General features: G+C 34.5%; 1 protein-coding gene and 1 non-coding gene across 2 annotated transcripts; one reads left to right on the plus strand and one right to left on the minus strand.

The window, feature by feature from the left end:
• Positions 1-48,606: 48,606 nt before the first annotated feature.
• Tll1 (tolloid like 1) lies at positions 48,607-235,089 on the minus strand. Its single transcript, XM_063234796.1, has 21 exons — positions 234,921-235,089; positions 147,743-147,853; positions 143,791-143,871; positions 142,153-142,305; positions 141,525-141,642; positions 133,526-133,704; positions 129,230-129,335; positions 120,118-120,242; positions 111,589-111,704; positions 98,939-99,041; positions 96,420-96,536; positions 95,186-95,331; positions 84,545-84,740; positions 82,624-82,749; positions 80,376-80,536; positions 76,978-77,158; positions 70,063-70,188; positions 67,203-67,330; positions 59,472-59,685; positions 52,957-53,207; positions 48,607-51,656 (listed from the first exon to the last, which is right to left on the minus strand). The coding sequence occupies exons 1-21, from the start codon at positions 235,087-235,089 to the stop codon at positions 51,522-51,524; spliced, it is 3,042 nt and encodes a 1,013-aa protein (XP_063090866.1). The 3' UTR covers positions 48,607-51,521.
• Positions 93,151-93,257, plus strand: LOC111754539 (U6 spliceosomal RNA). Its single transcript, XR_002789215.1, has one exon. It is a non-coding gene; the product is annotated as a U6 spliceosomal RNA (small nuclear RNA).
• Positions 235,090-288,358: the final 53,269 nt, after the last annotated feature.

The raw sequence follows: 288,358 nt of genomic DNA on the forward strand, positions 1-288,358 counted from the left end.
AAAGAAAATGAAAAACATCATAATTTAAAAATTGTACTTTTATGACTATCTCAGTCTCAGTATATAATCAAAGTTACCCAAGTTATAATCCTAGTGTTTTCTTTTTTCTAGGAAACTCATTCCAGAATGTCTTAAAGGTATTAAAGTGGTGATAAGCTTGAAAGTTGGGCTTGTGTTTTTAACTATAAATTAAGCTTTTGCTTTTCCTCCAGTGCTTTAGATTACCAAATTCTACCCTCGAAGAAAAAAATGCTATTGAATATCCTTTCTGTAAAGAAAAAACGTTTTTGAGTATCATATCTCTAAAATTTCAAATATGTGCAAGTGGTTTCCAATGTAACTTGGTCCACTGACAAGCTACCCGTACGCACTAGTCAGCTTTCCCACTAACAAATGGACCAACACTCACGATTTAGAGGAGAAAAGATTGAATTTGGCCAGCAGTTTCAAAAGGCTCAGCCCATGTTCATCTGGCCGCAAGGCAGTAACATCATGGCAGAAGAGTGTGGGGGAGCTAAGCAGCGCGGTTCACCCAGGCCAGAAAGCATCCAGGGAAGAGTGCCAGAGAGAAAGCGACAAGGGAGCCCAGGCAGTGCTTCTCTGATCCACCCAGAAACACCCTTGTAATAATCCCTTGGACAGATTCCTAGCGAGTCAAGTTGAAAATGCACCTCAACTGCCCACTGACAAATGCTAGGAAAACAAGTTGGATCGTGCATCTTGAGGAAAGCTCTCAAAACACATGAATACTCCCAGACCCTGGACAGACACAGTGGATCTCACTGTCTGAGCACCCACGCTTCCCCCTGGGTCTCTTGGTCTGTACTTCTTGCTACTTATTAAATGTGCTTTTCTTTCTCACCGATGAATCCTATAATACTCTTTACAGTGCCAAGACCAGAAACTGTTCCACTGTTGAGAAAGTGTGGAGGTCTCCCTCTCCTCTCCTGACTGACTTCCATGTAACTGGCTGGTGACAGGACCACAGGTGTTGAGCATCCAGTGAATAGATATTTATTAAACATTTCAGGAATCTGCCTTTGCTCATTCTTGCCATTTGCCCAGTCATTTGCTTTTGTCTTCTTTAAAGCAGAAGTTAAAAACATAGATATTGTGCTTAGTGTTGGCCTTCATCTTCCCACTGGTACCTTGGGGAAACCTTCTTACCCCACTTTAATGTAATTTTAAAGTATCACTCACCTACCTGCCCAAGTGTTTTTCTAAGTGCAATGCATGTTTTAACATACGGATTCAGAAAGGTACAAAATGCTGCAAATACGACTTTGCTCTTACTAGTTCTTTATTTTGATTTTAATACTGTTCATTTTTTTGTCATCTAAATTCTCTTTGGTTTGTATGTTTAATTTCATTCTGTTTATACCGAAGTTAAAGCAGGTTGACAGAATTTCCATTTAGAAAGTTTAGTAAGAAATCAAATTCTGTGTAAGTGTGGTAAAGCTCAGATTTTTATCTCCTACTAAATGTCTTCATAGCTTTTTCCATTCTAGCTGTGGAGTTATGAAATCACATGTCTGGGTGATTGATTATCAATGTGGTCCCTATTAAGCATTCTCCTTATTTCATTGTATCACTTTCCCATGATTTTGGAAGCAATTGCTGATATTACAGGAAATTAAGATCCTTTCGTGTGTTTTTTAATTTGTTCATTGAAACATCTCAAACTGAAGCTTTGAGAGCAAGTTTTGCAAAATGATTATCACTGTCATTTTTTACATACATATGGATTTCTCAAAAGGTAAACTTGTCATTATAAGGCATAAAAAACAAATTAAGAACAGAAAATATTTGTGTTAAAATAAATACACACATGAAGAAAATAATAATTCATGAAGGAGATTGTAAAATTTCATTTTAATAGTACTACATTAATAGAACATGATAAATCAATAATCCTGGTTTTGCAAAACTACCATACCCAGAAAAACATACATCCATTAATATTTAATAATTCATTATAGTAAAGTATGGCTTATTAGATCAGATGACAAATATAGGACAAAAGTTCCTCAAGGGGAAAACTATCCCTACTGGGAAATTGCATTTGTGCCGACCTAGAAAACTTTACAGTCTCCATGGGATCTTGAATTTGTGCAAACATCTATAATGACTCTCATGTGCTTTCTTTATTACTTTTTGATTTTCAAATCATATAAGTTTTTGGCTCTTCTTGTTTCCATTTATTTACTTGGTACCACATGCACAGCATATGGATCCTTAAGAGCAAGCCTTCAAAAAGTTGGCAATTTAGACTACTATTAAATTTTTCATAAGTGCACTAACAAGATCTCCAGGGTAAATCCTTAAAGCCTCAGAGATTTGGGGAGGTGGAAAGGTTTGAGCTGCCTTTACTACCATCGTCCATTTGAAAATCTTCTACTTTGTCTACTTATCTATGAAAAATTTCCACTTGTTTTAGACAGTATTTCCTTAGTGAGTTTCTCTGAGTTATATATTATGCATCCTCACTGCCTTATTGATTCCTTGCAAAACTCCATTTTATTACCTGATATTTGAGAGACAGAGACAAGACAGAAACAGAGACAGAGAGAACAAATGATATGACAACTAGAGAAAAGCCAAAGATTTCCAAGTAAAAAGAAAAAATCCCAACTTGAATGTATGTTTAAATCAAATTCTCCAGAGTGCAACAAAGTTTAGGGTTTTTAAACAGCTTTTTCATTTTATGTTTTAACGTGGTTAGATTTGTTTAAGTAAATTAGATCCATATTTATTTATACCTCTAAGCTAATCATGTTTGCTTTTCTTAATTTTTTCCAGGTGAATCAAAATAAATGCACAGTTTTTTGGCCCAACTTCAATGCTTCTGTTGCTGCTTTCTCCCTTTTCTCATTCAATTAGAAGTTTCAAGCAGTTTAGTATTTAAGTGCCCAGTATAATACGTATCCTGCCTTACTCAACATCTACAAAGTGAAAGAGAGGTCAAACTGTAAGGACATATTATAAAGTCGTTTATTACAGAAACTAACAAAAGCTTTCAATTCATAATTTTCCAGATTTAAAATCCCCGTCAATTACAAACACCAATAGTCCAACTACTCCTGAAAATTCCACTCAACTAAGATGACCCTGATCCGGACTGTCACCAGCATATTGTCAAGGTACTCATCAGACATCCCTTTCATCTTACACACTGTCAGAAACCAAACTGTTCTCCTAAGTAACAGTTACCTGTCGTACTATCAATATGATGCCTTTCTTTCTTTCCATATCCATCCGAACATCAGCTAACCAGGGCAATACACACACTTCCTGAACACGGCCTGCATTTCTGTACAATCAATTCACTTAATCCTCACAATAAATGTCTGAGATAGACCATACAATTCTCAATTCACTGCTGAAATCCTGAAATCCCAATAATTTAATTTAGCTAACGTCAGCATATCTACTAAGAGGAAGAAGTTAATTTGAGTCCAAGTTAAGAACTTCATTGCATAATGCCAGAAAATGTACTATGATTTTCTCTGAAAAAGCAAAAATCCTGGAAATCTCAACACAAGACCGTATCACCTGTTTCCCTCCTTTGTTAAATTCACCTATTGACCTTCTCATCAATCCTTCTCACTTACTGAAGTACTAGATTATAATATTTTTCTCCACAGACCACAGTAACATCATGCTGGGTGTCTTCTATCTCCAGATAGAATTCAATTCTGAGCACAGTCAAGAGTCTTTCTCTAGAAAGTCTTGTCATTTCTGATAATTGGATACCTCCCATTCACTGGGCACAATCTCTTTACTTCCCATCTAGATTGCTTGAGGAGTTCCATGGCACAATTCATTGATCCCAAGGGCACTTGAATCTATTAATCTTTGAAGCTTTGCCTTTCTGATTCTTTTTTTTTTTTTAAATCTAGATTCAACTCACAACCTCGCACTTGCCAAGCAGTAGACGGGACACCCACTCACTTCCTGTGTTTTCTTTGTCAATTAACTCTTCAAGATGATTATTCCATTATTACCTTGTATCCATACTTTCTACACATCTTTATTGTTCAAGTACACTATAATTTGCTTCTTAATTCACTGAGGAAATCAAATCACTTCACATAGATTTCCATCTCCCTATAATTTCTCCTCATAATTTCTATGAGTAAGGCTGCGTTTATTTTCATCTCCCACCTATTAAAATAAGAGAACACCCTACTGTTAACTCTAAGGCTGCGTCCTTTGCTTATACTGAGACCCTCTTGCCTTCTCTCAGCCACTGTCCTGAGGCTTCTGTCCTGCTAGTGACTCCTGTCTTACCAGTTGCAACATTTAGCTCTCAGTCCTCACTGGTTTCCCTCTGTGGCTCTGGGCACCATAAATCAACGCTTCCTTATTAAAACATGACATTCTCAGACATTCCATTCTGCTGATTTTCCTCTTTCTTTAAACCTTCTCCATCTTTTCTTCTGGACTGTAAAATAAACCAAACATATCATGAACAAAAGAGGGAGAATCAGGAAATATTTCTAAAATCTTATACATTTTACTCCTATTTTGTGGTCTTTTTTCCAAGACCTTTATTTTCAAGTGACTAAAGTTAGAACTGTGGATTTTTTTTTTCAGAAATGTCACCAGAATGTCATATGTACTAAAATGAGAGAGTTTCCTCACAGCCCATGATTAACTTACACTTCACCTGTGAACCAAGCATGTGTGGGTTTTCTCAGAGATTTCAGTGTACTCTTGTCAGACATCTAATATTCAGAGTCCAGAATGTGTGGAGAAAAAAATTAAAAACCATTTTCATGGAAGTTGTAGGAAAAACAAAGTCATTACTCTTTAGACAACCATGGAAAATTATGTCATCCCATGAACTTAAGCTTCCAAGAATTTAAGCTGAAATCTGTGGGAAATATGCAGTGCCTGCCTTGAATATGGTATAGAAGAGAGCAGAGCAATATAGGAGCACTTATTTCAAGATATTTGAAAGGGCTTTAAACTTAATCTTAATTGCATGGTGTATCCTCTGGTTTGCAAAGTGTATTTAAAATACTCTGCACTTATTTTGAAATTCATTACTGAATCTTTTATATGAATGAATTAAAAACTCATGCTTCTAAGGGCAGCCATTTCCACTCAAGACAATGTTTTCTATTAAATTGGCACATCACATTTGAAAAGTAGACTTGATTTTTACAACTTGAAAACATAAAAGAGATTCTTCTTTTACTCTCCATCTGCCTTGAACTTGTGTGTTTCTCCCCCTGGGAGCTGGCCTCACACCGAAAACCGAGCAGGGTGGGGTGAAGTTATGTCAGCAGCTTTGTTTGAGGCCCACACACTGACAGTGTGGTGTGCACTAAACCTGTGTTTAATAGCTCATTTCCCAAGACAGGCTCCAGAGCCAGAGCAACAAAAGAGGAGAATATGCTTATGCTGTAAATGGCTCTGGGCAGATTTCTCTTGAGTAAAAAAAAGGTCAGCTCGTTATTGCTAACTTTGTTTTCTATTTTCTGGGAAAAGTTTACTTGATGCTAATTTCTTTATACATTATACAAAGACCTGTTCAGTCTTTGAGAATGGAGCTGTACCTGAGCAGATTCTCTTTCATGAGCTGGGCTAGGGCCATTCTGTTTTCTGTTTTCATATAGAAGGTAAAAATAAGAGGCAACCATTGCAAAAAGCTAACGACACATGGATTGTCTGTTAGACTCCATTTGAATTATGTTACATCTGCTTGGGAACTGTAGCATTTCTGTATTATCCCCATGTATCTCCTTTGTTCCATCTGCTATCTCCCACAAACCTGCCCCACTTGGATTTAACTAATTAGATTAGCATTATTGTTCTGGAAAGTCTTTAGTTTCTGCCATATAGTAAGTAGCTTTATCCAATTAGTTGACAAGGCTGTGTCTTTTTTGCTATAACTATGTGGATATGTCTACATGTTGAGGTCATACATCCTGTGCCACAGGATAGGTCAGCATATAGGCGGAAATGTGGCTTCCCTCTAATGTTCATTCTTTGAAGGTTTTTTTGTTCATTAATAATAGCTATTTCAAAAGGCAGAACCAAAAAGAAAATTAATATTCTACTCTCCCAGAAAGAAACTATACAATACTTCAATTAATCTTGAGTATTTTTCTTGAGCAAATTGTTAAGACATAATTTTAAAACAACTTTCTTGATTTAACACTAATTCTACATTTTATAAAACAGGAACATTTCTTTTACAGTCATTTTTAAAAGACTGTTTTTTTATTTAATCTAGTATTTAAATCAAAATTCTAATGCAATTTCTTAAACTATTTTATCAAATACTAGAAGATACTCATGGATTCTGGGATTAAGTGTTCTGTGGTTGAAAGATACAGGAAAAGTGTGTGTCCAGTGAGTCCTCTTGAGATTCACAATGAGGATAAACATGATAATGTTCCCATTTGACCCATAGAGAAAAGAATATACAACATTTTCTTAGAACACCCATTACCATATGTTGAAATACAATGTGATCAGTGCTCTAATAATACAGGAGTAGCAGCTGTAAGGTTTTCTCTTGTTTTGATTTATATAAATAAAAAATAGTAACGTTTATTGGTCTTGTAATTTGAGATGAATTTATAAGAAGCATTGTTAAAGTCACAATAATATTTTTATGTGTTTCTAGGGTTATTTTGTTTGTTTGTTTGTTTGTTTGTACCAGGGATCACACTCAGGATCTTGTACTCCAAGATCCTGTAAGTGCAGGCAGGCACTTACACCCCTGGCCCTATTTTTACCTTTTTAAACTTTTTACTATTACCTATTTGTAGTACATAATGATTACTTTCATTGTTGAGAATTGATAATGTAAATAGAACAATTTGATCCTTATTTTGTTCTTTCTCCCCTCACTTCAACTGTTGGCCCCCTTTCTTTTTCCAAAGAGCTATAGAAGCAACTAATTAGAGACTAAACTTATCAATAGTAAACATTATCTTGTATAAAACATTATCTTGTATAAATAGAAAGTATTTTAAAATATGTCTAATTGTATAATTATCTAATATGCAGGGCCAGCCCCATAACACAGTGCCATAAGAGAACCATGTGAACAAGTTGTTGGGCCCAAAGCAAGCCCAGTCCAGCAAGTGTCTGCCTAGGTGTTCCTCCCTGTTAACTACAGCACAGATAGCTCTGAGATTGTTTCACTTTCAGTGTTCTCAGCAAAACACTGAGACCTTGCACTTTTGACTCTGTCACATGCTGGACCCCCTTTTTCTTTGTATAAAAAACGATGCAGACTGTGCTGGGTTATTGCTGCCTCTCCATGAACTTGTTCAAGAAAAATATCATACTCAGGATTATTTGAAATACTGGATAGTTTCTTTCTCGGGGATTAGAATATAATTTTTTTTCTTTGGTTCTAACCTTTGAAATAGCAGGTATTAATGAACAAACAAGAACTTTAAAGAATAAATGTTCTGAAAAAAAAGTAAAAGCTTCCACTCTGTTTTCTAAGGATGAGTCCAAGGGCATATAGGCTTTATTTGTCATGCCTTCTGCTGTTGTCCAGATGTACCCCCTCCATATTTTAACATGAAAAGATTTTTAATTTACAAAGTACTATACTCAGTGGCCAATGCAGTGACTTTGTAAGACAGCACTTTTAAGATGTGAGTAGATCATGAGGATCCCCTACTTCACAGTAAGTCTGAGACTGCTATGAAAGAACCTTTAGTGCTCTTGACCTTCTGCCTTCCACTGTGGGAGGACACAGTATTTGGCATTTATAGAGAATAAAGTCTTTGCCAGACAACTAAAACTGCCGGTGCCAGAATTTCTTAATCTTAAGAACTGTGAGAAACAAATTTCAGCTTTTCATAATCCCAGTAGAAGAATTCTGCTTCAGCTGCACAAAAGGGACCAAGATGCCTCCTTACCATGATCTTGCTCCCATAGAATTTTAACATTTTGAAAAAATGGGTTAGATCAATGTTTATGCTGTACAAACTGTAGCCTTCTTTTTCTCCTGAAACTCAGTTGAAAGCTTCTCTCCCCTGGCATCCTTGTTGGGATATTCCCCAAGGTCATAGAAGACATCCTATCTGAGTTTTAACACAATCACTAGATGAATTTTTCTTTAATTATTCATGACATGTCACTGGAATTTGGAAGAGGACAAGATATAAGCATATCTTGTTTATAGAATCATGCCATAACATTTTAAGCTAGGTATTCGTTCCATGTTTTGGTTTAACAAATGAATGGTTTAGTTTTGCTTATGCTTAGCAAATGAAAATAGTCACAATTCTGAAACATCTTTCATGTGTTATCAGTGAAATCAAAGGTTACAGTAAGATTCATCCTATGAGTATGAAAAGCGATAGCATGAATTACCTCAAAAAACCTTAAAAATAAATATTTTACATCATACATATTTAATCTATATCATGTTTGTCATAACAAATCTGAAAGTTTTAGAAACATGTAGTATAAATATAAAAATCCCTCCCCCTTTCATACTCCAACTCATGGAAAATAGCCATTTAACAGTTCAGTGAATATTATTCATGATTTTATTAAACTTTTAAAATCATCCATTCATTACAAGTTCTTCTGTTTTTTTAATGTTATCATCTTCTACATGTAAGTAACTATAATGAATAATATAAAAAGTTAGCTCCATTGTATAGCTTTCTTATACATTCAAATACATGAAAGACTTTTGTGGGAGTAAAAAGCTTTCTAAAAAAAGAAGTATTCTTTGTTATTTAGGCTGTTTGACTTTCACACATTTTGAATAAGCTTTTTGTCTATTCGTACCCTTCAGTTCATTTTACACAGTTTGTTTTTAAAATATCTAAAGAAGCACCCCACTTTATCTTTGGGTAAGAATCTCTGTTGAAAATTGAGAAATAAAATTTAGGTTAACTGACATCTAATATTTGAATGATCATACAAAATTGTTTAACTGCTACGCAGCCCAATATACCAATTTATAATCCCTCCAACAATTGGTACCTCTTTTTCCACATGGTCACCAATCATGGGTGTTTCTAATCAATTTTGCCTTTAACATCAATCAAAATATTGTCATGCCCCAAATCATTGTAAAGGTCCAGAAGTTGCATCTCTTGTATTCACCACAAAGGAGGAGAGCCATAGTTAAAGGTTAATAATGGCAGTTACCATGTGCATTAGTTTTTCCACTATTGTAAAATAATCAAGTTCTAAAAATAAAAAGGTTATTGTTCCCTGTACTACTTAATATTTATTAGAGTCAAATATAGAGGCCTGTCTGTGTGCAGGAGACCCAAAGGAACCAGTCAAAGGCTTCAAGCCCACCTAAATGTCCAAGCAAGTCTCTATCAAGGATCTGCAGCAAAAGGTACAAGGGCCAGTGGTGAAAGACAGACAGTCTGTGCTGGCCGAGTGAAGGATCTGGGGCAGCATGTGCCCTGGAGGCCCGGAGACAGCACCAAAAATGAAGATGAGGGCTGAGTTTCTCTAGAAGAAAAGTGGGGGAAAAAATCAAAGCTCCTTTGAAGAAAAACTTATGAAAAGCAACTTCTTTGGGAAAATTTGCAGCATGCAATCTTCTCCTCCTATTCTCCTTTTATACCACTCAACAACAAGCCACAAATGGGCCTTCCTGCCCAGAACCACACTGACTCTGTGCAGCTGGGTCTTCCCACTTGAACTGACCATTAATTAATTCACCACAGATTATATTTAAGAGGTTTTAGTTCATGGTCAGTTGTCTATGCTGCTTCTCGGCTTGTGGTGAGAGAGCATGGGAGAACTGCTCACTGCACAGTAGACAGTAGAAGAGGTGAAAAGGCGTTGGCTGGGGTCCCAATGTGCCTTTCAAGGGCACTCTCTTAATAACCTAAGATGTCCTCATTAAGGTTCCATTGCCACTCAAAATGCCAAGCTGGAAACTAAACCTTTAACACATGAGCTTTTGGGGACATTCTAGATCCAAACTCTAGTACAACACTTCCCTATTATTACAATCTGTGAAAAATGGCATCTCATTAAGATTTTAGTTCTATCTCTTTCTTATAGTCCTTCTGTTATATTGTTGCGTTTTAAATTAGGCACTGATTAATGTTTCTTAGTGATTTATAGGAGCTCATAAAGTAACATGAGTAATAGCCTTTCTTTCCATATAGTAGAAAGATTTTCTCTCAGGCTTTCTGGGTTTAATTATAACATTTTTAGTGAATGACTCTACCTGTGAAAATCACCAGTTAAATCAGCAACACACCATACAGTTTGATATCTTTCTTTTTCATTAACCAAACCACTTTCAAGCTATGGGGCTAGAAAGATACACTTGGAAGAGTCGTGTTTGGCTATATTTAATATGCACAAAAGTGAAGAGTGTGATAATGATACTACCTCCTAGATTATGGATTATTTTTTTTTAATCTTCACATCTGTGATTTTATTTTTGACAAAGCTTAGTACATGAGATGATCCCTGTGCCTGGGACAGTCATCCTAAACTATAATTAGTAGAAAAGACTTAATCAAGAAGGCCAGATTTGAAAGCCTAGTGAACAAGAATAATATCATGATATGCAGATCTGAACAGACTTCAGAGAGCTATCAATGCAGTCATAGTAATCTTTTGAAAATATACACAAAAAATTCAAATACAAATGGAGGGAAAAATAATCAAAGTTTGCAGAACTAGCACAAGGAACAGGTAAACGGTGAATATTTAAATCAATAAATTTGACTCATTGTGCAGAAAAATCCATGTGCAAGTGGTAGATTCAGTGTTAATCAGACCACAAGACAAGCCTCCTTTGGCTGTCTCTATTTTATGCATCCCGCTGCGAGTGGATGGAAAGTGAATCCACAGGGCCATGTTTGATGGCGTGGGTGGTCTCAACACACAAGTCGTTCAAAATGGTTTACTTCCTCTAAACATTTTCCCATTTTTTTCACTCCAGAAAATCTGCAGAGCAAGAGACGATGTTACCTTTCCAAATGAGCATTCTCATCCTTTGGCTGTTAGAGAACATTCTGAAGAAGAAACCTCTCACCACAACTCCCCCAGCAGCCACCAGCACACAGTTGTTCTTCCAGAACCTGTGTGAGGAAGACTCATGCAGTCAGCCTACTGTTTTGTGTATTTAGAACTGAAATGACCTAGCAGAGACCCCAAAATGTGACAACTACATAGTGTAATCATGGCTGCACTCTCATCACTTCCACTGTAGAAAACACATTGTTCTAGGTAACATTTTCACAATGCTCCAGGCTGATACTTGGACTAAAAGCAACATTTTTAAGCCAAGTGTCAAAAGAACTGGCATTCTGCCGTTGTAAACAAAGCAGAAATCTAGTAGCTTTGGGATTAAGGTAGTCATTTACTTTCACATGGTTTTTCAGTTTTTAAATCGTCTTTTTCAAGGTGAAAGCCCAAGATGAATACATACTCTATGTTTTACTGACTCCACTGTTCATTGTCACCATGTGATCCCAGCCATGTCCTGATATGGGGACAATATCAATATAAAACAGTGAGTCCAAAACTTACTGAGATGGCAGCCACAGAAGAATGTAATTTACATTAGAAGGTTTCCCACAGATTCAAGTTCTTTTTAGGATCATTGGACACTCATTGTTGATTTTGAAGTTTTTTCTCCTTTGCATACATCAGTGTCTCCTAAGAATAACCCAGTTGGCCAGTAGGCTGAGCTGTAAATAGCATAAGAGACCTAATCAAGAAAACCTACTAAACAAGGGTAATATGGTGTAGATGGCAGTTCTGAACAAACTTCTGAGAAGACAGGAAAAGAATGGAAAGTTCTTTAATGTTGTTTCCCACATTACGATTCCATCACACTGCCATGGTGTTGCCTGTTTATCTTACACTCTTCAGGGCCTTCATTCTATTTACTTCAGGGGTCTTCAGGGTTGTGTAAGTATTTGAGAAGGACCAGAGGAAATGAAATAGGGAATGCTCAGGGATAGGCTGAACTATACCAGGATGTACCTTCATTTACGAAAAACATTCACATTGAAATGTAATAATGATATAATGCAAAGCCTGTTAAAATTTTTAAAATGTATGTGAATGTTTGACAGTTTGCTTTTCTCATTTTAAAACTTTAGTCCCTATACTTTTTATCCTGTCTGTGATATGATGCTGAGATACACACACACACACATATATATATATATATATATATATATATATATGAATACTTTGAAAATTAATTTAATAACAGTGTCAAAGTATTTCTTATTTAATTGCTTTATTTCTTTCCCATGCCAGATGTAACCCACAAGACCTTGATCTTCCAAACTTTGGTCCACATCACCAGGCCTAGACTCTTATCAATTTAAGTATTGAAAACAGTTTGAGTTCATTCTGGTGTCAAGACAGCCTCTCATCACATCCCTTACCAGATGGAACTGTAGTTTATAGGAATGCTTGTAGATGTGCTGAGGGAAAGTTGAAAAAAACAACTACTGGATAGTTCAAGTGGTTTTTCTTCCCTTTAATGGGGTATAACAGCCCCTTTTTATGCTAGGATCAATACAAATCCCCAAGTGAAGTTATATATGCCCCCAGCTCTGTCCAGGACAGCTCAGCATCATCTATATGCTGTTCTATTCCCCATCGAGGCACAAGCATCACAGAGCTGGGGCTGCTCTCAGTTCCACCTGGAGCAGGTCTTTCACCTCTGCAGTGCACTGAATGTTGGTGTACCTGTAAAACACACACACATATCTTGAAACCCTGACACTGAACCATCGTATGGAGAGGTAGGACCAATAAAAGGTAATTAAATCATGAAGATGTATCCTTCATGAATGGTATTCAAGCTCTTGTAAAAAGAGGCCAGAGTTAGCTCTCTTTCTGCCATGTGGGTACACAAAATGATGGCCACTCTCCTTAACCCTGAAGAGGTCCCTCACCAGAATCTAGCCATGCTGGCACCCTGATCTTGGACTTCCAGCCTCCAGTACTGTGAGAAATAAATTTCTGTTGTTTATATGCTACCCACTCTATGCTAATTTCTGATGGTAGCAAGAACTTAGGTAGCCTTCACTGTGCTAGGATCTTCTGAACAGTCCTTGCATTGACTGAACATCCTACTTTTAGCTGCTGCATGTGTGGAGCTAGGTCTAGCTCACTATCAAAGATCAGATTAGAATGCTCACTGCTGCCACCAAGATCCTCCCCTGCACCTGTAATGGTACTAAAGCCACCGCCTCCCGCTTGTAGAATTTTAGGTTTAATGAGACATCCCATTTGATATTTTTAGGGAATTTTCTGCCTCAAAGACTAGATATGGGCCTGAAGTTCCGGTTCTGTCCATTTTTGGAAAAAGCACTGTTCTTCTGCATTGTTCAGATTAGCTCATTTCTTCTCTTATTTAATACTACGTAATGGATTCTTGGGTGTTGGTTCCTCTTCTCCTGGCCACGTGGTGGGAAACAGACCAGACACTGTTCCATTCCAAGGCAACTTCTTTTCCCAGAAGCAGCTCCTCATATTTTCCAGGACTCTTCCTCTTTAATACCTCTGTGTCTTTCACTTAATATTCCCTTTATCATTTTCATTATATTATTCTAAGCCATTTTCTCTTACTAGACAAGTTATTCATTTCCCTAACCTATTATTTCCTTTCTGAAATGATGTTTCTCCTTTAAAGAAACTATTTAGGTTATTTCCCATAAAAAATGTCAATATGGAAAAAAAGTACCTGTCTCACTGCAAAGTAAATTCATAACAACACAACACAAATGAGCTTGTATTAATAAGATTACCATTCGTGGGAATTTGGCAGAGAGAGCTGAACTGGAAAAAGACTTTGAGGAAAGATGGAAAATAGTGACACAAATAACCAGGAAAGGCTGTGCAAGCAGGATAATGGTTTTCCTATATTTTGTAGGCCACCAAGTCTTGATAGCATGGCAAAGAGACCTCTGAAGTGTGTACTTGTGATAATTAAATGAATATAACTCAAATAGTCTTGGTTAGAGCACCACAGAGACTTGAGATTCAAGAGGAAGATGAAAATCATTCATTTTGCAGTGAAAATTTTGACAGATTTAATGAGAAATGAGGCATCAATTAGAAACAGAAAGAGACATAAATCCTGCAATTTGACAGTCATGTGCCTCTAAGTTGAAGCCATTCTTAACAATAAATTATAAACTAATTCTGTTTCTATGTGTTCTGAAAAACATGAAATGGGGTCTGATAAACCATTCACCCTGACTCAACATAGATCTTATATTAGACAATGATACTAGCAAATATTTGTTTTATTTTTCATTGGGGAGAAAACCAGGTAAAAGCCCAAGTAAATAATATTGTTTTCCTTCTCAATAAATATCAGGTCTTTAAGCTGATTATGTACATAACAGATGTAATTTTAGGCATTTATAGGTGGAAAGAACCCTTCTATCACTAAATGATTGTTAGCATATCAAGAATGTCAGTAGGTAGCTGCAAATCTAATTTACATCTCAACACTTTCCCAGTGCTGATCCATGGAGCCTTAAATCCTGGGGAGAATGAAATGGAACAGGGTAGTAATTTGAGCAGTGTGGAAGAGATGGGAGATCTGAATATTACTTTTGGTCACCACCTAACACATAATGTAACATCTTATATTCTCACTTAACTTTAAAAAGTTTAAAAATATCTCATTTCTTGTGATAGGAAAAAGATGGGCGCATCAAGGTCTTCACAATCTGAACTCTTTGTGCAGCCTCCTATTCCCACATGGTTTGCACATTCTTTCACTGTTTTTTCACGTATTTTATAAAATGGCAAAAGGAATACAACACCAAATATGTAGTTGCTTTAGGAAAAGGTCATTCACTCTTCCTGCTTCTTAATATCATCAGGCCCCAAGAATCCATTCCCTGTGCATTTCAGAATAAACAAATATTTTATTGTTTCACAACCAAGAATACACATGAAAACCTTTTTGGTTTTTTTTCCATTATAATTGAAGTCTGTGAAATCATATCAACAAATATTGTTTGAATAAATATTATTACCTCATATAAATAAAGGCAATGCAATTTGAATTTGTCAAATTTTAGTAATTTGCCAGTTCTTACAAATTAACTTTATTGTCCTTAGGTATTTTCTCAAAAAAAAAACCAAGCTTTAAATCATTATTTTATAGTTTCAATATGTTTTTCATAAGACTATCTTCTTGGCAAATAAAATATCTACATATTCTGCAATGTTTTTTTCAAGCTAAAAATGATGTGAATTCTCTTTTGTGTAATGTACAAGTTACTTGACTTTGCTATGACAAAGGCCAGGACCCTGGATGTCATATTCCCACATTTCTGTTTCTTAGGAGAAGTTCTAATATCAAACACAACTGTCAATCACAAGATTCCAGTGAAATATGTGATGCATGCAGAAAGTGGTACTCTATATTTTTTCCTTGTACCAATCTATTATTGGTTATTTTTGCTAAGAAAAAAAATCCACAAACAAATAATGTAATTTTTATTATTTGTCTATGACCTACTGGAGTGACATTTGTTTTGCCTTTTATTTTATTTATTTATTTTGCTTGAGAGTTTTGCTTTTGTTTTGAATTTTTGATTCTGCTATGGGAGAAAAAGAGTGTCCAAGGCAGAAAAACTGCCTGTGTTTTGGAGTACTGAAGTCTTCCCTACACTATTTCACTAACTTAGAATTAAAATCACTAGTGATTATTCTAGCTCTCTGCTCTGGAAGGAACAAGAGCTTTGTAGGCAAAATGGCTGTAATGTTTAATGAGGCACTTTCCTTTCTATCTGCCAGACATTGTTGGCTATAGTTCTGTGTATTCTCCTATAGGCAATGTTTTTGAAATATTCAGTGAACCACAGAAGCATTGTTGCCTAGTATTCACATCCTGAAGTTAAAAATCTGCACACCTTGATGGCTTCCTGATGCACTAGACTGGCTTACCAGCACTTGGGCCTGCTTGCACCAACTTCCCGGCTTCCTGCCATGCTCGGCTGGCTCAGGGGAATTGGGCCTGTCTGTGCCCTCAACTCTGGAGACTGGGTGGCCTGGGGTGAGCACCCCTGCACCATCCCAAGCCCGGGAATTTTGGATCATTGCTTCACAGCTTCCTGCCACACAGCCCCGCAAGTCTGGGACCTGCTGGTCCTACCCCAGTGACCATCTCTCAATCCGGGGAACTGAGCAGCCAGAGTCCAAGCTGAGGGCAAAGAGGATTTCCAACAGGCCAAGGGGAAGCCTTGGAATAATACTTGAAACACAGATATATAGGAAAATAACAAAAGGAAAGACCAAGATAAAATCTCAAACCTCCAGCCCATCCCAAGGAACCTTAGGAGCTGTGTACATAGAAGAAAATATATGCCATACACCTGAAATACTTGAAATAATACAACTGAAATAAAGAAGAAACTGCTGGAAGCTTTAAAGGAATTCAAACTAGAAATAATCTCCCAGGTAAAAGAAGAAATGATAAAAGAAACGAAAGAGATGCTGAACATATCTAAAGAAGCCACAGTTAAAATACTGCAGGAACTAAGCAAAAAGATAGAATCCCTGGATGAACAATATAAGAAACATAAAGCAGATGCAAAGAGATATACAGGAAATCAAAACTTTCATTGAAAGTTGTAAAACCTGCCTCAATGAAAGTAAAAATAGAATTTCAGACCTTGAAGACAAGATTGCAGCTAGTGAACAGGAAAGGAAAGATCTTTTTAAAATAATAAGGAATCAGGAAATAACAATTCAACAGCTGCAAGATGATGAAAAGAAAAACAACATGTGATTGATATGGGATAAATGAAAAAGAAGCAGACAACACAAAGGATGTGAAGAGGATATTGAGAGAAGTAATAGCTGAAAACTTCCCAAACATGAGAACAGAAACTGATATCAGGATCAGCGAAGCATATAGAACTCCAAATAGCTATATCCAAAATAAAACTACACACAGACATATAATAATCACCATCCCAGAAATCCAAAACAAGAATAGAATATTAAAAGCTGACAGAGAGAAAAGGCAGATCACCTATAAATGAAAAACCTATCAGAATCACAGCAGACTTCTCAGCACAAAGAATAAAGTCAAGAAGAGCACGGAGTGAAGTATTCCAGGTCCTAAAGCAAAACAACTTTCAACCTAGACTGATGTACCCTGAAAAATTGTCCTTCACAATACATGGAGAAGCATGACAATGAACAGCTGAAGAATTTCATGGTCACCACACCAACCCTGCAAAGAATACTGAAAGAGAGTTTAGATACACTTAGGAAAAAAACACTAAGAAAAGCAGACAATTAAACAGAATGGAAAGAGAAAGATGCAACAGCAGAAAGATAACATGTCAACAATAAACCAATATATAACAGTTATAACCACTAATGTAAATGGTCTCAATTCACCAATTAAAAGAAACAGACTGGCAAAATGGATCAAGAAGCAACATCCAACCATATGCTGTCCACAAGAAACCCATCTAACCCAAAAGGATACTCACATCATTTGACTAAAGGATAGAAAACAATACTTCATGCAACAGGCACCCATAAATAATCAGGGATAGCTATTCTCTTTGCAGACAATGTGAACTTCAAACCAATAATGATCAGAAGAGATAAAGAAGATCATTACATACAAGTTAGGGGAAAACTTCAAGAGGAAGAGATAACTATCTTAAATGTATATAGATCAAATTCCAGAGCACCCAGTTACATAAAGCAAGTATTAACAGAAATGAAAAACCAATTTAGCAATAACACAATTATAACAGGAGACCATAACACTAACACTAGTGACACCAAGGGACAGATAACACTAGTGACACCAAGGGACAGATCAACCAGACAGAAAATCAGTTAAGAAATAACAGAACTGAATCACACCTTATGACAAATGACATATACAGAGTATTCCATCCAACAACATCAGAATACACATTCTTCTCAACAGTATATGGGACATTCTCTAAAGTAGACCATATATTAGCCCATAGAACATATTTAAATAAATGCAAAAGAGTTGAAATTATCCCATGCATGTTACTGGTTCATAGCGCCATGAAATTAGAAATTAATGATGAAAGATACTACAAAATCCCACAAACACATGTAAACTGAATAACACTCTCTTGAATAATCAGTGGGTCACAGAGGAAATTAAAGAAGAAATTAAACAATACCTATAAGCAAACAAAAATACAAATACAACTAACCAGAATCTGTGGGATGCAATGAAAGCTGTCCTCAGAGGAAAATTTGTTGCACTGAGTTCCCACATCAGGAAAACAGAAAAAATACAAACAAATAACCTGATGTTACACCTCAAACATCTAGAAAAAGAAGAGCAAGTCAAGCCCAAAGCTAAAAGAAAGGAGGAAATTATAAAAACCAGAGCAGAAATTAATTCAATAGAGACTAAGAAAACAATCCAAAGAATCAATGAATCAAAGAGTTGGTTCTTTGAAAGCATAAATAAAATTCATAACCCCTTAGCCAACCTTATTTTTAAAAAGGAAGAAAAAGCTCAAATTCATGCAATAAGAAATGAAAAAGATGAAGTCACTAAAAACTCTGTAGAAAAACAGAAGAACATCAACACCTATTTTGAAAACCTCTACTCTCATAGGTTTCATAACACAGAAGAAATAGGCAGATTCCTAGAAACTTATGAAATACCAAAGCTAGGTCAAGAGGATGTAAAACTGCTGAATAACCCAATTTCTATTAATGAAATTGAAAATGTAATTAAGTCCTTACCTACATAGTAGAGCCCAGACCCAGACCGATTCACTGCAGAATTCTACAAGAAATACAAAGAAGACCTAATGCCGACACTCCTCAAACTCTTCAATAAAATCGAAAGGGAATCAATCCTTCATAAATCATTCCTGGGAGCAAATATTACTCTAGTACCAAAACTTGAGAAAGACCCAACTTAAACAGAGAACTATAGGCCAATCTTTCTAATGAACACAGATGCAAAAATTCTCAATAAAATATTGGCAAATAGGATGCAGCAAATTATCAAGAAGATTATACACCAAGACCAAGTGGGATTCATCCCAGTCATGGAGGGATGGCTCAACATATGTAAATCAATAAACGTAATCCACCATATCAATAAAGCCAAAAGTAAGAAGCACATGATCATTTTTATAGATGCAGAAAAAGCTTTTGTTAAGGTCCAACATTCATTCATGATAATAACATTACAGAAAATTGGAATAAATGCTCTTTACCTCAATATAATAAAGTCCATGTATGACAAACCAACAGCCAGTATCATACAAAATGGCCAAAAACTGAAGGCCTTTACCTTAAAATCACGCAGAAAACAATGATGTCCCTTATCACCGCTCCTATACTAGCCAGAGCAATTAGACAAGAGAGAGAAATAAAAGGGGTAAAGCTAAGAAAAGAAAAAGTTACATTATCATTATTTTCAGATGACATGATACTCTACATAGAAGACCCCCCAAAACTCAATTGAAAGACTCCTAGATATAATAAATAAATTCAGCAATGTAGCTGGATACAAAATCAATACTCAAAAATCAATGGCATTCCTATACACTAACAACAAAATCACAGAGAGAGAAATAAGAGAAGCCACACCCTTCACACCAGCAACCAAAAAATGAAACATTCTCACAAAATGAATTATTCTCACAAAAGAAGTGAAAGATCTATACAAGGAAAATTATAATATACTGAAAAAAGAAATTGAAGAGGATCTCAAAAAGTGGAAAGACATCCTTTGCTCATGGATAGGAAGAATAAATACTGTGAAAATGGCCATTTTCCAAAAACTCTTATACACATTCAATGCAATCCCAATAAAAGTACCATAAACATACCTCATAAATCTAGAGAAATCAATCCTAAAATTTATCTGGAACCAGAAGAGACCTAGAATAGCAAAGGCAGTTTTAAGCAGCAAAGGCAAGGCAGGAGGCATCACAATCCCTGACTTGAAGTTATACTACAAACAATTGTAGTAAAATCAACATGGTACTGGAGTAAAAACAGAGCCAAAGATCAAAGGAATAGATTAGAAGATACAATCAGAACTACAAACACACTCAACCACCTTATCTTTGATAAAGGGGCCAAATAGGTTCACTGGAAGAATGACAGTCTCATTAATAAATGGTGTTGGAAAAACTGGCTCTCCATATGCTGAAAACTAAAACTAGATCCATGCCTAATACCATGTACTAAATTAAAATCTAAATGGATCCAGATATGAATATTAAAACAGAAACAATAAATCTGTTGGAAGAGAAATTGGGTAAAAACCTTGAAAACATAGGAGTAGGTAGAGAATTCATGAACAGGCATCAAACATCATGGGAATCAAAGGTCCAATCCAAAAATGGGCATCTGAGATGAATACACAATTCTCACATGAAAAAATACAAATGGCAAATAAATTGCATGAAAAAATGTTTATCATCATTACTTATTAGAAAAGTTCAAATTAAAACCACACTGAGATTCCATCTCACTCCTGAAAGAATGGTCAGGATCAAGAAAACTACCAACAACAAATGTTGGAGAGGCTGTGAGGAAAAAGGAACTCTCCTTCACTGTTGGTGGAAGTGTAGACTGGTGCAACCATTGTGGAAGTCAGTCTGGAGATTTCTCAAAAAGCTGGAACTGGAAGCCCCATTTGACCCAGCTATTCCACTTCTAGGCATATTCCCAGAAGAACTGTATATGGCATACCACAGTGATATATGTGCACCCATGTTTATAGCAACACAATTTGTAATAGCCAGATCTTGGAAACAACCTAAGTGTCCATCAACTGAGGAATGGATGAAAAAGATGTGGTATTTTTATACAATGGAGTACTACTCAGTTATAAAGAATGATCACATTGAGAAATTTATAAATAAATGAATGCAACTTGAGACCATACTCATAAGTGAAATAAATCAAACTCATATATATATTAATATTGAATAGTTTCCCTAGTATAAGAAATAGTAAGACTACAAAAAGGTATGTGGTAATCATGACTCCCCATTATATTGCTTTGAAACCTTATAATGTTTTCATTCATCAGTTGGAATGGTTTTATTCTGGGTTGTTTGATTTTATTGTCTTTGATGGTATGAACAGCTATTTTGAAGAAAATAAGACATTATTGTAGTTAGTGATGATTTAATATCATCTTCTTTTGAAGCTCCACCAAGCTTTTGTTCTCCTGTCTCCATCGATTTTATCGTGCTATATCTTACCGGATTTTATTATATGTGAGAGTATAAACAAAATTTTTTATAGACAAGGAGATAAGATAGTAGCCATTGTACATTTTCTGTTAGTTGGTTCTGAATACCCTATATACTTTCATTCTCTTGAATGGTTTTACACTGTCTTGTTATGTTTGATACTATGGTATATGAAGTTATACTCAAACATTTCAAGGAATGAGACACTATGGTAGCTACTGTTATGTTGAGTTGTCTTGTGGTGATACACTATGTTGCTTAAATTGTTCTGTTCTGGCCTATGTTATTATGTCCTCTCTTGTCTTAATCCTTTTTTAAAATAAAAAAATTTTAAAAATCTGCACACCTTAAAGAAATAGCCTGTACATGGATCAAATCAAAGCACCAAGAGTTGGAACCAGCACCATGTGCAGGCCACTGCCGGACTGGAACAGCCAGAACCCAGCTTCTTCTCATGAGTCAGCACCATTCGCACACTGTGGCTAGAGAAAACAAGGCCGCACCAGCAAGTAGGCCCAATCTGGGGACCAAACTCATGCACAAGCCGCCACCAGACTGACACAGCCAGACCCCTAGCCATAAGTGATAGGCTCATCCAGAGAAACACAGGATATGATGATGTTTATGGAGATGAAGTGCAATTGGATGCCTGTGGTGCTTTGATGTTCACTAAGATGGCAGGTCTAGCAAGGGCCAGTGGTCTGATCATGGGTTCACAGGATAGTCGTACACAGTATGACATCTAGGGGGATCTCTTTCTGAGGGTTGCAGACATTGTTGATACCCCATTGTCTTGTTTTGGAAATCCTGTGTCATTTCCATTGTTTTGTTAGATTGTGTTTGGTTCTCTTTTGTTTTATTTGATTGCACCAAATCCAAAAGCAGGAGCAGCTATGTCAAGAATGGCAAGATATATTATGTTAGCAATTTTGGATTTACTATTGGCTTGTTTTGAAGTCTTTTATTAAATTCATTTTTTTGTTTTTGTTGTTTCTGGCATGTTCTATTCTGTTTGATCTTTACTATTTCTGAAGGTATCTGTAGCTATTTTGAAGTCATCAAGAGACACGATGGTGACTATTGTTGATTTTGTAATGTTTTGAAGTCCTGTATCTCTTACACTGGTTCATTTTGATTGGTTTATTCTGTTGTATTTCTTTAAGCTAAAAAAACAAATTAAAAGCACCAGAAAAACTGCTGTTAGGAAAGGGAACTACATCATTTTTTCAAGGGGTCCAGTGACACAGTTGCTGGAAATGGTACGTGACAAGATGGGCTGATCCACAATGGGTCCATAACAGGTTTTGAAAGCACTGTGTAACTTCTCCAAAGTACTTGAGATAGACAAAGTGACAGAGAGAGACCCAGAGAGAGAGGTAGATAACCAAGCATATCATAAGGATTTTAGATCTTATTTTCTCTGAAGCAAGAAACAAGTACGTACTATGAGCACAGAGAACTTCAGTAAATCACCACAAATAGAATCATCTCCAAAGTGGACTAAGGATTTTCTCCTCTTGAGAATAAGGGAAAAAAGAATCAATTAAATACTGTAGAAGCAATGGAAAGAACTCTCATATTATCTCTAGAATCTTTCTTATAAATGTTATTTTATTTAAGAAAATATCTACTGTGGTTTGGATACAGATTTTGTTCCCTTCTTGAACCTTACAAACTATTACCAGTAGAAAAATTTTTCTAACCCAAAAGGGTTTTGCCAAAAATAAAATTAAGTGAGCATGTTGCAAAACTCTATCATATGCTATACTAATAATTTTTAATGAAAACCTTTCTGTTGATAAATGGTAATTTTCCTGGTTACTTGACCATATAACATAAATTCACAGTAGAAAAAATATATCAACTCTATTACTAGACTTAGTACTTTAAAATTTAACTAACTCTAAATCAATGCTGAACTCTATCCTAACCTCATGTTGGAACATGAATTGGCCTTGAATTGGATTAAAACCAGATTTCTAACCTCTTGGGGAGACACAGACACCAAACTCATTGAAAAATGCATGGAAACCTAATTCTGAGTTGTATTTGTAATAACTTTTCATATAAATTTATGAGCCAACAAGCAAACAGGAATAGTAACATTTCAAGCACTAAATTTGCAATTTTTCAGTTGTCCCGTCCATTAATACAGTAGCCAGCACTATATATATATATATATATATATATATATATATATATATATATTATATGCTACATTGTAAAACTCCGAACTAGTTAGTTAAAATATTGGATGAGCAAAATTAATTATAATATGCACTTACTTAGAACAGTGCTCCAATTGTAATATTTGGCAGCAGTGTTAGAGAGAAACCTTTACCAGCTGTGATCTGCCTGCCATTTCCTGCATCTTGGGAGTCTTCAGCTCATGCAGTTTCCTTGTTCTCCTTAATCTGTCTTTACTATCTTTTCTTGAATTATAGCCTAGCACCCATTCTCTGCCCTTGGAATCACAATGTTGCATCCTTCCGATATGGCTCACTTGCTTCTGCTTAGGAAACTATAGTTTCAAGTTATAATGTAAAACTTCCTCAAATTCATGACCACTCAAAGCTGAACAATTCATTTCTTTAATCTTTATCTCATCCGTGTAGGAGGCACGGACAGGACTTCTACACTACCAACTGTCTATTCTTCTTTGGTTGCAGATAAGCAGTTAGTTTTCGCATCCTTTACCCTTATTATTTTCTTCTGTTTCATTTCATAAGCTCTCAGTGTATAATCCTCATGTCTTTAATTTCATTTAGTTATTTGTGTTATGTTTCAGTGGGCCTAACAGATATTAAGTTCCCAATAAGTTGCTATTGGTTTTGTAATAAAATATATTTCTAATAAACTTTGGAGCCTGTTATTTTTGCACAGAAATTTAATCAAAGGTACTGCTTTGACCAAAATGTCAACAGATCTGTTTTATTAGTACATGATTGCTTTTGTAAGTCCAGCCAAATAATGTGTCATATTTACATAACAGTGTCCTATTTGGTTGACATACTATGTCACTGAAGAGGGTTTTTTTTGTTTGTTTGTTTGTTTGTTTTAATAATACTCATTTGGGGACAACTAATGTTGGGAATCAAAAATTTGCAAGTACACATTCAAAGCCATTAGAAAAGAATAAAACTATGATGTTAGAAATCACACATTTCTGGTCAAGAAAAAGTCTCAAAAATTACTCATGCCAGTTTCCATTGAAGTTCTAGAAAGTAGTGTTAGTTTCTTAAAGATTGCTGTTAACAAAGTGCATCTCCCACACAGTATATCTAAAGAAGACTGTGAAATACACAACCAGTTTTTAGAGTTGGAGAATGTTCTTAATAGGTGAAAACAACCAAATCACAACTCAAATACCAGGAAATTTTGAGACTGCGTAAATTGTAAACTTTTATTTTCTATCATAGTGGAGAATATGGTTCATATTTATAAATATGAAATTAACTCACATGGGTACTTTAGTCACTAATAATGATGTTAATATTTCTATTGCTGGAGTTTTGTTATCTCAAAAATGTTTTGCCTCCAGTTTCATGCAAATTATCTCATTTTACTCTTTTTAATTTGAGGGGGAAATGCTAGCATTAATTCTATTAATAAATAACAAAGTTAAAATTAAGTTGTAAGCCAGATTAAATTGCACGCTGTCTGTCTCTGCACTACTAGACAAGTTTGAAGTTTTCTTTGCTTAGAGTTAGAAATTCATAATTCAAAATCATCCATGATATGGTAAATTGACAACTGCTAGTAGTGTGTCACTCAGGAGCTACAGTTAATACTGAATGTTTCAGTACTGTGATGCACTTTTTAGCATTTTAGGGGCTTAGGGTATTTTCATTCAATTTAAAAATTCTAGGCTTTGCAGGTGTTCCTCTGTCCTTTACAGATGTTTCTCTCTCCCCGTAATTCACTGTGTTTCCTTGAGTTGTATGCAAAGTTCCAAAAAGCAGAAAACTTTTGTGCATGGCATCAGAGAGAAAGGACTTGATTCCAAGGGTTCTTACTTCACAAAATTATGCCAGGATTTATATGCTAGGATGCCAAGATGGCATTGGTGACAAGTCCATCTACGGGGAGAAATTCAGGGAGGAGAACTTCATCCTGAAGTGCATGTGGGTTTTAGCATCTCGTCCAGGGTGAATGCAGGACCAAACACAAAGGGTCCCAGTTTTTCCTCTGCACTGCCCAGGCTGAGGAGTTGATGGCAATCATGTGGTCTTTGCCAAGGGGAAAGGGAGAAACAGCTTGGAGGCCAGGGAGCCTTCAGGTCCAGGATTGAATGGCAAGACCAGCAAGAAGGTCATCGCCTTCGCCGAGGATGATATCAATGCATCTGACTTGTGTGTACTGTGACCAACAGACCCTTCTCTGGACATAAGGCGAGAACTCTGCACCCCATCTGCTGGAAACACCCCACCCTCTCTAGTCATATTGCAGTTCTTTGGGTTCCATGTTTTCCTTGTTCCCCTCCAAACATAGCTGGATTGTAGAATTCAGTTTATTGTTATGAATAAAGCTTAAATAATGTTTTAAAAATCTGTGTTTACTTTCAGCCATAGGCCAAATGAAATGGCATGGACCAATAATGGAATATTTCACTCACAGAACTAGTTATTATAATTGTCTTGGTTTTGTTTTGGACAAAAAACATTTTCCTTTACTGGCAATGTATGATCAGGAACTATCTGTTCATAAAGGAATAATATATTAATAGTTGCATACAGATTGAAAAACTGGGTAAAAGGGTCTGTGGCATATCCTATATGAGTGAGAAATGTGAGCTCTCAATTTAAATTGAGCTTTCAATTTAAATTGATATAAAAAGAACATCTGAAAGAAAAATAGACCACACAAATTCACATATAGTCTACATTAGTTTTATCCTGCATAAATATCCACCAGTAAATGTCTCAAAATATAAAAAGAAAAAAATGAGAAGTCAAGTTTTGTTATTTCTTAAATTTTAAGGAATTCATCCCTTTTGAAAGAAATGAATATATTGAAAATTATTCAAGTTTAGTTGGATTGGTATCATTTGTTGAAAAAACAGTGACCATTACACTGTATTAGACATCTCTTGTTCGCAGGAGAGATTTTACAAACAACAAAGTTACAAAAGTGGAAGGTTAAATGACACACTATGTCATTTTGCAAAATCAAAAGCTAGAATAAAATTTTTTTTAAACTCTTACTAAGCTAATTTCTTCAAACTCTCAAGAAATCAATGTAATGCATTTGTTTTACATTTTTAAAGGTATTTTTTTCCTTGTCAGCCTCTTTCTTTGTCATGCATTATTTTTTTTAATTTTATTTAAAAGGAAAAAGAGAAAAAACAAAACAAAGCGGTGTAAGGGTACAAGTAATACAGAACTACAAAAAAAAAAAAAGTAAGAAATCACCAGTTAATAGATTACACATTATCATCTTAGAGATAGTTGCTCAAGTCACCATATCAAAGCAAAGTGGGCATTCAAACAGTGAGACTGCAAACAGTTGTGTTCAATGATCCAACCAAACACATTAATATGGTCAGCTATTTAACACCCCTAAACACACTTGCAGTCGTATCCTTTAGAGCACTTTTTTCCCTCTCTTTTTTACAGCAAAATTTACACATTTTGGGTTTTATTACTCCTTAGTTCTTATTACTTTTTTTTTGGAAGAGAATAAAGTCAAATATGGCAAAACAAAGCTGTCAGTCAAAACCAAGGACAAACACAGTACATGATGTAAAAACAGAGTACAACTTATCAACAATGGTTACCACAATGCCTCTTGTTTCCTTAAAAAGAATTGTCTATCTCATTAGGTATTATAAAGTTGAACAAAACAGTAGAGAACAAGACCAATAATACTTAAGCATTGTAAACATTACAGGACTTCCAAAGGAGACAATAGTCAAACCAGAATGGGCATCTTAGTGAATCTTATTGCCTTCAAAGTAGTTGCCTATACCCTCAAACTTGATACTATCATACAGAATGGAACAGAGTCTAATCAGTCAAAACAAGATAGTGGGAGTATTACAGGACTTCAAAAAATGTTAATAAGAAATCAAAAAAGTTGCTATAATATATCCTGCTAATTTTTTTAAAATTTTCCCCTTAATTAAAAAAACCATAAAAAATAACTAAATAATTTTTTAATGAATAAGGGAGAGATTGAGATAAAAGAGGACATAACAACATAACAATACAGGTCAAAGCATGACTATTTCAGCAACCTAGTGCTTCACCACCAAATAACCCGACTTAATAGTAGTTACCATAGTGTTCATCTTTTTCCTTGAAATATTTGAATATAACTTCATATACTATAGCTTCAAATATTTCCATATCAAGAAGCCCAGAATAAAGCCTTTCCAATTATAAGTGAAAACTTTATAAGGCTTCAAGGCCACATAAGGGGAAATCATGATTACCACATACCTTTATATATTTGAATCATTACTTATATTAGGGAAATTATTCGGTATTCACACATGCGAGATTGATTTATTTCACTTATGAGTATGGTCTCAAGCTGTGCCCATTTACTGATAAATATCTCAATGTGATCCTTCTTTATAGCTGAGTAATACTCCATTGTATAGAAATACCACAATTTTTTTATCCATTCCTCAGTTGATGGACACTTGGGTTGTTTCCAAGATCTGGCAATTACAAATTGTGCTTCTATAAACATGGGTGCACATATATCTCTGTGGTATGATGCTTTCAGTTCTTCTGGGAATATGCCCAGAAGTGGAATAGCTGGAATAAATGGGACTTCCAATCCCAGCTTTTTGAGAAATCTCAAGACTGACCTCCACAAAGGTTGTGCCAGGCTACACTCCCACCAACAGTGTAGGAGAGTTCCTTTTTCCCCACAGCCTCACCAGCATTTGTTGTTGGTGGTTTTCTTGATCCTGGTCATTCTTTCAGGAGTGAGATGGTATCTCAGTGTGGTTTTAATTTGTATTTCTCTAATGACCAATGATAATGAACATTTTTTCATGTATTTATTTGACATTTGTATTTCTTCATCTGAGAAGTGTGTATTCATCTCAGATGCCCATTTTTGGATTGGATCTTTGAATTTTGGGGGTTGTCATGCATTATTTTGTCAAGAAATTTTACGTTTTGGAAAATGGCCCCTGTTAAAGAACTGCCCTCACTGGGATATTAATAACAGACAGAATTGTACAAAGTACAAATGTTATGTTCTTCCACCTCCTAGCCCCTGTAAACTTTGAGTGGTATGGAAAATGTTAACACCAAACTGAGGTGGAGTCTAAGAAATTATTGTGTAGATAAGGCCTTCATAGGTACTGAAATTTCACAGATTGTTCACAAGATTTCAATTGGTTTCTGGCTTTTTTATTCAATAAGTACACCATTGTGACCTATAAACCTAACCATTAGAGAAGAGGGTGAAAATCTGATGTTCAAGAATGAAAGCCACTTAATATTTTAACACTGAAAATAAACACTCCAATAGAATGGGTTCTCATTTGAAAATATTTTTAATCATTGAAATTCTATAAGCTTCAAACTCTAATTTTTAAAAATAACAATAAAACAAAGACCTCTAAATAGGAAGAACTTTGTATTGAGAACTATGGAACTTTTAAGTTACTCACTTAGAAATGTATAATGCCCCATCCTTTCTCCAAAATAAAATGATTGAACTGAATTATCTGTGAAGCACCCTGAAACATCTAAAAAATGGTATAATTCTCCGAAGAAATACAATTCAGAAAAATTGCTTTTGATATAGGCAGCTTTACAGAAAACAGGATTTATCTTACAAATATTGAGAGGTAACGGGAAAACTGGAGAAAGATGTTTTGAGGAAACAAAACAGTCAAGTATGAAGAATATAACAAAAAGAAGAAGTAAATCTTGAAAGTTTTAATGTAAATCTTATGACTTGTTTTAGGATGATGACTTCTTAAAACAAACAATTATCTTACAATATTAATGTAACTCAAATAACATTTGTTCATCGAACATTTGTTAAACTATAGAAATAGGCTACTGTTGTACGTGCTAAGAGTACAGCAGTGAAAAAAGATACACTGCTGACATCGTGAATCTCATATTCTAGCTTTACTTGTGTGCGTAATTTCAGGTGCAAAGTAATTAAATTTCAGAAAATTTCTTCATTCATAGAAAGTTATTTCACCAGCAACAAGCATTAACTAATACTGATCTGTACTTTTAGGTTTCCTACAATTTAAAACAATCATTTTTTTCTTCTTATCAAAATTTCTTAAACACAAGCAATGTTCTAATCTCCGATTTTATAAACCCTTCATTCTTGGATCTGTTTCCAACTCATCCTGTTTTATAGTTTAGATGAATTTTTAGTTTCTTCCTCCTTTACTTCCTTTCTTTCACTTTTGCATTTGCAATGATCGATATTTTTTAGCATAATACAATCCTGGATCTTCTTCATTCTCAAGGCTTTTTTATTCAAATATTGTATGACAGGACTATTTCTAAGAGTGTTTACTAAGAGATATTGCTTGACTGTTCCTATGTTTCAGAAGATCCACTGAATTTGAGAGGCAAACTCACTGCCTACTGCACTCCACAACCCTGAACTTTTCCTCAAGAATTTATTGCCCTTCATTCGTCAAATACAGTACTGATTAAGTATGTACTGTGTGTCAGGAACTGCTACAGGTGCTGTATACATAGCAATGAACAATTCAGTTAGTCCTTGATCCCACAGATCTTATCGAGGTGATTACACAAATACCTTTATTTTCTTTTGCTATTGATGGTTATTGTGAAGATGTCTGATATGAAATATTTTTTTCTTTTTCAATTTTCTTTCTTTATTCAGATTGCATGCCTGTATAATTACATTATTAGAATCTTTACAAAATGTCTCAGTTTTACTAAGATAAATTCATTATTTTTTATACTAGAGAGACAATGTAATATTTACAAATATGGGTTATTTATTTCAGTTATGAGGATAGTATCAAGTTGCCTCCATTTACCTGTAATCGTGTTTTTTTAATAGCTGAGTAATATTCAGTTGTATAAAAACACCACATCTTTTTCACTCACTAATCAGTTGATGGACATTTTGGTTGTTTCCAAGATTTAGCTATTACAAATTGTTCTGCTTTAAACATGGGTGCACATACATCACTGTGACACGATCTTTTCAATTTTGAGGGGCAAGTTCCCAGGAGGGGAATAGCTGGGTTGAATGGAGCTTCCAATCTTAGTTTATTACTGAGATAAATTCAGTGTGCAACCTTCCAACTTGCAGTTTCAGTCATTCCCTCATTTCAGGAAAAATTTTCTGTGCTGTTATCACTTAATATTTTTCCTTTTATGTGAACTGTCTATTTTAGACAAACTAATTCATTCATGTTCGATAATTTTATCCATCTTCTCTGTTATAGTCTCTGTTTTAACGTTTTATCAATTCTCTCAGCCTTATCTGTGGTTATCTCAGTTTTTTTTTTCCTATTCCAGTAACTTAACATTTAGTTAGGCCTATTTTGATCTTCAGGATGTTGTAGTATCTGTAGGCTGCTACTTTGGTAGTATGGTATTTTGTTAGATCATTTCTTGGTTATGTTGCTAGTGCTTAACTTGGGAAACCCTGTCTAGAATCCTTAATTATTTTTATAGAATGCAACAGAACTTTATTTTATGAGATTTCATTTCCAGATTGTCTACAGACTGTTATAGTCTTCTCTGTGTGCAACGATTTGAGGAGAAAGCATTATGTTATATTCGTAGGGAGAAATGAACCAAAGTACTATGATTCTTGATACTTTTAAGTCTGTGCTCTCCTGCTATACCACTAAATAATTCTCTTTCTTGATTCATTCCATCCAGCGAAAGGTGCATCTTGTTTGTAAATTGAGGAATATCTACTTCAAGGGTTCCTCTCTTTTGCATCTCTGAAGCCAATATTTCTTCTTGTATATTTTCTATATAAGAAGGAAAATCTTCTTAGATACTAAAAGGCAGTCCTATGTCTGCATACACTCTCTTCATCTGTTTCTGCAAAATAACATGTCCACTAACAAACAGAGGAGGAATTGGGGAAATATAAATCTCAAATCAATCTGCCTTCGTCTAAAACTAGTAACATTGTCAACAATTCTTATAGTTACCAAAAACACCTGGCACAGTGGTGTTAAGAAAGTGAGGAATTAGTCACGTGTCCTGTAACCATCTGTCCCATCAGTGTTCTAGATTTTGTATTAATACCTTTGAATCCAAATTGGGATACTAAAAAATATAAACAAAAATAATCAGGGAAAAAAAAGAGTTGATGAAATTTAGAATTACCTACAATTTATTTCGTGACTTGCAGAAACTTCATTCTAACCTGGAAGTCAGTATATTTTATTTAGAGCCTGTTATATTTCCATAGGGGTCAACTACAATATTAAAACTGTACAGAGACACAGAATTGAGATGTCCTTTAAGTTTCAACATACAATTTTGTATGAATGCTACTAGGGAGCTCACCACATGACTTACATGGTGAGGAAGATGGCTCTGGTGATCTGGAAGTTGCTAAAGACTGCAGGAGGCACAGAAGTGTAAAAATTACCCAAAGCGGTTATTGGGAATCAACACAGCTGATAATTAGGAAATCAGCTGGGAGCTGCTGCTTCCTCTAGTAAACCCTGGAGGTGAAAGAAAAATAACTTGAAACAGTTAAAAGTAGCCTCCCACTGAGATCTCTCAAAGATGTCAAGAATCATCAATTTGCCATCATCCAGGAACAGGTGGAGATAAGACATCATGAGAACATAAATTATTGATTTGTTTTCAAAGCTCTCCTTATTCAAGAGAGAAAATATGTTATTTCCTTACTATAATTTGTTGTTTCAAGGTTTTTGTAACCTGGTGTGGTCTCAACTGAACTACAGATATTTTCATTGTAAACTCCCCCATTACATCCCAATACAGTACATACTTAGGAAAACGCACCTACCTTGAAATAAAGGAGAAAATAGAGTAAATCTGAAGCTGGGGGAGCAGATGGGCCTCATCTGAGCTGGAGGTCGGCAAGCGCGCTCCCTGGGATAGAGCAAGGCCAGGCCAGCAGTAGTTGGTCTTGGTGTTCCTCCCCGTAATACAATGCAGAGAGCTCTGAGACTGTTTCCTTTTCAGTGACCACAGAAAAACAGAGGCCTCTCAGTAGTGTGCTTCCTCTCTCTCTTTTTTTTTTTTTTTTTTTTTTTTAACTGTGTACAGATAAAGACGCATACTACACTGGGTAGTCCTCTCTGCCTCTCCATCCAAGAGGTCAGGTCCCACCCAGTCCCAGCTTTTTCTGGGTGGCTAGTTTTTGCAGTGGTTGCTATTGTTTTTAATGGCCCGTCATCCCCTCTCAGGACCCTGCTGGCTGCACAAGTCGCAGCACTGCCTGCTCCTGTCCATCTGGAATTCACATCACATCAATGCTACGGTGACTAGCAGGGCACAAGAACTGCACTTCAGGTGCTTGTGCATGGATCCAACCATAAGTAGACAGCGGCGTTGCACTGACCTGTGGCCTACCTTGGAGAGCTGACATGTGACAGGGATCCTCTGGTAATGTGCTCACTTCCCATTCCTGCAGTGTCTGCAAATCCTTCCCCATATCTGGTCAAATGCTAAGTTATGGGAAAGAGAAAGATTTGAGCCTGGTTCCCTGTAATTTCCTGTAGAAAGAATTTGAATGTGCTAGGATTTTAAAGTTATATTTATTGTCTATCTTACTCATCATCATCATGTAAGGAACTCCAACAGGAAGGAAAAAACTTCACTTCGTGAGGTGACATAGAAGATTTGGTGTAACTTTGATGAAAATTGTAACAATCCACTCTTCATAGAATGTAAGATTAATGGAATATCTTGTTTCTGTAGTTCAAGTTTGATGATGCTACGTGTAGTGTTTTGTGGACCAGGTAGCCTCACTCAAAGTATAGTTTTTTTCTTGCTGTTCATGCAGCAATAAACATTTACCTCACAAGTGATGTCAGAATAATCCTGCCACTGGCCTCCTAGGATGAAAGTTAAGCAAACTAATTTACATAAAGAGACAATCTCTGATAATCTCAAATTATCTGTCTCTTTCACTGTGTCTGTCTCTGTCTGTCTCTGTGTGTGTTTGTCTCTCACAATGTCTGTCTGTCTCTTTCTCTCTCTCTCTCTCTCTCTCTCTCTCTCTCTCTCTCTCTCTCTCTCTCTCTCTCTCTCTTCTCTCTCTCTCTCCTCTGTTTTTCTCTCAGGGCCTTACACCAAACCAAGGCCTCACACATACTAGGCAGTAGGTCACTTTCTGCCACTGAGCCATAACACTAGGGAAAAAAAATATCCCTTAAACTAGAAAAGTAGAGTGTGTAGATTATACAAGCTTAAAATATTTAACCACTTTCAATAAACACTTATCCATAAAATACATAGTAATTAAAAATTGTCAAGGATAATTTCACAATCTTTACTAAAATATTTTAAGAATTTTAAAATTATTTAAAAAGTAAACTTTGGTGATTGGCTTAAGCAATCTATTCTCATTTACTCAAGAAGTTATTTGTAAAATATCATTAGCAGGTAACAGAAGTGCAAAGAATTACATGGAGGCTGCCGGGGCCTAAGAGGAGACCCCAGGCTGCTCTTGCAAAGTGACCTCTTTTCTTGCTTCTCCTCAGTCTCTGCAGCCTTCAGCTGTTCGGCCTTGGCTCCGATGCTGTTCAAGGTTAAGCTGCTTCCTTGCCGTAGTAATTATACTGGTTGTTTTTCAGGACTCTTTTCCCTTAATCTCTTGCAATATTAAAAACAGCTGGAATGAAATTGTCTTATAACAAGAAACAGCACTCAGCGGAAAATTGTGTGATAACAAATTCAGTGTTTCTCCTTTCTTATTTTGCTCAGAATCATTATTTGGGCCATTATAAGAACAAGTGGGAGGAAAAAAAAACACTAGAAAACACTGGGATCTTGGCTTCCATTCCTACTCTAGATCACAATAGTATCTGTTTAATAATAAAATCTCTGTCTTATGAACGCTAAGAAATAAATAGGAAGAGAAATTTAAGCCCAAATACTTTTATATTTTCCAGGTCTAATACATGGTAAACATCCATAATTAGCTGAAGCAATTCTTTCATACTTTTTTAAATTTTAACTTTCTTTTTTTTACTTAGAATTGTGTCGTATATGATGTCATCACCAACTTCCAGTTAAACGATTAATACCTCAATTGAAATATAAACAATGATTCCAATTACAGAAGGTATACCTAACAATTTTAAAGTCATCAGATCTTTTTCTTGCAAGTGTTCTTTGGAATATTCAATCTAGAATTTCAATAGTGAGACTCATAAAACTAACACATTTTTATTTAAATTAAGCACATAGTTTACAAACTGAAAATCTGTCAAGTTATTTTATTTTAGTTTTATAGTTAAGTTACAAAGAGGCAGAGTGATGGTAAAAGCAAGACGATTAAATGTACAGAGTTAGATCATGTCAGTGAAATATCATTTTTCTCTTTAAGGCATGTATTTTATATTGATGTGTACATGTATGTGTTTGTATCAATAACTTATTGCTATAGAAGTTTGTTACAGATGAGAAAATAGTTTTGGGAAATATACTATACTATGTATAGTCCCTGACTTACAGACGAGTTCTGTTCCCAGAGAACATTCACAAATGTTTCAGGCACAAATTTGACAAAGTAAGTCTTACACATCTTTGACACAAACATAAAAGGCATATCCGTTCCTTTGTGCCTCCTAGCAGGCCTCTCCACATCACACTGCTTTTCCTCTTGCTCGCAGGCATCCTGGCTCTGACTGAGCACCACACTGTCCACTGTCGCACTGTACACTGATCACACAGCAACAGGATGGTGAGTGTCTGGCAGACGCGTGAGCTACGTCCATGCTTTGTTCACATCCACTGATGTTCACAAGGGAGGTTCATTTCTACCTAGGAAAGTTTGCAGTTCATCAGTGAAGACTTACTGTATTGCCACAAGTGTTCTTGATTAATGTATAGAATGATTAGCATCATTTCCATTGGTTCTCCCCAGTGAAAATAATAAAAAGAAAAATAAAGAATGTGATCACATGCATCAAGGAAATAAACGATGATGATGGGCAAGCTATAAAATAGAAAGAAGCCAAGATGTCTGCACACCCTCTCTCTTGAGTGTGTGCTGAAGCGGGTGATTAAATTTTAGTGAATACAATATGGCAAGAGGGACGGATCTCACTTCAAAGGCTGGAAATCACATTGCATTGTTTTCTCAGCATCTTCACCCAGTAGGAGACAAGCCAGCTGATGTGGTGAGAGCTACCTGGTGGAGAGACACACGTGGCTAGAAACTGAAGGAGGTCTCTGGCCAGCAGTCAGAGAACAGCAGGATTTTGCCAACAACTGTACATGATCCTTGAAGTAGGTTTCACTCAGTTCCACTTTCATGAGAGTTTACAGCTCCGAAATGTCCTGAGAGGCCCCAGGGCATGGCCATGCAGTTAGATTTGCTGTGAAACAATGTTTGTTGATTTAAGGTCAAATTGTGTCAGGGTGTGCTGTAACACAGCAGTGGATAGCAAATCTAGACACCAATTGTAAACAGGTTGGGTAGGATAGGCATCTATTGATTAGAATATATTCTCATTTTGTTTCTCAAATTCATCTCTCTTAAAGAAATACTCTCTCTTAAACATACTATGTTAGTGGCTGCTAACTAGACCTTCTTTAAAGAACTTTTTAAAACTTTTTATTTTTTCCAATGTTTTTGTCAGTACATATTTGCAGTACATAATGATTATATCCATTGTATTTTAATAATTTTTATTTCCTCCCCATCCCTTTAACTCTTAGTTCCCCTTGTATTTGCAAAAGATCTATCTCCCTGTTTCTTACTATCTATCTTTTATTTCACTATTTATATGTTGGAGTTTTTATAGTAGAGAAACCATGTGATACTTAAACTTGTGTGTCTGATTTATTTTCTTAGCATTATGGCATCAAATGATATCCATTTCCTGCAAATGCCTCAGATTCATGGCAGAGTATTACTCCATTTTGTGTAAGTACCACACTTTCTTTATCTCTTCATGTTGATAGACGTACAGGCCAAAACAACCCATAATTCACACAGCTGAAGACAGTTAAGAAAAATATTTGATTAAATATGGCTATATAAATTTGCCTCATTACCAATGAAAAACAAATTCAGTAGAGATAAAAATTATTCTAGAAATATATCCAAATTTTGTTCTCTTATGACTTAATAAAAGATGAGACAGAATCAAATAGGAAACAGAAAAACAGAGGTTTCTTTTTTAAAAGAATGATTTCAAGATCTATAAAAAAGATCATGATTATGAAGATGTAAATACACTCTATCTTAATATGATAAATTGTAAGATTCTTCCAAGTTAAATTCTTTAATTTTATATGAGCACTACTTAGAAAACATTTCAGACCTAAAGATGCAAAGTTCCAAATAGATAGCACTTTTTGAAAGATACATAGTTAAGTTCACATTAGTATAATTTAATCTCATCACAATTAATGTAAGGTAGCCAGCACATGTTGGAGAGCTTTTTTTTTTTTTTTTTTAGGAGAAAAGAAAAAAAAAACATTGAAAGGGTACAGTTATACAGATTTACAGAAGAAAAAAAATGAACAGTAGGAAATCATTAGTTAATGGATTACATATTGCCATCTTAGAAATAATTGTTCAAGTCACAAAATTAAAGCTTGTAGAGTGGACATTCCAACAATGATACTGCAAACAGTTCTGTTCAATGATGCAATAAAACTCTGTGATATCATTTTCTATCTTATACACTTAAATATACATGCAGTTATATAGTTTAGAGCGCTTTCTTTTCCTCTCTTTTGTACAATGACTATTACACATTTTGGGTTTCATTGCTCCCACGGTTCTTACTGTTTTTTTGGAAGAGAGTAAAACCAAATGAGACATAACAGAACAGAATCGGTCAAGTCAAAAGGGTGGACATAATAGATAATATAAAAACATAATACAAGGTGATCAACAATGGTTACCATAATGCCTCCCGCTATCTCTAATAGAATTGCCTATATCATTAGTTATAATACAATTGAACAAAACAGTAAAGAACAAAACCAAAACATTGGAGACATTGTAGGTCTTCAAAAGTAGATAAAAGTCAACAAGAATCGGCGTTATAATGAATCTCATTATCTTCACAGCTGATGCCTAAACTTTCGAACCTGATACTATCCAGCAAAACAGAATAGGGGAACATCAGTCAAAAACAAGATGGTGAGAGTAATACAGGGCTTCAAATCGAGATAATAGAAAGTCAAAGTGGGTTACTATATTATATCCTGCTATTTTTTTCCCTTTAATTAAAAGGATAAAAATAAAAAAGTAAATAATGGAGTGGAGATTGAGAAAAAAGAGGGCATAACAGCGAAACAGCACAGATCAAAACATAACCATTTAAGCAGAATAGTGTTTCACCACCAGATAATTCCGACCCAAAAGTAGTTACCATATTGACTCTTTCCTTGAAGTCCTTGAGTACAACTTCCTATACTGTAGCATTAAGTATATCAAAACAATGTAAAACTATTTAAGAGAATGACAGCATTACAGAGTATTTAGAATCGACTAACAGAAAATAAACGATGGTTTCTGTATAATCTCCTTGTCTTTAAAAAATTTTTGCTTATACTATCGTACATAATAAAATCCAATAAGATACAACCTGTTTAGACCATTGGAGACAGAAGAACAAAAGCTAGATGAGACTTCAAAACAAGATGATACTAAATCAGTATTACCTATTAAGATGTCATTTTCTCTAAAATAGCTGTTCCTTTCATCCAATCTTCTCTGTCTCATTTCTGTTGAGCTCTTTTTCTGTCAGTAGCTGTCAGTTTGTCTTCTTCATTTTGTTCTCTGCTCCATCCGTTGTGGCCTCCCCGCCACTATTTCTGGGTTCTTTGTATTTTTCTTTTTTTAGAATATCCTGCAATACTTTCTGTAGGGTTGAATTGGTGGTTGCAAATTCCCCCAGTTCCTCTTTATCCTGGAAGCACCTTGTTTTTCCATCAATTTCCAAGGACAATTGTGCAGGATATCTCAATCTTGGCTGGAGATTATTATCTTTCAAAGCTTGAATTATTTCCCCCCATGCTCTTCGTGATTTGATGGTTTGTGCAGAGAAATCTGCTGTAATTCTGATGGGTGTTCCCTTGTAAGTGGTCTGTTTCTTGTCTCTTACAGCTTTTAATATTCTGTTCTTGTATTGAATTTCTGGAATTTTTATTATTAAATGCCTGGGTGTTTCTCTGTTAGGGTTGTAGGTAGCGGGGTCCTGTATGCCTCATACATCTGAGTGTCTTTACCTTTTGCTAAATTAGGAAAATTCGCCTGGATTATTTCTGTGAGTAGCTTTTGTAGTTCACTTGTTTGTGTCCCTACTTCTTCTTTTATGTTCTTAATCCTTAAGTTATGGCTCCTCTTATCATCTTCTTGTCTTTGTATTATTGCTGTTTTGTTTCTTTGTTATTTTTAAGAAGTTTTTCATTTCATTCTCCCATATTACGAGTCTGCCCTCCAGTTCAGATAGTCTGTCCTTAGTTTCTTTCAAGCTGTTATGCCAGTCTTGGATAGACTTCTTAATTTCTTGATAGTCCCTTTGAACCTGCTTCACGAACTCTATGCTTTCTCTGTTTTCTCCATCAAACAATTCTCCCCTCTTTTTCTGTTCTTCCATTCCACCATCTGTTTTTTCCTGGGTGGTGCTTAGCATTTCTCTAACTATTCTGCATACTTCTAGCTTCAGGTCATTGATAACTTCATTCCTGAATTGGTCTATGAGGCTCTCTATATGGCGCTTAATGTCTATTGGTGCGTTGTCCGCTATTGCCTGTTTCTCAGAATTGGGGGCCGAGGAGCCTTTCTTGTTGCCTCCCTTCCCCATAATCTCTGTTCCTTATATATATGCAAGTTTATATAGGAGGCCCAGCTTCCCTGCCTGTCAGCCACAGCCTGATCAAATTGCGCTGGCTAGGTGTTCCCGCCCACCGCTGGGCACCAGGGAGTTACGGACTAAGCAGCCTACGTGGGAGTCAGTCGCCCCTCCGGTCCACCGTCAGGCTCTGGCATCTGGGTTAGGCCAGCCTACCAAGTCCGCCCGCAGCGTCACGCAGGCCAGGCACTTTTCACCAATCCCGTCTGAGAGGGGAATGTGTGGCTGGAGTCGCCACCGCGCCCTGCTCTTACAGGACTGCCCGAGCCCAGAAAGTCCTCCGCTAGAGTCAAACTGTGGTAGAGTGTCAGTTTCTCTCACTCACCTCACCACAAGTCAGTGTACGCCTCCTTGTCTGTCCTGTTTTCGATTCCGTTCGCAGACTCCCGTTCCCAGAGCTTCTGCGCGTCTCTCCTTGCCAAGCCGCTGTGGAGGCAGCCAGCCGCCAAGTGGCGGGAAACCCAAATCGCGGTTTCCAATGGCGCGGGGTCGAGCCTCCACACCGAGTCTTTTCTGTTCCTATTTTAGCGCCAGGACTGCATTCCAAGTTGGTTTCTCTCAGCCCAGTTTGTTCCTGAGTCAGCAGAGCATATCTCTACCGGCTCATGTCTCCTTAGTCCGCATCATTCCTGACTTCTGAGCAGAGCCTTTCAGAGAGCCTCCGGTAGTTGCTGTTACCTGTCCGCCATGTTCTCCCGGAAGTCGGAGAGCTTTTATCGTGAAATTCTATATAAGTACAGGAAACATGTAATAAAACTGACTTTGCGCCTCCAAAAATCTCAAAACTTTAAGTAGGAGAAAAATCAGTGTTATAATATAAGCAATAACATGATAAATAATGGTAACAAGCAGAAAAGTGCATTGAGTATAATTTTTAGAAGCTTTACTATAATACTTTTTTCTAGTATCATTTTGTCAACATGTTTGCACCAGATGATTACAGTCATTGTGGGACATAGCTACACATGTATACAGAATTTTTATTCTGCTTCACCTCCCCCATTTATTTAAGATACCCCTTCCATTTAGAAAAGATCTATCTCCCTGTTTCCTAGTTTATCTTTTACTCTTAAAGTTATTTATACTTTATGTTTCTCATTTTTAAAATGTTATGCAATATATAAGCTTCTAAATGTCTGATTTATTTCACTTAAAATATGGTCTCGAGGGGTATTTATTTTCCTACATACTATCCTTCTTTCTGGCAGGGTGGTACTAGATGGTGTATAGATACCGCATTTCCTTAATCCATTTGCTGCTGGTGGTGATGGACATATATGCTGCTTCCAAGATTTAGCTATTGTGAGTTATGCTGCTTTAAACCTACATACGCAGGCATCACTGACGCATATTGTCTGAAATCTTTCAGGAAGATACCTGGAAGAGGAACAGCTGATTAAATAGAAATACTAGTTTGGGTTTTTTGAGTAATCTCTATACTGATATCCTGAGTGGTTGTACAGTTTCCATTACTATCAACAATGTACAAGGATTCATTTTTTTTCTCACAATTGTAGCAGGATTTGTTATTATTTGATTTCCTTGATGGTAGTCACTTTTTTGTGGAGTAAGGTAAAATCCCAATGTTACAGTTTGCAATTTTCTTATGGCAAGAAAGGTTCAACACTTTTTCATGTATTTACTGGCCATTTATACTTTGTTTTTTGAATAATGTGTTTTCATTTAATTTGCCATCTTATTGGGTCTTTTATTTTGGGGGGCTTTTTTGAGTTTTTTTATATATTCCATATATTAGTCCTCTGAGGAGTATCAAGCAAAATGTTGTTCCCTCTCTGTTGGTTATTTTCTTTGCTGTGCAGAAGATGTTTAATTCAATGCAATGCCATTTGTTTATTCTTGATGTTATTTCTTGTATAATCAAAGTTCTGCTTCGAAGGTCCTTGCCACTGCCTATGTCTGCAAGATTTTTACCTGTTTTATCCTTAGGCAGATTAAGTGTTTCAGTTTTAATATCTATGTTTTTAATTCATTTTTATTTTATTTCGATGCATGATGATAGATGTGTCTATAAATTCAATTTTCTGTATGTGTTTAACCAGTGCCCACAGTATCATTTATGAAAAAGATTATTTTTCTGTGTATGCTTTCTGCCCCTTTGTCAAAACTCAGATGACTCAGTGTGCCTGGGACTGTCCCTACATCTTCTTTTTCTGTTGCATTGATTCACACGCCTGCTTTTGTTTCTGTACCGTGATGTTTTTATCACAGTAGCTTTGTAATATAACTTGAAATTTGGAATCATGATGTGTCCTGACTTGCTTTGCTTTTGTTGCCTGTAATTCCTTTTACTATTGATGCTGGGTCTTTTCTGTTTCTACATAAATTTTGGATTTTTTTTAAACTCTGTAAGGAATGCAGTTGGTATTTTAATTGGAACTGCTTCAAATCTGTATATCTGTTTAGTAGTGTGGCCATTTTGACAATATTGGGTTTATTTTTCCTTTCATAGGGGATAACTCCATTTTATGATGCCTTCTTTGAGCTCCTTTTATAGTGTGCTTTTGTTTAGCTAAAGAAGTCTTTCACTTGTTCGATTAAGTTATTTCCAAATATTTAATTTTCTTGAGACTATTGTGAATGGTGTTTTTTTATTGCTTTTTTTCAAAACCACATTGTTGCAAAGTTCCGGCAAAAGAGAGCAGGATCTCAGAAGATTAGCAAGTGTTTTACATCGATAATAGGAAAGATGGTTGAAGACATAGTAAGATTTGCCAAACTGCAAACTTCACAGAATCAAAGGTTTAAGAGTGTAAATACTTTTGAAAACTTTGTTTTCACAAAAGACTTCCAGGGTCCCCCTTCATTCACAGCCACAGAGAGAAACATTTCCCTAAGTACAGCCATCTAGGCACTCAGCTAGAGGAAGCAGACTACTGCTCATGTCAGTGGCAAAAGTGTCAACACCCATATGGTCCTGGTTTCTCAGGCATCCAGAATGCATGACTCATGGCACCCCACAGCTTCTACCTACCTTTCTGGGAAAGACCTTAAAGATTAGACAGTGAATCCCAGACAGGGGGATGCATGAAGCTGTGAGAGGGATACCAAAGGTACAGGGAAGACCCCAGTATTGTGAAGTATCTGCTGGGAAGCGCTGCAGGCAGTGAGCAGAACCACCAGAAGAGAAGCCATATGGGTGCAACAGGTAATGCCATTGGAGTGGAGCTGTCCAATCCGCCTGGAGCTTACATCATTTTGCCACAACCTACCCTTACTGCTGGACACAAGCTATTGACTTTAATGTTGCCCTACTGAGTTGCAGACTTGCCATTGTCCTGGTATTTTTTCCTTACTTCACTATTCTTTCCTTTTGGAAATAGAATTTTTCCTTACAGCCACTGTATGTTGGAAGTATTTAACCTGTGTTCTTAGATTTGTTTTTTGTTTTGTTTTGTTTTGTTTTTAACAGTGATTTACCACAAAGAGTTTGCCTTGTGTGTCAGACTTTGGACTTGAACTTTCAGCAATGCTAAAGTTGTTAAGATTTTCATAACTTTTTAAGTGGACTCAATACCCTTTACATAATAAATTACACCCAAGCCTTTTGGGGTCAGGGATAGAACGTTATTTTTCACTCTAAAATGGTCCCAAAAATCTCATAATCAGAGGTGAAGCATTTGGAATGTAAATGGATTGTGGTGGTACTGTAAGTAATGGGATTAATCCACTGATGAATTCATAGCTGTGTATGAAGTAGAGCCTGGTGAGAAGAGGTGGGTACCTGATAGCATTCTTAGCTCCTCCCTTCTCTCTGGTTCTTGATCATCATGATGTATGTGGCTTTGCTTCTCCAATCCTTCTGCTATGATGTTTTTCTCTTAGAACCGATGGATCATAGACTGAAACTGTGAGCAAATTAAAAATCCCTCTGCTCTTTTACAGTGTGGTGTCAGTTATTGTGTGTTTGCACTGAGTAAGGTAACTAATATTGATGGCTTCTTTAAAATGAGGAGAGAGTACAAAAGTTGTTTATACAAAGAAAAGAGATTCTCAAACAATGAGAAATAGTGTCTTTGAGTACTAAATGTGTTTCAAGCAGTTATCTTAAACATCTGTGCTAAGTTATAGTCCTGCCAGCAGTCTATATAAATTCCTGAGACAGAGAATAAGCACGTGACTTTCACTTTTTTCTGTGATGGCTGGAGAAGGACATGGTTTGACCAACATCTCTTGATCTCCTCCCACTTCCCCTTGGTCCTCTGATCATGGAGTGAGATTTGTTTCCTCAGAACCCTCCCATAGTTCCAAGTGTTATTTAGAAACTTTTCTCTGAGTTGTCCTAACAAGAGGTGCAGCTCAGCTGCCAATCATGGTGTCTTTCACAATTTCTCTCACTCAGCCTGCTCCTGCCACCCCTCTGAAAAAATAGGCAAGAAACCATTCCTAATGTGGCACAGATCAGGGAGGGTTCTGCCCATTAACATCCCCATTATCCAGTGACACTAGGATAAACACAGCTAATGCTCCTGAAGATCCCCCAGTCTTAACCCTACCATGTTTGTCGAGATAGGAGAGCTGATAATCAAGTGGCCCCATCTCCTGATGTTGAGCTGCAGCTATCCTGGATACCCACACTTTCTCCTGATGTTTGTCCTGAGTACAGCAGGCTTGACTTTGAACTAAGCATTAGAGTTGAATTTTGACAAATCTGTAGACTCAAATTAGAAAGCTTGAGTTTATACCAATTTGAACCAATTAGCAGGCTTGAATTCTGACCAAGAAGAACCTTTAATTTAAACCTATTAGAGGCTCAGTTTTGAGCCAACAACAAGCCTCCTTGTGTACAAGAAGCAAGTTGCTCACATTTCCTGTGTTGCTCTAGAATCTCTCCCTGTGGTGTGCTGGACCCCTGTGCTGAAACATAACCTTCCCTCTGATGGTTCAGTAACTCAATGTGTGAGTTACTTAGGTAGTGTGAGCTCAGCATGCCCTGTAAATTGACTCAGCATCCTGAGTACCATGAACAGAGTAATCTCTTACAAAGAGCAGTAAACAGTGAAGATTGTTAATCCTGATGTGCTCTAGAGACCAGCAGTAAAAGACATGGCAACCAGCAGTGCTGATCGAAGGCATTCAGCAATAATGTGTGTTGACTAGGATTAAAGCCCAGAGTGTAACAAAAAGGGCTGGAGTCCATGGATGCTCAAAACCTAGTCTCTAGAAGAACTTCCCTTTGCTGATTTATGATTTCTAACTGGTTCAAACAAAGATAGTCTCTACCGACTGGTAGCATTTTTCTGCTCTACAGTCTTAAAAATTTATATTAAAGACTAACTTTTATAAATTCATGGTATAAAGGTTTTTTAAATTTAAATTTCTCAAATAAGTAAATATCAAGCAGGCCTTTTTATTGACCAGATTTCCTCTTTGGTCTGCCTGTAAGTATTCTCTTCTTCCCTGTACATACACTTTGGGCATTTATACATTACATGACTAGTTATCTTTTGGTATACATTACTTTGAGATTTAAATGTCTTCAGCTTTTCATTGTTCCTGCCAAAATAATAATAGTTGTTTATTTATTGCCTTGTCTTATGGACTATATATAAACATTCATGAGGTATCATTTGTCAACTTCAGATGGATGGGGTTGTTTGTATTTTTAAAATGTTAACATAATCAGAGTTCATATCCATTGTGAGGAATACCTATTGCAAATATTTTTAAAACCTTTCTACTGAGAGCTTAGTATCTTCACTTATTACCATGTATCAGTTTTTTGTGATTTTTATAATTTTAAATATTTTGAGTCTCTGCTTTTATATTCCTTTGAATTTATACTTCAGATTTTCTATATGCATATTTTTATCTTTGTAGAACCACTTATTTTTATCAAGTGATGTATAATTTAGTATAGAATGCCCCATTATATTTGATTTAGAACCTCCTGGATCTGATTATTTTTTTATTTCCTTCTTTTCTGGTGCTGTATTTTATAAACATCTGTTCTAAAATCTCATGGATACATTTTTGAGTCTGAATACAATGTTATATTTGGAGTTTTTAGAGCACTTTTATTTACTGTGTTTATCAGCATATTATTTATGTGATTCATATACCTATAAAAATTAAATGAGTTGATATGTTAGGCATTCAGCAAAAGGCCTAGGAGGTAAGTTTTAAATTTTAAGTATTGCTGTTCATACCATCTTTTTTGTTTTTTAATTATGATTTATTAATATGGAATTCCTAATTTTTTCTCATCTAAAATTAGTTTTGTTTAGTTTGCAAATAGTAGTTTAGCAAGATATAGACATTTAGGTTGATGATCACTTACTGTTAATGCATTGAAGACAATATATATTCTTTTAATTACTTTCAAAATTTTTCTGTTAAATGCATGTTAAGTAATTATAGTGTTCTATCTCTATGATGGGTTTGGCTTTTTGTTCATTTTATCCACGAATGTATTATGTTTTCCAATAAAATGTCTCCCAAAAGTCCTGAAGCATTTCACATAATTATTTTAAGTATTTTATTTTACTTCATTCTTCATATTTTCTTCCTGGTAAAACTGAATATTTGCTTTCTATTTTACATCTTTGGAAATATCTTGGTTTACCTATATCTCTGTTGTGCTTTATAATTTTATGCTCAGTTCATAAATTGTAATCAGCTATATCTAGTATCACTTTTAGGTTAAATTATAAGCTCAATTTATTCTTTTTAAAATTCTATTCATGCTGGTTGTGGCCACGAATGCCTGTAATTCCAGTTACTCAGGAAACAAAGGATTCAAGGCCGTCCTGGGGAACTTAAAATATTTCAAAATAAAAAAAATAAGAAGTTCTGGGCCGTAGCTCAGTAGTGCAATTCCTGTTCATCCCCATGACTGAAAAAAAAAGCTACTCAAGATTTTAATGGTGTAACTTACTCATGTATTTTGTTGCCCTTCTTATTTGTTTAAATATGCTTTCTTTTTATTTGAAACAGTCTAGTATTCAAAGTTCTTGAGGGCAAATATTGCTTCCTTTTTGGATTACTCTTCCATGAATATTTTATGAATTTTATTTTTACATCATTGTCTACAAAATATTATCAATCTACATAAGTTTTCTATGTTGCAGATATATTGTGCTGTCAGAGTACTTTGGCAGAGTCTTGAAACAACTAGGGATCTCAGAGTCTTTACTAACACTGAAAAACTACTTGAGTCTGAGGGTTCAGTGGGAGAGTGCTTGCCTAGCACTGCAGCATGCCCAGGTTGGATCCACAGAACCGAGGTGGTTGAAAGGGAAGCAAATGGTCTTAGGACCAAGAGAGATTGTATTCACCTGCTTTATACTACAAATGAACTTTGCCATTTTTGCTTCTTTATTAGTTGGTACTATTTATAAATGTATTGATTTTAAAATCCCCATTGCCTATCTTGAAAGTAATTTAGATTTATATCTTGAAAGCACATATAGCTAATGCAAAAAGGAGTTACAGAATTTTTAAAAATACACAAATACAAAATCAAGGTTAATGTTTATTCAAGACAAAACTACACTATTTTTTTTTAAAATATCCTAAACAGAGTAAATGCATATGTAAGTTTTATAATTGCAATTTTGATTTTGGGAGGTTTTTTAAATAAAGAAGTTTTTATTAATTAAAGCAATTTAAGTTTCCAACAAGAAGAGATTGTGGAGGGTTTTTTTTTTTCCTTAAATTCATATACCTCGGAAGTACTTGGCATATTAATAGTATTAAGCAAATATTTGCTCAGTGAATAAATAAATGAGAGTGGAAAAATACATGAATGTACTATGCCTTTTGTTTTGAAAATGACAAATCATATTTTGAAGTATCCTTTTATCCCAAGGAAATTTAAACAGTTGATTTTGACACATTTATTACATCCCTGAGGAAATTTTTTCTTCATTTTACCTTAAATTTTAATTATTACCCTCTAAATAATGCAGATTATTTTTTCAGGGTAGATTTACATTCTTAAGCCTTTTTATCTATAATCTTTTGATTTTCTTTGTCTTTTCTGGACAATGTTCCTATTTCAATAATCTTAATGCCACTCATTGATTCTAACATAAAAATATCAGATTCACTTTTAATTTTGATTGAAAATTGACTTAATTTTTATGATTGCTTTAAACTTAATAGAGCTTTTAACAGATATGGAATTGGTCAGCTCTTATGTTTCTTATATTAAGTGACTAATCATCCTACCATATTATTTAAAAAATAAACACCATTGAACTTTTTTTAAATGTAATTTGCAAAATATACTAAAATACTTGGCATAGGCTTAAACTAGTTTGTCAGTTTGAATAAGGTTATTATTTCATATGCAAATATGCTCTGAAAATTTTATAATCAGTTAAGGAAATGTTATGTAACAAAATTTCCATCTCTACAGCCAATATAGATAGATAGAACAGGGTAAAGTCAGGACTGGTGAAGTCATTTGCCTCTTTTCATATAGAAATTGAATGAAATAACACAAATATTTTCACTTTTTCATTAACTTCTACCCTGGCAACACAGCAGGGTAAGAATCACTGCCAGAAACTTTGCCCTGCAATACCTCAACTGTGTATTTGTTTCTCGTGTCTTTTCATTTCAACTGTATTTTTAATTCAAATAGATTTTCACTAGCAAGTCCACTAATGTTAGAAGATGACATTTATTTTGTTCACTTTTTATTTAAAATATTGCAAGAGTGAGCCTTGGTATCATGAAATGTGCTCAGGCTCCTGCGCACAGAATGGTTGAACCAAAGTCATGTGACTAGCACAGGTCAGGCTCAGTAAACAGGAAGTAAATGAAAGATGAGTGGGTGGAAGGCTGACAGCGCGAACGGTAGATGTTAAAAACTTTTGGAGACACTCTGTGCTGTTTCACATTGTATCTGAGCCAGTCTTTCCATCGCTTGTTTCCTGAGCTAATAACATTTCTAAATTCTGCAACAATATGCTAAATATGCTTTGGCAACCACTTATTCTGCATTCAAGCATAAAAAGCTTCAACTCATTTACAGAGTTTTTAAAATTTAATGATTTTATATATGGCTGAAAACCTGATATCTTGATAATAGAAAGTAATAGTCTAAGATACTTAAAAACAACTGAACAAAATCTGATACTATGACATACTAAAATTAGTCCTAGATAGTCAGCTGATAGAGGTATGTATGGAATAGGGACTTTGGAAACAAAAGCATTGTTTCTCATTCATTGCTTGTAAAAAATTTTCTGTGTAATTATTAGGCCATGATCTCCTGAATAAACTTTACTTTTGAAATTAGTTTTAAAAATAATTTAATAAACTCATTATGTGAGAACATTTTTTTTCTGTACATTGTAAGTGTTGTATGGGAGTTATTGAATCACAACCAATATACTGATCAGGGATTTAAAATAATTTACAAAATTAATTTAATAAAATGCCTAAAACAATAACTAACAGTTATTAACCAAACAACAATGAAGCTGTCTATATTTTCATTTGACAATACATTTAAGGCAAATATTGAATTAATATAATATTCAATAAACTAATACCTCACACAAGATACAATAAAAATTAATGTCCACATTGAAGATCACAAGTTATAACAATATGCCTTCTAAAAGCCTTCTATAATTTCCTGGTGGTCAAAAAATATCTGCATGTGTTGAGCACAGCTCAGTGTGGCCTAATAAGATGTCAACTGGAATACCCAGACTATTTCTTAGAGTAGGACACTACATTTTCCCTACCATGCCAGGTAAAATAATTTAATATATTTATTTTAACAAAAGGTTCATATGAACTCCAAACTATAGTTTGTGTGTGTCTTTAACTCTTAATATTAACTCTGCTTCTTAAAGATATCTACAATTGACATTCTATTCTCATGCTGTTCCAAAAAGGAACAATGTATTTATCCTGAAAGTGTTACTGTGATTCACCCCTAAAATTTACTTTATATGGTAAAGTTTCATCATTAAAATCCTACTACTTAAGTGCATATATATATGTCAAGTTCGATTCCACTATATTTTGTAGAACCAGCACAGATGTTGATGCTACACAAGCTGTGTGTACACATCTAACTTTGCACTCTGACCCTGTTATTTAAAGGTTCTGTGTCTTAGTCCCTGGACTACAAAATGAGAACCTTCTCACAATTTTCAAAGGGCAGTACAGAGTTTAAGAATGTACATCCCTAGCACAGAGCTCAGAATGGTACAGAGCGCTTCCAGTGTGAATGCCTTTTCTCTCTTCATCATTCCTGGTATAACGGGTTAACTGGAGATTAGTGAACAAATATGTTAGAAGTTACTGGAATAAATCAGATCCACTAAAAGACTTATCTACACTGCAGGCAATAGTACATTTTCAAAGTAACATTCAATGAGATCAAAACATGGGTTTCAAAAATGTATTTACACTTTACAGATCATATGCAGGGAAAGACTTTTCAGGTCAACAATGAGAAAAAGAACAAATAAGCTGTGTCTGTGTGTAAAGTTTAATTTTGTAAAAACAAAGAAATATACCGATTTTATTAAATGTTCAGTGTTCATGGACAGGTCACACAGCAACTGACATCAACATCAAAAATATTAAAATAGAGATTCTCTAAAGGAAAGAGTCTTTCTTTAACGGGGTTGATAATACTTAGTAGTTTCCATTATTTGTCCATGAAAGCTAAGAAAGGTGCTATTTCAAGCAGGATTCTAGTAGAACTTGGCACATAAGTTTTGACTTTTTAAGCAACTATTACTCTTCATTTTCTTGTAGGTTCACTCACTCAGACAATCTCACATATACATACAGTAATATTAAAAACATACATGGCTGTAAAGCAGGAAATTCATCCTAAAATTACATTTTCTACAACAAAAGCAGGTCACCATGTTTATGTCCAATGTCTCAGTCAGGGAAATGGGTTTTCCTCATGGATCTGCTGATTAACATACACTATTATGTCCAATATTTCAAAAGGTGTGTTTCTAGGAAGAGCTGTTGGATCATGTGCAAGAATTCTAAGGCAATATAAGTAGTTGTTCCACAGGAGATATATGTATCTGCCTTTGCAATGATATACTCTTGAAAGTCTTTATTCTTCAAATGCTACCAGCCAGACATATGGAGACATTCATAGTCTACAGTTGGCTCAAAGGTCAAAAAATTGTTTTAAAAAAAAGTTTATGGAATAGCACCATAGGAAGTTTTTCTGAAAAAAAAACAAAACAAAACAAAAAGCCTTTTCAACGTTGCATTTTTTGAACTGAATTCCAGGAAGCAAATATAGAGAGATTTTTAAATTCTCACAAGGGCCACTTCCACTTCATTCGATTTTTTAAAAAAACACTAACCATGACATCAACAATAATAACTACAACAATAATTCATCATCAACAAAAGAAAGACAATAGCAGCAGTAGTAATTTGAGTATGAATCATCCAGGCAGTCACTTAGAAGAACCCTGTGCATACCATGCAGGAGTTTTCTCATAAGGATTGTAAGACATCACAGGGCTCTTACGTTTTGTGTGAAAAGGCAGCAGTCCTTAGAAGGAACTGAGTTTACCAATCAACTGGGCATTTTCCAGTAATTAAATAAGTGATGTCTAGACTTTAACTGCATTAGTAGATACTATCAACACTCTGAACTTGTCAAAATGTAAGTACAATGAAGTGGTCTCAATATTATTTGCATTTTACAGAAGTTAAATTGGCCTACGAGTGAAAATAATAAAGCTGAAATATTCCAGTTTCCAGACATTGCACACACATACACGCACACACGCACGCACACACGCACGTGCACACACATGGTAAAAACCACCCTCCAAAGACTCCCACTTCACATCACCTTACATGAATCTGGCTTACATTGTATCATTGATACAAAGTCAAGGGAAATACACTAAAGGTAAAGGGTTTTCCAATTTATGACCTGCAAGGTCATTGTATGTCCCCAAATCTTGGAAAATAGTCAAAAGGAACACCCTTCAGGGTAATGGCCCCAGAGGTGAACTGTCTGAGTCATGAGGCATCTGTTTCAAGCTGTGAACAAAAGCTGTTGGGGTCTTTTCTTGAAGCACGCGGTGCCCATCCACCAGATTTCTTAATGCATCAAGCAGAGTTCAAATATTCCTGTAATGCTGGTCACCATTAGCTGGAAATTCCTCTTTCAGTACAATGAGTGTAATTTGATCTTACAGTTTTCTTTTGTTCAAACTCACTATATAAAACATTTGTGCTAATGTCCTCAGTTTAAAAAAAAATACATCTTGTCTCCACTGTGCACATGCCTTTACGTTCTGATAGAGGTTCAGATGCTATTTTTTGGTATGCATGCTTTCTGGATATCTTATGCTCTTGTATCTTACATAAAATCCTTTCTTGTTGATTGTGTCATCAGTGTGAAAATGAATTAAAACTGCATCTCCAATGGAATAGATTTCTTCTGCTGGCTGAAGGAAAAAAGTAACAGAATGAATTAAATTTTCTTCAGTGCAATATATACTTGAGTATATTTTTCTTTGACATATAGTTTAATCCTCTCAACAACCTTGAAAAGCAGATGTGATAGAAGTCTTCCTTTTACAGATGAGGACTTTTCACATTCAGAAAACAATCTCATGCCTATAGATCACATGGCTAGTGCTGTAGGTGGGGTTTAAGCATCCATTAGTCTATTTCTAAGCTCTGAATACATTCTAGAATTTAGTATTTTTTTCCACTGCACCCTCAGTCCAGGTTATTTTGATCTACAACAAAGTAAAGTGAGATTTTGAAATGACAGAGTAAATTTGTTTTACAAGTGACTCAGACAGAGTCACTTGCAGAACCTAACTTTTCCACTGCTGTTGTTGTATTAGGTATTAAAACCAGTGTCTTGATGCTGAGCTACATCTTCATTCTTTTAATTTTCTGTCAAGATCTCACTCAGTTGCCCGGGCTGGCCTCTAACCTGGTCATCCTCCTATGTCAGCCTCCTGAGTCGTGAAGATTACAGGCATGTCTATTGAACTCAGTTGCTGCTTGTCATTTTAATAACCTCAGTATTAAGAAACATCTTTGCTTCACTTTAGTTGTTATTTAGACACTACTTCAACGGTATTATTTAATGAATATTCATGGACTTCAAAAAATTGGGAGTAATATTTTCACAAAAAGCATATTCCAAAAACTACTTATTAGTGCATTGAGCTGTAGGGAAAACTACTGAGAAAAGTGAGGATCATCTTGTTCTCATCTCTCATGATGACCTCCCCAGACTTGTCCAGGACTCTTTTACCTGTACATGTGACACTGCGCAATAGAATGCTATTTCCCCAGCACTTGCCGAGCCCAAACACTGATGGCTAAGACTATGACTCTCACCCAAAGTATTTGCACAAAAGGTGATGTGAGTTAGATGACACACATATTTGTGTTTTTCCCTGTACGTTTTCATTTGGGAAAGTGACAAAAATTGTTAAGGGTTTGCATTTACGTATTTTGCTTTTAGGTTATAAATTAAACAATTATTGTACATTATAAGGAACACAAAATGACAAGAAACTAAATTCATTTGCTCATCTAAAATTATCAGGCAAGTCCATTAGAGACAGAGATGTGGGAAGTGTAGAGGAGTCATCAGGTCATTGATAAACAATGTAAATTATTTTGAAAGATATTATCAATTCATAAATGGTATACCTACCCATCATCAGTTACTAGGAATTTTAAGGTGTGTGAGGATATCCTTTTGGTAGTGTATTTACTTACCCCAGATCCACAGAATCGACCGAGCCCCACAGCTGTTGAATCAAGACCATCAAAGAGCTCCACATAGTCATAACCACAGTCAGCCTCTTCTTCCACTTCAAAGGCCTGGAAAGATAATTCAAGTCGAGAGCCTCGTTCTGATACGAGCAGCCACTCACAGTCGACCTGTCCTGGATAGTTGTTGTCACCAAACTGTGCATGTGAGTACAGATCTCTGGGTTTTGGTTCTGCTTTCAATCGACCACCACACTCTGGCCAGGAAAGAAAAATGAAATGAGGAAGTTCAGTGAGCTTTTATGGGTTCAATGTCAATTTCGATGTATTCTACCTGTTCTCTAATTTGCTTCTCTTCCATCACTAGATGGACATCCAGAACCAGGGGACCAGGTAGTGTCACAGGACTAATGGCACAGGTGCCAGACACAGGCTGCCCAGGCAGAACCCGAGCTCCAACACACACTAAGTGCACCATGGGGCAATGGATGTCACTGCTCTGATCCCATTTCCTAAGGTGATCATAGTGGCAGCAGGTTTTCAGAATTTAATAAGTGAAAATCACATAATAAGTCTCAGTAATTTTTTCACTGTCACAACTAATGCTGTTTTTATTCTGTAATAATTCATTTCATGGAAAAAAGGTCAGGATCTTAACTTGATTTTAATCTTCATAATTTCAGGACCCAACATTTAAAGAAACAACTTAAAAATCAGTAAAATGTATAAAATGTATGCGTGGTTATGAATGTAGAGCTATGTATTTTAGGTAAAAATAAATTATCAAGCATATATACATAATAAATGACAGTTATTTTTGTAATTTCAGAAACTTACATTCAGTTACAGAGTGTGTGCCTACTTTAATAAAAGAAAATAAATGTACTATTCAATTGATTTTTTTACAGATATATGAACAAACATATGCTCTGCCAGTTATTGCCTTGTCATTAGAGGAAACTATATCAAAGAAATAAATCAGCGAGCATAAAAACTTTTATGTACAATATAGAGAATAAAAGCTTCAAAAACTATTCTCAGGATCCCTTTATTGTCAAAGCCCCATAACTTTATAACTGGAGAGTTAACAAAAGCAGGGAGAAACGATCAAAAATACAGTGAATGCTACTGCTCAGTGTCATCCAACAGAAAGGCAGATTTGTCACACTGCAGTCTGATCTCCTCCACCTCAGTCATGAAACCTGGTACCGTGTGCCTTTTGATTCCTCCCCATTGTCAAAATGTCTATGAGAAGCATACAGTCTGAGCTGATTCAGGGCAAGGGAACAAAAGACACCAAAGAACTTCCACAACTCCTCCCAAAAATAGCAAGAGCAGGGGATAAATGTGTTCAAACCAAGGAGAAACATTTTTGAGGGGTATCAATGGCAAAGTGCCCTTTATGGTAATAAATTTCTTTTCATCTAAATTTAATGATTTTTTTTAAATCACACCTCACGTACATAGGAAAGGACATGTTTTTGAAAACATGCAAAAGAAAAACTTCCGACTTAAGAGATTTTGTTTCCTAGCCTCACACATCGGAAGCTGAGTGCCCGCCTTTGCCATCAGAGCGCTTTCCTTATCCTGCCAACTCCGGGCACTGGCATCCTCCCCCGCGGCAGCCTCCTGTACGTGTTGGTGAAGGGAAGCGTGCTAGTCAAATGGTCTGCGTGGGGATCGCAGCTCTATTCCTCTTTGCTCTTTGTCTCACAGCTTCCTTTGTATTTTGCTTTTACGTGTGTTTGTGCTCTGAATTGAACCCAGGCCTCCCATGTACTAAACATTTGCTCTGCCCCCAGGCCTCACACCTACATTCCTAAGCGTGAAGATCCTACATAGTCCGCATATCATGAGTTCTAGATGGAGAGCAATTGAAAAGGTGTGTAAAAGGTTGAAAGGTGCCTGGCACATAGTGAAAGGCCGTAGTAAATGGTCATTATCATGGTCATCATTTTCCTGAGAGACCACTCAAATGCCATCACCTGTGAGCTAGTAACCACTCGCTATGAAATGAAAAGCCAGAAAACTAGACAACTTAAAATAGTATTAATTTGCTAGTAGAATGGAACAATTATATTTTTGAAGTCGTAAAAAGTATTTCATGCAATGTATTTCTGAATTTAGTAGAGAAATACGTAAACCAGACTAATTCTATTCTTCGGTTTTTAAAAATCTACTAGTTCTCCAAGTTTAATATAATTGAAGGCTTTGCTTTTGACTCTCAAACGACTGTCAGCACTTGTCTTTTTTTCAGTCTCAGGCCAGGAGAAACTGAAGGGGGAGACCAGGAGATCTAGAAGAAGTCCTTAGATTTGTGTGCCTGCTTCAGAGTACCAGGCGGTGGGGAGGGAGATGGATCCGGAGAGGAAATCCTCTGCCAGCCCAGCTGGAACAAAAACCAGGGAGGAAAAGATGGAGCAGCAAAAGACGAAAAGAAATTTCACAGTCCTTATGAGCAGAAAGTCACAGAAAGCTGTGTGATTTGGTGTTATAGAAAACTAGCCTACTTTTTAAAAAAAAATGCCTTACATGACATTTATGAATCATTTTAAAGGCTGTAAAAAAAGTCTTTATCTATTTCAGTGCGTAGTCTCACTCCTATAAATCATTATTCCTACTAATAAATCTGCAATAATGTTCTAATCATGAAAAGGAAAAAAAGAACTTAGCCTACAGGATGAATTTTTTAATGCTTAGCCTTTGGATATTATGTGTACAAGATGTGTGATTTTAATATACTCTAAGAGAAATACCATGAGCTAAAAGTGATGGATAGCACAAGGGAAATTACTTTAGTGATTCTGGAGTCTCCGTGACTAAGTACACTCTCATCAGTACACCATTCAACAGGTCCCTTGAAAGGCATGATTTTGAAGTTGAGTCAATATATTTTCAGAGAATGTCCCTATGCATGAAACCAGTCATTCAGTATATCAGAGGTATGATTTTTCAATTAACAGCTTGAAGGTAATTTACAAGCTGTCAGAACATCGTCTACAGAATTCTGGGAAATGGAAAATGAAGTTCAGTCCATAACAGTATCAGAAGGTGAAGCCCAGGGTGGTCTCCGTTTTAACTGAAAAGACATGTTTGTTTATTCCTGTTGAAGTATTAAATTCGGGAAGAGGTCCTATAATTTGACCTATAAATGCCTTAGTGAACATTCTAATTTACTTAGAATGTTCAAAATTGATCAAAATTGATCAAAAAATTTTCTTTCCAAGTTGCACAATACTAGACTATTTTATTTTTTAAATGTCAAGGACAAATAATATGATACTTTATATTACAAGAATGCCCTAATAGACAATGTCATGTTTTTTAAGTAATTGTTTCTCTCCATGTTTTTTGCCCTTTCTGTAACAGTGATACCTTTTGAGAGAACACAAGATTTTGTTTTTACTATGAAATTTGTTTCTTTCAATTAGTTTACATAATGCTGGAGTAATACCATTTGTTATCTATTAAGATAAATTTATAATTAGAATCTGAATCAAATGTCAAAGGAAAAAATGTTTCTTCCTAATAAAGTCTACTTTCCATGACTTGGGTCATATTACTTGTGGAAAATAACCATAATGTTGTGGACAGCTATTTTTCAATTCATGTGTTATAATGCTAGAAGTTTTTGTTGCAGGAAAAATTAAAAATTGTACACAGAAATATAAATTTAAGCACATTGAAATGTATGCTTGGGGACCCAAAGTAACTGCTACATCCATTCTAGAAGGCAGTAAATAATGCTGCAATGTAGGAAAAGTTAATAGATGTGGTTTGAATTTGGCTGTCTTGTCAAAAGAAACAGAAAGATAAACTGAAAATCAAGTTTAATGTAGTCTAAAGCTGTTAACAGACAGAAATTTCTTCTACTGTCTTATAAATTTCTAATTTCTTCTTGCAAATTATTAATGCATTACATTGTGTACCCAAAGCAGTTGTCAAAAAAACTTTGAGACAGCATACACTGTAAGTGGTACATAAGAATATGTCAGCCTAGATTGCACAAAAAGTATTTTTAAAAATCTATGCAGAAAATTCCAATATGACTGGATACATTAAATATTTGTAAATTTACAGTAACAAAGAAATATAATACAAAAATTTTGATAAGAATAGACAACAGGTGTTGTGAAGTCAGCACTCTAATTGCAACTGTTACTTTTTTGCTGCTTCAGTTCTCACAAAAATTTTTAGCCAAAGATTGTTCATGGCTGAAATGTCAGAGCTGGATTAAACAATATCCAGGCCTGTTTTGCTGAAAACGGTGTCACTGGACTGCTCAGTAATTATTTCAATCAGCATGAACTGAACAGTGAAACACAATGAGCCTCTTTTGTTACATATTTTAAACAGAGAATTTGCTCCAGATCTATATAAATCTACAAGGAAGCATTCAATCCTTACCTATTGTTCCAAATCACAACTGATACAGGCTTTTTAATCAGCTTTTTGGTAATTCAAAAGTTCTACACTGAAAAATGTATGGCGGAAAGTATATTAATTTTGGAGGCAGGTGATCAAACCTGAGCTTTGACACTATTTTATTTTTGCAGTCATCTTTTTTTACTGTTTTTATGCTCATGATACACAATAATTATAGTCAGCTTGGGGAACTGATACATATACATGTTACATCCCAATCATTTTAACTTTGGCACTGCTTTACAAACATTTGGAAGTTAAGTAATCATCTAGATTTTCATTTCCAAAAGGAAAGATGATAATCTCTATGTCATAGAGTTCCTGGGAGACTTCAGTGTGTAAATAGGATGTAAACAGGAAGTGTGCATAGAAGGCATAAAGTTTAGGAAGTTGTGAACCTTTAGAACTGTACATAGCTTTGATATTATTATTTTCAGATGACACAACTGGGATCCAATGAAATGGCCTTTTCTAAAGTTTCCTCCTAAGTTACACTTGGACAGAGGAACCAGAGGTACTGGCATGAAAACATTATTTATTCTCAATTCTCACATTAATAAAGGACATAAAGAAAAACTCTAGAAGTTGGTTTTGATACAAATCAAAATTTATAGAAGGTAATTTTTCACTCCTATGTAATCAGTTATTTCAAGAATTTTGTTTTTAACAACCTATTTTCACACTGCATTCTCTAAAGCTGTGGTAGCCAAGCTATTTACTTAAATACCAAGAACTTTGTGCTGTTATAAAATAATGTTAAATTACAGCAGTAAGATTCAAATTTTTCTTCCGTTTCAATTGTATGGCTTGAGAATATGCTTAAAGAGCAAATCTCAAATACTATAAGTGAAAAATGTCATCAATATAGTATTTGTATACTTTATTAAAGACTTCTCAAACTGTAACATTTGTGCTAATAATGAGAAGTTAAATGCGATGAGCAGGGGTCCAGTAGCTATTAGCATAAATCATACTGAGGCTCTGAGAAGGTAAATCCACTTTCTCAGAATTTAAATCTACTGCTACAATACAACATAGAGTGAAATATAACATTGGGCAATTAAATAGTTAAACTCCGGACTTTATAAATCAAAGTAAACAAAATCGGCAGGACACAGTGACAAATATTTTGTCATTGTGCTTTAAAATTATTTCATGGAGCAGTTTCCATACCAGGATACACTTCTCCAAGTGTTATCAATCTTTTCTGGATCAGCAATGCCACTAGGTGGCAGTATAAGCTAAACGACAGCAACTAACTACATTTTTTTTTTTCCCCCCCAAACTGAATGAAAGAAAGGAAGGAATTCCTCAGACAGCTTATGGAACACAGAATTAAATTGGCCACAAATTGTAAACATTATATTCTACATTTGTGCCAAAGAGTGCTTATATTTTTCTAGTTTAAAATTTATTCCCTAAAGACTCCTAGAAAAGCTGAAATCTAAAGCACAAGTTAGAATTCTAATAGAGAAAAGATCATGTTGCATACCAAATAAGAGAGCAAAAAAGGAAAAAAAAAATGAGGCACTGTGAAACAGAGAGATCACAAAATTATTTACAAAAATAAATCACTGCAGGACCAGGAATTTAGTTCAGTGGCATAAACACTTGCCTAGCAAGCATGAGGTCATGAGTTCGATCCCTGACACCAAATAAATAAAACAAAACAAAATAAAATAAAATAAATCACTGCAAAAAGCTTCTTAACCAGGTAGGCATGTAATGCAAAATACAAGTTTTGACCAAGGCATACATCCCTGTGTTAAAAGTAAGACATTAGCCACCTGCTGAAAATATAAAATCCCTTATAGAAAAATTTTGATAGTTTTATGTGATCATATTTCACTGATCACAAACTTAAATAAAAAACTTTTTTTATTTATTTATTTTTGTCTGAATATTCAGCCTCTACAGAGATATGTAGGTAGAATGCTGAGCAATTCTACAAGTGTTTCTGACAGTGTTTCAGTAAAATTTACCTGAGAGGCTAAGACATTCATTTAAGATTCTGTTAACAGTCAAACACACACATGCACCAGAAAAGAAACTTCCATCTTAGACAAAAAAGAGAAGCACAATCCTAATTTGCTGACCTGTAGAATGTGTGGCTTGAAAGCCTTTTCTTTGAACAGATGCATCAGAAATAAACCGAACAAACATTTTATTTCCAGTAGCCACAAGGGGATCCGGTATCTTGTTACCACACAGTCGTCCAAGAATTGGTGATTTTTCTGTTTCTCCATCAAATACTTCCAAATGATCATAAGCACATTCTTGATGTTGCTCAATCTCAAACTCACTAAAGGCCTATTGTAAAACAGAATAGAAAAAAAATGTACTCATAAATCACAAAAATCATTTAAAATGAGTTTTATTTTTCTTTCGTGGTAGAAATTGTACATATAACATGACACTCAGGGTATACAAATGATTTTACCCATTCACAATGAGGAAAAAAAGTTTGCGTATACTATGGTTTGATCCTTGACTGCTTCCTAAAAGCCTGTGCTTGGTCCTCATGGTAGCACTGTTGGGAAGCAGCAGACCCTTTAAGAGGTGGGCTAGAGGGAAGTCCTTAGGTCCTTGGGGGCTGCCTTCCTGGCAGATTCTGGCCTCTGCTCTTCTCCCCCTTCTGGACCTAAAGTCAGCAATTCTGCTCTATTGTGTTCCCCAACCAGAATACGCTACCTTGCTATAAACCACAAAGCAACAGATCATCAGTTAGAACCACAAGAGCCCAAATAAACCTCTTCTTGTTAGTTGACTGTCTCAACTATTTTGTTGCAGTTACAGAAAATCATCTGATACACTGTGAAATTCTACTATTCAACTATTGCAACCAAGTCTACTGTTAATAATATGTACATTCAGTTCAGAATTTAAATAGATAATAATAACGATATTTTATGCTAAATTTAATCCAGGAGATTCATCAGAAAATTGTAATCAGTTATTTTAAAAAACACCTTCTACTAAGTTATATTTTTAAAAAAAAATATTCTTTTACTTTTGGGTGTCTTTTTTTGTGTGTGTGTGCCAGGAATCAAATTTGGGACCTTCCACTTGCCAGGTAGGCAGTTGTGCCGCTGAGCTATATTCCCAGACATTCCTTCTAGTTTTAATGATCATAAATGAGTGAATATCACCCTATTTTTAGGCACTTACACTCAGAAGAAAATCGCATAAGTTATACTTTTATAAATGCTAAATGCAATGAATCTTCATAAAATAACTAAACCAAAAAGAAATTTCCAGTACTTACTTCTTTACTGAGATCTTACAACCTGCATTCTTAGAGAACATAAACACCTTACTAATTAAGAATCTTACTAATTAAACATCTAATTAAAAATATTTTGAAATCCTTTTTCAGTATAATATTCTGCACTTATATTACTATCTGGTATCTTGGCAAGTTTGGTATGTTTTTCTGTTACTTATGACATTTAAAATTGTTTTTAATTGAAGTTTGTAGTAACTTTATGTGTGTATTTTAACAAATGCAAAATAAAACTAATGAAATATAAAATGCATTAAAAATCACCAGAGAAAATTTAATTGAGATACACTAAAAATAACATTCCCCAAACTTAGGATTTCAGGTTACTTGCAATTGTCCATTAAGCCTACAGACTTTCTCCAGAGCAACCGTCATTCACTGGAGAAATAAACCACTATTCTTTTTTATATCGGTAGAGCAAAGGAAAAGCTTATAAAGAAAAAAAAACAGAAGAAATACAAAATATAATCTTGGTTTTACTAATTTTGTTACAATTCCTAAAGCATAAGCTATTTGTAAAAAAAATTATTTACATAAACATTTTTATAATGCAATTTTGTGGTGACCATAATTTTCAGTTTGATGAGGTCACACAAAGGTGACTCTCAGTGTTAGTCAGCTGACATATTCCACACCAAACCAGACCTCCTTCTATTACTTCTGACTTTGGAAGAGTGGGAAAATAAAATAAAATAAAATAAAATGTGTATTTAGCTAAGGAGTAGAAGGAAACTCATGAGGTTACTTAGCAAAAGCAAGAAGGACAAAGAAAGCTGACCTTCTTTATATGCCATTCCAGTGCACCCTACTTGAGAAATATAACAAATATTATAACCAACAAACATTAAAATTTTTATTTGTAATAACTATGAGTAAAAGAAATGGTCCCTTCATTTGACAAAATCATTAGATAGTACCAAGTACAAAAAAAAAGATTGAACATAGGATAGACAACTTCCCTAGAAATAGAAAGCAGTGTAAGGAAATACAGTGAACGGCAGAATTCCAGTGAATTTATCTACCTGAAGCACAGATGCAAAGCAGTAAATGACTAAACTTCGTCTTATTAAATAAATACCCTGGTCTTTGTAATACAGGGTTAGAGTTGACACAGCTCCTGGATCAAGGAGCCTGAATGCATATCTGGGCTTCTAGATAGGTCTGTCACTTAATCTACTTAACCAACTATCTTATGCTTGTGGTTGTTCTCAAGAATTAAAATGCTCTAGAGGAGAACAATCAAAACTTCTGGTTTTATGACTCTCTTGACCTGATCCTCAGCCAGCTCCTAGTACCACTGTGTACACAGTATACATTCTTAAGGTCAGTTTGTAACCAGTGAGAAACCACAAGAAAAAATGGGCTCAACTGCACCCAGAGTTCTTTAAACCAAGCCTCTCAATCTTAAGAACAATGCTATGTCGAGAGTATAAAACATTGTTTTGGGAAAACAACAGTATATGAAAACCAAAGTATGTCATGTCATTTTTTTTCTTCTGCTAGTGAATTATGGCCCTTCATCTATAAACATGAACATGGAAACAAACTCCTGAAGAAGAGAATATTCTAAGAAAGATGGAGATAATGCAATTTTAAAATATATCTATAAATAATTGCTAAACATGGGCTAGAATTTACAGACCACATCTGTGTAGTCCATTCCCTGGTCCTTTGAAAGCTGAGCCAATGTGATAAATAAGTGAGTATTTCACTCTCAGTGGAAGGCAGGAATAAATAACAACATCTGTTTAGCAGAATGGAGCAACATTACTCAAACTGGCATTGAGCGGGTGACTGTGGGCCATGCTGACACCTTGTCCAGAGCCAAAGTACTCCAGCCTGCTATGGAGTTACTAGCGGAGTAAGACTGAGTCCATGGGAGTTAAATTCATCAGATATCCTGTAGCTGACATACACTCAAATGATACAAACAACTCTCATTCATTAAGGTATCAATGAATTTCCCCTTGGAAGAGAGCTTGTTAGATCAAGTGCAAACACTGAGTGGTTGTTTTCCAGAAACTAACCTGACCTAAAAATCTACCACACACAATAAAAGCCATGACTGAAGTCTCGTAAGTCTGATACATGTGCCACAGAGTCACCCAGTAGAAAGACCTCTGATATACTTGTCATTATTTCAATAAAGAATGTTACTAAGTCATAAAAATATTATACGAGCTCACGGGAAACTGCAATAGCTTTTAAAGTATCTTTTAGAGCCCACGATGATAACGTAAGATACATCATTCTAAGAAGCATGCTGAGTCATGAACTCTACTTTACATAAAATGTAAAATTTTTTTTTTTTTTTTGTCTTTTTCCTTTTTATCGGTACTGGGAATCGAACTCACGACTGCCTGCTTGCAAGGCAGGCGCTTATGCTGCTGAGCTAAATCCCCAGCCCCTATAAAATGTAAAATTTTTCATCACTGGGAACAAGTGCCACAGAAATGTCCCCAAATAACACTCAGGGACCCAGATACCCTTCAGACTCACAATGGGGACAGGAAAGCCAGGCATGCTAAATGTGCAAAGCTACAAGGAACTCTAATTTCGGTTAAAATACTCTCCTTGCTTCTTCTCATTGTTTTAACTTGCTTATTTGTTTGTTTTGTGATAGAAACATTTTTAAGAATTCATACCAAGACTCTATAAGCATTTGGATTGTAAAAAATTAAAGCTTACTCATCATTTGATTATATTTCCATGATTTTAGGATACTAATCTAGACTTCAGGAAGACTAAATAAGTAAAAAATAAAAGAGAAAATAACCATGAGCTCTAGTCAGAAATCTAATGCTTTTCCCATAAGGCAGTCTGAGAAATTATGAAGTCCAATCAAAAGAAGTAAAATTGAGCTCCCCTTGTAGGCGGCAGAAACAAAGGTTTCTGAACATCCAAGCAACCTCAGTCTCCCTGACTAGCCACTGCCAGTTTCCACTTATTGTTTCTTCAGACAAACATCTGCAAAAGTTCTTTTACTAAAAGTACAGATATTGACTAAAGTTTAGGGCCATGTAGGATAGCTACATATATTCACATAAGACAAGATAATAAAATGGTTACATTTCTTATTACATTCAAAATAAATTTTAGCTAGGATAAGATGAATATTTACACTAGGAGAATTAAAGAGACTAATGAATTTGAACGGATGCAAGATTAGCTTTAGAACTCCCCGAGTTCTTTTGCCTTTTCTGTCTTCAGAGAGAGCTATTACCCAGTTTCCTCAAGATAGTTGAAAGATTAGAGGCCGCTGGTAACAATGAAAAAGCAGAATATAATCTCAGTCTTCTGATTCGAAAGGCCTTTTCTTTTTTAAGTTTTCTATAATAAATGTGATCAGATGTATTATGGATTTGTGGTGGAGAATTCGTTAAGAGTTTTAGATGGTTTTGTCTCCTAAATAGCCCACATATAAGACTATAGCTTGCAGCTATGTATAATTTAGCAAAACTGTGATACAAATCAAATAAAAATTATGTAGGCATATTAGTTTATTGTGGACTGTTATCTCCAGAATTATGTTTTATTTGTTTTAAATGAAGGTCAATTCAAAATATGGACAAGTTACATAAAAAAATCAAATAATAAATTTTGAGTGTCTCAAAACCAACACAGGCTATGGCAAAGGACATAGATCCTTGGTCTTAGTTATTATGTGTTTTACTCCTGTTCTAATAGGAAGACTCTTTTCCATGCAAATTTTGGTTAAAGTTTTTTACTTTAGAGATATCATGGAATCATTTTATAATTAAACATACACACACACACACAAACACACTAAAGTCAAGGTTAACATATTTAAGTTATTGTTGAAGCAAATTACCATAAACTTAGAGGATTAAAACAACACAGATTTATTATCCTATGACCTCAGCAGTCTAAAGTGGGTAGATAAGGCCAAGGTTTTTCTACAGATTCTAGATAAGAATAAACGCCCTTAAGTTTTTCCAACCTGTATGGTGTACTCACACTCCCTAGCTCAGGTCTCTTTCCTCCAACTTCCAAGTCAGTAACACAGCATCTTTTCTCTTCTCTACCCTCCTGCTTGCTTTCTATGAGGACCTTGTGACCAACGACCCTTGTGATCATCCAGCTAATCTTCTAATTTTAAGATGCATGACTTTACCACAATTGCAAAATTATTTTTGTCATGGATGATAATATATTCACCACTTCTGGTATTTAGAACAAGACATGTTTGGGGAGCTGTCGTCTGCCTTTCACAGAGCATCAAGGCTAAAGGTTTTCATCCTCTTCAGTACATGCAAATTTTAGATGAAATGAGCACAAATACTTCGGAATCCATGCTTCCAATTCTTTTTCCCAACTTTCTTAGCTTCAGGAAAAAAATTACAACCCACAAGCCTATAGAAACTTTTTGAAATAAAACTTTATTGGAACACAACAAAATTCATTCATTCAGGTACTGTTTCGGCCTACAAAACTAAAATGCCAGCTTCAAATTGTTAAAATGCAGACTTCATAGTTCAAGATGTCTATATTTACTACGTGGTTCCTCAGAGAAAAGATTTTCTGAATAGTAATCACTAGCTACCTTTTCAATTGTTAGAATTGAATTTCATTTGCAAAATTTCTAATTTAATTTGAATAATTCAGCAATATGGTGATTTTCATTAATTATAATTATGATTGCTATTTGTATATAATATGAATGACCAAGTCTAATTTCCCTTTATGACCTTCCTCAACTGCTTTAGTAATTTGTTTTAACAATAAAACACACAGAGGAAATTTGAAGGACCTTCAATTCTATGATTTTAGAGAGTCAAAATTAGTACCCCGTGCAGCAACTAAAATTTAACATATGCATAAAAGAGAATAATGGTACTATAACATCCAAAGACTGAAATGTATCCATGTCTAAAAAAAGACTTCTGATAGCTCTATCATCACACTGTTGTCTGATAATAAACACTAAATATGAACAACCACACTGTGAACTGAAAATACCCATATTTTATGTACAAGATTGCTTGCTCTTCTTTCAAAGAAGGCAGTAAATTTTATTGTAAATTCTGACATCCACAAGTACAGATCTAAATAAGCTCTAGATTATAGTTATAAATAAACCAAATCAAGATAAAAGTCATCTCAGACATATATAGCCAAACAAACTACTGCATACATGTCACTCAACATGACTTTATGTTAAAATTTAAAAAAATGGATAAGAAATCAAAGCTCTCAAAACTGGCAAACTAGATTAGTTTTATTCAAAGGCTTCTAAAATTATCAGGAAGTCCTTGTTTTTCCAACTGCCTGAGTGAGCTGCATTGCTGATGCGAATGTAGTTTGGAGAAGGTTCTTCTCAATCAGGACCTTGGACAGGACTAGGAAGCCATGGCCTGCTATGAGCAGTCATCTCAGCATCTACATCCTTCCCAAAGTGACTGAAATACACCACTGTGTGACTGCAGAGTCACTTATAATGCAACAAGTGGAACAACTTTGTACCAGAAATGCAAATGCCATCAGTTATGTCTCATTTCACTATAATACAATATTTGAATAAACCATTTCATTGAATGGAATGAGATAACAGGGAAATTTAAAATTAACCTACTGTCTAGAGTGACAGCAAACTGCCTTAGTTTGGAAATTTCTTTCCTGAAATATTTTTGCACTTTACTACCAACCCTGTTAGACTCTTTCATGCCTAGCATCCCCCCTTGTTCTAAATGTAGCATATTTCAAGAAATTGTTTAAATTTCTATATTCTTATAACTGTATTATCTTAAAATATATGACTTACACTATGATCTAAAGTAAAACATAATATTTACTACCGATGAATATACTATAATGGAAGACTCAAAACACAAAAATTAAATCAAACTATACATTCCTCTTTGTATTAGACAGATTAATATGTAGGAGAAGTATAAAAACATTAGTATACAACTGCAGAGGGTAATGCATTATACAAAAATGATATTCTATAAACCACAAGTGAAGTTGATTATAAAACCATACACATTGTCTGTATGAGGCATAGAGATTTGAGGTATCCAGTAGAATATAATATGTTGCATGTAAGTGAATTATTTTATTTTTTTATATTTTATGCATTTTTTTTTTTTTTTTTTGGTATTGGGGATCGAACTCACAACCATGTACTTGCAGAGCAGGTACTCATGCCAATGAGCTAAATCCCCAGCCCCTTTAAGTGATTATTATCCTGTTGTTTCCTCGCTGAATTTCTGACTTTCTGTCTCCTCTTCCATTGAGAAACATCAATACCCCTTTGGAAACTTCACTGCCAGCAACAACTTTAACAACACATTTTGGCAGCACCTTTTAAAGCATCCAACAAAGGAACCCAGGAGAAAAACGTGGCTGTCATCTTTATCTAGGAAATCAAGGATTTGTTTAGTATAAGTAGAAAGTATGGCAAGAATAATCTTTTCCAGATGCCTATTGATTTAATTCGGTTCCATAAATAGACTTTTTCCTTTTATGTGCTTTTTTGAAACACAGTAGTCAGCTCAATAGGAAGAAGGATGGGTTCACTTACTAATTTAATCCGGTGGCCGGGAGTGGCACTGATCTCCCACGTACACTCTTTCCTGCTTGGGTATTTGTCTGGCCAGTTGGGACTGGTGATGTGACCGCTGGGGCTGTGGATCTTCTGCTCACATTCAGCTGTGACAAGAAAGATATCTGTCAGTGCGGGGATCTAGCCCACAACTGGGCCAGAAAATGAGCAGCCTATCTGCCCACTGCCCTGTTGAGAGATGCTCCGAAATACTAGCTAATCACCACTCCCCATCTCTGCTATCATAGTAGTGTGCATTGAGGATTATGTTGCTGAGCATAATCAGGCAATGTTTGTCATCTGACTCACTGGAAATTAGATGTTTACTGCAAATCAAATAAGAGCCTAAATAGAAAATGAACTATTTTAAACTGTTGGATCCATAAGCTCAAAATGTAACACAGCAACATATTTTGACAATCAAGAATGTCAGGACTGGGTATGTGAAAAATATGAAATGCATTGCCAGCCACAGAAACTAATTGACTGTGCAATTTTAATTATTTTCTTTTCCTATTAATGGAAACAGAATTTGCTGCTAATAACAGCATTAAAGCATTTTATAAATCATGCATTTTCATTTGCTTTCTGTCTTACGCACATACTTGAACATCTAAACTATAAGGTTACCTGCTAAAGTAAATTAACCTCATTTTCATTAAATATAACCATCAACCTCATCTAGGAAATCAAGGATTTGTTTAGTGTAAGTAGAAAAACATATGAAGAAAATCTTTTAACCAAGTAATAAGGGGAAAATTAGGTGAACAGAATTAGCCTTGGAGATGACATCCAAATTAACTTCCAAGAATATCTAATTCAGTTAGCATGAAATTTCTTCTATGTTTTTCACAACTAATGTCCCTTTAGCTGAGACAGGTAAATATCCAATTTCAAAAATATTTGTGATCAGCAGGTCATCTTCACTCTAACTTATGAAGCTATACACTATAAGTTTTGGTTCAGATTGAAATTATTTGTAATGTCTGGTGTATTCCATTATAAAATACAAGTTGTTTTCTTAAGTTTTCCCAAAAAAATCTACTTGACAATATTCTTTACTCTCTACCTGTTACAATCTACCTGGACAATCTACCTGTCACACTGCAGGGTTACACATCAAAGCTCTGTCCCCAACAATAATTAATGTAAATTCTGTTTCAGCTGCTGCCACAGTTTTACTCCTTATTACAAACCTTCACCTTACTCACAGCAGGTTTTCATAGAAAGATTTAGGTTTACAGAAGAGGAATAAAAAATAAAGAGAAGATGAAATGCGGTTCCGGTCCAACAAATTAAAGTTAGCAAGACAATAGCTTGCAGGGCCCACAGCTGCGATGTCGTGAAGGAGGAGAGCCGTTGCCTAAGTGTGAGGCCCTGGGTCTGAGCTCCAGCACTGAAAAGAAAAATCTGGACCCATTTTTGACAAAAGTTTCCTAAATTTCATCATCTCTATTTTTGCCTGGCCAAATAAAATGTGAGGTTCACAGGACCTACAGTCACTGCAACAAAACGGGGAGGCTCGGTGCTGAAATATACAAGGCACATATACTACAGCAGATGTAAAGGGAAATTCAATTTCTTTGCTGATAATGAAAGTGAACTTCATTTATGACTATCTGGACATCATTATATTTTATAGGAAGTATTTTTCAGATAACTTGAATAATATTATTTATTCTAACAAGCATGGACATATTTGTTACTTGTGAGTCATAAGTTACATACATAATTTGCAAGAGCTGTTGTGTTTTTTCTCTAATTTACTTTCCACATCTGCAAAAACAACTGGAAGTATTTCTAAGACTATTGATTTAATAGCATACTCTACCCAGTTATAAACATCATGCTCTTACATAAAAGTAGAGAGTAATTCCTTCTTCCATATGATTCTGTACAATGCCAGTCTGTCAAAGGAAAACAGAGAACTATCCCTCATATGTGTTATTACTGGAGTGAAATTTAACAAAATAATATAATTCAGGATATTCTTTACTATTTTAAGGTATACACAAAAGTATCTAATTGAAGTTTCAGTCAGGCTTTTCTAGTCTACATATGCTGATGACTAAAGTTATAAAATCTTCATTAATGGTTCTCTTTTCAGAACAAGCACAAATTCATTGTCAGTAGAAATTTCCAGAGCAGACCCTCCTAGGAGGCAATAAAAATTAATAATTATTCTTTTTCCCTTCTAACTCAACCTAATAGAAAGAATTAAAGTCATTGTTTCAAAAATCAGATAATGGGATCTTGTAAAGCCCTGGGAATAAAATCTACTTGGCTATTACTGTACTCCTAGTTTGGTATTTTGGTCAAAACCCCAACTTGAAATTTTAAATGGCATGCCACTTTCAAGTGTCTTTCCTTTGGTAGGCATTTAGGTTTGATAGTTCTGTGTTTATAGATACATCATTCATGCAGTACATATATGAGATATTTCATAGCAGGATATTATACCAAGTTTAAAACATTCCGCATAAGTTTATAGATGAATAGTATATCAAGTTGGTTCTACAAAGTCCTGGAGACCTTGTCACAATTAATTTTTGGCTACAAGATAGCAGTACCAGAGTTTCCATGTCTGTCATATAAAGTGGCTAATGTCATTCACGTGTGAGGTGTGAAACTTTATGGGTAATATAATGAGGTTCCCAATAATATGGGTTAGAACTCTGAAAATTGCACCGAATTTTTATTTTTGGTTTTTATTTTGACCTTTGAATACTCAGCAGTAACATCACTCAGTGATATGATTAAGTCTACTTCGAAGTAATGCTTTGTGAAAACCACATGAAATAAAAACTTTTGTCAGAAACGAGAGCATTCTTTTCCATACCTTCCTTGCAATCATGTTTGTTTTCATGCAGGACAAACCCGTTACGGCACTGACATGTGTAGCTTCCCATAGTGTTGACACATTCGTGCTGACACCCACCATTATCCTTAGAACATTCGTCTTTATCTGGCAAAGAAATAAAGCCTATTGTTTAGTAAGTCATTTTAAGAACAGAGAATAGCAAAGAGAGCATTTTAGTTGTGGGGAACATTAGCAACATTAGCAACTTAGTAAACTAAGTGACAACTATCTCTGTTCGCAACATAAACATTAAAAATTTACCGTGTCTTAGTTTTACCCCTTCTTTGTTTAGCTTGGAGCTCTGTACCATGGGTTGAGAATCTGGGTCAATCTATGACAGGTAACAAATGCAATTCTTCCACTTCTGTACGGAGTGAAAGTTTTCAGTAGGAAAAGAGGAGCCAAGAGATATTTTCTTTCCAATTCTAAAATTTACTATTTTTTAGAACTAAGTTTCTAGTTGTGAGTGACTTAAAGTCAAAGAATACCATTTACATAGAACAGAATCCCCCAATCTAGTAACCATGGTATATAGACAGAAGCTAAACAAGTTCACAAGATTTCTATGTAATCATTTAAAAAAAAAATCACTCAGTATAACTAATATAGTTGATTTTTTTCATTAACTCAGCAGATATGCTTAACATTAATGAATCTAGACATTTCAAAACATTCCAAGACAAAAAAAGCATCATTTGACCATCCTAAAGATGAAACTTAATTAAGTATATTAAGCAAATCTACTCTGACAGACCAGTTAATTGTTTATTAATGTCATCCCTTAAAAGGGCGTATAGTGTGCTAGAAAGAAAATAAAGGTTAGAATAAGAATATAAGCTTTAAGAAACAGCCACCAAAGTCATGACAGGGAAAAAAGCCAAACTGTATTAACAGGCAGTCAATCCGGGGGAGGCATCAGCTCCCAAACTATGTCACTCAGCCGTTATCCCATGTCTGCTGTGGCCACTTAAATCAAGCTGGCAGATTGCTCCCGACACACACACGATGGCATCTCACTCACCACTCCCACACAAGGGGGAAAAGGACACAGTGCAGCCTTGTCAGAGGCCGGACTGAAGTCACATTTCACTGACAGTTGATTTTTCTAGTGAGAACTACTGAGTTCATAGTGATACACAAATTGTACTATTCTTGGTTTTTAAATCAAGTCAATATTCTTCCCGTGAAGATAAGTTGAGGGAAAATATTTGCATTAGCTAATTATGCAGCAGTTTTTAAAGACGCATTCCATGTTTCCACCCTTAAAGGTTGATTACATGGTGGCATCACACAGGTTTAAAGGGCACAGCCACGCATTGACAGTTATCAGAACACTGCAGTCACATACAGACACACTTGCACTTTTCAAAGAACATAAGAATCAGTGCATTCTCTGTCTATCCTTAACACTTAAATTATTCTTTTAATACTCACTGTGAAAAGACTAAGAATAAAAATTATTTTTTAAAAATCAACAAACAAAAAATGGATGAGAAATTTGAAGTCAGTAGAGAATTATCTTTGTAAAATTAATTTTACAGCAATTCATCATAACTTTGTGCCTCTAGTCCTTTAATTGTATCAACCAACAGTGAAGATTTTAGCTTATGAGATATGAATTTTGGATGATAAATCACATTTCCACCATAGTATCATCTGCCTATACTTTCTGACTCAGATATTTTAAGCAGGAAACTATTCATTCATTGTTTTACAATAAAAAGCTTTTAAGAAATTTAAATCTATAGTCCTCTTATAATGAAAATAATTCTGACACACAACCTATTTCTAGCATCTAAATTACATTCTTATGGAAATATCATTCCATTAGTTCATACTCCTATGTAGAATTGTTTCAAAATTTGATAGAATTTAAGCTGACCCATGATGATGGTAACAAAGGGAATTAAAATACAAAGTAAACCAAATGATATTTCAATAACTTTGTGACAAGTTACTATTTTTCTATTCTGTTGGGAAAATATGTGGACAAAATGAAAAGAATAAAGCAGAGCAAATAGAAGAGTAACAGGATGACTCATCATTCTAATTTATATAGATATTAAGTATCTGTTATTTTACACTTTCTCGGTCTGTTTGTGTTTCCTCCTTCATTCCCACATCTGCTTTCTAATTTAGTCAAGGACACATGAACCTTGTGAGCCATCAATCATGCTACTAGAATACATTTATGAGTTAATATAAATTTTAGCAAAATGTCAAAGTTAAACTAGTCACAACAGTAACTAAAAGCAGCAGAAGAAAGTTATCATGTCCAGAAAAATAGCCTGTAAAAATATGTTGTATGTCAGTCACATGAACACAGAAACTTTCATGAAGCCACTGGAATACTTAAAACTGTCCAGGTAATTTACATTATGCAGACAAAAAGGTCAAAGTATCTCTGAGGAAGAGGGGACACAATTTAGCTGTTTAAATAACTTACTTGACTATCAGTTAATTCATATTCTAATTAAAGTAAATATAATTTTACATTTTCTAAACTGATGAGGGGAATAGCATAAATGTAGAACATCACAGATGTGATTTAGATTTCTTATTTACAAAAGGCTATCAAATAAGGGGCAAAAGTTATTGGCAAGCATGAATGAATGATATGTTCACATCCCCTTTCTATTCTTTCGTCATTTGCCTTTCTTCTCTGCTTGGAACTCTCCAGGTATTTAACCCAGCAAAGGAGAAAAGGGAGAGGGATTCAGAGTTTTAAACAACTCTCATAATGTCCAAATCATAAATTTAATAACTTAATAATAACTTTAATAGTTCAATCAATACTTCACGTGAAATTTTCTGGCATTTTCATGCAATAGACACACAATAAAAATAGTTTTATTAGTTATAAAAACAAATGTTTTGCCGCAGAGAAATAAAAATTTATTTTCTGCAGATGGAAATCAGCCCCTTCTTTGAGATGGACATAGCTGTTTTCCATTTCTTTACATTCGATGAAGAAGGGTCTACTATTAGGGGGAAGGGAGGTACATTTTCCCATCAGAGGCCTGCAGTATACCTCTGAGAGGACCAGGGATCAGCGGCCTGTGACTAATACATACTGGATGGAAATAAAGTGGCAACCTGTAACAAGTTCTTGCAAGATTCAAAAATAAAAATTTTCTCTTTGCAGAAGGCTTCCTTATCTGTAGGAAAAAATAAATGGCCCATGCAAGAGAACATGGTCATACATGAAGAAATAGTTTCACACTAAATGATCAAGATCTTAAATAAATGGATACACATACACACTCACACACACACACACACACACACACACACACACACACACACCTGTGCATATACACACACCAGCACAAACTAAATAAAATGATCATGAAATCATATTCAGAAAAGTACAAATAAAGTCACTGACAGCTACAATTCTCTTGTTCCACAAATATGCAAATATTTAAGTGTGGTTAATATGGAAAATCTGAAACAGGACTTAAAATTGTGTAGGAATATTGCAGTTATGTTACTGTATGAAATCATTCACACTAATATTTATATCTTTGTTATAGTGATATTAAGTTGAATGTCATCTACAAATACCCGCAACTATTCCATTAAGGACACTGTGTGAAAATATTTATAAAGAAGTATCCATACACAGTGAGACAGATAAGGAGCATGTAGGTTCAAAGTCACTTGAATTTATAGTTGGAAAGATCGCAATACATAAATTATTTTATCTGAGTCCTGAGTTTATTGCAGACAGAAAAGAACTGGGGTCAGAAAAGAGGTGTCATTCCATTTTTGCCATTGAGAAGGCCATTAGGACTATCAAAACCAGATCACATTCTCACTAAATTCATCCCTGAGGGAGACTGCTATTAAGTGAGGTTTATTTTTCAAGTTTAGTGTTCGTACTCTCACAGAAGCCTTTAATGTAAGGTTGCCAAAGATGGCAGTATGTCTGTGCTCAGTTTCCATTGTCTAAAGTCACTGATTATATTGCCAAAGGCAGAATGTTACAGTTGAATTTTTAAAAGCATGTCACGTTACCCAAAGTTTGTTGTCCTACTAGAATAAAATGTCATTAATGCTTAACTTTAACTCATTTAAAGGAACATCACTTTGTTCTGAGCAGAACACAGTTAATTTTGCTTCACACTGAGGTAAATCACATCACAGATGCTTATGAAGATGTGCATGTTTGTGTTCAAGCTTGGTATTAGATAAAACTAAATTTAGCTTTACCACTACATAAAAAAAAACATTATTGTTAGTTTAATGAAACCTAGCCAGAGATTACTGGTTTAAGTATCTTTTAGAAAACTTCTGTATCACTATATTCAGAATTAAATAAAACATGAACAATCACATAATTATGCATAAAATCCAAGTAGCCTTTACCTCGATATTCTTAATTTCCTTATTTACCTTAATAATAATCAATTAAATCTATTGGTTTGAAATTCCTGGAGCCAGTAAATACATTATTTTTTCAGATGGGCTTATAGATTATTCTACCATAAAACCTATTAAGTTCCTAATTTTCAAGCTGTAGTATTTTTCCATGACCAATTTGTGATACTTAATTGATTTGCTATGTAAGCATTTCTTAATTTTATGCACACATAAGTGACAGAAATCACTGTTAATTATTCTGGAAATACCTTTTTAGAAGTATCATTTTGATTTCATTGCTTACACTTAAAAATATTTATTTGAAAACCTGAGGCTATACACAAAAGTAACTAAAATATATGATTTTATCAGATGAAGATATGTTAGAAATATCACTATACATACATTAATTAAATGCATGCATTATTACTATTTAAATATGCTGCTTTGTTTTCTTCTTTGTCTATTACTTGACAGCAAGAAAGCTACAATTTATTTTTAAATAGCTTTCCTTCTCAACATGCAATCGGTTCTCATCAAGAAATTAAAAGTATATCTGTCATTTTTGAAATCATAAGGATGCTGAGTGTAAACCATTAATAATGTCACTGCAACAATTCTAAGAGAATGATCTGTGGGCCAAGGCAAACCAAGGTCTTGATGACTTGTGACAGTAAGTGGTGTATTTAAGCCATCTGCCTCATCATATATATATATAGATATATGAATAAACCTAACATTGTAATATGAATACCCAGGGTCTAATATCCCCTTGAATTTTACTAATCAGTCTATTTAACTACTGTACTCTATCAAATATCTAAGCTAGACTCTTTCAAAACGAAGTATTTTCATGAAATATATCTATATCATCTATATCCAGAGAGGACATATATAACTACTAAGCACTGAGATGATTTCTTAAAATGATTATATCAATAAATACAATTTATAGAAAATTAGTGGTTATTGGCTAATTAGCTGCGCACTGCTAAAGCACTCAGCTGATTTGAGAAATCACGGCTATGAAAAGAAAAGAAATAAAGACTACTCTTGTGTGCTGGAGCATGGTATCTTCTGCATATATCCCCTTTTCTGAGTTATAAGAATTAAATAAATGTTTTATGCGTCAGTTGTTCTAAGACACATATATAAACTGTTGTTACAACTTAGAAAGTTTTGCCTGATTAGAATTAACAGAAAGTGAATTTTAAATTTTGAGTGTCTTCAAAGTTAATCATGCTTTGGAGTCAGTGCATGCACTGTGTATTTTTAAAAAATTATTTCAAAATAAAATGTATGGAAAATACAAAAAAGACTGAATACAATGAACAGAGTAAAGAATTCATTTACTTGATAATTTCAGTTTTAAAAATACATGTTTAAATGGTTTCCAGGCAAGCAGTTTTGTCTCTACTTATATTGGAGCAATTAAAACTTGCAAAACACATGATATTTATAAAATAGTGAAATCTAGGAAAGTCTTCCTTTTATTAAACCTGGAAGAAAGCAAAGGAACAAAAACATTGAAGCTGAGATTCACTGCATTTCGAATACAGCTCTGTGTATTACCTGGAACTCAATGGCTTCTAAACTATTAACTTCAGTTATACTGAAAACCCCAAGCAAAACTTGGATACGATAAATCTCATTAATTCTAAACACTCTCTAAGGGAGACTTAAATAAACAGACTTTGAATTAACTCAATCCAAATTGCCTAATATTTAAATGTTACTGAAATTCGCTTGTTAGCTATACAGCACAGTAGAGAGCTATGCCATTTATTACAATCTTATCTATATTTAAAATTAAAGGATAATGGTTTTAGAAACAGTGATTTTGAGAAGGAGAAAATGAGGAAATTTTGCTTATGTTTCTGTATGTTTTTATAAAATTAGGGGAGCTTTCATCAAATTTCAGCTTTTTAAGTGAAAAATTTATTTTGAATTGATTATTTTTCACACCCAATTGTGAGCCATTAACTATATCAGATATAAAATTATTTTAGTAAAGATGTAACTTTCGTATTTCCAAATATTTTACTGGTATCATTTTTATACTTACAAGGCAAAGCATACTGTTGATATTGGCATAATAAAAATAAAACGTGAAGGAATGTGGTATTGAACAATAAGATGTGTTATTAAAATGAGACCACATTTTTCCTAAAGCAAGAAATTTTTGTTTCAAAATCTGTCACTTCTGAGAATAACTCCTCAAATCTGGGCAATGAGCACTCATGGTATGAAAAAATTATTATGTTATTTTTATGTATTATTGCTCTAGTCTTTATAATGTTAGATTTTTTGTAAGACCCAATTACCTTAGGACGACATTTCAATATGACCCCTATTACTTTAAGTAAAAAAAAAAAAAAAAAAACCCTGGTACACCTAGGAAAAATGATCATGCATTTCCTGGACCTTCACAGTACATTTCCAGGAAACTATGAAGAAAGATAACATAGACTTTAAGCCAATCCATGTTGAAAACTTACAGCACACACGTAAACATGGGAATATTTATACCTGAGAAGAAATGTGCTTTGAAGCCCTTCTTTGACACAGTGTTGTCCGATCTGAATTCAATTCTCATGTTATTGAACTGCGAGGTGATCACTTCAGGCACTTCAGCACCACAGAATTTGCCATGCAATTTGGACTCAGAGGAAAGACCACTCCAAATCTCCACATAATCGTATTTGCAAACCTAAAGAAAAACAGATTATCAGTGTCTCCAGATTGGAGAGTACCAGGCGACTGCCATTCATTTTTGAAATTTTTTTCATGTTTTCACCTCTTTACTACAATAGTAGTCAAACTGGAATTAGTAAGTGGGAAAAAAAAGAAAGAAAATGGTTGTGCAATGATGTAAATAGCATGAAAACTAGATTTTTTTCTTGTGGTTGCCCCCTAGACTTGAGTACACAAATGCATGCTTGTTTGTATAAATTCATAGCATGTATCTCTTCCAGAAAATAATGATAAGGATAATTGTGATGGATATTGATGACGACGACAGTGCTGATGCACAGAAACACAGAAGTGGTTACACTTTTAAAAATATTTTTAATATTTTAAATTTCAGAAGACACTGCAGAAGTATTCATAATATACTGTTTAATTTAACACAAACAAGAACTGCCTGAAATCAATATAGTCTATGATACAAGTACTAGCTATAACAGTAATCATTTCCATCATGTAGATGACAAAATCAAGGTTCAGAAATTTTTATATAATAATATCCTGCAGGGAAGTGTAATGACTAACTGAATAGAGTTTGTCTTAATCCATTGCTATTTTCGGAAACACAAACATGGCATTTTTATCAGAATACAATTAGTAAGTTTCAAAGTAAAATATACTAAGTATGTGATACTTGGTATATGAACAAAATTTATTAAACTGCTAGGAAATGCTTTGAGTTGTTAGATTGAAGTTACTCTGTAGGACTACTGCAGATAACAAGCGCTCTCTTCAGTCTAATAAAGGCAGGGGTTTATAATACAATGAGGCAGACTCATCCAATTTATAGGTACTGCACTAACAGCATCAAAATGGAAGAAGTTAAGTGAATATTAAATATTCTCAAGCAATTCTGTGGCCACTAACAGATGCTTCCACAATACACATTTCCCACGTTCCAAAAGAGCATATTTTAAAGAACACATCTTGCATGGATGACCTTATTATGTAAATGTGTAATTATCAAGGCTTTAACAATGCATATGATGGAGCCCTGGGGCATGAGCTGTACTTTGAAATATGTCAACTCAAATTACTGTTTCTTGTGACATTAATTAGATGTTAAATAAGCAAAATGCGGCTAGGAAAAATGAAATGATTTCACTCACTTTGGTGCAAGTATGATTTTTGTTCAGCAAAGGACTCTAACATAATATGGAAATGTTTCCAAAGTTAATGTTCTTTTCTCCTGATTTTCCCTTTGGGATATCAATAAGGGAATAAATTAATGAAGACTTAAATTTAATCTAGTATTCTATAAGTCAAGTCTTTTCACAGGCCTTTATTGTAAGCAGAATAATTATCAAAATGTGAAAAGAAACAGTATTGTATAATGGCTTTTCACACACAAACACAATTATAAATTACTTTTAGATATATAAACAAAATTTACAAAAAGCCCATCCATGAGTTATGTCCACTATTGTGAGAATAATGAATTCCTCACACAGACCCCATTTACATAAAACCATCCACCAGTCTGTCTCCTGAGCACAAACCTCACTCTATAAACATGTACCAATTAATAAATAAAAATATTTCATCTGCCACAACTAACAGCTATAGAAAAAACTGTGAGAATACCAGGCATTCAACCCTCAGTTCTTAACAAGTCACAGGATGAGTACAGAGAACTCACAGAAAAGTCTGGCTCACATAAAAGCTTTACTAACATTGTTAAATTTACTCTCTTCATGCTAATATATCCCCAAATTTAAGACCTGTTTTAAAAAAATGACGCTTTCTAGGGATCAAACTGCATCTTTCCCAACATAAAGTTTATACGTGATGTTAAAAATAATCCCAAAAGGCACACTGAACTTTGAGGTTTCACAATTATCTGAAATACATATACTTATCCATTTCAGACTTTAATTTCCTCAGAGGGAAAAAAAAATCAGGTACTACTTTTACCTCTAAGCTATAATAAGAGATTTAAAAATGCACAACAGGGAGATAGATATTTTCCAAAAGGGAAAGAGGACCAAGAGATAGAGAGGAGGGACGGGGATGAAAATAATAATTAAGATCTATTATGCGTATGCATGAAATTTCCATGGCAAGTGTAATCACAGTGCATGCAAACATATGGCAATAAAAAGTGCTTTGTCTATTAAAGGCAAAATTAAGAAGGAAAATATAAGTAATCAGGAAAAAGAACTAGGTATAAAAAAGGAAGAATCTACAAATATAACACCCTGAACTTGCCCGATCTCATATAAAAAAAGAAGATGAGGTAAAGATAGTCACCCAAAAGCAAAATTGTATATAAATTTCATAAATATTTCTAGTATTTATTGTCCCAAGGCACTCACAGTTTACCTTCCTGTTTTCATGCTTTATAGGTTTCAACAGATATGCATCAAAGACAAAATAAACTTATGAGTCAATTTTATCACTTTCAGAAGTGTGAAATCGTATTACATCTAAATAAAAACAAAAAAGTTGAAAGCACATAAAAACAAAGAAAAGTATGAAAGATCAAATTTTAAACAGCTCATAATCTTTTCTCTGGAATTAAACCACTGTTGGATAATCATGCAAAGAATATTTTTCTGAAAGTTCTCACTTCTTGGCTTGGTATTTCATTTATATTTAGTGTACACATAGGAAATTTCAAGTGGTTAATTCACCTGTTTTAATGTGATCACCTTATATAAAACTATCTTTAGTACAATAAGTTATATTTGTAAAGCAAAGGTAGCTTCAACTACATGTGTATTTTACTAAGGTTAAAAAATTATTCTTTTTATGAACCATGAGCCCAGTTCATAATGAAAATGTATAAAATTAGAATACACATTAGCACTAATATATCACCTTCTTTGGTGGATATGCTGTTCGTTACTACAGAATCGGTGGTTTTTGATTTATTTTTCTAGAACACATTATGTAACATGAAAGTGACACTAAATTGCTTTTAATAAAATAGGACATTTGTTAATATATGGCACATTTGACTACACTGAATCAAAACTCCTCTGGATATTTTTCAATCTCCCAGAAACAGTTTAAATATCCAATGATAATTAAAATCATCAGTTGCAAAAATTAATGATAGATCAAAGACAAAACATTCACGTAACAATAGTACATTTTTGGCTTTTCTTTGCTTGCCTATCTGATTTCAGTGTTCCTCAAAATGTGATTTTAAAACTTTCTATATATTGTGCACTTACTTCATTCCCTTCCAGTTCAAAAAATTCAAACTTCACGGAAATTCTGTACTGTGTTGGTGCCACCACTTGCCACACACAGTTTTTATTAGGAGGGTACTCTTTAGGCCAGCCAGGGGAGGTTATGGTGCCATTCAGCTTGGTAAGAAGCCCGCCACAGGCAGCTACAAGAAAATGAAAGGGAAAGTTTTCCTTAATAATGCCATGCCATTCTGAGTACCATCACATTAATACCCAAATGTCTCGGCACTGAATGTTAACCACTTTCTGGGTTTTAAAGTATAGAAACCATAGTTTCTGTTTTTTAACTTTTAGCACAACTATGTCCATTATCAAATTCCATTTAAAACCTATTTTGTAGCTTTGGAAAAAGGCAAATTATTTTTGAACTGTAACATTTTAAATCACTTTCTAGTGGAGTGAGCAATATATTGGGTTTTAGTTTCCTGATCTTTTAAATGGGTATAATAATAACTGGTAATGCTAAGGATTTCTTGACTGCTACAGAATTAAGAAAGAAAATTTTGTGGAAATTGATGAGGCTGTTCTGGGAACCAAGGAAAAAATAGATAGATAGATAGGTAGATAGATAGATAGATAGATAGATAGATAGATAGATAGATAGATAAGATAGACAGGTCCTGAGTAACCAGATCACAGTCATTTGTCTAGTTCCTCAAAATTTTTGTCCAAGACAAGTAAAGCTTTATTACCTGAGCTGACAGACAACATAAATTGTGTTAACGATAACATATTTTTTTAAAAAAAGGCTAACATCTGGTTTTCTTTCCTTTTCATAATGAAATCAGCAAAATCACATTATCTAAAAGCAAGTTGAATGAAAAGAATGCATACTATACACAGTTCATAACTAATTCCTACTGAGAAAGTTGAGCTACCTATAACAGCTTTCTTGCCTGAATTTGTGTATAAATTTACTTTTATATATTATTGTATTATATAAATATGCAAAATATCTGTAAACTTACTTTTAACACTTTTTGACAAATTATTATGAAGGCAAATATTTATTTCTAGAAGGTATAAATTAATGTCATGTTAAATTATGATTGTTATAAAATACATTTTTTCATAATAGTATTTTTAAATTTTCTAATAGAAGGAGAATTATCGGTAGCTTCACAGCCAAGATGAAGATTTTTGAAAGGAAACTTCAAAGTTGTAAGGAGAAATAGGGAGACTTTAATTTTTAAGCAGGGCAGCAAAGTGTGACATTTTTTCATTAAGCATACACTGCTGCTACCTTTGCTCCTTCTCAGATCTTCTGTTACAGATACAGTACAGAGGAAGGTTCCCACTTCCCAGGGACTTACATTTCAGTAGGAAAAAGCTAAATAAATTAATGCATACATAAAGATAAATATGTTACTACAATTTCTATGAAAATAAATTTTCAGGAGGTTTAAACAGGAATACAGGGGAAATAGAAGGAAAGTCAATATTTTCTACCTGTACATTAAGATGTGGAGTCTCTCACAGGATAGAAAGAAGGAATAAAAAAGAGCCAGCCTTACATTCTGAAGAGATTACAGACCAGGAATAACACTCTGCAAGAAACCCCATGTTACAATATAAAGAGGAAATGTAGAGAATCCTGACAAAAATACTTTAATCAATCATTTGTTCATTTAAAACACATAGTTGGCTTTATGGTAAATGCTTTATGTTTGTGCTAGATGCTAAAGGAAGGTTCAAAGACAATGCAGACACAGGGTTTTAATTTTTTTTTTTTTTTGTCTTTTCATTTTTATCAGTACCAGGGATCGAACTCACAACTGCCTGCTTGCAAGGCAGGCACTTATGCTGCTGAGCTAAATCCCCAGCTCCAAACAGGGTTTTAATTTTAATAGGAGAGACATATTTGTGGGCTATGTTAAGTAAAAGATAAAAGAAATGATGAGTAGTTAAAGGAATGTAAGGTGGATGGATGGATGGATGGATGGATGGATGGATGGATGGACAGATGGATGGATGCACACATACGAGCATACACCATACGAGCATACACAGAAGAAGAAGGAGCACAACAAAGGAGGGAGAAATGGAAGGATGAAGAGATGGATGGGGGATGGATATACATGGATATACACGGCCTGGTAATCAAAGAGGGAAAGGGCGATAAATTGAGTCTCACTAGTTGAAGATCAAGATCAAGGTCTTTGTGGGGCAAGGAGAGAATAAAAGGCAAAATAGAATTGGGGAGAAGGTGGCCACACCAGCCCAGCCCTACCTTCGCAACCCCTTCTGTCAGGCCCCAGCTCATAACCAGGCTCACAGGCACACTGGTAGCTGCCCAGGGTATTCAGACACCGCTGCTCACAGCCCCCTCGGTCAGGTTTGGCACACTCATCTTCCTCTATAAAAATAGGAATAATTATAGCACAACTAGAGTATGATGTCTATATATTCTGGTGCACAACTTATTGAAAGTATAAGGCTTAAGAGCTTGGAATTATAAAGATATGAATCTCTTCTTCAACAAAGAAGCAGGAACAATAAGTAAACCCTTGATGAGTGATCCACAAGAATTCATGTTGCTGATACCTAAAAACTGTAGAAGAACCAAGAGAAAGACTACTCACCTAGAGCCACATGAACTGAAAACCAACCTGTCTCAGACTTAGTTTTTTCCAATTTTGAGATCAAATGAAGGTTGTTAAAACTTAGAGATTTGTCAGAATGAAATGGAAAAAATTCTTACTGTAAAAGCACAGTTTTAACTATTCTCTTTATGGTATAGTTTGCTACATGTGTATCAAAAAATTGGCTGCAGAGACTGGGAATGTAGTTCGCTGGTAGAGTACATAGTTAGAATGTATGAGGCCACGGGTTCAATCCCCAGTACTGCAAGTAAAAATGCTTTCAAAGAAAGATAACAATTAAATAGATCATGAAGATTACAAATCAAAACAAAATAAAAGTCAAGAACTGACTTGACCTCTTTAAATTTAAAGCATTTACTGTTCCTTACATAGACATTTGACTTAGGATATCTAAGAATCCAATATTTTTACAAATGTATGCACGATTTTAATTGTGAAAATATGAAAATACATATTTTTAAATGAATATGACAGAGCCACAAGCTCGGTTTTTCCAAAGTAACATAATGTGAATTAAGAGTAAATGTACTCTTGTGAAATTATGCATCAACAGAATACCAAGCATTTTTGATAACCAAATATATATAAATAGCACATGAAAATAATTTGTCAGCATGTTCCAGGTAATTTCAAATGTGTCAATAATGCATTAATGAATCCATATAATTAAAGTATCAACTCTCCTACCTTTGAATTCACATCAGTTTGTAGGGAAAGTCCATTGTATTCGTCTTAAAATAATGAAAATATTTTGCATGTCTCATTAAGTTTTTAAGGCCCTCAGACTTATCAGGCAGGTGCTTACACTGAGCTAAAGTCATGGCCCTATCATTAAAGTTTTGAGATACACAAATTTACCCTTTGTCTTACAAAAATCAGTGCAGAGGAAGTTTTGTTTTATTAACAGTGATGCACTTCACTTCAGATAAGTATGCAAATAAAATAAGTCATGTATTTCCTAAATGTATGCTTAATTTTACCAATTATGCTAAGATAGTTTTTTTAATCTTGGTAATCCACACAAAATATCAAACATGAGAATAAATTAAAACATAGGGTACTTCACAATTACATTAATTAGCAATAATTCTTTACAGAAGATACTTTGTCTAACCTAAAGAAGGCTTGTAAGTTGCTTCTAGTGTTACGGAACATTATTTTTCAAGAAGTTATTTTAAAAGCTAGCACCTGGAAATAAATTGATGAATTTCATGTCAGTAATGCCCTTCCCAGTTACAAATCCTTTGTTGGTTATATGTACTTCAAATATTTTTTCTTATTTCTAGATTTCTTTCAAAATTTTAATATTTTCATTATTTCTTAAAACACAAAGATAGAATACCTAAAGTTCTTGTACTACACTACAAAGTTATAAACGAATATTTTACTAACATATTCCATCAAAACTCATAAAAATATTTTTAGCAACTGTGTTTACTTCAACTTCTAGTACAACCTTAATCCTATTTCCCTCCCATTCATACTAAACACCACACTTATCACTGCCTGAGAAAGGAAATCTCACATTTGTAAATCACTGTGAAATACCTTTAAAAAAGTTAGCAGCAAACCCAGCTTTGTTGACAGTTCCATCAGAAACAAACTTCATCCACAAGGTATTGGAGGTGGATCTTATATCTTCAGGTTTATCGTAACCACAGAAACGCCCAATCAAGGGGCTATTTTCACTGGTCCCATCTCGAATTTCTAAGTGGTCATAAGCACAGTTGTCATGTCTTTCAATCTACAACAGTAAGATTATGGTATATTCCATTAATAGGCAAAACAATTTCAGTAGGAAGACAAAGCATTCTCAATGCTATAGTACTCTTGTTAATACAAAAAATTACTTAAATCAAATGAGTACAAAAGAACATTTCCCATGTGTATATATAGCCATACCCTATACTCAGTGGATACCTACATGCAAAAGGATTTTTGTACTTAAAAAAAAAAATACCTAAGGAATAGTGTTTCCATGAGAATTAGGACCAACATAAGTTAATCGGTTTTTAAAAGAAAAGTTAAGCTACAAATAATGACTCTTTAAGCAGAGCTGAAAAAAATAATCACAGCAGATAATCATCTTTAAAAAATATGGACCAGACATACAGTAAACAATATATAACTTACTCTGAAACTAACAAAAAATGTTCATAGTTTATCAGTGTTACAATTTTATTCAGAGAAGCTAGAATCAAATATTTGACTATTGTATCATTGTCGTAGGTTATAAACTAGTTTTGAAAAGTAAATATGATATTTCTTCCTAGTCTATAAAATTTTTGTCCACAGTTAGTACAGCTGAGTATAGTTTTGAAAAGTAAATCTGATATTTCTTCCTAGTCTATAAAATTTTTGTCCACAGTTAGTACAGCTGAGTATAGAATGACAGTCAACATTGTGGTTTTTGTCCTGTTGTCTCAAAGTATCAATGATACCTCTTGATATCAATGATACCTTTTCCTTGATATACTTCTCTCTATCCCTATAATCTGAAGGAATCCCATGTCTTTGCTTAAAGACTAAATGCAAGCCAGGTGCAGTGGTGCATGCCTATAATCCCAGCCCTAAGGATGGAGGATCACAAATAAGAATCCTGCCTGAGATATTTAGCAAGATATTGTTACAAAAAAAACTTTTTAAAAAATTAAAGAGACTTGATATGGAGCTCAGGATTAGATCATCCTTAGGTATGATGCCCTAGGCCAAAGGAAAAAAGAATTCTGCATGCAGACTTTAGACCAGATCATTGGCCGGTGAATTTATAGAGAAGAATTCATGCACTGATGTTTTGGCCCTAATTGTCTAAAAACAACAGAAAGGATGGCTATAAAAATTCCACAAGACAAATTGTGAACCAAATTCTTCCTTTTAGCTTTTTAACAGAAGTTGGACATTATCTTTGAAATCTTAATAGAGACAACTGCTTATGGAGTGTTTGAAAAATGGAAAAGGCAGACACAATTTAAAACTATAAAAATTATTACAGTTTGTCAACTATTGTTCAACACACAATTTATTAATTCATGTAATGCTCTCATTACAAAGCTGATATCGGAAAAATATATCTATATTTATGGAATTGCAACCTGCATAGATGAAATTAATGCCTATTTGAACACTCTTGTTGATTTATTGCCACATTGTGCAAGATATTCCTCAAATAAGATAGCATAAGAGCAACCTAAAAAGCAACTTTTTCTGAGGAACAGATTTAGCTGTGAAAGAATTACATCTGTGGTTTCCTTTTCACCAATCATAGAACTGAACTCATTCATTGTTTTAGCAAACATATTCACTGCTACTCTCGACTAGACACATTGCTCAGTGTTCAATACTTATCATTCAGTAAATAACACTGAGCTGCTGGAATTGGCATGCTTTTGTAAGTGAGTAGACAGGAAAAGGAGAAATAAAATAATTAGTTCAATCTTAAGTACTAGAAAACAATAAATTCCATGAAAGACATACAAAGAGACACAAGAATGAGGCATGCGATGTGTTAGTGGGAGCAAAGGCTACAGTTTTCAATGAAACCATCAGGTAGGAACTCATTAACTATAATTCATAAACTCAGATTTTTTTTCTTAGAATAGAAATCAACACTGAACTACTGACAAAAATGTAGGGAAAATAGCCAAAAGTCTTAGCAAGCCAAACAAACCTCAGCTACTTCAAGCAGCACAGAATGAACTGGCTTTGATTCGTGAATCATATTAGGGTGAGGTATAAGAAAGGGCAATCAGAATACACACTGAAGAAAAGTCCTTGTAGTGGAGACCCACTAGCAAAAATTAAATCACATTGCTTCATAGTAAAAGCCACAGTAGAATAAAAATTAATGACTTTTTTGTAATTAAAATTTACAAAGATTTTTAATTACCGTTTTAAAAAGATCAATACTTTTTTTTAAAAAAATGCAATCACAACAAGAAAGAAAACAAGATGGTCACTATTGAAAATAAAAATTAGTATCTTCAGTGATTAAAAAGAGATAATTTGATACTTCCCTGCCTATAACAGTTTGTTCTTTTAAGAAATACACAACAGGTGCTGTGGGTACTGGGTTGCCTAGAAAATGAACTGTGTCCCACACCTATGGATTTACGATGCATATGGATTTTGTAAATGCTTACAATAGTGACAGATTCAAACTAGTCCTGCATATCTGATTAATGGCCCAAAGGGTGTGTTTCTGTGGTTTCCCATGAAATCCTGTGTTTAGTGCTTATGCAACTAATCTACACCACTGTGTTAGTTGTGGTTACACTTCATCAACCATGTCTTCTTGGAACAGTGACAGTGAGAATGAATGAAAATGTGTTATTTGATTTATGTCATTTCTGCAAGATTTTTTAGAGTAATAGCAGATAATTTCATCCACTGATATATGAAATACACAGAAATAAATATGCTACAAGCTAAAAAGTGAATCAAGTCTGTTGATGTTATGCCAATAACCTTACATTCTATGAACAGAAAGAACAAGATCAATGATTTATAAAAGTAAAAAAAAAATTAAAAGAAAAAGTAATTTCTTCTTGAATTAACACAGGGACACAGTTCAGAGCATGGGGATCTGAATACAATGTCATGCACAATTACACGTAACAAATACGTTTTGATGACAATAATGTCGATTTATTACAGACCTTATGGTAATCAGAATGTAAACCATATCTGAATGTGATGATTTACATAATGTAAACAGACTTACTATACACAGACAGTACAGTAGAAATGACAATAAACTCTGATCATTTTTCAGAAAACTGGTATTTAAATGATACTGATAGTAGATCCAAATACCCGAAGGAGGAACAACAGGAACTAAGACTCACTAGAAGGGATTAATGTTACACTAAATTCCTAAGAGGAGGCCCATAACATTAATATAGACAGTTAACAAGGAGCCATGGAAAAGATGAGTTATTCTGTTTTGCAAGAAGTAAAGTGAATAAATTTTGACCGAAAGTGGTCAGCTTCTTGTTCTAAAACTGCCAGTCGTATAGAGCTTTGTGGCGAGTACTTGCAAGTGTGTTTTAACACAGATGAAAGTCAGCCTCAGGGGACAGGGCAAGGTCCAGGTTAAGAACCCATTCATAAATTTATATATAAATATATGTGTAAGTGTATAGGTCATGCTCAAAGTAGACATTTCAAATTAGCCAAAAGAAAAAAGCAACCCTTTGGTATATGAATAGATAAACAAAACATAGCATATATGTACAATGAAATATTATTAAACTTTATAAAGGAATAAATTTTTGAGACATGCTACAAATATAATGAAACTAGGTGAAACACGCCAGTCACAAAAAGATAAATGTTGCATGATTTCACTTATGTGAGATATTATACCTAAAACATCAAATTCATAGAGACAAAAACTGGTGGTTTTCATGGATGGGAAAGAGGAAAGGATGGGAGGGAGAGTTTTGTTAGTGGGTATAGAATTTCAGTTATGTAAGATGAAAACAATTTGGAGATTGGTTGCACATTACTGTAGAATGTACTTTAATGCTACAGAATGATATATTTAAAATCACTGTGATAATTTTTATATTATATATATAAAAATATTCCCATAACTGGTATGATATAATACCCTAATATGCAACCTAACATGATCAAATATAAGTGATACAAGCTTTATAGATAAAATAAATGATAGGTTATACACGGGGTAGTATTAAAATTGTGATTTGCTTTTAAGAAAAAGATTAAGAAAAACTGCTATAAAAGCAATGCATGTAAAAATTTATCATAAAAATTGATATTAATGAAAAAAATTTAGTAAAGTCTAGCAAATAATGCTATTAACAAATAGAATTTTAAAAGAACAAATAAAAGTTGAATATATAGTTAATGTTTCAAATTTTATTTCTTATCAAATAGTTTAATAATATTATTTTAGAAGAAGTATTTAATAGCATTTTATACTAATGGTAATATTAGTATCTCATTGCATCTAAAAGAAGGAGGAGAAAAAAATATACATGTTAACAGAAACAGCATGGATCTTGCTTAGGTTTATTTTCAGGTGAGTTCTTTACTTAAATTTTGCCATGCCAGTTTTTTGTTTTCCCTCATAACACAAGTATTTTAATTTATTCATGAATTTAATCATTTTACTGAAAGCTACCAGAATAGCCAGATATCATGCTTTTGTCAGTGTGTCATAGAATGAATAAAGCACATACATCCTTGACTGACTGATATAAAATGACTGCGTGGCATCACTGTGCAAACAGTGTGACCGCATCGTACACCAGTGTACAAATAAAAGGACAGCTCTGTGAGAACTACGAACGCCCCATTCGCCTCCAAGACCCAAGGACAGCAATGCACAGATCATGGTCTTGGTTTCAAGTATAGCGATGCAATTATGACAAATTTATTTCAGCTAACAAGCACTAACTTCTCAGTGCAGCGCAGTTCTAGCCTGAATCCTAATTCATGAAGAGAGGCTGAACTCTTCTCCTCTAGAGTCATTAACCAATAAATAATCTTAATAGAACACCTCCAAAATAGTACAAAGCAAACAGAAAAGCATTAAGTAATTAAGACTTCCTTATCTCAGCTTCTTAGCTCATTCACAAAGACTATTTATCATAAGCCAATAAAAAACATTTAGAGGAATCAAAGAACTGCTTTTAGTAAGACAATTCAGCAAGTAATAAGATAAAACTTATGTACACAGTTTAGAACACTGAAGCTTGCATGGTGGTTGATGCTATTAAACATCTCTGGTTTTCATACGGAAAGCATCAAATCAGGACTGTGGCAATGCTGACAAGAACCTCAAACTTAATCCCACTAGAATTAATGCACGTGGGGGTTTCAGTTTAAACAAAACTAAGCTCTGTGTTTATTTCATTTCTTTTCTACTTTATTGACATTTCTTTGAAGTTGTTCCTGTAAACATTTCCCGTCTCCAAACCTTTTCTCTCCATTATGTTTCTGCAAAGTGAAATTTCTCAAATAAAATAGCAGTAGAAGTTGCTTAACAGATAACACTGCTGCTGAAGAGAGGGTAACTTTCCATATTAACCTCAGAGGTGATCTATAATTCATATGCACAAGTACATAAGTGTGTTAGTGTTAGAAAAATAAAGTTATGTGTCTAGTAAGGAAAGAGAATGCTTCCTTTTCCAGTCTGTGCAGAATATTATTAGAAATGACCATAGACTGGATGGTCTACAAACAACAGAATTTTATTTTTCACAGTTTTAGGGAGTGTAGGAGTGGGGAAGACCAAAGTGTCAGCGGACTGGGGATCTGGGGCTGGCCTCATCCTATGGGGGGCCTCTACACTTGGTCCTTCCATGCTAGCAGCTAACCCTAGCATCATGATAATGCTAATGCCATTCAGGACAGGCCCATCTTAATCACCTCCCAAGTGCCTCACCACCGAGGACCATTGCCTGCAGGATTAAGATCTCAACATATGCATTTGGCGGCACAGACTAACATTCTGGCCACGGGTTTTCCAAAATGGTATCACTACCTGGTCCCTCCAAATAGTGTCTATTCCTGCTGGGAGACCCTTGAAATTCATTAACAGAGGCAATTATTCAGGATTGCTTTCTTTACTTACATTAATATTCAAATAACATTGGAAAAGGAAATACTTTGACAAAAATTTATAGAAAGATAAAAATGTACTAAGTTCTTTACAATAGATTTCAACAGAATAAGTGCTGAGAACTTGTGAGAACCTTTTCTTTACACATATAAACTGTATGTTCAAACATAATATATAAATACCATAATTGATAAAAACAGATCACAAACTAAGTCATTTAATGACTAGAACAATTAAGGAAACATATACAGCTTCTTGATACTCACACTGCTACAGTTGCTTACACTCTAAAGTTGCTGAGAACACTGAATTTTTAAATCACTGCTCCTAAGCAAACACAGTGTTAGGTTCCTGTGACATTTCAGTCACAATTTTTTTAACCAGCTTGTTAAAGCCTGACTTTACTTTGTGTGTGTTTCTATTTAAAGATACCTTAATGTATATTTTCAATTCACTACTGCTAAATTCAGTCAACAATGCTGTGACTCCTTCCTGAATTAAGATTATCTAATGTACATTTTCTCGGTAAGGCACACCATAGCTAGTAATGTGCAAGTCTGTACATGTCTGTAAATGACCCAATAAATCATGGTGAATATCGATTTTTGGCTTAAGTGAATTTTTACTGAGTGAATTTGCAAGTAATATCAGAATCACCCATACCTTGATTCTGAAGGTAGTTTATTGCGTTACTATATGAAGTTAATGAGATTTCTCAGCTTCCTCACCTAGAAGATTCAGTTGATAATTAGGATCCTGCTGTTCCTGTTTCCCAAAAAATAAGGCTACTTGGCTTACACAGTAGCCACTAGGCAAGACAGTGCTAGGCTCATTGGGGCTATTTTTGATCTCTAGTTTTCAAGGCTGATTATTTTCTAAATAGGTCTTATTTTATGGAAAATACGGTCCTTTGCCACTTTTGAATTTCTTGGAATCTAGTATCTCCAATCTAAATTTATCCACATAGTTATCAGGTACTCCATAATCTAAATCTCTGTATCTAGGCTTGTTTCCTTCAGAGTAGAAATTTACTCACCCTTCATAAAGAAATCATTTACTCACTAATCCTAATCTCTATTATCTATTATCAAACACTCACCATGGACCCATTGGTGCTGGAGATAGAGGAATCAGCATGACTGGAAATAGCCCTACACTTTAGTGACAGTAAACAAACAAATCTACCAAAACAAATTCCAACACTCATAAGTGCAATAAATTAAAACAGAATGATAGTTCAGAGGTAACTATAGTTATGAAAATATTGTAAATAGGCTTGCAATACTTGCAAGGAATACTTTAAAGGAAGAGATAAGCAGAGATCTGACAATGTGAGAAAAGTAAAATTAAAGACAAAAAGGCACAGGAATATCTATGCAGAACATTTTCGTGAGGAAAAAAGCTAGGGAACTGGGGAATAGAAAAAAGACCAGAGGAGCTGATAAAGAAGCAGGAGGAAAGAACAAAAGGCCAAACTGCAGAGTGACTTTGTCTGTGATCATTGAATCTAGATTTTAATTTAGGTTTGATGGAAGCCCACTGGCTGGTTGCAAGTAATGTAACAATCTAATTTATTTTCTCTTTTGTATTTTATTTTATTTTTTGTATTGAAAGATAAAAAACAGAAAAAAACAAACAAAGGAAACATACACACATAAAAAACACAAAACAATAGTGGTACAGGATTTCAAGACAAGATGATAGAGTTTAACAAGAGTTGTTATATTGCTTATTGTTATCTTCAAAAGAGTTGCTCAGATTATAAGATACAGGTATGAAAAACTGATCAAACATTATGAGCACTATCTGCTCCTTTCCTTGAACTAATAGAATTAGTAGTACAATTATCTTAGCTAGCTTATGTATGTATATACACATTTATATATTTTTCCTTTTCCTTTCCTTTTTCTCTCCTTCACCCCATCCCTGTTGTTCTTTCCCTTTGAGCAGTTTCTTTCTCTTTCACAATATTTATTGTACCTTTTGAAATTTACTTATTCTTCTAGTTTCTTACACTAGGGAGACAATACGATGTTTACACATGCGAGTCTGATTTACTTCTCTATGAGTATGGTCCCAAGTTACATTCATTTGCGTATAAAAGGCTTGAATTTATCTTTCCATTGTATAAAAATACCACATCTCTTAAACAACCCAAATGTCAATCAACCAAGGAATGAATAACAATCTAGTTTATAAGGTCAAAGCCAAGTGTCATTCAGGCAGTTATGTGAGGAACAGGACAAATAGGATAAGAGTTGAGACCTTGGCTTCTGAGCAGGAGTTAAAGCAAAGACTGATGAGAAAGACAGAATGAAGGCAGGAAAGTTGGTGTAAAGTCATGATGTATGCTGCATATTTGACCCAATGAAATCTGTTGTTAGCTTGACTTTGAAATTTGAGAGGAAAAAATAGAGGGATATGTCTTGGGTAAGCCATCATGATACTAAGTGTTGAAATAAATTAAAGAAGAGTAGGTTTAGTTTTTAAAAAAGACAGAGGTTTTGGTTTGGTCTTTCAAACATAAGAGGTCTTGTTACTACACATTTAAAAATGTTCACCTGTGCTCACTTCGGCTGCACATATACTAAAGTTGGAACGATACAGAGAAGATTAGCATGGCCCCTGTGCAAAGATGACACGCAAATTCGTGAAGCGTTCCATATTTTTACTGATGCAGAAGCAATTTATGTTACCAAACAACTATTTTCATGAAAAGACTGTAAATATGTTGTCAAGTAAAACATGACTGTTTAAATTCTAATTTCTGTGCAAAACACTTTAGTATTGGAAAATGTAATATTTGCAAGGGACTCATGAGTAAGTTACTGTTTATGTTGGTGCCAAAAAAAAAAAGTTCACCTAGAAATATAGGAATAAAAAACAGGCAAATAAAATTAAAATCATGATAGAAAACTAGAGATTGGTAAAATGTACTATCATTCAAACTGAGGCATGCCTTTTCCTCAGTCTCAAAATGTAGTGGTCATTGGTTCTTTCAAACAGTCAACAAAGTTAAATGACTGGCCTATGTTAGGCATGGTTGCAAGTGTCTGAGATGCAAATTCTTTCTCTTCACCCATACCCTATCCTATTTTTAAAGACTGTCACTGTAACTGTATTGATAAATTAAAAAATAAAACTGCAGAAAAGCTAAGCTAGCAATTTCAAGTTCCATATTTTTAAAAATGTAACACATAAAAGCTTTCTCTGACATTATTTCTGTAATAAGAGAATTTCATAATACAGTGACATATATTGAAAGACAATTAATGTCTTCATTCATAAAATAACATGAAACACAGGGAATATCACCACAAGAGTGATAATTATTTAACACTAATTGCAACCTAAATTACAAGTATAATCCTTCCATCTATTTTTATTTTAGTTTTAACAATAAACTGGTCTATCTGAGCAGTTTGCAGTCCTAATTGTCGATTCAGATAATAAAATTCAAATGCCAATCGCAAAGCCAAGATTGCTAAAAACATAATGTCAGAACCATAGCAGAAAATATATTCTTTCATGATAAAAAGAAATATCTGGGCAACTATATGGTACATACAAAGGATTAGAGACAAATATTAAAGAAATTAAGGACACAGGCTTGTCAGGGATAGTATGAGCTTCTCTGGGTTTAGAGGAAGCTCCTTGATTCCCCTAGCATTCCTGCTGCGGGGCCACGGACAGGATCCCTGTCACTGTGTTCAGTTTCAAGTACACATACTGTCTGTAGGTAGATCACAGCTTTTACTGCTTTTGGAGCATTTGGGCAGGAAATCAAGTTTCTTTCTAATCAGTTGAGACTGCATTTCTAACCATTGTCCGGACCAATCACCCTTATTTCATTGTTCCTTCCCACTTTGGTTTGGGCTCTCAATTTCCAGACCAAGTCTGAATTGAACACACTCTATAGTTCCTGAAAATGTTTCACCATTGCTTGGCGTGTAATCCCTATCTTAGTTCCTCTCATCCCACAAAAATGATGCATTAACCAGCTTGGCCTTAGTAGTTCTGGACTCAGACTTGGGATCCAGCATTCTGATTGGTCTTTGATCTATTCCAGCCCTCCATCCAAGAGCACAGTCATGGTGCTGATTTCCTCAGCAAATCTTTTTCAGGAAATTGAAATCTCCTAAAAAATCTGAATTTCTATTTTTGATCTATGTTATCTATGTAACAGTAAAAAAGCAAAAAATAGCTTTAGTCTCCTAACAACAAAAGTTTACCTTTTATGTTGTTTAGAAGGGAATAAGATTTCTATTATTTAGCTCCAAGTGGTCTGGGGGGGGGGGCCTAACCGTTTGTCAAAACAATAAAGTAAAAATTAAAAAAATCTATTGTCAGGACTTCAAACAACTAATTCAAATAGCACAGTTAATGCAAACTCACTTTAATCTTCTTGAAATGTCGACAAGAAGAAGAAAGTAAAGGGGAAAAAAAAGCCTACACTCTTGATGTTACATTTTATAGGCAATTCTTTGCTGATTAAAAGGCCGATTCCCTGTTTCTTTGCTGATTTAATGAGGATTCCCTTAAATGCCATTGTCATTTATGGAGAATACGCCCCATGAAGGTTGTCTAAAAGACTTTACCTCAAAGGCCTGAAAGGTCACCCCGACATGGTAGCCCTCAGACACCGTGATTTTCCACACACATTCTTTCATCGGTCGATAGTCATCAGGATAATTGGGAGACTGAATCTGTCCTTCGTTTTTACGTATCTCACCTCCACAGATCGCTGACAAAGCAAAAACAGACAAAATAAGCCTAGAGATGCCATTTCTTTTTCATTTTCTGCTAAGGTAACATTTAAGCTTAGTTTCTATAACGAAAAACATGAGGGTAGCACTATAAAATATCAGAGTTGGCAGCATGCACTGTTGTAAAGATTTTAGAGAGTAAAAAATATAGTCACTAGACTGTCAGTGTTACATAGTGGTCAGCCAAGGACTGTGTAAATTTTAATCACTCTTATGTCACGTCTTAACAAACAAGTGCTTTTTGTTGTTGTTAACTTCTAAAAGCTTTTAGGGATTTTACAAATTGATTCTATGTGAGTTCTATGAGACCCTGAGGGTCTTCCTGCTGAAGAAATAGGTAAAATAGTTCATCAGAGTGGAAACCTCACTCGAGCAAAGCTATCTCAGGCCCATGGCAGTAGGTTGCTGTGTGCTCAACACCTGAGCTACGTTCTCATGATCCTTATGGCTATGCAGTTAATCTTTAAATGAAATGCTTCCATGTCCTTAAAAGTTTAAGGGATGTGGAAACCTTCTGTCTTGAAAATTACCTAAACTCCTGTAGTAGGAAGGGTCTCCTCCACCCCCAAGCTGGCGAGAAAAGGGATGCTTTTAAAGCCAGGAAGTACAATGCCAGTTTATTGTTTCAGAGCAATATAGAACAAAGCATGCAATAAATTCTTCCTCAAATGCTGATTCTCTTATTTAGACAAAGCGTGCTTCAGAAATGTGCACAATTACTTTCTGTGCAGTTTCCCATAATGGAGTAGTTTAGCAGTTGGAGACCAAATAAATACAAAATCACTAAAAAGAAGAGCACATTTTTTTTTCAGAATATTTGAATGGCATTGTGAAACACAGCATGGACTCTTTTGCCATTTATCTTCTGTCACTGAGCACATTCAGTTTTTATCACTGATACCAGACTTCACAATTTAAAATCCCCCTAAAATGATCCCACGAATATTAAAATGCTTTTGTATTTTAAAAACATGGTTAAAATATCATTCTAATAAAATTCAGAGACTGGACACTTCTGCTGTGAGATCTAAGAAGAACCAATCTCTTAAGCGTAATGCAAACTTGCCTTCATACACAGCGGCAAACCCTTTTCCTACCCAGTTACTGCTGCTACGAAACTCAATCCACATCCTGCTGTCTGTAGAGGTGAGAACTTCAGGTACTTTGTCCCCACAGAATCTACCTAAAAGGAATAAAAGAGGAGAAATTCCTAAATATGACTCTAGGCTCTACCATGCCGGCTACAATACCATTACGTAAAACCACATTTGAGACATGCTTCTATCATTGGTAATGAGAGGAATAATTATTCCTTAATATTGACTTAGTAAAGATTAACATTGGAAACAATCTCTACATCTGCATTTATAATATATCAAGTATTATTAGTATCAAGAGTAAGCCCAGAAAGGATGTTTACAAAACATCACACAATACACTGAAATGGAAAGTGTCACTCTACAGTACACAGACATAGTTGAGAGGTGACTCAAATTGTCCATCTGGTCATTATTAGGTGAATAACTTTGTTAACATCGTGTTCCCTTGCTAGGTATGCTGATCCATGCCTGTAACTTTACCCTCAAAGGCTAAGACAGGAAGATTGCAAGTTTGATTCCTACCACTGCATCTTAGTGATGAGCAAGCACTTGACTCAATAAAGAAGGGCTAGGTAAGGAGCTCAGTGTGAAAGCCCTGGGTTTCATCCAAGTACTGAAAAGAAAATGTGCTCCCAGCTGAAAGAGGAAATCATTCTCCAGCCAGGTTCAGTTATAGCTCCTCAGGAGAACTTGATTTTTTCTCCCAGGATCTCATATTAATTGCGAACATCCCATCTCCTCTTAGGTCACAAGCACAGTAACAAACAGTACCAGAAAACTTAAGTCTGAGTTCCTATTTTTTTCTAATTGCGTATCTGTAGGACAATGAAGACAATGATACCTATCTTTTTTTCCTCCCCTGTCTTTCCACAAAGACTTTTTGCTTGCAAAAAAACATTATAATTCTATTCCTTTCTTGGGCTTGTAAGTTTTCTTACAAAGACAAATGGATAGATATGACAAAGCACATGAAATAATTATATAAATGAATTATATTGTTACCCATTTTTGTGTGCTGCCAATTAATTCATACCCAGCATAGTTTAAATATATGAAAAATGGTAGCCAACTTGAACACAGCTAATACATGTAGACAGTTAATGGATGAAGAGGTAACTCCTCAATGGGCAAAGTAAATTAGAGACACAGAGCAGTGTATGTGAACTGCCAGGAAATCTGTCGACATCCAATTCTAATTCTGAGGAGTGGATCCAGACTGTTTATAGTTCTCACACTTTCCGGTGGGTCTGATGCCACCAATCTGAAGGCTACATACATCAGAACAATTGTACAAGAAACAGTGCCGCAAGTTTTTCAAATGAAATCTGCAACACAGAATATAAGGTCATTGAACATATAGAGCAGATGATGCCCTACGAGGAAGTGTTTCCCAGTTTTATCTACTGATTTGATTTTCCAAAATCACTTCTATGAAATGTTTTCTTTGGAATTCACAAATACTTACGACAAATCACTTCATTCAGGCTTCAAAACTAAATGTACATGGCAACGTTTTTTAAAAAAATTAAAATGTAGAGAGCGATGTTTTCCTAACCTGACTTATCACATTAGTTCACTTTGTTATTTTCTACAGATTTCTTGACCTTCCTGAGACTGCTGTCACTTTTATTGCAAATATTGTCCAATCAGCAGGTTTTAGATGCTGAGACAAAAGATATGTCTAGCACATAATTACCACTGAGCAAAGCTATTTCTAAAAATAAAGAGAAAGTCACAATCTCAAAGAAAAAATATATCAGTATAGATTAGAGGCTCACAAGCTCACAAGGGCTCTCACCTCAGAGCAGAGGAAGCGAGCAAAATAGAAGGCAACAGTGAACCAGGCTCCATGGCTGAATGTTGACAGCAGGCTTCCATGAGTGCCAAGCTTGACCCACAGTTAATGACACAGACTACAAATGCCTCTGCACACACACACACACACACACACACACACACACACACATACCACTAAAACAAAAAGCAAAACAATAAAACAAAACTCTGAGAAACAAATCTCTGATATCTACAGTAAAAGCAAATATGCTTGGCACAGGAAGCCAGCTACCACACTTTTCCCTGACAACTCATACTGGGTTGCCTTAGCAAAGACGAAACAAAACAAGCACACACACACACACCAGAGACTTGCATGCATACATAAATTTATCCATTTTTAATTGAAATTATAATTCTCGAATTGAAAATACAGAAGAAACATTATGAGATGCCATGATAACCATAATGCAGGAAAATGCTCTTCTGAACTATTCTGTTCAGATCCCAGTATCTTGCCTCTTGTAAACCTCTGTAGTCTATATGTATTTGTCTTGAGTCTTTGTAGGTATAGATGAACAAAATATAAAAAAATAAAGATCATGCAGCCTCACACATTGGAATGCTAACATGACTCTTGAAAGAATCTCTGATCTCTACACAAGACAGAAAATCCACAAAACCACACATGAGTGGAGTCTTTTCTCACCAAGGAGAGGCGACTTTCTCCAGTGCCCGTCTCTCACTTCAATATAGTCGTACCAGCACAAGCTGCTCTTGTAGAGATCCAGGGTGGTAAAATTGAAGACTATCTGCAATGTGGGGGAAACAACACACACCGTGAAAATCACTGTAAGTTCACATGGCCATCTGAATCCTGGGAGTAAGGAGCCCATGGGTTCACAGATCCTTTTCCTTTTCTAAATATTTGGATGATTTTGTTATATTTCTTACACAACTCACAGACGCATTTTCCCAAAATCCTTCAGTACAGTTAACTTGAGCAATCATGAAGCGAACAGAAATGTTCATTTAAATAATTTGTTTTGAATTTCCTGAGAGAAACATGACTGAATCCTGAAGAATTTCAGTATTTCCACGAATATCTTATTTTTAATAATTTATTTCAAAGACAACCAGCCAGACATCTATAATTATGTTAAAATAATCACCATGTGCCATATTCCCAGAACATAATTTCATTGTATATGTTGAAATATTTAAATACAGTCCCAGTATTTGAATTTATCCTTCTAGCTATAATCAAAGGCAGATGCCATTATTCTTCTCTAGATCCAAGAATATATATTCAAAGACCTTTCAAGTTAGAAGATCTTGTACGTGACCCTTTATTCTGTGCTTTGTTTCTGGAATCATGCTGTTCTTCTGTAAACATAATTCAAAAAAATCTAGCAAAGGTAATTTTTTCATTGCTTTATAAAAAAAGACTACTTTTCCAACAATTAACTCCATTCTTACTTGGCTTATAACACAAGTGCAACCAATATAGGACAAGAAATGAACTTTTAGCAAGTAAAATTCATTTATAAATCATTTTGTATGTTGAAAAACTCATTCTAACTCTATTTTAAAGTACCTAAGATGCTTAAGGCTCATAGTGAGTCTGTTTTTTACTCTACAAATCAAGAGATTTTGGTCACAGCAAAAAATAGGAATATTTGAAAAGCTTCTATTATAAGGTTATAGTTTGCAACAGTATTCATAGAGCCTTTTTGTAGTAATACAAAAGCTGAATATAAGAAAACTGTAAAGGAATAAAAAGAAAATATATAGACAATCCTGAACCCATAAATCAAAATAGTACTGCCAATTCTGTACTGAAAATGTATGCTTTGCCTTCCTTGAGCATGACTTTAACCAGAAAGGTAAGTACTGGTTATTGTAAGATTATCCTGGACTGGTTTATTCCTTCCTTATATGCAAATAAATCTTAGTAGATATATTTCCAGTGCTGTCTGACATCTAGGTGCCATAGTAATCACTGATAATACTATATGCTAAAGTAGGTTTCTATTGTTCCTATGTATTAATTTACTTTTGCCTACTATGAAATGAATACCACAAAATTAGAGTTAATTTTAATATATTACAGAATGATGTAGCAGATAATGAATTTAATAGACTGATTTATTTATTTTTAATTTTCTTTATTTATTTGTAGTACCTCTTTTCCTTGCTTTTCTTTCCCTTCATTCAACTTCATCATTCCCAATATTGTAAATTATTTACAAATTTTCCAAAATGTCAAAAGACAAAGTACTTTGTCAAAATGTCAAAGGGCAAAATACTGATTATTCTTTTCTTTCTAATCCAGTAATCCTCAACATTTCATTATCAAATTATTTTCAATTCTATATTATTCTTATCAAATTTTCAAACCTTTTTTCCTCCAGTATAACATGAGTTTGTTCTTAGGATACAGTTTCTGGCTTTTTCAGTTAACTTTATGTCTACATTTACTACAAATGAGAAATACCACCTTGGCCTGATTTAGATTTCATTCTGAATTTTATTCTCCCTGCAACAGTGATCACGTTTTCAGCTCCCTAAGATCATGCATGAACTCACGCATTCCAATAGAGACAGTAAAACCAGTACACAGACACAAAAGAAATATCAGGATGTGTGTTGTGGCTTCTTTATGAACTTAGAGGGGTTTTGCAATGGTGCACAAATAGTTTCAATTTCCTCCTGGATGAGGGAAAAAATAGTCTTCAAGTTGGATATATGTATGCCATCAAATTTTACCCAAAATCAAAAACAATGTGGTTTGTTTGCTAACAATCTTTGAAAAAAATACAGAAAGAGAGGGACAGAGACAGAGAGAGAGAGAGAGAGTTGGAAAGAGGATAACGCTGAGCAGAAGTTTCCTATCTTGTTTTTAATCTTCTAGTTTAAACTCCAAGCACCGTGGAGGAACAAAACCGGCCTGACACTAATAAAAAACACAGTTCTTTAGAAGTAGAAAATGTAATAAAGATAGGCTTTCTAAAATCAAATCTTAGGGCTTTAACTATAGAAGTAAATTTCTGGCCTTTGACTAAGGTTGTTAACAGAATCCTTGAGTTACAAATCAAAAGCACTTGGAAAATATTTAGTCATTTCAAATTAGGCAATTTTATGTAACCACGTTGCCTCTTTCGAGGAATAATAAAATGTATTCTACATAATACAATCACATGAATGTTTTACTTCTGATAGTATATATATATATATATATATATATATATATATATACTATCAAGTTAAAGCTAATCATATTTCTCTTGGAACATTAGGTGGAGAGAGATGCAAGCACCAATTCTTAGGCTTCCTGTGATCTATTACAAGTCTTGGTTTCAAAACTGGAGTGATAACAATTGTCACCGAGTCTGCTTGTTAAAGATTTTGTTTGACAGTGCTGCACAGTGAACAATCTTGAAGAAAGGCAGATCAACAGTTCCAGGGACTAGAGGTCTCCAAGTCTCCGGAGAAAGACATAATCAATTAACTCTGTCAGCACAATTAAGGCATTATTGACTACCTAAACAAATTCCATAGACACCATAAAAAAAAAAAACCTAAATTGAATACCATCTACACCTTAGAGGGCAGAGGATAGGAAAGATACAAACATTGCCAATTAGACTGATATTATTAAGTGCCTCTTTAGAGAGAGACATTAGAATCAAAAGCAGCAAGATACAATTGATTGCTGGGCTCCAGCCAGAGAAGCCTCCATAAATCTAGTAAGCTCTCTAGATAGAAAGCAGTTGTTTTCTGAGAAATAAAGCTCAAAGAGAATGGACTGGGGATCAGTAAACTATAGCCGATAGACAAATTCTACCTGCAGCCTATTGCTGTAAATAAAGTTTTATTGCAAATTTATAGCAACAGTTCCTGTCTGTAGTATCTATGTCTGCTTTTGCACTATAATTTTGGAAGTGATTATTGCAACAAAGATTATAGAATCTATTAAAGTAAAATATTCATAGTATGTCATTTCCAGAAGTTTGCCAAATCACTATAATAATTGATCATTAAGGCTTTGTTCAGTTGTAAAATTGTGTAATGTGAAAGGTAAAAGTCCATTTTTCCTGCAGCTGAAAGCTACTCTTGCTTGGAATCAGAAGACTCAGATTCACATTCTAGCTTCTCAGCTCATTCCTTTACTTCAGCTCACTGAAGTTGAGTGAATCTTCTGACTGTAAAGTGACAATAATCATTCCATGTTTATTACATTAAAAGTAAACCTCAGAGATTTAACTGAATGATGCATAGAAAAACACTCAGGTAATCTTAAAACTTAAAGGTTTTTTTGTATTATTATTTTCACAGTAAATATTTAAGTATCTGTCATAGCATAAATTTTAAAAGCAAATGTACAATAAAGTACTAATTGGTAATTTAAGCTAAATATGCTGAGAAACATAAAAACATTTATTTAATTTTAAAGTTCCCAGGGAAAACCAGCATGATAAAATAAAGGAGTATACAATTCAAAGAATAGGAGAACTTGTAGTATTGATTCAAGACTTGCGGTAGACTAATTATGTGATTTATATTAGGAATTAAGTTATGGCAGGTTGAAAACAAGAGTGGGATTTTGCTTTTTAAAGCAGTATTTTCTGCTTAAACCTCTATAATCATATCTGGAGTTTGAAATCTTGATTTTTCATCACTTGCTACTTAATAGAACATTTTCTTACACCTCTTCTTGACCCCCACCCCACTCTATTATCTTGTCAATTGCCTAATTCTACAGTGATATGGGGCAGGGCAACAGCCTCGAGCCACTCCCACCTTGAAGCTCTGACACCATGAGTGCTGCCCATGCCTTTCCTAGGGAGAATATAACAGCTTCACAAGACATGCTCTGGTTTTTTATTTTACTCTTATCTAGGGCATCCTACACCGTATGGCCACACTGATCCCAAAAATACTTGATCTGAACACAATTTGAGATCAGATTCTAGAGCTGGATCCACATTTTCTCTCTCATTTTTCACTATGTCAAACACATAGGTTTTATCTCACTCACTTTAACTTCTTACTGCTGTCAACCCATGCCTCGGGGTGTGCCCAGTCCTGCCGATTCCTCTCCTTCCTGCCTGGTACCTTGAAAGCCCTCCCATGTCCCACATTACATGAACTTCTATTATCTCTTCAGTTGTGCTGGCATCTTCAAACAAGATCTGGGGTCTCTTAAAAGCCTGGGACAAGCTATGGCTTGTTTTTTTTTTTTTGTGTGTGTGTGTGTGTTTTGGAATTTGGCAACTGCATCACAGGGTTACAACTCTATAAGATTCTTGATAGCCAAGACTTATTTTGCATGACAGAAGACACATCTTAACAGAATATCGAATTTATCTATACATATTGCTGGGTTTATGTAGTGCTCTTGATAACAGGAACACTAGATTGTGAACTGACCCCACAGTGTAAAGCATAGGTGACTGATTTTTTTTTGACAAACTACAAAAAGAAAACAGTAAAATGATAGCTTTATGTGGGTTGTATAGACACTATATTAATTATATTCCAGACAACCAATACACCCTTGTACAACGGTCAATCAGTTCAAAGGAATGGAAGACTTGTATAGCATTTGTCTGTCAGCTCAGCAAGAAACACTCTTAGTTGTGCCTTAGTTGGTTACCAGCATCAACTATGCTACATCAAGAACTGACTTTGAATCAGAATATCTCCTCAGCTTGACAAGTTCAGTCCTATGAAGGCATACATGTGAAGAGCCAACCTTCAGTTTGATTGAATAGTATATACAAACCATATATAACTTAAAATTTACCATTTTAATCACTTGCATATACAGTTCTGTAGCATTAAATACTTTCATATAGTTACATACCAATGGCTTTATTTTTTGAAAATAAATTTAATTATTATATACAACCCTTGTACACAACCAGATAAAAATTTGTAGGTGAGAGTGAAAGAACTTTTTTTAAAAAAAATCTGACACAGATTACCAATTGTCCTTTAGGAAGGTTATTTCCATTTCTATTTCCTAGAGTTTGGGCCCTCAGGACCATTTGATGTTAGCATTGTGTTCCATTTTTTTTCCAGGATGATAAGTGTACCAATTCATTTCCTTTTTGGTTCAAAAGTCTTTCCTTGATAAAGTGAGAGCAAATATTTTACATATTAAATAAATATCTATTTGCAATGATACCTCAGTAAGTTTTATGGTTCTTTAATTACTTTCTACTGTGATATTAAACTTCACTAACCTGCTTATAACAGATCTTTATGTGTGAATAATAGATAATACTTTACGTACCAAAAGTCTCAATTTCTATTTTTGATTTTTTTTTTCAAAAAAAGATTAGTTTTATGAAATATCCCAAATAAATTGTTACTTAATCTCAATTTTGTTTTTTAATTTTTTCAATAAAGATTAGTTTTATGTAAATATTCCAAATAAATTGTTATTTTATATCTTTTCTTTTTAGTTGAGATACTTACATCATGTTTCATGAATGTTTTAACGCTCTCACATGTTTTCTTGTTTTAAAGTATAATATAGGTAGTAGAAGTTACGTTGTTCACAAATCTCTGTAAATTATTTCAATGTCACTTATTGATATAAACTTATTTTTCCAGTTTATCTGAAAGTGATCTTTACAAGTCAGTGCATAACAGACGTCTTCCATGTCTTTAAGCACAATTCTAGCCTTTACTCTTCCCACTAATCCAATAACTTCTTTCGACATTGTAACAGAATTTGAGTTAATGGAGCTTCATACTAATTTTCTCCTGTCTTTTCTTGCAAGTCAGTCTTTTTCATTAACATTGTTCTCAAGTTTGCCTTGCTCATACCACCACTTTTAATTTCAAGAATAACACTATAAAAATCTGATCTCCATACAAAATTCAAATCTATTGGAATTATATTAAAACTATATTAATTTTTTAAAGACATGAAAAGTTACGATGCTATCATTTTTATATTATAGATTACTTTATGTGATACAGCTATCATTCTGTTTACATTAGTCCTACAACAAATTTTTCAATTTTAAACAATTTGGTATATTTTAATATATTTGCTTTTATTAAAACACTTCTAGTTCTGCTTATTTAATTTATTCTTTTAAATTTTTGAAAAAGAAAAATTTTTCTCCATAACTAAAGACAAAAGGTGTAAGGCCATCTAAATGTCCATTATTCGATGAAAGACAAAACAGGTGTGGAATGTACATACAACAAAATATTAATCCACCTTTTAAAGGAAGAGAATAGCGTCACATGCTACAACATGAATAAAACTTGGAGAAAATACTGTAAGTGAAATAAACCAGCCAAAAATGGAAAAATATTGTAAGGCTCCAATTACACGAGTTATCTAAAGGAGACAAGTTTGTAGACATAGTAGAGTAGCTGCCAGGTGCTGAAAAGAGGTGGGAAAGAGAATTTTTTGTTTAAAGAGTGTGATTTCCGTAGTCAGCTTTACACTTAAAATGACTATTGTGTTAAGTTTTATGTTCTACAATCTTCTACCACAACAAAATGTTTTGGAAAATATTTGTATATGTAGACCGAAATATTAGATGCAAAAGACAGTGTGTCACATGGAAAAAAAGCATAAAAATATAAAATGGCCCATTTATAAAAACACAAGATGAAGATAAGCTGAATTAAATGTTAGAGGACTCTTTCATGGTTGTGGAATATGGAAAAGATATTAATTAATGTGAGTCTATTTAAAATGCAGACTGGTGGGAATAGAGTACCAAAATATACACGGAGAAGTTTCAAACCAACAGAAAAAAAGTCATGCAGGAAAAAACAAAATATAATTTGATACATTGTAAAGGCAAAGAAAGAGAACTGAAGGAGATAATACACAATGTATTCCATTAAAAATTCCACAAAATTAAATATAATTAGCATATTAAATAAAGATGAAACTCATCATACATCAAATAAAAATAAAATTGAACCCTATACTGTGTAAATGGGCACACCTAAAAAAAAAAAATCACAAACTGACTGGCTAAAGCATGGCAAAAATACACCAGGCAAGCATACTAATCAAAGGAAAGAATGGTTTTAATAAAATCAGACAACATAGAGGTTTAAACCACAAATAGAGACAAAGAGATTCACTATATAATTAAAAATTACAATAAAAAATAATGTTTTATATATATATTTATACAGTGATCCAGAATACAATATATAAAACAAAAATTAAAAACTGTAAGGAGTAATTTACAAGCATGTCAAACTAACAATAAATATTACCAAAGATTTCTAAATTTTTGATAGACAAACCAGACAAAAGCAATAATGTAGAGAACATATGAACAGTACATTCAGAAAGACTGATGCATAAATAAAAAAAAAAACCTTTGAACAAAACATATTCTTAAATCACAGATTATTTTGATGCACACTGGTCACCTCCAAAGTCATATTAGCCTGAAGTCATTTGAAATACTATAGGAGGCTATAATCAAGGAAAAAGCTATAATCTTCTTCCAAAGGTGACTACCTGAGAAATAAATTTTTTAAAAAAGATGATTTGAAAACAACATATGTTTGCAAACAAAAACATCTGTTGCTAAAACATTAGACTGAAACAAAAGATAAAATCATTGCAATTACAAAATAGCAGTAATACTCTATGTCAAGCTGTTTCTAATATACTAGTACCTAAGGAAAATCATTGCCTAGGGAAGACAGGCTTCCCATTAAGAGCTAAGCTTTCAATTTAAGTTAGGAAAAGAGAATAAACTCAAATATCAGAACAAAAAATAAAGTTGTGGTAAGAAAATGAGCTAACATTTTTCATGGCCCATTTATAAAAATGAAATCTATCTACTAATCACCTTAAACAATATTAAGAAAAATAAAATAAAAGATGATGGTTTTGTTGTTCTCTATTAGCAATATTTTGAAGAATATAGTTTTACTGGTAAGTGTTCATACAAGAAAACTGAATTAATTTTGAAAGCTAATGGTATAGGTATTTCAACTAGAGGCAAGGAACTTTCCCCCCATCTGTTTTTATGAAATAATTTGCTCTAATTTATCTTGCTCCAAAGCTTTTCATAACGAGTAAGGTCCTCTTTTTAAAACCAAGCATTTTTAAACTTCCTCTCAAAATTTATCATCTTTTACAATTTGGTATTCAGAAATTTAAGAATTATTTTCATATTTTCAGGAGCTTATAAAGGAACCTAAGTAGAAATTGATTAACATGTATAACCACATTACAACAAAGACTTCTAATTATTAAGTATAACCATAAAAGATCTATGAATGCATTCATGTATTTCAAGGCATTTGCAACTGTTTGTATATAAAAGTATTTATGTTACACAAATATTTTACCCAAACAGTTTTTACTGTGAATAGTGAAAGGCACTGGCCAGCTCCCTATCTCTGATATTTCTTAACAACATCCAATTATCATCAAGAATATCAAAACTTTTTTTAATTGCAATGGCATTGTACCAAAGCTAATGAGGGTAAACAATTTCCAATAATTTAAACAATTCATATGACTAGTAGGAAATAAAAATTAATACTAATGCTTACTAATAGTAATACAGATTACAGACCTGATATTTGATTTTAACATATAATCCAGAATTAACTACTTATTGACTTCTTTTTGTAGAAATTTTAAATATTATAATCAATCAAGCATACTAAATGTGACAAAGAGAGTTTTGTCTGCATTTTCAATTCTTGTATGTTTAATTTCATTTTCTTGCATTCAATGGCAACTATGACTTCAAAAAAACATTGAAAATGAAGTAGAGTTTGAGATTGGTTCATTGTCTAGTGCTGGGATTGGGGATATGAATGCTACACTCTCCTTAGGGTGGGTAGCCTGCATACAATATAAGCCAGGAAAACAAGTTTGTTTCTCTCTTTTGCTCTTGTTGCTTTTGCTGTCTTCTGCTTCTAATGAACTGTTGTTCTTCTACCTTGCAGCCAGTCAGTTGTGGACTGAAAACCCTACAAACTGTTAGTGGAATACACCTTGCCTCCTTTAACTTTGGGTGTTATGTATTTTGTTTCAGCAATGAGAGAAAAGTAACTAAGACACCTGTAAATAGGAAGAGTATATGTTCTTTATCTCTTCAAGAGATTTTACAGAAGAATATTATTTATTTCTTCCTTCAATGATGTGTAGATATCAATAAAGACATTTTAATCTGAGTTTTCTTCATTAGAAAAAATCTATTCAATTGTTCTGCTAGTTGTAGAATCATTCAAGTTTTAAAAACTTCTTTTGGATAATAACTTGAAAATATTTTGTAGGAATTTGCTTTTAATTTACAATTAAATAATATTCTTTTATTCTCATTGTAATGTATAAACCATATATGGTAACAATATGGTACCAATGGTACCAATATGGTAACAATAATTTCTTCTCTCAAAAATGAAATAGTTGTATTTTCTTTATTATTTTTGTTTTTCTTCTTTTTCTACTGCTGCTTTTTGAAATCAGTTCAAAATAGCAATGTTTTTATACTCACTGATATTTTATTTTCATGTTATCAGTTTCAATTTTTATTGTTTTCTTCTTTAAGTTCTCTTTTATATACTTTTTTTCTAACCTCTTGTCATAATTTATGTCAGTGGCCCCCAAGCCTCATGCAATTATGCCTTTGTGATTGGTACATTGTCTAGCGCTTAGATTGTTGGTGTGAGAGCTATACCCACCTAAGGGTGAGCCACGATATAATGTAATGACAAGAAAAAGGTGTGTCTGTCTTTCTTGCTCGTTTCTACCTTGCATTTTACAGCAGCCATAAAATGCTGTTTCGCCATGCCATACTGCCTTGGAGTAAACTAAATATAAACTAAAACCTCAAAAACTATAAAAAATAAACCTCTACTTCCTTCAGTTTGAGTATCATGTATTTTGTCCCAGCAACATATAAAAATAACTAAGATGGAATTTGGTACCAGGAGTGGGATCATTGCTATGACTATATCTGATCACATGGTTCAACAGTCTTTAGAAATGGCTTGTGGAAAGAGTTTGGAAAGATTCAGAGATGTCACCTAAATACATACAGCTGAAACATTTTAGGCTGCTCTGTAGGGGAGATTCTGGTCAGAGCTCAGAAGACCAGAAGGCTGATAGAAAGCCTGCTGGTAAAGACCAAACTTGGGAGGTTTCTTTTCGGAAGAAGGATGGCATTGCTTGTTGGACTCTAGACCATGGTGTTATGGCTTGGCAGAAAGTTTGTCTGTATTTTGTTCATGTCCAGAGACTTTGCCTGAGACTGCAATTAAGGGTGGAGGAATGATTAATCTGGCAAAAGAAATTTCAGAACAGCCAAATGTTGAGGCTGTGGCATGGCTATTATTGGGGGTTTTTAGCCAGATTTATGTTGCAAATCAAGAGCAAAGAGCCAAGCAAGGTAATTTAAAATGCTGTGAGTTTGGCCAGAAGGAAAATTCCAGTAAAGTTGTAGATTATAGAGATACAGCTAAGACTTTGATTGCTGAGAAAAAAAATTTAAAAGAAAAAGTAGGTCTCCACCCTTTGCAGCCTCAAAACTGCAAAAGTGAAAGACTTCACTTAGAGGAGAAAGTTGCAGAGCACCATGCTCCAGAATGGCAGCAGAGGCCACACGAGGTTCCAAAATGGTGGCAGCCATATGAAGTTCCACAATGGTGGCAGCCATATGAGGTTCCAAAATGGCAGCAGCCACACCAGGTTCCAAAATGGTGGCAAAATAGAAAAGCTTTTTCTCACAATCAGGTTCACAGAGCTCAGCAATCCAGGCAGTCAACCCTTACAGCCAAGGAGGAAAAAAAGCCTGGCCACTGCTCCAGTTGGCAGCAAATCTTGGTGGCATCCATGTGGCACTGATTTTAGATACAAAAAATACACAAATTCTGAGGGTAAAACAGCTCCCACAAAAGGCCTGAGAGGCCAAACAGTGTGTTCCTGAAAGGACAGTATATCAAGAAATGAAGAGAAAGCCAAAGGTACAGTAAAAACCCCAAAAGTTTAAAAAAGCCAAAAACATAGATCATTCCAAAAAAAGCTGCAAAAACAGAGCAAAGGGAATGTAAGAGAGAAGCTGAGGGAGCTAAAATTCCTAAAAGCCCCTTGACAGTAAAGTCACCTAAGCCTTTTAGAGCTTACAACCAGATTGCTTCAAATGCCGAGCATAAAACTTAATGTTCACCTTACTGGATGTTAGACTTGCTTTGTTTGCAATTCTTTGTATGCCTCTGTTTATAACTTTTAGATTGGTAATGTTTTATCTTGTGCCTTTGCATTTTAGAAATGTTGAACCTTGTTTCATTTATAAAGGGGTTACAGTAAAGAGTTGGCCATAAATCTAAATGAAAACTTAAGACTTAGACTTTTCAGCAATGCTAAAACGGTTAAAACTTTGGCAACTCTTAGAGATAGACTAAATGTCTTTTATACAAAAGATGTGCATGAGTCTTTGGGGGCCAGGTGTAAAATGTCATGCCTTATCAATGGCCTCCAAGCTTCATGCAATTATGTATTTGTGACTGGTTCATTGTCTAGCACTTAGATTGGTGGTATGAGTGCTACACTGGCCTATGGGTGGGGCCAGGATATAACATAATGACAAGAAAAAGGTGTGTCTCTCTCTTGCTGGTTTCTGCCTTGCTATTTACAGTAGCCATAAAGGGCTGCTTCGCCATACCATGTCAACTAAATATAAACTAAAACCTCCAAAAACTATAAAAAATAAACCTCTCTTACTTCAGTTTGGGTGTCGGGTATTTTGTCCCAGCAACAAATAAAAAATAATTAAGACACCTCTTTAGATAGCTAGCTCATTCATTTTTAGTCTTTCTATTTTGTACTGTAAGCACTTAAGACTAAGAATTTTCTTTTAAATACTATTTTGGTCATATTTTACAGGTTTGGTATTGGATATTTTTACAATTATAACAAAAGAATTTCTAATTTTTAATATAATTTCTTCTTTTTAATATAATTTCTAATTTTCAATATAATAAAATAAACATTTAGCTATGTATTTTTAAATTTTAAAATTTCTTCATGGCTATATTAAACATGTAGTCCTATATTTTTAGACTTTAAATGTGTGACTTTTCATGCTTATCTTTCTGATACTGACTTTTAATTTAATTTTGTCATATCTGAGAATATAATTTGTATTATTTAAACCTTTTTGTGGCATTTACATTTTAAAATTATAATTTTAAAAATTCTTAGTGAGCAATCTTTATTAATTTTCTGAATATCTGAAGAATGAAATAGGAATAAATGACAGAGAAAATTATATTTGACAATAATCAACATTTTTGCTTATAGAAATCTAACATAGAACTTGTGATGCTTTAAAGTACCTTCTCCCCTGGGGTCACAGAGATCCTCCAGATGCAGTGTGTGTAAGATGGGTAGCCGTTCGGGAATCCTGGAGAAGAGAGATTGCCATTGGAGTCCTGTAGAGTTTCTCCACAAGCTGAAAGCAAAAAAAGACAATTCTTTACTTTCTTTATAAAGAGCCTAGATAACACTAGCAATATTATAGACAGTAGTATATATTTGTATTTTACAAAATAATCTTTTAAGTATTTTTTATCTCTCTCTTACCAGAACTTCAGTGCCCTTGATGGTATCAGTACAGCTAACCATAATACAAAACTATGACACAAATAATCTTATAACCATAAACTACTCGCTTATTCATTGCCAGTAGTCAATTTAAAGGGCATGCACAATGAAGTTCAGGTCAGTGAATATTTTGTTGCTGTGGCTCTGGCACCAGGAAATAGCCCATTAATACATCCCATGTGGATTGAGACAGCATTTAACAGTGAGTATCATATGGAGGTTTAAAAATTTTAAATGAAAATTAGTAAGTAATCAATAAAGGTGGCATTGAAATATCATACATGATGAACTGTTTTAAAAATGAGAAAAATAGTGAAAGGTAAATAAAGAAGGAACATTCAGAAATAGCAAAAATCTAAATATTTATTGTCTCTTTTATGTTGATCAGGCATAGAAATTGCTTAGAAAAACTAGTACTTTTGTTTTTACTGAGCAGGTTTTATTCCTTGGATACAATTATCAAGGTATTTGAGAAAGCAAATTGTTGGCTGCACTGCGTTAAGATTTGCATTTGGCCAAAGCCACTGACAACATCAATGTATTTTAGGTTGTACCACTGCTTTTTGCAAGACAGGGTTGGAGCACAGGGTTTTTCCTTATTCATAATGATTCTACCAATGCAGCCAGTTATCTTTATAACCTCCACTCAACACACTACAAGAACAGCTCCTTTTCCCTGAAGGAGACCGTGATCAAAACTGAGATATTACCATATCCCATGCCAGAGCTACCAGCAGGTGAACTCTCATCTCATCCAGTCCTCAATAAATTATAAATGGGACTGCACATCTTGTGTTAGATAAAGAAAGGAAGATAATGGCTCCGAAAGCATAAAACAGAGCTATAAAAACAATCTGACACAATATAAATATTTATTCAGGAAAAGAGATATTACGGTTTGCACTACAAAATAAATGCAATTAGGAGTGAGTGAAGTTTCTTCTGATGAACCAGGAAGGTAAAAGAAAACTTAGCTCAAAATGAAAATCCTCAAGGTCAAAAATGCATAATTTAGCACTGTTCTATGCCTTATCTAGGACACTAGATAAATGCCACATTACAAGAAGCCTTAAAAAAGTGAAAATGTGTTAAGATTTTTCTTAATATAAACAATATACTTTAAGTAGCATCAGTTAATTGTGTTTCGGTGAAAATGTTACAGTTTACAGCAGCTTAAAAATTAATTCTCTAAACCAAAAAGAATGCTGGCACTGTACTTTTGTTGAAGTACAACTGAAGAATCAACTAACCTATAAATATAAATGATACTGTTATGATTAAAAAGAAATGCTCTTACAGCACATAAAGGAAAATATAACATATAATTCAAAGTGCAGGTCCATAAAATAGTGCCTACTTATACTATAAAAGGTACAAACATCTGAAACTTGGGTAATCACTCGTGAATGTTCTTCAATAAATGTGACTGTTCCAAGCTACATGCAACATAATTATCCGAAGGCTACACTTCCTAGTACCCTAGATGCTTCAGCGTTTCCTGCTGTTTTCCGATTTATGTTCAGATATTTAAAAACTTTATTGCTCAAAGAACTAAAAGGAAATTTAAAAAGAAAGGAGGGTGCTGTTGAATTAAAATTGTCTGTCTGTCAACAGCAGTAAGGGGACAAAGAGACAAATTTAAGTGCTCAGATTGGCATTTATCAATCTCATCATCACTTTCATAAGGTTTTTTTGTGGAAGCCAAATAGGCTGTCTTCTTTATCCTTAACTGTCTTTGCGGGTGAGGAAAATCAATGATTGTTGAGGAAAATTATGTTTTACAACTCTTTGCCGAGTGATATTTAAGAAAAGCTTATACAAAGAGACAAACTATTATGATCAATCGTTCAGTAAAAATTATAGCACCACAATTAATATTAGGTAAATCTTAGAAGCAGCAAAAATAACAATCAACAGATGAATGGATAGTGAACATGCAGTAGATATCCAATGTAGTAGCACTAGGTCATAAAAAGTGATAAATTTGAGTTATTTGTAGGAAAATGAATGTACCTTGAGATGGTAATGCTAAGTGAAATGAATCAGATGAAGAAAACTAAATATTGCATCGTTTCTTATATAAGGAACCCAAAGTATAAATGACTTTAAAAGAAAAATGAAAGATAAATATTGTGGTGAAGGGGAAGGGAATCTGGAGATGGCAAGACAGAAGCAGAGGCAAATTGAAGCAAAATGGATTAAAATGTGATATATATAATCTATATATGATATTTATATATAAATATATTCCACATGATGTAAACATTTGTTATGTACTATAAAGCAAAAACATGCACTAGTTGTAAAAATGAAAAAATTACTTCTGAAAAGAAGATATAAAAATCAAAACCACAAGCATAAACATAAAATAATCATTATTATTTGACCCAGATCACTGTTGAACTAGATAATGTACATGTATCTTCTTTAACATGGAAACTTTGCACTTGAATTGTATAAACATAATTTAAATGATGTATTGTTGAATAGTTGTTATATATTCTCATCCTTTTAAGGCAGGTTTTAATTTGCAATAGACTATGCCAACTCCTACAAATTATTCTTTTCAAATATCTATAGCACTAAACAAATATCAGAAGTTGAGAATTTCACTTTCTCCATATTTTTCAAGAATTCATTTATAAACTGAGCTTGTGTCACAACTCTGTGCTACCAGCACTCTGGGAGACTGAAGCAGGAGGGTGAAAAGTGAGACCAGCCTGGGTAATTTATTAAGAATTTATCAGAAAATTTTTTAAAAATTGAAAGAGAGCTAGGGATGTAGCTCAACACAAAGGTCCTGGGTTCAATCTGCAATATAAAAAATTGTGTAATTTTTACTGAAGGTCACGTTAACCATGGTTGCTACACAATAATTTGTATTGAGTTAATGTCCAAATAAGTAGATAAACTCTAGTTTTAGGAAAGAAATAAAACATGTGTAATCAATGTAAGAATATTTAACATAAATTATTAATAAATCCATGACTTTTAAAGTTTTCAGCATTTAAAAAATTATGTTTTAAAATGATTTTTAAAATAAAATCTATAAAAGAAACCCAGAGCCATTAGCCAAGCAAGAATGGTAAGATAAATTGCTAGAAGATTTAACATGCATTCTTGTAGTAACTGCACAGCCATGCCTCTAGTCACTTATACGAAAGATTATTATCTTCAAAAGCTCTTTTATTTTTATAAATCAATTTTTATATCATTATTAAATTTCTATGCTAGGTGATTATGTAGTTTGCACTTTAGTTGTTCTCCAAGGCCTACGTGGTAAAGAATTGGTCCCCAATGTAGAGCTATCAGGAAGTGGCAGAAACCTTCTGAGATGGGGCTTAGAGGGGTTGTTAGTCACAGGTTACACACTCTGGAAGGCGATCTGGGACTACAGTCCCTTCCTCGTGCTCTCTGTGATTTTCCAGCCATTAGCTGAGCAGCTTTGCTATGCTGTACCTTGGTCATGATGTGCTGTTTTGCTGATGGCCCAAGCGGAAATGCATCAATCAGAGGTGGATCAGAATGTTCAAATGTGTGGGGCTAAATAAAATCTATCTTTTTTATAAATCATTTATCTCACGTATTTATTATAGTAATCCGGAGCCTAAGTAACCCAGTAACTAAGGAAGACTGAGAAAACTAGAAATGTGGAAAATATTCGTATTAATACTTGGTCTAAATTAAAAACTAGTTTTATGCACAAAGGTCATTTTAGAAAAACTGAATGAAGACAAAATGCAAATAAAGACCACGAGGAAGAGTTAAATTAAGTATCTTAGAAATAAGAGAAATAAAAGTCTTAAAATTGCAGCAGAGAAAAATACATCTAGGAAATAAAATTCACAAGTGAAAAGAGTCTCAAAAAAAGAGAGAGAGAGAACAAATAAATCACAGAGAAAGAGCAGAGATGCTATAATTCAGGTGCCCTAGAAAGGATCATCTTCGTTAGCAAACTGCTAATTACTGGGATAAAGGACAATGGAGAGTTGTCATGGTGACCCATCTTTCACCCCATATGGATGTTTCCTGTCCTAACAAGATTTAGAATCCAAGGTGTTATAATGACAGGCAAGTTAGATTAACTGGTGTTCTTTAAAATGTCTAAATACTGTGAAGGTTTTGAGGCCTTCACAAGGATGCAAGACTGGCTCTGGGGGAGAAAAAGTGAAAAAATTATTCACTCCAAGGTGGAGCAGCTCTGCCTTCCCTTCCTAGTCCCTTTCTGGGCCCCTGATGGGTTGGTGCTGGAGTGACCTATCTCAGCAGTGGTAGGCCATGAAGGATCATTCTCATCTTCTTTGCTTGTAAGTGATTCATAAGATTTTGTTTGGCCTGTTTCTGAAATTAAAAGCAAGAAATGAGAACAATTCTAGACTCTGAAAAATGTACCTTCTAATCATCACTTTAAATATCTAACTTTACACTTGTGTTGAGTTCTTATGATGATTAGGTACTGGCTATGCAATAAATAAAATTTCATATGTCAACTTAACTTATATTTGAGCATCCATAGATAAATATAAAAATGAATTACAAGGTATTTATCAGCTATAAAGTTATACAAGATAACAATTAATATTACTTCACAAAATTAAACATAACACACATTTTTCATGTGTTTACCTTGTAATCATTTTAAAACCATAAAACCATTCTTTATATTATTTAATATGAAATGAAAATATTCACAGTATATTAGAAACTTGCCCTTTAAAACTTGGGGCATGGGCTGGGGATTTAGCTCAGTGGTTCAAGTGCTTTCCTGGTAAGTGTGAAGTCGTGAGTTTGATCTCCAGTACCAAAATAAAATAAGTAAATAAATTCAGGGCTCGAAGTATCAAAGACCATAAAAACCATAACCTTGTCTCTAGCTGGACACATTACTATCCCAGTATGCCTTTCAAAATGAGACTACGAAATAGCTCTATAACTGCAGAGCAGATAGTTTGATTATAAACATGAGAAAAATGACATAAAATGTAGTTAAATACGTTTTATCGGCCCTATTCACCAGTAATTTCTAAGAGTAAGAGCAAGTTCAAGTCCAAAGGAGCACACAGTGTAGCATGTCTTTTCCCTTTCCCTTGATCCAGAGAATCCATAAGCTGTAACATAGCCATGCGCCTTTTATAGTACTTTAAAAATACAGGGTATCGTCTACACAGATGATAGTGCTTTCATGAACATACTGTACTAAGCAAAACAGTGTATTAATTATGTCCATTTATGTTCATTTACAAAATGTCTCAAGTGGAAACTGTCTTCCTGTTAATAACTGAAATATGAAGAGCCATAGATTAAAATTAAATTCTGATGTTGTAATTTGATTACTTTTTCATTTTTACTAACTTTCCTAAAACTCAGTATTCAAACATCTTGCAGTGTGCTTTTGTATACATACATAATACACATATACACACACTGTGATCAAAAAATACAGTGAATATCTACTTAACAAATCTTTACTACAGTAAAAGACACAATGTTGTTAATGCCCCTTGAACTATTCCCCACTCTTCAGAAAGACTCATTCTATTGTTACTATGAATTTCCAAAACAGCTGTTGAGGTCCTCTCTTTTGTGTGTTGGTACCGGAGGTCCAGCTCACAACCTCATGCTTGCCAGGCAGGTACTGTGCCGCTGAGCTATATCTCCATGCCCTCAGGGGCCTCTTCTATGAGTGTCTTGAGTTGTACTGTCATGGCTGTCTCGGTGTCCTAAATGCATTGAAAATGTCTACCTGTCATGGTCATTTTGACACTGGGGAAGAGTCAGAGCTCACACAGCGCAAAGGCCGGTGACTGGAGTGGTTGAGGACACCCTGCGATGTTCTTAGGAGACAGCCTTTCCAGTGAGGGCCACTCGGCAGCAGCATTCACCATGGTCAGAATCCCATCTTAGGACGCCCTCACGGAGAGGACTTTCAGACCTGCTTTGAAGCTGATAGGAATGGCAGCAGGAGAGTGTTTGACATGAGGGCAAATACTATAGAGGACCTAATGCAATGTGTCCTTTAGTGTAATAATTTCTACAAATGTAAATATCCACTGTATATATGATCACACCAGGTACCACTAAAGAAATAAAACAGTTTTAAATTCAAGTTATTTAGTTACTATTAATCACATAACCTTCCCTTTTTAAAAAGTTAAAATCTTATGTATTCTGTTACTGAAAATTAGTGAAGGTTCATCCCCATCTCGTGCCATAGTGGTGCCATCCTCTTATAAATTCATTTTTCCTATAAAAATTTGCAGTAAAATATAAAATAATACCACCTATGTATATAAATTTTACATGCATATATGAAACATTTTAATTTAAAGGCATTTTTTCAAGTATAAATACAATGCATGCAAGATCCTGAAGTAAATTTATAAACATTAAATAGAAGTATCTTCATATATATGAAAATTATATTAGTTAGACAAGTAGGTTTATGCATAAAAGAAAACGATCTAAAGCTTATGCTAAATACTGAAACATTAAAGTTGTAAAAAATGTTTAACTACAACTTTAAATTTCAAACTATCTGAAAACTGCCCTCCTGAAAACTTAATGGACCTCAATTACAGAGTAACTATTACAATAAAACAAAGTGATTCATGGTTTTCCTTAGCAGGTTTGATTTTAATGTAGAGGAAATTTTAGCAAAATCTATTGAGTAGAATAAGTGAATTAATGCCCCATACCCACAGTGAATTATGAACTTTCTAGCTATTTCCTGTGATTATTCAATCAATTGACTTTTTTATGGTTCACAGTTTACCTATTCAACAAAACGGATCTAAACCATATGGCAATAAATCCATTTTACATTTCTGGGAGGGAAGTAACTCATCCTTTCCTGTCTGTATCTAAAAGGGAAAACTTTTCTAGAATGACACCATAGTACAATAAACTTAATAGACCAACTTCCTGGAAAACCATTAGATAAATTAGAAATAATTATTAAATAAACATTCAATGATTAATATACACACCATCTCTGAATTTCTGCAAAAAAATTATTCATATGGCAGCCAATTAAAACTTTTTAGTTGTATTTCCACCTGCAAGTATAGTATCTGGAGCAATAATTTCAAAAGCCCATTCCACAACTTGATATCAGAAAAAAAGGAAGATTGCGTGGGCAAACAATTTGAAGAAAGCTGTGTTAAATAAAATTAGGCATTTTTCTTTGGTGAGTAGATAAGAGGTAAATACAGGTCACAATATTTGCAGTTTGGAACAGAATCTTTTTACTTTTGTGATCATCATAGTAGCACTTCATTAGATTACTCTGATGAAGACCAACTTTATTCAAATAGCAAAATATCCTGTAGCTCATTAACAAATGGTTAGCACATTTTTACAACAAATTCATAAACTCATACTTATTTTTAAAAAGTTTTAGACAGTGCTGGATGTTAAGCCCAGGGCCTTTGTATTGAGCTATGTTTCTACTTCATTTATTATTTTTAGTTGGAGACAGGATCTTGCTAAATTGCCCAGGCCAGGCAAGGATCAAACTTGCATCCTCCTGACTCAACCTCCCAGTCTTCTCGGATTACAGCCCTGCAATTACCACCAGGCCTAGTTTCATAAAATTTTAGTTTATATACCATTAAAGATGGTTCCTGCAAGGAAAGATCATTCAGAATCTGATTCTGACAAATACATTCTTTTTGTGATCACAAAGAAAGAACATTTGACTGTAACATACTGTGGCCATTTACTAATGATCAAACCACCATTCTATTTGACTTTTTTTACTAATTAAATGAAGATAAATTAATGACTAAAATGAAAATAAATTTTGTGCTTAAACCTTGATATCTAGGATGTGAGGGCGATCTGGCTGCGAAATCTGACACCCCATTGATCACCAGGGTTGATTCGGCTGATCTGGCTGGCTAGGTGGGTGTCCCCTCCTCCCTCAATGATCCATGTGCATCCCTCCCGAAGCTGCATGCTCAGTCGAAGAGGATGACTACCCCCGATTGAGGAGGACTGTTCCTCAGTCAAGGGTGTACGAGTGTAGCTGCGCTCCCCTGCTAGAACCTCCAAACAAACTTTAATATCTAGCAACTTGCTTTTACTTAAAACGATAGAATTTTCCAGGTTTTTTCTACCACATGTTACACTTACTGACTTTGATGTGTACACATCACTTGCCAGCATAGAGAAAGACAAGTAAACACGTGAGTCATCTGTGGCTTGTGCATCTTTAAGAGCACAGCCAGACAACTATGCTTCCGTGTTGTATGGTGCAATACCTGGACATCTATACAGCTTTCTTGCCTGTGCAATATCTCCTTTGCTCAACCGGGTCCGCTGGCCAATCACCGGCCGAATGCCATTGTCATCACGGGAGGGGAGAATGGTGTCCAGAAACATCCCCCTGAAAAGACAGATGCAAACCACACCTAAGTCACCAAACTGAAACCCACATAATCTTAACAAGCATAGGGTGATTCTTTTGTCAAAAGGCTAGTATTTTAAGTCAACAAAAGGAGAAATATGCCAGTGCAGGCTTAAAACAGTGTTAGAGGTTTCAAAACACTCTCATCCAAGTAAACATAAAACTGTGCATTAAAAGGGTGTGTCTCACATAAAGACTGTGATATTTGCTTTTTCCTTAGAATTATATATGATGTACTCACGAAAATAGGAGATATTGTAGTCCCTCGCAAAGCCCAGCTTTTGTATTACCCATCCACAAAGGTCTAAGAGCCCCTTAGGTGACCAGTTTTTAAAACATTTCTTCCTCATGAGTGAAAAAATGTAAGCAGCAAACCAGAAGCTAATTTTGAGGAGTTAAAACAGTGATTTCAAGTAATACTCTTAGAAACCCAGGTGTCATTCTAGTATATATTAAAGCAACAAGGAAAAAAAGACAGTCAACTTTAGACAGGACAAAAAATACACACATTTAGGGGCTGGGGACTTAGCTCAGCGGCATAAGCACCTGCCTTGCAAGCAGGCAGTCGTGAGCTTGATCCCCAGTACCGATAAACAGACAAAAAAAAATACACACATTTATAAATGTGTGTATTTTTTTTTCAAATTTTGTATGGTTAAATCAATAAGCAAAAAAGCCTAATGAAAGTTTTAATAAGACTAAGCTATAGACACCGAGTTAGAGTCAAGGTTATGGTAGAAGACTTTGTATTTTTCCTAATATGCATAATTTAAAATTCTGACTACAATGTACTAAATATACAAACAAATTTTGCCAAGTTTATCACACATTTACAACACTAAAAGGAGCACTAAGCTTAACAGTTAAATGGACTGGGACTATTCCAAGGCATTTAAAAGTACGAAGGTTGTGGATGTGGATTTTCAATACAACAAAAAATAAAAGGAGGAATTTGTACAAAAAATAGTTTAAATGAAAAAATTTCATTTACAATCTTTTAAATTCAGATGATCAACAAGACTTTTTATTCCAAACTTATAAATGAATGTTTGACTTTTAAAGTACAGATTAGCTCTACTTATTCTTTCAATTATCAAATAATTATTCAACACTGTTTTGGGCATGAATTTATACTGATAATTTTTTTTAAAAACACAGTAATTCTTCCTTGTGTAATTTTAGCAGGATAATGAAAGAAAAAGGATACCCAAAGGATAGTCAAAGGTACCATGGAAAAAGATTAAAAGATGTATATTTACTATAGACTGTTATATGGCTTTCAAATAGAGTAAAGAAAGAAAATAGAATTTTTAGAATTCCACAGTTTAGTCAAACATGAAGGAAGCAAAGCTCAAAGATATATGTGTAACTATGAGTAGAAAGTTTCAGAAAAAAATATCAAATGTAATGGGTCACAAATGAGATGCCCCTGAAAGAGTCTGAACACCAGCCAGAGAATCTGACTCTTATCCATGGATAATAATCTATAGGGAAATGGGAAACAAAAGGGCAACATGATATATAAGTAACACGATGCACAAATAATTTATAACTAAATTCTTCAGCTGTTACATAAGAAAGAGAGTGATTACTTTTAGGTATAGCTCATACTGGGGAGGCTATAACTCTTTCCAATCAGATCTAAGAATACACAACACACTCTATACATCTGCCCGACATGAGTAAAGAAGTAGAGACAATGATTTATGGGAATTAATCATTAAAAGTGATCACTGGCACCTATTTTTAAGATGACACTTCAAGTTCCACAATGTAACTGAAAAGGTAAATTAAATTATAAGTTAGCATTGAAAACAACCATTCTCAATGACGCTTCATGAATCAACAGATACAGTAAGTAGGTAGATCTAAATTAATGAAGTGTTATAATTTCTGTAGTTATTCACTAATAACAGAAATATTTTCTATTTCTAAAAATAAATTTATAATCTTCAAATTTTCTTTTATTTTCAGCTTTCATGAAAGATTCAAAGAGAATCTTGACAAAAGCCAAAAACCTATGCTAGAAGAAAGGTAGCTTCTTTTTAAATGATGCTGAGAAAACTCACTATAAACACTTGAAGACTGGATCTAGAATCTTGTCTTTCACCATGTAATTACATAAAATCCAAGTGGACCAAAGATCTAAATATTAAAGCAAATAATCTGCTGGAAGATAAAAACAGTTAAAACCCTTGAACATAGGAATCATCAAGGACTTTTTAAACAGAATACCAATTACATAAGAAGTAACATCAAGAAAAAAATCCATATCATTAAAAATTTCTGCACAACAAAAGAAACAACCAACAGAGTGAAAGGACAACCTACAGAATAGAAAAAAATAACTTTTGAAGCTACTACTTAGAGAACTGTCTTAGTTTCATTGCTGAGACAAAATACGTCAAAGTCAAAGGTTTATTTAGCTCACAGTTTGTAGAGGTGTCAGTCCATAATTGGTTGGCTCCAAGGCAGGAGAGCATCACAGAGGAGAAACAGTTCATGGTAGGGAGTAGATAGCAAAGCAATAGGGGCAACCACTATTCTTTCTATCCTTCATATTTTATCTCAGCTACTGAGGGCAGACAGCACTCACACCCTTAGTCCTACTGCCCTTGATGCTAGCATTGCACCAAGAATTAATTCCAGCATCATACACTTTCCATAGAGCCACCTCTGAAAATTCCCATCTATGACCAAATGAGGCTTAGAATAGACATCAAAACATAGCCACAACAATGACTAATGTCTAGAAATACACAAATAACTCCAAAAACTAGTCCTCCCCAAATAAAAGACCCCATGGAAAAATGAATTGAACAAAGTCTTTTCAGAAGAGGAAATACAAGTGGCCAATAAAGAAATGTTCAACACCTCCAGCTATTAGAGAAATTCAAATTAAAACAACATAGAGATATCACTTATTCCAAGAAAAATAGCCATTATCAAGACATTGAATAAAAAAACAAATGCTTGTGAGCTGTGAGGGGGAGATGAAACTCTCCTACATTACTGTAAACCACAAAGGAAAACATTATGGAGCTTCTTCGGGGAACTAAAAACAGAAATTTCACTTAACCCAGCTATTCCACTTCTATGTATTCACCAAGAGTTAAAAACATTGCACTACAGTGACACACTCATGTTTATAAAGTACAGCTCATCAGAGCTAAAACTTGCAAGTGGTCTGTGTGTCCATCCACAGATGAACAGATAAAGAAAATGTAATTGTACACTATGGTATACTATTCTGGCATAAAGAAGGCTAAATCTGAATCACTTATAAGAAAATAGATGTATTTTGGGACAATAATGTTAACTGAAACATGATGCAGATGGTTAAATATCACAGAATTTCTCTTATATTCAAAACTCAAAATACACATAAAGTGCAAAATAAAAAATGGATAACAGGAAGTAGTGAGATCTTTTTCAAAAGGGAAGCAGATCAAAAGATAAATGCAGGTGACTGAATTGGGAGGAGAAGGTAAAATAAACAGAATGAAGGTGTGTTATATACATGTACTAACTCCCTAAAATCATTATGTATTACAAACATGTACTAATAAACTTTTCATTGGAATTAATGCACTGCTGGAATTAAACAGTAAAATTTTAATTAAATAAATTTGTTTTTTTTAATAAATAGGTCTAGGGCATTTTGGAGTACATATACTTATTTTCAGACCACAGAATTATTTAAGTAGGCTCACTTCATCTACTGAGGTAACTTCTTTTCTATTTCTAAGAGAATCCTTTATTTCTTTGTTCTTTTTATCAGAAAGTAATGATCTTCTTTCTCCAGGTTTTGGCCATTAAGCAAAGTAAGCTCTTAGTAAACCTTCTTACTAAGTGTTATGGTTTAAAAACTGGTGGTCAAGTTAAAACCAGCTGAATTAAATCAGCATGGTGCTGAGTGTAGATGTTCCACCAGAGGAAAGTTGCCAGCATAAATAGAGACGTGGATAAGAAGAGCGAGGTGTTGTGGGTTTCTCTAAGTGTTCCTGTTCGAGCCATTGGCTCTCCTAGAGGAGCTCATCATGACTAGCTTTCCCAGTGTGAGTACTACTATTGTCAGCAGAGGAGCTTGTGACCTTGTTGGTGAAACTGGCCATGGTTCACTTTGGGGGAGCTCTGGTCCTTACGTTGACTGGCGTGAGTCCTTCTTGTGGGTTCTAGATCTCCAGCTGGACTCATAGAACCCATTGTCATGGGCTGTGGATCTTCAGCTGGACTCATGTAGGACATTGCTGTGGATCTAGGCCCTTGGCTGAATATTCTGGGTCTTTTAGTGTTGTGGACAGATTTCCTGCACTTTCTGTGTTTAACGCTGGATGACCATCATAAATTCAGTGTCCTGATTCTAATTGTCCTTCATACAACCCCTAATTACAACACTAAGGTACTATCAATGGGGCTGAAACAGAGTGTAGCTAATCTCTATTTTTAATTTGCTTTAGTCACAATAAAAAGATAACTTAGCCAAAAGAACTGTGTAAAAATTTATAGCTCTTTTCCTAACTAAATTGGGCAAGCTCTAGGTTCCAAGTATCCATGCACACTAAAGCTTCATAGATAAAAGCCATAGTCTTTCAATAAGTGAGTTCCTAAATCTATTGATGATCTACATTCATGAAAACAACTGAAACTTTTATGAACTGTTCAGAACCTACAAAAGTTTCCAAATAAAATGAACTATAAAACTTAAAACCAAAATTTTATGATCACCTCTATTTGATGTAAAACACATATTTGACAAAGTTGAACATTCTTTCCTGATAAACTCTCAACAAATTAGAATAAGGAGAAATTGTATCAACTTAATAGAGGCCATATGTAAAAGGCCCACAGCTAATGTTACACTCAACGATAGAAAACAAAGCTTTTCCCTCTAAGTTCAGGAATAAGGTAAAGATACCCATTCTCAGCATTTCTACTCATCAGAGGACTTAAAGTCCTAGCCAGAGAAATTTTTAAAAAATAAAGAAAAAGGAAAAAAGGAAGGTAGGTAGGGGCAGAGAACAAAGAAGATAATAACATGAATACAAACTGACAAGAAAGAAGTCGAATTATCTCTAATCATAGATGCCATGATCTTATATGTAGAAATCGCTAAACACCTGTTTCTGTCTCTATCACTCTCTGTCTCTCACACACACACACACACACACACACACACACCCTCTTAGAACTTGTTTGAACTAATGAACAAATCCAGTAACATGAGATACAAGACGATTTTCATTTCTATTCACTAGCAAAAATCCAAAAAGGCAGTGAAGAAAAATTTACAATAGAATCAAAAAAGAATAAAAAGAATAAAAATGATTTAGTAATAGATCTGATGAAGAATGAGAAAGATAAACAATGAAACAAAATGGGCTGTTGAAAGAAATTAAAGATGAACAGGTATGGTGGTGCACCCCTGGAATCCCAGCATATTGGTGCTGAGACAGGAGGATCACAGATCTGTGTTTATTTAGTCCGGGTTACAGAGGGAGTTTAAGACTTGCCCAAACTATGTATATGAGCCTGTCTCAAACAAATCAACAGCCAAAAGGAAAAAAAAAATGAAAGAAAAAGCAAGTAAATGAGAAGTCCCTGCCTTCATGGATCAAAACCTTAATGTTTTTAATATACCAATATTATCAATAATATTCAATATTTAATTGCATATTAAATAGCTTTTTCCAGACATTAAAAAACAATCACACTTAGAATCATGTAATCTCAAATAATACCACGTCTGAAACAATTTCATAACGAAAACAAAATCAAAGAATTTGCACTCCAACTTTAGAGAAACAATTTTAGAGTATATTACAAAAGAACAAGAGTCAAAAGACTATACTACTGATATAATCACAAGCCTAAAGATCAGTTAAATAAAATGGAGGCCCAGAAATAACCTCACATATATTATCTGTAACAAAACTATCACAACCATTCACTGGGAAAAGGAGAGTCTTTTCTACAAGTGGTGACAGTAAAACTGGATACTAGTTTGTGGTGCCACCGGAATAAATTTAGCCTTTAATCCTACACCATTTCAGAGTGAACTCAAAATGGATTGAAGATGTCAACATAAAATGTAAAACTCCCAAAGAAAATGGAGAAAGCCTTATGATATCAGACAGAGTAGTGATTTGTTAAATTTGGTATCAAAAGATAAGCCTTGAAATTAAAAGTACATTATGAGGGCTACATGAAATTTAAAATACTTTGTACCTCAAATGACACAATAAACAAAATTAAAAGGCAACCTATGGAAATGGAGATATTTGCAAATCATGTAGTTGAAAAATGACTAAATATCCAGTTTATATAAAGAACTCTTAATACTCAACAACAAAATAACAACCTGATTTAAAACTAAGCAAAGGCATTATCTCAAAAGATGATAAATGATCACCAGGAATATGAAATGATATTAAACTGATCACTAAAAGTTGCTCCCTAATCATCAGAGAATTGTAACTCAAGATCCTAATTATATATTGCCTCATACCCAATACCTACCAATAAAACAATAGAAAGTAAAAAGTGTTGGTACGGATAAGTAGAAATTGGTAGTCTCGTGTACTTTCCTTGAAGAATAAAGTGATTCAGTCACTATGGAAAAGAGCATAAAACTTGTTCAAAACATTAAAGTAGAATTGGAGTGTAATCCAATAATCCCAGTTCTAGGTATATATCCTAAAGAATTTATGCTTATAATAGCACTATTCACAATAGCCAAGAAGTAAAAGCAACCAATATGTCCTCTGACAAATTGAGGGATTAAAAAAAAAAAGAAGTATATAACAGATAATGGATTATTACCTATCAATATTATAGAAGAAAATCATATCACATGTTACACCCTGGATAAATCCTGAGACAAAATTACTAAGTGAAATAAGCCAGGCAAAAAATGAAAAATACTGAATGATTCCAATTATAGGAAGCACTTAAAGTAATTTTATGTCACAGAATGTAAAATATTGATTGAAAGTTACTAAGGGTGGAGGAGTGAGGAGACAGGGAAGTTATGTGTTTACTGAACACAGAGTTTCAGCTTGCAAAACGTAAATGTTCTAGAGACCTGCTTTACAGCAGTGTGAATGTACATCAGCACTATTAAACTGTAACCTTTTAAAATGTTTAAAATTTTACTGTATTTTTCTATAGTCTCAGTAAGAACCATCAAGAGTAGAACTATGTAGTAAGAACCATGAAAAGTAAAGCTAAGAAGTGTGTCAAAATTTTTATTTCCTGAAATCCGTCATGTAAATATGTTCATAAACATTATCTTTAATGTTTCGATAAGGCTGGGGATGTAGCTCAGTAGAATAAGAACCTGCCTGGCAAGCATGAGGTCATGAGTTTGATCCCCAGCCCCCCTGCCATTTAAGTCTCGATAAAACAATGGGGATTGAGTCATTTGGACTACTTCCCTTCTAACAAGCAGATATGCTTGCTCTCTTACAATCTGGGAGTATAAATCTATGAAAAAATAATAGGAAAATTTTGAAGCAATAAGATAGAATAATAGGGCAAGGCTGATCGGTATACAGCATGAAGGTGATTGAGGCGGGGAATGAACCACAAGCTTTAAAAGCACAGTAGTTTATGGGAAAGAGACAGACTGCCGTTACATATGGTAGGCTTCAGTAGAGTTTCATCATCTATGAAGGACAGAAAAAAGTAAGTTACTTTGTGGGACTCAAATATCTCCTCTAGAGAATTAAACTTCACATTAAATGAATTAAATTCACAAATTGAATTAAATTTGAATAATTCAAATCAGTTGCATAGAGAACAACCTTTGCTAACTGGGATCTAAACATTCATTTCTTAGGGATTTCTTTGTAAAAACTCATCTTTAACCACTCACATAAAAACGAAAATTTACAACCCTATTAAAGTCAAATTTTTGGATGTTTTCTTACAAGAATTTAAAATTCCAATTACAGTTAAAATAAATGTTTACATAGTTATTATATACAATTAATATATGTTTTAGTTTTAAATTCTTTCCTTTCCTAATACTTAGAGTTTTTACATTTGGGTTTCTGAAAAACTTAAAACTATGTCTATTTATTAGGGGCTCATTAATACAATCTTCTCTAATTTTCACCAAAAATTTCTAAAAATGGAAATAAATTTGGGTTATTTTTCTTCTGCTGCCTTTAAAAATGCTAGTGAACTGCTAAATGGGTATAAGTGGACAAAAAGAATGGTCAAAGTGGTCTTCAGAATGGAAATTCACATCAGTGGGAAAAAGGATGGGTGAGTTCAGTGCTTAAATGATTCCGAATTCCTTACCTTACCTGGGAACTATTTGTGTGATGGCCTCGTCTTTACAATGAAGTAGATCAAAACCCAAGTTTATTATATTTTTAGTTACAATGGATTATTGATGGAATAATATTAAGGTTAATGATTGGTGAGCTATGATTCTAGAAATGATACCGAAATAAATTACCTTCCTAATCTGTTCTTTGAGAATTTATCTAGTAATAACAATTGTTTAGCAATAATGGTACTTGAGTGACAAAAATGAAAATATACACTATAAAATACAAGTTACACAGATAATATGACGACTCAATGATTGATTTATTTGATTTACAAATGCCTTGTGTCATTAAATAATAATACTATGCCAATTTACTAAGCTAGTTTGTGTAGAGTTGTTTTATATGAGCTTCTTTACAATTTGGGGATGTAAAAATATTTAAATAATTCAATGTATTTTAAGGATCACCTTAAATTTATATGTTTGGTAAGAAATGTAGAAATATTTCTTAAAATGCCTTTTGTGCCTATTGGCTATGAATGTGAATCATTACTTTTCTACTTTATTTCTGCCATGAGGCAGAAACATTTGAAAGTGATTCTAGCAGGCATGTCAAACACAGTTTTGTGAGAAGTCAAATGATGGAAGGAATTAAAAGTCAAAAGGTATAACCTGAGACTCCAACCTTGAGAAGGTGTTCCTGGCATAGTGCATGATACTGTCAAAGTCATATCGTTCTCCAAGAGAGTTCACTTCTCCAGGCTCCATCTTCAGAAAATTGTACTCTTGACCTAAGAATCAGGGATAAATAAATTGCAGAAGACTTTCAACTGAAATAAGAGAGAACACTAAATCACTGATCTTGGTGGTTGCATTTGCATGCCAGCTCCAGCCTGAAATCATGTGTGAAAATCATGATTTCACTCTAATATTGTATTGAAAGAGCAACACTGCACCAGAACAAACTTAATTTCTGCAAAGGCATAACTCTTCTGCCACTTTATAATATTTGTTTCTTTAAAATATGCTGCTTATTTAGGTACTGTACAAATGTGTATAAAATTTATTTGTTTATCTAAGGAGTTTTGTACTTTTCTCTTTGAACTATATTTGCCCACACTCAAAAAAATTATATGCTATTTGTTTTAGATCCTTCCTAAGAAACACTACTATATAAAGATATAAAAAAATTAGTATAAATCCAACTTTGCGAGATTTACATGTATGAATTATTCACTAAAGATAAAGCAGGAACAAACATACTATCTTTTAAAAAATGGGTACTCCTTAAAAAGGAGGTTCTACTTTGAGAAATTTTTAATAATGAAGAATACACTTTCAAATTTAATTTTTTTCTCTTACATCTGTTATTTTAAAATTTATTTAATTTTAAATTAAATTTAAATTTATCCCCTTTAAAGTATTTAATTAAAGGGGATAATTAATTTAATTAAAGGGATTTCAAAAACAAGACAGTAAGAAATCAACAATAGTATATTACACATTGTTATCCTATAGTGGCTCAGACTACTCAATAAAGGCATGCAAAGATATTATAAGCCCTAAATTGTTTCTTTACTTCAGTTGCTGTTAATTTAAAATTTATTTTTGAAATCTTCACTTTTAATAGATTTTTCTACTGATTTTTTTTTACCATATGGTAATATTATTTCTTAAAATTTGAAAAAAACCCACAGATAAATATAAGGGTTTACTACTGTGGCTCTAAAAGACAATTTCTCCTGATAAGTGTTTAAAGTCTCAGTGACTCCATTTTCACAACTTACACCACCAAAGATGCACACTTTATTTCACACATGTAATTTAAAAAGCTTTGAAATATCAGAATATAAAACTAAGCTAATGAGATTCATATCAATAGCCCTAAAGCAAAACTCATATAGCTAAGTTTTTATTCTAGCTTCCATTTTACTATGAAATATACAAATATAACATTAAGAAAAAGTTTACAAAATCAATAAAGACACTGGGTTATGCCATAAAGCTCTTTTGTGACAGCAAAAAGCAATGTATACTCACTTTAACTTTAAGGATAAGGAAATCAACCCAGAGTTATAAAACCCACAGTCTAAAGTGGGTTAGTCTATCTTTTAAAGTGTTTTAGTCTATCTTTGAAAAAATCCACACAATAAATAATTTTAAATAAATTTATCAGCCTGTATAGTGAAATGTATGTTCCATAAATCACTAATATACTTGAGATACAACCATTCTCAAGAAGAATTTTGCATTCTATTCCACAGAAGCAACTGTTAAAACTCTTCATAAAGAATTTTCAGCCAATTATAATATTACCCATTCTTTTCTCCATTATTTTAAAGGGGATAAAACAAAACAAAATAATAAAATGAACCAAAGAAAAGTAATGAGAGTGACCTTGGATTTCAAAAACAAGACAGTAAGAAATCAACAATAGTATATTACACATTGCTATCCTCTAGTGGCTCAGACTACTCAATAAAGGCATGCAAAGTTAATCAGATATTATAAGTCCTCAATCGTTTCTTTACTTCAGTTGCTATCATTTTAGAAATTTAGCTTCTAAGTTTTTCTGTCTGTGTATCCTGGACTTCTTCTGGTGAGATATAAGCATGCAAGATTAATCAAACCATATAAGCACTAAGTTGTTTCTTTACTTCAGTTGCTATCAATTCAGAAATTTCAGGTGTATGACTTCTAATTTCTTTTGTGCCTATGTCTCCTGCACTTGTTAAATATCCTATTCTAAGTTGAGGCTTTTAAAACTTTATCACCACATTCAAAACTATTGACCCATAGGATTTCAATGTAGAGCACACTATGGGAACAGATTCTCTACTAAAAGCAAATGTTTCACAAAATTTTCTGAAAGTGATACACAAGCAAAGGCAGTAATATATTTTAACAAGTGTAACTGACCACTTACACATATGACACAGAGCTTTACACTAGGTAAAAACAACATGATTATTATATAGTCCAAAAAAAAAAGAAAGCTAGAAATTGCTTTAAGGAAGAAAGAAAGAAAATTAGCAATACAAAAAAACTAGGGCAAAACACACTTAACAGTAAAAACTTTTTAAAATAGCAAGCTTCTGTGTTGAAGATATATTCTAACAGAGTTTGAAATTATCCAATCCTTATACTGATTTCTTATCAAAGTCACCTGTTTTGCATATATATTGTAAGCCAAAGTTTGTGCTTATTTGACATTGCTCTTATGTAAGATCTGATTTGAAATTTCTGAATCAGATACAAGATTCTCTATAATGTAATCTCTCTTGATAATTGCCAATTAATATTCCACTTACAATTTACCACACTGTCACAGTGAGAAGAAAACGAACATGTTTTCATAGCATGGAAATCTTACCAGTCTTCTTCCTATCTAGAATATTTCCATTCACGTTTAAATTTGGTTTATTGTGACATCTCCTTTCACTTGCAAGTTCACATTTATCACACTTTTGCTTGGTTCTCTCCAGTATTCTCAACACACAAACTTCTGTTACTTTTTCTCACTGGCTAAGTGAATTTTTTTTATGACAGCATCTCCAAAACCTAATAGGGCTTCAGTATATAACTGGTATCAAGTAAGAGGTGTGACCAAAATACACAGTGCATACTTTACTTAAAAGTGAAAATTGTTACAGAAAAAGGCACACTGCCATAAATCCTCTTTATAAATACTGTCTCTTGCCTTGTCACACTTTTCCCATCAATCTTGCCACCGTCTGAAGCAGTTCAGGACATCCTCTTTCATGAACATCTTTAACTGCAGGGTCCTGGCTGCTGAAATACACTGAGTGAATTCAAAAGGTTTACCTCATGGCTATTTTGACTTTGAGACAAGCCAGGGGTTGCACAGTGCCAGGTTTCATTAATAAGATAGATACGCACACAGCATAGTGTTTTTATTTAACAGAAATTGTTATAAATGTCTGGAATTGATTCAGAACATTGAGCCAGCTATAAAAGGACGCTCATGAAAGGTCACGAAACTTCCAGAACTGCTTTGAAAAGCAGAAAGAAATGGTGGCATTAAGTGTGTTTGAAGTGATGAGACGGTTAGAGGGGAATTAACAGGAATGTGTCTTTTACTGAAATAATTTTTAAATCTTTAAAGACGTATGAACTGTTTGCTCACACCTATCTTTGAACAATGAAGGAATGAACATTACTGATTAACAGGCAGTTCATTATTTGGAGCTTAAAATTAGCATGCTCACAACAGTTGCAAGAAAACAGTTGTACTATGCTTATTTTTAAACTCACATTACCTTACCAAAAAAACCTCCAAACGTTATTTTGGCAACTAAAATGTACTGATCTTTATCACTGAGAAAATGAAACAAGTAAGTTTTACAGTGAGGTAATTATCACACATCAAACTGTCAGAGAAAATTAGATTTTAATTGTAAATTATATTTCAGCTACTGAAAACATCTTAACATTCTGCTACTGGAAGCATTCTTAAGATTTAGGGTAGTAAAGTTTAGGAGGCAGATCTCAAAGAAAACTAGACTATCCTGAAAATGACTCACTGTACTGGAATTTTCACTAGAAATTGTACCTGATAAAGCAGATTCCTGTGGTTGCAATGCGTGCCATAACAAGCCCTGAACTCTTTTAAAATCCTTGTAACATAAGTTATACAACTACAGTGAGCATGAAAAACGCTTGCATTTAAAAAAACGATTAAATGACATTAGTTGATGGCTCCATAACTCACACTCATTCTTGGAAAACACAACAGCTAGAAATAAAACAAATCTTAAGAAGAGATGAAAGCCTAGACATTACATGAGATTATTCAGCGTCTAGGAAACAATTTAAAATATAAAACCACCAAGAATGAGTTTTAGTCAAACAAATGCTGATTCTACCAGATCAAAGCAAATTTACATTTTTTGAGACAGTGAGTGATAACAATTCAGGCATTTAGTTTGCCTTAAACTAAACACATCTCAAAGCCCCTCACCTGGCTGGATGTTTTCCCTTATGATAGTTACATGGTTGTCTCGATCTGGTCGTGTATGCTCGTGCCAAAAGCCTATCACATGGCCCAGTTCATGAACAACAATTCCAAACTTGTCACAGTTCTTTCCAATAGAGATGGCCTGAGGTCCATTTCCCCTCCGACCTACGTAGGAGCAGCATCTGTAATGAAATAGAAGGTGGATACAGTGGAGGACAGAATGCTCTGAATAAGTTACAATACTGCAACATTTGTGAAAAAAAATGGTATGTCCAACACAATCAGAGGCAGAGCACCGTATCTCAGTGAATATGGTTATTTCCTAGCATCTTTTAAGTTTATATATATTAAGTTTCCAAATAATTGACTGAAATGTTTTTTAATTGATACATGCATTAGGAGATAAGTCTCAAATCATTTCTAGAAGGATTTAGAAGGTAAATTAGAAAAAATTATGATGATGCTCTCTAATGTGCTCTAGAGTGGATCCTGTGTATCCATAGTAACTACATTGTCATTGTGATTATCTGGTAATAGCCAGTATTACTTTTAAATTAAAATAAAGCTTATTTTTCCTCTTTTGAGAGAAATAGTTAAACTGATTTATTAGATATGTTGATTAATCAAAGTAAAAATTTGTCTTCTACTTCTGAGGTAGTTGTAAGAAGAAAAAATTTTTTGGAAGAAATTTGAAATTTTCTTTCGGTTTTCTTCAATTTCATAAGGTGAATTACCTCAGGTAAATAGTCAACCATGGGTAGAGATGGATGGTTGATGTCTCCCCCAAGTTCATGTGTTGAAAATTAACCTCCATTGAGATGGTATTTGGAAATGAGCCTTTGGGAAGTTGATTAGGTCATGAGGGTAGACCTAATCTCTATCAGACCAGTACCCTTATGAAAGAAGCCTTAGAGGGTTCGCTTGAACTCTTCCACAATGGAGATCACAAGACCAAGTTCATCTAGGAACAAGGAAATGGGCCCCCAACAGACACTGAATCAGTACATCTGGTCTCCAGAACTGTGACATTTACACTTCTGTTGTTCACCACCCAGTCTACTGGATTGTGTTATAACACCTGGAATGAACTACAATAAATAATGAAGAAAAACTGACAGATTGTAATAGTGCAACTGGCAATTTGTAATAGTGTGATATGTATCAATTGTTCAGGCCAGTGTTTGAGTGTTATTTTCTATTTGAAATTGAGATTCTATTTATTCATTTGTGTTCATGTATACATGTGTGTGACACTCCAAGAGATTCTTACACAATAGTGAACACACAAAGTACCCATTAAAATAAACCTTACATGTTATGACAGTTGCCACAGTTATAAATGCAAATGAATTATATATAAAACTTTAATAGAGTTTGCACTGTAATAATTTATACACGAAACTATTCTGTTAGATAACAATAAAAGTCACTAATTAGTTTTCAATAGTTACACTAGTGACTAGACAGACTTTTCTGATTTGTTAAATGAAAAAAATGCCAAAAATCAAGTTTTAAATGATTAAAAAGAATTTCACTACTTTAATTTATCCATTACATTTGACAGTTCTTCCAATTTTACACAAATATAAATTCTTGTGCATGCTTCGCACCTTACTCCCAAACATTTTCTGCTGTTATGCCACTTAGATTAACTAATTCATATTCATTATTTATAAATCTCATCAGAATTAATTCATACTCATTATTTGTAATATTTATAAATTTCTGTTTGTTTATTAGCTTCAAAATGAGTCTTGGAAAGAATTAAGTTAGATGATGGGACAGAAGTCAGTAAATTGTATCATTTTCTCGTAGGTAATTTCAGAATAATCATTTTTATCTGTACTTAGGTATTTAGTAGTTACTCAAATTCTTATTACATACTCCCAAGTATTAGAGAAAAACATATTTTTTGAAATTTTGGAGAGATTTAAACTGAAACTTTTGCTACCTTAAATCAATAGTTAACAAACAGAAATAATCAGGTAATTATATACCAAGTAAATTACTCACAGTGAATCATTTTTTCTGGTAATAGTCAAAGAACACTAGTTTGCAAAACAATTCTGGGAGACAGTAAAGCAATGTGGTCAACGTATTTAATTCTTAAAACCAATTTTTAAAAAATTGAACTCATAGCAATTTCCTATAATTATATGGGTTTTCATAATGAAAAGGGAAAATAGAGTTCACTCTGTGTTATTCATAAAGCTATTATTTTACAATGGTCATGAAAAAGAAGAAAACCATGGTACTTTGATCCCTGACTAAATAAGTTTTAGGCACAGAAGAATGCTAGAATTTCAAATTAGCTGAATAACTGCAAAGTGCTTATACAAATATTAGGTAACATCCAATTGGTAGAGCACAATTTAATCATACTCAAGCATCAGCTTAATCTCCAATGTAATCCAGGTTTGATCTCATTTTCTTCCTTGGGGCTATTGGAATTTTGTTTCTAATTTGTGTGCTACATTTACTGTTTGGCCATTAAAAGATCCAGCTGCTCTTCAAGAGAAACTTTCACCAAATATTGGAAAATTTTGCCCTTCCTTAAGTCATAAGAACAAATCCAAATTCGATATTCCCTATTTTTGCCTTCAGCTGGTAGACCAAAACACATTTAAACTTTCCTTGAAGTTAATCCGCACTCATAAAATTAGAATTGTTTATATTTTTTCATCCATTGTATTCAAAAATCTTTCCAATTATTTAGCTTAACTATACATTTTTTTCTCATACAATGACTCTATTTACTTACTTGGTTTCTATAAAACATGTGTTATCATTAAAATATAAGATAATCAGGAGAGAGCTCTTAATCTCTTTGGTTCATTGATTGATCGTAAGTATCAAAAGCAATGTCTAGCATAGATCATGCAATGTTTGTTAGACAGTTAGCTTAAATATTTAGCTATGTTTCCTCCATTGGAAGAGATACAAATATCTCAATTTAATTGCCCTTAATTCAATGTTTAAAAAGGTTGTTCTACCTACTAGCTTCCCTATCCAAGTGTAACGTAAGTCCCATTTCCTCTAGTTACAGTTAACCCTCTGATTTCAACTCAAGAGTAATGCCAGTATTTCTGAACTTTTTTTTCCCACATCCATACTTTGGGCTCTACCTTCAGTCTATGCCTGGAGTAAATCTACTTCTCATGGTACCGCTGCTAACACTGTTATCCAAGCCATGTCTCCTAACTGCTTTTTTTTTCTGTTCTTGCCTTCCTACCTCAAGATTTCCTTGTCACCACGATATTTATAAAATGTCAAGTCATATTTGATGTTCTTGAACTACTCTGTGGTTTGTTGTGTCAGTGTTAATCCATTACCCTTCTCTGGCAGATGATTGTACTTCCTATCCCACTAATGCTGGATTCTGTCATGTGGCTTGCTCTGGACAATGTTACAAAAGTCAAAATTGGTTGTATCATTTCTAGAGAGAATCTTTTAAGAGCCAACACACAGTGGCTATAGTGGCTTAATCCCATCAGCCCCAAGAAGAGCTACACTCAAAGAGAGGCTCCTCAGTTACCCTGGGTGTGAGGGTAACAACTCTGAGAGAGCTACGGTGAATTAGCAGTACACGCATACTGTGTTTAAGTAATAAATGTTTGTTGATCTACACTACTGAGATTGAGGGATCACTAGTTACGATGGCATAAATGGGCTAAGCTGACTAAACAAGCTCTTTAAAGTCTTCACAAAAAATAGCAAGAATATTCACACATAAATGTCTTACCACACAGAAGTCAACTCGTACAACTACCCCTGTCACTCCTCCAGTGTCTGCCATATTTTCCTCTGCTCTCCCTTGAACATGCAGACAAGCTCTGGCACCTCAGAATCTATTTCCTGTCTATCCCTTCTGTCAGTAATTCTGTTCCTTCAGGCGTCTGGATGGTTTTTCCCCTTATCTTTTCCTAGTCTTTGTATAAATGCCACCTCTACCTCACTAATTTTGCTTTTTTTTTCCTCCTTTAGCATGGATAATAAATCTTATATTTCATCTATGGCTTTCTCTTCTGATTTCCATCCTAAAATGTTAGTTCTTTGTGTGTGCAGGACTTACCTGTTCTGTTCATTGCTCTGTTCCAGCCCCTAGAGCTCAACCTAGTGAATGACAGTCAAGATATAAAACTTCACAATGCTTCTTGGAAGAGCCAGTGTCAGAGAGCAGAGGGAGCTAGACTCAGTAGCAAGCAGAGCTTCCACGTCTCTGGTCACGGCACAGAGTGAGGGGTAAACATCTCTTTCTGAGAATCATCCCTCAGCCTGCCTCACCAGTGTTTCCACTGTGAAATTCTAAAATTATCCAACAACCTTCCAATAAATTATTACTCCTTCTTAAATTAGGTCATCTTTGTTGTGTATATATAAGAAACTGGGCTAGCACACCCTTCTACCTAACTACAGCTTCCTTGCCCACAAACCTAATGTACAGGCTTATATTTCCAAAACTTACAGAGTAAGTGACACAAAACAGAAATTCAGTAAGTGTAAAGAAAGGCTGTTATCTTAATCTGAATAGTCAAATAGACCAAAGTTAAGTTTCATTTGAATCACAAAATCTAGAAAACGCTTACATGGTTTACAAGGTCTGTTCATTTAGTTGTCTTTTAGTAGTCATTAAAAGTTAGAAGACAAAAGGAAAAGTGATGGTTCAGGAAACTACTGCAATGAAAACAGGTAATGAAAATGTAGGATATTAATCTATTTAAATTTATACAAGAGACTAAGGAACTGAATTAAGTTACACAAATCTCTCAATTAAAAAAATAATATAACTTCTGTTATTAAAAGGTCTCACATTTTGCTGACATTGCTTAATTTTTGTAATAAATTAATTACACTTACATTAATATCTATGAGGCATAATCTCTATAACAAATGTTTGAATTAAAAAATATATTGCTGCAAAAGACAAACTTCACTCAAAATGCTTAAACGCCATTTACTGCATTCAAAATACTTCCCTTCTCTTCAAACATGATTATCTCATATTCTGGCCCCTTTCTGAAGCTGTTCTGAAAGTTCTTTTTCATGAATGTCTTTTATCACTTCTAGGCCTTTTGGCTAAAATCAAGTGGAGTAGTTTTAATGGCTGCTTTGATGTACTGAAGTGATTCAAAATAGGTATGAAATTACCATCAAATGAAAAGTTTATGATGTGTCCTTATCCACAATTATTCACCAGATATGGCACTATGTATCTTCTCTTTCCTGAAGTCAAAGTGGCTATGATAGATACATGTTTTGAATGAATTCCAGACATCAAGGCAGCTACAAGACATGGAAAAGGTCTTCTGCAATCGCTTCAGAGAGTGGCAAGAGCAGTGGACTGAGAGTATCTGAGGCCAGGTGAAGCATTCGGAAGACGATTAATGGCTATGAATCTTTTACTATAATACATTTTTAAAAATTAATTATCCACTATATATTTTGATCATATATTGTATTATTTTACTTAGCTCCAAATATTTTGTGCATTACCAACTTCTAAACTTCTAATTGAATTTTTATGAGTTTAAATGCACAATTTTATATCAAAATGATAAATAATTGATTTGCAAATTGCAGCCAGTAGTGATACATTCTAATGAAATTTAGTAGTCACAAAATAATTAGAGTGGTTAGAAGAGTACTGATAAATTTGTATACAAAGAAATATCCTATTTCTGAAAAAAATAGTTTAAGACAAATTACAAACTGTAAAAGGAGTCCCAAAACAGATCACCAAAGTTTAACAATGCCACTACAAAATTCTAATTTTAGGAGTACAATTACAGGTTTAAGTATTTTTTGGTCAGGTGGTATCTTTACTTTTCATACTGCTAACTTATTGAAGTATATCTTCCTAAATACTCCTTCAAATTATTAAATACTTTTAATGTAAAAGATAAATTCTTCCACTCTTTTAGTGTTTATGAGAATTATAAATCCTGTGTTTAGATGATGTTTAAACTATCCATTCTTTCATGACAGCATAAAGTATAATAACTTATAGGTGCCATGAAGGATACAGAGATAAGCTGCCTCCTCTAATCATTCACAAAGACAGACGTTCAAGTAGGCTGAGGTTATGTAACTGTTACAGGGCAAACAAAATAATAAGGGGAAAGTGTTTTGGATGTGTTTGTTTTACAAAATATGAGGGTGGGAAAGAAGAGGAATTGACTTGAATATATTATGTATTTAAGATGTAAACTAAGATATATCTACTCCAATTAGATAATCAGAAGTAAGGACAGTCAAAAGTTGGACCTTTTAAATATTAAACAGATACAACAAAGCAAGAGACATTTCAAATGTAACTGAAACTTATCGAGCCAAAATTAGAGTAATTTAGAAGAAAATACTGCTTAATTATTAAACATTGCTTAATAATAATTTATGGCAGTATCCAAAAATATCTAGAAATATATATATTTAAGCTTTTTGTAGTGTCACTTGAGTAGAGCTAACACTGAAATACCTTAGCTTTTAAGTTAAATTATCTTCCAGGAAAATATGGCAAAACAAAGGTGACATAATGCACCCCATTCTAGGACCTAGTGAAATTTTATGTTTCCTGAATAAGTACATATCATTGCAGCAAAACTGTTTTCTCCAAACATTAAGCTTTTACTTTGACTTCTGCACATGCAGAGCAACAAAAGGTATTTAAAAACTGTAGCAGATTGGAGAAAAGTCATCATTTTGGAAGAATTTTAGCTAATAAATATAAATAACATTGAGAAAGAAAGCACTAGAAAAATCACCACTTTGTAATGATGACAATATTTGCAGTAAAAGGAAGAGGTTGCCACCCCTTTTATCCAGTGATCAATCACTAACAGATCATAAAGACACAAGTCCAGGCAGATGAGCTTCCTGACAAGATGCCTTATAAAGAAGACAGCACAACCTATCAAGTATTTTTGGAAAAAAAAAAAAAAAAAAAAAAAAAAAAAAAAAAAAAAAACCAAGCTGGACTTAATCAAAGCTTTATATATAAATTCCAATTAATTGGAAATACAGGGGAGAGCAGTTTGAAAACTTGAGCTATCAGAAGACTTTTCAAGTAGGCAAGGTTGCTTGCAGAGCTGTTATTACTGTCATGTCTGAATTATGGGATCTGTAGAAAGATGAGGATCAGAGAGCCGAAAAGGGAAGTTGTGGTAAATTCACAACATTCCTTGAAAGTCATACCAAAGACCTTGGATTTTATGCCCAGGTCCAAATTTCTCAGATTAGCCTGGGATATTCATATGTAGTCCTCATTTTTAAAAGGATGAGATGAATGTCCTTCCATTTCACATAAATCTAAGAAACATTCAATTAATTGAATGGTAATAACGGTCACTGGCACATTGCTGCAGAAATATCCATTAAGGTGCAGCACAGTATTTGCACAATTTAAGGAACCCTTTTAAATTTTTCAGAAAACATCCGTTATCCTGTAAGATGGAAATATGGAAAACACTGCCTTTGGGAAAACAGCAACATGTCTCGGAAAGCATGGAATATTGATCTGGGGAGCACGTTTAGAGGTGAATCCTAGTGGCAGCACCTCGGTGAGGCAAGGAGCAAGGGCAGATTTTGCAGCTCAGGTGTGAGACACTGACGTTGCACAAACTCCGGGTATTGCTGTGGGATGGGATGGGCACCAAATACCCTCGCTAATATCATACCAGAAACTTACTGCAGAGATTTTACAGCGAGCACAACAGAACTGCTGGATTAAAATACTGAGGTTCTCACTCGACAGAGCCAGCCGTCTGCAATGCCACTGTTCAAGAGAGAGTAGCTGTGGCAGTGGAGAAGCACATTTGTGGCAGAATCACATGATTTCTGTGACAGTGAAGTGTATTTACCTAATACCTACCATCTTCCCATGTGGAAACTAAACTTTTGCATGACTGAAGTACAGTGCATATATTAAGACACGAATCCTACATGTGCTTTTTAAATTTTTTTTTTTCTTACAGAGTTTCTGAAATCATTCCCTGGCTCTACTTACCCACAAGGTCTATAGGTGAATACAATGTAACTCTCTTCATCGCTTCTTTCAATGAAAGTCACACAGGTATGCTTTTCCCAGTGTCTCATGGCCTGCTTGAACATGGCTCGCTGGCTGCCTGGAAAAATTGCATGTCTTTAATGAGTACTTGACGGTGCTGGCTCCTCCATGCTAAGCCTGGCAGGGCAGGGCAGAAAATGCCACTGCTATCATCAGCCAAAAAAGACCAGTTTACAGCACCACAATGGGTCACTGTCAAGAATCGACACTCACTTTATAATCAGCAGGTTAAGGTTCACTATCTCTACAAATATGTGTGTACAAGGCGCTATAAAGGGTCGATACATTCCTCCTGTCATATGAAGAGAAGTAAGTCTCCAGATTTTAATGGGCACATTTGAAAGTTGGTTTAAAAACCGTAAGAGTACTTTAGACTCTTAGAAAATAAGACTAAAAATATTTTCTCAAGCTCAAAGAAATTCTAAACTAGTAACCTCGGTGAATGGAGTAGTTTTGCAAATTTGATTGAACAGTATGTTTTTATGTTAATATTCTACACAAATACACACTTCATCTATATGATAGCTTCCATTTCTTTATCAAAACAGACACTCGGGGAATATCTTACCAGTAAAGTTGCCTCCTATGACATAAGGAATAACACCTCCAGGCCATATTCTTTCTGTTCTTGATGTAGCAGCTCTGGGAACTCGATTTTTCTCATTTTGCCCTGAGAATTTTTGAGGTACTTTTTCCTTAACTGTGCTGTTTTGCTGCAAGCCTGCAGTGACATTTAAAACATTCTGTGAAACAGAAGTCCTTGGTCAGGGAGTCATTTACCTCTTAAAGGACAAAGTTGAAATGTCTTATTTACATATTTGTATAAATATGCTCAAAGTTAAGAAAAATGCAGTGAAGTATAAATATGCTCAAAGTTAAGAAAAAATGAAGTGAAAAAAACATTAAAATATTTAAGTATTTCAAGTCAAAATACTATTTCTGAATGCTCTGTGAATGAATTTTGATGAATTCTCATATAACAACCTACAGAAGATAGAAGTCAGGTAGGCATATAAACCATAGGAAAAACTGTTTTATATTTTCTATCTTATTAATTAATTGCCAGTTTACCCCCAAATGATACAATGTTATTTAATAAAGTTCCCTCGTATTCAACATTCTTCTTACTCCAGCTAAATCCTTAATCTTTTAAGTTAGAATACATTGTAGTACAGCTAAAATTATGAGCAGTACATTATATATAGATAGGTTTAAAAATAGCGCAAAGACAAATGTAGTCTCAGCCACCTGAGACCATCTGCCATCTCGCCTGCAGTTTCCTCTGGATTTGTCTCCAGGGAGACTTTGAGGTCACACACCACAGAAACAGGTTAACATAAAATCCAGCCCATCCTGGAGTAGCTTCCAATTATAGAGTCCTTTGCTATTCTTCATGACCTTCCATATTTTTCCTATTGTTTTTCTTTGTCATAAATATGCATGATTATTCTTTCTTATTCATCTCTCATTGTTGATACAAACAGCTTCTCACTAATAAATGCTTGCTTTAACATAATAAATATTGAACATACACAGCCTCTCCACTTAAGTCTCTAACAAGTCTAGCAGTTTCTTTACTGAGGTAAATCACTCTTGGAAAGTATGTATTCAAGAATTTCATTATAATTCATCAGTTTAATGAATCTTAGAATATGAACAATAAATTAAGGATTTTTTAAAAATTTTAAACCTATAATAGTGGTTAATAAATTCAATACTATGAAAATTAATTTTAAAACCAAACCCAGTGTTCTTAATACCATATATATGATTCAATGGTAAAAATATTAATTATTTTAATCTAATAAATCAGTCTACCAATTTAAAATAAGTAGTTCTTATATTATTACCAAATAGTTATGACATTTGACTAACATTGGTTGACCTCCATGCTTTATAAAATATCTTTATATGATATCAAATTAACTGGGAAAGGTTTTAAAAATAAAATAAATACCTAATACATTTTAATAAGGAGAAATCTAAAATAAGTTAACGAAACACTTCAAAAGGTCCCAAATTAAATTCTAAAAGTCTTACACCAAATACAGACTAACCAAGTAAAAATGAATACATTGCTTTCTAAGCATAAAGCCTCTGCCTCACATCATAAAGCTACATGGATTTTTAAAAACACTAAACTGCGATGAGTATAATATTCACTGTACATCAAGTCAAGCGCCTGCAACTCTAAACAATGATATACCAGAACCAATTCTTCTTATCCGGTCTATAAGTTGATAGAGAGCCCCTCGTTTCTTTGCTATAGCATGGTCGCCAAGTCCACCTTAAAGGATAAGAAAGAATAATTAAGTTAAACTCTAATGTTCCTCAAAGTTCTTGCACATAAACAATACTAATATGCCATACTGATTTCTCTTCAGACATCATTTTTATATCGTATTGAAATTAGGAATGTCTGTGAGTCTTTGTAGAGGGTAAAAGTTCCACAGCAACAAATGTTGGTAAGGAAAAACAAGAAGCTATCATCTGGGAGATTTAAGGAACATCTAAATGACTTTATTTGGACATCATGACATTTGAGTGACTGTTGATAATTTGAAGTATTTTCCTTCACTGTGACCTTGACATCACATATTGTTATATAAAATGACTGCAAGATATTTTGACCTATTGATTGCCCTCCAGTTATTTTCCCTATGAAAACTGAATATTTTCAGAAGCCAAATCAGCAAATGGAAATGTACATATTAGGAAAGCAGACCTGCAGATAGTGCAAGTTGCATTCTAAAACTTTGATAAATTCTGAAAAAATTTAAAATCACATCAAATTCTATCAAATGAGTTTTATAATTTCTAATTAATAACAATTTGAATAAAAAACATAAGGTAAGAATCCAAAAGTTATTCAACTGTAAAATGCATTCTATTGCAGTACACACTGGAAAAAAAAAAGGAAATGCAAAATGCATATGGAAGAGGATTGGAGAGGAATGAGGAAATATGCCTCTTCTTGATTTAACCAATAAACATTAGGAAAATTGAATTCCTAGCATATGCTGAAAAGCAGAACACTTGGCAAATGATCTTGAAAAGCCAAGACCCTTGATTTTCATTTCATGATTCCCACAAAATGCTGGTTGTGTCCTCTATTTGTCCTACTGTCCTTGAATTTTTACAGATAAGTAAGACCCATCATTGAATAAACAGCCAATAACATGAGAACTAGTAACATGAGAACAAGTGCGGATGCGTTTGCAGCAGTCAGTAACTATGCTTCACAAGATTCTCTAAGTTATGATAATGAAAGTCAAGTCAGGAAGACAACCAACTCTTCTCACACTATAAACCAAACCTAATACCTGAAAAGCTAAAAATAAAACAACAATAAAATCTACTGCCTCTTAAGTGGAAAATCAAGTACGTCCTTATAAGGCAAGTAATTTACAGAACTTGCTCACTGACTCATAATCTGCCTAATTATTTGCATTACAGGGTCACATTTTTCTCTCGCCATCTGGGGAAAAATTTTTGAAATTTTTTTCAGTCAATCTTTTAGAAAGATGAAGTCATAGTTAAATGCATTCATTCCTATGTAGTTACAAAAATATTTTTAAAGAATGGCATCTAAGGTTTGAAATGACTATTGTATGGCAACTATATTTATATTAGAACAGCCTGAAGTAGATAGAAATAGATTTATAAAGGGGCTACTTATGAGAAAAAAGCACTTGTTAATACTGACGTAACTACAAGGGTAATTGTAATTATAGAATTGAATAAACAGTGTTTCAAAGCTATCAAAGACAATGACGTTTTATATAATATTTTAACAAGTTTTGAAAGATTTTTATATCAATTGAAATACAACTCTGCATGGGTAGCTTACTAAAACAACAAAAAAAAGGAAAAATGCTTATTTTTGGCATGTTCTAAAACACTAAATAAGTACAAATTAAATACATACTTATGAAAAAAGTATACTCTAAATTAAAAGATAATTAATGCAAAACAAACAAGTTAAAAAGAAAGGAATAAAAGAGAAAGAAAAAAATATATACTATTATAGTGTTTGAAACTGACCTGAAAAGTGCAAGATGCTACAAGTGCAAGTTGAGGTTTAAGATATATGTGCCTTTCATATTTACATTTAGAATAAATGTTTTAACAGTATACACAATGGTTTATTGAATGTTTTTTAAATATTTTTGTGGATGTACTATCACAAAGCTTAATTTTAAATGAAATATCAAATGACAGTGGGACATGATGGCATGCACTTCACAACCTAGCACAATGGGAGGCTGAAGTTTGAATGAATTTAAGCCCAATCTGGGCAATTTAGGGACTTAACAAAACTCTGACTGGAAATAATCTTTTTTTTTTCCTTTGTCTTTTTCCTTTTTATCAGTACTAGGTATCAAACTCACAACTGCCTGCTTGCAAGGCAGGTGCTTATGCCACTGAGCTAAATCCCCAGCCCCTGGGGAAATAATCTTTAGAGACATGTCTCAATGCAAAGACCCTGGGTTTAAATTGTAGAACTAAAAAACAAAAACAACAACAACAACAACAAAAAAAAACACTAGAAACATTTAAATCACAGATAATTAATGGCTTCAATATAATAGGGGAGAAGTTAAAGAAATATCCTGAATAAAATTTAAAGCAAAGGAAAATTTTGATGTAAAATGCAATTGACAATGAACCCAGGATTTGGCTGAGTGGTCTCACAGTTCCACTGTCCAGAATAAATGTCTTTCATGGCAGTGTTCAGAAAGATACAGGAACTGGAGCATCTGCTACTGAACGTGTTCTACAGAAACATACTGGAATTCTACTGAGAAGCAAGATTTTCTCCTATTTTATGGTATGTTTCAAAAATAAAAACTATCACTGCTAGATGCAGCAAAAGCTAAAGCATGTTAGGCTTACCTAGTATTATTATTTTACATTAAACTTAGGTTTTCTCTTATACACTTTTTGTTTAAAATAATTGTTTTGTGATAATATTTTGACTACACTGGGCATTGTCCTCATTCTTAAAGGGTATATACTAAACTACTTAGTAGTAAAGTGTTTTGATATTATTTGTTTGTATATATTTCTGCAATCAATTTCAAATGTTTTCATATACACTGATGCGAATACAGGCACACACACACAGCAAACTGGTAAGCTGTTAAAAGCACTAATTGTACAGCTGGGGATACGGCTCAGTAGAGTTCTTGGTTTGCATGAGCAAGTCCCTGGGTTTGAGCACCAGCACCACAAAAAAAAAAAAAAAACAGTAAACAAAAACACTGAATCTAAAAAGTGCATTAAACAAAAATGTATTGATTCACTGTCAAAAATCTTACATATGCTATATAGTTGTCTGCTGAAAAAAAAGAAAGTAACTACATATTTTATTTTTTGTGTAATAAAAAAAAATAAAAATAGTATACAGAGGAAAGTAATGAAATCAAAAGACATTATATGAAACAGCTTTTACTATAACCAGAAACTAGAAAATGATATTTTATCCTCTTATTCTCATATTTTTTCCTCCAAAATATAACATGGAATAAAAATGTAAAATACAAAGAATTTTTAAATTTTAGTAGAACATATTTTTAAGTAAGAACTGAAGTAATCTTTGAATTATTGTACTTCTTATACAGGTATAATTCAAACTTGTTCAAAACCCTAAAGTTAAATTTTCTTCTGAACTTTCGTAAGATAGTCACATGTCTCTAAACAAATTTTCATTAGTTACTCTTTTTAAGAATCATTTACACTTCACAACTGAATGACCAAGTGGGAGACAATGGGGCCTTTCTTAGAGTTGAATTCTATTTCTAACTGGGCCACCTCCAGATTATGTGACAATGAGAAAGCCATACAAACTTTGATCTCACTTGTAAATAACAATCAGTATTAATGGTGACCCTCAGAAGTTTGTTGTGAGGATTCAAAGAGTTAATATCTGCAAAGCAAAGCCAGGCCAGGCATACAGCAAACACTCTAATGTGCTTGTTATATAAAGTTATAAAATACATACTATGAATAAACCTAAAATGCTAAGCATGTAGATTCCTGTGCAAGAAAACAAGATTGGCCAGTGAGACATTAAAAATGATGCAGAGTATTCATACCATTTCAAGAGTACATTTTCTCCACAGTGAGCACAGATTTATCCAAATAAGGAGTCATACCTGTGGTATGTCCAAGTTGTCCAAAGGGGTTCTGGGTCAGGTCAATTGTCCTATCTATTTGAAAGATATTTAAGTCTTCATCATCTAAGGCAATATCACCCCAAAATACAGCTAAAAGAGAAAAGGTGAATTAAAATGTAAAATATTTCACAGTCCAATGAGTGCACGCAAAGATAATTGGAAAAACATTACTGAAGTAATCTTAACTGGATACATTGGTCTTTTTACAGTATAAATATAAGCCACCTGTGAGAGAGTCATGACCCCCTGTTGTTTTTGGTTCTGTTCTGTTTTTACTTTCATAGCATTGATATTTGTGGAAAGGACAAAAAATAGTTTCCTTAAATGAGATACTCAATGACTGACTGGCTTGGGAGTGTTCTAAAAAAAGAGAAATCGTCAGTCATGAGCTTATTGGCAAATCTGCGAAAATCTGAGAAGGGTGCCCATACTTCCTATGGATGCTTGTGACCAGTCACAGGTCATCATTAGTTGGGAAAGGAAGAGTAACAAGTAAACCATGGGCTGCAAACTAAAGTACAATCAAGACGAAAGAATATATTGCCATTATAGCAATGCATTAATTAATTTAATACATTTACAATGCACTTCTCTAAAGCCCATTTATTGCCTCGAGTCTCTACAGAATGAATATATAACTACCAAGATAATATTTAAATCAACATGCATTTGGGCAACAATTAGTTCCAGATCTTTGAGTTTTTATGACAAATAAGATCTGTTCAATATTTTCATCATTACTTTATGATCTAGAAAGCACTCAGACTTTATCTAGTGCTTCATGCTACAGAATTAAAGCAAAACTCTACAACTCATTGTGAAATAATGGAAAACTCATTCATAAGGAGGATGCAAACTTTTCTCTACATTCAGAAATAACATTCACATAACAATGAAATGGTCTTGTTTATTTGAGACTAAATTAAACCAAGTGAGTCTTTGTAATGTCAGATGTCAAAATACAGGGACTTCAGGAAACAGAAAACTTGAGAGAATAAATTGAATACGACACAGGAAAATGTAACAACTGGGTAGAAGTATTAGGATGTTAAATTCGATGATTCTTCTGCAAAACCAAAGGGGAAAAGAAGAGCTACCTTTAAAATTTAGGAAGTACCAAAAACCTACGTTTTTATAATTACTGCGTTTTACTAGACACAGATTTGAATAATATATTTATGAATATTAGCACAACCAAAAAAGAGTTACATTAGCTAGCATGAAAGTTAAACCAGACATTAAAGCTATGAAATGTTTTTATTAACTAGTTTTATTTCTTCCTTCCTAAATCCTTCTGAAACAGGAAGGGTTTAGATGTCTATGTTGAGCTAGAAAAAAGAAAACACGTTTCAATTTGGGATAGGTTATCTGTTTCGTATATGGAAAACCCTTTCTTAAAATTTGAATTCTCTTTTCAACCACTACTTTTTTCCCCATTACCAACAGTCTTCCCTCTTGCCTGCAGGATGCTAGAGTCTAATAGGGGTAAAGAAATGTTTCTTATCTTTCCTATGACTTTCACTGTCATAGAAACATCACCATGAAGAGTCTATAAAAGCATTTAAAACACTAGATAAGAGATTAGTGTTGATATCTAAAACTGAAGTCTAGATTCTAAAATTGAATTCAATTTCATACACTAATGCAGGAAAAAAATAAAAACAAAAATGTTCTAGCGTCCCTAAAGCCAGATAACCCAGGACAGAGCTGACCAATCAGAATTTAAAATTTTAAAATTAGAATATAGGGCTTGGTTTCATTAAAATAAGGTCTACTTCTTACAAGATGCTACCGTAAATGTAAATTTGCCAGTTATTTAAAACTGCTAGCAAGTGTATTTCTATACAAATAGCTGTGGGCACTGATAGGGAGAGACTCTCGGCCTGACTCTTTCTTCTTAATGCTGAAGGGCTGGAGCAAACAGACAGTCAATCAGTGCTTATCCAACTTTCCTTTGCGCAGAATCACAGTGAATCTGCTAAAAATGAAAATTCTAATTTATCCATCTGGTGAGGAACGTCAGGTCCTTACATTTTTAACAAATTCCCAGTTCCTAAAAAATAATTATCATTGTCCTCGTCTTTCTTAGCATCTTTTTTTTCTGCAAGAATAAGTTTTCACTCTTCTGAGTCAGCTGATGGATAGGAAAGCTGAGACACCTGACCAATCGAAATGTGTGCTTGTCAGTACTACATTTTCCATAATAAATGGGGTACCCATAAAACAGAACTCAAACGTGTTTTAGCTTTTTATGCTCTTGTAATGACTTCGCGCAGGCAGCAGGATTCATGCCCTGATGGATTATATGAAACACAGATCATCAGTCCAAGGATAAGTCACTTCATAGAAGCAAAAACATTACTTCTGGAGAGAAAAAAGGCAGGAGGCCACATGATACTTACAAAGGACGCAAAACAGTTTTGGAGGACATTAACCCATTTTATTTATCTAGTATTTTTTTCTAATCTAATAGCTTTGGAAGAGCTTGGCAGTTCTGAATACATCATAAATTGCTTCAGAAAAAGATCAAGTACTCTTTTGGATGCAAGCAATAGGGAATGTTGATGCTGATTCGTTTACATGCCAATTCAGTGAATTACAGACCATGCACATCTTTAAATCTTGATATGATCAACAGAAAAAAAGACATTTTAGAACTTCAACCTGCTATATACAGTAGTTTAAAATGCACGATATTTTTCTTCATATTCACACACTAAAAGTTTCTCTTATTGTATCTCTACTCAAATGTAAGTATCCTATTTCTGTATGTTAAAGTAATTTACTTACACATTGGAACAGCAAGCTGGAGCATGAAAATATGTATTTATAATTCACATTACAAGCTAAAGTATATTTTATGTTTAGTTGCAGAGATACATGAAATTAACCACTCCACTTTGGAATTTTTTGTTTTCCATTTTATCTAATATTTTCTATTTATTTTGTATTAAAACCCCACAAAAATAGTCAAATAATTAAAAAGTTTGGATTATCACTTGGTTCATTTGTAAGGTGATTTAAAATTTTTTAGGTGAGAATTAAAAAAAAATGGGAAATTGGTTCACAGAAGACAATCCTACCTAAGGAAATTAGTTAGAAATTAGAATATTCATTATCTATTTGGAATTCTGCTTAGATTTGGAGGGTCAGAAGAGAGGGCGGGTAGAGGTAACCAAGAAGCTAAGATGAAATATCAAGAAGAGCAATTTTCAAACTACATAGAAAACCACAAGTTTTGTTTTTCTCTTAAAGGTCATTTCGCTTCAATGAATTATAAAAATTTACAAAAAAAATCAAAAGACATAGAAAGACAGCAAGCTTTTGTCAAGTATGCAGAGTAATGCACTTTATAAAATAATATATGGTAAAAACAAGAAATCTAACATCATAATTCTCTACCACTATCTTTTAAAGACGTCTCTTTCATCTACTTCCCGATTTGTCATTGATCTTTGGCTGAGGCTTGGATCCAAAGATGAGTTATAGAGGTTTCAAGTTTGTGATTTCTGAAAAGCTGTATGCAAAATATGCATCTATATGGCTTTATAAAACACTGATACCATATTTTTTCTGTGGAAATGTTTTCTGATTAAAAAAGATTCCACAAAGTAGAGACTATTCTTTGCCTAAAGCAAAGCCTATCAGCCCACTTAGAGGAAAATGCTACAAAGTAAATACTCCCTAGAAGATGAATACATTCACTTTAATTTACAATTCCTGACCACTAAAATACTTGATAACCTGAGAGCATAATGTGATTTTAAAAAAAAAGGCATTGTCTACAGAAAGCCTTCCCAGTAATCTTCTCCTCAGCTGGCCTCGTTAGGGCTTTGATAGGCTTTTGTGTCATTGGGTAACTTTTATCAGTAGTCAGCCATCGAATTGAATCTTGTAATTAATTTAGTAATTTTAAAGCATCTGATTCTTTAGTCTGATTTTCAAACTAAAAATCACAACAGGTAGCATATGATATTCATTGTTATTTCTTTTTTGATAAATTAATATTTAAAGAAACATTAAAATTTTTACATATAAAAATGGGATGGTATTTGAATACAAGTCTACACTGTGTAATGATTGAATCAGATTTACATATATCTATCTTCTCAAGTACTTATCAGTTCTTGATGATGAAAACTCAGAATCTGCAAGGGCTTTATAAGCAGCCACTTCTCAGAGTTTCCCTCTGGAAGCGTTTCCTCCTGTGTACTGACCCCTGTGCAGCAACACAGGTCTGTTAAAATAAAGACTAGCATTTTGTGGTAATCAAAATCTTTTATTCTACCTTTTTGAGGTATATGGTACATTGTTATTATCGATATTCAACTGACCTTGCAATAGTACTCAAAGGCCCCAATACCAGAGTACCAAAAACAAATAGCTCCTCAGTATACATATACTAGCAATTTTCTAAAAATGTGAATGAAAATATAGCATGGGTTTATGTATAAGTTGTATAAGAAAAATGAAGCTAAGCATGCTATATATCTAGTAAATTTGCCTTAAAGACAAAATACTATTTATTTACACATTTCAAAGAATGACTAGGATAAATATGTTCTCTTTTCTCTAAATACCACACTCACAGTCTCAGGAAATATATGACAGACTTTGAAGTCCAGTTATTTTGATATTTATAGGACCTGGAGAGAAAGCTCAAAGATTCAAGGATAGCCAAGAACACTTTCTCATTACACTTTTTCCACACGATCTTTAAACTTTCAGCATTTATTGACACTGGATTTAGGGAGGAAAAATGATGTAATGTGAAGGTCTAGCAGATTACTTTGACTCACAGTCAAGTATAATAAAAATTTCCTCAGAGAAGGGCAATGGTGAAGACTCAAAAATCAACTATTTTCACATGATTGACAGCCAGTAAGCAAATTCCCAAGGAAATGTAGGATTTAGCATTAAGTTCTAATAAATACATTTTAGAAGCAATGGTATATGAGAAGAAAGAAGATAATTTCCTGTTGGCTTTTTATTTTTACAGAATAAATTTTTCCCCAAAGCGACATATGAAAATTAATATAAATTCCAATTTTGAGAAACAACTATCTAAAATTTTAGAAACTTGATACAATAAAAGCCTAAATAAAATGTATTTTAAAGGTACTCATAGAGATAAGAATTTGTTATATCATATGTGCCTGCCTTAAATTTCTAATAATAAAAAAGAAAGCATTTGCAATACAATTATTTTAGTTGTTCATACGATAGCATCTATGCAATGTTTTATTTAAATAATTCTGTAGATTTTTTTAAAAAATCTGCATTTCCACTTTTATTATACATTACCGCATACACTCCACACAGTCATCACTCTAATCTACAATTTTAAAACTGATATGTAATGAACACTACCACTGATTGTTAAATAAAATTGTTTACTCTTCTTTCATTCATAAAATGGATTGAAAGGTACATTGAGGAACATAACTTTTGGGTAGCCTCTCTAAAGACCACATGCCTTCTCTACCAGGGACACAGGCGTTGAAGGGTAATGGATACAACATAAAACTGTTGAATCATTGATATATAAAAAAGAAAAGAAACTAGGTATATTTGGAATATACTTATATAAGTAATTTGGAAGTTACTTCAGATAACACAGAACTTATTCTCTATTTACATGAACTACCTGAGTTGTTCAATCAAGCAGTAAAATATAATCACAATATAAATTAGAACATCGTGGTAGCAATGATTATTCTTCCAAAATATAGAGATTTTGACAATAAAATCATTTTCAATGCTACATTAGTCTCGAAATCAATTTAGATTTACTCAGCCACTCTGAACACAGAAAACAAGAAGCAAGTCATGTTTTGCAAATTTCCCTTTTCTGTTTTACCATCATTTTCCATTATGGATATGATTAAATGTTACATTTTCAAATAAACATCTTTCTTTTTAAGTCAAAAGACAAAATTTTTTCCCATAACAAAAGATCCATTGAAACATCATATCAATCTGCATTTATAGCCCACAATGCCTGTGGATAGGATTTCTCAGGACATTTTTAAAATATCACCCATACCACAAATATTCATTTGGAACTCTTTGTCTCAAAAGAGAAAACATTGACTTAAAAGTAGTTTGATTAAGAAATGACAAAATAAATACTGGAACTTCTTTGTGTGGATGGGCTAACATTTTCTCTTACAAGTTTTAAAAAAATAAATTATTGCAGTTCACAAGGTTTTTTTGAAATGCCATTGTTACTCTGCTCAGATATTGAATATATAACCAACCACTAGCGAGATTTGCTGTATTTGTATTTCCCACATTATACAGCTTGTAAAGGCACAGCCAACACTTCCTTTTTTCTCCCTTAGGCCCATAATTGTTTACACTGTGGCCAATGTAAGAGTCAACCCTGGTACTTCTTTTTTAATTAAATTTGTTTATTTTCTAAATATTGACACTAACTCTTGGAGTAAATCCTGGTCTCTTCTTGGAAATAAGACTGCTTATGCAAATTTACTATTTTCTATATTTTAGCTTTGTTTTACCAACTGGCTATTCATATCTTCAGACAAACAGTAGAATCTTCATTCTCATTTTTCCTCATTTTCATTAGCCCAGTATTATGATAGATTAGGATGAGTGGTTATATGCCAACCTTTCTGCTTATTAACCTGTCAAGGATTTCCTCTGGGATAGGTCAAAGGCTAAAGGTTTTTCTTTGATTAATACATCACATTGTAAAGCCGCAAAACAATTAATGTTCAGTGAAGTAGTGTCAACATTTAAAAACTCATTGACACGCTGAAAACTTGGCTTCACATACTGCTTTCTACTTGTTCTTTTGTTGACTTAGATTCTTGAATGAGCAGAATTTCATTCACAATTAAGCAAGAAAAAATGAAAGAGCTATGAAAGGAGCTTCCAACATTATTTTCAGTGTTTTCAAATGTTCAGCAACTTTTAAATGCATGGTGGTTGCGTGGTGCTTACTAGATCTAAAACATCCCCAAAGGTCTCATGTATTAAGAGCAATGCCTTTAGAAAGGTGATTGGCTCCTCTATGGATGAATTCATTGATGATGAGAACTTGATGGTATTACTGGGATGTAATGGAAATGTAGGGCCAAGTTGAAAGGAGTGGGTCATGGGACAGGATCTTGGAGACTACAACTGACCCCACCCCTTTCTGGCTCATTTCCTGGCATGATACTTTTTGTGCTTGTATGAAGAGGCAGCTTCCCTCTACCCTGCCCTTCTGCCATGATATTTCTGCTTTGGAACCAACATGACTCTTGTGTATTTTGTACCACCATTGAAAAAAGTTACTAGCACATATACCACTCCTATTTTACCAGTCTCATCCTACTGTCCAACCTTTTACTTGACAACATACAGCTGGTGAGCATGGAACACAGGTCACTTTTAGAGTTCCAGGAAGCATTTCAGACTGGGAAGCATTTGTGCTGAAATTTCTGTTCAAAGTCATAAAGGTGATGTGTCTTCACCATAGCAAAGTTTCATATGGGAAATTAATCAATAGTTACTTCCTTTTCTTATTTGCAGAAACAGTCATGTTACCTCCACCAACACATGGAGAAAATGTGCTTTCAGGCAGACAGAAGCAGAACATAAAAGAAATATTTACTGAAGGAAATCCTACTGCATCATAACTTGCACACTGGTGGAAAAGAAACCACCAGGACTCTGCCTGTTCTGGATGTGATTTCAAAGTTGCTAAGTAACTGACTAGTACTACTTCAAGCCTTATTTGAGATAATAAACAAAAAGAAAAACAAATGATGAAACCCAAAGGTACACATGCATAATAAACAAATAAAATCCTCAACAATACCAGGAATCCATAGTGTTTAATGTGTTCTTTAAATGTAAACGTTTAGAACTGGGGTGATGAATTTTAGCTAGTGGATATAAATTGGAAATTTGGCCCATTTATTCCTCTAATCTCCCTGCAGTATTACAGATTAATCTTAAATGTGTATTTTAACTAGAAGCCTATCAACTTCTTAAATCTTTGGACTCAAGATAGACTTGTAATTTTTCTCTTAAATTATTCACAGTATACCCTGTTTAGCAAATCCTTCTATAATCCTTTAAAAACAAAAGGGGAAACCCTACAGATTTGTATGTATTTTATTTTGCTTAAAATATGTTATCCAAAATGTCTCAATAGTAACTATCTCTAAGGAAATGAATGCCATAATCCATGGAAATATATGTGGTTAGCTGAAAGATAACCTCCTTTTTAGTAAAACCAGATGCAAGGAAAAACACTATGGGTAATAAAGGCAAGTATCATTTGCTTCTGTAAATGTTTGAGTTTCAGATAATTGTATCAATTACTCTTATTTGTGAAGTTTTAGAAAAACAGTGTTTTAATAAGCAGGCCTACACTTGTAAAAGGATCATTAGTATAATTAATTTTAATAACAAAATTAATTAGTAATTTTGTAGGGCTTATAAAATGCGCAATGACTTTAAAAAGTCATAAAGAAGCCAATCAAAAAGAAAAACGCATTTAAAATGTTTCAAGTTCATTATTATTATTTTCAAATTTTATGACACCATTTTATTATCGCCTACTAAACATATTTTTGCCTGATAATTGCTACATACTGTAAATATAAAAAATAAAATAAAACCAAATCCTTTCTTTGAGACAATATAATTCAATACATCTAGAGGCTCTTTTATACCAACTGAAAGTGAAATTTAAATCAAATACTTACTCTTATACCATTCAGAAAATTGTAGTAGGATCAGATACTTGAAGGTTATTTAAATCATCACAAGGGATAGTAAAAAGAGATAGTGTTTGATTTTACCAATTTGGACCCCTAGTACTAATTATATGTAATCTTGAATACCTCTGAATGACAGTCCACTGCTATCACTGGGATATATTATGTATTAGGATTGATTTTTCCCAATATTGTGGTTATAATAACCATTGATTTACTGTTTCACCAGAGACCATTTATTAAATTCAAGAAAAATACACAACAAAATAATAAGGACCCTAAAAAGTAATATGTGCCTTTATCAACTGCCTGAATTAAGATTTGTCTTCAGATTGGCAGAATTAGAAACTGCACCTTGTCATGTCCCAGAATCCACCACTTGGAAGTACAAATAAGTGTATTCATATCAAATAATTACTTAAAAGTTATTCTGAGATCTTTGAGAAAGCTCATAAGACATTGCTACCATAAAAATCAAAATGCCAGTTAATAATAATAAAAGATACAGTTGTAAAGGGGATTTAGCAATCGGAGATTCTGTTCTCAACATTCTCAATATAAATAAAAGCATGTGAAAAATATTCTGATAAGAGTAACTGTTGAGAGTGAATCAAAACAGAACAAGTTTATTCGTATTATTTCCAATTGAACTCATGACCTTGTGCGTGCCAGGAAGGTACTTACGCTGCTAAGATAAATCCCCAGCCCTTATTTCTATGTTTGATGTAGTGTTTTACTACATCTCTGAGCAGGATACCCTCCCTCATAGGTTGAGTTTTTACAGCATCATCAACATTTGTTTTGGGGATTATCTTTTTTCTTGGCAGTAATGTGCAATATAAAGTATGATTGATATATTCTTTTATTGTCCATGTTAATTCAGTTAACCAACAGATTTATCCTCCCTCTTTGTTTAGAAACCATGCTCTATTTCAACTACAGAGAAAAGCACACACACCATCTAGCTTTGAAATAACCTGAACATTTTGCAAAATTTGCCACAACTCTGTAATTATTAGAACAGCACTTACATATGTACCCCTCCTGACTTCTATGACCTTACTTTGTCCTAGAGTGACTAGTAACATGAATATGTAAAGAAGTAATCTATTTCTTTTTATCCATATTTTAAAATTTTACACAAATCTCAAATTATGGTTTTTGTAACTTCTTTACTTTGTATAGTATCAAAAACTATGCTTATTTATGATATACAGCTGTAGGTTTTTTAACTTGTAAGTTATTCTTTTATATGAATACACTTCTTTGTATCTCTTCCTGTTATAAAAATTTGTATAGCATTAAAACTTCCTTTAATGCAACCACCTAGTAAGTACCATATGTAGTGTAAGATTTTATTTAGAAAGTATATACAGAAGTACAATCAGTTAGATTACAGGATATTCATATGTAAACTTTTGTTTAGATGAGTCTAGATTTTGAATATAGACTAGTAATGACAGTAGAAACAGCAATATAAGAGTATTTCTCAAAAGCAAATTTCTCAAAGCCAAATTCCTATGGATAAGAACAAGTCATTTGTATATCGTTTTGATACCACAACAGCTACAAGAACCACATACTATCAACATGAGTCAGGCACCAAAGAAAGAAGACAACTACATTTATGATAGATATGTGGGCAAAAGATTGTTAAAAAGAGTAGAGGGATGCTCATTGAAAAGTTGAACTGGCCAATCTAATATCAATAGCTCTACAAGGCAGAGGGTTCTACAAAATCCCATTCATAATTTAATGCAAGAAAACAAGTAAATCTATGCATGTATTTGGTAGCATGGCCACAAAAAGAGGGAATATTCCAAGTTATTCGACAAAATATTGACATCAGCAATTTACCTATAACCTCGCTGAGATAAAATCTAAAAGCAAGAAATTTTTAAAAGCTAAACATCCAATAACCATATTTTGCATGTATCATGAGATAAAGTATAAAGAAGAATTATATTAATTTTGAAAACCCCGATTTTCAATATGATTGCAAAGGCTGATTTTGGTATACGAAAGGTCAAGTAAAAATTTTAAATTCCACAGTTAAAGTGCAATTATTAATATGTATTGATGAATAATTTCAAAGCTAAACATTATATATATATATATGTCTATTTTTTTGTTCTAATTAATTAAAAAAAGTTAGAAACAATGAATGGCCGACACAATAGTGCAACAGACTAGTGACCAATCCTTTAGTGTGTGGACCTTTGGGGAACATTTTAGATCCAAACTAAAACATGCATCAGATACCTAATACTTTATTCCATCACTTCAGTATAGCGGTCTTTAAAACTCTACTGCACAGTACAGTAATTTATTAGGAATCTTTATTTCTAACATAATTAGACCTTTACTCCACTACTTGTGTTTCAGAATTTATTCAGTCACTCTTAGTAAACAATTTTCTATAGAAACTTGAGAAGCAGTCAGGCTACAAGAGAAAATCTTATTAGAATCTTGATTAGAGTTATTCTAACATTTTAAATGAATACAGGAACTATTGTCATTTCAAAGATAGTTTTTATACTCATAATCATATTTAACTTTCTTTATCTTTATTTATAACTTTTAAAAAGGAAAAATATTTCTCCCTAAAGATTTTATATGCCTTTTAAAATTTATTTCTATGTAAATGTTCAAATATTGTTATATTACACCAACTGTTTTAAATTACGTATTATAAGTGTTATTCGTTTATAAGAATTGTTGTGTGTTGATATTGTATTCATCTGATACAGTCAACATTTCTATTGGCCCTAATAAATATCTTGCTTTTGCTGTGAAGAAAATTTTATTCTCTGAAAACAATGAAGCATTGTTTTTGTATATTGTAGCCACTGTATGTAGGAGTGTGTGTGAACTCCTCTTTTGTTTTGTTTTATAAATTCTTAAAACCTTAGCATTGAATATAAGTAGTGATAGCAAGAATATTTATCTTATAACTTTTTAGAAAATACTTCTAGTATTTTACTACTGACTATAATTTTACCACAGAATTTTGGCAGAAAATTATCAGGTCAAAGAATACCCTTATGCTCTTATTTTGAGTTCTAAAATTTAGATATATAAAAGACTTGTCCTACCATATATTTTCTTTTAATGTCATTGTCTAGCTTTTAAAACATATTTACAGATATTTTTCTAAGAATGAGGTTTCTTTTTTAAATAGTCATTTAAAAATGTTTGCAAATGTCTGAAAATGTTAGTTCCTTTTATTCTGTCCCTACGGTCCTGTAAATATGGAGACAGGAGACAAGTCCCATTGGTGACATCTTTTCAATGACATTATTTTAGAGATCACTTTGATGGTATGCCCACATCCAATCTCATGATTGAAGAATTTATTCTCAGGTGATGGGAAGATTGTTAACTGAGGTCAACTATCATTTCTCTTGGCTTAAATACTCCCTCATCCATAGGCAAAATCACTTCCTATAGGTGGCCAGCACTCAGCAAACAGTAACACAGGGTATATAAGGGCATAGTTCCCTCTCCCTAAAAAGGAACATCTCTAGTGGATCATCTTAGCTTCAGCACTCTGAATTTGTCTGAGAGCTTCACTGAGACTATGTTGTAACTTAGTATTTTCTTTTTTCTAGCCCTGTTTCCTATTCTTCCCATTCATAAGTGGTAACCGCAAGAACTTTGCCTGATAAATTCCCACATACTAATTGCAATCATAAAGAGTCTATTTCCTGTGCAACCCACTTGTATCAGTTGGTACAGTAAAGAAGGTATTGTAATATTTGGGCCTTGGAGGTTTAGGGCAAGCAGTGTGAATCCCGTCAGGTGCTGTAAATAGAACACAGATAATCTGTGGCCTATAGGATAATATAAATCACTCTCCTACAGTAATAACAGGCTATAAAAAGGATTAGTGCTATTATATATCAAGTATTTGTGTGATATAGGGGGAAAACAATAACTCTAAAGCAGTAAATTAGGCAACTACTGCTAAACTCCCTTAATGCACGTTAAATGTTAATAAAAGAGTAACAGCAATTAATCAGCAATATTTTAGTGAAAGCCACAGAGTTTTCTCAGTAGCATATTAAAATGCTTCCATCTCCTACAGCTGAAATATGCAGAGACTAAAGCTCAGAATGCAGACTGATCCCTAAAGGTTACAGAACACTAGAGAAAAGCCAACCTTCCAATGTCAATGGCTCAGTTACAACAAGACTCAGTCCTCCTTGAGAAACAATGGAACCCTAACATGTAAGATGAAGAAATGGGTAAATGGAATATTCCTAAAAATCTTGACCTCCAAATTTCCCTGATCTTCTGAATCAGAAGAAACCTATACCACCCTCTTAAGGCTAGTACTTACCTCTTCTTAAAAGATGAAGCAGTGGCTTTTTCCCTAAAAGACAATCTGTGCCACTCAAGATTTGTCGTTACCTTTTCTGGGTGCTAAACCAATAACTACAGTTAATTTATAGCATAACTTGGCCAAACTAGTTTTTATTTATTTTTTTATGGGTCCCAGGTATTGAACTCATGTCCTCATGCTTGCCAGGCAGGCGCTTATACTGCTGAACTAAACCACCGGCCCCCAAACTAGTTTTAAAAGAGGAGGTAAGGAATTTTTTTCAAATAAGTTATCAGGACCAAGACAACTTATACCTGCAGAAATCCAAAAATATCCAAGAACTTAACTGTATGGATGAACCATGCAGTTGTTTAAGAGTTTCTTCATTTGGTAGCATTCTCCCCAGGATACAGGATGAGGCCATATATATATATATATATATATATATATATATATATATAATTGCACACCCATGATACTCACAAGTTAAAGAAAGAAAGGAAAGATTTATTTTAACTCACAATTTGTAGAACTTTCAGTCCAGAGTCAGCTGACTTCCAGACAGTGAGGTGTGGCAGAGGAGAAACAGTCCATTGCAGGGCAGGCAGGGGCAGCAAGCAGCAAGCCTGCCTCCCTCTTCTTCCTTTTACATTCCACCCAGGCCATAAGCCTTTTGATCGGTGCCCATCCACACCCCAGGCAAGGCATTTATTATCCACACCCAGAGCTATGCTAAATCCATTTAGTTATCACTTACTCTTAATCCCAGTAGTGCATATCCTGGATCCAGCTGCCTCTGAAAAGCCCCACCCATGAGCACTTGAGACTTTGGGGGTCATCTAGATAAAACCCATGACAGATGGTCCTCAAGATGTACTAATAACCAACGATGTAAGGAATATATTGGTGAAAAAGAGCCAATGCCACCAGAAAGTTCAGAGTCCATGCTCCTTTCAAGTTCCAGACTGATAATTCAGTGTGATGTTACAGACAAAACTGAAATCCTTTAAAAATATAGAAAGGCCATAGGTGAAATTTAATTATCCTAAAGCAGGTAGTGGCAATAACCATAATTCACATAGACATGATACAGTTAACAGAACATGGTATCTACGGAACAAGATAAAGGTATTGTGTAATGCATACAATAAAAACATGAAGGCTGAATGAACAGATTTTTGAGGGTGCTGACTCCTCAACTTTCCCAAAATACCTCACAGAACTTCCAAGCTCTGAGGAGTTGAGCCGTATATAGAAGGAAGTACCAGGTGTTCGGGGTGAATGGCCCTGTAACGTAATGAAAAGAATGCAACATGATGATTCTTCAGTCTTTCTACAAAGAAAGCCAAAGCTATACCTTTGGGTAACAATACACAGACATTTTGAGAACTGTAAGAAAGAGAGTTGTTGACGATGAGATATTGCAAATCCACACATACATAACTTTCCTTGGTTAGTATTGGAATACACCATGTAGGAACTAAAAGAACCTTGGTCCAGATGTGACTCACTGTCTGCCCACTAAATTTTGACCTTTAGAATAGTCATTTCACAGACCACTAATTTATAAGTAAGATTTACATAGGTAGCTAGAAGCACTTCCACACTGGTTTGGCAGCTCACAAGATCTATTATGAAAAGGAGGCCGCTTAAATTTTAACATGCACCTCCCACACAAGTTAAGATATCAAATATAAAACACCTGTTTTGATAGCTGGTGTACAGGATATTAAAAGCTGAATGAGAATGTTTCTGTCATCATAGCCCATTTTTAAAACTCAAAGCAGATAACCAACAAAAATCATAGTTTTTTTAAAAACTCAAGTATTATCTTAACATCAAGACATGAAGTGAATTCCAATAGGAAGCCTCTCTAAAGAAGAGGTAAGACAAGCTATTCACACTAGAAAAAAGAGCATGAGACCAATACAGGGGTGTGAAGAAAAATCTAAAATTTTAATAACATCTTAAAGGCAGAGGATATGTTACTCTCACAAAAGAAATCTAAGAGGGAGAGCAGTCACTCCCAGGGACCTATTGGGAAATATGGGCTCCTCACCCTCAACTTCTCAGGACTCTGAGCATTCCAAGATCCTGCTACCCCCACATCCCCTCCAAAAAACCCTTCTCTACCAGAATATATGGCAAGGCGCAGTAGAATTTAAAGGTATGGTTGCTGGCTGCACTTTAGGCCCATTTGTTCCAGAAACAAGAAGGAATTACCATGCTAACAGGATGATTTAATATGAACATTACATTGTGATGTTAGCAGGAGAATAAGCTTGACTTCCAGTAATCCCTTAGAGACCTCGCAGTACTCCCTTAACCAATTTTGGCTATAAATGCAGCATCTCAGAACTAGACTGGCACAGTGTGAAAGGGCATGACCCTCTCAGGAATGTGGTGTGGATGAAACCACTATGTAAGCCACCTGTACTAGCCAGGGAGAGTTTAATGCTGCCAACTGACAGGATTTGACCTTGGAAAATAAAAGCCTTCGTGAATTCCAATTCCCAAAGTACATGATAGGCATTAGATCACCATTGATCTGAATCTATTTTATATATACTATGTATTCTTCCAAACAGAATAATCACAATCATTCAAATGATGTATTAGTTACATTCTTAAAGAGGATATCCCAGAACAGGAAAACTGAATAGCTAAAAAAATTAAAAGTAAGTATTCTTAGAGTCCAGTCACACATGGTTATTAAAATGTGTATTTTAAATGGAAGTATTCTCATATCGCCTCTGGGGGGAAAAGATTTAAACCCAATCTCATTCTCTAGCATTCATTTGCCAGGAAAGAGTAAGTATTGCATATGGAAAGCAATGTTCTGTAGTGTAGTTTAAATATATCTTAAGTATCTCAACAAATTTCCTGCTTAAGTATATTTGGTCTTATTTCAGTTAAGCTTTGTAGGAGATTCCCATTGGATCATTTTGAAAGGCGGTGTGAATGTATATGCTTTCATTCCTTCTTCAGTATAGATAGAAACCAAAGAAAGTTCTTCAAGGAAGAGTAATGTTTACAAGTTTCTAAATTTTGTTACTTCTAAATTAAAGCATTTCTAAGCACAAAAAATAGAGAATAAAGATAAATATTAGCTGATTAAATATTAATAGACAAAATTGATTTATGTGGAAAACGAGTCTTTTTCTATGGCCTCAGAACATTCATTACAAGCCTATAGTTTGCTGCTTATAAAGTAACGAAGCATTCATAATCCTTCTTGTTCATATATTTATTGTTAATGAATTCTCTTAAGGTGGAACAGGATAAAAAAAACCTGTGTGAAAATGATAGATGGCAATAAAATTGTCCATGTATCACTACACAGAGTAAGACTGAAGTAGCAACTTCTTATAAAGCTATATGCTAAAAGTATGTCCCAGTGATAATGTAATAAAAATTATTCAGTGGGACAGTTAATGTTTTACAGCATTGCAATATGAAAAAGTCCATTCAAGAACAATGCTTAAAAATTCTGAAATAATACTGTTTTACTTTTATGACATTAAAACATTTTCAGAGAGAAAGAAAAACAATCCCTGAGAAATTTGCATTGTCATTCTTAAAGTAGTAAGAAGTATAAAAACTAATTTATGGCACGTTGTTATCATGTATTTTCTCTTGTAGAAAGAGAAATTCTTCCCCATCATTTCTTTAAAATTTATTTTAGAGCTGGAATTATTGGTTATGCAACAGTTTTGAAAGTGCACAATATTTTTTGAATGCATGCACACATGAATACTTACAATGTTATGCATTCCAATTCCACCAAATAAAAAATACAAATACTCTTGACACCAAATTCTTATAGTCAGGAACTCTATGTCTACTGAAATATTTAAAGGTAAAACTGCACACTCATGATAAGATAGACTAACAAAGTATTTCAGTATAATTAAATGCAGACATAGTTGGAATGGCTGCAGATATGTGACCAACCATCACGGAATAAATTAAAACTTTTAAACTGAACTTGGGCTTTGTGGACTAGAATACAGTTTAACATTGGCACAGAAAGATTTTAGGTTCAAAGAAAAAGGGCTATAGTTATCAGAAATCTCATAAAATACTGGAAATGAATGAGAAACAATAATATTACTTAAAATACTCAGCAGTCTAAAATTAAGGAGGAAAGCATTTTTCAAAATGTGTTTTGAATTTTGCTAAATGCAAACTATGTCAATGTAAAATTTTATTTTGCCAAACTCAAAACATTTCCAGGTTCTCCAAGGCATAACATATATACATTTATACACTTTCTATTCATCTTGTAGGCAGCAATGAAGAGAACTTCACAAAACTCAAGGGTCATTTGTTAGGCCCAAGGTATCACAGTTCGTTTTATAGGTCATTGTAACTATAGCTACAATCACATCAAGGTAGTAATTCTAGCTTTTAATTTAAAAGATGACTTTCTGTAAAAGTTCTGACCTCCTGAATTGAGACAACATTTTGGTAGTAAGCACTATGAATGAAATTTCTTTCCTCAAAAGAAACTGGACAAAGCTCTTCATCTCTTCCTCTTAGACCACAAATGTGGCTGACATATTTTTCTTTGGAAGAAAACCAGTTTCTCCATGTTTGTTTTGAATATTTATATATCAAATCTATATTTTGACCCCCCAAAATGGTCATTATTCTTCCTCCCTAAAAAGAAGTAATGAACCTGAAACTCATAACTTTTCCCTTTAGAATAGTTAAAAAAAATAAAAATCAGTGCTTTTTATCAGTTGCTTCTTGGTCTGTATTGCAACAGGGAGAACTGAAGAATTAATGATCAGGGCTGAGAACTACTAATCAGAACTGAGTACAGAAACTGTGCATGTTGAGATAGTAGGTCTACAAACAATTTATTCACTCCTACAAGAAATCATAAATATACCATATGATGGTTGCTAATGCAAACTTTTTCCAAAATTTCTCCAAAAGCAGTCAAAACAACTTCAGAAACCTATGCATCCTATTTAGAAGTTCTATGCTTTGAAAAATACATGAAAAAATAAAATTCTTGTTCTAGGGAAAGCGCTCTGAGATCAAAGTCAAGTAAAACGTGCAAAGAGAACATTTCCCTGATGTTTACGATTTAGAGAAGAGAGATGCAGAAGGGGCTCCATGTGCTCCGTGAGGCTGATCTGCCCTTTTTATAGATAAGATAACTGAAGTTCAATGACGTAAAGAAACTTGTCTCAGGAAGGTGTGGAATTCAAACCCAGGCATTTTATCATTATGGTAAATTTACTCCCAAATAAACCTTAAATAGCAGCCAACCTAATTACAACCAGAAAAGCAGTAGTACAACGTAAGTTCTACTTGCTTCCTCTGAAAAATACTTACTTTCTGGAGAGATCTTAGTGCATTACCTTTGTCATCAATCTATCCCTCTTTTCTCTGCCATGGTTAGGTGAATCATCCAATTCTGTGGACTCTGTCCTCTCCACTCCTCCCTTCACTTTCTGCCTCTTCCAAAGCTCCTGGCAGTGTGCCTCACAGGCTCTCACCACCCTCTAGCTGAACTAATTAGTAGCTTTCCTCCTGGTCTCTGGCCCAAAACTCCACCAGATCTATCTTTCTGGAATTTTCTAAAATGACTGCAAAAATCTTTAATGAAATATCACCATTAATCAGGTACTGTTTCTCAGAGTACCAGGCATTAAAATCAGAACACAGGCATTGGTATTATTTAAGGAATTCCTAACTTCCTACCTATTGAAATACATTCTGATAAAAGATAAAATAAAACACCCACATCTACATTTTAACTATGCTATTGGGTGATTTCTATAGGACCTAAAGTAAAAAGAGTCCCCTGCCCCTCAAAGTCTGAGTTTATCCTGTGCTTCAATCTTATCCACCTTTCCGTTGTCCCAGGACCGTGTTCTTTGGTGCTGTTCTCTTATTTTGGTTTTTTAAATTCAAATCTACCGCCCTCATAACTGCCACTGTAAATTCTGAGATGCCTCTTGATATCCTGGTGAATTGACTATGCCTCATCAGATGACAACAGAGTGAAACAGAATACAGCACACACATACAGGGTGGGCCGGGAAGATCACGAGTTCTCTCAGTGAACACAAATGACAGATAACTGCAGGAACACGTGTGCATGTCCACTAAGGTCACCACCTCCTCCAATGACTAGGTGGTAGCAGTACTTACCTCCAAACTTTTGCTCAACGCTTTTCTAGTTCTCTGATTCAATTTAATATGGACTAGTAAACCTGACAAGTAAGCTTATTAAAAATATTACACTGAACAAAAGAATCTATAAGGGTCTGGTAGAAGCTCCCAGAAGCTCCCAGAAAGTGCCCATTTCACAGGGTTTTATGGAGGAGATTTGTGCTAAATTATGTGGGCTTAAAGTTCTGCTCCATAACATTGGCAAATGTCTAAATCTAACTTCAGAGTATTGATGAAATTGTTTGTAAACAATTTTGATATATAAGGATTCTCTTTAATTAAATATGATCTCATCAAAAATAGCTAATGCTTCTACAAAGAAACTCATGATAGTGCATATTTTCATTTCAATTACCCTACAGTTAAAAAGTCAAGGAGACAGTAAGTATAAAATTAAGATTTTAAAACTAAATAATTTGAACATGAGTAAGGTATCAACATAATTGCAAAACTATAAGTGCCAAAAGTATGCAAAACTTATTAATACAGCCAGATTTATTTATGTATTGTTCTACTTTAGAATCTCTTTAATATCCATGCCACAGCCTTAAGATAAGAATTACAACATAAGAGAAGACAAAATTTTAAAAATTTAGTGATTCACATAAAAAAGCCTCAAGGTGGGAACTACAACCTAGAATTTTGCCAGATACAAGTTTTGAAGTTTTAATGTTCTATAGACTGCATATCATAACATTGTTTTCATAATGTTTTATTTATAATTATCTTCATAGTGAACTTCTGATAGGAAAAGTACGTTTGAAATGAAGGGTGTGTTTTGGGGAAATAAATGGCAATATGTCTTTACTGTAACAATTTTTAATATAAATTTTAAAATAAATAAAAATTTACTTATCATGTGCAACATGCACCAAAGTTTTCTATTAAATAGGCTAATTATTTTCCCAGTTTTGAAAAACTAATGAAGAAAAGGAGTCCCCATTATCATCTTTCCACTAGCGTGTCATATATTATATTTACTTTTTGTCTGGGTGAGGGAAATTATATTGCTACTGTCTTCACAGTTATGGGAAGGTCAAATTTAGATTTCACAATATTAAGATTTTTATGGTGAATATTTAGAATAATATATTATCAATAAAAGATAATCCTCATAAAGAAAAGAAACAAATACTATCATTGGAAGACTGGAAAGATATTTTTCAGCCAGCAAATCCATATTGTCTCATTCTAGATCTCAAATATTTAACTGAGATATTTTTCTGTCTTTCTTTTATTGCACTTAATTCACTTTAGTGTACATGCTTAAGATATGTCTCCCCGCAAGGTAGTAAACATCTTATTGGGACTCTGCCATCTTTAATTTAAAATCTTGGCACAGAATATGGGAAATGGAAAATTTTAAGTAGATGTAATGACAACACAAATGTAGCAAAGGTACAGTTTAATGCACTTTATTTTAATAATTACTGATATTTTTAATAGCATGCTTTGGAGGTTGGTATCTCATTCTTTTTTTCCTCTCTTTCTCCCAACCACATTTTGGGACTATATTACGTTCCTTTTGAAACAAATCATAGCTGCCTTGAATCTGTAAACCAATACTGTTGATGCCTATCACCATGGAGACCCATCCTCTGTGCTTGGACTAAATAGGATGTCTCATTTATTGAGTTTTCACCCTTACTGCTTGCAGTTGATAATAAATGATAGGTATCTGAGATATTGCCAGTCACCCATTGATATTATGTTTCTTTCCTTTCCTTTCATTATCTTTTGGTGGTAATTTATTTTTCAAATCCTTATGATAAAAACCTTTAAAATATGGAATCTAAATTTGACTTTCCCAAAGTGTGAAGACAATATAAATTCCCCCACTTACTCTGACAAAGAAAGAAAATACATTACATGACAAACATAAACTAGTAAAAAAATTCATCATGAGAAAAAACTATTGAGCTTATTACATAATCTTTGTCTTTAGTACTGAAGCTTAAAAATCTTGATTCATATTCAGCAGCCCTTTTGTTTCTTTTGTTATCAGATAATGAATTCTGTGTTTAGTCACCTCCTCACGGATTTCTATCATTAAGCTTGTGCTTACAGTTTTTGTTAACCATTCATGCTTTTATGAATCCATCAATGTTTTCCAGAACCTTAAAATGTTTTCCTTCTGTGGAACTCATTTGTTCTGTCAAATAGATTTATTCCTCTACTCTTTCCAAGTGTATAAATGTCCGGAGTATTTCAGACAATAGTTATAATGATTCTTACACATACACATTTTAAATTCCTCCCCTTCCTATATCTTACGACCTTTCCCATTTTTACTGAGCAGTGTTCCATGGTTCTCTGCAGTATGCTTACACAAAACCAACTAGAGAATATTGGAAAGAAAACAGTCATTATTTGAGGAAGTAAATAAAGGTCTCAAGTAAGACTCACTTAAAATAAATCATGAATTTTAAAGTAAAAACAATAAGATGGCATCCAAATTCAGAATCTCAGGCACTAGATTGAAATTTGAAATGCAAAGGCAAATTAAGTGATTATCAGTGTTTGATAAGGGAGCTCACATCAAGAAAGTAAAAATACAAGGAAATATAACTGCCTGTAAGACTCATTGCCACAGGATCCCTTCATATTCCTAGAACATTGTAATGAATCTCCAATGAAATTAATTTCAATTAAAAATGCTACCATTCATATTATTCCACTTCAGCAACACTTTCAACCTCACAAAAGTAGTAAACAAAAAAAAAAGATATCAAAGAAATTATGCCTTACTGTTAAATAAAGAGACATGTGTAAATAACACTGTGTCCTTGACTAACCTAAGTGGAATTCATTCTCCTCATTTGCACAAGAAGAAAAAAAAATGACAAAGAGCAAATAGATCACCTATCACAGAGGTATTTTTTAGTGAGTAATAAATACCGCTGCAGTTGACATCTCTGCAAATGGAAAGGAACAACAACAAAGCCAGTGGGGTGCTGCAGCATGAGGTGATACATAAATAGATGCTCCATAGAGGGAACACAGCCTGGAGAGGCAGGTAAAAGTTAGCTGCTGGTGCTGCAGTGCAGACTCCAGATGGAGAAGAGAGCCATGGGGGAGCCAAAGTGCGTGAGAAGCACAAGCTGTCCATCTGGAGAGACTCATGGATCCTGAAAACTGCAGGTTGGGCAAGAACCTGAACAATGACAATAAGTAACCAAGGACAGATTCCATGGACACTCACTCAAACCTGCCTCCCATTCTTGAAACTGTACCCAAGACCAGCCCCAAAGCCACGGGTAGCATCAAAACGTTGAGTCATTCATCCTTCACCACCATGCTCTGGTAATATGACTTAGCATTTTCAGGATTTCAACTTCACAGGACAATAAATGTTTTTAATATCTAATTCTAACCATTCATTTGTCTTTATGTCTTTAAACATGTTATATTTGTTAAAAGACATTGCTTCAGAAAGGAGATTGAATCCATCAGCATTATAATTAAGTAATAATAAAAAATTGAAGTGGGAAATTAAAACAGAAATGGCAATGAAATTTATGTAATACTTTAAGTTTCCTTTTTGTTAATTTACTCTTGCTCTGAATAAGGAAACTTTGTCTACTATAATTTGGAAGAAAGAAGTATATTTCTTCCTTTAAATTTCTAAATCCTTTGGCCTTTTGAAAATACTGATTTCCCCTTCTTTGATATGAACTAGAGGGTTTTGAAATAGGATTTAAACAGAATAAATTCTGTGGTGCTATTGATTAAAAGTATAACAGCCAGAGATTTAACTTAGCAGCCTAAGCATCTGCCTGGCAAGCATGAGGCCATGAGTTCGATCCCCAGTACCAAAAATAAATAAATAAATAAAATAAAAATATTTTACAGTCATGGAAATAGTAAAGTATATATTCTTAAAAATCACTTAATATCTTGGCACTATCACCCTTCATGTCTTTCTTTATTTGTGTTTTCAAGTCCTGCATCTAGTATTATCAATCTTCATAAAAATTATGACATGCAAGTATAATTATTAAATTAGGGAACCCAGGTCATAAACAGATAAGCAGTACCTAAGAGCTAGGTTTTTAGTCCCTTGGCCAGTTCATAACCTAATTATTCAAATACTTTTAAAAACTATAAAAGTCAAGGTAAAATCCAGAATTCACACCCAATTTTTCCTCAGAACCACATTACAGTAGCATTTAAATGTTCTAAATGGTTTCTTGAGTTTGAATAAAATTTTCTAAAGTTATTCCTTACCCACATGGTTTCATGATTTTAATAATCCAACCACATAAATAATAAAATTAATAGCATAATAAAGTAGTATCAAAATTTAGTATAATGCCTTACTCATCTCACACTTTCCTTAGCTGGTCAATATTGCACAGTTTTGCAATAAATAAGCTAAAATAAGCTAATGACCAGGAAATTCTCCACTTTAAGTTAGGTGAGAAGTATTTGTACTACAGGTACAAATAGTTAATCTTGTATTTCTGCTCACTCGCATACAGAGCAGTTATTCAGGTTATAACAAAAGTGTGAAAATAAGGACAGTGCTTCACAAAATGCACTCGGTCTGTGTATCTGGTTATTCCACATCTATGATTCAGACAAACTTAAATCAAAAACATTTAGAGAGAAAAATCACATTTATACTGGACATGCATAGACTTTTTCTTAACGTTATTCCCTAAAAGCGACAATATAATAATCATTTACATTGTACCAGGTTTTATAAGTAATCTAGGAAGGATTTAAAGCATACAGTAAGATATACACAAGTTATAAACAAGCAAAACACCATTTTATCTGTGAATTTGAGCATCACAGATTTTTGTAGTCTGCTGGGACAGTGGAACCGTACTATTTTAAGGCCAACAATATTGCTTTGAAAAGAAAGAAAATGTTAAAAATTGAAACTAGTTAACTTGGTGGAAATGGATCAACAGAGTTAAAACTCTGGAATACAGTAAGAGGCTTGTTTTGCTATCTGAAGGAAATTCAGCCCCCTAACAGGACCGAATGGAAAGAAGAGAGCTTACAGAAACACAGTCCTAGAAGAGAAACTGTCTTTGCCACCAGCACCCCCAAAATCTAAAGCTACACACAGTTCAGTCACACATATCTTGATTCACCACAGTAAATCACTTACTACAAGCTTTCCTTTTGACACAGCATGCTATAGTCCTGAGACTCCTCTTCTGCAAAGATCACCAAGGACTTCTTGAAGATAGCCATTGACTGTATTCACTGTATAAGGTTTGAACTGTCATGTAGGAAATAAGAGCTGGCATTACCTGTCCAAGGGCCAGTCATGACCCCAACAGACTTTTGGTCCAGGCTCTGTTTGGCTCCTACCCACAGAATAAGTCTGCAGTTCTTTTTGGTGCATTAAGTCTAGTTTGGGAACCATACTGCAGCCTGCCCATTGTCTTTCTCATTCCAACATGTCCTCTAAATCTCGGTCTTCCAGAGGCACCTAGAATTTTCTATCTTGGGAGGCTTTAGACCATCAATTTGATTTAATACATGTAAGCTACTCTCAATATTATTTCTTCTTGTGTGAGTTTTTGTAATTATGTCTTTCAAGGAATTATTTCATGTCATCAAACCTTATGTGCTCTGAAACACTTCTGTGCTCTGAACTATTATAATTTTCTGTGTTGGTGATTTTGGGATCAGTAATTAGCTCTTCTCTTTCCATTCCTGATACTCATAATCTACATCATTATTTTTAGCAATCTAGCTAGAAGTTAATCAATTTCATTGTTTTTTTAATCCCAGAGAAATAGCTTTTGTTTCCATCAACTTTTTGTTAAAGTTTGTCTCTTTTAAAAATAAATGACTTTTGCTTAGTATTTTTTCTTTGTTCACTTTAGCTCTTACCTTCTTATTCTAGATTCCAAAATTAGATCTAAAATTTCAAGATTTTTTAAAATTATAAGCATTTAATGTTCTCAATCAACCCTAAGAATTGTTTCAGAACAATCACCAACACTTTGATGCATTGCATATTTTTATTTCAGTTCAAAATATTTCCTTATTTCCTTTAATATTTCTTTTTTGCCACATGAATTACTTATTGGAATGTTTTATACTATTTAATATTTCTAAATAGCTAGGATTTCTCAATACATCATTTTGTTATCAACTTTTATGGCACTCAAAGAATATTTAAATTTAGTAATTTAATAAGATTGTTTTGTCACTCACAATATAGTCAATCATGGAACATTCATGTCCCATGTATGCTAAGAAACAAAGGTACATTCTCCAGTTGCTGACTAAAACATTCAAAACTTTCAACTAGTTCAAGCTGGTTGATGATGATGGTCAGGTTTTTCAGATAGATAGATTAATTGATGATTGATAAATTTACTCATTTCCTGTCAATTTGTTCTACTAGTAACAAAAGCATGTTTAAGTCTCCTAGAATCCAGATATAATTATGGATAAAAATAATTACACTTCTCCTTTCTGTTCTTGCTTCAAATATTGTGAAGATTTGACATAAAAATGCCTTGAAAATATTTGTGTTGGTGAGGTGATTTCCCTTTTTGTCTCTGGCAATATTCTTTGTCCAAAATGTGCTTCATTTGTATTAATATTGCCATTCAGCTTTTCGTTTGAGTTTGTGTAATGTACTTTTTCCATCCTTGTTTTGTTTTATTGTCATGTTAGGGATCATTAAGCTTTGCACATGCTAGGCAAGTCCTCTGCCACAATGTTGTGCCCACAGCTCTTCTTCATCTTTCATTTTTAATCTACTGTCTTAGTCACTTTCTTGTCACTGAGACATGACAACCAACAACCACAACTCAAAAGAGAAGAAGATTATCTTGGTTCATGTTTCCAGTTTCCAGTTCGCTGGTTCCAAGGCAGGACAGCACAGCAGAGGTGGTGGTAGAGGAAAGCCACTTACAACATGGTGGCCACCAAACAGAGGGCAAAGGCGGGAGCCGGCTGGAACCCCAAATCTCTCCAGACCCCACTTCCTAACACTCAGCTCTAAGTACAGCATCCCATAACCCAGTCACCCTCCACAAATTCCACCTGTAAAGGGAGGGGGACACTATTTATTTAAACCATATCACCTATTAATATTGTTTCAAATGAGTTTTCTGACTTTTGAAATTGGTTAGGCCACTTACATTTATTGTAGTAGTTCATATGTTTAGATTATGTCCACCATTTTATTGTTACTTTTCTACTTGTTCCCTGAAGTGTTGTTGTATTAGTTTTCTGTCACTAACGTGGCAAATTAGAATAAAGTGTTTAAAACTATGAACATTTATTGCATGGCAATTTCTGTGGACCTGAAATCCAGGCACAATGTTGCGGTGCTACTTACCCTGCTTACACCTTCAGAAACCGAGATATCTGGAGGGCTTGATTTCTTTGAGACAACTCTGGCAAAAAATCATTTTCTACCCATTTAAGTTCTCAGAAGAATTCAGCAGTAGATCAGAGGTTCCTGTTTCCTTACTGGCTATTAGCAAGGAACATTTCTTATCACCTTCACAGTGCTGCATTTCTCTTCTTGCTCTCCACTAACAGTAGGCTGGGTTCTTCTCAGATCATTTATGTCTTTCATTTCTCCCTTTAAGTCCCTTCCCAGTTGTACCTGGATTAGGGCTTCATTGAGTAACCAAGGCTGGGAAACCAGAAGGAACATTTTTAGACTGATGCCTAGCACAGTCTGTCCTTCAGCACCTAGGCATTCAAGACACTCCCAAGTGAAAAATATATTCATCCTTCTCAATGTTCCAAACAGTCTCATCTCATTATTAAAACCATAAGAATTTCATCTAAATATCATCTGTTCAGAAGTCCCAAATCAGTTCCAACGAGGAAAATGGGAAGTAAAATAAAGTCACAATCCAAAAGCAGCTTCAACACACAAAGAGATAAAATAAACTAAGATAAAAAGACCATGAAAAAGCCACTGCAGCTTTTGGTTCCATCCTTTAGGCTCTAAAGTCCACAATTTGGCTTGTTACTCTGCTTTCCACATCATCCTTTTTTTTCCTGGCACCTACTATTTGTTTGCAGCTGAGTATTTACCACCAGCTTTATCTAGTAGAATTTGGTGATCAAATATTCTTATTTCATCTTGTTTCATAATTCTTTTCCATTCGTGTCTAAACTTATAGTGTTTCACTGGTATAAAATTATCAAGAGTTTTGTGAGCTTTATATAAACTTCAAAGGGTTGTTTTTCTGTGAGTCTTCCCTTGATAATCTCTTCTTCATATTTCTGTTGAGATGGGTGAGGGACAACACCCTGTAGATTTCTAGAAGCTCCTTGGTATGAGTGAAGAGATCATGTCAGAGTGACTCTTACCTGAGTAAATATTCTAATCTTTTAATCTTCTCAAGTTTTCAGAGAAGAATCACACCTTAGTCTTTTCACCAGAGCAATCTTTACGGACAGTTGACCTCTTAATTTAAAGCCTCTTTCCATTTGGTTAGAATAAGAACTGAAATCAGTAAGTCCTTGTTCTTTTTACTTTAACAGTTTCCCCTCAATGTATCTCTTCTTTCACATTTTATCACAAGCAACAGAAAACCCAGGTATTAGGGACTAAATATTTGTATTTTCCAGTGAAAAAGAATGTATGTGCTGATCCCTTAACCCCTAGTATGTCCGGTAACATATTCCTGATTTCCTTTTAGATCCTCACTAGCAATATCCTTAGTGTTTACATTCTATAAATGACTTAATCAAAGCAATCTAAGCTTTTATTTCTTTAAAGCATGTTCCTCAAAATTCTCCAAGACTTTGCCCACAGCCTGATTCTAAAACCAATTCCACATTTAAAGGTGATTGTCACAGAAGCACCTTGCTTCCAAGAAGCCACATCTGCATTTATTGTTACCACTGCCATAGTAAATGATCACAAACACAGTGGTTTAACACAGCACTCTGATCTACAACCCCTGTAGCACAGACGTCTGGACAGGATATAGCAAGGCTATTTTCATGGCTTAAGAGTTTCATAAGGTTTATAATGAGGAGTCAACAGGCCTCATTCCTTTCTGGGGCCCCTAGGAAAGAATCACCCATCAAACTCCTTACAGTGGTTGCAAAACTGAATTTACGTACCTAGTACACTTGTTTCCTTGGTGGCTGTCAGCTGGGTGCCATTTTCAAATCAGACAATATCTCCACACAATCAGCCACCATTCTCCCTCTCTACCCATTGAGTGCCATCAACATACTAAGTTCTCCAATACATATCGTTCTTCTCATCTTTTGACCCCGAATGTCCCTAACACTATTACACCACTTTCTGCTCACCATTCACATAATACTCTTTTAAAACACCTGCCAAAAATTTTGCTGCCTCAACAAGTTTTGTTTGAAGTTTTGTGTCCTAAAACATCTCTTGCCAGATCAGTAAGATTTCAGTAGGAACATCAGGCAAGACTGACATCATTCTTCAGTACCTCATGCTGTTCATTGGCTAATCCCGCCCCCCCTCCAGCCTATTTCTTGACTGCAAAATTCTTTTTCCTAAATGATAAAACTTTTCAAGCTTCCTACCAACACATGCTTCTCACAGATGACTATCCCCACTTCTGTATATTCAAAACACCATGCTATAATAAATACTATTCAAGTCATTTATTGAATTAAAAAGCTCTTTCCTGATTTCCCAACTTACATAGTCACTGCCTCAAGTAACAGACATTTCCATTCAGGGTCTCAGAAATCTTAAATATGCTGTGTCCAAAATTTTTTTGAATTCCCACCCCAAATGTAAAACCTATACAAGAATCACACATCTATAGAAACTACCTAAAATTACACATTCTCTGTTTCTACCTTCTTTTTATTTCATTTAATTCCAGCACTAGAATCCAAATCACCCTGTTCCCTGGGTGCCACATCAACATCCTAAAGGCTCTTTCCTTGCTTTATTTTTGCCCACTTCTGGTCCAGTCTCCATCAATAGCAATTCTGAACTCTGAAATTCAGAAACTGTCATCTTTTGCTTAAAACTCTTGCACATTTTCTCTATATACAGAAATCCGGTATTTTAAGTATGGTTTTCCAATCCTTGCTAATGTCTCTGACCTCATCTCATCACATTATTTTGTTTTGAGTTCCAAAAATACATCAAGCCCTTTCCTGCTTCAGTAACTTTGCACATGCTAGTCTATTATGTGTGATAAAACTACTCTTAATCACTGGTTCTTTCTTCTTATATTATTTACTTATTGTATGCTAATCTCTGTTATGCACAAAGGTTGATTTTTGAAAAGTATAAAGAAACTTCAAGGCTTCAAGGTCCACTAGTCAAGGCAGAGAAGACAATATAAAAATGTACCAGTGTGACATCTATGTAAACTATGCCTTTATGTATAGTTTTTATATGTACAGTCAAGTAAGTAAACAATGTCATGATGTTTTTTCAGTTGATGGTTCAGGCCCTTATGAGAAGATAATGTTAAAAGATATGTGAAAGATAAGACAGAATCAAGGAAGATGCCATGAGCATTCAAATGCTTTCTTGAAGAGCACGTACAAAATCCCTGAGTTCAAAGTGTGCTGAGTTACAGCTGGAATACAGCCTTGGAGACTTCAGCTTTTTGAGACATGGATCTACAATACAGTTAGAGAACAGATAAAGACCAAATCAGCAGGGTCTTGAAGATCAGATAAAGAGCTGGAATATTATTATAACTTCACTGCACAGATTTTAGTGTTTCTAAGCAATGAGTGATAAATTTTGATGCAGTACATATTTTAAAATCTCTCCATATGACATAGTCTAAAATCAACAGTTGAGATTACTAAAAATAAGATTTTTTCCAGATACTAAGTGTGCCTCCAAAGTATTTAATTTTTGCTATAAATATATATCAACTGGTAGTATATTGCCAATAGCAGATTTCATGAAACTCTAAATAATTATTTATATGAAGCTACTAACATGTGTATGTACAGACAAAAAGGAATCAGTTCAGTGTAAAAAGATGGGCAGAAACCAATATATAATAGGCACATGCAGCAGCAATAAAAATGTCCAATTGTAAATGTGCACTTTCCAATAAATGCACATGAAAAAGTAAGAAATAAAAAGTTACTCCAATCTACACTAGCAGCTTTATTTATATAGTGCATGCATTTTTCCAAGGCTTTAAATATGAGGTCAGTAATAAGTATTTTGCTTCACATTTTCCAAAGAGTACATGTGGCTTAGGAAGACTATGGGCAACAGTTTCCAAATAACCACAGCTACACTCAAATCCATTGCTTACTTAATGCTTCCTGGCATGAGTATCTTAAAGATTCAACTTTTAAGGAGTCAAGCAGTCTTATTTTACAGAAGCATTCTGTATTAGAGGCAATTAATCTATTCTTAAATCAAGTCACATTGTGAGTATCAAAGTAAAACAAAAACCAAGAGAGAAGAACTTGTGATCTTTTAAAACTTGGAAGCCCCAAATTCTCTGTGAAGATTTCTGAAAGAACAAAAGAAACTTAACTATAACCAATAAGGAAAATAATTCTGTCAAGGAAATGACTTCTAAGAAACAACATTTTCTTCTTTTTCATGAAAGTTTTTTTTTTTATTTTGAGCATTGGTTTTAATTGTTAAGTAAGCATCCTCTTAAAAACAAACATCCACTTTAGCAATTATTGCATTTGTATAAGCTAGCAAATCTATTCCGATATGCTGAGTATACTAAATGAAAAATGGAGTTTATATGGAAATGCAGTTAATTCTGATTTAAGGTACCCAGACAAACATTGCAAGTTTAAAAAGAGTTTCTCCCTAGGGAACTTGGATGACGCATTCACCTTCATAATTCAAAGTTTTTCTGTGATTTTCAAATGAAATTCTGTGAATGAAAATTTCTTTCTGACATGAAATTAAATGGAGCTCAAGAAGAACCTGGGCCTAGACTGAAACATATGTCTTCATTTCTGATAAAATCTATGTTTGTGAGTAATCTAAACTACCAATAGAATCACAAAATGGTTCTCACTTACTAAGTAAGCTTCTGATGGTATGAATGTACTTTAAATGTTGCCCTGATTCTCAGTTACTCTGTGAAGACAGAAATGTAATAAAAACATCTTTGCAAAAGAAGAATCAAGTGCTGGTTCAAATTTCCAGTTAATATCCTACCACCATAAGAAAGTACTCGGCTAGGTTATATTTTGAGGACATATAATGCAACTTCTGCCACAGACAAATAAAAGGACAGCCAAATAAAAAGTGAAAATGCTATAAAAGCCTAGCACCATTATTTTTAACGCAGTCACAAATGGACAGAGAAAGATGACTTTCTGGCGTCAGCAGTGATCAAGCTGAGTGTTGGAGAAAGATGAATAGTTAGCCAAGAAAATAAATGGAGAGGGAAGCTCCTTAAAGAAAAGTGTATGAAACCACATCACAGAGATGTGAAATGTCCAGATTTCACTCAGCAACTGCAAATGCCAATGTTGTTGGGAGCATAAGGTTTGTGGAGAGACATGGCCAAAAATGAAGGGTGGAAAGGATGACAGCAGATGTCCTTGGTGATGATGATGATCTAACTATTTTTTGGAAGTGAATTAGCTTTGCATTGCTGTGGGAAAAGGACCTCAGAAAATCACCATAAAGGGAACAAAGATTTATGTGGACTTAGGTTTCATAGGTCTTAGTCTGTGGTTACTTGGTTGTCCTGTTTCTGGGCCTGCAGTGTAGCAGGATAGCACGGTGATGGGGTGTGGTGAAGTAGGGCTGCTCACCGACTGGAGGCCAGAAAGAAAAAGGAGGGAGAAGGCCAAGGAACAAGACATACTCATCAAGGACACAGACCTCCAGTAATCTTCCTCCCATCTAGGATTCCTTTCCTAAAGGTTCAATCACCTGCCCTGAGGGCCACCAGCTAGGGACAAGGCCTTTGGGGGACATTCCAGATCCAAACTATAACAGGAAGTGACTTAATCTTTCTCTACACTCCAGCCTCCATCTGCAAAATGGGCTAACAATACCTATAATTTTGTGAAGAATAAATGAGTTAATAAAATATTAAAACAACACAATGGCTAGGAATTGTCTACATTTAATTATTTGAATTAATTCTCTTAGTAACTAACAAAATAAGAATTCCTGCTGCAGATCTTATAGCTAGATAATTGCCCTATCCAGGACCTAAACTCAAACTGGAGGAACTCTAAAGCCATTAATTGTAACAGCATCTGAAGAATCACGCTTCATGATCTCCAAGAGTAAGGCAAATAAGCATTTAACTAATACAGTATTATTCCTTGTATTTTGTGTTTAGATAATTCCTTCCTATCTTTAGATTAGCTTTAGGTACTTTTTTAAATGGATATATGCCAAACTTAGAGATATTTCTATGTTGATACTGGGCTAAAAAATAATACTAACAATTTGTTAAAAGGCAATGCTAAATTTGGTTAAGTACTAAACCTAAGTGACAACTATTAAAATACGTCTCATCCTTATCACATTTCCAACTTGTACATTTTAAACTTTGCTATAATAGTTGGTACAATTCCTTCATCCATTCCTGATATGATCTCTTTGTGTTTTCCAATGATTTTCTCTTAAATATAGAGAATTTAAGAATTTATGCTTCAACATAAGATCTGTTCATTCTCTAAGATATTTGAAGACTTACTTCTCAGAGTCTCTCATAAGTAAGAATGGAATCTACTTCTACTTTATCAAATAGCAAAATTTCATTCCATTAACACATTGTGTTCAGAGGGAAAGCAGAACAAGATTCCTAAATAAAATATGTCTTTCAAAGAAGTACCTAGAAAATACTCATTTTATGTTTTGTATAACCTTGACAAATTGCAAAAACAGAAGATACAGAAAATATATACTATATATACATATGATGTGTATATCTAACTGTAGATATAGAAAGATACAAAAAATTATTCAGAATCTATGGCTTATTCTCAGATCAAAATGATTCAAAGGAATCACGAAATCTGGTAAAAATAAAAGCAAGCTAAATGAAGAGTTATCCTATACATAAAATAAATAAAATAAGCAATTGTAAGAGACAGGCTTAAGCAAATATATGACATTTCCAGCTAAATGTCAGGATGTAGAACATCAGGAAGATAACCCACAAAATGGATCACACTTGCAGAATGCAAACAAGTCTGGGCCAGTCCGATACCATGCTTCGTCGGGAAACTAGATAACAAAGGTTGTCCATGTGCATTCTGCTCTTTCATAAAATAGAGAGTACAAGGTAAGTAAAGGTCACATATCCACATCATGTCTTTCCTAACAATAATATGGGCAGGAATACTTAGGAGGGAAAAAAATATCAAAGTGTTTTGCTTGGAACAATGTCTCCTATGCACATGTCAATATTAATGAGACATTATATTTTCTTGAAAAAAATTAAGAAATGTCTTCTTTTCATACAACAAATTTAACCATCATAAAAGTAAAAACCTCTTGATAATGATTATATCTAGTGAGTATAAACATGTATTTGCATAACTTCTGTGTAATACATGGGAATTCCTAAAAATTGTACAAACACATAGCATGTATTTAATTACATGTATATTTATTACATAAACATATGTAATTATTTTAGATCATTCTACTGAATTTCAGGTTTAATACCCAAATGTATGATATGTATCTCTTATTAAAATAAAAATGACAAATGCTCAAATTGGATGCAAGAAGCCACTAGTAAAAGAAAATATTGAACATAATCACATACATTTTTGAAGAAAGAGTAAAGTGAATTGATCTAATTGAAAAACTACGTAGGATAGAGTTAAAGATAATTCTATAATGTCAAGGCTGACTGCACAGGAAAATTGTGGTGCCATGAAAATAGAAAAATACAGAGGAGAAGCTGATATTGTGAGAAAGATGACTTTGCCTTCATTATCTGTGTTGTATGTAAATGAGTAGAATACACAACTAAAAATTTAAAATATCCAGGAGAAGACGAATACTTGAACTGCAGTTGTTTTAGTAAGAGCTAGATGTTACAACAAGAATGATGATGGGTGAAAAGTCAGAAGATGGATAATGATAAAAATCTAAATTATATCCACATGAGATAAAAACTCATGTCAGTGGGAAGACAAAAGAGGAAAATTTCATATGAAAAAAGTAATGAAAATCATGAAAATTAAACAAAAAGAGTTCTCCAAGAGTAATGCAGAAATTGTGTCAGAGCTGCAAATACTGAAGTTTAAATGCAAGAAGTCCTAGGAATATTCAAGGATATGGTTGTAGACTTCTCACTTAAGATGGATGCAAAAAGATATTAATATGTCTTTCTACACTCAGATACCTCCCCTTAGTAATAAACAGAACAAGAAACAAATAGACCCCATCATGGATGAAACCACAAAATACTCCTAACCTAGAAATAGTAGGTGGATAAAGGGTGAACAAGTGATTTATTAAAGTGTAAGACTAAAAACTCTTTCAGAAACAATGAGGAAAAACAGATCAATTTTCCCAGTAGACCCAAGAAGGGCTCAAACCCTGTAGGCTCCTAATATAACAGAAGAGATATGACTGGCAATGACAGTGCATAAATCAACTTCAAAATCAGTTGAAAGAATAATCAGATACTGTCATCTTACCAAATCCTGATCTGTCAGGCTACATAAAAGAAGGGAGTTTTATAGATTTTGTTGAAAATAGATTTAATGACACCAAACAAAGCATAAAATAGAATGAGGTGTGAAATTCAAAACAAGATGATATTCTACATATCTACATATTCATCAGTGAGATCCAGAGCTCCCTTCCCTGATCTAAATCTAACAGGTTATAAAACCAAAAGGCACACTAGTTGCTCTTTCCGTTAAAGTAGAAATTCGTGTTAAGAAACTCCCAAACTAAAGGGGTAAACTGTAGATGAAAACAACTCACCTGTGCTTGTTCTAATAAATGAGTGGAAACCTTCACTAAGGTACATGTCTGAGAAATTTGAGAACACTGAGTACAAAATCAAATCCTAAAAGCTCATTGAAAAACTCAGAAAAAAGAGAAAAATAAAAACAGGATTCCAAACGGTTTCTGTATTTTACACATCAGGTTGTAAAATACACTGGGGCAACATTTCAGACTTAAAGTGTAACTGCTATCATTTTATACCTATTTTGTGAAAGTAACAAAACAAATATGAAAGACCATAATTCAAAGAAAAATTTCTTAGCATAAAGATGTTTGAAATTATGCATTTAAAAAGTATGTGGTAAGTAATAAGAACTGTGGGAATAATAAAACCCAAAATGTGTAATTGTTGTTGTAAAAAAGAGAGGAAATGAAAGTACTCTAAAGGATAAAATTGCATGTATATTTAAGTGTGTAAGATAGGAAACCATATTGCTAAGTTTTTGTTGGATCATTGAACAGAACTGTTTGCAGTCTTACTGTTTGAATGCCCACTTTGTATGCTTTAATTTTGTAACTTGAACAATTATTTCTAAGATGACAATATGTAATCTATTAACTAGTGATTTCTTACTGTTTTTTTTTTTAATTCTATATTACTTGTACCCTTTTACTGTTTTGTTTTGGTTTTTTTGTCTTTAAATAAAAATATTTTTTAAAAATAAAAAGTATGTGGTGTAACTGTAAGTGACAACTCCTTATTCCAGCATCAACGTATTATCTAACAAACTTCTGAACTTGAAAAGAAAAAATAATACAGGCATTTGATAAAAGGAACATGTGACATCTAAGGGAAAGAAAATAATTTTCAAAATATATGAAAATGTGACTCAGATTTTATCCTCAGAAAAATTTACTTTTGACACAAAAGATACAAACTGTAATCAATGTTTAAAAAAAGGTCAGAGAATGTGAATACTACCACTTCTTGAGAAAATCCACTAAAGAACAAACTCCAATAACTCAAATGACTAGAGGAACATCAATAGAAGAAATGGAGAAGACCATCAAATAAACAGTTGTTTCCAGAATACAAAGAAATGAAATGTAGAGTAAAATAATATCATATGAGATGGCTTTAAAGGCTGACAATTATGACACAGGATTCGAAATACAGCACATAAAAACTATACCAAGTTATTGCTCTAGTAATTAAAAGATTGGTTTTAGTATCAACACTTATTTTGAGGATGTGGTATGTGAAATGTGGAGTAAAATAGTTACATAATATTCTGATTTTTAACATCATCTACCTTTGGAAACCAAAGTGAAATAAAGAGATTAAGCAAAACTCCAGTGATCTAAAACTTGAGTTGGAAGCACCTGAATGAATACATCAAATATTTCCCCTCTTCTAAAATATGTAAATGGGTCCTAGCTGTTACAGTGAATGCACTGAGAAATAATGATTAACAAAGATACCTTGAAGCATAAAGAAAGAATAGAAGAAGAAATTTGGATATATGTAATAAACTTCTTATGAAATTTGTAAATTTTATTTGATGACTAGAACATAAATTATGTCCACATCATTTAAAGTGGATATGATGATATTTAAAAATAGAAAAGGTACAGATATCTAGATGAAACCAAGGTTTGTTACAGTAATATCATAATATTATAGATAAAAATAAGTACATACATATATTATAAAAACTAACACTATGAAAACTACACAGTTCAATGCAGTCAAAGCCACCATAGACAAAGGGAGATGGAATACTAATCATTTTCAGTGTAGAAAATTGATATGCATAAATTATTTTAAACTAATCAGCTCACAACGATATTCACAAACACTAATTGATCACTTTTACAGAATTATAAGCGGTGAAATTTTTGTCTTTAAGTTGTATAAACAATCATTTTTCTTGCTTCTTATTACATGGAGTATATTTCTGGGTAACCAAACAATAAAAGGGGAAGTATTTTATTATGAAATTATTTATATACATATAAAGAATAATAGAACATTGTTATTTTCCAATATCTAAAGAATTGTCATTCTAATCATTGAGTATCAAAAGCTATTAACATTAAAAAATATTTAAAACCAGTTTTTTGTAGGTCTTGATAAATGAATACACCTTTACCCCAAAATAACTTGGGTCTGATTACATGTCTGTATCCAACGGCCAACTACAGAAAATATTGAAATCAAGGGAAAATGTTGAACACCCTAAGTATCAAAGTCATCCAAATCTAGACTATGATAAACTGTACCAGTTAAGGAGTAAAAATTCTTCTCCAACAGAGTTTAAGGAAAAAAAGAGATTGAGGAGAACACTGAAGACTGAAAGAGACTTAAAAAGAGTTCAAGTTTTTAAATGGAGCAGATTGAACTACAGTGTGTAGCTTGCACATTTTGCTGATAAAAGCATAGCAGAAAGTAATTATCAAAAAAAAAAAGAACCAGTTACATCTGAGGAATAGGAGAGACTCATGATCCGGGTGAAGCACATGACATCTTCCAGGTTGAGGGCAAAATGTTCCATTACTTAAATTGGTGGAAATTACAAGGGTATTTAGCTATGATTTACTAAGCTATACATTTGTTTTGTCTCGTTTCCTGCATCTGAGCTTTACTGTATAATACTCAAATTTTAAAAAGTTAAACATAGATCATTTATGCTAAGTTAGCACGACATTGAATTTCTATACGACTAAAGCAAAAGAGAATAATGCCAGACAGATAATATTTACTCTTTTAGCATAACGTGCTCCTAAAGAAACTATAGACATTTTTTATTTATTATAAGATTTTCTGTCACAAGGTTATTTCTAACATGTTGTATTTATTGAAGCTTAGCAACTTGAACAGGCAGAACCCCAGACTTCAGATAAGCCTAAATTTTAATCCCAGCTCCAGTTCTTTTCAGTTCCAAAATTTAGCCTTTATGATTTTCAGTTTCTATATCTGCAAAGTGGGAAGACTACTGGATACTATTGCTTTTAAAACTGGAAATATTTTACATAAGGAGCCTAAAAACAATCTAAGCAATCGTGAAACATTATCTACTATTTTGATTACAGAAATTCCTTTTGTAATTCCAATATTAACTTTAGCAAAGTAAACACCCTACTACTGACTCTTCCCAGCAGTATTTTATAACAAAGGAAACACAGATCAAATTTTTGGCTCAAATTAATTAATCTTAACATTTTTAGCTCATTTTCCACTATTGACTTACAGGTATTTGGAACTAATAAGTAATACAATTATCTTTTCATTACAGGATCCTGCAATCATTGCGACAAACAAGTTAAAATGTACTAGACTGCTGGAGACCCCTAACAAGGAAACAAACCACCAGCAAATCAGCTAAAGGTAGTAATGGGAATCTGTAGGAATCCGCAACCAAGGTGTTAAAGGAACATGTGGTACAGAACAGAGAGAATATCTCTTCCTTTATTTCTGACTTTCTCATTTCAAAAGAACCTCTTCTTAAGTGTTTTCAGTTCGTACTAAGATCTCCCACTGGCCTGGAGGGCTTTGTGTCTGATTTATAAGGGCCACATTCTGCAACCTTTAAAAGACATTTAAATCCTTACTTTAAAAAAAAGCCTCATCTTCAGCCAAGAATATAGTCAGTGTAAGTCAGATCAGGAAGTTATAGAAGATTTTTGAAAACATCATTGTAGTTTTTAATTTCCCATGTTCTAAAGAGTCTTTCCTAACAGACATTTTGCACTTAAAAGGAGAGGATGAATGACGCCATGAGGAAGTAGACATGACCAAGGGGGAATTTCCAGTAAAACTCAAAGTAGAAATAAAAGAAATTTAAGGATAAGAAGAGCAACAGGGGAATCAGTCAAGTGCCTGAACTCCCACAGCATGTGTCGCAATAGCAAGTGATCAGCACAAGGAAGAGGCACAGACATGCTGAAAAGAAAGAAGGGACAATGAAGGGAAAACTTGGAACTCCAGAAGGCAAGTTGCTGTCAAATGTCCCCATGCAATGTGGTGCAGCCACCACAGAATAAAAATGGCAGTGTCTCTGTGCTAGGTAGAAAGGAACCCAAGTTAGCACTTCGGAGCACGCCTTAACTTGTGAGGCAGGCACTTGGGGCACTTCCTGCTGGCACCCTGTTCAGGATGCAGAAGGGAAATGAAAGGGCTGTTGAGATGTCAAAGGGTGGGAACTGCAACACTACAAAGGAGCTGTGAAACAGAAAGAACAAACTCCCCAGCTGGGATGGCCTGTGGCCCTTAGGATTTGCAATGACAGTGACATTCCATGTTGTCTGCCTTATCAGCAACAATAGTCTATGGTCCCTGTTTTCACAGTGGACATCAGCTGAGGAAGTAGCAGGGGCACAGCACCAGTATCATCAGTCTCCAGAGAGGCCAGTGAGAAGCCAAGAACAACACTCAGCACTGAGGCTTCCTCCCGCCCATTCTCCGTGAACCTCCATAACATCTCAGGGAATATATGGGGGAAAACCCAATCAGACGGGAAAGCGAATTTAATGAACAACTATGCAAAATGAGGTGGAAAAGTGCCATCACAAAAGAGGTCAGAAAAGTTTAGTCTTGGGAAAATTTAAATTGTCAAATCAATGCATACAAACAGAGAGTCTTTTTTATTGAATCATAGTTAAGATTATATTACTGAATTTGTACTGTCTTAAAATATCTTTCTAGCAATTCTAAATCTCCTTAACAGCAAGAGATTGCAAACAAATTCTAGAAAAAGCAGAAGAAATTCTGTAGCTTATATTTTAGAACACCTAATTAAAAGCAGGATTAATTTCCTATTCCCAGTCTCTATATCTGACTTTGTAGCTAAATTCTTCCTTGGGTATCCCTGATTTGAAAAGTTTCTTAGTTATCCTTATTTATTAAGCTTCCTTTTGCTTTAGCATAAATAGTTTTACAGATAGAACTTTGTAAATAAGGTATTGATAAGGAATATGAGGAATACCTTCTGCTAGGAACTCACTTTTATTCACAAAAAGTATAAAATCTGACAATCTCCTAGTACAAAACATGTATCTAAAAGAGACAGTTTTATGAAGAACAGATTAATCAAAATTTTCTGAGGTAAAAATGTATGATAACATGCCAAATAGCTGAAACAATAGTGTTATATTTTTAAGAAAGAAAAGAGGAAAGAGAATCTCACCAGTATAGAGTATCTAACTAGGGGAATTTATGATGTTAACTAGCTCTTTGCTGAGGCCACCCCAGGGGGAGGACCACCAGCGTCTCCTGAGATTCCTGCCATGTTGGAACTTAGGGCACTGGAAAACCAAGCAACCAGCTCGCCTCCCTGCTAAAGGGTAGTGAGCCTAGTGGCACACAGACTGAGAATCAAACATCCCCACCCACCTTCCCGCCATCAGTAAATGGGAGCCAGAGATCTGAGCATCTCTTGGCAGGTTGACCATATGCAATATAGCAAATAAGGGGAATTTCCTTCTACCATCTCTTTGAAGGCCAATATTTATACCACTGTTTTGCTTTATTCTGATTAATGATATTGCTCTATTCAATGTTCTGTTTTGATAAGTTCTGTAATGTTCTGCATTTCATTTTATTTTGCTATACCTGATGAAAGAATAACTATTGTAAAGATAATGAGATATACTGTGGTACCTATTACTGTTAACCTGGTAACTTGCTGGGAAGCTCTGTACCAATTTCACTACACTGTCTAAATTGGCAAAAAATAAATAAATAAAAGATAAATAATACAGTTACTTCACTGTTATAAAAATAAAAAAAATAGGTCTGATGTCATTTCTTGTCTTTGGTTCTCTCCTCTTTTTATTAAATCTGTGTGGTTGCTGAAGATGAATTCCAGAGTAGGTGGAGAAGTGTTGCAACATACCAGACAGCAAACATTTCCTATCCTACAACATCCAATCAAAAGTATGGCTGCAGGGAAAGAAAATTCCCTACCGGTGATTCTGTCACTGTCAGACTCTACCAGTCTCTCACTTGAAATTCTTACTAATCTGCTCGGCAGTGCTTCTGCTTTATTCCTAAAAACCATACGGGTTTCCTTGCCAATTATCCAGCCACCTACTAACAACTAGTCTTTACCTCAGGCTGCTTCCTCTGTGCAAATCTGTCTGTCAGAATAAGTAGAGAACTACCCTGTGCAGAAGAGAAAGTCAACAATTACTATCTCCCGTCACATTTGACATTTTTAACTTTAAAAGAGAAAAGTAAACTGAAAAGAACCTAACCATACAAGGGCAGAACTTTAAGAAAATCCAATTAAGCTCAGAAATGAAAACTATAATTCTGCTACTTAAAACAAGTCTCCCATAGCATTAAAACTATTCTGTACATCCTAATGTTTTACTCATGGAATATAATCGATGTCTTGGTTTTATGATTTCAAGAACTGTCATAGTCATCTGTATCAATAAACTGATAAAATAACTCATAAATTATATTACCTGGTTTTCATACAAATTATGACTATGACAAAAGTGATCTACAAAATAGATTTAATAACTATCCTACCTTAAACAAATGGAGAAACAATGTAAAAGTACTTAGGGTAGTGCCTAATACCTAATAAGCATGCCATCAGCATTTGCTATTACAGTTTATTCATTTTTGTGAAATAACCAATAGTGTATTATTCAGTATCAATAAACAACCACTATTCTGCAATATTCATATGTACTTCTCTCAAGTGCTCAAAACTTATAACAAATATTTCTGTTATGTATTACTTCAACAATTGTATTTTAAAATATTTTCTCAGGCTTTATGTATCAAGTAAAAAAAAGTATTTGTGTTTCTTTTAATGCAGAGAACAGCAGTTATTTTCTATAAAGATTCAGAAAGTAAATATGTTATGTTAGCCTTTTGCAATTACTAACCTCTCCCATTACAGCACAAAAAGTCACAAAAAAAATGTAAAGGGATAAACCTTTATGTTTAAAGTATTGAATAAATGAGTTTTCACTTAGAAAGCAAGTATAATAGATAGCAAAAAGATATAAATTTATCATATGTTACATAAGGAACTGTCATTAAGAGCTCAATATTTTAAATTCTCATATATTATACTTAAGATACTATATACAATTAATTCATTGTAGCCCTCTACTACTATCACTGGTGGTCTATAAATAACAAAGAGAAACAAAAAGACTTTTGGACACTTATACCTTCTCTTCCCCTCACCGAGCTGATAAAAAGTAGCTGAACTCCAGAGATTTCTGGGCGAATGCATCCAGGTCCTGATTTCTGAACATTCCCTTTTGGCTCGAAAAGTATTGGCTTAATTTGCAGGCCAAATTAGTAAAGCTGTACTGGTTTAACTCCTGCCAACTCTGCTCTTTTCTAGGATATTTATTGAGTTAAGTAAGATTGTGGCAAATCATAATGACCAGTTAATCAAGAATTTTACTTTCAGATGGGAGGAAGAAAAAGGAATTGGCAAATGTCTGACTACTTCGAATTTTATCACATAAACAGGGAATAATATGATATCAATGGGTAGAAAAATGCTTATATGTGCTATGGAACTTTTTCTTTTCACATACTCTGCAGACATTACTTCATAAGTCCTGAACAGAAACAGCAGGTATTATGAGATTTATTTCTAGAAAGAGTGCAGACATCAAACAATAACATGTCACAGAAAGTCAGCTGTTTGGCTAGGAATAGAAGACAGATTTTTCTGACCGTTCACCAAGTCACTGTGATTTCTACTACATGACTTCTCTTTATATCAAGATATTTCCGAAGGAAAGCTATGGGGAAAGTTATTCCACTTAAACTCCACTCCTCAGAGAAAAGTCAGACATCTCGAGGGAAAACTCATGTGAAATTCATCTGCTTCTTTACAGACAACAGAAAGATGAATTTCCCTTGGAATACTCCTGTTTCCTTCTTGATATACACTAAGGGAAGGTTTTGACTTCACAGCTTCAAAAGAAAATTGAGTGTGAGAGTGGCTGAGAATCCCTTATTCAGCAATTCTGGGCAGCACTGGTTTCCCCAAGCCAAAAAATAGGTACAGCCTACTGTCAGTTTATGTCAGAAATCTTGGCATATCTTTATATTCTCTTCTTTTAGAAGGCTAAACAGGATAGCACTACACTTGTTTCACCTGAGTTTGTGAATTAAATTCAAAATTTTAATTACCCAAATACACTGCCGAAAGGAAGTTACTAAAATTCACAATTACTTCAAGGAAACTTGACTGGGGAAATATCAGGCCCTCTCTTTTTATGACTGGATCTGCTGTAGCTTTTTCTGCAGTACAACTCCCAGTGTTAACAATGAAGCAGCATACATGACACACACATTAAGACAAGTAAAGGAGGAAGACAGAGCCTGAAGGAATCTGGGTCCTGTAATTGAAACTGTCTGTGCTTGTGACTCGTACGCTGGCAATGAATGTCTGCAGTGTAAGACCAGGGTGAGGGGCAATGCTCAGCTATCACAGCTAAGGTTCTTTTGGAAAGTGGTGATGTTTTAAGACAATAGGAGAAATGTATTTTTATTCAGTGACTTTCATATTCAGGCATACTTACAACTTGTCAACATTATTGAACTTACCAAGGTTTTTCACAATTGCAAGCAAGCTTTGTTTCTGCTGATATTTCTGTCTGGAAAGTCTTTACTCTCCTTCTTCCAGTGAATCTCCTCCAGGCAGATTTACCCAACGTTAATTTATCCCTGTGGCTTCCCTCACCTGTTCTACCATGCAACTGGTCATGCTTTCCTTAGACTTCTTATCCCATGCAAGGTCACTTCTGTGGACCTGTTGGTCACACCAGGTAAGTCAAGGCCTTCAAACATCAGAACTACTTTCAGCACACTGTGGGACAAAATGGGCAAGTCAGGTGGCAACAATTTTGCAAAATTATCTTTATTTTGTTCAGCTAAACGAAACTTTAGATCTTCTTTAATTCTGATTTCTAGAAATAGAAAATGAATTATTGAGTAACATGACTGAAAGAGTTGCTGGCCCAGACCGGACACTTTAACCAGGAAAAAGTCGCAGCCGCTGCCTCCCCCGACCCTATAGACTTGCCTGTAACCCTATACCCCCATCCCTAGAAACCTGTTTCTGGCGCTAAACTGTGTGCCAATGAAATACCTGTGCATCTCTAATGGCCTTAGGGCACTGCCCTAAGCTTAGGCTATTTATGTTCCCCCACGCCACGTGTCCGAGAGAGAGATCGCCAGATTCCAGGGGCCAGTGCGTCACGGCCCCAGGTACAGTGGAGACGCTGCGCCCCGGGCCGGCAGGGGGGGTCTCTCCCCGCATTCCCGAAATAAAGCCACCGCCGCCCACTACTTTCACCGCCGTCCACTCCACTCCTTCCACGGACCTCTTCCTCTCCCTCTTCCCATCCTCTCCCTTCTTCTCAGACCTAACAATGACCAAGATCATACAACTGCAATGCATGGCTTTCTTCCTTTCTATTCTCAACTATATCAGAGATTAAGAAATATTGCATTTAGCACAAAATAGCCTCTCACTTATCTCCACACCAAGTGACACATACCTATTTAAGAAAGAGAGAAAGAAAATAAAAGAAAAAAAGGGGGGGAAAGACAAGAAGGAAGAACCCAAACTGTAAATATTCCTAGACCAAGTTTGCTCAGTGTCAACAAACCTGAAATTTAACAGCATCCCTAGCCTCCACTCCTTAGATGCCAATCACAACTACTCCAACGCCAACTGTGACAATCAAAAATATCTCCGAACATTTACAGACATTCCCTAAAGGATCTTGCTTAAGAATGACTGTGCCAGTTGAACAATGTCAAGAGGTCATCTTCTATATTACTTCAAACAAAGTATCAATCAATTAGCATGTATAGTACACTGGCATCAAACCAATACTCTTATTAAGTGTAGAAGTAAGAACCTGAAGTGTTTAATCTGCTTACATTTTTATTAATCCTTTTAATTAAAAACACTGCTGTCACTTGGTCTACAGCTGCTGGTATAACAGTTACAGAGGGAAAAGAAAAAGAAAAAACTAGCAAATACTTACAGTTCTAAAAGAAATGAAAAACACCAAAAGTTCTAGAGGTAATATTATGTTTTTATTGTAGCTTTACTTAAAACTTGCTTGTAATTTCCTTGACCAGGGTCAAACATAATAATCACAAATTCAATATTACTATGTAATATGGCTTAAGAAAATAAAACTGATAAAAGAGTAAACAAATATCCTTTCCTCGATTTGGGTGTATATCATACAATAAGCCCCAGTCTTCTTTGGCATGTATAGGTTTATAATTGCAAGTTTTATATACTTCCTTTTTTTGAGAATTTAAGGTTTCTGTTTTGTTCTTTCCTGACCCCTTCCAACCTTGATTCTTTTAGTTCATTTTACCTTTTAGTTTATCTTTTATCTTTTAGTTCATCTTTTTTCTTTTTTAATTATTAAGTTAACCCTAGTATACAGTTTGTAAATATTCACATAAAAAATCAAATTTACACTTTAAGGCTGTACTAACAAACATGAATCATCAAATACTAATTATAACTTTTTATTTTTTATAAAGGAGTTGTGATTGATAAAATATGAGTAACATAAGCCTAAGTGTGTTCCATTCATCTAGTGCAATAAAACTTTATTCTCAGTAGACAGAATCCAAAACTGCAACTATTTAATGGCATGAACCATGCAGTCCCACACTATGAAGTGATGAAATAACAGATCAGTCCAATAAAGATCACTGTCCGTAAGTTCCTGGTGTGCCATTCCAGCTTCTCACACTGGTATGGCACATTGCCACTCTGGTTTACCCATCAGTGGTGACACTGCATAGCTCTAAACCCAGATGCAACCACATCAGGATGCATGAAACTCAGGTAATTTCACCAATGGGTGGTGCAACTTAAACCCCAAAATGATGCAAAAAAAGTGGCCTCATGTTTCTGCCTTCAGCTCCCTGACACACAGCAGCCTTCCAATTCCTCCTCTCTTCATCTGGCCCTGTCTTCACCTCTCTTAAGATATTAACCACAAGATTAGAACAAATTGTATTATGTCCAAATTCTGGGTTCGTAGAGATTTTAATACAGTCATATTTTTCAATGCATGTAAGAGAGATACAATGACTTTAAGTGTAAAGGTTTTAACCAGAAATCTTTTCCATCCTGCATATTACCTCTTCAGTATGATCTTAAAACCTGAAATGGAGAGAGAGTAGCAGGCATATATATTAGGTATCTTGGTTCTATGACACAGGTTCCAAAGTCTAAAGTTGTCTGAGATTCTAAGATGCCAAAGCTATAGAATAAGAACTAATGCACCAACTCATTGATTCTTGTTATAATTTTAATCTTTTGTGTGAACTGTATTATTTTTAACCTCAAATACCTCTTTAAATAACATACAAACAGTTTTTACATTCCAAATTCATTTTTCTAATAATTAAATTGCAAAACTAGAAAATTTTATTTAAATTTTGTTTAAAACTTTGAAAACTTCACAGGTAAAATGTTGATAATTTCCTAATTCCAACAGTCAACAATTTATTTTTACTAACAAAACCTGGAGGAGGGATGTTACTGTATTTTGGAGAGTCAGTAATTTATAAAGTATTATCATTTTAGAGGAAAATCCTTATTTTTCCCAAATTTGTCTGTATATGATTGTACTATTTATCCATATACAAAAGTTTGTGAGTCGAAAGTAAAGTCTACATCCAGTCCAATTTTAACATCAGCTCATACCTAAAACACACAGTACCCTATTGTAATCCTCTGGCTCAAAAAGAGCCTTTTTAAAATATTTTATTTAAACACAAATACAAGCCAATACTGATATCCCCACCTGAGAAACAGCAGTGTACTTCGGCAACCCAAAAATTACTCAAATGTGTAAGATCAAGCAAAGGAAGAAATCTCAAGTGACAAGAGGCCAGTATTCTCAGACCTTGTGCAAGCTACAAGATCCTAATCCTCAAAAAGAAGTAAATTCTATGTAAACATCTTTCAACCAAAGCCCCAGTATTTATAAACAGAAATCCTAAAAATCATAAAATAGTATTCACACATAATCCAAAACACAAGCTGTTTTCGCTTTTTATCTCTTTATCAATAGCAGTCTTTTTGCACCAGGGCAAACATGAGAATTCAGTTGTGAATCATTACATTCCTTCAACTGATCCCACATATGGCTGATGTGTTTGAGGGGAAATATCAGACTTGTAAATCTAAAGAAACCGTTCTAATTGGTGAAGCTGTAAAATAGGTAAAGAAGAAAGACATTTAAAGAAAGGTAGAAAAGTCAGAGTGATTGCAATAAAGAAATGAAGAGAACAATAACAAAAGCACAACCCCAACTCTATGCCTTAAGGGAATTACAGATTGATAAACAATGTTCACACAAATATTGAGCTTTCTAAACCACTCTTTCAACTATAGTTTTCAAAAACAAACAACCAATAATAAAGAATCACAGTAAGTATTTGATGTTAATAAGTTTAAATGGTTTCAAAACAGATTTTTCTCTTAAGTTTATGATGTTTAAACTATCAATGCCAAGATAAATGAGTTCCTTACCTCCTGCTATCCATGCACTCATTTTGGCTTTTTTCTCCTCCTTTTAGTTTTCTTGGCATAGGTCACTTGGTGTGCAGTGTTTCCCCAGGGACCCAAAGCCCCTGTCAACTTTCCTGAAATCAGTACCCATCAGCTCCAGCAATGCCAGTAAAAAAAAGTCTCCTCTTTCTCTCTTTCAGCAGCCTCTCTGTCACCTAAAACTTTACGTTTGACTGCTGTGTTCTTGTGTGCAATTCAGATTTTTACGTATTTCTTCTCACACTCAGTTATCGTTCTTTTTTATGTATTGTGTTCTATGTTTCTGCTATTCTGTGAGTTACTTCAGGCTAACCACATGGTGGTGTGGTCCTCAGAACACATAATTGTAAATGATGTGGCAGAGCTAAAGAAATGCAAACGGCAGAGCAGTCCCAGCTCAAGTGTGACCATGCACCTGTCAGCTCTACCTGTGGCTGCCTTGTTCACTGGGGACCAAAGACTGTGCTCCTTCTTCTGGTCCAGCGGCTTAGAATTTCACCTTGTCTAACTATAAAACATCAAAGGAAAGATGTCAGAATTCTATAAGCAAAACCTTCCAGAAAAAAATATCTGGGTAATATATATAAAATACCAATTAAAAAAAGGAATGCCATAGGGTATAAAACTTAAGATCACAAAACAAAAAAAAATCTTATCAAACTTGAAAATCAAGGAAGGGCAAAAGAATCAGAGAAAGAAAGGAAAGGAAATAGGAGATTTTATAGGGAGGGATAAAGGAAAATAAGGTGGGGCTAATGGAAAAAGAGTGGTTTCACAACATGCCATAGTAATTAAAGCCACCTATAAGGTATGTTTCAATGCTACTCCACACATTTTTACCTACTATATATAATTACTTTGTTTCTGGCCTTTAAAAAATAAAACTATGTATAAAGTCATTGAATAAAAAACCAAGATTAATTTAAAGGTTTTGTCCTAAGTGTCACATGCAAAGCATTAAAAACTTTTGTACAACTTGTTAAGAAAGTACTTTCACAGATGTCATCTCATGTGGTTCCTACCCAACTCACTAGGGTGAAAAGCCAGCCAGATCTAATGCTGAAAGACCTTCAGTGACCTGCCAGTAAGCAGAGAAAACAAAGCTATATCACCCAGGCTTTTTACTGTATGTTCCATGCTCTTTCCAGGATTCATTATTTGCTGCAGAATGAATTCAATTAATTTGATATTATTCATTTAAATGTGCTTACATAAGTTAGATTCGATTAGATTCATCTATCACATAGAAGAAGCTAATTTGAATCTTTTAGTTGTAGACTTTTGTTCCTCTGCTATACCATCAAAGTATCCTAATTCTGTATTACACCAAAGCTCTAGGGCTGGGGATGTGGCACAGTGCCTACTAGCAACCACAGGTCCTTTTGATTCCTGGTACCAAAAAAAAAAAAAGTTCTACAGTTAAACTGTAAAAGAAATGTCTTCACATCGCCTTCATGCGTGATTACCATGAATTCATAAATAATTACCCAATTATTTGAAAAGAGCTTCATAAAGACCATCAGATCTTAATGAAAATGAAATGTGATGGTATTTTAATATTTCTATTATTTCATATCTTCTACTCTGTTTTCAGTGAAAATTTCATTTTAACACAAACATCATGACTTCATCATTTTGCCTCGAAGGAATCACTCAATCCCCAGTCTTTTGCTATGTATCGCAAATGAACATTATTTCTACTATTTTAACCACTAGCACACACTCCAAAGTATTTTCTAATGTGATTTGCTGAATTGTTTGTTAGCTTTGAGTAACATAATTACATAATTAGGAATTCATGAACTAACATCACTGGAAAGAAAGCTGCAGTGAGCAATCATTGCTCAGTTACAATGGTATACTGCAAAATTAAAGCTGCCCTCAAAGATATACATTTGCAGTTTGCCCATTTCTGCAGAATTCCTGACAAGCATAAGTCCTGCTCAGCTTTAAAGTTCAAAACATTTATGTATTAGACTTTTTAAGTTTTCTCTTAATCTATGTCAGTTTTTCAGAGAAACTGCAAATTTCTCAACGTAGTATTTTCAGGGAACTGAAAAAGTTGATAAATTCTAAGGAAACAAAAAATTTTGAGTGTGTCATATCTTTGAACTAATTTTCACCAGAGATTCAACAAAGGTTTTGACTTTAAAAACATTTCTAAGATTTTGTCTCAGACCAAGGGCAATATTTTGGAGTATGATGCATATAACACACTGGAGACTTCATGCTAACCTATGCCACGGAAGGGATTTAGCCCACCAAAGTAGGAAGTCACTTACATCGCCTGTGACCTCCCCTCATGAGAAGTCCAGATGCTTCTTCTTGACTTCAAGGGCTCAGAAGGCCCAGGAATTGCCCCAAAACTGCTTAGAGCAGGGCTCAGTCTGGAAGTAAAGAAGCACAGTAGTCTCCTAGACTGAGTGTGTTTCACAGGGCCTTTAATAGGCACTAGTGCTGCATCCATGTTCGGCCACATGCTGCTCAGCTTATAACCTTATCCCACCAACCAAAGAACAATGACAAATACTTAGGATAAATTACATTCTTTCCTAAGCTATGTCATTAATGAGTAGCAACACATTTTCCCTTATGGCTATTCTTTTAGAAATTAGCCTCAATGGCATGATAGTATTTATAATTCTACACTAAAACTAATTATGGAGCATATAGAGAGTCAAATAAGTGTACATATAAGTGTATAGAAGTCAAATAAATGTATAAGTTAATTGTCTCTATATAGGAACAAAATTATAGCTTTATGAAATAGATAAAAGTATTATAAATAAGCTTCAACTAGAAAGTACTGATCTTTCTTTATTCTCTCATGTTTTAAAAAGCCTAACATATGCCCAAAGCTAAAGCTAGTTCAATATAAATATATGCATTACTGAATAAAATGGAATGTAACTTAATTAAAATGTAGTACATAAAACTTGAATGACTAACTAGAAACACCACTGTGCTTACTCTTGACCATAAAAGAACTTAGTTATGGACAGTGTGGCCAGTCCAGTGTAGGGCTAAGCAAGACCTTCACTCAGTCCCCAGGATTTTAGAAAACGCAAATGTTTGATGCCTCTGAACCCTATCCACTTAAACAAGGCTTGGCTACACCTGATAACCAACCCCAGTGATCTGGCGGATCCATACACAAAACAAAAAATGTAAATTGGCAAAAGCAATGGAAAGCAGGTGAGAGACTGCAAAAAACACTGGCTTAAAATAAGACCAAGATTCCATTTCTATTCTAAAGCTAAACAGTACTGTGACTTCACCAAAATCTAGAGCAGCTCTCTGCTCCATTCTTGTAATTGATGTCATGGTAGAATCACCAAGGGAGCTTTTAAAAACTACTCACATTCAGCCTCCACTCACAGACATTCCGATTTATTCTATCTGGGGTACAATAAATATTAAGGGTTTTTATAGAAATCCTTTAACTAATTTTGATGTGCAGCAAGTGTCAAAAACTACAAATCTAGAATTATAAGTAATCTGAAAACTTACTGTCCACACTTTAAATTTTGTATGCTAAAACATAAGCTTTCTGTGTCACTCTTGGAAACTATAAGAGACCATATTATTCTTTTAAAAAGCATTTCAAATGATGAACAATGAATGTATTATGCAATTTCTCAACTATGGTGAATATAACCTTGACTCCATTCTTCAAACAATACACTGTTATACATATATATGCTACTTGTTATATATATACTACTTATTATACTTCTATTTTGTGTTTACATATATGCTGGGGTATACCAAATAAGTATATTTAGCTAACAGTTTTCCAGCTGACATTTTCCTCTGCTTGAAAGTAGATTTCCAGTTCACATAAATCTCTTTAGATCCTTATTTTGAAAAGGTAGCATCATCATGTTGCAATTTTTAAAAGCATGATCAAAATTATAATTACATTTTTGGAATTCTACATTTCTTACATTTTGAATAAGTACAATTCTATGAGCCTTACATTTTGGGTTTCTAAGAAGGAAATTGAAAAGCAGTGACCAACAGTAAGTCTGAAAAAACAGGAGGAGTCTTTTAAAGGACAAGAGAATTAGAAATAAAGAAAACCTCCACTTGGATTAAAATGTGCTCTGTATATGACTCATGCTGTTGATTAAAACCCTATTAAAGTACTGTGTAAGTTTTATTAGCAGTCCAGGAGAACATATAAATCCCATAAATATTCAGAAGCACAATCTGTTGTGAAAGAAATAGCTATAAAAATTAAAATAAATAAAATATGAGAATATAAATAGTTACAAGTACAAATTTAGAAGTGTGCCATTAATTAGCCAATTGTAAACTTATCACCACTAAGAATTATTTTAAACCTGAAAATTTTAAAAGAATAAAGTTAAAACAAGTGAAAAAAGAAATTGCATTAAATGATATTTACTAAACACTAAAACCCGTATCATTCCCATTTTATATCCCCTCCCCAAAAATCCTCACAGAATTAAAGTAACCTACAAATACTACAACCAGAACTCCAGCCCAAAGCAGTCTTCACTCCGCAGATTATTTACAAGAGCAAAGCAGCAGTCCTTTTCAGATAATCCTTTACCAGGACTTACGTTAGTCAAACAGCAGAAGCCTTTTTGTTGTTGTTGTTATTCCAAAAACCACAGTGCAAGACTCTTACAGTTTGTGCACCTTTCCTAAAGAAGTTGCCTACTTTAAAAAGAGTACACTGCTCAAGAATTACCATGTTCATTTATGTGTATGTGAACATAGAATGAAAATTTGGTCCTTAAATACCAAGGAACATGTAAATTCACAATCAACTTTAACAGGTACAACTATTAAAAACACAGAAATCACTTCAGTGCTACCAGAATGAAAAATTGAAAATGTGGTGAGTTTATCTTCATATAAACAAGTTTTAACAATCCTTAAAATGCCCTTTTTCAACTGTAATAGTGCTTAAAGTGGTTAATTTTTATTTATTTTTCTTAGATTCATGTAAAGAAACTAACTGAATGCTGAAATTTGAATGTAAAGGCAAGCGAGAAAAATCAGTTCTTTGGAAATATTTTTGGTTTTAGTGCTTACTCTGTCAACGTCTTATTCTCCATGAGTCTCACTTTTTAACTTCTAAAGAAGTAGCCTGTATGTCTATGCTTTGAAAGGCATATACTCATGAGGAACTACCATCTGCATTTATGTAAATGTGATCAAAGAATGAAAAGCTGGCCCTTTTACAAAAGTGACAACATTGAGCTACACTAGTGAATCTTTTTTCCAAATGGTTTATTAAGAAAATGTTCAAACATGTATCAAAGTTGAAAAACTTGAATGAGAGTTCTCAAATACCTTTCCCCTCTGTTCTACTGTAACTATTATATGATGTCGTCCCATACCCATGCTTTTCCTTCCATCAATCTGCTTTATTTTTGCTGCATTTCACTGTAAATCACAAGCATCAGCATACCATCTCTTACATATTTCAGTATGCTGTCACTGAGGACAATAGCTGCTTATAGTATGACATCACATTCAAATATGTAAGTGTGCATTCCCTTATTTTTAGTAAATGCATATGTCCAAATGCCTATCAAGGTAGAAATATAACAATGTTAAGTTTTTAAACTTGTTTTCTAAATAATGAAAGAGATTTAAAACAGATAAAAGCAGGATGTTTCCAATAAGTGTGTCAATCTTCACCCTCAGTGGGTTTCTCTCCCTCTTACAGATTCTGAGAGATCCCCAAAAGAGAAAAATCATCCACTTTCAACTCAACATGGCCAAAGCCACAGACTGCAGATGAAAATTGTTAAGCTACTCTGTCTTTCATGAAATACAAAAGAAGGTCAACTCCTCAAAGTTTGAACATTTCACTGGTAAAAAGATAATTGGTTTAATCTATTATTATTATTATTATTATTATTATTATTATTATGTTTAAAACTGTATTTGCAACTCTGAGAGCTATCTTTTTTTACAGTGATTTTGAATGACAATATTTTTGTGTAGTAGGGCCAAGCTTTGGTCACAAACTGGAATGAGTTTTCTTATTTTCTGGCTGTTCTCAAATACAATACTGAAAGTTAGATATTTCCAGTGACAAGTGGCGTTACCTATACACAGAAGAATTATTATAATTCTTACTAAGTCTTGAGCTCTCTTGCTCTCTTGTACTCTGTCTCTGTCTCTGTCTCTCTCTCTGTCTCTCTCTCTCTCTCTGTCTCTCTCTCTCTCTCTCTCTCTCTCTCTCTCTCTCTCTCTCTCTCCCACCCTCATAAACAAAAATACATTTTGAAGAAAATGCTAGAAGGATTAGCTCTGCTACTTCTTCCAGTGAACTTTAGACAAGTCTCCTATCTTCCTGGGGCTCAGTTTCTTAACTGTTAACACTGAAGGGAGCCAGGATGGTAAATAACCTTCACACTAATAACTTAAAACATATGAATAGTTAACATGAAATTCATTTCAAAGAACATCAGCTTCTTGCAGACAGTTGAATATGGGGCAAAGAATGATTTAAACCTGTAGTTCCCAATCACTCAGTCATAAACCTCAATCATAAACACAAGATTTTAACTCAGAATGCAGCAAGAGACTCAGTCTTACTCTCAATACTTACGTAGCTCTTTAGTAATGTTGCTGTACATGTCTTTTCCTCCTTTTCCCTCTGAGCATTGTGGTTTAAAAGTAAATTCTGGTTTAGGCTATGAGAGGTTGATCATTTCTGATATAAAAAGCCAAAATTTGAAATATTCCAAAGTCTGAAACTTTTTGAATACTGATACGGCTCCCTATGTGGAAAATTTCACATCTGGCCTCACATGATAGGCAGCAGTCAAAACACAGGAGCACTGTAAGTATTGTGTGAAATTACCTGCAGGCTATGTGTTAAAGTGTGAAAATATGAATTTTATGTTTGAATTCAGTTCCCAACCCCAAGATATCTTATGTAAAAATATTCCACTTTCCAAAAACTGAGACTCACTGTCCTAAGCATTTAGAATAAGAGATGATCTGTATTACTTACGTTTCTAGGGATATAATGGAGGCAGTGTGGGTATATCACAGTATATTTCTATGAAACAGTCAGATCTTTAGTGAGTTCTCCTCTGTACTTCTAGATACTATGTATTTATGGTTTAGCCAGATTATTGATCAGTAATATTACTTATAATAAAGATAATATAAGTATATATACTCCAAGTAAACTCAAATAACCAGTATTAGTTAATGATTCCAGTAGCAATAATTTAAACGGAATATTCATTACTCAGGCCTTGTTGAGAGATGGTTCTCCAAGGGTTTGTTAGGTTCTGCACATTCTGCCAACAGAAGTGTTGGAATCCTTGTTATAGGTTTTCTTACCAAGGATTTTTATCTAGAGACTTGCATAGGCTGATACAACAGATTGTTTCCTGATCAGTGCAATGCCTCTCAGTAGGGCAAAGTCTGAACAGCATGGCTTGCAACTTGTAAGACTTCCATGAACTCTGAGCTCTCAGTTGTCATGAGAAACCTTCTTCTACAGGATCTTCCTGGTCTGCTCCTGCATATCACTTCAAAAGACTTAGGTAAAACAAACTTCATACTGTTTGCTGTGCTAGGCATAATAAAGGTTTTGTCTTTGAGTGAAATAGTTTCTACCAGCACTTATGAGATTGTAGCAGGCCCATTGCTAGCCTTCCCGTAAAACAAAATTTCCAGCCTTTCAGGGTTCTTCACGATGATACCACAGTTAACCCACACTTGGTTTCCAGGAGTATCCCTCTGTTCAGAGAAAGAGTCACTTGATGCTTCCTCAGCATTAACACTACAGAAACTATAGACTTGAATAACAATAATTTGCATTTCACAGAATCAAAAAAGTGCTCAATTCTTAATCATTTCTATAAATATTTTTCACTTGTGGAAATTCTAATCTGCTTACTACTCTACTAAGCAATATTGATATCTTAGATGTACAATATAATAATCCTTTCACTTTTGTATTTTGAATTTAAAATTATTTCAGAGAACTAGGTTTCTGATTATATTTTGTATTTTTCTAAAAACAAAGTAAAGACACATATGACAGTGAAAAAGTATTTGTTTATTTAGAAATTTTGGGAAAAATAATATAAGCAAGTTAAAAATTTCTCCAGATCTGCATAAATACATTTCGTTTTCCAAAGCAACAACAGAAAATCAAGCCCTGTGAACATGGTACATATGCTAATAAACACCTACACAGAAAATATTATCTAATAAAAGTTATTAATTACAAAAGTAAACCACCCCAAGGAATCTAAACATCATTTCTTGTTGGTGTTATAACCAATTAAAGAAGGTAAAATATCAGAGGGTCTCAAAGATTTATTGCGTTGACTTGTTTTATAAATTATCCAGGGGATGCTATAAATTCAGTATAAACTTAAATATAAATGTTTTATTCAGTACCTCAGTTAAAATGGCTATTAAAATACAGCTGCTAGTTTTCATGACTACAAATTACGGGTAAGACGAAGGATAGAAATGCTCAGCAATATGGGGTTTTACCTGGGGACACGGTATTAACATGTTTTCAGCTAGACTTTCATACCTAAGCAGGATCAGCTTTGCCCTGAATTTCTCAGGTGAATAAATTACATATCATTTTATGTGCTTTCAAAAGTTCTCTGTAATTAAGCCAGAGTTCAAAAAGTAATCTAAATGTGCTGTCTCCGAGAGGAAAATAGAAGAAACACCTCACAAGAACACTCAGCTCTGAAAAGACGAGGTAACAGTCAGGAATAAGAGGACATAAACTAGATTTCTCTCTAGCATCTAATAATTTTCTCATGTTTTCATAGATATTTATTAAATATTCACTAAGTCAATTAACATAAATATTTTTATTTTCACTATTTTAATCATAACTCATTATGTACTAAAGGAGTTTTTTTTTAAACAATGTGGATTTGCTATTCAAATCAGTAAGTGTTCATTGGGAAATTTGGCTGAAATCTCTTATTTCAGAAACTGCTTGGGATAAACATATAATTACTTTATAATTCATGTGGTAAAATAGTGATTTAAAAATTGCTTGTGGAATCCAAAACATAATTAAAGTAGCTTATGTTTGATTAATGAAAGAGAAAAAAGACAAGAACTCAACCCCCAAAGTTCATTATATGGTGAAATGAGCATTTTCACGGGAAATATAATTCTAGATGTAATTTACCAGGAAGTCCTGATAAAACTGTAGGTATAAAAAGATATATTTTTTCTGGGATTTAGGCTATGTCCTTGTTATAATTCTCTCTCAGTAGTAAAGTTCCCAAAGTATCGCAACAGAACAACACCAAAATCTGTAAGAAAATCTGCTTCAGGTAATGCCATCACCCAGGAAAAGTGACTACGGGTGAAAATACACTTCTTAATACAGATTTCCAGCACTTGACTCAAACAGCCAGTTTGCATTTCAGATGTAAACATCTAAATCTCTAATATTAAAACTTTTAAAGCTTTCTCCAGGTGATACTTTAACTGGTTTAACAGAGTCCATATCAGTCACAGAAACTGAGCAGGCAACCAGAGTATCAAGGAAGCCAAACTTAAGTTTGGGGATGAGATATAGCAGCAAAGGGATGGGTCCAACTGGGAGGCCTCCATCAGTGATAACTCAAACAGGAATGGAAGTTACAGACCAGAACCAAAGTTGAATACCACAATGTGTTAGGGCTCAGAAGAGTAAAGAAACTTGATTCAGAGCCCCTCAATTGCAAAACACGACAGCGGGGCTCCCAAAAGAAAGTCTGTTGTCTTATTTTCTAGATATAAAGGCACTACCATTTTTAAAGACACTTTATCTTAAAAATTTTCTGTAGCAAAAAGGAATACCATCACATTGTGTAAAGGGCCCCATGAATTATAAGACGTGTGTATCGGAAACTTTTAAAGTGCAGGGTAATTCATTTTATATTAAAAGATACAAAGGGAAGTTCTAATCAAGAGAGGGAGGCACAGTAAGGACTCTGAGTCATTAACAGGTAACTCGAAAACCTAACTTGGAAATTTAAAAAAAGATGGTCAGAAAGGGAGGGCAATTGATTAAAATGAAGAAGACTTCTGTTTTCTCACTGAGTAACCTAAAATGAAGCATTACCTCCACACATCAGAGATGGTATGCACCCAAAAATAACAGAACACAAATGTCCTTAGTGATTAAGAGTTTGGCCAGCTGTATGAGGCAGAACATGCCTGGAACTCTAGCACTCAGGAAGCTGAAGCAGGAGGATCACACGTCTGAAGCAAGCCTGGACTATATAGCAAAGTACTATCTCTCTCTCGCTCACATATACACACAGAGAAAAAGTTAGGCATGGGTTTCAAGCCTGAGCAACTATGAGATCATGAGCACATCATTCATCATGATAAATCCAAATGCCTTCATGGTAAAAGCTGATGAGACCAGTAGCAGTACTATGTCCAGTGGTTGCTATGGTTGTTTGTGTGGGGCTGTTGGCCAGAGGCATGTATGAGATGGCTGTGAAGAGGCAGAGGACTTTGGAGCCACATTCCCAAAACTACTGGAATGCATGGTTAGAGATTAAAAGATGACCTGCAGGGCCACAGGTCCAAGTAGGACCAAAATGCCTGAAGGAAAGAACACTCTGACCCTCGGACTCTCCACACTCCAGCTCATTGCTCTGACTGACCCTGAGCTCAGTCATGTACCCTATCCTCCTGTCACTACCTTGTCCCTTACACAATTTCTTATACAGGCAGCCTTCTTTTTTTCCTTTATCTTTGCTTCTTGGTCTCTTTACCAATAAAAAAACCCATAGAAGCTTCAGTTGGGGGCTCTTTTTGCAACTCTCTCATGCCAAGGAGCCTCTGGGCCTTCTCGGACTTTGAACTAGAAGTCGACATGGGATAGTCTTTCATCCTTTGTGCCTCACCATGGTTGTGAGATGTGACAAGTGGTGCCCCATGTGAGGACTAAGTTGGTGCAATACAGTGCAGAGGACCAACCTTCAAAGGCCTGAGGAAGGAACAAGGACATCCAACTTCACATCCCAGGAAGGGGACAGAGGAAGCTGTAGAATAACCTGGAACACCTTCGGCAAGGTTGCAGGTTATGATTATCAGTCCAGAGGTCCTTTAACTTCCGAATGCTAAGTGAAAGGGGGTCAGTGTTTGTTCTTTTTGCTCTTTTACTCTCATTCATAGGGCATCAATCAAGCTTTATCCAAACAGGAGAAGCAATTAAGCAACATTTAAACACAACCAGATATAAAGTTTCTGAACTTCAGCTTATTAAGTTATTGGTAGTTACTTAATAATGATGTCCACGGTTTCCTCTGGAGAAGTGGCCTGGGTTGGATGTGGCTCTGAAATTATAATACCTTATGCCAATTGGACTTGTTTTACAAAAATATAAAAATTTAAAAAGAACAAATTTAGGTAAAAATTTATATCATTTAATATCTTGCAACTAGATAAAAGTAATGGACCAAAAAGTGATTTTATACTAAAATGAATTTTATAATTAAACATTTCAGATATAGCAATATCACCGTGATTGTTATGCTAAAATATTATGCTGCCCTTAATCTCAAGTTTCTTTTGTGAATAATTGTTATCTGTCACCATGCTAAGGGGATTCAGCTTCTTAGACAATCATGACGGATAAAAATCTCCTTGGGCAGGAAGGACTCAATCCCATGATTTAAAAACCAATATAATTGGATAATGGATGTGACTCACTATGAATCTATTGGTAAATTTAAATCTGCTCATTTTTCTGTTGATTCCTACTACACAGATCTGGTGACTATAAAACCCCACACCAAAGCAAACTCTCTTTATCTTGAGTTGGCCCACAGAGTGAAAGGGCCACCAAACAGCCCTTTGTTCTTGATCTACAGGTCACCCTCTGGGGCAACGATTTACTATTTAAAACTTAGTTGTCCTAACAAAAAAGGGGGGGGGATTACTATAGAAAGAATTTACTCACAGGAATAATCATAGAAAATATTCAAGTTTTAAAATTATGTCTCAGGCTGCTTTACAGCGGTTAAAAAACAATTTATTCCCACAAAGGATAGACCTTATCTGGCCCACAAGGGCTGGGCCCTATGGAATTGCTCACTTGGAAGAGGGGTGCACATCTGGTTTAGATGAGAGGTAATTTCATTCCCAAGCTGCAGGAGATGGCTTTCCCGCTCCAGAGATGGGCAACAAGAGGAGAACAGATCCATTATCCTTTGCAACGCAATCCTCAGGATATACCTGAGGATTAAACACCTCACCACAGAGCACGCTACAAAGAAACCGTATCCCTGCTACTAGGAAAACCTCTTACTGGTGATGGTAGCACAAACTCTGGGTGACAAAGGTAAAAGGATTCCTTCTTATTTGGTTTCTGTTTAACTGTATACCAAAAGTAAGTGACTTGATATATTGGGCATATTTACTTACACCTCCCGTTGTCATATAGTCTTCTGGGGTGACCCTGAGTCTCCCCCGCTCCTCCAGGAACATCTCTTATTCTGACAGAGCCTGGCTGCTCCCTCCTAGCCCTTTAAGGGAACATGAGTTATAAGTATACTCTAGATACTCTATTCAATGGAATTTACTGCCTCAGGAATGGTACTTTCAAGCTGAAGAATTCTTATAATCACTAGTGTCCCCTCCAGGGACCACTGTATTCTCCATTAGACTCAGTGGTATGTGAATCATGTTTTCATTGGGCCTAACCATACTTAATGAGCCCATCATCACGTTTTCACGAACACTGCCAGAATCCTAGGTTCCTTTGTGTCTGGCAAGCACCTTCCTAAACCAAATACTCCTGCATGCTCTTATCTGTGGGTGCTATAGGAGATGACTGAGATTTGAGTTGGACTCCATGTTGGTCCACCAGTCTCTGCATTATTCATTCTGTTTAAAGCATAACTCTAGAAAACTAAGGGCCCCATAATCTGATGGTGTAGCAGTCCAATTCTACCTGAAATTATAGTTACCTTTCAAGTATAGGGGCAGACCTCCCTTATACAATTCTGTATGTACCTGACTCACGTCCTTCTTTTGGCATCTACTTATATTCCTTTTTTAAAAGTCTTATGGCATTTAACTATTCTTTTCTTGCTTCATATTATCAGAATTGGCCTCTATCTATCTATCTATCTATCTATCTATCTATCTATCTATCTGTATGGGCTCACATGGATTGCTACAATACTCCTGATCACGTCATAACCTGTACTTGCGTGCCCACATATGTTGGTCCTAAGGAGGAACCAATTTTCACTGTTTACATTTCATCTACTCCTTGGAACCAACTTTAAGACTCGCAGTATTACCTTGCCTACAAGCTCCACCTGGATCACCTCATTTGTCAATAATAGTAATATTTTTTCAATTAAATATTAGTTTTATTATGGAGCTTGGACTAACCTCGTTCCCCAACAGTTTTACATATGACTGAGTGGGAGACTCTGCACTTAAACAAATTACCTTGATACTTGAATGCCTTGAGCAAAAGCAGCTTTTGAACATTATCACAGAGATAGCACTGGCAACTACTGTGCCCATAGCAGCTGTCATCCCGATTTATTCCACCCAAACTGACCAAACTGTGAATGGATATTTCCAAACTGTTACTTCTGAGCTCTTAACTCTAACTTATACTGATAAGGAGACTTCACAAAGACTTGACACCCTTGAGGCAGCTGTCGGATGGCACAGCAAAGATCAACAACCTCTTTGAACACACACTAGGCCCAGCTGCAATGCTGGTTACCAGTCAGTGTGCATCACTCCAATTCCATTTAACTATTCTGAAGTCCAATGTATGCTCCATAGTACTTTTTATGACGATCTCAATGGATAGGTTTCCAGTCTCCATTGCTGGTTATAGGTCCAATTACCTAAAATTAAACTGGAGGTTTAGAATATTACTTCAGATTATGTCAATGATATCCTTATCAGTTGAATCCCAAAAGTTGGTTTCCTGGTCTCAATCTTCACATCTGGATTCTTATAGCTACTGCAATAGTTTTATTTTTGCTTTTTCTTGCAGTCTTAAGATTCCTCTATTTATCAGTGGATTCTGAACCACGTGCATTCTAAAACCACGTTGACCTTTTTCCACCAAGCCCAGTATCCCTCATACATTTACCCTGTCCCTCTTTCTCAAACCCACGCATAAAACAAAACAAGAGGCATACACTGAGGCACTGGTTAGAGGTACAGGTGAGATAGGTTTGCAGAGGTAAGGGATTTTTGGAGCCACACCCCCAAAACTCCTGGAATGCATGGCTAGAGATTAAAAGATGGCCTTCAGGGCCACATGTCCAAGTAGGATCAAAATGCATTGCCTTAAGGAAAGAATGCTCTGGTCCTTAGCCTCCAAGTACTTCAATTTACTACTTAGACTGGCCCTAAGATCAGTCATGGCCTTAACTTGTCCTCCTGTCACTATCCTATACTGTCACTACCCTATAGTGGTAGCTTTCTTTTTTCCTTTATCCTTGCTTCCTGGTTCTACCAATAAAAAAGCCACAGAAGTTTCAGTTGAGGGTGGTTTTTTTATGAGACTCTCTCATTCTGAGGCCAGTCCCTTTGGGCTTCCTTGGACTTTGAATTGGACAATGACTTTGGGTAATCTTTCCACTTTTGTACCACCATGACTGTGAACTGTGATATATTTGAAATAATATATTGTTTTTCTTAAATTACTTGCTACTGATCTAATTATAATTTTACCTTTGCAGTGTATAAAACATTTCAATTACCTTATTTTCTTGAATGCATTAGAAGAAAAATATTCTTTTACACAGACAGTACATATCTTGAAATGTGTAGTTTCATACAGGACCATAGGATGCTAAAGTTAGTTTTAGGCACTCCTGCAAGTTTTATAGAAGGAGAAACTATACTTTAGAGAACAAGTAGATTTTAGCCACATCTTTCTAATAGAGCCTAGAAATTACTTAACTGAATTCTGCCTTAAGCGTTTTTTCCATTTCCTTTTTTATGAAAATAAAGGAAGTAACATATACTCTTTATAAATAATTCAATCAATACTTAAATAGAAAAGGAAAAAGTCGCTTTTATTGACTACTGAGGCTTAACCTATTCCCCTGAAGTGATTCTAGAACTACGTGCTCTCTCAGACATTTTACATGAGCTTACAAATCCTTTTCTACCTTTAAGTGATGCTCAGAGCACCACACAGCCTGAGAAACTAGTTTTAAAATCTCAGTGAGTTAAACAACCTGGACTGGCATCCATCTGACTCTCATCCAACACACACAAGTGTCTCCTGTCCTTGGCGATTAAGCCGTTCTCTGCGTTCTGTTTTTCCATCATTTTTCCTTATGCAGTTACCTTTTTCCACATTATTCTGGCCTCCGTTTCCTGCTTATCATATTCCTATAGAAGTTGATAGAGAGCTTTGTTAGCAGGAACTACTGGAATAAAGCCACAAGCAATCCTGTCCCTTCTGGTTACAGTGTAATCACTGTCGTGCTTTATGATGGACTTTTCTTGAACAACCCAGTGCTTATCACACCATGGAATTCACAACATTGTCTAGGGAAAAACTAAAACTAAACTGTTTCGAAGTCACATCTGAACATACTCCTAAAGCTTTCTCCACATGCTATGGCTTCCTTCTAGCTTATTCTAGAGAAATTTCATTAGCATCTGGCTCCTTGTTGGTTTCCTCATTCCTTCAAGATTGGAAACATTGACATGTTGCAGAACTAAATTTTTAGACCTCTTGTCTTGTTTTCTCAGAATCACTCCCTTAACTGATGACACCCAAGCTTGCTATCACCATCAGTATCCACAACCATCTGATGACGTCTAAACTCCTATCCCCACCCTGCATTCCTCTCTGAGTTCTAAACTCATGTGACTAACTGGCCACTTGACGCCACCATCTGGATGTCTACTTGACATTTCAGCTCCACTTGTTTAAAGTTCACCTCTGCCCTTCTCCTCTCTCAGTAATGCCTATCCCACTAAACCATAATGTTATTCTGCAGTTCTTCAAGTTCTGAAATTAGAAGTCTTTCCAGAATCTCCCTTTTAAAACCCTTGCATTAGATTTTTTAACATACTTCATTTTTCTACTTTAAAAATCTATTCAGAATATAAATAGTTTCTTCAATTCCCTAACACTCTGGTCTTAATACTATAACCATGGCTGGCCAAGACCATTACAAAGCTCCACTCACATCATCTGAGTCTTTGCCTGGCCCTTACCTCAGGAATTTATGATGGTTCAGAACGTGGTCCCTCTCAGCTGCCTCATCTGATTCCCAATCTTCGTCACCTGAGTTCCACATATATTGACATTAGCTCAGTGCTTTCTACTCCTCACGTCAAGGTTTCCTCACTTGGCTACCATACAAAACTTAGATGATACGGAATTAGAGGAACTGATTGTAAGTACCAAGTCTACTACTTACCACTTCCATTTAATTAGTGTAAATCTCAAAATTTTAAAATATGAATGATACTATTCACAAAGTAGATGGAAAATTTTACTAAATATATTTGGCAAACTCAAGTTCTAGAAAAAGGTTAGTATTCAATAAAATCTAAACCTGTCTATCTACTCAAATACACTCTATACGTATTTGTAAAATTTTTCCAAGGCAAACTAATAACAAATATCTTTCTTTTCAAGCCCCATGACAGTTTGTTGAAAAGATATTATACTTTGTATCAATTTGGTTATTTGTCCTGAGCAGCTATTTTAATATTATAATGCTGTTAAATTTAACAGAATGTGATAAAATATTTTGTGAAACTGACCGTTTTCAGTAACTTTATCGTTAGTGTTTATATACTTATTACATGCTCCTGATCAAACTTACCTTTTTACAGGACAAATCACTCAATACAAAATATTTTTTAACTCCTCACATATTCTACTGGTGCATTTTCATTTTCAAGTGGTTATCTACATACAATGAACAGGGGAAATCTAGTGCTTTTCATATTGAAAAAAGATCTATTTTGGCCCAAAATGGAAGAGCATTGTGACTTGAGCCCAAAAATGAACAAAACTGTGATGATGGTCTTTTAATAGAAACACTAAGGTAACATACTATTAAACATAAATTCATTCAAAACTTTGGTCATATATGCCATCTTCATGAGGAGAAACACCAGTTTGTATGTTAGTAAGTTTAAACTTCCTTTGAGACTGATGATGTATATGTTAAAAATCCAAACTGAACTAGTTTCAAGAAAAACAATCAAGTTGTCAGAATTTCTTAAGCTCATTTCGTTTCACATGTTTTAATTGCAAACAATTATTGAGATAAATGTTTATTGATTTTCCTATTACAATTATGTGGAAAATAAAAAACGCTGTAAGGGAAACTCAGAGTTAGGAAACTGAAATGTTGGACTGATTCTGATTCCTCTGGAATGATTCCATGAGGAGGGAAAACAAAATAGGAAGCTGACAAAATGATTCTCAGAGAACTCCCCTATAAAATCATTTGCTGGGATACAGGTCTAATTTTCAGAGGCAACTTACTTACAAAGTAGAATATATGAGAAGTTAAAAGGTATTTTGTATTAAGTGGCTTGTCCTGTAGAAAGCAAAGTTTGATCAGAAGAATGTAAGTACACAAATAGTAGTAATAAAATTACAGAAAAGTCAGTTTCACAAAAGATTTTATAAAGCAGTCCTAATTTTTTCATACGTAGGCCTGAAAAAACTTCAATAGCTACTCTAAAAACTAATTAAATACATCCTGTTTTCTTTCTTGCAATTGAAACAATTTCCAGCTTTTCTCCTTAATTTCCTGACTTCCAATCATAAATTCACCATATATTCTAGGTGTTGAATTATTAAAATATTCTATATTTACCTTTTGTCTTTATTTGGAGCCACAGTATGAGACCGCTGTTCAAAGCCTTTGCAGTCACGCTACTTTATGATCCAGTCCTCTCCCTTTTTACCTCTGTAACTTAGCACAAATTTTTTAAGCTTCTTTTTGTCTCCATATCCTCATTAAGTATTGTAAAATTATCTGTCTCAGATTTATTATGACTATTAGAATTAATATTTTTACCTACTGTATTAAAACAACCTATAATATAATGCTATAACTGTCTCCTATGATTAACTTTAATTAATTGTGGGGTTAACAATAATTTTCTTAAAGGGCCACAAAATAAATATTTTTGGCTTAGTTTATATTATCTCTTGTGACAGCAACAGCTCAACTGCACAGTGCTAGCCTGAAAACCTCCATGGAGGATACGCAAGAGCATGTGCATGGCTATATTCCAATAAAACTTTATTTATACAACTTTTCTTTACAAAAACAAGCACTGTTTGCTGGCATTTGAACTGTAGTGTACATAAAACTATTCTTTTTCTACAAATGAACTGAGACGCTATTTCTCTAAAACGATCAGAAGTATCATTCCTGGTAAATATTGATGGTGTCTGCCTGTTTGGATACTTTAGGATGTCTCAGAGAGTGACTAATAGGAAGGAGTCAAAAGTGACTAACAGATTGGATTGTTTTCAAAACTAGATTCAGAATCATGTTTAATAAACTTAAATATGCTCTGTTTACTTATCCCCTAATCCCAATTTCTAGTATTTATCCTCTTGGTTACTCTATATCTAGTATTTCAAAGTTAAATGTGATACTAATTTGAAGAAAATTTCATCTGTTTAGAAGTGGGGGCAGAGTGACATTAAATTCAAAGAGGCTCTTAGAGATCAGAGCTGGGAGACAACGAGAAAGAGAAAAATGACAAGGTAAGTAAGGCCTAGGAAGTGAGAACTACACGGACTACAGAAGATCACAAAAACAATGAGAATTTACCATACTAAATCCCTTGGGAAATGAGACATTAATGGCAAAAATAAGGAAAGTAAAATAAGACTATGTTTTATTTGAAAAGGGCAATATTTACATTTTTATTGTTATATCCACCAAACTTAAATTTTAACAGCTTTATTGAGTAAAGTCAACATACAATAAAATGTCCCTATAAAGCATACAAATTGATTGGTTTATGTGGATTCATAAAACCATCACCTAAATCAGAATAACTAGTACACCCATCACTTGTAAAAGTCTTCTCATGGCTCTCACAATCCCTTCCAACTTCTCTCTCTACCTCATCCCATCCCCAAGTACCCACCCCTCTGCAGAAGTCTGATTTGTTTTCATTAGACTCCAAATAGAGTTTTCATGTTTTGAATTGTTTTATTTTTCATAAAATAAAAAATAAACTGAATTCCTCAAATAGATACTCACTTATCTGCTTATTCTCAACTGAGTTTTGGTTTCTGTCTCTCAAGAAAATTGTATATTTTGTTACAGTTGTAGAATATACTGCATAGAGTTTTTCAGAATATCCGTCTATATGATTTGAATATCTGCAGAATCTATAATTATTTCTTTGCCTTTGTACTTACTATTGATAATTTATGTCTCTTTTTTTTTTTCAATTTGGTTATAGACATCAATTTTATTATCAAAATCAGTTCTGGTTTCACTGATATTCTAACATTTTTCCTGCTTCATTCATTTATGTTCTGACATTGTTTTTATGTTTATTCTTGCTTTATCTATATCAGTCTCTCACACTGACAATGAGTTCATATATTGGGCATTTCTTCTTTTACACTGCAGTATTTCACGGTATAAGATTCTTCTAAAAGGTATGCAAGAATGAGACCTGTGTTTTTCATAACACATCTCAAATATTGACATGCTGTGGTTTTATTTTTATGCAATTCAAAATATTTTTTTGCATTTCTCTTTTTATTTCTTTTTGGTTAGATTCCCAAGTATTTGGAAATTTATGGAAATATTTTTTATTGATTTGTATTAATATTGCAAGAAAACATACTTTTCCGATTTCTCTCACCTATGTCTAGTGATAGCTTCATTTGAGTTTATATTCAGTTTCATTAGCCTAGAGATACTGCTCCACTGTGTACTAGTTTGCATTGCTCACAATAAAAAATCTGCAGTCATTCTTAACTTCACTTTTCCATCTATAACTCCTCCGTATGTTCCTTTAGAATAAATTCTTTTCTTCTAACCACATTTAATATGTTCTTTTTACAACACTAAACAATTTGATTATGATATGAAATAAGGCAATTTTTCCCATTTCTTGTAATTGGGAGTAGTTGAAATCTTTAGATCACACAGATCTGTTTTGTTTGCAACCAATTTAGAACTTTTCAGCTATTGTTTCTTCAAATTATTTTCATTTTGTTTTTGTCTGCCCAAACCTATCTCCACTGCAGGCTCTCTAATTATTTATATAATAAGCTATCTGAGGGTGCACAACTTTTTGATGTTCTGTTTGCCATTTCAGGTATAACATTTTTTAATTTATTAATTTTTTCACCTGCAGTGCACACCCTATTGGTAATATCGTCCATTCTATGTTTCAACTCAGAAATTCTATTCTTCATCTCTAAAAGATAATGAAATGCCACTGTAATAATTATGATAATGTCATTGTCTACTAATTCTATTGCCTGTTTCATTTCTGGGACGCATTTGATTGATTTTTCTTCACAATGCGACACATATTTGCATGCTTCCTTACAATCCTGGTACTTATTTTTAGATTTTTTTTCTACTGCTGTATATTAAATTCAGGGTCTTTAGTTAAGTACTTTACTATAAGCTATATCCACAGCATAAAATGTCATTTATTATAATTACAATGTTACATAAATTTAGAGGAAATCTTATGAAAATATTAATGAGTCTATTATTGCAGTATTTTTAGTTTTTATACCTTCTCATAGTTTCCACATCTATTCATACTTTGTGCACTTCATAGAATAAAGCTATCTTCATTACTGAAGCTATCTTCAATATTTATTGGTTTTAAATATTCATATACAAAAAGGTAGGGGGACACGTTCATGTCTCACTTTTTGCTTATAATCACAGCATTTATGAAATAAATCTATGTTATCATTTTATATTATAAAAACAATATATTTATATAGCCTTTATCATTATTTTTTCTCTTAAATTTAAGATTTAATAAACTTAAAAGTAACCTATGCTCATTCTTAGATTAAACCAGTTATATAAAAAAGTTATATAATCAATTTCCATTTCCTCAGGTTAAAAAAAAAACTAACAACCTTAGCATGCATATTTTTATACCTTTTTCTATTTCTTTTTATATCATTCATATGTAAACAATGTAAAAACAAATATATACCTTTGGTCTGTGGTTTCTGGGAAACATTTTTATTTCCATTTAATGAATGAAAAAATCTCACCAGACTCATACAAATATGCTTAACTAATTTTTTTAAAAATAGCTTCATTATCTTCACTAAGAATATAAAGTAGGGGGCTGGGGTTTAGCTCAGCAGTATAAGCCCTGCCCTGCAAGCATGAGGTCACGAGTTCAATCCCTGGTACCAAAAAAAAAAAAAAAATGTAATGTATCAGTCAAATACTTTCTTAATGATACACATTTCCATTATTTCCACCTTTTTGCCTTTCCTAACAGTACTGCAATACTGCCTGAATGCCAAACAATGCTGATTGAGCTTTAAGTTTTTGGTTGCTGGGTATGTTTATATTCCAATAAATATTCTAAGTGTTGCTCTGGAAAGCAGTTAAGTAGATCCTTCTGGTATTTTTTTTTTTTTTTTTTTTTTTTGCTAGCTTTGTTATGTGAAAATGAAGCAGTACTTTGCTGAGGGCTGCTTCCCCCATTACTGATAACCTGATAACCAGTGAAAGAGCAGTATTACTTCCTGCTCTGTGTGAGCTCCAAATGCTTTCTCCTCTTGTCCTTTTGGGGAATTATTTCCTCACTCTGACGTAGGCTTCTCATATACATGCTGTAATTTGTATTCAACTGAACTTTCAGGTTGGATGCTTTGCTGTATACAATTTGTAAATTCTCTGGAGAACTCTAGTGTTCTTTCAATGTGCGATTCTCTCTTTGCTACTTCTTTGCCCTGAAAATTCTAGCCAGCTTGGACTCCCACATTCCTAACTCCATCTCGACACAGGGAGATGTCTGTCTCCATATAAATTTCCCTTCCCTAGGCAGTAAGCAGAGGCAATCACAGGGCTCATCTCATTCACTTCTAGTTTCCAAGAGATCCCTGTCCTCGGTTGTCTGATGCTCAAAATCTTAGGATCACTTATTCCATATACTATATTCACTTTAATTGTTTTAAGCATGGTGATTAAGATGTTTCCTGTTACTCCACCCTGTCTAGCCAAAATTCACATAACTTGAATTTGTCAGGATTTTATTTAGTGCCATAGCAAGACTCAATTTAGATCAAATTTCGTTTAGGTAGTAAACACCTGGTTAGGAAATTTTACTAAACAAGTAGCATAAAATTTATTGTTGTCTGAAAGTTCACCAGGCTAGCATGTGATAGTGTCACTCAAAAACTCACTATAAGCTTCACTGGCTCACTAATGACTCCAAATGGCAAATACAGTTGGAACTTGTGGTAAGGAATGGAGTTGAAGAAAATATCTTTAAGATTAAATTTTCTAATGTAAGGTTACAATACTCTTTTAAAAAGAGAACCTCTATAACCATAACCCAAATCAGTACTAAAAATGACTAAGTATACTGCAGAGTCACCAAGTTAAGGCATGCAAAATGCGAAAGGCAAAACAGTCAACAGCTTCCCACAAAGCAAAATAGGATAGTGTTACTCTAGGAGTGGTTTTCCTGACTTTCTATGATCTGTGCACATTTGTGTAATAAATCAATTATGTTAATTGCTTCATATGTTAACCCAGCAAAGAGTATGCTTTTAAAAAAGGCATAAATCAATGAGTAATTCAAAGAAATCATAAATAGCATATTTGGAAGAAACAGTGAATGATATTTTGTGGGTCAGTAAATGACCTTTATAATTAACTTCCACTCATATAATATGTCACCACTACTAACATCACCAGTTTTCACTATCTGCTCCAAATAGGTTGATGTCATCATTAAAATTATCTTAGTATTTTAGAATTAGCACTGCAGCACATCTAATATAGGGACTCTAGGGTCAAAATCTCAAAGAGTACATTCAGAGCTACATTTCTGCAAATTACAAAATGAGACTTCCTTTGAATTCATGTAATTAGAAGGGCATTCTGAGTGAATCTACAAGTTAAGTAGTAATTGATAGTATTGAATGATAGTATTAAAAGTTTCAGTAAGTGTGGGAGTAAAAGTTAAAGAAATCTAGCTTTTGTAAAATAAAAAAATGAAACCCTTATTTATGGAATTCAAAAGGTTGAAGAGATTAAGTGATAGTGACTTGCTTCTGTATCTTTTAGTATTTTAGGATCCATAAATGCCAAAGGATGTAGAAACATATTTCCAAATCATATCTCTGGTAAGTTTCGAAAAAGCCTAAGCTGGTCCTTTCAACATGATTACAGACTGTTCAGATCTGCCTAGAGGCAGCAAGTCAGTACAGGGAACCCATGGCACCACTTCATTTAAGCGTCTTTTCCTCTGCAAATCACAATGGAGAGCTTAACTTCCAAATGAATGTTCTTCCCCATGAAATCTGAATTGAATACTTTTTAAGTGAAGGGCACAAAAATGCTTATATGTATAATGAAGTCTACACATAAATGAAGACATTCATGGATTCATTATGCATATGTAGAACTCATGAGTATTCTAAAAAATCACCTACAACAAATGGGGGTTTGATCATAATGAAACTCCCATGTTAATTAACTTAGATATTATGGTATATTCTCTTGAACACCTTCTGATTATATTAAATATGTAATGACATGGTTTCAAATAAAGCCATTTAATTATCACATATTTCAAGTTGTGTTAGGGAAATCCTTGATGATGTTTGCCACTTAAACGTATTTTTAAAAATAGCTGCCAAAATGACACAGTAGGTGCTGGAGTTAACCTTCCTAATAACTAAAAAAGTTAAAAAAAATTAACTAGATTAATTTTTTAAACTCCTTGAATGAATCAAAAATGACAGACAAAAATATATTTATGTTTGAGAATATAACAGAATCCAAAATGACAAACAGACAACTAAAGCTGGCTTTTGACTGAGGGCCTTGATCCAACATGGCTGACCTGGCTATTAAATTGCACTCTCATATAAGCCTCAAGGGACAGAAGATGGTTCAAGGCAGGCCAAGAGTGGAAAATCCATTATAATAATCCAACAAAGAGCTGAAAGTGCAACATATAACAAATAATGAAAATTAAACTCATACCACCCCAGGTACATGCATAAAAAGTGGGTTTTCTGGAAGCTCAACACTCAGTAGGGGAGAGCAAAGCAAGTATCATTTGAGGCTGCAATAGTCCCACACCTATGGAACTGTCTTTTGCTTCTCCCTTTATTTCTTTTTCTATCAATTTATCATCCATTAATCCCTTTGCAAGCATCGTGTTTCTTCTCACCTGCCCAGTATCCTAAGTTCTAAGAGTACCCTACCTACATGGTTAACATGTTAACTGATAAGCCTTCAGATTCACAGAACCTAGCGGTCTGATGGCCCTCGTAATGTCCCTCGTAATGTTAGATTTGAGTTCCATGAATCAACTAACAGAAAGCTTGGAGACTGAGGTGAACTTTAACTTGAACAAAAATAATGTATCAATCTAAAAAGAATTCCAAGAGCTAGCCAGGAGACCCATTGTGATGTTCTGGTGAATGAAAACAAGGACACACATCCTCAATGACAAAGATTCCAACTACCACACAGCCCTTCTAGCTCGTTTCTTCTTTTCTTCCATATAAAAGCCTTCTGCACCCTTGAGGACCAGTCCCTGTTCAAGATGTAGGTTTAAGGTCACAAGACCCTCTATCTTTTCAATATGCCAGCCCTTGAATAAATCTGGTTCTTTCTTACTGAATCTTGTCTCTTTAAGTGAAACACAGCCCACACTTTAACCCAATAACAAGACCTGACAAGCCAAAACTCTTCCCAAGCCAGGATTACATTCTGAATTGATATTATCACAGTGGACCCACATAGTCAAGCAAAGAATTTAGCTTAAAGTGGTCCTTAGTAATGAATACCTTCAGACATTCAGCAGAAGCAAAGAAAATTCCTCTCAAATTTATTAAAGAAGCACCAAATTCCAATATTCTACAAATTATTACAGAATACTTACGAAGCTAACACAGTTTGTATGGCAAAATCCAGCTAGAACAATAAAAATAAAAAAATTTAAAGCCAATTTACCACTTAATGAACATAAAAACAAAAATCCCAAAATGTCAAAAACTGAATCCAGAAATATTTAAAATAGAATATGTTCATATTGGGCTTATCACAGGAATGCAAAGTGGGTGAACATTATGGTAAAGATCTAGAATGTCCCCTATTAAGACTTATATCTGGATGTCCCTGCCCCAAAGTCTCATGTGCTCATAGGGAGCTTTTCAGAGTTGGCCGGATCTGGAGTGTGTGTATATGAATTGAGTTTTAATAACTAAATTAAGTTAGCGTATTTCTTGGTGCAGGCAGTGGAAATCCCACCCTGGGAGTGGGTGACACCAATCAGTAGCCTTTTAGCCCAGATAAAATTTAAGAGGATAGAAAGAAGGCAGGCTTGTTGCTTGCTACCTCCTGCCTGTCATGCTATGGACTGTTTCTCCTGTGCTATCCTTCTCTGCCATGTCACTCAGCTTACAGCCAGCTGACTATGGACTAAAACCTCTACAAACTATGAGCAAAAATAAACTTTTTCTCCTTTAACTCTGGGTACTGAGTATTCTAAGTAATGCCATTCCCCCAGTGTTCTAGCATTCAGAGGCTGGTTTTGAATGGTAATTGGGTCATGGGGGGCACTATACTTATCAGTGGACTAATCCACTAAAGAGTTCAGAGCTAACTGTGCCTTAGGAAGTGTGGTTTGGTGCTATGGTTTGAATCAAGAATGATTCCCAAAACTCATGACTCCAGAGGTGGAGCTTTCAGAAGGTGATTAGATGGAGAAGGTGCTGTGGCTGATTTGTATTATGAGGCACCGTCTGGTCAGAAGAGCTGGGTCACTGGAGGTGAGACTGAACAATGTACATCTGTCTCCTCCCCAGCTCCTTACTTCTCTTTGTACTTTCGGACTATCATGATGTGAGTAGCCTTCTCCTCCCTGACCCCTTCACTGTGCACCTCTGCCTTATAACCACTTGACCATGGACTGTAAACGTGGCCAAACTGAACCTCTCCTCCTGCAAGTTGTATAATGTAGTGTCCCAATAATAAGAAAGTAATGAAGACAAGAAAGACACATCCACAGAAGTCCACCTTGGAAGGCTATGTCTCCTTCCCTGCCTTCTTGCTTCATTCTCTGCTTCCTGACCTCCATGACATGAGTCAGGTCCTTCACCATGCTGTTCTGCCTTGGCACTAGCTAACCACAGACTGAAATTCTAAGCCAGGGCACTTTGTTTACTGCATTTTCATAACAAAAATTAAAGTATCTGTTGCTTTTTTTCTCCTAGGAGATACTGAAATCTTTGCAGGAAGGCAATACACCTTATTTGTATCCTTTATATAAAGTCCTGAAACATACCAGAGTATCCCGGATACATTCATTGAAATCTTCATAGTATATCAGTTTACTCAGATGATGTGCTTGTTTTTAAACTAGATATCACTATCTTTATTGTACAAATGAGAGAACTCGAATTCAAAAGCATTATAAATAGATCAAGCTGACATAATAAAACACTAACAGCCAAGATTGTCAAGTAGTTTTACCCAATATCCAGCACTCTTTATATTAAATAACACTCCTTAGATTCATGCTACTAATTTCTACTTGAATTTATTTTTCACTACTATAAAAATGCAAAGAATGAAACTTACATTGAAAATTATTTTACAATTAGACTTATTTTTAAAAGTATGTGATATATAAAATAGCATGACAAAAACAGTAATAATTTACTAATCAGAAAATTGAAGATTTGTGAAGTTGAGTTAAATTATGGAGATAATTTTAAATATCACTTCTGTGATATGGAAAACCATTTTCAAGGACATATACAAGTGATTAACCTATTTAATTATATAACTGTTAAGGTGTCATACATTTTGAAAAATGCTTTATGCCAGAAAATTTGCCTTTCTTGCCTTTGGGTCTTTTCTCTCCATTGTAGACAGTGACCTGGAACTTGAGAGCACTGCCATTTCCCTTGTCTTCTGGCCATGTTCTGTTCACCTATTCATCTCTCCTGGGAAACAATTCCAGCAGAGCAACTTTGGACTCTGATGGTAATGTGACGCTAACGTGCTCTGATAAGCACATAGGTTTTACCCACATTCCATTCCACTCTTTTGTCACTTTATTTTATTTTTACTGATGAACTGAAGTGATAAAAGAGGATGGGAGATTAAGCATAAATAGTTTTCAAGAATAATTTTGACAAGAATATTGTCAAGGAACCTCAGAGACAGCTATAGCTGGGCAGCTGTCATGATTTGGCCAGAACGTTGAAACTTAGCAAAGTCATTTCAGAAGAAACTGGAACATCTTCCCTTTACATCTCAGTGGACAGGAGAGCTCACTGGTCCTCCAACTTCCAATATTCCTTTAGAGCTGTTCTCCCTTGCAGTGTCAGGAACACTAGAATCCAGAAAGCTTTAAAGCTTAACCAGCCTTAAAGATTTCCAAGCATCAAAGATTGAGACACAGCAAAAGCAAGCAGCATTCCCAACTTACACACAAATAAAGCAGCAGAGACAGAACTGAAATTTACATTTCTTGATTACCAGACCAGGCTGGTTTCCAATTGCCATATTACCACCTAGGTAGGTTTATTTAAAGAAAGAAAACCTTATATTCATATTTTGAAGCCACAGTAGGATCCTGTAAGTAAAAGAACAGCTTTTCATTCAATTCACCATTAATTTCTGCTTTTTCTGTTCTCAAAATAATGTGTTTAAGAACAAGAATATAGTACATAAAATAGAAATGTACCCTATTAATGTAGGAAAAATGACAGTTTCAAAATCAAGCTGTTTAAGAAAAAAGCAAATGGAAAACATGAATGCTAATACGGGCTATTTCTAAATAATTGCATAAGCTGTTATTGGTTACATACTAGCCCAGTGTGCTGCCAAATATCAAAGTCCACAAAGTACTTACTTAAAAGTTGTTACACTCCCTGCAAAGCCTTATTCCTCATATATTTTGAGCAAATAAAATAAAAAAGTTTTTATAAGTACAAGTACTCTGGTTATTGTAATTTAAAATATCTATTTCAAATGCCAAATTGAAATAACTTTAGCATACAATTATGTGATTAATACATAAACAATCACTATCCATAAGCTATTTTCTACTTTCAAAAACTATAGCCTTTTAATTTACTTCATACTTCTGTAAAGCCAGGATTAATCTATGTTTCACTCATAGTAAATGGTCAATAAATGTTCAGTAAATTAATTAACATTTTTAATTTATTTGAGTGTGTGGTGTAGAGCCACACACTCAAGTTTAGCTTTCTGTAAACATGGAATTGTGAGTGTGTAAGTTCTTCAAGTCAATCCAGATGGCAAATAAAATCTGAACCAGAAACTACTGAAAGACTATATGGCAAGACTCTATCACACATTAGTCACAGTGAACTGAAAATTGTGAACATATTTTGAACATAAGAGATACATGAGCACAACATCAAGTAACACTTAAAAATATTTATATTCATTATCTCTGATGTCTTCCCAAACAAAGAGATCTACATGGTGGTTGTATCCTCTCAAAGACTGTAGAATTGAGAGTCCATAACAATGAATGCATTTTTATATGTGGCAAGGAAAACCACCTTTCTCCACAAATGTTTTTATAAGACCATCTTCCCACGAATAAACAGTTATGAATTTTAAAGTTCTCTCCATTCTATATATTTATACTACTTGGAAAAGATTATAGGGTGTTTGCTGAATTCCAGGCAAAGGTATACATATTTTACATTCATCCAGTTTTTCTAACACTATGAGCATAAGGGTGAGTAAATAACTTGCCAAAATAATAGTTATTAGGGGAGAAAGGTCGGCCGAAATTGTCAATAAATCATTACTCTGACTCCATGCAACCTTAAAATAATGTTGAAACCAATTTGCTAAAAAGTATACAAAAGGGAAAAGAAAGGAACAAAGAAAAGAGACAGACAGGCCATGGCATCTTCTGGAGCCTAGAGTCCTGGCTTAAAATTCCAATCTATCATCTGGCAATATAAAGAAATTTATCTTAAAACTCTTAGCTGCAAGTGTCATTCAATACAAAATGAAAAAGTATTAGTAGATACTTATCTCTGAAGCATACAGTTTGGGGTAGGAAGCCCCTTTACAATTTTGAGTTCTATTATACAATCCAAATTTTGGCTCCTACTGTAATGCTTTTAATCCTAAAATACATGAGAAATTTACCCATAGTGTTCACTTCCTGATGATACAGATAATCAGTATCTTCTCTGTGTTCACTTTTGCTCACTACTTCACCCAGCAAACTCCTAACAGATCTCTTTCCACACTGAGATGTAAGGCAAACAAAGTCCCTGGTCTAGGTCATCACATCCTTTGCCCATTCTGGGCGGCAAATCCTAATTATAACAGTACTGGGGACTGACACTCTGCTGGCCAATCACCACTTGGGTCCGTGTGTATACTATTTTTTCGTCTGGTATGAAAAAATACACATAAAAAACCCATATGTTAATTCTTTCAGGTTTAGAAAAGGGGCCAAGAAATGGAAGCCCATTTTACTAGATTTTGTTCTTCCATACTTGTCAGAGAATAAGTCCAAATGGAAAATCCTTCTCCTAGAAAACACATTAATTTCCTAAAAGTAATGTATTTTCCTCAAAGAAGTTATAACACAGACAACAGTAAACACAGTGTATATTTCACATGTATCACACTCACTATTCTTAAGACAAGACTGGAGCTGCAAGACATTGGCCTGACCTTATTTTTAAAAGTTTTGAATAGTTTTGACTGTATGGCTTCTAGACAAGTTAGAATTGACAGGAAATAGAAGTTACTGAAGTACCTTTGCACAGCATATTTGTTTTCTCAAAGGCAGTCACACATCATTTACACACACAACGTACACTGTAAATCACTCTCCTTGCTTGCCTGTTTGAAAAAGATGTTTTTCACATTCCTTAGAGGCTCATGATCACAAATTCAGTGACATTCACATAGAAAATATAAAGTGTGAAGCCAGTCAACATGTTACACATGAAATGTCAGAACCTGTGCCAGAAAGAGGACACCAATGACTGAATTCTATTGGATTCAATTCAACACTTGTCTTAACAGATGAGAAAAGCCTGCTATTGCAACTTTCATGCTAGAGAAAACAAGTAGTGCCTCCCCTACACTATTGAATGCTCAAACATTTCTTGGCAAAACCCATCCTAGGAATTTGTTTGACACAGCACTAGGATTTCTAACTCCTCACACTTAAAGAAATTCTCTCTAAAGTGTCTAGGGTTTGTGCTTCACCCCATGCAATGGCCTTTTCTGACATTACAATGAAGAGCTTTGAAAGGAAAAACCACTGAGACAAGATGCATTCTCACTAAAGAAAATTGTGATGAATGAATTCCGATGACACAGATACTACCAGTTCAACCGAGTCTTACTCCTTACTTTTGACCTGGAGAGCCAAAGTACTGGATTTGACCAAAAAAAAAAAAAAATCCAGGACACAGAAACCTGATTTCACCATTTACCACCTCGGTTGACACACCAGCCACTGTGCCGCATTGTCAGTGTCAGCATTCTCACGAGTCCAAAAAAAGATAACAATGTCCACTGATGGAGACAGAGTAAAAAACAACAGACTTTAGATGTTTGTAGTATAAAAATGAGAACTACCTTGTAATGGCCTGATCACAGAGACAATCTCTAGATATGTAGGTTCATGGAATTCCCGGACCATTTCTCTCGAATGGAACCCATTTGGTTATTTTACTTATTCACAGTCATTGTTCCTCTCTAGTGAATTGAAAGGTTTTAACTTCTCTAAAGGCGGGTACAGTCTCAGGCTACTGAATGATGGGGATATGATTTGAGAAATTCATTACCAAGTGAGTTGTTGTTTAAATAGCATGAACAGTACTTACACAGTCTAAGGCTGCTATGACATCATTAGGTGATAGAGTTTATAGGACAACTGCCATCCATGTGGGTCTCCACTGACTAAAATGTGATTCTACTTACATACGTATGTATGTTATGCTCAAGTAAATGTAGATGACACATACACTTAATTCTCTGAACACAATAATGCAATTGCAAAACAAAAAGTATCATAAACCTACAAGTACTAAGCATTGTGTTCAGAAAAGTTCAGGGAGAATAATTCCAACTTTTTAATTGGTCAATCAACTGACCTAATGCCATGGAGATTTGCAACACTGCACCACAACCTGATTATCCTAATGCTTATACTAATGAAAATTATCCAAGCAAGAGTTCAGAAGTCACTGACACCCACAACCAGTCCAAGAGCCATGAGAAGTGACGCTGGAGCCCACAGCCCACATGCTGACAGTTCAACAGGGATGAGAAATGTAAGGAATGAACAAACCATTCCACAATGCAACCTCTCCACTCTGCGTCTCCAAGCACACCAATTAAACAGCATTGACAAAAAGCTCAACAGCACAGAAGCTACCAAATGTAGGTAGAAATATCCACGGTTTTTATCTCTGTCTCCATAACAACTTTTCTCAGTAAAACGTGCAGAGTGTAAAAAACTGCAGGAGTCGGAGTCTTTCTGAAACACAGAGTTAAATGCTTTGCACAGCCCATCAACACTTAAAATTTGCTTGGGAAAGATAATGTATTTCAAGACACTTTTGACCTACTTAGTGTATCCATTTGTTGTTTTATAATTACTAATATCCAAGGAATTTTTAATACGACAGTAATAAATAATTTAGTTTAAACTATAAATATAAATTGCAAGAGAATCACTGAGTAAGGCCAACACCTCATTGACTCACTTTCTGGATTTCAAGTAACACCTAATTTACAATAGTTCTTAATACAAATATATAGCTGAGCTCTTTAGAACAGCTTGATGGGATAAGCACACATTTTGCAAGGAGCTGACAAAACAAGCAGTCCATTAGCCCACAGTGCCTCAAAATCCAATAGTCAATATTGCATTGTCAGAGCTAAAAATGGCAAGAACTAAATAAATAAACAAGGGCTTCTCCCATCTTGCTGTCTGAGAATATAGTTATTGTAATTCATTCCATAGCTTTTAGTTTAGAAAAACAATTTTCCTTCCAAAGGGTTATTACTCAATAGATTACTGAAGGAAATAAACCTTTCTAAACCCATATTGTTAAATCATTTCACTGTATTCAAGGTTAGGGAGGAGATCCTACACTGCACAGTTTAGAAAGGAAAAGTCCACAATCAATTTCAGATCTTGGATCTTAAAGAGACTGCAAGAATCTCCCAGAAGATACAATCCTGCATCCCTCGGAATATAGCCAGGCACTGAACCCTGGCTTAGCCCCAGCTGGGCTCTGAGCTAAAGATGCTGCAGAGCACATTCCTATACTTTAGGGGAGCAATGGAGCCCCCACTATCATCATTGCCACCTCCTCAGACAACAGATGGTCTTTGCAAGATGTGCCGTACCTCATGGAAGTAGAATATTTGTCTCTATCTTTTCTCAACCCTGTTTGCAAAACTTAGGAGGCCCTAGTTTGAAATATTTTAAGCATATGGGTTGAAGGCATAAGTAGAAAAATAGGTAATATTTCTAACATGGATAACCAGCACTTGATACTATCTGCCTGAGTTCTAGAAGTATTTAGTGGCTAACCTCTTTACAGCAAATCACCATTTCAGTTTCATAGTACTGAGAGGCCTGAAGGATTATTAATATGACTACTACAAAGGAATATATTTTCCACTACAGGAAAGTGAATTTCAAGTTTATATCAGGATGAGTTGCTAGAATATTGAAAAACAGAATCCATAAATATACAATGAGGGAAGACAATATGGTTTCTGTAGAAGCAACTGTAAGTTTATGCACAGTTTATATTACACTTTCATAGAAAAGCATCATGAAAGTGAGAAAAGCTTATGAATTACATCTTAACTTTTTCAAAAATAGCCTACTAGTCTCATACGTACTTTCAATTATATATGAGAAGAAGTCTAAATTAGAGAAGATAGGACTGAATAAGCACTTCTCTTAACATAAACAATAAGATTCCAGGCATTGTTATATTACCTAGCTAAGAGGAAGGATTAAAGGTTTCAGTAGTGAACTGTAATAGCATTGATGAAAGAAGCTGAAGAAAACACAAATAAATGGAGAACAGAGAACTTAAAGGCAAACCCATGAACCTTGACTTTTGATAAAGGCTACAAGAACACATATTGGGCAAAAACATCCTCTTTGATAATGGTGCTAGAAAACTGGATGTCCACATGTACAAGAATGATAAATTTCCATCTCTTGCCATGTAGAAAAATCAACTCATAGCAATAAAAACATAAACATAAAATACAAAACTAGAAAAATATCAGAAGAAACAATGAGAAAATACCCTATGATATTGACTGTAGTGAAACATTCCTTGGAAAAAAATGTAAAAGCACAGACATAAAAAAAATAGACAAATGAGATGATATTAAATATTTTCAAAAGTTTCTGAATAGCAAATAAGAATAAAGAAAATGTACAGAATGGGAGAAAATGTTCACAAACTATCTATCTGGCAAGTTATTAATGGATTGATTTATGTAATAAATAAGGAACCCAATTCAACAGAAAAATATGTATAATAATCCATAGACATAGTATATGCTAATCGTCCTACTTCTTCAAAGACAAAAAGTGGGAAGAGTTCAGTCTATATGAATAAAAAAAAAGAAGATGAGAGGAGAGGAAAAGAGAAAGAAAGCTATAAGTAAATTTGGCTTACTTTGAGGGAATATATTAAAGAAAAAGTCATTTATCTTTTCATACCTATTTACAGTAATTGCCATTTGGGGATCAAAATTGTCCTAGGCGCTCAAGATCAGAGTTTAAGAATTCATACTGGTAAATAAATTGAAATATAATGCTTTACACATCCCTTTTGCAAAAACTGTGTTTTGGCCACTTCTAAGCTGGCATGGAGGGAAAAAAATTCAAGATCCAAGGAACGCAAACAAAGACAGAAGAGGCTGGTAAGGAGAAGCAGCTCAATGAAATGCATTTTTTAAAAATGAGAACTTGGCAGTCTAGAGAAGCATCAACAGAGGGAGAAATGTTTGAATATTTAGAATTAGGATAGAATAAAAGTAGACACAAGTTGAGCATCAAGTTCTGAAAGGCCATACTTGAGAGGTTGCCAAGCCTCACCAGAAAAACAACACCAAGGGCCAAAAATTAAATGAAAATAAATAAGTAAATACCCATCATATTTAGAAATTACAAACTTTTGAAAATTATCCCAAAATCTAGTGTTTTAGGACCCTAGAATGTTAGTTACAAAGAAAATCAGAAATAATTCTCTAGTCTGTTTCTACATAAACAGGCTCACAGATGCTCCTCAAAAAGCAAATTCAACCTTGCCTTTGCTGACCCTTCATCGTGCTTGGATACTTCTTTTAAGAAAAACAGATCATTTTCTCAGGATCTTCGAGGTAGAAAGCTTTCCCTCCACTCCCACCATCACGGTGCTCACAGAAGTCTACAGAGAACAAGGGTACTTCAAGGATCTTCTACTAATCATCAAAAACACTAATTTAATCTCCACTACTAGATATTTTGTTTTTAGTTGCCTGAGCTTCCCTAATATCCCTCTACACAAAAAGAAACAAGAAAAGGCCACACAGTGGGAGGCTGGCAGGCAGGGAAGGAAGGTGGATATATGTTAGCATGATTGGTTCAACAGATCTCTGCTTTTCCAGGAACTCTCTACATGAATCTGCAAGAAGATTAATTTGTAACTGGAATTTTCCCAGACTCTTCACAGATATTAATCCTCAGATTAACACTTACTAATGCAGTACCATGATGAAACTGTGCACCTCAGCCCCTGCTCTAAAATGAGCTCCTGCACAATCAACCTCCCAAGATCCCCTAGGACTCCTTTTGAACCCAAGAGTAACCAAACTCTGACTGCATAACCATTTAAATAACCACGTACTGCCCTGAAGAAAGCTGCATGTAATAATTTCCCCATGTGCATGTGTACATATACCAAAGTACCTACATTCTGCCCTAATGGATTTGGTTATATTAATATAAATGAAGCTACATCATATTAAATTACCTGTTTTGACTTAGACTAAAAGGTATAAGTCAAAAGTCAAATTAATACAAAGCTTTCCTCCTGTCCAATAGCTTCATGAACTTAAAATCAGATTTCTGATGAGTGTACAATCAGATTCTACTTTACAAATATATTAGGATAGTACAATTTTAAGTATATTATAACTGAGAATACTTCTTGGGTACCACGCATTTGATCTTGTTTGTAATAAAAGTTTTAGCTGGTTTTATAACTGTCTATGTTAACAGTCTACAGATACTGAGAAGGTACTGAGAACACATGACATTCCTAATGCTGATAATCTAATAATCCATACCTGTGACAAACATTAAAAACCAGTTATGATGATTGCCCCTCAAAAATTGGGGCTTTGAAAATATGAGACTGTGTTCTTATTCACTTTTGCCAAATAAGATCTAAAAGTAACTGCATCTCTTATTATTCAGGACTGCCTGGAATAATTTGCGGTATACAGTTAAAGGAAATCCTCTAAATAGCTAGCTAAGAATGAATGCAACATAATCCTTAAACACAACCACAATTTGCCATTAGGAGACCTGGAATTCCCACTGGAGGAATCTTCACAAGGTGTTTAACCTCACTCTGCAGGCATCTGTTGTCCTGTATGTGTAACAGGAAAATTAACAAACTCTACTGGATGCTGTGAGCATCAGCCAGAACAATGTACTCAAAAACACTTCGAGAAGGGTTCTTTTTTCCCCATAGCTCCACTAGTATTTGTTATTGATTGATATTGTGATAACAGCCATCCGGTGGGGTGAGATGGAACATCAGCACTGTTTGAATTCGAACCTCTCAAATGACCAGTGAAGCCGAACCTTTTTTCATGTTTATTTGCCAATTGTACTTCTTCAGCTGAGAAGTGTCTACTCACTTCAGATGTCCAGTTTTGGATTCTTGTTTTTTAATTTGGAGGGAGTCTTGTTTCCTGAGCTCTTTATAAAGTCTAGATGTTAGTCTTTTGTGCCAGGGATGTAGCTCAGCCATGCAGCATTGACCTGGCAAGTGCAAGGCCCTGAATTTGGATATCTGGTACCTAAAAAGGGAAAAGAAAAAAAAGACTCTCTCCTCACACCAATATTAGTACATTGTTTGAGAACACCTGGCAAAACCTTTTTTCCCACTCTGTGGATTGTCTCTTCATTCTTCTGGTGATGTCTTTTACTGCGCAAAAGTTGTTCAATGAACGTAGGCTGGAGCAACCACTGTGGAAATCAATGTGGAGATTTCTCAGAAAACTAAAACTAGATGCCCCATTTGACCCAGCTATTCCTGTACTTGGTATCTTCCCAAAAGAATAAAATATATCCTTCCACACCAATATATGTACACTCATGTTTATAGTGACACAGTTTTAAAGAGTTAAATCTTTGAAACAGTCCAGATCAACCAATGAAGGGATAAAGATGTGGTTTTTTATACAATGGAGTACAACTCAGCCATTAAGAAGGATAAACCTGAAACATTTCAGTTTTGTAAATGGATGCACCTTGAGACCATACTCTTAAGTGAAATAAATCAGACACACATATATAAATACTGCATTGTTCCTCTGATATGAAAAGCTGAAAGTGTAAACGAGGGCGAAAATATGTAATAGATATTGTGAAATAGAACAAACAACATACAAATGGAAAGGAGAACTAGGGAGGGGGAGGGGAAAAGGAAAGAAAGGAAAAAATACGAAAAAAGGAAAAATAGAAAACGCTTTTTTAAATAAGGAGAAAAAGAGGGGTTGAAGATAGCGGCGGGAAATGGGAAAGAAAGAAACATCAAGATATATCATGTACAGGTACAAATTCCCTATGATGGATGTCATCATTGTGTATCAAAAGTGTACCTACAAACTTAACTTTTAAGATGCTTTGACACCGTAAAGTTCTGTCCATCAGCACAACATCTACCCTGCGTGTAGTTTAAGGAACCTTGGATTTCTTCTTAGAGAAGGCCAGGACAGGCCCTTTCTTCCATGGACCAGCACTTGAAATCTGCTACTTACATGAAATGGGCAGATCAGAAGCCGCCAAGTATGTGGCAGGCACTTCTCTTCCTTCACAAACCTGTTCTCCCCTTTCTTAGTTCAGTGATCTTCTTTTGGCTCTTGTTGGAGGTTTTAAGGTATTAATGCTTTTCCTGTTATTACAACTTTCGTCTTATAGAATGCCAAAGGGAGGCACTATGATTCTGCCCGCTCTATAGCCAAGATGGTAAATTATAGCTTTTCATTTCATTACATTTGAAGAGCAGGGAATCTCAGATTCCGTGCATTCTTCTGGCCTTCCAGTTAGGCCGTTTTTTATTTTCCCTCTCACCACACACACAACTAGACACATGTATGAGTCCTCTTATACTTAAGCACAAGGAAGCCGTGTGGTAATTCTTTCAAAACTATTGTTTCGTTTGTCTTAATTTCAATAGCTATGTTCAAAAATTTATCAGTAACAAAGAGAAAAAAGAAACTGAACACTGAAATTTTTCCTTTGCCTTGGACGTTTATTTGCTGAGGAAAATGAGCATCTGTATCTGAAGTATGTTGAAATATGCAGTGTAATACCTTGTATTGATTCGCGGTTCAATCTTTCACACATGACAGCATCAAAATAGATACTTTCCTACACAATCTCATCAATGACACACAATTAATTAAATAAATTAAACTACGACTTTCATCAAATCGCATTTATGACTCAAACCTCTTTTCTACAGAAAGGAAACCTATCCCTGCACTGAAGGAATCACCCAGGCTGGTCCTACACTGCAGCCAGGCAGTGTCTCCTCATCCTCACCATGGAGCAAGACCCTTGAAACTTGGGGTTGTGTTGAGCATTGGAGGTGACAGACGGGAACTTGTAAACAAGGCTGAATCAAGTAATGACGCTGAGTTCCGGAGAGACAGGTTCCGCTGAAACACTCAGAATTGTGAGTAAGCATCTATACTGGGGTGCTCCGAGAAAGGAGGAAGACCTCACAAACCGAACCCAATGCAGCCACCCTCCTCCTCTGACTAATGCGTCATCCAAGGTAAAAATTAAGTAGGGAACTCCAGCATTTTCCTTCACTGATGTACACGTCTCCTTGCTTCAGCAAAGAAAGGCAGAATACGGTTTACCTCGCAATCCCAGGCACCGACCTAGCCAGCGCGCGCAATCTGGAGCTGCACTGCCGGCTGAGCCTTCGCCCACCCCCTGCTCCGCCGGGCCGAGCTCCCGCCGCGGGGCTGCAAATTCGGGGCTCTACCCAACGCGCGTCCCACAAACCTCACAACCTTTCCAGAGTTAATTATGAGCTGAGGGTCACCCCGATCACAACCCGGCAGAGGACAGCACTGGGAGCCCCCAAGCGCCCGGGGACATTGCCGCGTTCACGTGGTGCTCGCGCGCAGCTCCGAGCTCCGACCTCCGGCGGCGGGAGGGGCGCAAGGGGAGCCCCGCCCTGCGGGGGCGGGACGCGCGGAGGCGCCGGCCGGGAAGGGGAGGGCAGAGACCGCGGCGTCCGCGCCGGGCTAGCAGCCCTGCCTCCGGGCTGTGCGAGTCCGGCTGGGGTTCCCCGGGTATTCACAGGAAGGAAGACTCAAGTTCGGCTGGGGCTGCAACTTGGAAAAACATGTTTTAGGGCACACAAATTGGAATGCCATCTAGAAATGAGTTAGTTCTTCTTCCATAGTGGTCAAAATGCCCTTCTAGCCTGGAACGTACTCTTGAAATTCCCAGCGAAACGGGGAGCAAATGTGTCCCGAGGTAGCGGTGCCATCCCTATTCATGTTTTGGGGAAGTTTGCCCCCTGGGTCTCGGAGGAACGCAAGGGAACCGCGCCCTGGAACCGAGGAGGCAGTGTCCCTGCTGCAAGCACCAAGCCCCCCGAGTGCTGACACTGAAAACCCCCCGCAGCCTGCGGTGTCTGTGACTCTTTCCGTTTCACTGGGGGAGGGGAAGGGAGAAACTCCAGGACGTCTTACTCCAACTGCAGGACGGGCGCTTGGCACCGGTGCCACCGCCAGAGAACTCCAGGCAACTCAGGCCGCGGCGCTGCCACTCGGGGGTGGAAAGGGAAAGGAACGGGAGGGGAGAGCAGAGGCGAGAAGGAGGGGCGGCGAGGGAGGCGAGGAAACAGGTGAGCTCCCACCACCGCCCATCGCAAGCCCAGCGCTCCGCGGGCCCCGCGCGCCCGCCGCTCCGGGGTCGCAACTTGGAGAGGACTTACCGGCTTTGCACGGGTCTTTGTAATCGATAGTCTCTGTCTTATCCTCTTCGCTCGCATCAAAAGTGTAGTCATAATCAAGGCCAGCGGAGACACACAGCTCCCCGCAGAAAACGATCCCCAAGGCCACCAGACCCAGGAGCATCCTTGGCGAAAGCGCGTCCAGCCCCATCCTCCTCCCCGAGGAACAGGAGGGGACGGGACCGCGAGTGCCGGCGGCTGATGCGCGGGGCTGGGGCTCCGGGGCTCTCTTCCCCACCAGGAGGCTCCTCGGCGGGCCCGGGGTGCTCAGGTGTCCGGAGACATGCGGGTGCGAGCGCTGCCTGGGACCCCCAACTGCAGGGGGTGTCGGCGAGGGGGGTCGCGGGTGGGCCGAGGGCAGGTGAGCCACTTCGCTCCGCGAGGCGGCCAGGGGCGGCTGCGGGCCAACTCCGCTGGGCGGCGCGGGCGCCTGCCCCGGCCAGGTCGTCCTTCTGGCGGCCGAACTTCCCGCGGCTCTGCTGTCTGTCCTCGCGCTCGGGCTCCGCGCCGCACCCCCGCCGCTGTCAGGACCCCGCGGCCGAGCGAGAGCCACTGCCGCCGCTCCGGGAAGATGAATCCGGTCTGCACATCAGCACATCTGAACTGAAAGGGGAGACCGAGGAAGGGGGTGGGGGCCAGGCATGTCTACTCTGGGAGACCTCAAAAGCCTGCAGGAGCCGGAGAAGCCACTGACTGCAAGGAGAGTAAAAGTGTGAGGATTTGGGGATGCACTGTTTGCCTTTTCTCCCCAGGCTGTCTTTTTTACCCTCTTCCTAACTTGGAAAAAAAAAAAAATCTTCGCAGCATCTAACCCAATCACTCGCATCCTGCTTACTTATTCATACAATCAGGGTCAGGATCCGGGCCACAGCCTCGTCTCTGACTTCTTTTGATAGCCTTATACAAACAAACAGACAGGAGCACGCTCACGATTCCATTTCTATTTTACTAAAGATAAAAATGAATACATTATGTGTGTCTGCGTCCGCAAAGAGCAATTAATAGATGATGAATGTGTCAGTTGAGAGTGCCAGACCGGGGGTGGCAAGAGGCATCTGACAACTTAGCTGCAAATTTTTCCCCTTCTTCCAAATAAACAGCCAGTGTGTGTTTCTTGCCTTTGCTGTTGTTTAGCTTTCTTGTAGCCCCAGGAAAGAGAAACATTATCTGACCTTTCACGATCTACGTAAGAAAATATACTACTATAGAATTCTCCTACCCTGAAAGTTTTGCTCAGAACTAAGATCTGCAGAACTGCAATTTTTTTTTTAAAAAAAATCCGAAATCGAGTTACAGATTGCAGCAGCAGCAGGAAATGCTAAGACCTCGCTGATGGGCTGGCGCTGTGGCTCACGTGGGCGCAGGAAGGGAAGTTGGATGGAGTACTCAGCAAACCAATTTTCTGTGACAGTTCTGGCGCCCAAGTCCAGAGCTGCTCCTACCCTTAGGCTTCACTTGTTTTACTTCGGAGGAGCAGAGTGTGTAAAGCCTGGCAGCTGGATCCGCAGAGGTAAACCACATGTCAGCCCGGCAGACGCAAGACAAACACAGGTTGTGGGAAGTTGAGGAGGGAAACACATCAGAGGAAATCTCTGCAAAAGCCCAGTGTGTGAGAGCAATTCCCAGGTTTCTCCACATCTGCAAGTAGTTTCCAAAATAGGTGAGACTACTGCCCTCCCAAGCTTCCAGGGGACTGGGGAGTGGGAGTTTTGCTTTTCCAGCTAAATCTTTAGCTGTCACTTTAGCAGGAACTTGTAAAACACTGTCTGTTGTCTTTACATCTTTATTTGACAAACCCGGTTTCCTAGTTACTATCAACCTGCACAGTTTCATCTAGAGAAAAGTGTGATAGATACACATACACACACATATGCACACACGCACGCGCGCGAGCACACACACACACACACACACACACACACACACACACACATCCCTTTGACAGGTAAAGCCTGCCCGCCTGTTGTTCCTTTGGAAATCTGACCAGGTTTTATTATGGGTGTAACAGAAAAGTATTAAACTAATCTTGAAGAAGTATCAGTTATTTTCACCACAAGGTAAAAGAATAGGAAGATTAGGTGAAACTGCACTGATTCTGTGTTCTTCACAAAAGAAGGGCACTTTCTCAAAGACCACTGCAGTGTGAAGGTCCCTCCTACAGATCTTAAATTTTTACCCCCCTCCCCTCCCCCAACACAAAGCAGACAGAACATGTTCAGTAAGCAGGTAGAGGCACTGCTTTTGAAATCTCTTGCTGAGTCATTCTCAAATTCTTTTACTCATCAAAAAAAGTTTGCATAATTAATAATCCTGTTGCTCTAGTGCAGGGCTAAACAAGAATGTGTCCTGCTTAGCCCACTGGAGAGCTCAGAAAATGCAAATTGCCTTTAGAGATTACCTTATGTTTGAGCTGCTAATCATGTCCCCACTCACATCCCAGATCCTGTGTCCTTTGTTCATTCCCATGCCTGTGAACCTCTCCATTCTCTGTTCACTATTTGACCAAATGTGAGTTTGCCAGATTCTGTACATGGAGTTTACTGTGCCTGGATTGAGTATATTTCATTCACTTCTTTTGGAGGGGACATGGTACCATGTAAGGACAAATGACTCAGTGCATAATGATTCTTCTTATATTTTCCTTACAGATTTGTCTTTCGTAGCCTCACAATTTTATCAGTGTGCACTTCAGAGAGTAAGAATGATTAACATAGTAGAACCTCAGATCAAAATATAGAAATGTTTTCTTGTAGCTAAAAAGCCTGCAGAGAATAGTTGCATCACAATATCCTACGCCTTAACTGATGATTTATTTTTGAATTTTAAAAATATTAAATCTAACTCTAAATTTACAGTGCCAAAACACCTTTTTAAAGTTTTTTTTATTTCTGTAGTGGTTATGATTACAAATGAAAAATAGGTTTTTGTCAGGTCCATGAAAACAGCATAAATTTGAAAGAATATGCCTGTGGTTAGAAAGAGTTGAGTTTTGTTAAAGTGTAGCCACAGACTTGCAATATCCGAATTCAGTCTCCTCAGGAAAGTAGAAATTAATCCCCTCAATAAGCTATGTGCTAATGATCTTCTGGCTTTCAGCAGACTACTGGTCTTGACCACCCTGGTACAGGCACCAGAACCTCAGCCCTCAGCAACAGCAGGGAATAAAGCCACCTATCAGATTGAGAGCAAGAGACAATCTTATGCCAATTGTTATACCCTTTCTGCTATCATAGCAGTTAAAATAAACTTGCCTTGTAAAGATGTCAGTTAGAAGCATGTCTATTTCCTAGTCAGTCTGTGAGATACTGGATGGGACTGTTTATGAAAACAAATAATATATGAATATATGCCCTTCCCACCTCTATTAAATAAAACTTAGAAAAATAATAACTTTATTCGGTATACAAATGAATATAGTGTCCATCAATAAAATATTGATCATTCTTACTAAGTAAATGATGGCTAGACAAACCCAAAGTGCAAAGTCTTTCAATCTTCCATATGGAATGAAAGGTGAGTTCCCTTCCCCACCCTGTCTACAGTCTCTTTCTCTGAACTAACAACTGTTAAGCTGTTAACTAAGTAGGGTAAATAGATTGATTCCTACGTAACTGTCATCACAAACTGCAAATCTGCCCATCAAAAACAGCAAATGTTGGCAATTTATTATTACTTCAAAGCTTTAAAAGTTCCTCCTGCATATTAAAGCCATTGTTCTGAATGGAACTAGATCTCTCTCAAACACTTTCACATGAGGAATGATTCTCTGAGTCTCAGTAAATTTGACTTCTACATTTTCTTTCTTATTTTTAGTTTCGATTGGTTTTAAATTTCAGACTATAATTTTTATGTCACATTATTTTATATATCACCACTGGAGGATGCTCCCAATCTTGATAATTAATATTATATTCAATCAAAATCTGACCTTATTACTATTTCCTAGACAACACATATAGTGTCATAAAAAAATTAGCAGATGGCAATATTTGCTTTGGCACAAAGGTGTGAAAATTTTTGCTCCTATATTAGGGAAAAAACACACACTTCCCCCAGGGTGAAATAAAAGATTAATTCTTCCTGCTGCGAAAGTTTCTGGAGTCTGGTTTGAGTAAAAGCTAAGAGTTTCTGGCAGTTCCTTAACTGTGTTACACTGCCCTCCCTCTCTACCAAACCGTCACTGTGGGGTGCAAAGTTGCCTTTTATATTCATGGTTTTAATTTACTCTGCTTCTTCATGGATTGAAAAAATAAAACAATGAAGCTTTGGCTAGAACATACTTTATACTGTACTTAAAATGCAATGAGAATAACATTTCAAACATGTAATAATAAAGTTTTATCAGCCTCTTATGAGAAACTAATGTCCAAACTTCAATGGGCAATTATTCAGATCAATCACTCACCAAAGTTCTTGATGATCTCATGCTAAAGATAGAAAATAGAGGTTAAGATGAATGAGTCATTCATGAACATAATACTGCCATCTCCTAAGCCCTGTCTGTGTACTGGCTTTTCGGGTGCCCACTTTGCAGGATCTGCAGTTTTGCTAATATTGCTGATAACATTGATCAGTGAAGCGCTGTATGTCTGGAGCGGCCAGCAGTCCCTAGCCTCAGCTAAAGCCTGTTCTTCCTTAAACGCCAGTGCCTTATGTCTTTCCTGATTCCCTGGGTTTTATTCTAGCTATGAGTGCCTTGCATTCAAGTACTTTCTCTCAAAGAAGATAGGAGCCACATCATTTTCATTCATGGATTTCACAAACTATTCTGTGTATGCTGGGAGCAAAATAAAACTTTTACTCACAAAAATTAAATAGAGCTCAATTTCACTACTTTAAGTAATAACAATATTCATCACTAGAAATATTTAACATTAGAATATGAATAAAAAATAATTTTAAAAATCTATATATTTATTATAAAATCAGTCTCTGGTATCAGAAAACCTGCTTAAATCCTGGCTACTCTACTTGTTAAATGTCTTTGGATACTTGCTCTTTTTGAATTTGACTTTTCTACCTTTGAGATAAAATGCTAGTCTCATGAGTTAGATTTCCATCACTATAACAAATACCTGAGATGATAAGTTTATAAGAAGAAAGGTTTATTTTGATTCACAGTGTTGGATGTTGAGTCTATTGCTTTTGGACCTGTGGTGAGACAGTTCAGGAGGTATGAAATGTATGGAGAAAAACCTTTCATCTCATGGCTAGGGACGGGAAAGAGAGAGAGAAAGGAATCTGAGCACACTATCCAGGTCAAGATCACCCTTCAATGAATGACCTTAGGACCTCCCAATATGTCCTACCACTTCAAAATACAACTATGTCCCAATATTGTCACTTTGGGGCCAAAATCTTTGACACAGAGATCTCTGACGGTCACTTAAATTCAAGTATAACACCTTATATGGTTATGCAATACAAACATATCAAGTATTCATATTTCATAGCCCAGGGCTGGCAGAGGACAAGCTCTCAGTGCTAACGTCCTCACCTCTCCTCCTGCCTCTAAATGAGAAATGTCCAAGAAAAATCAAACCAGACTCTTGAAGAAAACTTGCTGATGAAAATCCTTCCAAGTGTTTGTGAAATAATTGGCAAAAGCATGTTTTTTCTTTGTAGGTAAAAAGAATGAATGAAGACTAAAAAAGGAGAATACTTACATTCATCCCAGAACTCGTTCATTTCAGAATTCCATTTCTCCTTCCTGTTCACCACTTGTAAATATCTAAATAACTGTGATTCCCCAAAGCTAATTCTACTAACTTACCTTTGCAAAATAAATTTCTGACAACTTAGATTTATCAGAGTAACCATCTTTCAATAATCAGTAGATAAAAAACAATGTACTGAGATGACTCAAACTGCAAAAGCTGACATTGTTTACTAACGTCTTTGAGTTAGTTTTTGGGTAATTGTTGGTATATATTTATAACTTGCTTGACTTCATTTTTATGATGCATTGTAAAATCACCAAGTTATTTTATAACTTATTTAACTCTATTCATAAAAATATGCAGCTGCACTTGAATGCTAGTTTTTCTGTATTTCTAAATTTCCCATTATTTTGTGGGGCTTAGTGCTGGGACCAGCCAGATGGATTTTGTAAGCTGCCCTGGGCTTTTTGGTGGCAATAATTAATGACCTTGGCCTTCATCTTCAGGCATCATAACTCACTTTGGGTGGCTCTTCTAACCACTGACACAATAGTTTTGCACTATAAAACTAGCCTCCAATCAACAAGAAACATCTAAAGTGTGTTTGTTTGTATATTTATTACTTTTCATCTTCAAAGCATTTTAACATTAACTGATGGTCTTTAAATTGGGTGAGTAGAGTTTGTTCTCAGCTAGCAGCGCTCAACTCAGTGGAACAGTTTCCTTCCTATATTTCTTCTTCATATTCTGGCTAAAGGTTTCATTCACATTTACTGTTTCATACCCAAGTAAAAAGAAAAGGTTTTTTAAAGTAAGTAGGGAATAGCTGGGCCAGAGAAGAACAGCAATAGCATCTTAACAGCAGATTCTAATTATCTTACAAGTCAGTAGAATACTAGCAAACCCACATTGCTTTGCCAGTGTACACAGGAGAGCTTGGTTATCAACAGTTAATTACTCATGCAAGGTTTTGATCCTTAATTATCTAGCTATTTCAGGTGGTGTAGTGTTTTAATTTTTCACTATCGGGAAAGTGATGACATTTCTGGACAATTTCCTAAGTATTCTATTTCAGTTTATATGAATCCAGTAGGTTATACCCAGTTCTTTCTTAGTTATTAACACTTCTCTAAAAACACCCCTACTTGTGAACTGAGGTCACAGCTGATTAGTAAGACTGAGCCTGCTATCTCACTGCTGCACAATAATGAAGAAGAGCTGCTTCCTCATCCATCTTTTTTCTCTTGTTTCAGAGGGATTTGACAAAAGATTTGCTCATTCATTTGGATTTCCAATATCAGCATAAAAATTAACTAATTAAAATCTAGTTGCAAGAAAAATGTCTAAATACAGCTTCCTTTTAAATATACAACACTAATAGTGTGATCAAATATAAGATGAATGTTTAAATTTCATTCAGTTATTCTAATAAAAGGCATATTACCATTAAATCCCATTAAAATATCTGTCTACTTTAAACACACCTATCAGTCCTGCCACGTTGGGAAGCAGTTTTGGGAGTCTTCTTTCCTGAAGGTCTTCATTGTGTTATCCTGGCTGCCTCAATACCTGAATGTATTGAAAATGTTTACCTTCCATAGTCACTTTGACAGTGGGGAATACCACAAGTCATAGATTCAATGAATAATTAGGTGGATGAAAACACATTATAATTTTAATATTTTTATTTGACAAAAATACCCTAAATCAATGGAGAATGATCATAAAATACAGCTAATGTTTAAAGTTAAGATGTATTACAGTAAAAAAGTACAGTCATTAATCCCCCTCAAAATATTCAAAATATTTCACCTTGCTTTGAACTCATTTACTTCTTCATTCTTGGCAACTTGTCTTTACTGCAATATTTTAAAATTTAAGCATTCACTATATTATTTGATCACCACTCGTAATTCCAAGAAAAAAATTTCAAAAGATTTGGCCATTTCTAGAAAACTATTTTTAAAAACTTGTTTCTTTTTAGTTTTCTTTCTCTACAGTAACAGTTGTTATAAGAAATGGAAATCATCACATGTTTGTTTTTAAAATCAGTGCAAAGTTTGTGGCTTACTTTTAAAATCATCAGAACACACGCAGGGAAACCTGAAACTCTGCTTTCAATTACTAGGAGAACAGGAAAGCAGTTAGGAGAGCAATTAATTCAACATATAGAGGGACATTGTGTTAGCCATTTTTATTGTAATAATCCTGTATATAAATGACTCAGTTCATAGAACATTCTACCAAAGATAAATAAAATTATCATGACAAGAAATTCTTCATAAAATCGAGGATACTCATGTTAGTTAATGGTCTTGGGTATATAACGAAGCATATGGAATGGACCAGTTTTTGTGTTTTTCCTACCACTCTAAATTACTTTGTTTCTAGTTAAATTAATTTTACTGCTTTGATCTTGGTCTGTGAGTTATTTCTAATGAATCTCCCCAAAATACGTATGAAAATTTATAATATGTTGATAAATTTCAGTTTAGCTAAATAAGACATTTTATTGCCACATTAGTTGTATTTTTTCAAATATCAATTACTATATAATAAAATGTTAGCTATTTTGGGATTCATAAGATGATATGGATTTTGAATTTCTATCAAAGATGAAAAATTTCTTCTGATTTTCACAATATATTTTTCATAATATTGATCTTTTAACCATGTTACTCATTGAGGTAAATTTTCTGAATGATTTCTCCCTTTAATAGTTCCCCTGATGATTTATGTTGGTATGCTTTATGGTAATTGTGGAGATTTTTGTATGTATTTTCTAGCAACACTTTGTTTTATTAATATGCTAGCTAATGAGCAAGGATTAAAAATCAGAGCTTCATTTCAGAATCTGAATATTTGAAGTACTGTATAAATTAGTTTCAAAATGAGGCTTGAAAGCTGAGATTGCCAGAAAACTGCTGATATATGCACATGAAACCTACTGAAGTGTGTTAAGGAAAGGCCCATATTACCTCCTCTTCAAACAAAATTCTTAACGAAATATTGATTTTGTAAGTGTTGAACCTGTGATATTGACTGTGATGGTAATTAAATGTCTCTAACACTTCATAAAAGGGAGAAAATGCAATATTCTAAGCCTTCTCATGACCCTAACTGTATGGAAACAATTGCTCTGGAGAATGTTACACCAGTCCTTCAGATCCTGTTTTTCTACTGGGCCTTCAAAGGCCACACAGTACTAAAGCTCTTAATTTCAAAGGGAGACGCAGTGCAGGAGTCAAGGCACTAATTGGCCCTAATGTGCAGCAGAGTACGGGTTCTAATTGGCACGCTGTCTGAGGCATTCCCAGATTGTACAGGGTGCGCTTTCTACAGACAAACGTTGGCAGCTGTGTCCCTGGTGGCCAGTCAGTTTTTTGACATCCTGCGACCTCTAGTGAGAACCAGAAGTTGTCAGCCAACATAAATCTCCTTGCCCAGTCTGAGTCTCTGCAGGAGCTGCAGAGATCACCAACACCACCTTGAGTAGACTCACAGAAATTTTTTCTTTTGCTAGATCACACATTAATTCACATTTCAGGCGGTGAAAGTATTTTTTAAATAACTTTAAAATTTTTTTCTCAAATTTTCTAGAAATTCCATTAATCATTGATTGGAGTAACTTCCATCATAATTACACCACAGATAATAAAAATGAAAAGAAAAATGGAGAGAGGCCCAGTGAAAATCTGAAATTAATTTCAGTGGGAAAAAATTCTGTATAGCTTCTATATATTACACTAAATAACAGGACAGTTAATTGACATACATGGCATATTTTGGCAAATTATTAGAAAAGTTCAATTATACTACATTTTAGTTAATGCTACAAACAATAATATTACACTTTCATATTAAGATACTAAATGATTTTCAAAGCCAAACATAAAAGCATAGATAAGTTCATGACTTGAACTCTCAATGTACATAGCATAGCACCTGGTATATTGCCATACTAAAACAAGTACTTGTCACAAGTATAACTTTTACAATGATGTAGTGAGTTAAAATCAGTGTATATTTTTAAACTCTAAAATACAGGCACAAATATGTGAATCATGCACTGTCATCACTCAGAATTTACAGGCCGATAGGATAGACAACAGGTACATCCTGACAATGTTTTACTGTTCCTTTGGAATAAATGGAGAATTAAAGATGTACTGTGAAATTGATCATCTTCACTCAAGGAGATGAGGGAAAAATTGAGGAGGTGTTACATGACTTGGACCTAAATACAGAATAGGATGACAGATGAATCAGCCAGCATGTTTCTGTGACCTTTGGTGCTTCGTAAATTCTGTTTCTCACCATCAGGCTTGTTTTAGCTTTACTGAATCCGTAGGATACATGTGCAAAATATTTTCTCTTTTGAGCTTATGTGGTTAATCCCTTGTCTTGCCACACATTTGTTCTAGTTTTTCTAACTTTCTGTATTTTAATCCTTTCACTGTCCATATGTGAGAAATGCATTGGATAAAGCAAGGTATTTAGTATTAATAATACTTATTTAAAATGGCACTTGCACTTAAAATGTGTAAACAGTTTTTCAATGTTTAGAAACTATAGCTGGTATGGAAATTATAACTTTTATACACACATTGAAAACTGGAGCACTGGGCTAGGAATGTGGCTCAGAAGCACAACACATATCTGGCAAGCTCAAGACTTTGGGTTTGATTCCCTGTGCAAAAAAAAAAACACCAAAAAAAACACTAGAGCACTCCATTCTGTAGGACTGTAACATTTAACAGTGTTCCAAAACACTAGTTTAATCAAAACTTCTCCAGAAAAAAAGTATGACTTGTTTGGAAATTTTTGTACAGTATCGGCACACATTTAATATACAGAAGATATTTGAGATATATATATATATATATATATATATATATATATATATATGATATATGTGTATACATATACTGAATATCAGTAATGGTGGTGGTGGTGGTGGTGGTGATGATGTTTCTGGCAGGAAGGACCTACATCAGGCCTTCCAAATATGGACAAGCTCTCTAACATTCATCCAAAGCCCAGCCAAGGTTTTATATTATTTTTATCTGTATTACATTTGGTGACACTGGGCTAATTTCCAATTTTGTAATTAGCAATTTTTGAAAAGCAGTTTTAATTAATTAGCAATACAATTTAGCTAACCACAGTGTATACAAGAAAGAGATATAAAAATGAAGAAATATATTTAATGTTATTTGAATCTTTTAAAGATACTTTTTTGCATTGATCATCAGAATCATGGCAATTAAAAATGGTCACGTATGATCATGTACAATTCTTTTATTTCAAAAATAATTGAAACACTGTTAATATCTTAGATCTGCAAGTCTGGCAGGTAAGCATCTTAGCTCTATTCATGTTCTTTGTTTTTTCTCTTTGAGGACTTCCTCAGGATCACAACAAGATGACTGAGTTCATTTGTCATAGATTCTTTATAATGTAGGTAAGTGTTCTAAAATAGCTTAACTTTGCAGCTGGGCACTGGTGGCAATGCTGCTTAGCTGTATCTCCACATCAAAAGGTAATAGTGAAAAGCTTGTTCTCTAAAATAACAGAAAACTAAGCAAAGACATGCATGTACTCTAACACTCAGGTGAAATAAGCCATCTTTTATGCCACCAGCAAGCTTGGTCACTCAGGAGTTCTCTGATTGCTAAGAGAAATCAAAAACAGGCCTAATGTTATTCAAAAATTATACAACAGAATTTGCTGCTTATTGTTACTATGTGTTGCTCTATGAAAAAATCTGATACACAAAGTAAACCAACACTTTTAAATAAATTCAATTTTATATTATTTCCCAATTTAATTCAACCAGCACTTTGTTATGTACCCCACAATGTAAGATATAAAGATCCTGATCGCTGATCTGATGAAATATGGCTTCATAATGTAGAAATAGTAACCCAGTGGCTGGTTACTCGTCTGCCATGGAAATCCAAAGTTATTGAAAAATGATGAGTAAAAATGTCAAGTGTAAATTTTTGAATACAGTTGAATATTTTCTATTTTGTTTAGTCACCCTTTCATGAATATGATGTTGGAAAGATTAGGGTCCATATGATTACTTTCTTTATACTCAATGAACAGTAAAGTGTAACGAGATGCTAGTTGTCCTATCTCCCTACTTTAAAAACTTTGTCAGCTATTTTGTTGGTTAGCTCAATAAACAGGTCAGCTCAAATTATTGGTATTCAGCTGAAAAAACATTTTGTTTCTATCAATCTATAAAGTACTGCATAGCATTTGCTATTTTGCTGTATATCACCCAAATTGCTATGAGAAAAATCAAATGTTCATTCCTTTTTCAAATACTTATTGTTATTTAGCACTTAAAATTATGAGTTTTTTCTGCCACCTTTTATGAAATTTCTGAGTTTAAAGTGCTCTCATTGCTAAGGCTAGTAACATGGATTCCAAACAGTTTAAGGATGCCAGTCTCATCACTGTTTTATACCATTTTTCCAACCTGGTACATCTATGTGGAGTTTAGGGAGGAGTGCGTTTTCCAATGATGCAAGTTCTTTTTTAGAAAGATAATGCTCCATCACCTCACACGCTTGCCTTCTTAATGCCTCATGGATATTTAAGGTTTTATCCTACATCTTGAATGAAATTTGATCATTTCAGTTTTCTTAGAAATTCAATCTCCATGACACTTGCATTATGAAAATTTTCATGTTTGTAAACATTTATGTGTATGCACGACACTTTATCACAATTTTATTTCTGTTGTTATTCATCATCCCCAATTTTATGGATATCCAATTTTGCTTTATAGTTAGAAAGATATGTTTCTATTAATTTTCCTTTTTCTTCATGCATTTGCTTATTTTACCTCGTTTTATTGAAATTTTTATTTTTAAGTCCTTCATTCTTTTGTTTCTATTTCTTCAGCTACGAGAAAATTTATGAAGATGTAGTCTACTTTGGTAGGTCAGCCACAAGAAACAAGATCGTGATAGTTTGAGTGTTGAAAAAAACTGGTGGCACTGTATGCTTGCAGAGATCTTGGAAGGTCTAAAGAAGTAAACTTGATTCTAGTCCAGGAGTGAGCCCTGAAGAAGACCATAAAATATGCTTGCCCAGGGAGGTGCCCCATTGGTGCATCAGAGGGGAGGAAGTGGGAAGTCACCACCACTACCAGCACAAGTCGCCACTTAAAGAGCAAACTTGCTGAGCTCTGCTGCAAACATCAGGAAGTCACTGTTACTACCAAGTCTACCTCTGATAGGTAGAGCGCACTGCTGCAGGAACAGTTTCTACCAGGAGAAACTGCCTCAGCAGCAGAAACATGCTTCCCTTGTTCTCATTCTAGAGACCTCTGCTGTAAAGCGCATGTGGAAACTTGGCTGGACCCCTCAGAGATGTCCTGGAAGCTGAAGATCCACACCAGACTGCAAAGGCAGAGTTGGGGGCAATAAAGGGTGCAACTATCACAACTTTTAAAATACCGACATGATAAAAATAAAATACTTTGAATATGTGCCATGCTGCATGTTGTGGATAAAATAAATTCATGTTGAAATTAATTTCACTTATATTTCTTTGGTTTTTGGGATGCGAATAAGGAAGATTTAAAATTTATAGGACAGAATATATTTCTAGAAGATATTGATATTCTGGAAATCACAAGATTGTGTGTCTCATCCAAATCAATTTCACAATTAAAAGTTTGTGAGGAACTGATATAAAAGTATGTTATAGTTTTCTAGTATGCCCCTTAACTGGAAGCTGAAATGGATACTGAGCAAAAGAAGTCACTATAAATTCATAGAAGTTCTTTTTTTAGAAAAAGGAAAAAGAACCTCAGGCACTGTTTCATAAGGTTGTTTTGTTTTCTTTTGGTTTCAAGTACGTATTTTGTCACTGAGCTCTATCGCTATCTCATCAGGTTTAAATATTTTTCTCATTTTGATGATTTCTGGTCATATAATTTTAATTTTACTGCAATTTTGTTATATTTTATCAAAATCATTCAGTGATTTTATTTTAATTGCTTAAATTTTATTTTCCCAGTTTCCAAGTACCAGAATTTTAAAATTTTCTTTATCTACTCATTTAATATTAAATTTTTAGAAAATTTTTATGTTGTGATTAAAAGAAAGTAGTTTTGCACATTTCTTCATTTGGAATGCGTTAAGGTTTTTCTTTGTACCAGAAATATAACTCACTGCTCCAAAAGCCTCATAGACACCAGAAAGAAACAGGTTTTCTCTGCTGTAGCATACAAAGCTTAATTTGTATGTGCTGATATCTTTATTTATTTAGTCAAACTGTCACTACTATTACTTATTGTCTTGTTTTTGAAGTTGTGATTATTTTGTTTTGCTTTGCTTTTGGCATGACATTTTTGTCAAGGACAGGAAAGTGAAAAATAATCCAACTTTGCTAAAAATAACCTATGATTAGAAGACGAGGTAAAACATTAAATATGCAAAATATAGCCTGATATGTGGTGAGTGTCAAAATGTTGAGGGTAAGAGCCATGAAAGTTCTGTGTAAGAAAACATTGTGTTTATGAAGATTAGAAAAAGATATAGTATAGTACACATTTTACATGATTCCTACAATATATGTAGGATTTGGGGTTATAACGAAATAAAAAGCTTATACCAACAGGAATAAATAAGCCAAGAATGGATTTTGCAACAGTACACTGTATGTCTGCTAAAGCTAATAATACAGATTGCCTGGAGTATGAGTATACATAGGCAAAAAGCATGATACCGAAAAATTTTCTTTTTTTATTAAACATTTGCATTATTTCTTCTTAGGATCTCCTTTTATAATCCTGGCTTTGTTTTCAACTGAACTTTTAAAAACTTTTCTTTAAGGATTTTTTAAATAATTATTCCAATTTTGTTATTTCCAATTTTTTATATTCCAATTTTGTTGTTTCCAATCCAATGCTGAATTTTGTTATTTTTAAATTTATGTGATATATTTGCTAAATACAAAAGTTTCTATCTTATACTCTCAAGTTAACTATTTTTTTTTACTTTTTTGTCATATTTTAATTTAAAACCTATATACCAAGACCAGATAATGGTATATTTTGTACATATTCTATGTTTTTGTTACTGTAATAAACTGGGAAGTCAATTTTCCTAATAACCACTTTACTGAGTATTACTTATTTCACTATAGTTTGGGATACCATAGTCTATTGTAAAACAAGATATTCTGTTGAATCTACATTGTTGTAACTTTTTGGCTTTCTATTGAATAAGTTTTACATAGCGTATAGTATATATTATGGAATATTCATTGTACTAAGTAAATAACTATTTGTTAGCACTATTGTCTTAGTGTTCTTATTAAAAATACTCTCAACTATTTTGCTCAGGAATTTTTTTTAGACATAAGCAAATAAAACTCTCATAATTATTTTTTTGGAAATATATATAATCTAAAATTAGGAAATAATTGTGACATCTCCTCTAATCTTTTTTTTCAGAAACGTATCTTTTATAGTCACGTATATCAATTTATTGCTTTTAGTAAAGTTTTACAGTTTTTCTTCATAGCTTCTGAATTTTCATTATTAAAGTTATTATTAGATACTTTTATTGAAAATAAATTGGACATTTTATAACAATTGCTGGTAATATAATCAGTTTTAAATAACAAAGGATTCTGATTTTTCTTCAGTGTCGAACCTTTTTTATGTGACCACTAACACTCCATAAATTTTCACTAATGCAAGATGTGATTTTTGTCTTCCTTTGATTAATACTCATCGAGGAGGGTAATAAGTTTTTGTTTACCTAAAAATTATTCACTGGGTTAAACTTACATTGTAATTTAATCATTTGGAGACTAGCTTTCCACAACATGGAGCAAAGAGGAAGCAAAGAAAATATCAGGCAAAGGTAGTTTGTGTTTCTCTCTGGCCTCCACATACGGATCCTAGAACACTGTATCTTAGGTCTCCCGGAGAGAGGAAGATAGTTCTCCTTTCTTATTAGATACATTACCTAGAGATAGGAGGGAAGAAAATAAACATTTGAGCTTGTTTTTGGCTGTCTTCAACATGTGTCACTGATTCACAGCAGATGAAGTCTATACAGCAAGGGGCTATTAAAATACTGACAGTCAAATAATGTTACAACAATAAAGTTTCTTGAAAGAATGATGTAATTTATATTTTGGTCACCAATTAAATGTCCTTTTTTACATATACCCTTCAAACTTAAATTGTCTTAATTTCTGCATATCAAGGCAGTTGTTATTTAAGATATTAGCATCAATGACTAAAGTATATGTCAATTAAACTTGGATATTTGCATACATTCTCTGTAGGTGTCAGCATTGCTTTGTAAGAGTTCTATACACAGAGCTGTGATTTCATCATGTCATAGACTGTAGCTTTTACATTAAATTCAGTGTTAAGAATCAAAAAGGCCCAAGACTGACGTGTCTCCTGGATTAGTCTTTTTTATTTGATGACAAGTTGTGACTAAATGATTAAATTTCAAATTGGAATTATACAGATAGTTGTTTCTTCTTTAGGCATGAATCGGTATTTTCAAAGTTTTGTGTGTCATCCTCTGGATTTAAAATTAAGATTCCTGGAAAATGTATACAGTGACATTCATAAAAATTTGTCACACTTAGAAATGACATTGTTACTGGGGGCTGGGGATTTAGCTCAGCGGCATAAGCGCCTGCCTTGCAAGCAGACAGTCGTGAGTTCGATCCCTGGTACCGATAAAAATGAAAAAGACAAAAAAAAAAAAAAAAAAAAAAAGAAATGACATTGTTACTTGTTGCTGGGAGAATGGTTAATGCTACTCTGCAGTGATTTAGATTGTAGAGGCCACAGCATCCATGTGTACACAGGTCAAACAAATTATTTGCAAACTTTTTATTGACTAGAGCTGATAGAATTCCATGGAATTCATACCTATTTAAAAAGGAAAAATGTTTATAAAATTGATGTTCACATCAGAAGGTATCCAAGGACAATTTTCTGATTCAGAGCCTGAGATAAGTAAAATCCTGAAGGGACAGAATATGATTTAATAAATGGTTTGTACATCTGAGCTTGCACCTGCTGGGAGCCCTGCTTTGAGAAGCCTGTGTGATGCATGTATTCAGTGTCTGCACAGCTCCCTTTTCTCCAGCACAGTGGAGAAGAGAAGTGTGTTGGAATTTCAATGGAGACCTAATGCCTACAAGGGTCCCAAATCACAAAACCAAGAATACATGCATTTGTAATTGTGATTGCATGTTAAAAATTGTAAATAACTGCTATAATTACAAATGTTACAGAGGAAAATCAGAGCCTTACAAAGCACACAGCCAGGTGTAGCTATTCACTGTGGAAGTCATTTCAAGTTGGGCTAAAAGGACACAATAAGCCTTTATGTTCACTTGATTAATTTAAATGGCCCTCTAGGAACTAGCAAACTTGGTAGCATCCTTCTTTTCATCTATAGTTGTGTGATAAAATGTTAGTAAAGAGTATCTATTTATTTTCCTTCAGCAATTGATGCCAACATAATTTTATATCTATTTTGCAGCTCATTTTTAAGCAGATACTTTTTGGAACATCTGAAATCGGTGGTTCAGGTGTGAAAAACTCTAGAGCAGTTTCTCTTTAAATACCACACAACATATGGAATCTCACACATTGCTAGTTGGCAGAGATGCTTTGAAAAGAAAAAAATCACAGTTTACTCCAAATTTCTCTTTTAAAAAACCCCATATTCTTATGCACCATCTTTGATTATTTTCTCATTTAAAAATAAAATTAAAATGCCGCATATTAAAATGTATTAGCGTATGTTCGTATGTGCAGCTGATTGCCAACAGGAAGACATTTAGAAGAGAACTGTGAAAAAGGCTCACTCTTTACGAGTTGAAAATCCACAACAGAAATTTATTTTTAACTTGTTTTCCTTTTAACTGACAATATGTTAAGTCCATGTCTATGAGGTACAACGCAGAGTTTCAATCAATGTACACGTAGTGGACTCTGCAAATCAGGCTAACACATCTCACTCACCTGTAGAATTTGCCATTCCTTTGAGGAAGGGACATTCAAAAGCCTCTCTTTTAGCTATTTTGAAATGCACAGTGTGTTGGTATTAACTCTTGTCACCCTGCTGTATAACAGCACACAGCCTTCCTATTTATTATAACATGGTTCCTGCTGCCCAGGGGCTGTCCTTGGGCAACCTGCTGCCCAGTGGCTGGCCTTGTGCAACCCACACGTCGGGAGGCCCTGGAAACCACTATTATACTTTCCACTTCTACGAGTTAGACTTTTTCAGATCTCACATGTGACTGAAATCGTAAGGCATCAAAATTTTCTTTTCTAGTATGGCTTTAAATGTAGTTTTGTTTTTGATACATTTTAATGAAAGACATTCTCTGATAGATAAATGTCTACAAGGTCAAGAAGATATTTTACAGATCAGTGGTCAGATGGCCACAAAGTGGTTTTGGTGATTTGAATCACTGGCATAAAAGTATAGAAGGTCAGAACTGAAAGGGACTTATCTACTATCCAATTTAATTATTTGAGTTCCAGCAAGCCACTGCTCCTGGTCATTCCTGTGTTACTCTCATCAGTCTATGAAACCTATAGGTTGGTTATGAACTTGTAATGTCTAAACAGAGTCAGACTATACTACTGTACACAATGAAGTCAGTTCTTTTAGCTAATTAATTCAAACACAAAATATATATGAGCATTTATTTGTTCTTCAGATCAAATCAATTAATTTTGTAAGACTGCCTGTGTTTTGTGAAGTACCACTGCTTCATATTAAAGCAGTTTAAAAAATTAAGGATGTCAATTGAAAGAATAACTAAATTTAACCTAATCCTTTGTGCTTATGTGTACATCTTAATATTACTTGAATAGCATAATAGTAACAATTTTTCCTAAAGAATTTATCAATATTACTACTTGACTATTCTATTCTCCAGGCTAAGTTAATTATAAACATCCTTCCCCCAAACAGAACATAATGAAGTTTCTTTATAGGATACATATTTTTTAATTGGAATTTTCACAATGCTCAGCAGGTCTGTAAAATTACACCTTAGGCACATTCTACTGGGAAACCTCCATTTACACCAATATTTAACATCATGTTCACACATGTGACCCCATTTGTGATATTTACTGGACTATATCATTGTTGTCTCTTTAGAAGCCATTAAAACTTCTAAAACATTGTAAATGAAACTTGGATGAAACTCAATCATTTTTGTTTCTTGGCAACAAATCTCAGTGTTAACCAAACTCATCTATTGAATGATTTGTTTTTAGATTATGTCACTAGTAAATAGAAGCCATTGTTATGATTCTAGAGGATGCATAGTGGGGCAAATGCTATGATTATAAAATCTTCTTTTCACAGATATCTCCATAACTATATTCTGAGGGTTGCAATGTATTCTTGTTTCTCACAATCAGTCTTATTTTATTCCTGTTGCTCTAGAATAATAAGGGCACTCTTGTCACTATTTCACATGTCTGTTTAGATGATCATTTATGTGAGTACTATAAAAATAATACAAACAAGAGAGATATAGTATTTACAAACCTATCAAGCAGAAAGATGAACCAGGAAAGAGGCTCTGTTTAGTTTATTGTGTGCATCTGAAGTTGCTACTATAATTTAAAATTAAATCCTTCTCATCTCTGCATAAGTGCTTCATTATTTTAGGTTGTTATATTATTTCAGGGACAACATGTTATTTGTTTCACAAAGGCTTCAGTTTAGCCTTAGGCATGGTTACAGTGGATTGCAAGGTCAATGTTGCTAATAATCTTTATCTTCTTTTTTGTCTGAAAAGTTCCAACTCTTTTCCAAAAAAATCAGTATGCTGTGGTTTCTGACCTTCCTTCATTACCACAGACACAGAGCTGTTCTGCTTTCTTTTTTCTTCCTTATCATAAAAGAACATCTGAGGGAGTTCTGAGTTGAAAGAGCTTTCAAGCACTGGCCATCATCTTAGACACTACAGTTGGCAAAAGCACAGTAAAAATAGCTCATTTACATCAACCTCTCTGTCAGGAATACTTAAAAAGTGGTCAGATATTAATTTTATAATCTTGAATTATAATCAATGCTTGGAGATGGTCAATGTTGATAGTAAAATATAATTCATAGAACCATAAGTAATTACACACTTTTATCAGCAGTATAAAGAAAAAATGATACTTCTATTGCTGCTGGATGTTGTATGACTGCTGATAATTATAATAATAATTTTTTAACTGAACTCTGGCAAAGAGAATTGTGTCTTGTCATACAATTTTGTTGCACACATTAGCTGTCACAGTGGGTCAGGTATGGGAGGTCATCAATGGAAAATTCCTTTTCTCAAGGGCAATCCAAACACCCTAATACCCTCTCAGCTAGAATTTCCCAAGATTGGCACAGTTTATTAGTGGCTATCACTGTGAAGGGGGTGTGTGTATGTGTGTGTGTGTGTGTGTGTGTGTGTGTGCGTGTGTGTATGGTTGTGTGTATATGGTTGTGTGTCATTGTGTGCAAACAAAAAAAGAAAAACCATATATATTTGCATCTCTCTCATGCCAGTAACATAGTACCTCATAGGCAAGAGATGATTTAAATAGAGTCAAAAATGATCAAGATTATATATATTACATGTAATAATCAAGATTACATACACTGACACTCCAAAACAACAATTATTAGTATGTATCACAATCCAATAAAAATAATAACATTTATGGGAGGAATAATTCAGGCTAAAAAATTAATTTAAAGGGAAAAAAGTAATTTCCTTCCAAGCTGGAAGAAACAATATTTTATGACAAAGAAAATTAATACATTTAGTGTAAAACAATATTCTTGGCATAATGTATCCTTAGATAAGAAAGAAAAGGAAATTATGTGTACTTTATCATATTATTTAAAAAATTAACAATAAAACTTTCATTTGACTGGTGCCATGTTAATCTAACATATGACTAAATTAGAAGCCTGTGAGTTCAATTGAGAAACCTGAAAAAATTGAATTCTGTACAATTAATATGGCTTTATAAACAAAATAACTTTGAAAGTTATTACAATCAAGTCATATGTGAGCAAACATATAAGTTAAAATTAAGAATAAATTAAAATTAGAAAAATTAGGACTGATTCGAGAAAATACCCTTGTAGGATATCACATATCAAAGAAATAATTTTGGCATTCAGTTTCTCTAAGTGTATAGAAGAGCAATGATGGGGCTGGGGATTTAGCTCAGCGGCATAAGCACCTGCCTTGCAAGCAGATAGTCGTGAGTTCGGTCCCCGGTACCGATTAAAAGTAAAAAGACAAAAAAAAGAAGAGCAATGATAAGGTTAAAAACAAGCAAAATTATGTCATTACATATTTTGTGATACTACTTTTACTTCAGCCCAGAAATTATGGTATCACACAAGTGACTTGGATTCTTAGAAGCATATTTGATTTTTATCATTGTTGCCTTTTAATACCCATCAACTCTGTTTAAACTGTTCAAATTTTAAACTGTTATAAAAATTAATACCACTAGCAAAGAGGAAATTAATCTGACTGTTCAGATTAGGTAAGATTGAGATAAGTTTATTACAGTACTGTGTTATCTGAGGGATTACTGAGGAGGAGCTGCAGAGCGAAACTGCCTTTATGCCTTCATTAAAATAATAATAATTCTTGTGTATTAAGGTATTAAACTGTCTGATAGGAAATACTGATTCATCTTCACAGTTTCTGAATCTTTTTTTAAGATCATGGCAGTTTTCTAACCATCCTAATGGACTACTCACCCTGGTGAGAAATGATAAGGACTGAGGTAAGCCACTCCTTGGCTCCGCAGAAGATGAAATGTCCTATGAGCTGAGAAGGAGGCCACGTTAGGCTTGAACTCCCTAGGCAACAGTAAAAGCTGGCAAATTTGAAAACAAGAGCTTTTGAATATATTGAAGAAAATAATAAATTCATTATAGATATATAGGTATGCATGAATTTTTTTGGAGTTTTGACATAGTAGAAATGCATTTAAATGATGTGTGAAGAAACAGGAAAGTTAGAAATTGATTGAAAATTTGGGATTATTGTCTTTGAGACAGGGTCTCACCATGTAGGTCAGGTTGGCCTTGAACTCACTTTATAGCTCAGGCTGGCTTCAAATTTGTGGTAATCTACTGCCTCAGCCTACAGAGTGGTGGGGTTACAGGTGTATGCCACTACACCTGCTGGAAAACTGAGATTTGTGCAAAAGGGCACATGTTACAATTCTAAATTGAAACTTTCATGGTGAAAAATCTTCCTCAAAAGTGACATCGATAATTAGGAGTTTTATGAATATTACTTTATTTCTGTTTGTTTATTGAACTTTTAAATGCCCCCTTAAGGTACCACAGTTGGGAGAAAAATACAGTGCTATGTGTATTGATTAGGCAGTCAATAAATACTAATTGATTACAATTAATTTCCTATGTGGTTTCAAGGCTTCTATAACTTACATTACTTACAGGCATTTTGAGGAACAAGAGTGAGCCAAACTTTTCTTTCCAAGTAAGGAAGCAGATTTTTTTGCATGTCATCTACAGAACATAGAGATTCACATGGCTAGTCACTCCTGCAGCTTTGAAAGTACACGTGCTCACAAGCATGTGTGTGTGTGTGTGAGTTGGAAAGAGAAGGCAATTGTTAAGAAAAGGCCTGTGGTTCACATGTAGGAGCCAGCCAGTTATTCTTCAGGCAGTTCTCAATAGAACTTCTATATTCCCCTACAGTTTTCAAGAGGATATTTTTGTTCTGAGATCAATGATAACATTTTGGTCCAAGAAAAACTAATAACAAAACAGCATCCAAAAATCCAAAGTGCATCCTTTAAAAAAATGTTTGCAAGCCATATTGAATTCATTTCTTTTTTCCTTCAAGTCTTCAAAACCAACAAATGATTAGCTCTAGTGCACATTTGGTCCTGGAGAACTTGAAAATATTGAATTGACTTCTGTGAATACAGCCCACAGTAACTAACCATTCATGAAAAACACCCAGGTCAGACAAGAGAAAAAGACAAGAGTTTAACACTTAACAAACCTTAAATATCGGTAATGTGTGCTTGTCACCAACTTAACCCACAAAAACATTTTTTTAAAATTGGATTTCATCTACTACTGTTGAGTGTCAATTCGTATTACATAAGGAAATGGGATCTTAGTCCAGATGTGACAGGAGGCCTAACGTCTGGACATCCTGACACAGGTGGAGATGGCACTGCAGACAATATCCTGCTTCCATTGCAAATGAAGGGAAAACAAAGACCTTACAAGTATTTTTACAGTTAGGATCTATGGCTATATGTAAGCTTTTATCAAACGGTAAATGTAACTTCTTTAAACTCATGATCTCAATTTGCTACTGTTTTATTAAAGATTTTCACTCTAACCTAGACTAGTAAACTAGTTTATGTTATTTCACGTGATGATTCGGCAACTACTATCAAGTCTTACTGCGTACGAGGAATAAAATTATCCCAATAACTTTTCATTAGAATAAAAGTATTTAGGATGCAGTGGTGGTAATTTATTTACCATTTATTTTATTCAACAATAACGGATTTTTAAATTCTTGAGTGTAACACATTTTAAGTTGAAAAGACTTAAAAGTTGACTTTTAAAATACCTAATGCTTCATTTCAGTTTTACTCATTATTGATTTTGTAAGCACCTAAAGCACAGTGATGTGTTACTTAGTAGAATATATAAAATTTATGTATATATGTAATCAGATTTTATAAATAAATAAGACATATTGAATTAAAGTTATGATAGGAGATAGAATTTGAGGTTTCCTAAATTTGGATACAGTATGCAATATATTTCTTTACTTAATAATACTTAAACTCTAGAAATCAGGGTAATGAGTAAGAAAACAGAGAAGAAAATACATTAATAGAAAATTCTGTTGACTTGGGCTTTTAAATATAGACATTCTTGTCATGTTTCCTAACGTTTTAGATACTGAAATATAAGATAATTTTTACATCCATAAAATAATGACCAATGGGACTGCATCAGTCACAATTGGTTTCTCATTAAAGAAAAGTTCAAGACCAGAGGAGTCCAACACTTTGCTGCTAAAAACGTAATGTTGGCATACAATATTACTACTCTGCAATAAAGAATAATAAATTTGAGTCATTTGTAGAAAAACAGATGCACCTCAACACCATAATGTTAAGTGAAATAAATGAGACATAGAAGCTTAACTATTGCATTTCTCTTACTCTAGAAGCCTAAAATATAAACAAATATTTAAAGCAACATAAAAATAGGTAATAAGAAATAGGGAGATAGATCTTTTGCAAAGAAAGAGGACTAAGAAATGATGCAAGGGGAGGAAGGAGATTAAAGAATTAAGCTGTGTTCTATACATGTTTGGGCTGAGGGTTTAGGTCAACAGCACAAGCACCTGTGTGGCAAGTGCGAGGTCATGATTTTGATCCACAGTACTTCCCCCCCCCCAAAACCAACCAACCAACCAAACAACAACAACAAAAACAAGGAATGATTGTACATATACTAATTCCCCACAAGAATGCAAGCATTGGGGCTGGAGATTTAGCTCAGCGGCATAAGCGTCTGCCTTGCAAGCAGGCAGTCGTGAGTTCCATCCCTGGTACCGATAAAAATGAAAAAGACAAAAAAAAAAAAAAAGAATGCAAGCATTGTGTACTGCAGACATGTGCTAATAGAAATTGAAAAGTAAAAACTAATATTCATTTTTCTCAAATTATTCTGAAAAATTGAAGGAGAGGAAATTTTTCCAAGTTTATTACACAGAGGTAGCAATACCCTAATGCCCAAGCCAGATAATGACACATCAAAGAACTACTGGCCAATATTCCTTATAAACCTAAATGATGCAAAGATTCTTGACAATATATTAGCAAACCAAGTTGAACAACACATGTAAAAAGATTATTCAACAGTCAGAAAGAATTCATAGCAAAGAGTCAAGGGTGGCACTACACGCAAATCAGTGAACATTATATACCACATTAACAGAACGAAGGGCAGAAAACATATGACCATTCTAATGAATGCAGCAAAGCATTGATAAAATTCAATGTCCTTTCGTGGTAAAAACTCTGAACAAATTAAGTTAGAGAAGGAATGTATGCAGACAAAAAAAGCCAGCAAAAATCCATAGATAGTATCAAACTGAACAGGGGATATCTGAAGGCTTTCTCTCTAAGATCTGGCACAGCCTGTAAATGCCTTCTTCTTACACTACTGTTTCACACAGTTCTGTAAGTCCTTGTCAGAGCAATCAGGCAAGAAAGAGAAATGAAGGCATCCAAACTGAAAAAGAAGAAGCTAAACTGTCACTTTTGTTATGTGATATCATCTTACGTATTGAAAGCCTCAAACATGGCACTGAAAACCACTGGATTAGCAATTTAATTCAACAAACTTTCAGGATACAAAATCAAGATACAGGAATCAGTCATGTTTCTGTATACAATAGCAAATTACCTGAAAAAAATCAAGAAGGCAATCCCAATTATAACAGTTACAAAAATAATAAAATATCTTGGAATAAACTTAACTATGGAAATGAAAGTTTTATAGAGCCAAAATTGTATATTGATGATAGAAATTAAAGAGGACACTCAAAAAAATAAAAATATATCTCATGTTCATTGATTAAGAGAATAAATATTGTTAAAATGTTCACACTATCCAAAGAAACCTACAGATTCAACACAATCCCTATCAAAATACTAATGCCATGCTTCAAAGAAATAGAAAAAAATCCTAAAATCAAATAGAGTCACATACACACAAAACTCTTAACTGCCAAAGCAATCTTGAATAAAAAGAACAAAATGAGAGGCATTATACTCTCTGACTCATAATCTTACAAAGCTATCTAATATATTAGTGTGGCATAAACACAAATACATAAACCAATGGGGGAAAAAGAAAGAACTTTCACGTTCAGCTAACTGAATTTTGGCAGTGGTGCTAAGAACACACATGAGGAAAGGACAGTCTTTTCAATAAATACTACTAAGAAAACTAGATATTCTCACACAGAAAAATAAAACTAGATCCTAATCTCTTACCATATACAAAAAACAACACATACATTACATAGCTAAATGTAAGACCTAAAACTTTGAAAATAATAGAAGAAAGCATAGAAGTAATGCTTCAGAACATTAGACTGGACAAAGGTTTACCCAAAACCCAGGAAACAAAACAAAAAATGAAAGCCAAGGGGTTGAATCAAGCAAAAATCTACACGGTCAAAAAAATCAAGAGAATGAAGAGATAAACTGTGAGTAAGAGAAAATATTTTAAAGCTCTACACCTTATAAGGATTAATATCCAGAATATTACCCAGAATGTATAAAAAATGCAAGCAACTCAATAACAAAAATCCAAGTACTCTGATTTTAAAACAAGCAATAGATCTAAGTAGATATTTCATAAAAGAAAACAAGCAAATAACAGATAGATGAGAAAATGCTCAGTATCATTAATCATCAGGGAAATATAACTCAAAACTATGATATTACCTTACTTCAATAAGAATGAGTGCTATCGAAATATAAGAGATAAACACTGGTGTGACTGTGAAGAAAAGAGAACCCTTAAACACTGTTGTTTGGAATGTAGATTATCATAGCCATTATGGAAAGCAGTATAGTTTCATCAAAATATTTAAGGAATATTTAGGAATGTTGTTCAGTGGTAAAGCACCTGCATAGCATGCACAAGACCTTGAGTTCAACTCCAGTACCACAAATAAATAAATAAAATAAAATAAAAGTTAAACTACCATATGACCCAGTATTTTCATTCTTGGATATATATATCCAAAGGAAATCAGTATATCAAAGGGACATGCTTGTTCCAACTCTGTTCCCAATAACGACGAAATACAGTCTAAATATCCACCAAGTGATGAATAGATAAGGAATTATAGTATATAGACACAATGGATACTAATCAGAAATGGAAAGATAAAATACTGTCATTTATGACAACATGTATGGAAATAGAGGACATTGTATCAAATGAAACAAGCAAGAATCAGAAAAATAAATATTGAGTGATCTAATAAACACAGAATCCAAAACAGTTCATCTCACAGAAAATGAGAGAGTTCACAGGGGCTGAGCATAAAAGGAGTAGAGGTCTGGACAATGGGCATTCAATTACAGTTTAGAGAAATTCATCTGCTGTCCTAGTGCATGGAAGGGTGATGATAGAAAATGATAATATATATTTTAAAAAACACTAGAAGAGAATTTCAAATGTTCTCATTTTGAACATCATTTAAGTGTATTTATGCCTATCCAATATGCTTAAAACATTTCTTTCTTATCCTAATTTTAGTATTAGGTATTACATGAAAACATCACATAGTACCCCACAAATAGGTACAATACATATGTGTTAATTTTAAAAATTCATAATCAGATCCTTCTCTGTTTTGTTTCATTTTATAAACAAGTTCAATGGCATTTTTGATATGCCATAAATCCAAATTTGACTTTCTGGAGACAGAATTTTTTGTATACCTGGTAAGAATAGGCCAGTCTTACAAGGGTGTGTCTCAGAAGTCTCCTTAGTGTTTTGATATATTACCTATTGGTAATTGCTGAATTTCAAACTTTATGACTATTTTGAATTCTTGCAAACCACATTCTTTGTCATTCTATCTGAAATAATAGCACCTTAATTCAGTGTCTTTTGAGACTTTCACAGCTGTGTTTGCTTATATATTTGCCCATGTTGCTACAGAAACATTATCCCATAAGGTTACCTAAGATAGTTCTCCTCAAGAATATATCTTATCTATTCTAATTCAAAATAGTGCTCTACTAAATTCCTGAACGTAGGTGTGATATTGTTAATGCTTGCTTTTTAGCTAACAGATGTTTCGCCTTATAAGATAAAACTTTTTGTGTTCTTTGATGCGACCTATACTTTTTCCAACTTCGAAATAAACATAATAAATCATCCCAGACTACGGTGTCTGTCAAAGAGATATCGAGCCATGCTCCTGTCTACTGTAAACCCTGGATAGAATTTCTCTAGCTGCTATAAATATTTCAGAGATCCTGGGAGCTCCAAGTCAGAAAGGGCTGATGATCAGTTTTAGTCATGTTAAAAATTATACACAATTATAGTGCTTGTTCTCATCATGAAGCTAACCCTAATATTTTCATTATAATAGCAATAAGGTCATTTTATGATTGCTTAAAATATGTGCTCAACTCTATTTAATCTACACAATAGCACCATGAGGTAGGTACTAAAGTTTCTGATTTTCTAGATAAGAAAACTCAGATTTATGGAGGTTGAGCAATAGCTCTAGTCATGTAGTTATAAACATTTGAGCCATGAACTAACTTCACTCATTGCAGAGCCAACACTCTTTACCAACATTTATACAACTGAAGAAAGAAGCTTTTAAATTAATGAAGAGTCCAAAATTATTATAAAACAAGTATCTGAGTAAGAGGAGAGTACACAAACGTTTATATCAGTTTATATCAGTGATTGCACAAGTTCAGGAACCGATCTTTATACCTAAACATAATTTAAAATGAAGCCTTTGGAGAGGAGGGTGGAAGAAATTGTCATTTATAATGAAGCCGTTCCCAGAACGACCACCTTAAATACCATATGTTGATGCCTCTGTGTCTGTGTGTGTGCATGTGGGCTTAGAATTTTGGCTTTGATCCATCCTGGGCTGCCAATAGAGACCTGGCCGGAAAATGAACTCCATTAATTAGAGTGCAGAGTCAAACATGGTTTTATTCATAGGCCCAAACACAAGTCAGAAAACAGAGATGATGTTTTTCACGTTACAGAAAAAGGACTCGCAGAAGTTAAAATCTCTTAGACATTCTAAAATGTGTTGAGAAATTGTCCAAAAAAAGTCTATATGTGAAAGAGCTGCTCAAGCAATGTTTGTATAAAATAAATTCATATGCAACACAAATAAATTCTCCATTTTGAAAAAAATGTTAAAGGTGATGATGGCAGGCACAAGGTGTGCAGAAAGGGAGCCTGGTGTGTGCCTGACAAGGCTGTCTGAATAGAGACCTCCAGGCTGAGCTGAGTAATCACCTCACTACCATTTAGCAGTAGTACTAGGATTAAAAAAACAGTCCGGTAATGCTGTGTTAACTCTAACTCAAAAGCTAGTTTTAAAGAAAACCATCAAAGTTCTCATGTTTTCATAGAAACAAAACTTCTGAGTTTACGGAATAGAAAATATCAGGTAGAAAATGTGATTTTTCTTGTGCTTCTCCCTTGTCCACAGCACAGCGCGGTCTGTTCCTGTCTAACCCAGGCTGACGTGGCACTGGGTGAGGAACTCTGAGGGTTTAGAATGTGCTGCAGGGCACAGAATCCTGTTATCCAGAATGGGATTTTCCTGTATCACAGGGGTGTTGCTTCTGGACAAAACAGAGCATGGGTGTCTGTGAACTGATTCATTCCAACCGAGCTGGCATTTCGTTCTGGTTTGCAATGAAGCAAATGGGACATGAGGTGAGGCAGAGAGTGAATGTGGATATCCAAAGTGCTTCTAAGAATAATATGCGTTAGGAAAAGTCAGACCACCATTCAAAAGCCACAGCATTGTAAATTTCTTCTATTCCCTCAATAAAAGTGGTCAGTTTTGGGATAGTAATGTTTTTTGAGGCTCTTTTTCCCAGCTTGGTTTGTTAAAAGTTTACTAAGTCTAAATAGCATTCTTTTAAAAAAAAAATTCATTTGACTCACTACACACCACACTTGAAAAACACTGAAGAAAATGTGTGAGAGTATCTTAATATCATTTTTATTATGAACGTGGTTATTTTAACTGATTTTTACTTATAAATCTTTACATGAATAAAAAAAGAACTGTTTAATGCTACAGGGAAAATTGAGTTAATGGACAGTATTATGAGTTTGGTTTCTCTTAGCGTGCTAAGTATTGAGAAACTCTACAGAACTGTCAATAATCTATCTAGTATTACAAGTTCTGCTACAGTAAGAAACTGGACACCCTTACTCTGTCCTAGGGAAAATCAGATTTAGAATAAAAACAACTCGACGCAGCAAAACTGTCAGTCTCCATGAAGACATTTATTTTTCCTAGACAATGATATAAATGCATTCAGAGATCAACAGTGTCCTTCTATGACTTTAACCCGCTGATGATCAACTTACTTCATTTAAGCTAAATTAATACAAATAAAATAAATCTCAGATAAATATTAACAGAGTAGGTTATTTTTTATTATTTTGTGTTGGGGAGGAATCAAAATTTTGTGAAACATCTATTTAATAAGAATACTATAGCCTTCTGAATTCATTTTCAATATTTAATGCTTATAACTTTGCAAGAAAATGAGCAACACTCAAAAACAGGAGTGTAAGTAGAATCTATTTCATTTAGGAAGAAAACTAAGACATGCTATTGGGTTATCACACAACTTGCCTTTGTTTGACTTTTTAGCACTTATTTATTTTAGCTCTTCTCTCTTTGTTGCTTACGCAGATTAAGTGCATAAATTCAGGGATAAAACCTTTCATTCACTAACAAAACCGCATTAGTGTCCAATGATTTTAGAATTGTCAGAGAAGTCATCTGAGGGTTTACTCAGCACAAAGTGTTTAAATATTTAGCATTGAATATTTTGTATTTAATACAGATAAAGTTCAATTTCCTTAAAAATCAAAGTATACTCTGAAGGCCAAATTTACTAGGTAACCCACCTTCCTGGGTTCTTTGAATTGTGTTTTCTACCAGACAAAATATAAATACTAATTTTTTAATAAAGCAGGCACCAGAAAAAAGAAAACTGTACTTCGTACACCCTATTGAATCAAACAGTGTGCTAGATGTCCAGCATTTATTTTGTTCAATCATCCCAACAGAAAACTATGTTATAATCTCCATCGTATGGCCAAATAAACTAAAATTCTCAATGCACACGGGAACACTGTTAATTCCAATGGATTTCCAAAGCTCTTCCTATCTTGTCACAGTGCGCAGTCACACAGAAACACCTGCTTGCCTTTCATGGAAGATGTGAGAATCGATTCAATAGAACAAATGGTACGGGAATAAAGTTTTCTCCATTCTAATCTAAGATGGAGCTGAACTGATGACTTAAAGTGATTCAGTGTGTTTGGTTAAATCAGAATTTCAACAACACCAATTTGATGACAGTGCTATTGCCACGGTTCATAACCTCATAGGCTAAGAAGTAAAACAGAAATGTGCGGCAGTGCTTTTTTTTTGCTTGTTTCTGCCAGTTGCTTCATTGTATGAGCTTAGTTGAATTCTTTGAAAAGATGTGTTTTCTCTCTTCTCTCCTCTTGCTCGTCTTCCCTTCTGCTTCTGCTTCTGCGTCGCACTGTGTGAATTCAATGCTCAATTCCTTTAGGAGATTTTTCTTCTCTTTTTCCTTCCTTCTCCACTGCTGCGGTGGCTGCCGCCTCCACCGAAGGCAGTGTAATTATACCTGCTTTTTAATGTACTGTCATGCCAGCTCCTTCTAGAAGCTAGTCTCAAATGAATTATCATTTCACTTCTAAATAACCCATCACAATGCTTGACAATCATACACATACTAATAAGCCAAACTATGATCTCATTAGAGGTGATTTTGTCACAAACTGTTGAAAAGCTGCTGCTCCCCTGTGACACAACATTCTGGATTTACTTTTTTTCCCCAATTTTTGTTAGTGTGTATTTGTGATACACAGCAAATGCATTTACCGTGGGATTGGCACAGACACATGCTGCGGCTTAATCCTTCTTACTGCCTCTTCCAGTCCTCTTTTTTTCTCTCCCTCCATCCTCAGATCCTTTTCCCACCCTTTCTCAGAGCCAACGCTTTCTTTCTTTGATGCTCTGTATTATTTTTTAGTCTCAATTTAATTGATTTCTGCTCTGGTCTTTACAATTCCTTTCCTTTTATTAGTTTCAGATTTGTGTTTTCTTATGTTTCTAGGACCTTGAGATGAATCAGTAGGTTATTTATTTAAAATCATTCTATTCTTTCTATGCATATATTTACAACTATAAACTTCTCTGTTAGAACTGCTTTCATTGTGTCCTTAGGTTTTGGTATGTTATGTTTCTATTGCTATTTGATTATAGGAAATTTTTATTTCTTCACTTTATTTTTGTAATCTATCTGGTAATCTTTTATTTAATCTCTATGTGTCTTCACTATTTCTGTGGCTTATAATTATATATATATATATATATATTTATTTTAAGCCCATTTGTCTAATGGTGTGATTTAACACTGCCAGAGTTTTATGGTCGTTGTTGTTGACTTTTTGTCTGGTTGTCTAATCTGAAATTTTCTTCTCTGTTGTCATATCCTCTCTTCTGTGATTTCTCCTGTTCTCCCTTTCTTTCTTGGTTACTCTTTCTCATTCACCACCTAACACCCTAATGCACACATGTAATTTTACTTCCTACACTCTCTTCTACCAGTCTAGTAAGTTTTCACAATCTTGCTTTTTTTCCAGTTAACACTTACAGTGGGCTGAGCATTTTCCTATGCAGTAAGCCCACAAAATACTGACTCTGTTCAAGTTCCTTATTCTAATAAACATCTCTTTCTCTTAAATCCTGAAACTCTTAGTAAGAGCTTTCCCAATTTTCTCCAGACAGAAATAATTCAGCTACTTCTGTTGAAGGAATAGTATAGTTATGGTATTTAATTACAATGAAATAATGCTAGCATAAAGGAAGCTGAAGTGATAAATGATATGTGCTCCATGATAGGGATGATAAGCACAGCATTGCAACTTTATGGTAGAAATTTTACAAATGGAATATGTTAAGCAAAAGGTGACTATAATCAAATCCATAGCTACTCATACTTCCGTGTGCATACCATGACAATAACTAAGCATGTAAAATAGGTGAGCACTGCTATTTACAGTACCTTGGAGGAGGACTTGGCTGTGTCCCTTACTATTTGAAACCAAATAATGATTTAATTACTTTGATTCTAACTTTTTGTATCTGTCTTCTGATTAGTAAATCAAGTCTATAAATAAGACAACCACAAGTGACCTTCCTATTTAGAAAATTTTATGATTTGAAGAATTTTAAATGCCCTCAAGGAAATAGTACTCTATGACTTATCACCTTAACCTCACAAAATACCTTGCTTCCAAAAGCCACTAATATTTAGGTATACCTGGTTCAGTCAAATTATTTTCTCCTCAGTCTTAGCAGTTGCCTGACTGTTGTAGGTAAAGTTTTCGTTTTGTTCCTGTTGTCTCATACTGTGCCCTGAAAACAATACAGTAAGTCTGAATGAAGTGAGATGAGGATAAATATTGTCCTCACAGTGATAGTAGCCAAAGTTCAGCAAGTAGAAAATGGGATGACGGCCCATTTCCTCTTTTGCATAAGCATGGGTGGTAGCCAAAGGTACTCTGTTGAATTTTGCTTCCTGTATACACTATGATTATTATGTGTCCTGTGCAGGCCAAACTTTAGAAAGTATGCCAAGTGGAATTTCACACCAGGTTTGGAGGAGGGAAAGACAACAAAGTGAACTTCCCCTCTCTTGGCCTTATTCCCACCCTATACCAAATAAGGCAGGAAGCTCATGTATAACACACACTTTTAGGGGACTAAAACGCCAGAAGGTGACTCAAATATGATTTCCCCAATTATTATTTCTTCACTGTGTTCCCACAAGAACTCCAGGCAGTTACAATCAGCAGGACCAGGACCGAGGGAGTGAGACTTCCTGCCTTCTGACAGCAGCCTTTGTTATGACTAATTTCCCAGCTCCCGTTATCTGGCCATCTAATAACACACCTGTAAACAGGGCCTTGTGTACTCTCAGATTTACTGTTGACTTCCTGGGGATTTAGGAGGTGAAAAAGAATCAACTAAAATGGGAAGGGTTTGGCAAAGAGCTAAGCGTATCTGGAAAAATCGCTCCTGAAAAAGATATCAAGGAGCCAGAGAGGAAGAGGAGCTCCAGACAGCTACCGGGGTTGAGAATCATTGCTTCAGAGAAAACTCTGGCATCTGTGAGCCGATGAGCAGGACAGCTGAGACACAGCTAAAACTGAGAAGCCTCGCCTCAGTCCTGGTAACTTAATCCTGGTGCCTCAGTTTTCTCTTCTTTAAGCTGCCACTTACACAAGGGGATTGTTCCATTTAAGAATGTAACACAGAGTATTTAGCATCACACATATTAAGCATTCCAGAAATACAGATTATTATTAATATGTTAATAAATAACTGATTACTTAATAAATGTTTTGAGAAAAAGTAGATATTTGAGACTGGAAGCGTGAGACAATGTAAAAATAAAAGAATATAGTCATCATAAACCACAGAAGAAGGAATGGAAATGCATCTCAATTTCAAATAATAAAATATGAAGAATCTCATATATAGAGAGTTACAAAGTTTTGTCTTATACTGACATAGAGAAGAATAAAAATCAATTAGAAGCAACTTCAATTTTTGAACTGGAGATTTAAAAAATAAATTTAAAAAGAAATATTAGCAGGTATCAGAGCAAGTTAAGAAAAATAAATATTTTGGCCCACGCCAAATGCAAGAGAACAGGGAAATCCTGGAGACGTCTATTAACCTACTTAACTTCCTTCCCAGCTATACTAATGAAAGATATATTAGTGAAACAATTTGTAAACAGCTTGATAGAGTCCAAATCTGACCAATGAAAGCCAACATTTGTAAAATCAGCTCATCATTGTCCTCACCAAACATCCAAGTATCTCTATGTGAGAAATTTCCAATGGCTCTGGAGCCAGTACGCCCTGGTACAATTAGTTGGCTGCCTTCCATAGTCGTAAATCCTCCCCAGACTGAGTATACCAATTGTCTCGCTGAAGTGAATTTCAAGCTTGTTTTACTATAATTTGGAGCTCTAGAATTCAATAAACATTAATTTGTTAAATCAAATGTTAATTTCCATGAGAGTTTTAGAGGCTTGTTGAAAAAATGGAAACAAAACATATACATACAAAAGCTTCATGGACACAAACATCTCACAGCTCCAAGTGCTGAAATATCCTGGCTGCTATCTAGGATGTAATTTTTGTATAATTTTTAGGTAGGTCTAGTTACTGAGTTTGCAAACATTAACATATTTAGTTTATGGCTGATTCAATTCTGATTCTTTGATATCTGGGATTCCTTAAATTGTTGAAGAAAATTATATTTTCCTATGTAGAAATTATTCTTTATTACTAATGTAGAATGCCATCATTTTCAATTATGTCTTTTGCACATTTTTTCATATAAGTTCTCCATAAAATTAATTTTTACAGGAAAACACAGTTATAAGGTTAAAAAATAAATCTTTTTCTTTTAAGGAATGATAGGAAAAACCATTTATGTATACATAAAAATTATATTGCAAGCTAGCAATCACCAGTATGTATAATAGTGCCCATCTGATCCCACATTTATGCAAAAGGTGTGACACAGTTTTAATCTATGAACATCTCCTTTACCATTCTTCCAAGTTACAAAAGCCTTTGAAGTTCAGCGCTTTAGTGAGATCTGCTTCACTGTCATGTCTAAATATTTATGCTCGTCACAAAATCCAACAAAGAAACCTGAGCAGAGCTGTATAGTGTTCTCACTATACTTCCCAAAACAGGTGAACCCAACCAATAGATTCAGGAAAGAACTGGAGGGTTTTGTTTCCTTCTAATTCCTACCCACACTATGCCCATCTCCACATAAAAGGAAGAGAAAGTTTATCAGTTTATAAAACCTGAAATGCCTGGAACAATAATAAAATCCTTTTACTTAAAAAAGTATTTCCTTATAACATGAGAGTCATGCTCTGATGTTGTACAAACTACACAGAGACACATACACGTGTACATGCATGCACACACAAACATAAAATATTTGTATTAGCATAGATTTCTACTTAGGAAAGAATTCAAGTGAATGGTGTGTGTGTCAGCACATGGTGGATTGGAGACTGATAGGTGTAACTAAGGATCAGTGTTCAAAACAGAACTTGATGGAGGTTGGAGAATTGAAAGTTTGAGCCCAGCCTTGGCAATTCATCAGTTTAGTGAGATCTGCTTCAAGTGAAGTAGAACTGGATGACACAGCAGAGACTTGGGAGTGGAAAATGAAGCTGTATGTCTCTCTAGACTACTACTGATGGGTGAAACCAGAATGATGGATTTAGTGACACATGAGGAGATGATTAGGTACTAGCAGTAGGAGGAGGAGAGCCTAATTTATTTAAACCTAGCTAAAATGGTAAACAACACCTTCCTTAATTAAATTAGCAGGTAATACAAAATTAAGAGAGGATGAAAACTCGGAAGGGTTGCAATTTACTTCCTTCTTCAACTAATTGTATCAACAGATTAAAAGGGCTGTTTAACTAATTAAAACTAATTTCTAAAAATGAGAAACATTGTATTCACATAGGAATTGTGAATTCTGTAGGAGTCCTCTTCTATAGGAACCTTGAGGACTTATCCTAAATTACACAGAAATTGCCAAACAAATAGACTCTAAAATATATAAATGTAAGCCAGATATAGAAATTGTGATTCACACAGAGATAAGTAAATTAAATTTGAATGTAGTCACGAGATAAATTATGTGTAAATGTCTATTATAACAAAAGAAACTTTAATCAGTAGCATATTAGCCTAAACTTAAATTCAAACAAGACATTAAAGAGTCAGTCAACATCAAGTACAATACACACACAATTTAGTCAATGTAGAATACCCTGAAGATGCCTCAGACAGACTAATTAATATGTTTAGATAGGTACAGTTGGGTGTTTTCTTCTGACTTAGCTGCACCACATTCCCAAATGCAGAACAAATTGCTTGCCTTCAAAAAGACTTAAAATGATATCTATTTCACAAGGAAATTCTACTTACAAATTGAACTGTCCCCAAACCTAAGAATATTATAATAGGCAGCATCATGGTACAACCAAGATTAATTCATGAATGATTCATTACAAATTTTGAACACCTATAAACACCTATAAACTTATACCTATTTGGTCAAAATTGGAAGGGATAACAATTTTATTAAATCAATATAGTTACTAGAGCGTATAAATTTGAAAGGTATCTTTTTCAGAACAGAAGAACTTCATTTTTCTTAATGTTCACAACAAAAATAATATTTTTATTATTGCCTTATTTGTACTTCCCTAAGGCAAGCTTTGCAATATAGAAAACATAAAGTAAGACCAATGCTCAATTATCTAAACAGCTTTTGTTTCAAATATGTTTACCAATACCTTAGAAATTTCTAACTTTAAGGTATAAAAATAGCTTTTTTTAATCTCATCTTTGAGCTTGTAGGAAAGACTATGGAATAAATTAATCCCCTATCAAAATTCACAAACTATACTATAAATGGCCTTTTCCAAGAAAGATTGGAGAAATGCACTTTTAAAATTGTGGGCAGATCTAGACATTGCTGACTCTGGGAAACAAAGTGACTTCTGCCTTTTTCTATAGGCAGCGTTCTGCAAAATCATCTTTCTTCAAGTTGTCCCTTGTTTCTAGAAACTCCAAATCTCAGCATCTTCCCTGATCATCGTGTCCTTTTCGTGACTAAATTATTTCGCTAAATGAATGTTCCTCTGTCTCTAGGGATGTTCTATCTACTTTTCCAGGAGATAATCAGTGAACTCAATAAGCAAATCTCAAGCAAACAAATACATTTCCATTTATAGAGAGGCATTGTAGACAATGTTTTAACCCAGAAGAAAGGTAAGCAGATCTGTCAGGATGTCTCACTTTTAATGTCTAATCTTGACAATTAAGGGTCACCACTCTTTGAAATGAGTTTAATATATCCTAGAGCAAAATACCATTGATGATAGAGGTAAGTTTCACTCCTGCTGTCTGTACTAATAGAATCACTGCTGGCTACTCAGATGCATTTCCCATGATGCACAATTATGCAAGGAGTTATTTGACTGAATATGGTTTTAAAGAATCATCCTACTTTGAGAACTGACTCATTATTGCTCTTGTAGCGTGAGACAGATTTGTCCTGCTTTCCCCCGCTCCACCAGCACTGGCACTGTAGCTATTCTCATACTGTTTGACGTAATCGCTCTCTGAGTAGATGGAGCCACCACCTGTTCACAAATACAACAAACTACTCTACTTTGCGGGTATGATTTAAATAAATCATGATGGGCTGAAGAGCTGGGATAACAGTTTCACATCTGTGTAAACACGTTTTACTTACACTATGTCTCACAAAAGAAGGATTCTATTTGAGTGATAACAATGTAATTACTATCTGGATCTTATTTTTTTAGTAATTCTTCCACGATGCCTTTCCTACTTTCCTGCTTTAGCTCACTTCCATTGAGAATATGCTGTGCCCAGATTATTCAATCAAAAGTCAACATAACCATCCCAAAGGCATTACCCAAAGCAGGATCAAATACTTAGGAAGCCAAATTTCTGAGTCTTTTACTTGTTTTGCTTAGCTCAAAGAATAGTCTATAAAAGAACGTTTTTATTCACTTTCTTACATATGAAGTCATCAAAGATTTTTTAAAAAGGAGGATATTCAGTAACAGCACATAACTTGGAAATACCCTGCATCTTTGTTTTTTAATTTAGATATTTACTTTAACTGACACACATAAACATGAAAATCTCACATATCAGTGCCGTTCCATGTGAGTTTTATATATGTGTGCATCAGATAACCTTTATAGCAGGTAACATCTTTTCAAACATTTGCTTTTGGGATGAAAATATTTAAAATTCATTCTTTAGCTTTTTGAAACATACAGTGCACCATTGTTATCTATAGTCACCCAATTGTGAGATCATGTGCAGGAAGTTACTCCTATCTAATTATAATTAGCACTCAATGATCAACCTCTCTCATCCCTACCTCCTTCCTACTCTCTGGAAATCATTACCAAAGTCTATGATCTAAACTTCTAGGAAAGGAACTTGTTTGACATTCCATACATGAGTGAGATCATGTGGCACCTGTCTTTCGTGACCTGGCTCATTCCATTTAATAAATGTTCTCTGGGTCCATCTATACTGCTTCAAATGACAGAATTTCATCCTTTTTGTGACTGAATACTATATATATATATATATATATATATATATATATATATATATATACCATGTTTTCTTTAGCTATTCATTATTTGGTGTGCACTGAAGTTCTTTGCTTTCTCAACTATTGCAAATAGTGCTGAAATAAGCATGAAAATGCAGATGTTTCTGTAACATGCTGATTATATCATCATATTCATATGTATAATGGGTATTATACACACATCATATATATATATATATATATATATATATATATATATATATATATATTTCCAGTGGGACTGTTGAATTATATGTAATTTTTCATTTTAATTTTGTGAAGAACTTCCATACTATTTCCCGTAATGGCTATACTAACTGAAGCTCTGATCACAATGGTTGTCTTTTCGTTTTGAAGTGCTTAAAATACTATAAGGATTAACTGTCATTAAACAACCAGATTAACTGAGTAAAGAAAACTTTGTCACTTCAGGGTTATTCTAACCAAAATTTCCAGTAGATACTATCTTCTTAGGTTGAAGATTTGATCAATGCCATCTAGTATAAATCAGTGATTTAAGGACTAAATTAGCCAGAACACATTGTGTCAAGAATATTACTCTGTTTTATATTGGAAACATCCCCAGTGCTACTTGTAAAATGTAGCAGGACCCTTTATAGGTGGGAGACACATCTCAAGCCCCCAAATGATACAGATAATACTAAAACTTGTCTATATTATGTTTACTTTTCCTATTTCTTCTTACTGTGTATCTTAGCAAAATCAGCAAAGGGTTTGTTTTCATTCCTTCTTAAGTTGAGAATGTTTACCTTTTAACTTAAGGAAACACTTCGCAGCTTCTCCATGGTATAGCCAAATTACAGCATCAGTATCCTTGCACTGTGGGGCCACTATGGAGTACAACAAGGGTTCCTGGAACCTGAGCATTGTGGTACTGTGGTACTCCATGACCATCACCAACAGGGTTACAAGCAAGACAGTAGGATATACAGCAGAAATTATGGAAAAAACAATGGTTCACATCCTGCATGGGATGGAGCAGTGTACTGTAAGATTCTGTCATTCAAAATGGGGTTAATTTAAAATTCAGAAACTGATCTTGCTTGAATTTTACATTTAATATTTCAAGATTATAGTTGAACAAAAGTAATTGAAACTATGCATAGCCAGGGAGTACTGTTCATAACAAAAAGTGGAACATTTTAAAACAATGACATTGGTGATGGGTGCAGTGGTACACACATATAATTACACCATTCAGGAGACTGAGGCAAGAGGTCTGCCATGAATAAGTCCAACTTGAGCTACAAAGTGAGTCCAAGGTCAACCTGAACTACATTATTAACCCTTGTCTCAAAAAAAGTGAAATTGATACGTCAAAAGATTACTGACAGCTAAGAAGAAAGATAAATATTATGAAATTTTCCATATTCTCTAACATCATTTCAGTCATTGGTCTCTAAAAGGAAGGACAATAAAATTCATCCAAAATCTCCAAAAGATGGAAGGAGTGTATGACAACTTCTTTGATTACTATGCCTAACATAATAATTATTTGCTACCAAAATATTCTCGGTTTCAGCAGATTTTTATAGCATAATATCCATGAAAAAAAGTATCTCACATATAAATGTATTATGCATATTATAAACCCATAATCTTTTTTGTTTGTTTTTTTGTTTGTTCATTTTGCTGTATTGGGTTTTGAGACCAGGATCTCACTAGGGAAAGCATGCTACCACTAAATTATACCCCAGCCTCCCTATGTGATCTTAATCTAGGTATTGGATCTTATCAAGTGTGACTACAATTTTAAAACAGGAAAAAGACTTTGAGATTATATAATTTAAAACTTACTTTACAGGAAAAGCAATTAAAATTCCATAAAACCAATTAATCTGGAGAGTTGTGGTCTCCGTGAGGGCAGTAGCCAAGGATATTTTGTTTATTCCTGTATTTCTATTGCCTCACAAACTGGTTCTCAGGTACTTGGCACACTGTTGTTGAGCTGAAAACTGTTCCACTTAACTTTATCACTTAGATTCTTATAAGCTATAGCTATTTAATCTTTAGCAAGTTCAGTTAAAAAAATTATTGAATTTGTGTGTAAAAGGAGTTTGCAAGATAGGAAAATTTTGATTTCAGAATAATATAACACCTGCCTTAATATAATTATGTATGATTTAATACCAGTGCAATAAGGCAAGTGCTAAAGATTACAAAATACCAAGAATTGAGAAATAATTGCTCACTAGTTGCATCTGGCAAGTCCTCCTAAATCAAATGGGATTTGGCTTAGGCTTTGAACAATTGCTAGAATGTCAATGAACAGAACTGTCAGAATGATCCCAGGAACGCTCTTGGAAGAACAAATCTGAGCACAAGTAGAGAGGCAGGAAGAGTTATGACTTGTTAAAGTACAAATGAATGGTAAGGGTACATCTTATGAACTTAGAAATAATTCTGGAAAAGGGAGCGAGAAGCTCGGTTGAATGTTGATGATTAATGTGGGAAGGGAGGCTTCGACTAATAAGTTACACACTAACCAGCCAGCAAGCTTTTGGTTGCAGTTAGATCGGATGGGAAAAATCAGACTTCTCATTTAGGGTTCTTATGGAAGGTACTGAGGTGTGTACTGGGGGACACAGGTAATAAACACTTTCCTTAAAAGACTCCACATTATTCTGGGCATGATTATTTTATTTCTTATAGAATCACGCACTGCAACACGGAGGTAGGAGAAAGTGATGTGGGTTGACAGATTGAAGTGAAAGGAAAGTAAACACGAGGCAGGCTTTTGTATTTGGGAGATGTTGCTGTTTTGCAAAAGACAATGTTATTTTCATACTTTCTGAAAATGCATTCTGTATTGAAGGCTGCAAGGGATATGTTTTCTACCTAGATAACCCAAAGTAATAACAAGAAAGTAAAATAGAATGGGTGCAAAGACTCTGAGTTATAGAGAGATACATGACCTCTCTTCTTGAGTGCTTATAATTTTACCCCAACAGCCTCACCTGCAGATGAACTGCAGTCCACTCTAAACAGCACCAGATGCCAACATTTCTTGTGTTATTTTAAATTACATGGAAAAGTGTATTTGCTTTTTTTTTTAAAGAGGAAAAAAGTAAAAATAATTATAAAATAAAATAGAGTTTCAAAACAGGCTAGCGGGAGAGTAAAAATAATTAATACATTGCATATTGTTGTCTTCATAGTAGTTTTTCAAAGTACAAGATATAGGAAAATATTGTACAAACCACATTAACACAGACCTTCCTTTCTTTCCAATGAACTAAGGGAAACTAGCTGTACTACTATCTTAACTGTCCTGCATATATATTTTTCCCCTTTTCCCTTCCTTCTTTCCCTTTCTTCAAATCACAGTCTCTCTCTTTTTTAGAGAGACAAAAAAAATAGAAATAAAATAAAACAGAGTTTCAGGCTAATAGTGTAACCATAATTAATATACTGCCAACTGTTATCTTCAGAGTAGTTATCAGCACAAGACATAGGCAGAAATAATGTCCTGACAATATTAGCACAAGCCTTTCTTTTCAATGATCTAAGAGAAACTAGTTCTATAACTATCTTAACTATTTTATATAAATAGAAAATTGTCTCTACTTAACCCACAGAAAATATATACACAAGATAGTTAACATACATGTCTTTCCCTTTTCTCTTCCTTCTTTTCCCTTTTTCCTCATTTGTGTCTCTTTTCTTTTAAATAGTTTCTTCCCAATTTGCAATAGCTATTGTACCTTTTGGAGCTTATTTACTTGTTTAGCTTCTCAAACTAGTAACACAATGTGATATTTACACATATGGGTCTGATTTATTTCACTTATGAACATAGTTTCAAGTTGAACCTATTTACCTATAAAAGTCTTGAGCGTTTCCTTATTTATGTCTGAATAGTATTCCCTTATATATATAAAAAAAAAAAAACACGACATTTTTAGCCAATCCTCTGTTGCTGTGCCTTTAGATTATTTCAAAGATTTAGCTGTTTACAAATTGTGTTGCTAAAAACATAGGTGCACATATATCACTGCGATATGATGTGCTTTAATATTAAAACAAGCTCTATCTGATTGTGAACTCTTTTTTTTTTTTTTTCTTTTTTTTGGTCTTTTTCATTTTTATCGGTACCAGGGATCAAACTCACGACCGCCTGCTTGCAAGGCAGGTGCTTATGCCACTGAGCTAAATCCCCAGCCCCTGATTGCGAACTCTTAAGTCATCCCATCAGTAGACATCAGGAAAAAATATAGATTGTATTTGCTGAAGTTTTCAATACTCTTAAATTTGATGAACTAATTCTAATTTGAACAGCACTGGACTTGAATAGCACTAATGGTTACCTTGGAATCCAATAGCACTAATGGTTACACAAACTAAACAGAATAACTCTAATTCATGATATTTATTTTGAGTGTATGCAGTGCAACCCAAACATTATAGGCACAAACCAAAACATACCAGGTGAATTAAAATGCATCCCCATTTTTATTGATGTTAGTCTTTTTTACATTAGGATCAGAGAAAGAATACTCATTTTATAAAGCAATGTATGGAATAACCATTATGGCTTTGACATAAAGAAAGCAAAATTTACAAATTACCTTTTCCTTTCCCTAAGCATCCTTACAGTCTCCCATTGAGATTTAAATTCAGGACCTACAGAGAACAGATGGTGAGGACCTGATCTTGCTCATCCCAGTGTGGGGTGGTGTGACTTGGTCTAATGGTGCAGTCACTTGAAACACAATGTTTCTTTGAGCCTTCTATTTGTCTCCATTTTTCATATAAATGTTTTATTTTTATCAACAACAAATATTTCATCTCTCTTTGGTTTATCCCCACAAACCAACTTGTAGCTAAGCAAACCAACAGAAACAATCCCATCTGTTAGACTTAGGTTTGGCTGGTGGTATGCAATCAGTAGTCCAAATTTCTTTTTTCTGATATTTATTGTCACACAGAGTGGCACATAGAAGCCTTGCTAAAGACTAAGTCAACTGAATACATCCTTTCACAGGAGGAAAATGCAGAAAGACAATGCTACAATCTAAATAATTATTTATTTTCAACAGATAAATAATGATCTGCAATGATTTTCTTCTCATTTTTTCTCTGATTTATAGGATGTCTAAATCTGATTTAGATCAGAGAATGGACATTTAAATAGTACTAACATTTTTCTTCATTTCTTTCTGATATATGAATATATTTGTATATACTAACCTTTGCAACAAAAACTACTTATTAAAGACAAGGAATTTGATAACAATAAAAACAATACACGGTAACAATAGAATCGTCTTTTATTACTGGCTACTATTAATACTTTTTCCAATATTCAACCTGTTCTTATGACACTCTGAAAGATGTCAACATATAAAGAGGTGAGAAAACAATGCAAAGAAAGTCTTTGGAACACTTAGTTATATTTCTTAGCGGTCATGAAACATATAATGTTTAAAAATAATCACATGCAAATCACAGTGAAATCAAATTTTCACTTATAGCCTCATGAAAAATATTCATGAATTGTTTATCAAAGAAAAATTAAGAAACACACATAAAAGTAAGTGTTTAATTCATAAGCCTCTTGAAATTTCACAGAACCGAAGATATTTTTGAATATGTCAGAGCATGTTTAAGAACCTGGTACCTGGTTAGAATTCTGTCTGGAGAAATGGTTTTCACAGTAAGATCCTGAGGACTTTCACTGACATACTGAGAAGATGAGGGGTGGAGAGAAATGACAAAAGTAACAAAGCTCTTCTCTTTTTGGTACATATTGATAGATTATAACTGTGCATGTTTGCTGGATGCAAAATGATGTTTATGATTATTTAACATAACACAGAATGACCCAATCAAGCCAAACATCCACCTACCATCTCACACATTTGATGCCTTCCATGATGGAAACATAAAAGATCCACTACTGAGGCGCATCAAAATGTAAAATCCTCAGTTATGAGCCATATTCACAATGCTATGCAAAGAGCACAAAGCCCTAATTAAATAAAGAGGAATAAGTTTAAGTGGCTTTTTTCTTTTAGATCTGTTGCAAAATATTACTTTTGATGTGCTCAGTCTTAACAAACATTTGAAAATAATATCCAGTAAAGCTGCTTCTAGGCAATATCTTGTTAATTCTAGAAAATAAACCTTGTTTATAGTTAGATTTCATTGTGCTTCCTTGAGATAGGCACTTGTGAGATATCCTTTTTGACACCTATTTCATACAGGACATATTAGAAACAATTCAAGAATTCACATCTGTATAAATGACCTCCACTGTAACTAAAATTGTAGTTCTCTTTTGCAATTCCACTTTTGGTAATTAAAATAACCAAATTTGCATATTATACATGTTTAGGGCTCTTCGACAAAAGACAGAAAATTTTCTAAATTAATGAGGACCCTTTTGCAGATATCATGCTACATGTTTTCACGATGGCTCTTATAAGAAATAATGATTTTTAAAATGATTTACACATTAAATCCACGTCACTATTATTATACCTTAAAATTAAGTCATAACTGAGTTAACATCTGAATATCTTAACAACACAGCAGCCTTGGAAAATTGTTTCTATTTCACCCACAGAAGAATGTAATTCTCTTCCTTGTAAAACCTGGTTCATAAAACTTTCAACTTTGTTTTATAATTTACGTATCATGTCAAAATGCTGAGAGTTGAAATTCTAGTTTCAAAAATAACATATTAAAATTACACTGGGATTTTAATTTAAGATGAAGCTATAAATATTGATGACCTCAGGATAGGAAGTTGCTGCAAAGGAGATAATTTTGTTCACAGAGTAGCACAGGTCAAAATGATTTATACAGATAGCATAGAACAGATAACAGTGAGCATAACCCCTGTATAAAACAAGTGCCTGCTATTGTCACGGCCAGCAGAATGCCCTTTTCAACTTTATAAGGCTCCACCTTTGTGCATCATTCAGTTTCCTCACTTTTAGGATGGCATCCCTTTCCTCAGCACCTTGTCCTTTCTGCCTCTATGTCTGCACATATAGCAACTAAATAAAAATCAGACCATTGGCAGTTTGAATGTTTTTGCAGCACAAAACCATGGTTTTTGCTGGAACTCCTTCTTAACCCCAATCTAGAATCTTCCAGTGGTGAACATGATATCAGAGCGCAGACTCAGAAGTGCCCTGGCCATGCTCTTGTTCCTATGTGCTAGTGACAGCATCATCTTAGATAATCACTAGGAAAATGGAGAAGAAAGGATATTAGAATGAAAAGCTTCACTTGTAGAATAACAAATAATGATACTTTGTTCTTTCCAATTTTAGAATTAATGCTTAAATTTACTCAGAGTACACAGGAAAGATAAACAGGCAGGCAATATTGGAAGCACTTTGAGCTACTGGCTCAATCTTGGCTTCCTGGCCCACAATGATTGCCAGGAGACAGTTCTGCATTCCAGGAGCTCCAATTAGTTCAGGTACCCCTGTTTCTCAGAGGAATATCAGAAAAATAATAAATCTTCCATAGGTCTGATGAATTGCCACTGGCTACAGTTTCAATGTGTGTTTCCCATGTGTTTGGAAGGTGACTGGATTAGAAGAGTGTTCTGCTAATCCACCAGTGAGTTCACAGCTGACTAGCTATTTGGAAGTGGGACTGGGTTAGGGGCACCAAGGGCTTGACCTGGAAGAGTATATTCTCTCTTGCCAGCTCCTCCCTTTTTTCTCCACCTCTTGACTGCCATGACCTAAGCAGCTTTTGCTCTACTATTTCCCCCTTTCATGTCTGTTCTCCCTAGGAACCTGAAACAGGTGGACTGAACATTTTAAAGGTAGGAAGTAAAATAAGCATCTTTTCCTTTGAGTTTAGTGTTTCAGGTATTGTATCTCAGTGATGAGAAAGTAACTCGAAGACACCAAGTAACTGGAAAAGCTAACAGAATCAGAAGGTTAAGTTTTCAAAGTTGTTTTCAGTAACAGAATTAGAAGGTTAAGTTTTCAAAGTTGTTTTTAGTCTTACAGTAATATCTCTACTGTTTGCCAGTCGCTAAGTTATAAATATGAGTGAAAGTTTAGCCAAAAACTTAAAACATTGGAAGGAGTCAATATTCTCCTTGGGGAAACTCAATATTCATTGAGAAACATCTTAGTAGGGACTTATGATTCTAAAAGTAGGAAGAATTATAGCCCCTGAAAATCAATACTACCCAAACCACCTAAAGTTGTTAGTTGGCATTTTAATGTACTAATGATTAAAATGTTCACTTATTTATTATATATTGCACATCTTATAGAAATAAAATAGAAAGGAAGTGGAGAGAAAATGTAAATTTGTATATCTATATACAAATTGCAGCATCGGGGTAGATGATTAAAATATCAAGATTACAGGAAACAAAAACAAATACCATCTTAGTATTTTAAAGCAGCACTGTGTTACTCTGGCTGGATTATGGATAAGAAACTATACTTAAGTTGATCTAGGCAAAAAATCTGGGCATACCTAATAGCTAAAGGATCAAAACTGGGAGCAATAGGGCAGAATATTAAAGTTCAATCCTAAATACGACACAAAGGCTTGAAACTTACATGTGACTTATTTTGCCCTTTCTTTGCCAAGGTTTTCAACACTGCAGAGCAAGAGTAAAAGGATGCCATTGGGTTCAAGTTTTATTCAGGCTCCTAGAGGTGTTCCTAGGGCACAAGACAAGAAGGCAGTGATGGAAAGCCTTCATGAGTCCCGCGAGTGGAGCAAATGCCAGGAGAAGCTAATAAATACCAACTTCCTTAGCAATCATTTTGCCGCTGTGAAATGAAACACATTAGGACAACGTAATTTGACATTACACAGATAAATTCATGGTGACATGAATATAGTATAACGGAAATCCATAATAATAACTGAGAACAGAAATATATAGCAAGAAGTCATGTCTGTGCTGTTTCAGTAGAAGCAAAACCAAAATCTCATGATCATTAAAAACCATAAACTAGATCTCACAGTACTTGTGGCCAGACTTCAGAAGTAAGTCTCCCAAGCTCCAAATTGAGAACTTATTTTAAATTGGTCCTGAAAGTGGCCTTAAATATCTGGAGCAAAGAAATATAATTTTCTTAAGAAAAAGTTTCATCTCAATTTCAAGTAATTTTCATAGATAAATTCTTAAAACACATGCACAAGATATAAATATTACCAAGTATTTATGCACCAAATATTCAAGGAAGCACAAAAACAAAACACAAAAAATATATTCTAGAAATTTTAAATGCTGTGTTGTTTACTTTTCTTGCATTACTGATACAAAATACCCAATGCCCAAAATTAAGAAAAGAAAGGTATATTCAGCTCACAGTCTGAGGAGGTTTCAGTCTGTAATCAGCTGGCTCCTAGACAGGGTGATATGGCACAGGCACAACTGTTCAAGGCAGTGGAAAACAACAAAACAGCAACAGCAAAAAGACCTTTCTGTCCCTTATATTGTATGTAGGTCACACCCCTGGGTGTGACACTCACACTCATAATCCCATCATTGACCAGGAAATAATCACAAATTTTAGATGTCTGGCCCCATGACTGCATGAGGCGTTGGGGGGACATCTAGACACAAACCATAACACTGACAAAAATCAGATAAGAATATAAAATAATGATAGTTATTATGTATGAATAAACAAGACATTGAAAATGCATAATGCCAGAAACTATGAATGGTACACACTATTTGAAAAAGAACTAGAAGTTTGTGAAACAAAGATATATCATTAAAATTTTCAAATATTCTTTATGTTAGAGGCAGACTTTATAACAGTGAAGAGATAATATGTAAACTAGGAAATAAATGTAAAGAACTTGGTTAGATAGTGGCACATTTTCTAAAGAAATAGAAAATATGCAACGTAGATTCAAAAGGGGAGGATAAAGTGAAGAGAGAAAGAAAAGAACACAGGCAAGTTTGAAATGATAACAGAGAATTCTCAAAGTACTGAAAGATAATATTGAGATTCAAAAAAACCAACACAGCTCAAATAAACCCATACCTACGCATATCAATGTGAAGTGCAAAACACCAAAGACAGAAAGGATCTGAAGAGCTCTCCTCAGAGGTGTGAGACAAATTACCTACAAAGGAGAGGCGCACTGCTATCTGATTAATTTGCAGTTGCTGAAGCTAAAAATAAAAATGCCCTAAAATATCCTCATAAAACTGAAAAAAGCAAGTTAATGAAGTAGTGAAGCTACCTTTCAGCAAGAAGAGCACAAGGAGACCATTTTCATACAAACAAATGGAGTCATTTGACACCGAGAGATGCTTACTAATGGAAGCTAAGGAGACTCCAGGAAAACCAATGTGATCCATATAGATGACTCAGAATCCACAAGGGAATGATGTGGAAAAGGTAGCAAATGTATTAGAAAACAAATATTAAGTTAAAAAAAGTAAAACCTAACAATAGTGTTTAAATGTTAAAAATAGAATTAAAGATGAGACTGGTACATAAGACAAAAGAAAGGAAATAAAATTCTAAGGTCCATTTAATATTCAGAAAAATGACAAAATTGTTCATATTAAACATTTTAAAGTATGCATGTTGATTTTATGATGCAATTAGTGAGGGAATAAAGATAAAATATGAAATTTAATAACATATGGAGGAAGTTAACAAGAATGTAGTTATATGTTAACAAGAAATTGATACAAAAGAAGTAAAATAGGAAGAAAAGAAAATAAGTATGAAGGGTGGAACACATAAAATTTTTAAAATGTCAAATGTAGAAATAAATTCAGTCATGCTAGTAAACACAGCAATTTTAACTGTATTGTTCTTTCACTGAAAAAGATTTCAAATAAGATTTAAAAAGTAAAAGTAAAGAAAAATCAAGATAGTCATAAGAATCACATAAAAGGAATATGTAATTGCCTCTTCTGTATTTTTTATCACTTACTTTCAATCACTGATTAAATTGAAACACAGAAAGAGATAGAAGAAAATACTAAGAAAACACACAAGCATTACAAAAGATCTTTAAAAACAAAAATATTAAAATACTGAACTTATAATTAAGATACAGATATTTTAAAGTTTTATGCTCACAATAATATACAACCAAAAATTTACAGAGGTGAAAGAAAAATATGATAGAATTGTATGGTTGAATATTTTATATAGATATTAATGCATAAATTTATGTTTTAAAAGATGAAATATCAGATTTTAATGCAACCATAAGCAAGATGTGTGCATATTTGTAGGTGTGACCACATATAGATAAACATAAATAATGTTTTTTTAAGCATACAAATAACTACCACTAAATGCACCTTCAACATATCCTAACAAATATCAAAGGATCTAATATGCTTCATGTTCTGTCATCTGGTGCAATTAAAATTAAAATCAGTAACATAAAAATTCAGTTGTTACAGAATGAAATAAACTAGAGGATACGACTGGATCAATGATCAAGTCTTTGTACTTGATCAGATTTCATTCCTTTCAGTTGGGAGAAACAAGGCCTACAGAAAAATAAAAACCAGGAAAGTGCTAACGACCGTAGGCAAAGAACTCATTAACAGAAGATTGTGGCAGGTGTGATGGCGTCCATCTATAATCCCAGCACTCTTAGGGAGACTGAGGCAGGAGGATCACTGCAAGTTGGGAATATGAGGTCAGCCTGGCCTACAAAGTGAGTTCAAGACAAGTCTGGACTACATTGTGATTCTCTGTTAAAAACAAACAAATAGAAAAGCTTAACAAAAGTGAATGTATGAATACCAAAAGCTGAAAGATAACTAACACATTTCTAAGAAAGAAAGCTTTGGGTTTAAGAACTTGCATCAGAAAAGTCAAGTATTATAAAAATATCTACTCTAGTTTTAAGTAAGAAAAAACAATTGTAGAATAAAACCACAGAGGTAAAAAGTGAGGAAATAATGAACATACAATAGAGAAACTCATAGAGGTTTAAACCTGTGGCAAGATTAATGGAGGACAATTTAAAAGCAAACAAAAAAAGTATCTAATGAAAAATATTAACAGAGGAAAGAGAAAGACACATTACTAGTACTTTTATACCAATAAATTTAAAATAATAATTGACATGAGAAATTCTAAAATTTATTATTCTATCAACTAAAAATAAGAAAGAAAACTTAAATAACCCAATTAAAACTACCATTAAAATAATTCCATGAAGAAAATCATGAATTCACATGATTAAACTCTCAAGAAAGTAACCACGTTAAAATTATACCAAAAAAAAAAAAGGTAATATGGAGAGAAAGCAACTCCCTCCAAAGTCATTTTCATGAATCTGGTAAAAATTGTATACAAAACTAAACAGGGCATTGACAACACAGAAAAATAATAAATCATTCTCATTTATGAGTTTTTATGAATTAAACAATATTAGCAAACCAAATTCAGGCTGATGAATTGAAAATTTCCTCAGAAATACAAATTGTCTCAATGTTAGATAATGTATAAATGATACCTCAGTCTACATTAAATACATTAATAAATTGTAAGTGTAAGACCATATAACTACCTCAAAATTTCATAAAGTGTACTTTGAATTATATCATTACTTATTTTAATAAATAGTAAGTGGATCTATTTCTAGGGTAACTGTGATCTTTTGATCTATGTATAAATTGTAAAAAGTTCTAGTCAATCTAGTTCACATCCTTCACCTCATCATTTGTGTGTGTGTGTGTGTGTGTATGTGTATGTGTGTATGTGTGTGTCTGTGGTCTGTGTGTCTGTGTGTGTTTTGTGTGTCTGTGTGGTAAGCATGTTAAAACTCTATTCTTTGAGCAATTTTGAAATACACCAAATATTATCATTAGCTGAGGCCGCATATCGTGGATGTATTACCAAGGCTTATTCCTCCAAGAGATATTTGTTAAATCCAACTACATTCATGATAAAAAGCATATTTAGAGAATTCAAAATAAAAAACAATTTTCTAAGACTCACATTGCAAAAAAAGTCTATAATGATTCTCATAGGTAATGTAAATTACTAAATTGATTTCATTTAAAATGAGATAACGAAAATGTCTACCATCTCTATTCTAACATTAAATTGAATAAAAGTTTAGAACTTTTAGTTTAGAAATTTTCAGTTTAGAAATTAGCTATGTAAATCAGTAAGAAAAAAAAGGAAAAAAGTTAAAGAAAAAAGTATTTGGAGGTGATGTGATTGTTTACAAAAACAATGAAGGAATCCCTTGAAAAATTATGCTAACAAAATTTAAAAAGTTTGCTGAGGATATTTAAATGAAAAAAGTCAGCTATCTTTAATACACCAGGAAAAACTTGGAAAATATAATCAAAAATATATGAATGCTAAACTATATATAATATCCTATAATAATTTTAATGAAAGATGTTATGCAGAGAATTATAAAACTTATTGAACTCCTTTAACAAAAGACTAAACCAAGTTTATCATGCAAATGGATAGGATTAATCAACGTAGCAAATTGCCCACATTTCTTAAAATTAATCTATAGTATCACTCCAATTATAATTGGACTTCTAATAAATTTTTTCCAAAAATTGATTTTTAAGCTTTATGGTACAATCAAGGTAAATCAACAAGAAACTGCTACATGGGAAGAACAAAGTGAAGAGATTTACTCTACCAGAAATCAAAACATTACCAACATATTAAGCAAATGTTAATTAACTATTTTGAATTGGCATAAGTCCACTCGTATAAATTTAACACAAGAAAATCCATTATTGCAGGTCATTAGGAAAGGAAACAACTTTTAATAATTACTCTGGGACACGTGGTTTTCCCAGTGAGAAAAAACTCAGAACATTGTCTTTCATCGTGCACAAAAATCACATGTAAGTGAATTAGAGATTCAAATTTAAAATATTATGAAATTTCTGGAAGTGATACAAGAGAAAGATTTTTAATACAATAAAAAATACAGAAAACAAAATTTAAGAACAGTAACTCAAAAGTGGGGAGAAAATTGTTTTAATGCACATAGATAGAAATGTCTTGATGACAAAATAGACTGAATTATTTTTTAGAATAAGGAGAAAAAGAAGAAGAGGAAGTAATGACAAAACCATAAGAATTATCAAAGGTCAAGTTAGAGAACAAGACATCAAAATGTTGGGGCAAAGCAAAAGCAAACTACAGTGTTCCTTAGGTGAGGACCTTACTTTCTTGTCTTATAACCATTATCCAATGTTTTGAGTAGCCAGCATCTATTTCCTTTGTGTATGTTTTCTGTTCACAAAACTTTAAATGAGATATGAGAAAACTGGATTCAGATCCTAACATAATTGATCAAGTTACCATGAAAGTTACGATGAAAACTAGACTTCTAAAGAAATGTTTAAAAATCAGAATGTTTTAATATTAAAACAATCATTCACCCAAAATCAAATGAAGAGTGGTAAAAAGAACCTAGGCTTTCTTGCCAGCTCTCTATCCTTGATCATTTACACTTTAGGAAATTACAACAGCTTTGCATTTCCAAGTCATCTATTTATTCTCTTTCCTCGCTCAGTAATAGGTAGGAACTAAACTTTAGCATTTAGGCTCTGACATCACTAGACTTAAAACACAAAAACCA

Source organism: Cavia porcellus, unplaced genomic scaffold (genome assembly GCF_034190915.1).
Source record: "Cavia porcellus strain 051 isolate PalLab524CR breed Dunkin Hartley unplaced genomic scaffold, mCavPor4.1 scaffold_24, whole genome shotgun sequence".
Taxonomy (NCBI): domain Eukaryota; kingdom Metazoa; phylum Chordata; class Mammalia; order Rodentia; family Caviidae; genus Cavia; species Cavia porcellus.

What these genes read in the sequence shown, in the direction of transcription:
- Tll1 (XM_063234796.1), bottom strand. Translation starts at nt 235,089, where the DNA reads ATGGGGCTGGACGCGCTTTCGCCAAGGATGCTCCTGGGTCTGGTGGCC. An exon ending in GAGAAAGTCGCCTCTCCTTG is followed by an intron (nt 96,537 to 98,938) that starts GTGAGAAAAGAC and finishes TATTCCTTTTAG; the next exon opens with GTAGATTCTGTGGGGACAAA. An exon ending in TGCTGCTAACTTTTTTAAAG is followed by an intron (nt 82,750 to 84,544) that starts GTATTTCACAGT and finishes CTATTTTTATAG; the next exon opens with AGGAAGATGAGTGTGCCAAA.